We start from the raw sequence: 211,206 nt of genomic DNA on the forward strand, positions 1-211,206 counted from the left end.
ACCCACGTGGTGGTGTTCTAGGTCGTCTCTGGGCACAGGCTTCACAGAGACAGTGAGGAGCGTCAGAGGAGCTGGCGGGTGACAAGGCTGTGGGGCATCACTAGTCTAGACACAAGACACAATTGTGCTGCAAGGAAATGTGAGGAAACCGGAAGCCCCTCTTTTACGCTGAGTGTGTTGAGGGGACAGGGAGAGCAGGGGCGGGGCACCTTCAGAGAGGGGACTGCTCAGGGCACAGTGTCCAGCACAAACGAGGGGACCTTTTCCTCCAACATCTCTTAAGTGTAAGACCTTGAGCTACCGAATGACAATTCCCAAAATCGAAAGCGCAACCCCGAGACCTGACTCTATGTACGTGCAGAATGGAAAGACTGTGTGGCAGGGCCTGGGACTGGCCTGTGTGTTTTCTTCCACGTCCAGACGACTGGTGAGCAGCCCCAGCCAGCAGCGTCGCCGCAGTGCAGGAGCACAGCTGCAGGCACAGCACTTGGGAGCTGAGCAGCGTGATGCGGCGCGTGTGGAACCCACGCGTGCGAGGTAATGACGCCACCAACTGAGCACAGGCCCGGCCCGCGGACACGGTTTGTCTGGCTTGCAAAGTGTTTTGAACAACTTTTCCACTCATTGCTGATACTTCTAAATTGGGAAATTTCATATCAAAATCAGACTTCAAACTTTTCTTGAAAGTGAGAGTGTGGCAGGGCAGGGCCCATACTCCAGCATGGCAAGAGCCATCCACAGAAGCCAAGGGGCAGCGAGGCCACCCTTCCTCTGCAGTGACCACCTTCCTCCAGGCTGGCTGCTTCCCTCCTGTGGCTGAGCTGCCTGCTCTGCTAGCATTGTGTCTGCTGTGTGGTCCCAAGTGACATGGCAGCCGTCACAGTTAATGGCGGGGTTGGCATCAGCTCCAGCTTGTAGAGTTGTCTTTGGTCTCCACCACAACCCTGTTCCTGAATCAAGTTGTTGGGGGTCACTTGAGGACCCAGTCTGAAGAAGTGGCTTGGAGTTGCAGATTGGCCAAGTGACAATGCCAATTTTATAGAAATTCATAGGAAATCTAGTAAACTCCAAACAGCCAAGGGCCAAGTTTAAGTGTAAACTTCAGGGGTTTCATCTGTCTTGCTCCCCCTGTGGCTCATTGCCTTACAAAGGGTAGGAGCTCAATAAAAATTTGTCAGCTGATGTGGTCCATGTCTCAGCCTGAAGCACTGCTCAAGATGATATAAAGATAAGTTCATTCCAGAGCGAGTCCATTGCTCTTCAGTAAGATCCAGCCGGGCGAGGTAACATTTATCACCTGCTGCAGAAATTTGTATGCTCTGTTAGCAAATAGCTTTTTTTTTTTTAAGTGCCAATGCTCCAGTTTACATGTCAAATCTCTAGGATCCAGACCTCTAATGCTCAGATAGTGTAGTCACTACAGAGAACACACAGGACTCCTTCATGTTCAGTTCAGTCCAATAAATATTTACTGAGCTCCTACCATGTGCAAGCTTCTCTTCTAGTTGCTCAAGATACTGAGACAGCAGTGTCAACCGGCCCAGCCTTCAAGGAGCTCATAGGATGGTGGACAACTGTACAAACGGCCACAGAAACTGTTTCAAACCACATGTTTCCAGCACATTAACTGCTTTATTAAGTTAGCTTTTGACAATGAAAAAAAGAAAACGAAGCAGAAGAAGAAAAGAAGGAAGAAAAATTCATGGTGATTTAAAAATGTTTATTGTTTATATTCTGCAACTAAACACCTGTTTAGTAAATCTAATTTATTTGGGAGCTAGTTTGTTTCACATAAGTGGGTTTTTTTCATGTAAGACACTGAACCACATGTAAAGGAGACAGCAACTTCAGAAGGAAGGCTCCTTCCTGGGAGCACTAGGAGGGTTTTAGTGTTCTCTTTTTTTTCTTTTTTAAAAAAATCTGAAAATAATGTGATAAAATATTACCATTTGTTAAATCTGGATAGTGGGTACATAGTAGTCTATTGAGTTATGTTATGAAGATTTAAAACATTGTATTTATTATTATTATTATTATTATTATTATTATTATTATTATTATTATTATTATTATTATTATTATTATTATTATTATTATTATTATTTTGGCCAGAGGAAGCTGCCCTTTAATGGAGTGGCGCAGGACAGAAGAGCGCTCAGCCAGAAGCCAGAGGGCCTGCCAGCCAGCATGATTTGACAGATTTTTGCAGTAACTAGCAGTAACTATAGATTCAGGAGATGAGCACAGGTGAAGAAGGGCTGGGCACCAGCCACTGAGTCCCAGTGAGCTCTCTGCCACCGCCCTGTCAGCATCTGAGACAGACTGGGTGGGAGGCGGAGAGAGTCCAGAGCCAGGAGCCCGCAGAACAGCATGGAAGGTGACTCAGGTGAGGCTGTCAATGAGGGAATCCTGCATGCTGGTAGCAATGGTGCTAGGCTGGGCTGCGTTCAGCTTGAAGACGCTCTCCACCACTGACCACTCTGTGCTGGTTGTGTCCAGGCCACAGAAGGCACACCAGTCATTTACCACCATCCCGGCGGCAATCACCCCACTGCCTCGGTTCACAGTGACCGTCACGTGGGGGACTTGAAGGAGAGAAGACAGCTCATCCTGGTCTTCAATTGAAGTCTTGGGATGTCCCAGCCCTCCCTGATTGCTAAAGACACAGTAGCTTCCTACTAGCGCCTGGTCAGCCACTGGTCTGTCTGAAGACTTCCACCTTGAGCACATCAGCCAGGATTTCTTGTTTCCCTGTCCAGGTCTGGGTAGACCAAGGCCACATAGTTGTTGCAGGTGGTGACATTGCCCAGGGCTGAGAGCTGATCCCCCACCTGCTAGATCTGCACTGAGTCTGGGAGGCAGTTGCGAATGTGTTGCAGCTCCTGGTGAGTGGTGCTGGGCACCAGGAGACCATGCCTGTTCCCCACTCACATGTGCCCAATGAAGTGGCAGCCAGTGATGGATGTGTGCACCACAGGGATGGTATTAGCAAGCTCGCCCTCGAACACACTGTAAAAGTTCTCTGATCCTTCAGTGGCCACCAGGCATTAGGTGTTGGTTAAGTTTGGCAAAGCAACTGATCTCAGTTGTTCTCGAACGACGCGTGGACCGCCATGACGCCTGGGGACAGGTGAACCTCCACACGCAGCAACAATCCTTCTTGGCCCTGGGTAGAGTTCCACGTTTTATAATTTTTTAAGTTACAAAATAACATGCTTTCTAATAGCATAGACCAGACATCAGTACACCCCTTTCCTGAGAAAACTACCCTTCTGAACACCAGTCAATGCCCTAGGCTCTCCCTTGTGCCCTCCAGACTCCTGAGGGGACCTGTGTGTCCCTGGGCTGCGTGACCCCAGGCGGCTGTATTCTGAATGACTGCCTGTTGTGTGTAATGTTTCTGCCTCTTTGCTGTCAGGGTGGTTGCTTGCCCCTTGCATCCTCCCTCCTAATCTGCTGGGCCCAGAATAGAGCTAATCAAACCAGTGAGAACCCCAACTAAAATCGGAATGCATAAACTTTAAGAGAAACCTAGAAAGGTTCTAAATAGATGAATTCGTTGTGTGTGCATGTGCTTTTTCCCCCACATTATCCAGTTTTTGATGATGATCTGGACAGGTGGATCTAGGTAAGTGAATCGTTTCCATGGTTAGCAGTCCAGCAGACAGCAGTATGCTATGTTGGAAAGAAAACTAATCTGAGTTACCTGGCTTTGGTACTAACTAGCAGTGTTCATTCCTTCATTTATTTATCTAACAAATATTTATTAAACAACTATTAGGCGCTTGTTTCAGCTACTGATGGCATAGCAGGGAACAAGACAGCCCGGAGCTTCAATTCTTGTGCTGGAGACAAAAATAAGGATGCAAGCAAGTCTATAGCAGAGAGTGCTAACTGCTCTCAACACAGTAAATCAGGTGAAGTGGCAAGGAATGATCCCAGGGGTAGCATTTCACAGGGGGAGGTTGGAAGTACTCTCAGAGGAAGTGGTATTTGGGCAAAAGACTGGAACACTAGAAAAGGCCAGGGTGGCAGAGATGAGGGAAGAGCATTCCAAGAAGAGGGAACCTCAAGTCCTAGACCCCTGAGGCACAGAACAAATCATGCAACACCTGGAGCAGAGCATGGGGAGAATGGGGGGTGGGGGGAGAATGGGGGGGGCAGAATGGGAGACAGAGCGGGAGAAGCAGGAAGGAGCCGGACCACAAGGGGCCAGGGAAGGGGCTTGAATTTTACTCTAAAACCTGCTAGCCTGCCCAAGGGATGGAGCATGGAGTAGGGCCAAGGCAAAGAGAGGAATTCAGGTTGACCTCTAGGTTCGGGGCCAAGGGGAGGGCTGGAAGAGGGGCAGCTTTCAAAAAATCAAGAATACTGGAGGCACCAAGTACACAGTTGTCGCTCGAGGGAGAGGTCAGAGCTGGAGATGTTATTTAAGCCTTGGGATCAGATGAGATGACCCAGGAAGAGTATGTACACAGATAAGGGCCCAGGAATGAGCTCAGAGCTAAGCCTGCAGTGAGAGGCTGGGGGAGGAGGAACAGGAGGGGAGAGCCGGCTTCAGAGAAGGAACCAGGAGAGGGGAGAGAGAAAAAAACAGAAGCCTAAGAACAGAATGTTCCCAGGGAGTGCTACATGTGTCCAGGGCTGCTTAGAAGGGTAAGATGAGGAAGAGAAGTTTGGCCCCTTGGTTTAGCAAGACGGACGTCACTGGCTACCTTGACAGCCGCAGTTTGGGTGAAGGGGGTAAGACAGCTCAATCTCTGCGGGTCCCTTTCCTCTGTAAAATGTGGGTATCAGAACAGATGCTGTTTAAGGTCCAATCCACTACCTCAACATACAACACACTTGTAAGCTGGAAAAAAATTTTTTTTAAAACTCATAAAAGATCAGAGGTAAAAAGAATTATAATAAAAGAAGCTATGATATTTGGGAGTTTATTGGTCAAACAAGTGTGATCATTAATATTCTTCTGCATAAAAATTAAGGTTATTTATGCAAAGTTTTAAATAAGCCAAAGAAACATTTAAAATGGACTATCTAGTGGCCAGGATTCTTCTCAGTGGACCCAAATTATACGAGCTGTACCCTCAATATGGTACCAAGGGTCTCCTTCCAGACTACTGGCCGGTGAAGGCCCTTAAAAATGATCTCTAGGCACAGTGCAGAGGGGCCACCTCTCTGGCCGCCTGAGTCCTTCCTCATTCTCGTGCTCTTTCACCCGCTGTCCCGAGTTTTCATCCGAGGTTACTGAGTCCTGCAAGATAACACAAATCCTTGTTTTGCCAAGGGTGCGCTGTATATTTCCCTATTGCCTATTGACTGTTCTTTTGAACCACAGAGGTTAGAGACTGTCCTAACATTTGTGAGCTTTTATTCTTGGCTGAGATTAGCCTGGCACCAGCATGCAGACAGGTTCCGAGGTGACCCGACAGGCAGCCTACAACCAGGGGATGTGGATGTTCTGGGCAGACAGTTCTTGGCCTTTCCTGTGTCTAAAGCGACTGTGAGGGCTGCGTGAACTCACTTTCCTGTAACCTTACCTGAAGAACTTTGAGCAATTTACCAACAGCCTTTCACCTAGGCTCATGGGTAGATGTCTGATTTCCCCATTCTGGCTGAAAAATTGAAACCATGAAATGAGGAGCAAGTTACTCAAGGTCAATAGCTAGTCTAGGTGAGGGCAGGGAACGGTATCTCAGACTCCCGGCTCCAGGTTTCCTTACTTCCTTCCAGGGCACTGATTATCATATGTGAACAGAACCATGACTTACAAAATGGGGGAATAACTTCACAAAAGGGTGAAGGGAGAGGCAAGATCCTGCCACACCCTACATCAGTGGTTCTCCAGTCTTGGGGTACATCAGACTCATCCAGAGACTTGTTAAAGACGGAGATCCCAGGGTTCACCATGACTTCTAGAGGGGGCTTTGTGAGTGATACTAATGCACGCCTGATTCAGCACCACCATCCTAAGCAACTGTCGTAGAGATTCCTTAGAGTTCTGTCTTGTGTGTGTGTTGGGGAGGGGCTTAGGTTCTAACGGCAGGTGAAAATAAATTACCTTTGGAAAATCCTTTTAAAACACTCATAGGATATAGTATAAATGTTTTTGTGGGGGGATAAAAACCTGCAGAGTAGCACGCAGTATACCGTGTGATGCGTGCTTCCAGTAGTGCGAGACATGAGGAATGCATACACAAAACATGACTCTTCACTATCATAACTTATGCAAGAAAAGTATACGTAGAAGTTGAATTTACGTTGAATGCTCACATTATATGACTCAGTGATACAAAAACACCATGAAATATGTATTATTATCTGCAGTCTATGGATGGAGAGGTGGGGGCTCAGTCAGGGTGAGACTGGCCCAAAGTGACCAGCTTGTGAGTGCTGGAACCAGGATTCAGACTTGGCCCTGTGTGTTTCTGAAACCTGTGATCTTTTCATTTTTTACCACTGTCACAAGCCAGTTCATTTTTTAGCATTCCCCTGAAGGATAAAGTGCAGAAATGCTCCAGGTTTTGGACTACTGCTATTTCAAGCATCCAGTTAAGACAATATACTAAAAACTGGGCAAGATAAAACATTAGATTAGAGGCATATCCTATCAGCAGTTGAGGATCAAAAATGGCTACCAAGGCTCCAGGCAGTGATAAGACGTGGAGATAGAGTGAGCGAGGAGTGACATGCCCAATCTGAGCCATTTTCACTGTAGGTGAAATATCTTTCATAGTTTCCTTCCTACTGCAGGTCCCTTTACATCTACATTTTTTGAAAGAAAGTTTTTTTCCTTTCTTTTTTAAGAGGTAACAGACTTGCTCAAATAGAGGACTGCCAAATCTCAGGAAAGGCGTCCCTCCTCACCTGGACCTCTGAAATGCCCTGGACCTGCAGCTGGGAGGGGGTCAGAGGTCACAGGTGATGAAGAGTACCCCAGAAGCAGTCCATCCCTGTGACAGGTTAGGTTTTACTAGGAGGCCTGATTAAACACTTTGCATGCATTATCTCATTTAATATCTATGAGCCCATGTAGGGGTGTTACTAGTATCTCTGTTCTACAAATTGGGAAACTGAGTCTTCGGGAGTTTGGTGCTTTGTCTGAAGTCATTGGTTACTCTCCGTACCAGGATGGATTTGAGTGCTTACTATGTGTCAGACACTGTTCTAAGCATCTTGCATGTATTAACTCCTTTAATCCTCATAACAACCCTAGAAAACAGGTGTCATAATTATGTCACTTTACTGATGTGGAAGAGTTAAATAACTCACTCAACTCAAACAGGGAGTTAGTGGTGAGCCCAGGAAAGGAATTCAGGAAAATTTCTGGTCTCAACCTACATCACAATCACCTGGAGGGCTTGAAGTTTCCCACTGCTGGGCCCCAGCCCTAGAGGTTCTGACTCCGTAGGTTTCGGGGGAAGTACTTGTGAATTTCCATTTCTGCAAGTTCCCAGGTGATGCTGTTACTTACTGCTAGTCTGGGGAGCACACTTTGAGAACCACTGCTCTAGAGTTAACTCTCGAATCTCTGCGCAACAAATCCTACTGGCCACCGAAGTCCGTGTGTTTGTGTGTTTAATTCCTCTTGAGAACCATTTGTAAAAAATATTTAATATAATTCCTATAATCCTTATGGAGATATTTCCCCGTTAGCTTCGTCAAATCAACGAGGCCAAAAATGTGTCCTTTAACCAGAGCGTTCGGGGATGGAGCGTCTTCTAGGCTTGAGTCGTTCTCCACGGAATCTGAGCGCGGAGACCAACCGGCCACGTGCGCGGAGACACAGCGGCCAGGTCCCAGGTTCTCAGAATCCCGCATCGGTCCCGGCGAAAGGACAACGAAATGACCTGACCACCGGGCAAGCCCCACCTCAAACGGCCCAGTACCTCCCCGGGGACCGCTGGCTCCACCAGGCTTACATTTTCTTGATCTCCCTCTGTCCACAACGGAACAATCTCACACTTAACATCTATTCTCAGGAACTGAGTCAAATTCGGCAAAGTTCTCCAAGGGCAAAGGGACAGGCAGCGAAGAGGGAAAGGTCTTTACGAGGGCGAGAGGCGGCGGGGCGGCTGGGAGACGGAAGGCGTCCCCTGCCCGGGTCTCCGCGGCCCTCCGGGGCGCGGGGGCCTGGGCAGGCGGAAGCTGGGAGCACCCCCGGGCCTAGGAGGCGACGCAGCCATCTTGCGCGAGAGGCGCACCTCACAAGGCGGGCGGGGCGGTTAGGGGCGCGGCCCCGGGACCCCGCCCCGCTGGGGACTCTTGGGAGCGCGGGCGTTGGGCACACTGCACGGACTCGCCGACAGCGGGGAGCGCAGCCGTCCTCTGCAGGAGCCGCGGGTGAGCCGGCCGCGCGGCCCGGGGTCGGCGGGGGGAGGGGTCGAGGGGGTTCGCGCCGCGCGCTCCGCGGAAGGAACCGTGGCCGGAACTCGACGGCAGGTGTGCCAGGCCCGCCCGGCGGAAGGGCGGCCGGCGAGCGAGCCCCGGGCCGGTGGTTCCCAAGGGGAGCCGGGCTCGCGGTCCCGAGCACAGTTACCCCTGCGGCGCAAATACCCGGCAGGTGAAGCTGAACCTGCCCGCGTGGCGGCCCCGGCTGCTCCGCGACCTTCCTCTTTCCGCTCTGTGTCCTGCGGTCCCCCTTCCAAACAAAGTGCCAGCAGAGCCCGAGCTGCGTGGATGCGTCCCCTGCCCGCGCCCCTCCCGCATCCACTGGCCGGGGACAGTTTTTATAAAGTGTTTCTCAAAGGCTTGACGGTTGCAGTTTCAGCCCTGGGGCAAACGGTTGCTTCACAAAGTGAAACGTGCCGTCTTCTGAGCTCCCTGCGGGCTTCCTGGAAGCTCCGCGAAGGACCTCGGCGGACCCCCACCCCGGCCGCTCCCGCGCCAGATCCCTCCCTGCCGCCCAGACCCCGCGCGCCCCCTCGCCCCTTCGCCGCTCGCTACTCCACCCTTCTTCGCCGGGCTCCGCTCCCCCCGCCCCTCGGCCCCACCCCGCCCCCGAGGCCCGGCCACCCCTTCGCCGCCGGATCCCCCGACCCCTCCCCGCCCTCCGCGGCCCGCCCACCCGGCCCCCTCCCCCCGAGTACCCGCCCCTCCCCCCGGGTACCCGCCCCTCCCCACCGCCATCCCCCGCGCCCCCTCCGCGCAGGACCCGCCCGCCCGGCCCGCGGTAATTGCAGGTTGGGCGGTGACTCATCCTGGCGCCCGCCCGGCTGGTTCTTAAGCAGCAGCGCGGGGCGGGCGCCGAGTCTCGGGGCGCGGCAGCGGGAGGAGCAGGAGGGCTGCTGTGCGTTCTAAAGGGGTCTCCTCTGCCTCCATCCAGGTCGGGAGAAAGAACCGTTTCAGCGCTGCTGGAGAGTGTGTTTCCAGGGGATTGAGGAAAACCCATCAGGAACCGAAAATGCCGAAACCAGTAAGTAACCTACTTTAGTTCCTGGGCTGGGTCGGATGCTTCGGGCTTTATTCTCAAGTGGAGTTACCTGGGCGAGGTATTGGAGCAGTTCTTTGTAGAGCGGGGCTCTCTTCTAAACGGATGAGAGCGCAGGAGTAGGGAATTGTATCCCCTCTTTGTTATTTGTCGGTCCTTTGTGGAACTCTTGGAGTAGATTCTGACGCTTTTCTCTCTAGTCTTTTTGTTTGCGAGCCACCCCCCCCCGCCCCTTCCCTCCCCCCGTAGTTAGGGTCTTTCATGAAAATTAAAATCTTTTACACAGCTTCGGTCTGTTTGAAAACTGAATTCTAATGCAACTTGAAAGTTTCTTAAAAAGAAAAGTTGTCTAAATCGTATGGAGAGTCAGGTGGCTTCGGACGAAGTGCACCAACTCCGAGTCCCTTCAAGTGTGTGGAACCAGACGCACCCCACATCTTCCTTTGGCGCTTTAAAGGGCATCTGGCAGAGTAGACTGTGGCTTTCTAGGGGCAGCTTCGTTCCAGTCCCATTTTACGACAGGCCCGTGTAGCTGTGCTCTTTTAACCCCGGGAATTTGCTGGTGGCAGCAGGATTCCTCTCTCTGAAAGGTTTAGTGATGAACTTGAATTGCAGATGGAGGGAGGCAGCCCCGGACTGTGATAAGGAGGCTCCTGGGGCTCTCTAGTCCTGCCCTCCTGATAGTCATCATAAACATCAGCTGACCGAAGCACTGCTGTGCCCACACCTGTGTCCCCCTGAATCTGATGATGTTGCCATCCCGGTTGGGTTGCTGGCCAGACTGAGGCTTTATGGCTTCCATTTAAGTTGTGGGAATAAGGCAGGCTCTTAGAAGGTTGTATCTGTTCCACCTGCTCTAACACAGGTGAACTGGTGTCTAGACACTGGGGAGAAGAGTTTTGAGTTTTCATTCATGGTGGAGAAAACGTTTGGATTCATTAAAAATCGCAGTAAAAGATATGTATGGAATTTACTTATAGTTTTTCAAACAAGTTGGTTCTGTAGTCAGTGCTTAAGTGTTTTCTACTGTTAAATTTTAGGTTCTGTGAAAGGAGTTCTTTATTAATAAAGTCTTATTTTACTGTTAGGTTAAATAAATTAATGTTAATATGCTAAAAAATTCAAAAGCCAATAGAGTTTTTGCCTAAGTACATCATCAAGATGACTCATGCACAATGCAGAAAATTTTTTTCCTACACAAAATTCTTTTCATTTCAAATTTGCAAGCGGCACGTGACATTCAAGCTTTTCAATTCCTGTGAGATAAAACTGTCCTAAACATCACGCCTTATTCAGGGCACAGCCCTGTGCAGTGTTATGCAGAGCAGTGATCGGGGATTACCTTTCCTGGTGTGGTTTTTCTTTTTTCTTCTTGTTCTCACTAAAAGAAAAGATGCGGAGTTCATCTTTTAAAATATCAGTCAGAAAAAAGTCAGTAAACCTGTCTCCTGTCACTACTTTTCTCATTTCTCATAATCTGTAATTTTTTAAAATTTTTTTGGTAAAATTTTTATCACATACAATTTACCACCTTAATTGTTTTTAAGTGTACAGTCTAATGTCAAGTATATTGATACCGTAAAGCACCCATCACTGCCATCCGTCTCCAGAACTTTTTCATCTTTCCAAACTGAAACTGCACCATTATGCGCTAACTTGTCATTTCCCTCTCCCCCCAGCCCCTGGCGACCACCCCTCTACTTTATTTGTGAGTTTGACTCTTCTAGGGACCTCAGTAAGAGGAATCACCCAGTATTTGTCCTTTTGGGTCTGGCTCCTTGCACTTAGAACAGTGTCTTCAAGGTTCCTGTGTTGTACTGTGTCAGAATGTCCTCCCTTGTTAAGACTGCTTTTTACAGCAGGTATGTTTTCACTTCATTTGGCTTTAAAGGTCTTTTATGTTGGATCAGAAACTCAGAAAATGTTCTTCTGACAGAGTGAAACATGCTACAGGATAGTAGCCATCTGTAACTTGTGACATCCTTGTATGTTACGGTCCCAGTATCCAGAGTAAGGTTTTGAACGACCATGTTTTATATAGTATTTACAGTTATTTCCAACTAGTGGAAACTGTGAGGTCTCCCTCCTTTTATGTGAGCCACAGCTGTTGTCACTGGAAGTTCCTGCCTGACCCCTTTTTGGTGGGGGAGGGTCTTGGAGATTCTGCCTTGTAAAATGAATACACTTGAGCCTTTCTCCACCTGCGCTGTGTGACGGCCACCCCACAGTCACTGAGAAGAGCTTACAGGCTGATATGGTACTTCTGAGGCTTTAGTTTTTGTTCGTTTTTTGCTTCCTCCGCAGATGTTAGAACTGAAGGCTCCACCAGCAAGCTCTATAGACTTGTCCTTAGAACAAAGCGTTACTGATTCCTATTATTCAAGCCCAAACTAAGGATTTTGTTACGTGGTTTCCTGTGATAATTTTTAACAACAGGATTGAGAGCAAACAATAAAGATGGCTAGGTCCGCATAGTCAGGGTTTGGGCCTCCTGATCTCTTCAATTCTGCACACAAAGTACTTTTGACTGGTATGTCTAAACAGAGTCAGTGGGCGATTGTATTCGTAAATATTTATTTGCTGCTTTTTCTCTTAACATTGCTTCTCTGGTCACTAGTTGTTAAAAAGATTGGGTGTCCGCCCATTTGGGGAGCATCTGTTGCCCAGCTCCATGCACAAGGCACAGGGAACCGCACAGGTGGTTGCAACAGACCTTGTCCTCGGGGAGCTTACAGTCTGGGACCTGAGCCCAGGCACAGGCAAACACTGGAATAGGAGCTGGAAAACTCGCTGAGAGCCGTCGAAGAGGGAAAGAGGCTCAGGTAAAGTGGGACACAGCAGGAGGAAGACCATCTGATGCAGAAGTGGGCAGACTTCACCCAGAAGGCCTGCTTAGGGCCACGGGGCGATCCCCCCTCCCACCCCAGGCACTCCAGGGAAGGGACTGCTGCGGTTCCCTGTCTGGTTTTGCTTTTCCCATAGCTGCTTTGGGCTCAACTCCTGTTACTGGCCGACTTCCAAGGAAGAGGGTTTGAGGTCCAGAAGATACCCTACCCTCTGCTTTTTGGCGTTAGGTGGTCCTCTCCTGGGGAGAGGGGTGGAGTTTGTGCTTAGGGCCATGGCTCAGCTGAGGGTGACCTGTGGGCTCTTTTCTCCTTCCCTTCCCCCTACACCTCCTTTCTTCATTGTGACAGAGGTGGGGCGCCTGGGGCCTTAGGAAAACCCCTGCAGTCCGGCTTAGGCATGAGGAGGGTGTTATGTTCAAGGCCCAGCTCTCAAAGCTGTTTTCTGAGAAGTTCAGTCTGAACTTCCTTTTAAGTGGCGCCCGTGGACGTCTTAGCCATTCATTCCTAAAGTGTCGCTATGAAAGTTTCTGGTGTAAAAGTAGATTTTCTCCCTTCAGGAGGAAAACTCTGAAAGTGTCCAAGATTCTGCCCTGGGCCAAAATTTTAAGGTACTTTCTGAGGTGACCTTGCCTCCCTGGGGACACATAATCTTTTCCACTAAATATTTTAACAGGGTCAGAATTTACTGAATATACTGATAGACTTTCCACCTCCCAATTGAGGAGGACACGTGGGATCTGTTTTTTGCATACCTCTCCTTCACCATGGGCAGATGGTGAATTAGGCAGCAATGATCTTCCCGTGTGGGGGTGAGAAGCACTGGCTGGAATTAGTCATCTGTCATTGTCACACTGGACACAGTGAGTCTGTCTGTACGTTCATCCATTAGTTCAGCAGTTACTAGTGAGATGCTGAGGCCACAGAGATGAGCAGACGCAGAAATAGTCCCTGTCGTCATGGATTTACAGTCTGGTGAGAGAGACAGAAAATAGTCATAGAGTGACTTGAGTGTATTTGATGACATATATATGGTGGTGGTCGTAGGCCGAGTTCTCAGGGGGGTCAGGAACACACCCCTGAGTAAGTCTTGACTGCTGAGCAATGTAAGGAATGAAGGGGTGTTCTCTAGGTGAAGGAGGGAGGCAAGGAACATACTAGGCAGCAGGAACAACTTGTGCAAAGGCCCTGTGGTTAAAGGCCAGTATGGTGAGAGAGGAAAAAGGGCCAGTTACGCAGAGTCACATAGGCCAGACATGGGCATTTTGGGGCTTAACTTAGGGGGAAGCACTGAAGGGTTTTGACTGGAAGGAGGTGATCTGATCAGATTTGCCTTTTGAAAGGTCACTGCAGCTGCAGCGAGAATCATAGGAGGCAGGAGGTGGCAAGGTGGTAGACTGTTAGAGTAAGTTACTGTTGGTAAGAAGTGATGGCCATTAGGACCAAAGGGCGGGATGCAGATGGAGAGAACTGGATATATTTGGGAGCTCTTTGGGAGGTGAAGTTGGTAGGACCTGGTGATGGGTTGGCGTGGAGGGGCTGAGGGCGGTGTTGAGGCTACTTTGGGAGGTGAACTTGGTACGACCTGGTGATGGATTGGTGTGGAGGAGCTGAGGGCCATGTCGAGGCTACTTCTCGTGTCCCGCTTGCATAACTGAGTGGATGGTGGGGCCATTCACTGAGATAAGGAGCCTGGATAAAGACCTGGGTGTGGAGGGAAGGTTAAGAGTTTGGTATGTACTTGTTGTTAGTAAATTTGTGAGTGTGATTGATGAAGGAGCTCCTTGCCTTCTTTCATCATTATAACCACTGCCCCAGCCAGAGTATATACAGATACCAACCTTATTAGAATATTCTTAAACCCACATAATGTAAAAGTGATCCAGCAGCTTCCTTATGTTTCTCCTGAGTGTATGTTCACACTATACACATACATTTAGTTAAAAATTAGGACGAATTTAGTCCAGTGTTCTCAGATTTGGGTGTGCATGATTATCCAGGGGTGTAAAGATTCCTGGTTCCTCACAGTCCTGCTGAACCCCATCTCTGGGGCAAGCAGCACCTGGCGCCTGTACTTTAAATACATTCGCAGGCTGTTCTGATGCATCCCGGAGTTAGGGAACTGATGATTTCATAGCAAAAGGGCAGTGTTTATATATTCCTTTCTCTTGGACCCCAGCAGTGTGATGGGGCCCGCCTGGTGGGGTTGATACTGTGGTTGTGTGTGAGCAGCGAAGCCCAGTGCGATTCCGGAGCCTCCATTCAGGGAAGGCTCTCACGGGCCTGGGAGAGGAAACCCAGCCCCAGCGCCGCCACCCGTGCCTTCGTTGGTATTTGGACCGGGGCTGGGGTGGGAGGAGGGAGATGGCTGGCTGGGGCTCTGGCTCCAGCTAAGATACCCAGTGGACTCTCGGATATGAACGTACTCTGCAGGGAGTCCAGTCCCAGTGCTTAATTTGGCAGAACCAATGAGTTTTCAAATTTTGGCTCTTTGTTTTTGAAGGGGAAGAGGCCAGCATTTCCTATTGAATGGCAGGGAAGAAAGAGATCCCATTTCTTTTCCTCTTTTCTTTTTTCTCTTATCCTTCCACGCTGGCCTCTCTTTGTAGTTACCATCCTAATAACAATATTGTGCTTTCTAATAAACTTTTGAATAATTTCATTAGTACTTAACAAATTGGGAAAGGAAAGCAGTCTGACTGTTCTTAGTGAATTATTTTAATTCTTTAATTTTTTATTTTTTTTTTAAGCTTAGGCATAAACCTCTGTGAATCTGACGGTTTGGAGATTCTCAGGATGACTCAATATGCCTGTTTCATACAGTATTTAGACTTCTGCTCTAATCTGAAGCAGTAAAAGTCAGTCTTTTCAAAATCAGTGAGTGTGTTTTGAATTATCCCTTATGTTTCCATTTCAGTAGTAACTACACTTGGGATTTTCCAACTACTCCAGTCAGTTTTTAATTTAAACACTAAATGTGTGTCTGCCACTACCGATTGAATATGGAGTATTTATTGAAGAGACCACAAGCTTGCGCTGTTGTCCTTCTGACATATTTACCATCCATGACTTTTCATTAAAGAATACAGGTCTTATTTCTAGACTTCTGTAAATTTTTTTTTTAAGAAAACATTGTGCTATATGTGAGTTGAGGACTTTTGAATAGAATGCTTAACATATAATTGATGTACACAATTTCTCCAAATAAAATAAAAAAGAAAAGAACTCATAAAAAGAATAATTTCATGATTAACTTACTACTTACCTGTACTTTGGCCAGCCACTTAGCTTCTGCGAACCTCAGTTTTATCATCTGTAAAATGGGAGTTAAATAAGTTTTTACATGGAAAGAATGTTGCATAAAATAAACTGAGGCAAAGCTTATACTTATGAAATCCAAATGGTTTATCTTTAGATGCTGTAAGCTTTATTTCTTGTGTGCTTTTTTTTCCCTTGAAACATATTTTACAAACTTTTCAGTGCTACCTCTAGCTAAAATTAAAGATTTTAGTTCCTGAGTAACTCTAAACCAGATAAAGTTCATCGATAGGTCTTCCAAGGGAAACAGGAATGTGAAATAAACTTGAGTTATTTAGTAAAAAGGAATATTCTATCTTCTTTTCATCCTCTGTGTCTTCTAGTTGTCAGAATTCCCCTGTAGGCCACCTGGGTTCCTTCTTCATTTATTGAAGTCCTTTTATATGCCATTATGTGCTGGATGTCAGGACTGTAAAAATAAGACAAGTTTTTGCCTTGAAGAGATTCTCAGTCTAATAGGGGACTCAGATATGTAAATAAAGAATTGCAGTGTAGTATATGGTAAGTGTGGTAATAGAGATGCAGAAGATTGTGTGCCCTAGAGAGCCAGGGAAGGCCTCCCAGATGGTGGGATGCTTCAGTGGGTGTTGAGGGATGCATAGGAGCTCACCCATGCACAAAGGCAGAAGGGCATTTCAGGCAGAAGTGATGATCAGTTCTATTTTCCTTGGATTATGATTCACATTCCATTCCTCAAGTCTTTGACACCTATAGATACATGGTAATGCTGTTTTAAAGGAAATAGAAAAGTATATTAACATAATCTTTTTAATCAAATAAATTTGAGAAAACAAATCTTTAAAGAAAAATGAAAACTTTCTGACCTTGATCTAACTTTTACGAAGAAGGGAATAAATACCACTTGAGGATGAAACTACAATAACCAGCATATCAGATTTGCTTACGTTTTTGTTAAGTTTAAAGTCACTTTCCACAACCTGGTTTTCTTTTCTATTTTTGCCTGAGAGAAGTTCAAGCTTAAAACTGTATCAAAACTTGTCATATCAGATATTGTACACAATTGTTTTTACTTTAGGACAGGGTAGGGAAGGGCCACGTCTGGCTGTGGTCTGTGTATGGGCTGCCAGCTAGGATTGCTTTCTACAAGTTCAAAGGGCATTTTTCAAGACAACAAGAACAGTAATATGCAGCAGATGTCAAATATGGCCCACAAAGCCTAGAATATTTATTGTCTGGTCCTTCACCAAAAAAATTTGCCAACTCCTGCTTTAGGATGAAAATAATTGCTGTTAAGCCTTTGTTAAAACTTGCATATATTTACTGACTAACCTCATAGTATTTGGAAGCAGATCCACCCCATTGGTTCCAATTTTTAAAATTTTCTCAAAGTGCAAAGAATCTGGTTAGCCAGTGTTAGCTTGGACAGGTACCGTGAGTGTGGTCACCAAGGAGCAGGCATGGCTGGGGCTGAGGTCATGTTTTAGACGAGGCTGGGGTTCTGGCGGGTCTAGTTTCTATAGAGAAAGTGGTAGCATCTTATGTCACATTTGCTAAGCCATTGTATAATGACAGATTTCTGGCGTATGCTAAAAGAAAGCAACTTGTACCTGATGTTTGAGTTGGAAAGAGAATGTTATATAAATGAGTTGCTTTTTTATCACTGATCATTTAAAGTTAACTTTGACCTACTATTGTCTATATCTGGATGTCTGAGTGTAGGTGGTTTTATAATTCAGTCCCTACTTGAGTGAGACCACATTATCTAAGACCATAAACCATGATCTACCCCCATCCCTCCGCTGTCCACCCCTTACTGCTTTGTTTACTTCAACTTTCTCCCCACAACGTTTCTTTGCTTTCTATCTTTCCTGGCCACAAGCAAACTGAGAGGCCAAGTGGTCTGAGGGGAGGAAAAAGTGGCATTAATTGTCTCTTCTACAACAAACTTGAAATTCTTGTTTTATTGGCAAATAAATAGAGGCAAGGAGGATGTCCCAGTAGGTAAACATGCCTGCCTCTTAGCGGGTGATACTGGGCGAGCATCGCAACCTCCCTGAGCCCAACTTCCTCATCTGGAAACAGGATCCAAGAACCTGCCTGGGAGGTTCTGATGAGGCCCGTCGGGACAGCACCAGGGAGCTCCCGGCCCTGTGCCTGGCACCGTCTCTTTTCTCTGTCACCACAGAGGACAGAGCAAACACGGCCAACTCCACTTGTAACTACTGAATTGTAATCTGATTAAAAGCTTTCGTATCTCATGATGGGCATTCTTTTTTTTTTTTTTTCCTAACTTAGCCTAATAATGCAGTAGATTTAACCTCCCTTTTCTCCTGCTCCCATAGTGGAGACCACCACATCCCTCCGAAAAATTTCATTTGTTCATTCAACAGATAGAGTACATACCATGTGCTAGGTTTTCAGGTCCTGGGGATACTTGCGTGAACAGAAAGGGAGCGGCAGTACCTGCTTTCCAGAAGCCCGCACTGTGGTGGAGACGGATACCTGCTGTCAGGCAGGGCTGGGGCTGCGGGCAGTTCTCATCCCGGCTGTGCCAAGACGTAGAGCGCCTTTCTTTTCAGTGACTCTTTGGGTCAGGAGTTCAAACCACTGGGCAGAGTATGACATGGTTTTATTTTTTGTTTTTTGGTAAATCACTCTTGCATTGGACAATGAGCCAAAATGATGGTTCTCCCGGGACTTGTTTCCATGTAGGTTTGGTGACAAGTAGGTTGTCATTTGACATACCTGCTTGGATTCTTCCATCATGTCTCAGGCTTTGTGGTTCAGTGAAATGTATACTTTCTGAATAATATTTTGCCTGTTGCACCATTACTGCATCTATTGGTTTTTTGTAAAATAGGTCTTAGAAAGATATCTAACCTTGTTCCTCAGGTTTTTAAAGAGAACACTGAATCACAGATCACTTGGTAAAAGCTTAGAACATCAATTTTAAATTGGAACCACTTCTTTATGAAAATATATTAGTGTAGTATTCTTGTTACGAGGTTTCATTGCCTTTGTTAAATAATCATGGATGTTGCTGCTGGGGTGTTCAGGTGTCTGCTTACATGATACATTGCTGTTTGGGTGAGACACTTAAGTGGGACTTAGATGGGGAGATAAGGTGGGGAAAACTTCATGTTTATTAAGAAACTGAGCAAACAGAGCAGTTTGGAAATATAATGTAATAATGACAGAGCTGCAAAGGGCATTATGTGATTTGAACAAATCAACTCTAAAAAAGTTATTTTTGAGGCCATGGGGAACAACTGAATATTGGCTAAACTTTAAACGTTCAGGAATAGTTTTTAATTGTGTTGGATGTAATAGCAGTATGGTGGTTCTGTATGTACAGGTAACTTGTATGTATATAAGCTTGAAATAAATTTAAGTCCATTAGGGCTACATGCTGACCTTTCTACAAGTGAGATGATATATGATGGCCTTAAAATGTGCCAGCAAAAAAAAAAAAAAAAGCTTAAGTGGCAAAAAGTACTGAGTCAGGAATGCTAGAAGTTACTGTGTCGGAGCTGGATGGAGGGTCCACTGGGCTCACCTTGCTGTTCTCTTTGCTTCTGTGACTATTTCAAACTCTCCAAAATAAAAAGATGGTTTTCTAAAAGCACGTTATAGGGGTGAAAGGGAAAGATGCTGTCACTTTTTCGGGTCACCAAATCCGAGTCACTAGGGAGAGAAGGCGGGAAGGGACATCTCCTTCCCCTGGGATCTGGAGTCCTGGACTCGGGCTGAGAACTCGCTGCGGGAAGCCCCGCTGCCCGCTGCTGGGTCCTGGGGGGCAGTTCGCCATGGATCCTGGAGTAGAGCCGTAGTCTCTTGGGAGACCTGTGGTGTTCTGGTCAGATGAGTGACTGATTTAATCCCACCTGGGGCGTCTCACCCTCCACGCACGTCTTTTTGAAGGAGATCTCTACTCAGCATTGCCGTTGACTTGGAAACACACAGGACTGTTTGTTCCCAGCTAGGTCCACTATGACTGTATTCCCACGATTTTTTGTGTGTGGAGGGGGAGGGGGTACCCAGCTAGAAATAGGTCATTGTCTCAATAGCAGCATTCTCAGAGCTGAACATTGGAAGTGAGCACACTAAAGTGGGGGCATTACTCAGTGGAATTTTATGCAGCCGTTTTAAGAGATGAGTGTGCAGTCTGTGCTGTGCTGGGACTGCGGATGGGGTGGGAGGAGGTGAGACCTGAAGGAAATGCAGCAGACCGCGAGCTGCAGGGCTTGGGTGGGCGACGGGATGGCAGGCTGCTGCAGAGGGCGCGCCAGGTCTTCTTACTCCCCATCAAGTAATTATGTGCGTGATTGTGATACCATTCCGGGTGGAACCTACTTGACTGTGACAAAGTATAAATTAAAGAGGTTTTTGTTTTTAAACTTCCTATAATTTAGGAAACACAGGGTGGTTTGAAAGCATAAGTTTTGTTGAAATTGGCTTTTGTTGAAGACTTCTTGGTCAAGTTCAAATACACCTTGTCTAAGCTCCTTAGAGGAGAAATGTTCTTTAACACTGCAGAGTTTTCCAGCGAACGTGGCCTGTATTTGTGTGAGCGATCATATACACGGGACCTTAACTAGGGGCAGAGATTTATAAATGGCACAAGATTCAATGTGGCTTTTTTTTTATATGCCCTTCCCTAAAGCAACAGGTTAGTGAAGGAATTACTGTTATTTTGACATTTCCATTCTTTCATAGACTTTTCCCCCACCACGTTAGAAAACTCTTCACAGACTTCTAAATTTACAAAGAAAACAGTGCACTCCGGGTGGGTGATGAAGCTTAGTCTGTAGACCTCTCACTTCCTGTGCTTTATGAGCCTGGAATTAAGAACCACCGTGGCGTGTGACAGCCATCTTGGCCCTGTCCCTTTTCGTCTTTTATGGGATCCTAAGTTGGTGGATATAATTAACCTTCACTTTTCAGTGAACTCAATTGGTGCTGAAGTGTGTGTGATGCATCTAGTAAAACTGAAATGACATGTTACAGAAGCGGGACTTCACAGGCCCATTAGATAAGGAGAAAGTGAGCTTGAAAGATCATTTATTTTGCCAGAGAGGGGTCTAGATTATTTATGTTTCTGGAAAGGAACGGTTTCTTTCACAGAACGTAGCATTCTCTGATTCTGTATTTACCTTTTCTATGGAAAGTAGTGTCTAAGTGTTTTGGTTCAAATTTACACACAGGGTGTATGTCATTCCCAGTGTAGAAGCTGGTTCCTGCTTACAGGTACTCCCCAAAAACATCTTGAAAATCAACAGCCAGTAGGTATCAGGGATATAATTTTTATATGCCATTAGCGGAAAGTTTCCCCCAGTGTCACCCTGCAGCACAGACGTGGAACTTGGGTAAGAGTGATGATCCTTTCATTTGTCAGATGCCTGGAAGGCGGTTTCTTACTGACTCAGTTTCCTCCTTCGGAAAGCAGTGCCTCAGCTGGGGAACAGCGGGGAGACTCAGCACAAACTGTTCCCAGCCCAGGTTTAAAGCAGAGGAGGGAAATGACCCTCTTTTTAATGGGGCTGCTCAGACGGTTCCCTTCCAGCTCTAAGGTCATGATTTTCCCTAGTTCTAATGAGCACAGACAGGACTGGTTTGTCTGCTTTTTGTCGTGTTAAGCAGCCTTGGCTGACAGGAAGTGGGTCTGGGGGCAGGAAGTGGCTTAGTGGCTTCAGGGGCGAAAGGAGCTATTTATTTATTTAGAAAGACTTGAGATTTCATGTTCTTGAAATTACACGATGGACATTAGTGGATCTGGGCTCTTTGTTCACATATATTTATGTGTACCTTCATACAATTTTCACCCTGGAATTTGTAAATACAAACTTTTCAGTTCCAAAGTTTCAAATCATTGACTTGTATTGAAACATACAGCTTTAAAAATAACATTTAAGAGCTATACAAATATGAATTTTTTAGTAGCTGATTACCAGAAGTTAAGGAAATTACATAAACCTTTGCAAGCCTCAGTTTCTCAGCCTTTAGAAAAGGTAGTCAGACTGGGATAACTTTTTACCTCTCAGCAAGCAATACCCATCTATAGTCACCTCGAGAAACAGTTACCTTTCCTAGTTTAATTGCTCTGCTTAAAACAAATGCATTTATATAACATAAAAATAGGATATAAAATATAACATAGTTACCTGCAACATAAACGTTATTGGTAAATTCCAAGACCCAGCTTTCATGTTTGACTCTGCCCTGTTGTCCACAGCATACTAAGAATTTAGCTTTTACTCGTAGGCTTAGCCTATGGGGGTAGAGGAGAGCAGGTTGGAAAAGGAGATGAGTGTGGATTGTCGTGACTAACTCTAGGTTACCTTCCATACTCCTTAAACTGATGCCCAGCTCTCTGTAAGATGGAGAAGGTGCCTACCCCGTGGGGTTGTGACCCCCTGGGGACGGGAACTGGAAATTGTATTTACTGTTCCTTGGTTTATAATAGTCACATTGGCTCGTTTGACATTGAACTCTGTGGTTCTGCCCTTACTTTTTATTATCAGTTAGCACCTGGGCAGGCACTCATCAGTGGCTGCTTTTTTACACCTCCATGGAGAAGGATTGTTTGAATCCAGAAGGATAATGACCTAGCCTGAGGCACTTGATTGCGGTGGGTTAAGTTTCTTGATAGATAATTTGGAGTCATTCCCATGAACTGTCGGCACTGACGGATTCTCCTGCTGGGGAAATGAGCACTGTCACAAGGGATGGGGTATCCAGGACCCCGGGATGGACACCAGGAGACTAGGGAGCGGCTGACACAGGTCCCTCTCAGTGACTTTCGGAACCTCGTAGTCCCAGGAATAGCGTTACAGTCCATCCCGGATTCCTTGGGCGTGAGGAGTGACCGAGAACTACAGGCCAGCACTTTGACCTTAGGAGCTGTCACGAGTGGACCCTTGTCAGATCCAATATTTTATGATTTTGTTATTCCTATTACTAGGCAATAAAAGGCTGGTGTATTGTCCTAGTGTTGTACAGGTACATGGAAACTGAGTTAGAATATGAGTTTTGTATCTGTCTCGGTTTGTGCTGCAGACTGAATGATGCTGCACAAGATTCAAGCCAGTTTCTTCACCTTCCCTCTGTTTCTTCTTTAACCTTGAGAAAGAAGACGTTATAAAACGATGTGTTTTGGTTAATTTAAACTTAAGATACATAGGAGCTTGAGAGAAAGGAATAATAAAAAAGTTATCCACTGGTGGTCAGATTTGCCATAGGGTTATTTTATGAGTAAGGTAAGTTTATACTGTTTTTTAATACCTTCTCTAAAGGTCCGTAAACCTCAAGAAGTCTAGTGTTCAGAGCCAGAGCTTACACATGTATCCCTGAAATTTCTAACTATGAGTCCAGCTTGCCTTCGGGCACATGGTGGCATGTGACTACTGCTCTTGGCAGCATTTTCAAGAGAGACCATGGCCTCCCTCTTGACTGACAGTGGAGTTGATGCCTTTGCCAGTACAGGGTCAGGTTGATATGGACTTGACCCCATTTAGTGAAAAATTGTGTTTTAAGGACCACATTTCTGTTTTACTGGTTTTCTCTCTGAACAATAACATTTTAATATTTTGACATACTGGTTTTTATTTTGATTTCTCTATCCTTAAAAGAATGGTGTACAACATGGTGGCTTCTCAACTGGCTTTCTGGAATTAGAAGTTGAGACTTCTGCATGTGTGCTCACTAGGAACTAGATGTAAAATATGGTCATTGAATTTTCAGTGGCAACTGAAATTTGTTTATATAAACTGTTACTCAGAGCAGCATTGCACATTTAACTGAGACAGGCATTCATTTCATGTAATAGATAGAAACAAAATCCTCTTTAATGTATTAGCCATTCTGTGACAGCCTAAAAAGGGTGAGTGACATGGAGGGGGGAAGAGCTAAAACACGCAGAATCCACTCGCCTTTGGGGCTTCCCCACCCTGCCGTCTACATTGGCTAAAGTCACTAGTCTGCGTTTCTGCACTAAGCTGATTCAGGTTTGCTGAGTTAACGGTAATGTTTTACAGAGGTTAGTTATTTGTTAGCATTTGTGAATGACCACTGTGCGTCATAGCAAATGCTGTGATTTAAGTTGGAGCATTGTTCATAGACACTGATTTTTACCTAAAGATAAAGAGATCAGGATCCTAAAAGAGTACTAAAATAGGAGTCCACCTTTGGGATACAGTTTCATTAAGAAAAGCCCCTTTCTTTGTCTCTGCCAGGTGAGGTCTGTAACTGTACCCTAGGACTGAGCCAAAGTCTAGAGATATTTTCACATAATGAAGTATAAATAGTAGCAGTATTTAAATACATTCGTCTTGCCAAAAGGAGTTGTGGCTTTTTGCATGTTGGGGATACTAGTGTCTTCCTTGAGAGCAATGTCTGTCCAGGTGTGGCCTCGCCTGTGAGCTGGGCCCATCCCAGCCTCCTGAGTCAGTCTCTGGGCCTAGCGCCCAGGAAGCTGTTTCAACAAGCTCTCCAGGTACGTTTGCATGTTAAAGGTTGAGACCCACTAAAGCACTGAGAGCCCAGGAGAATGTGGCTGGCCGCATTTCCTAAGCGATTGCTCAGGGGCACCAGACGTCATGAAACATGCCTGGTGTTGCCCCGTTTCCTTGTGCAACAGGGGACGGGGCTCTGGAGGGATTTATGTTAACCCAAGAAAGTATAAAGGTAGTGTTCAGTTAAAAAACAATTTTGGGGGGAGGGGTACTGAAATTGAGTGCTAGGCTGTGGCATGCTCAGCACCCTTGGAGTTAAATGTGAGACAAACAATTCAGTTGCTGCTTAAAATTTAGGGGAAAGAACGTGATTTGCTGGGGAGAACCCTGAACAAGAGTCCAGGTTCTCCCCGCTGCCGCGCACGGTAGGGCAGTGCCTCAGGGCTGGTTCTTCATTTGTAAAGTGGAGGCGTCAGCTAGATTTCACGGCCAGGATTACTTCTGACTTCAGGAGAGAGTCAGCGTGGGAGTGGAGGAGTCAATGTTTTCTACTGTGTTCGCATCAATTTGGCAGCTGGTACCTTCTTACTGAACATAGAATCTTTTCATTTGCAACTTAACTGAAACAGTAAGCTTAAATTGAATTTTAGTTTTAAAAAATTCATCTTCTTTCATCTCTGCCCCTAAAGTTTTTTTTTCTTTTCAGTTTGAATACCAAATTGACTGTAGTCCAGCGCCAATGACTTATTTTTCAGCTGTTTCATATTTACAGTCACTAAAGCAACAGGGCAAGTATTAAGATGCTCAACCCAGATGGCCATCAACAGTGAACGGAGTAGGGAAAGGGTATAGCTCAGCGGCAAAGCACGTGCTTTGCATGCGAGAGGTCCTGGGTTCAATCCCCAGTACCTCCATTAAAATAAATAAGTAAATAAATAACCTAATTACCTCCCCCCTCAAAAAAAAAAAAACAGTGAATGGAGAGACGAAAGTGGTATCTCTGGATGGTGAAGTATTGCTTGGCAATAAAAAAGGAATGGCATGCTGATACATGCTACAACCTGGGTAAATCTTGAAAACATTATGCTAAGTGACAGAAAGACGTCTCCAAAGACCACAAGTTATATAATTCTGTTAGTGTGCAGAATAGGGAAATCTATGGAGACAGAAAGTACTTCTTGGTTGCCAGGGCTGGTGGGGAGGGAGCAATGGGCGTGACTGCTCCTGGGCGTGGAGTGTCTTTTCAGGGTGATGAAATGTTCTAAAGTTAGACAGTGGGACTGGTTGCATAACTCTGTGAAGTTGCTAAAAACCACTGAATTGCACATTTTAATGGGTGAATTTTATGCTATGTGAGTTACATTTCAGCAAAGCCATTGTAAAGAGTAATGACTCAGGGATGAAAATCAAAATACAATATTGTCTCAATAATTATTAAATTAAGTGAGCCAAAATAGCATCTGAAAAAGCTTTTGTAATTTGCTTCACTTGTGAGAATTTTTCCTCGTCCTCCTCCCCTGCTTTTCTCCCCCATTTGTGGGAGAAGGTTTCCTGTACTACTTCCTGTCAGAGCCTTTCTAGGTATTTGGAAGGTCTTATCCAAATATTTGAAAGCTGCAGAAGTTGCTGAGTGGCACCTTTGGAAGAAGGCTGGAATGTTGGAAAAAGCATTGACATTTTAAATGATTATGAAAGGTTGGGCTCTCAATATAATCTTGGTGGTGCTTAGACAGTTCTCCTCAGACTAATTTTTGAGTAAATGCGGGTGTGGTAATCTAAGGATTAATCTGTTATCATTGCATCCATGGCCTGAAATTCAAACATTTGAACCTCCTTGTCTTTGAATGGGTTTCCTGATTCCTGAGTACATGGGAACATCACTGCAGACTTTCCCCTGTAGTGTTCTGGCTACTAAAATTAAACCTGATTGGTTTGTCTAAGAAGATGTAAAATGGTTGTCTGTAAAGTTTGTGGAAGAATTGGTCTCGAGCTTTTCCCTCCTGTCTTGGTCTTCAGGATGGTGTGGATTTATTCTGTGAAAAGTATGATTGGAGAGGTAATCTTAAACCACCTTTCAAGTATTTCAGGAGGAAGTAGACATTTCTCAAAGGAAAAATTACATAACTAGATTTATTTACCAAAATGAGGGAAATAATGAAGGGGATAATTTGTCAGCAAAAATTCAGCGATCATACATGGGTTAGAAGTAAAATGTGGTTGGTATTTTATTGTCAACTCGGTATCTTTTCTTCATCTCTCAGATTCTTGGAAGGCATTTTAGATACCATTTTGATAAAATTAAACTAAGATGACTCAAAAATCATGTTTTCCAAAGTGTATTTTGAAAAATGCTGGTCCTTTGGGATAGTCCATGGAAGAAAACTTTCGTGGGCAGAACGATCTGGGAAACCTAGGCTAAGGCACCTTGCTGACATTTCACAATGTGCATCAATGTGGCAAAGCCGCTCAAAGCCTTTCAGTTAAAGAAAAAAGAAAGAGAACCTTAAGCTATGTGACCTCAAAATACTCCCTCCCCTGCCCCCCATGTGTCACCTCTGTGTCCCTCTCTCTTTAAATTCAGATCATTTTGCAGAAACTGCACAGCCACTCATTTGGATGGTATCAGAAGCCATTCAAATAATTAAGTTACAGAATGTTAGAGTTGGAAGTTCTTTTACAGATAAAATTGCTCCTAATTACTTCATTTTACAAACGAGCAGGAAAGTGGCCTCCTTCAGACTGGGGGCCCCCTGGGGCTGGTGCTGGGGCTGGGATGGCCGGGGTGCCAGGCCGAGGGGTCCTGCCCACCACCTGCTGTCAGGCCCGTGTTGGTAACTGCTCAGCTGCCGGGGGATGAGCAGAGGGGATGGTCGATTTGTTTCGTTTTAATAGGGTGAACTGTTACTGAGTTTATTTTAAAAAAAAAAAACAGATTGGGGTTTAACAACTTTAATTCTCTTTTTTTATTGGAAAAAGAGATGCAGTTGCATTGAAGCAATAAAACCTGGACTGTTGAGTTACATCCCCCCTCCTCGGAAATGTGAAAACAGGTGTGAGCTTCTCCTTTGTCCGTGAAAACAGCCTAACAGCCTCCTGGCAGGCTGGTCATAGTGTCACGTAGCTCTTTTCTCATGAGTCTTCCCATTCCGTGCGGCGCGCCCCCCTAAGGAGGAGCCATCTCGCTGTATTCCCAGAGCTCCAGCTCTGATCGCACATCCAGCATCTCACCTTGGGCCTTTGGACTCTGGGCCCAGCGTTTCAGAGCTGGAAAGGACCTTGGACCACCTAGCCAGACCCTCTCTTTGCTGATCAGGGGGAGCGAGTCCTCAGCAGGTCACAGCACCAGGGCTCGGGCCCAGGCCTCTGGGCCCCCATGCTCTTGCCCACTGTCAGGGATCCATGCATTTGGCTTTGAGATCACTTGAGTGGCTTTAAGAAATACAGGTTCTTGGGCTGAGGCCCAGGAACTTGGGTGTTTGAAAAGCTGCTCTGGGGAATTCTAATTGTTAGTCCCACTCGGGAACAGCTGAGTGTGTGACAGCTATCTGAGGTCCACCTATATTATGTCATAAGCAGCAGCCCCACCCGACTCTACCCCACCCCCTTCCCCACGCCGACACCCCTAGCATCGGTGCCCCCCAGGAGGCCCTGATTGGTGTTTGTGGAGGGAGTAAGCCCCCCAGGCATGCCCAGTGCCCACCAGCTGGGGCGGGGGAACTGCAGAAGATGAAAGCTGTTACGGTCATCTGAGTATAACGTGGCAGTTTTGAGCTGAACACACCCACGATAAGAATAGCAAATAGAATTTTTAAACAGGTAGATTATTAATCAGAGGGAGAATAGGGATTGTTACAATCAGCTGTTTATCATTTTCATTAGCTAAGGCAAAGGTAGGTTTCGGGTTGAATCCTGATATTAAATAATACATGTGTTATATGTAGTCAGGTGGGCCGGTGCAGACGCCTGCAAAACTCCAGTCATTCTATTCAGGAAGAAGAAGAAGTGCATGGCGTTTTGCTTAAATTTAAGAAGTTTTTCTGGCCAGTTTTAAGAGTTCTTTTTTAGGAATTAAAATTAAATTCATTCCTGTTTTTGTTTTTACGGAATTTGTCTCTTGCAAAAACTGATAGTCTAGTAATAGATCAGAAATTTACCTCTTATTGAACTGAAAACATCGCTAACTATCAGGCAAAAAAGAAAAATTTTTCTGCTAAATATGGTGAGTGTGAAAAATACACAAATATTCATTAGAACTTCATTTTTCTCAAGGGGTTCAGACATCTTCAATACCAGGTTTTGTGTCTAAGATAACATTATCTCACTCTACAATTCTGACCCAGTATATACAGCTGTAGAAAAACCTCGTTTTAACTATGAGAGTGCTAATGTAACTCCCACATCTGAACTGAACTTGCGAGCTCCTGTCGCAGCGGAGTGTGATTTTAGGGTTTAGCACTTCAGAACTCTTAACTACAGCTTTGCGCCGCAGCTTCAAATGGAGTAGCGTTTGGAGGGGAGACATGATTTATTAAATTATCATCCACACCAACCACATGGGTCTTTGTGTGTATGTAAGGGGTCGGGGTGGGGGGAACATGAGCAGAATTAAACTTTAATCACCACTGCCCCCTCCAAACAAAGCAGAATATTAGAAAGAGTTTTAGTATTTTGACCAGCCTGGGATAAACACTGCCCTTCTGGGGGTAGACTTTAAATGACTAACTGCATACTATAAGCACACCTACGCCGCACGTTACTGTGGGATTTTTCTGCCTTCAACGAATGTGGCCTTTGATAAAAGGGGGAAATAGCAAGACAATAAAGATTGCAAACCATGCACTTTTCTCCAGCCTTTGCATGTGGTTTGGGTTTGTATGTTTAAAACCGTGGACCCTCCGTCTTTTTGTGGCGCCATCCTCACATTTATTGTGCATAACCATATAATCCCGTTTTATTTCTGCAGCACCATTGCAAACACAAGTTCTAGCTTTCATCCAAGTGCACATCGAGTTCACTAAAAACAATTGATTACCATGGAAACGTAACAGGATAAGAAAAAGGAGAGTTGGGATTTAGATGTTTCCTTAATATGCCAACGGCTGATTTCTTTTAAAGCCCCTGGATAAGTGGACCAAAACATGAATATAAATGGTCCTGTCATCTGAGTAAATGTTTCATTTTCAACGTTGATGAAAGTATATTGTATTTCAGTACATTATTAAAGATCTGTAAAGCTTAAAAGAACCTTTATAGTCCTTCTAAACATGGAACTGTTTAACATGCTACTGATTAAGGCAGGGCCATGCTGTGGTCCTTTTCAGGGTGGGAGCCCCCCTTTCTCCCAGAGGGCATTTGGAAGTGTGTGGGTATGTGTGAGGTGTTGGTAAGGTACTTTTAGATGACTGGGGACATCTGTGTTTAGTGGGTGGGTTCAGGGATGCTAAACATTCTGCAGTACTTGAGATAGTCTTGCAGAGAGCTCCTGCTGCCCAGAGTGCCGGGGCACCCCTAGTGAGAAACACTGGGAGAGTTAACAACTCATCAGGTGTCACTCACGCCAGGTCCCGCAGGGCAGCTTGGCTGTGGATCGTTAACGTGTTCGAGTGTTTAGATTTCATGAGTTCTTCCGTCTCAACCTCAATCTCAAGGTTGGAGAGCGTGCACTGTATATGAAATACACATATATCGACTAAACTTAACTTGGAAATAAAGCAACAAAAAAGTACTAAAATAAGGATATTTAACAAATCCCCGAAGCAAAACACATATTTCATATTTGACCAGAATAATGCAATTGAGCTTCTTGATATAGAAAATAATTAAAAAGCACCCTAGATGGGCAGAAATAAATACAAAAATATATAAATGATAGAAATTTAATGCAAATATGAGACGTGAGACATAGAAACAAGGATAATTTTCCATAGAATGAGATAACTTTATATGCCTTAAAGTCTTACAGAAGTAGGAAAATATTAAGATTATGTAGAATTGTCAAAATTTCAGTTTTAAGAATAATGTATATTTGCCAAATAAATTAATATCAGGAAAAAGATTATAAAGTGTGAAAGAGTATACACGTGTATTGATTAAAATTACCTTGATTTTTTAATTTTAGGGGGTGTCTGCAAATGAAAATTTTGGTGCACCCCCAAATCAGAACTGGAACTTGCTCCTTGGGACAGGCTGGTCGGCCGCACAATGGGGGAAAAGCCTGCTGTCTCCCGCTGTGGGTCCCAGCCTTGCTGGTGCCTGCAGTGCGGGAAGGACTCAACCTGCTCTCCAGGCACGCCGGCTTTGTCTGAGGCTATATGCCAGACTGCGTGACCGCCCGGGGGTGTTGGAGCACAGGGAAAGACGTCTGCGGAGAGACCAGACCGGGTAAACTTGGCCAGGTGTCTGGTGTCAGGGCCACTGATGCGTCGTCCTGTGATGGGGGGTGCAGTTGACGCAGGCTGTGCGGGCCGTCTGCATACGCTCAAGTTTTAAGAAGTTCACTTTACACACTATTGGCTTGTTACATCCAACCTCAGCAAAATTATTTCTTTTACTGGCGATTTGCTTTTTCAGAGTGTGTACTTGCAGTCAAATATGAACCTGATTCAGAACCTTAAAATAGTTTTTTCTAAATTCCTGTTAATCAGTTTGCAAAATGGTTAATAATGGTGTGATGGTTACTTTTCAGTATTAATGATTAGCTTTGGTTTCGGGAGGTGACTTTTTTTCTTGGTCCTCAAATTTAAAGGAGGTGATCGAGATTGTAGAAATTAGAGTCTGAAATCTCTTACGCATGAACCTCTGGTCTTTTATATTAACCTTAACCAGGGTAGTGGCATTTGTTACAAATTATTTGGTGGTTCAAAATCTGAATCGGTAAGTAACAGAGAAAGAAAAACGCATCTAAGGCCAGCCCCTCCCACCCCCCCGTTAGTTTTGAGTATGATATTCATTGTGGGCTTACGAGTGTAATTTGGGGCTGTGTTTGTTACAGAATATTGGACTTTGGGGCCGCTTTTTGCACCCCTAATGTGTGCCCTTGGAGCTGTAATTGAGAGAGGAGACTTGCTTTATCTTGTGCTTCCTAACAACCATTTTATGATCTCTTTAAAATATTGCTGGCAGGAAAAGGAAGAAACTTAGGTTTTTGTATTTTAATATAATTGAAGAATCTGAAATATGCCCAGTCTTACTTCTCAGTAATCTTCAGTTCTTTAATTTGTAGACTGAGATTAGATTGGAGGGGAAACTTTATTTAAAATCTGGAAGATTACGCCTCACTTCTCCATGCAAGTTGTATCAGTCAGAGAACCTTTTAGATATACTGGATGTATATAAGTGTCTCTCAGTCATCACAGTCTTGAGTGCTAGGACAAAAGTGACTCTGAAGACTAATTTTTGTTCAGCAGAGTATCTAGACAAGGCGTGACACACATTCAGAACTCACTGCACGTTAATTCTTACATCAGGAAGCTAAGTGTTAACACAGTTAATCTGTGTCCTCATTACATTTATATCGGTGTTGGGAAGAATTTGGAATATGTGTCTATCCAGCTAGTTATAAAATTCACTTGAAAAGTGAGAAGCAAGCATTTCTTAATATTAAGCATTATAGTTGCTGTGCTGTTTTGGGGGGGATAGTGATATTAAAGTGGCTAGATGTGTGTTTTTCCTATGTTAGTAAATTCTGGGTTTTCTCAAGTGATAAATTTGAAAATTACCTTGAAATAAAAATTTTTAAACAGTCAACTGTGTGGCAACATTGGAGACGGTTTTCAGGTCCCCCCGTTACTACCGCCTCAGCTTCTTGTGACCTTACTGTCCTAGTAATGCTGACGTTTTTGCGTTTTACATTCATCTGTTGTCTGGATAGATCTCACCTGTAGCGTTTTGCTTCCTATGTTTTTTAATTTTCAAAGCAATTTTCCATGTTTCTACTATCTTCATAATTACCGTTTCAAACTACTCCAAAATATTCTGTCCTCTTTGATGTGTCTGGAGTCATTTAGCCTTTTCTCTCTTCACTATTTAGGTGGTTCTCAGGTTGCCGTAAACATTCTGCTCTGCAGACCCTTCTCTCCCCTCCTTGTACTTACTGACTTGGTATGAAGGCTCTGTGGCTGCCCACTTGGTGCCTCACTTAGCTGTTTTAAGGGTCAAAATGAGATGGTATATGGAAAAATATATTAAGTTATCAAAGTATTTTTGTAGAAAAACAGCTTAGACCTAAGCGTGAGTGTGCTTTATTAAAGCCATGAGGGTGCATATTTGAATCCAAACTGTGCACACTGCAGAACTCTTCATCTGGGGCGTGTGTGGTGTGTGTGTATGTGGGGGAGTGTGGTGTGTGTATGTGTGTGCAGTAGGGTGGGAGGTGGTATGTTTGCTGGGGTGTGTGGGGTGAGTGTGTGTGTGTGGTGGGGTGGGGGTGTGTCTGTGATGTGGGGGGTGGGGGGCGGTGTGGGGGACATGGGGTGGTGGGTGTGTGGGGGGTGTGCTGCCTGGATGGGAGTGGATGTGGAGTTGGTACATACTCTTGCCACGTTGCTCAGACCTTTGAGTTGAAATGGAAAGCCCTGGAGATTATTAAAAGAACGCTCAGTTAAGTATAGTTTGTTTTGTTCTGTTTTCCAGATCAATGTCCGAGTCACCACCATGGATGCGGAGCTGGAGTTCGCCATCCAGCCAAATACAACAGGAAAACAGCTCTTTGATCAGGTTGGTCTCTGTGAACCTGAGAGAATTCTCAATTAGAAAAAAAATTTTCCCAACATCCGAATAATTTTGTTTGCCAAGCACATTTATGGCCATGGTCTGCCACTGGCTCCTCCATGTGGAGTGGGCCTTTCCCCACCGCAGCATCACGTCGTTGGACACACTCTTGGGTGGAGCCGGGTCCACAGCCCCAGGAAGGAGTCTGGGGGCTGCTGTGGGATCTCGACCAGCCAGTGCCTCACCCAAAGCTCTGGCTGCCGGCTGTCCCGCCAGGTCACCATGGTTTCCAGGGGGACCAAGGGACTCAGCTGAGCTGGCTCCCAGGTCAGCCGATGCTTCTGTCCTGAGTGGGGTCACTGAGAGGTCCTGAGAGGCCCAGCCATTGGGGGAGTGGGGAACTCATCCTACCAGCAGACCTGCCAGTTGGAGTGTGTGCTGATCAGGAACCCGGGAGGCAGAATTTGGCAGGTATAGAAGCTTTAGGTCACACACACCCCAGTGCGTGATCGGGTCTCCCTTCAAACTGAAGGTGAGCCCAGGCAGGTGGATACCCCCCAGCTGGAGCCCCAGGCGCCAGGGCCCCAGCGCGGAAGCCTCCAAGGGTGGGTGCAGACAGGGCCTCCGCCCTCCCTGTGCTGTTATTTTGAGGCCATTCCCTGGCTGGGCCTCACCCAATGAGGATAGAGACATTTACTGCCCTGGGTGGGGCTGGACTTAGGGTGAAAATCTAAAGGTTCCTCCTGCAAGATAATCCCAAAGTAAGTGAACCGGGGCGGGGGGCAGGAGGAGGCCTGGCTGGGTCAGCTCTGCCTGCAGCCGCTCGGCCCCCACTCGGCAAAGTCTTTGTAAACGAGTGGGGGCTGTCTTCTGAGCAGATTTTTAAAATGGGAGACGGAAGCTCTGTGTCAGGGTAGTTAGGCATTTTTGGTGTCCGATGTATCATCCATTCGGCTTCCCTTACTTCTAGATTCTTCTCAGGTGTGGCTTTTCAATAGCAGGGGCTGTTGAAGAGTTTGCATTATGTACGCTGCAGGATACTGATTCCTTATGTCTTCTGAGGTCCTTGTCTCTGCTATTGGAGGGCCCTTTGTGGGGCTGGGGAGAGGAAGAGGCTCGCCCTGGTGTCTCAAGGCACCTTACCTGCCAGTTTCAGTTCCACACACTCTTCTGACCGCACGTACGTGCTGGGCGCTGAGCTGCACACCTCACGTGATGGTCTCAGCTTCCTGATCCCGGCGCCGTGTTGACAGAACTGCACGTGTTCCTCAGTGCTGAATAATTGTATCTAGTTCAGTATTTGCATTGGTTTTGAGCCAAGTATTTTTCTAATATGAGATTAGCTGTTCGCCAGTAACGTGGAGCTATGGGTTAACAGGTGTACAGAAATGGACCCTGCACTCAGTTGTGGACCCACAACTGTTTTAAAAATGCTAAATAAATACATAAATCCAGTCCACGTGCCAAGTTTTGATAAGTTCAGCCCCTGAATTATTCTGAAGCTCATTAGCCCCTCTCAGCCATCCTGGGCCAGCGCGCAGTTACTGCTGTTCCCCACCACAGAGAACAGTCCCTGCATCCGCGTGCTAAGGGGCGGTCTCATGGTAACCACCCTTCCCAGGCCGTCTTTCCCGCCTGAAACTCAGCCAGCTTCTGAGATGGGTGATGAGGTTCCACCCCCAGCCAGAGTCCAGAGAGATGAAAGTCATAGCCGACAAAAAGATTCCTTCCCTCCCTCCCTTCAGTGACAGGACCTAGGTCACCAGGTCTCTGAGAGAGATGTGTTTCCTGCTGAGAAACACTGCACGGTCTGAGAACGTGGAGGTGGGGGCAGACCGGGCACCTGGCTCGGTCTGTCTGTTATAACTGGGAGCCCGGGGCTCGGGGAGGGAGGGAACCTCGGGGCCGTACAGCGAGCTCGTGCCAGAGCAGAGGTTGGCTCCATCTGTGTTACACTTCACTCTGAAGATCCATTCATTTCTCCTTCTGAGGTAGCTGTGATGTGAAGGTCCTGTCCTCACCTGCACCGCCCCTTCACCCCTCAGCCCCTCTGGGCATGTTACTTCCTGACACCTGCTAAGGGCTGTGGGCTGCACAGGACTCTGCATCCTTTCTCTGTGCTGCCATCTGATACCCTTCTAGGTCTTGGAAGCTCATTCACAGACCAGACTGCCAGTCACTAAAACGTGGTTTTTAAATGAATTAGGTTGGAAGGTAGGTAGGTCAGTCTGTCCCCGTCTCTCCCCTCTGATTCCTTAAATCTCTTCTGCAATAAATGTCCCCCAGCCCCTGCCCAGTGCTGTCACTTTGTCTGTGGCTAGATTCTAAGCCAAGGCTCCAGTGACAGAGGCCGGCCACCCCGCGGTGCCCTGGGTTCCTGGAGGGGCCGCGTTGCTTTCCCACCCCTGAAGCCGCTGAGCTGGGGGAAGGGAGTTCTGCCCTGTGACTCTGTGCCCATTGTTTTCATCATCAAAAAGTAGCATTTTCCAGCTGTTACTGGAGATTAAGTAGACACATCCCTGCCTTTTCCTTTCCAAAAATCTGCCACTTAAAACAGGCAGAAATGAAGGACTAGTCCCCACACCTGTTCACATGTGCTCCGTGCAGCGTATCAGCTGTAGGTGAGGAGGGACGCTGAAGGGACCGTGAGGTGTGTGTTCTAGGGACGCTGGGTTTCCCTCGTGGAGAGGGCTGGTTGGTTTTTAAAACGGCCTGAAGAAAGGAAGGCTGTTGAATTCTGCTGTGTTGTTTTGGGGAATCCATAGGGATAGAAATAGGGCTTTGAAACACGCTGAGGACAGTCATCCTGGAAACGGAAGATTCATGCCCTAAAGATACATGGCAGATTGGGGCACCCAAGACAGGCCTCCACCGAGGGAGTGAGGCTCCTGCTTTAGGTCCGTGGCATGGCTCCAGGGTCCAGCCTGCCCTGTGAGAGGGGGCTGGTCACGGGGATGCAGACAGAGATGAGGAATCTGGGCTGTGGCACTGAGATCAGCAAGGCCTGACAGGGATGGAGGAGCCAAAGGGACCAGAACTCATTCAGGACTGGTTAGACCCAGCCTGAGGCTACAGTTGGGTGGATGGAGTGGAAAGGCTAGACCAGAAAGGTAGAATTGCTTACGTATGTGGGGCCTCCTAGTGTAACTTTGAAACAACACGAAGAGGAAAGCAGGGCAGTTTTCACACCCAGATGTTGAGATGGAGATTTGTGCAGAGTTAAGAAATTAGCAGGATTGGGTGCAGAACACCTGGCGTTTGAATCTGCTTTCTCCACACGAGATGCTGTAAAAACTGGACACGGGGCTTCACAAAAGACTTGTGGGTAAAGCACTGGTGAGAGTTGAAGCGTCTTCCCCGTCCTTCCATGCTGCCCAGTCTTGGTTATGGCCTCTCCTCCCCATTTTTGGGTGACCACGGCCGGCAGACGAACAGGTCAGTCCTCAGCATGCGATAAACAGACACTCCTGGGGCCCTGGAATGTCCCTGGCCCCCAGCGGAGGAGGAAGCAGCCTCAGAGCAGAGTTTGGTGTTTCAGGTTTTGTTTTAACCAAGTGCTCCGCATACCTGATTTGTCACTTGTAGTGTTCAGTCCTCTTTCCCTTGAAATACGATAGAAGCCATATATTTGAAGAATGGTAACCTTTTTTTTTGAGGCTTAACATTATATGTCATGGAATTTAAAACTGTACAGCAAAGTCCTGGGACTCATATTTGACAATATTCAACAAGTGTCCACAGCAAGTTGCTTTTCTGCTTCAAGACACAAGAATAACCAGCCAGGGGCTCTCTCTCTAAAGGACCACAGGAACTTTTTTCCTAGTACTGTAGAGAATTTTAAAATGTGAAATTTCTTGCTATGACCTAGGGTTGAATTCTACTTTCCTGTATGAGAATTTCAGATTTCTGGAGGTTGAAAGAATGCTGGTCACCCTGGCATGTGTGCAGCTGGGTGCTGCCCCCTTCCCTGGGGCTTTCCGGCCCTCTGCCTCCTGCCTTTGCAGGGGCTGCTGGGTCCCTGGTCCTAGCTGAACAGAGTCCCGGGCCAGCTGCCTGAGGAGCAGAGACGGGCAGCCAGAGGAGGCCCACGCACCCCTTTGCTTCACAGTGGTAACTTTCAGCCCCCTTTTCACGTGGGCACTCTGACAGGTGACCTTCACGGCTGTGACACACGCTGGTGCATCTGGGTCACGCCCTGTTCTCTGTGTGCTCACTGTGACCCCTTGGCTGCCTTTACTCAGGAAATAATGGAACACAGAGGAGAAGGAGTGAGATAGCATAAGATTGCAAGTTAACACTGAGTCTGCTCAAGGTTATATTAAAAATAAATGGTCTGTGGCTTTGGGGTGATAGCCTCTGTTAGTAACAGACGGTGTGGGGAGCCTGCCCAGCATGACTGAGCCGGCGCCCGGCTCTTGGCAGCTCTGCTGCACCACGTGACAGTGGCCTCGGAGCCACTGCCCATCCGGAGGGCTCCTCGTGACTGTTTGGGCCCCTCTGTCTCTTTCAACAGGTGGTTAAGACTATCGGCCTTCGGGAAGTGTGGTACTTTGGCCTCCAGTATGTGGATAATAAAGGATTTCCTACCTGGTTGAAACTTGATAAAAAGGTAAGTCAGAGTTAACTATTTACAGGCTATTAATTGGGTCTGGTCCCCTTTGTTGACATTGAAACTCTTTTGTTTTTTGTTCCTTTGTATTTGTGTAGAAGTTTTTATAGACAGAAAGATTGCAGGTTTCTAGTAAGTGGGGATAGTGGTTGGAAATTAGATCCTCGTATTTCTCTTCACTGCTCCTGAACTGGAGCGTATGATGCTTACTTGCTTAGCTTTCAGTTGACCTTAGTTGTTTTTTTTTTTCCCAATGAGATTGTTAATCTTATAAACCATGAATCATCCACTGTTTGGTGAGAACCTGTTACTGCTTTGTTTGAACCTGTGATAAATTCTTCTCCAACTCTAAAGACTGGATAATTCCATTCACAATTGTAAAGAAAAGCAATAAGCTAAATGTGTTTTTGCCAAACAATTTGAAAAATGTCCTTTTTCCCAAACCCCCCCTTTCCTCCCACGTTACTATGCACATCAGGAAAGAGGCGAGGAGAGAGAGGAGGTACAGAGAGTGAGTCCCTGGTCCAGGGCTAGACTGGCCGAGTGGATAAGATGCCTGGTTCATGGGTCACAACCTGAAATTGATAGCATCGCCCCCGGAAGACCAGGGCTGGGGCTGGTGTCCTGGCGGGTCACTGACTGGCCGTGGCCAGATTCCAGCAAAGCATGAGAGTGTGGCAGGCCTCCAACTGGCCTCTTCTGGCTTCCGTGTTAAAAAAGTGACTTTCAGAATAAAGATTATCTTCTGAAAACCGGCCTGAAAGAATCTTCTGAGTGAGTTGTTAAGAACTTGTGCCAGGAAGGCAGGTCTTTGGCAAACTTGCAGTGAGAGCTTGGCTTTTGCTGTCCAGGTGTCGGCCCAGGAGCTCAGAAAGGAGAATCCTCTCCTGTTCAAGTTCCGGGCCAAGTTCTACCCAGAAGACGTGTCTGAGGAGCTCATCCAGGACATCACGCAGAAGCTCTTCTTCCTGCAAGTGAAGGAGGGGATTCTGAGCGACGAGATCTACTGCCCGCCCGAGACGGCCGTGCTGCTGGGCTCCTACGCCGTGCAGGCCAAGTTCGGAGACTACAACAAGGAGCTGCACAAGGCCGGGTACCTCAGCAACGAGCGGCTGATCCCCCAGAGGTGCGCAAGCCGGGTCTGGGGGCTTGGGGACTTCGTGGAGGGCGCATGCTCCCTGGGGCCCAGCGCTTCCCCGGGGCCCTACTGACCACCTGACGGGTCTGCAGTAGAGAAACTCAGCAGGGAAGGGGGCCTCCCTCACCGGAGCTGAGGACACCGTGACGAATCGGACCTGTTAGCTCTCTCTGGTGTGGGGTGAATCGGCCCCAGTAGCTCTGTTTATTTACTGGTGGTCACGTAAATCACCCCCTTTAGAGGAAGAGGCCGCATAAAATAAAATACCTTCTTAAAGTTTTTCTAGCAAGACTGGGTTTTGGGTTTGTTCCAGGTTCTGAATCTTCCAGGATGTTAATGGTCATAAATAGAACTGCCACATATTCTCGGTGACTTTATTTGAAAGAAAGGCCAAGGTTTGCGTGAGGGTGGGCAGTGGCCACCGCGCACCTCTCACAGCCCTTTGTGGTGATGACGCTGTGCCCTCTTCTTTGCAATCCAGAGTCATGGACCAGCACAAGCTCACCAGGGACCAGTGGGAGGACCGCATCCAGGTGTGGCACGCCGAGCACCGCGGGATGCTCAAGTGAGTGCCGGGCTGGGCGGCTCCGCCTTGCCGACCTGTCTTCTTTGTGGGTGACTCCAGTGAGGGTCCTCCAGGTGACCCCGGGCCCAGGCCTGGCAGGGCAAGGAGGTAACAAGCTGCAAGTGAGGTTTCTTCCTAAATAAAGCCAAGTGTTCCTCCCCACGGTCAGAAGCTGTTGAGTTCATGCCTTTAGGCCCTAAAGCCTTCTCCCCTCACTTCAGAGGAGAGAAAGTCTCGTCTAGAACTCTTCATTTCAGCCGGGGCCGCAGGACCATTGGCCACAAGCCTCAGTTATTTTCTTTACCCTGTCACAGAGTTGCCGACTTCATTGACCATACAGTGGTTGTCTTCATAAGGTGTAAAATGTAAAAAGACAGATCCCAAGTGAGAAACACTTGCTATTAAAGAGGCACCAGTGAGGCGTGGAGGGGGTCCGATAGGACAGGTGGTGTTCAGTCTAAGACGTGGCTGGATGCTCTTCCTAGCATCCTCATCTGGGGACTGGCAGCAGCTCTGTGTGACGTCCCTGCCTTGAAAGTTCATTTGCAGTTTGGGCCTCAGACACTTTTAATTCCTTAGAATTTCCTGTCTGACCCAAGCATATTCTGTGGAGGGAAATAACCCAAAGCCTGAGCAGTGGCCCCTGGGGAGGCAGAGGGTGGACTCCCCGAAGCACCATGGAGGCCAGAGAGAAGGGTCATCCCCAGCGTTGAAGCTGACAGGGGAAATCCTCTGTGTCCAGAGGAACCAGCGTGAGTCAGTTCACTTCTCTACTAACGTGTGAGGTACGTCCGTGGCCCGTGTCCAGGACAGCTGGGGGCCCACTGGGCACAGGCGTGGACGGCTGGCAGAGGGACAGTGACTGAGGCACGTGCTGTCAGCCGGTCCTGCGGGGCTGTCTTAACGTTTCGGGTACCGGTGGCGGCTCACCTGTTGAGGGTGTGGCGCATGCTGATGGTTACGCCGGTGTTTACTCTCCCCAACCAGAGACAGTGCTATGTTGGAGTATCTGAAGATTGCCCAGGACCTGGAAATGTATGGAATCAACTATTTTGAGATAAAAAATAAGAAAGGAACAGACCTTTGGCTTGGAGTTGATGCCCTTGGACTAAATATTTATGAGAAAGATGATAAGTGAGTTGAACTTTCTATTATCTTTAGTTGGTGGGGTATCGGGCCTGGGAACAATGGCAATTATGCATATGGGTTACTTTTGAAGTATTTCTCTAGCAATTGGCCTAGCATGTGACTCTTCAGGGCTTTGGAACTATGCTGGAGGTTGGTTCAGAAGTGTGTGTTATTTCTCTCCTGTTATTTCTCAGCCTTTTATTAGCACATGTGGAGGGGCCCAGTACAAGGACCTCAAGGGTCCGTGACCTCACAGACTCTGGGGCTTGTGAAAAGAAAGCAGACGTGCAGGAAGGCATCCCCCTCCCCTTCCCCTGGGGCCTCCACCAGCCCCCGGTTGGTACCAGCACACCCGTGGCGACCACCCAGGCAGCCTGGCAGTGCTGGGCAGCTTGAGGTTTGTGTTAATCCGACCGGGAGTATTTATGGTGCTTCAGAGACCTTAAGATTCTGTAAACAATAGCCTTTATGTACAGATAGTTGAGCTAAATCCTCTGAACCTGTGGGAGGCATCTAATTGCCTCACACTAGTTATGCTTGTCTGGTGGGGGGTCTCCAGCAGGATAAAGCAGGCGGGGTGAGAGCAAGCAAGCCGGCCTCCCATTGGCTTCCTTTGCCCATCCCTGCAGTTACCAACACTGCACAGATGCCTTTTTTCTGTCAAGGAGCTAGATACACACGTCATTTTGATTGGCGGGGGCAGGTTTTCCCTGGTGGTTCCTGGTTCCTCGGAGTGCTTCTCTCCTGCATCTCTTACCTGTGCCTCGCCCATCTTTCTGAGACGTTAGTGCTCTCAGCTCCCCTGCACCCCAGATTCCCCCACCCCCTTGCTGGCATTCATGAGGGTCGTGACATTGCTTTAGACAGATGATCTCATACAAAGAATTCACCTATAATCCCTGCCACTTGCGTTCTTGCCAGCACCCAAAGTACAGGTACATTTCACGTGGGCAGGGCAGGGACCTGTGTCAGCTGTTCCCAGCCCCTCCAAGTGCCTGGAGTGGTTGGCGGAGAGTCTACTGGAAGGCACGGTGCAGTCAGTGCCGAGTCTGGTCGCATGTAGGACACGGTGTGCTTATCAGAGGGTGCCAGGCAGTCCGCCGAGAACCCGAAGTGAGTGACCGAGGACTCTCAGTTTGCTTCTTCCCCACGTGTGCAGGGTCCAGTGCTATAGACAAACAGGAACAGACTGGGTAAGAGGCCTTCTGGAGGCCCCCAACCTGGAGGATGGTGGCTGGTCTGCAGGGCCGCACGGGGAGCAGCACACAAAGTCAGGGAACGCGGTGGCCTCGTGGGATTATATGTGGGAACCACCTCTGTCTTTGAATTCATTTCTTGAATGAGCAGATTTTGTAACATAGCCATGGCCGGGCTGTCCAAACAGGTTTTTCAAGCTGCAGGATACAGCCAGAGGCCCAAACTTGGTGATATCAGCCTGTAACCGTCCCCAACCCACGTAAATGCACATTCCCTCCCAGGGCTCCTTTGGTCCTCCCTCGGCTCCTTCTCCGTCCCCTAGGTCAGCAGTGAACAGGCAGGCCTCTGAAAGGGGTCTCCTCCCTCGCCTGCAGGCCAGACACCTGCCCAGACATTCAGTCAATCAGTAGCTCAAATTCTTCTCCTTTCAAACAAATACTGACAACTCAGTCACCGGGATGAGCAAGAGATTGTGACTCAGGTCTGAGAAAAACTGTGGCATCCTTTAACTGTGTTAGGTGTTGAATGGTGACCCCTAGCAGTGGAGCTGACAGTGGAGAACCACACGCACGTGGAGCACTATTCAAGGGAGAAACCTGCTGTGTCGTGTGTGTACTGGGTGATAAGAGACTTCCTGCACCCTGCAGATAAACAGATACTTTTATTTTACTAAAATACTTACTCTTTTTAGTATTAAATATGGTCTGATTGGGAAAGTCTCTTGGGATCCCTTTTTCATTGTATACATGACAATTACATGGGAGCACATAGGACTGGAAGCAACTGTCTTCCTTTCTGTAAACTTTTACATCCCTTACAGAGGAGCAAACGAGAGGGAGGCATTGGGCAGACCCTTCCCTGCAGGCCGTTATTAGCTGGGGAACAGAGATTTAGCTGGGTTGTGACTCTGCTTGGCATCCTGAGACCACAAACAACAAAAATGAGAGGGGCCTGATCCTGCCCCAAGTTCTCCAGTCCCACGTAGCTCTCTTCCCTCCGAGGGCTCCCTTCTCTAGTCCTGCTGTAGGTGTGCGTTTCTGGATGTGCCACGGGCCCAGGACTCTAGCAGGGAAGATGCTGGAAAGGACCGTAGGCAAGGCGGGGCTGAAACAAGGGCCAGGTGTCTTTTCCTATAAGTTCTTCACCAAGGTTGTAGATCACATATTCTGATGTACATTTCTGTTTTATTAGCATTAGAAATGTTTCAACCATTTAAATGCATCATTTTTTCCAGTTTCTAAAATTATGCTCATGGCAGATTTCTTTTTTTGAGGGGGTAGGAGGTGGTGTTACGTTTTTGTGCCTTATCGTTGGTGGCCTGCCTGCATCACAGAGGAGAGCAAAAAGCCATTCTCTTGATTTGTTTTGAGTTTTGTTTTACCGAGTATGTCGGACTCACGCTTGTCAGGCCATCCTCTCCTTTCCGGTTTTTGGTGCCCTACCTTGAACATAGAATAGACAGGATTCTTTGAATAACTTAGTTTCTTACAGAAATGTGCTACTGCAGGGGCTCCAGTTAGAAGCCCACCCCAGATCGGCAGAGAAGAGAGTTTGGACACGTGTTAGACATGTGGTGGGAGGGCCCGAGGAGAAGGAGAAGCCACCGTGTCCTTTAAGTGTGGCCGGGGCCCCTCCTGAGGCAGAGAAGGGGCGCGGGCAGAGTTTTCTGATGGGCCTGCCCTGCGGAGATGCGGGAGGACCCCGGGGTCGGCCCCTCCTGAAAGCGGAAGGGCAAGGCCTGGTAACCGTCTTTCCTTCCTTCGTGAGAGCGTGGCCAGAGCTTTTGCGGTTGTCACTCAGGGAGGTGACTGGGCCCTTCCCCGTCTGTGAGCACATCATGCTGTCTAGCCCATCCCCCCACCCCAGACCCTTCTAAACTCTTTCAAGGAAAATTTTCAAAAAACTTCAAAATGGAAAGGATTTTCACAGTGAATCCCACGTACCTACAACCATTAGCCTGTCTCTCCTCGTCCACATGTCACTGTACTCTGTCCCACCCCCACCCCTCCCCCGCCCTTTTAGACACATTTCGAAGTAAATTGCAGGCAATTGTATACTTTCCCCAAAATGCATATTATTTACTAGAGCTCAGATATTTTGTTTTTCTTTTGATGTAAAATTTAAATACAATGAAATGCACAATTCTTGAGTATTTATTTGTTGACTTTAGACAAGTATGTCTGTAAAATCCAAATTTCTATCAAGATGTAGAACATTATTTTCACCCTCAGCTGCATGTTTTGAATTTAAATTTTTTAACCATTTTTTTCATTTTGAAATCATTTAAGACTTGAAAAAGTTTCCAAAAATAGAAAGTACAGAGAATTCCCATGTGCTTACAATCCAAGTATCAAAACAGGACGCTAACCTTGATATGATACTAATAACAATCTCTAGACTGTAGTCCCTTTTTAATCAGTTGTCCACTCAGGTCCCTTTTCTGCCCCAGAATTCACCTGGAATCCTACCTACAGCTCGTTGCCACACCTCCCCAGTCTCCCATCTCGGACAGTCCCACGGTCTGTCTGCCACGACCTTGATGCTTGTGAAGAGTTCTGGCCATTGACTCTTGAGAAAAATCCCTCAACTTGGATCTGCCTGATATTTTCCCATGATAAGATTCGAAGTTTGCACTTTTGGCAATAATCCCACAGACGTGCTGTCCTGCCCTTCCAGGTGGCACGTGATATCAGAGTATCTTATTTCTGGTGGTGTTAACTTTGATCACAGGTCCAGGTGGCACCTGCTAAGCTTCTCTGTGAAGTTACTATCTTCCCCTTCAGAACTGATGTGTGTTTAGGAGAGATACTGTGAAACCATGTAAACATCCTAATAGGTTTTTTGAAGGAAGAAACAGACAACAGTACAATACTAGTGGGGGACTTTAACACCCCACTTTCAGCAATGAATTGATCATCCAGAGAGAATCAACAAGGAAACTTTGGACTTGAACCATACCAAACCCTTTTCCTTTTCCCTTAGTAAATATAGCATGTATAGGAGACGTAAGATGTGATCTTTGCCATCAGAACGCTTACCTGCATGGTTTTCAGAGAGCTAAATAGTAATGCAATGATGTAAATAACATGAAGAGAATAATTTGTGTAGCATAAGGAACTGCAGGTGGAGAGGAGAAAGGCAGTTGGAAGAGGCAGGGTGAGCTGGCCGGATGGTGCAGGTCCAGAGAGTGGGGAGGAGGCCCTCCCGGGTTAAGTGCGACAGTGAAACCCCGTGTTGAAAGGGTGGGCTGATGCAGGCAGCAAGGGCTAAGTTAGAAGGCTCTTGGATGCTAAGTTAAGGACCGTGGATTTTATCTTGTAGAAACTGGGGGTGGGGGGAGTGTTCACATTTATGAAGTGGGGAATGAATTGACTAAAAGGGACGTTAATTAAACAGACTGGAAGTGGGGTTCTGGTAAAAAGAACTTGGTTAGGCTGCTGGCATGTGAGAGGGGGAATTAGGGTGGTGATGTCAGAATGAACTGCAAAACATGGCTGTGAGAGGTATTCCCAACAAAGGATGAAAGGATGTGCGTGGTTAGGAATCAAAGTTGACCTCAAGATCGCAAGCTGGGATGACAGGACACAGTGAGATGCCCGAAACGGAGAAAGACTGATGTAAGTGGGAGGGTATCAAGGTCTCCTAGGGCCTGGCCCTTACAGCCACCTAACCTAACCTAGCACAGGTAGCAACTATTAGCAAATGATGTGTATTATATATTATGCTTCTTGGGCCAGCTTTATACTGTTTTAAATTGAACTAAAATAATTTAAGAATAGATTCATAAACTCGTAGCCAATCCAAGTACACATCTATGCCACTTTTTTTTTTTAACCTTAGGTTGACCCCAAAGATTGGCTTCCCGTGGAGTGAAATCAGGAACATCTCTTTCAATGACAAAAAGTTTGTCATTAAGCCCATCGACAAGAAGGCGCCTGTAAGTTCATGTGGGGATTCTGTGTAGTGGTTACTGTTTTCCATTCTTGCAGCAAATGGATAACAGATTTCTGTCTGTGGGACAAGGAGCCGGTGATACTCAAGATGATTTAAATGTTGGGGGGAAGGGTTGCCAGTAGGTTACACTGAGGGTCAAGGCCCCTTGGGCCGTGCCACTGACAACTGCAGCGGGACATTGTGGTGGAGCCCAGGTGTCTGTCAGATGCTCGCCTAACTTGTCACCTAAGTTTTCAAATGGTCTTCACTTCTTATGAAGAAAAGGGCAATTCTAAGTCACTGACCTTTGCCAAATGATAAGCATTTCACAAAATGTTGCATTTCTGGGCTTGGGAAATGTTCACGTTCACGCGGAAAACCAGGCGGCATGCTGAGGGTGTGGGGGCTCCCAGCAGCATCGCTCAGGTGCCTGCTGCAGCACGCACCACCACTGCCAAGCCTCAGGGCCAGGGTTGGACTTGGCAACGGTCTTTGCGACTGACCCACACTGGGAAACATCAGACTTGGCACCCAGACAGAGCCTTGCTGGCCCCGCAGGCCACCTCACCTCCTCACACAGACTGTGCTTTGCTTCTCTAAGTGCCTTTTGCCCCCAGGTGGGTTCCATGTGGGCATCTTCAATGTGGTGCTTATGTGGGAAACGGCCCTCACAGAGGTGAGCCTGCTGGGCATCATCCTGGGAGGACTTCCTATCTGAGAATTTGAAGGATACTGATTATTCGCTAATAGCTGCAAAGACCAGTGAGTGATGGGAGTTACTGAAACTTTCCGCTGTGTTTGCTCGGAAGGTGTAAGACACACACACGTACTGTAGTGTGGCCGAATGGGTGAGGAGTTTGTTTTCTAATTGGAAATCTGTTCTTTAAAAAACTGCCACTTGAAGAAATTCTCTTGTCCTTCTTAGAGCCTATTCTGAATATTACCAAAATTATAGTTCAGAAAGGACTTTTGTATCTTGTGTAAGTCGTGTTCCTCAGTTACAGTGTTAGGCTTACAGAGGCAAACATGGCCTGCGGTCCGGGCCGTGGATGTCTGGGAGCCCTCCTGGGCTCAGGGTCCTCTTGGTGACGGTTAATGCTCAGGGGACAGCGTGTGGCATTACTGTCAAGCTGCTCCTCCCACGTGGGCATTCGTCCCTCCAGAGGGAAAACTAGAGGCCTAGACACTGTAAAAGTATTACCTTTGTTGAAAGCATTTCCTGCTGTCGGCAGACTCAACTCCTGCTTGTTTAAGGTAAACAGCAGTTAATACAGATTCTTCAAGCTCCGTAGTAACAAGTCACATTAACATGCAGCACCACGAACCGAGGGTCATAGTGTACCCATGTTACGTGGGCAGTGAGACTGGGGCAGTTAGGAGAGCAAGACAGTCCTGCAGTCTTGGGTAGGCTACAGCCCTGCGATGTTACTGATTGTTCAAAACATTTCTTTAGAAATTTGACTGACGGGGCGAGAATTCTGGGGAGACTGTTTAAGAATTAAGTTGTGTGGTTTTTTTCAAATTTGGTTAAAGTTGAGCTTTGGAAAAGCTGAAGAATATTTTATAATCATAAAATCCCAAGCAAAGGCAATTAGAATGCATCTGGTTGAATTAGCCAAGTGTACTTTGACTACATACTGGTTTTACCTGAAGCTGTCACTTAAAGGGGAAGAAAGGGAGAGAAATATTTGTGGGTGCACGCGGCGTGTCTGGCATGATTCCAGGGTGGTGTGTGCAGTGAGAACAAGCCCTTGGGGCCCCCACATCCCCAAGGGCTGCTCTGCCTGCCCCCCACCTCCCGCTTCTCAGCCGTGCTGCCCAGACTCAGGCTTTGCTCCCTGGGCAGTAGGAAATGAAATTTCCAAGTTTAAACTTGTACTTAGAAGATAGAAAAGGAAAGCCCAAAGGTCACACTGACTCACAGGCAAGGCATCTCCCTCAGCAGAGCCCATCTCTCCTCCCTCCGGCTGGCGTGGATAGGCACTTTGGGGCCACATTCTGACTCTTGTGATGGGAGCTCCGCATCTTCAGCGTTCAAAGGGTGGCCCTGAGTGGGGCTGTCTCCCCTGCAGAAAGGGCCTTTTGTTCCTACGGCCTCATGAAAAAGGCAGAGGCTCGGGCCGCAAACTATTTAAGAGCTTTGGAAGTGTTGAAGAATTGGAAACTTCCTGACTGGCTGGCCCTCTCCGTCCTATCCTGAGGGAGCCCGGGATCGGGGCACATGGAGCCCCAGGGGCTCCCGATGTTCATCTGCACGGCTGGCCGGGGGATCCCCCCTCTCTCTGCTGTATCCTTGGGAACTTGGATTCATTTTCCTCGAGCTTCCCTCATGCCTCGTTGCAGTTTTAGGATATAATTCTCTGCCAGAGTTAGAAAGGCCTGCCCGGGTCTCATCAGGGGGTGTGGACTGGAGACTTGGATTTAGAAATCTCTAAATAAATATTAGTTTTTAGTTTTTGTTTTTTGCTTAAAGTCAGAAACTGGCCTCCTTCCAAGGAAGCACAAGGAATTTATTCCTCCTCCCTCGAAGCCGTGGGCTCGTAGGATGGACGCTCTTACCATCTCCCAGAGACTGGATGCCATGGGTGGTGGTAGCTGCAGTTTTGTCCCTTGATTTTTTAAACTGACATTTTTTTCTGAAGAAGAATTAGTGTTGATTAGAGTTTCTTTGCAAATACTTAGGAACCACAGTCAAGACCTATTTGGGTAGTACGCCTGTGTGGCCAGAGCAAAGATTGTTCTCTCGTGTAAGAAGAGATAGATAGGTGGGTAATAAAAATACCTGTTTCTCCCAGCTCCGCAGACACCTCCCTGGGAAACCTGATGACTTAATAACAAGTATGTGAAACCCCAAGGGGAGCCCCACCCAGGAAGTCTGTGGGCTCCTGGGCTTGGCATTGCTCCCTCCCAGTGTTTCTGGACAGACCTACAGGCCAAGACACTAAGTAGGTCCTTCCTGTTGACCAGCTCACCTGGTGCATTCCGGAAGGTTTCCAGAGTCGCTGTGGGACGTGCAACACTGTTCCTTTGTTTCAGCCACCCCTTCCCTGTTCCAGCAGTCAGCCTTTTTAAATACCATTTAGCAAGAGTCTAACACAGGTGACAGAAGGGGCAATATGGTTTAATCACACAGCAGCCAGGAGCTAGGAAACAAGCTCATGTGTCTCCATGTCTCAGACACATGCCATCACTAGTCATAAAGCTCTTGGATGCTGCGATTGGGTCCTCCTTAAGAAGGCTCCCTACTAGCGGTTCCATAAAGCAGCCTGAAGTTTTGTGTATGAGTCAGTTTTCATTATGCCAGATGCCTAAGTCCTTATAAACATTTTCCAACTTAATCCTCACAAGCACATTAACTGTATAGCTGAAGATACGGGGCTGAGAGCAACAGAGTGCCTTGCCCAAGGTCATGGGGTCAGTTGTGGCAGTGCTGCATGAGCTGTCCCAGTCACCTGGCAGGTGTTCTCTGGGCACCAGTGAACACTGAGCATCTGTCTGGTCCTGGGAATGTAGAGATGAATGAACATGGCCCTACTCTCAAGGGAGCAGGTCCTCTAGTGGGGGAGAGAGCAGAACAAGTCAGCTGGGTCAAATGCTAGCAACACCGTGGATGACATTGCCATCAAGCATGGGGCACACAGAAGGAGTGACAACCAACCACAGAGAAGGTGTGCTGTGGGCTCTAACGTCACCTCATGGAAGTGCTGTGCCCTCGGGTTAAGAGATTGGATGGATGTGACATTCTAAGTAGGAGGCACCGTTTGAGGATGAGCTCACAGGGATGAAAGAGCACAGTTCAGGGGACCAAGGGGTTGGCTGGGCGGGAGCCAGAAGGCCTTCACATTAGTACCTGGTCCTGGAGCCAGTGGGCCAGAATCAAAGGTCTGGCAGTGACACGACTGACGTGCTGGTAGCAGGGTGAGAGGCAAAGGTTGAGGCCAAGGAGATGGGCAGCACCAGTATAAGTTGTGCTGTCCAGGCAAGGATCGGGGGCAGTGACTGTGGGGCTGGAGAGGACAGACAAGGATGTTAGCCTGAAGGTCGGACTGCACAGGCGCTCGGCGGTGTTGGGCTTGGAGGAGCTTGGTGGTCCAGCCGCAGGTCTTCAGCGCGCATGCGCCCGGGGCGGCGGGGCACAGGAACAGCCACCCACGTGCCCAGGGCACGCTGTCCCTCTGCTTGTCCCGGAGGACGTGCACCCCACGGCGCCGAGAACTTAGTTTTAGCATCTCATTTTTGTCACTTATGGTCAGTGGCTTTCCCTTGAAGCCACTTTCTGGCCCCCTACTCTCTGCTACGATTGTCCCTTTAGAAAAGGGACCTCGAACTTGGTGAAGTCGGGGGAAGCTCGGTTTGGAAGAAGTAAGCCAAAGGAAGGCGTTCCCGAGTCAGAATCCACCCCGTTCTGTTCTCAGGACTTTGTGTTCTATGCTCCCCGCCTGCGAATCAACAAGCGGATCCTGCAGCTCTGCATGGGGAACCACGAGCTGTACATGCGCCGCAGGAAGCCCGACACCATCGAGGTGCAGCAGATGAAGGCCCAGGCCCGGGAGGAGAAGCACCAGAAGCAGCTGGAGCGGTGAGCCAGGGCGGCGTTATCCTGGGCTCTGGTGGCGGGCCAGCCGGCCGGCCATCGGTGCCTGTGTTGATCCCCACGGGAGGGCTGGTGGAGCACAACCTGCAGGGCCCGGCTGGGCCCTCGGAGCTGCCTCACTGTGGGCTGGGCAGTGGCAGAGCTGGGGTCAGTGCTGTCACCAGTGTCCTCTGCTGGGTGGACGGACCAGAGCCTGGTCTCGGCGCTGGAGACAGCCAGTGACCACAACTCAGCCGCCCTTCAGGTGCTGGGCTGGTGAGGGGCTGGCTTCCAGCCTGGGCCACCTGCTGGGATGGCCAGGCTGCTGTGTTGGGGAGTCTGAGCCTCCTTGCGGCCCTTCCCTTCCCGAAACAGGCAGCAGTTGGAATCCGAGAAGAAACGGAGAGAAACGGTTGAGAGAGAAAAAGAGCAGATGATGCGTGAGAAGGAGGAACTGATGCTCAGGCTGCAAGACTACGAGGAGAAAACCCGGAAGGCGGAGAGAGGTGGGCAGGGCCTGTGGGAGACAAGGGCCGGTTTGTGGTGGGAGGGACTGACAGACAGCACACAAGAGACCGGGAAGGAAACTCCCAGGAATAGCGCTTCAGTTGAACACAATGCCCAAAGTCGAGGCTTGCGGGAGAGGAATGATAGGATGGTTATTTGGATTCGAAAATCACTCTGAACTTTAGTAACACCTGTGCTGGTTCTTTGCCAAATGCATACATTATCTTTTTAAAATTTCCCCTCAATCCTATGAGGGAAGGACCGAATTATCCCCATGTTCCTGATGAGGATGTTAAGGTTCAGTAAGGTAAAATGCTTTGCCTGAGGTCACACTGCCAGTGAGCACCTGAGCCCTGGTATTGTCCCCACCTCATAAGCTAAGACCCAGGCGCACAGTGGCGTGTGTGCAGCTGGCCCGGGCTGGGAGAGGGCAGCTTGACCAGCTCTGTGCAGCGGTTTAACCTTCCTAAGGACGTTGTTGTGTAAACACAGTGGGGACCAGCCGTCCAGTGTTCCCTTCAGTGTCACTGGGAGAAGAGGCCGCATTAACCTGTAACTGGCTCCACTTCTTTGCAGCATTGGTGTGATTCCAGTTCATGATCCCATCCGATCCCCGGGTGGGAATTCAGGGCAAGACTGCAGGGTCCCTGGCTGGACCCTTTGAGCAGCTCTGGTTCTGTGCTCTCTTTAGAGCTCTCGGACCAGATCCAGAGAGCCCTGCGGCTGGAGGAGGAGAGGAAGCGAGCGCAGGAGGAGGCGGAGCGCCTGGAGGCCGACCGCATGGCCGCGCTGCGAGCCAAGGAGGAGCTGGAGAGGCAGGCGGCAGATCAGATGAAGAGCCAGGAGCAGCTGGTAGGAGTTGCCTGGGCCTCACGATGCTGAATTATGGAGAGGCTGCCTCTGGGGATCGGAAAAGCGACACCTGCTTTATGATAATGTCTATCCTGCCTGAGGGGGGAGGGTGTAAAGTGGCTGGTGGAGAGGGGGCGGTGCGGTGGGTGGGGGCGGCCAGGGTGGGGCGTGGCGGCCCCACACACTGCTGGCCAGGGGGGACATTTACCGAAACACGTGGCCCTTGATTCACAAGTGGACTGTTGAAAGCGTTCCAGAAATAATTTCAGCTTTGACTCCTTTGCCAGGCCACGGAACTTGCGGAGTACACAGCCAAGATCGCCCTCCTGGAAGAGGCGCGGAGACGCAAGGAGAACGAGGTGGAGGAGTGGCAGCTCCGGGTGAGTGTACGGGGTGCCGGGTGAGGCAGCCTGGGCCAGGCGAGCAGGTCCTTGGGAGCGTTTTGCAACGCTGCCCGGTCGCACAGTGGATACTGCCACCCTTCTCAGACACAGATCCCCGCGGGAAGGGGCTTGTCCCGCGTACTGGCAAGCATGCTAGTGGATTAACGGGGGAACAAAGAGCCTCTTGTTGGTTTGCACCCACTGTGCTCTGGGCCCCCGAGCTGTTCTGCCCACCGGGAAGGCCCCTCTGGATCTAGCTTTAAATCGGATTATGTGGATGGTACCTAGCCTCAGCCACAGCCCCCGAAACAAGCCCTTCTGCTGCCCTGGAATGTTGGTCTCCGTAGCACGGCATGGCAGGAAGACCTGGACCCTGGGGGTCCCCAGACCTGGCGAGAGTCCAGGCTCTGCCACTGGTTCTTGTGTGACGGGGTGGGTGCCCTCACCTCTGAGTCTCGGTTTCCTTGTCACAGATTGGGATGAGTAATACACTGACTTGTAAGGACCCCGCAGAGGTTTAGTAAACTGTAGCTATAATATTGAGAACCACATTCACTCTGGAGTCGGAGAGCCCATCTCCTTCCACAAGTCTTCACTCCCACCAGGAGTGCGTGGTCCTAGGGGGGCTGTGGGTTAGGTTCAGAGTGTAGACCTCATCCAGGTTCCTCTCGCCTCCCCAACCCTCCTGCCTGCCCTTTTCCACATTTCCAATCTGCCGTGGCCCCTTCTGGGACACCTGGCCCCACCCCACCCCTGTCCTCACCCCCGCACACATACCCCAACCCAAGTTATGTGCAAAAGACTGCAGTCCTTAGGTTTTTAGAGAAAGTGCTCATCGTTACAGAGTATTAAGTGAGAAGCTGGTTACAAAGCAGGTCAAGCTAAATTCATCTCTAGGGTCAGGTTGGTGATGAGGTGGGTGGGATTGAGTGTGTGTACCCCCGAGAAGTTGCTGGAAGGATTATGGGTGCTGGGTAAGAAAGTGTGAGAGCCAGGTCCTGGCAGGCAGACAGGAGCTTGATAAAAAGTGGCCACACAGGGTAGAAACCGAACATCAGAACGTTATAGGGCCGTTTGGTGGCTCAAGGGTTTGAGTTTCTTTGATAAATTTTTTTCAAAAATATATACAATGAGCCCATACTAGGATTATAGACATGAAGTTACAGTACTTAGGAAAATGTCAAGTCCTGGCGTCACAGTTTCTTGGTGCTGTGGGCCCAGACCAGGAGGATTTTTCCCACTGTGAACAGGGGCGCCAGGGCAGCTGCAGTCCAGCCCTCGGCTCTGGGCTGCTTCAGGGCACCGGCATCCAGCCTCCAGGAGAAAGGCAGTGGGGGGAGGCAGGCTACAGAATCTTTCTCCTGGCAAGGAGAGTGGGCCTTCTTTTAAAGACCAGATGATTCTTAAGAAAGTGGTTGTGTGTTCCAAGTTCTCACCTGCCTGTTCTCACCTGCTTTCAAAGGCCAAAGAAGCACAGGATGACCTGGTGAAGACCAAGGAGGAGCTGCACCTGGTGATGTCTGCCCCACCGCCCCCACCGCCCCCTGTGTACGAGCCCGTGAGCTACCACGTCCGGGAGAGCCCACAGGAGGAGGGCACGGAGTACACCGGCTACAGCGCCGAGCTGTCCAGCGAGGGCATCCTGGACGACCGCAACGAGGAGAAGCGGATCACCGAAGCCGAGAAGAATGAGCGCGTGCAGCGGCAGCTGATGGTGAGCGCGGGCGGCGAGCAGGCGCCCCTCCTCGGGCCTGGGGGCTCCGGCCCACCCAGCACCCTTGCCCTGGGAGGGAGGGGCTGTGTGTGTGCAAGGTGTCGAGCCGACTGACGCTGCTTCGTGTTGCAGACGCTGACCAATGAGCTGTCCCAGGCCAGAGACGAGAACAAGCGGACCCACAACGACATCATCCACAACGAGAACATGAGGCAAGGCCGGGACAAGTACAAGACGCTGCGGCAGATCCGGCAGGGCAACACCAAGCAGCGCATCGACGAGTTTGAGGCCATGTGAGGGGCGCAGCCGTGCCGGCTCCGGAGGGAGGCTGCAGGCTGCCTTCAGCGCCTACTGGTAGTTCTCTGCACCCACATCCCTTGTCCTCCACGTCCTTTATAAAGAGTAGTTACTTCAGTGGGAATGTTCTGGGGCTGGGACCAATGGAAGTGTCCCTGGTTTATTTTTCCCAATTGTATCATAGTGCCAAACAGGCCTGATTTTTATTATTATTATTAAATTACTTCCTGTTTTATGCTTGGAACAGGACTGAATCAATTAAGGAAAGATGCCTGTTAAGTCTGAATAACTCCATGCTGGCATGTGTGATACAAGATTCAGCAAAATTAAAACCACATCGTGGCTTATATTCTGTGCCATACTTTTTCTATATTTGAAATTAGCTGAAATTGATTTCTTCTTGATTTCAATGAAGGATCCATCTTTGTATATTTGCTTTTTGAAGGGTGAAAATTTTGAAAGTTGAGTCTAAAATACACTTACACGCATACACACGCACGCACTATTTCCTTCCTCCAGGCCTTCAGTTGACGAAATCCTGTGATCATTCAGGATAAACAGTGCAGGAGGATATACTCCACGCTTGGATAAATTTTTCTTTTTTTCCTTTTTTTTTTTTTTTTCTTAACCATTAGAGCTGCATTGTTGGACTTAGACACCTAAATAATGATCAGCTATAGAGTATAATATTTATATGTAAGTGATAATAGGGTTTGTAACTTTAGTTTAAAAAAGGGAACGTTTCATTCTGTATATTTTGTTACCTTTTACAGAATAAAAAGAATTACATATTAAAAATCATGTAACCATGACACTTGATCTCATGTTGACGGGCAGTAGTGAAATGGATCAACTGCAGTAATCAGATCTGGAAAAAAAGGCTTTTTGTTTACTTACAGCGTTCTTTGCGCATGTAATTGATTACGCACATTGTAATTTTCTATCCGAGCTTATTGGAGAAAGACCCTCGCTGTTCTGTTCATTCAGACTCCAGCCGGGAATGGCCTTCTGACCTGGTTAGCATCTCAGTGCTTCCACAGGGGAAGCCTGCCCTGCCCTCCTTACGTCTCCCCACGTCCTTGAAAAGCCTTCAGATGCCAGCTCTCACCGCGGCCGGTTCTGTTCCTGCACCTCCTAAGCTCTGCTCAGTCCTTTTCCTTTTCGGTTAAGACGTCCTGTGTGGATGAAGCCTGCAGCACAGATTTCGGAAATAAACCATCGGCAAAGCAAGACGTAGCAGTGGGTGTCTCCGTGCGTCGCTTGGGGGGGGGGCGTCTTCACGTTCAACTGCGCAGGTGCGCCAGCATGCTTTGTGGGGCTGGCGGGCCCCGTGGGAGGACCCTAGCGCTTTCCCGCCTGAAATAGGAGTCCCCCAGCGCCCCCATGGTTAGCTGACCTCCAGAAATGGTTTTCACAACAGAATGGGAGGAATCGAATATCCACCAGGTTTTCCTTTTTTCTCTTTGAAACGCACCTAACAAGGCCGTAATTTCCACTCAAATAAGCACAGGGAGACCGAGGTAACTGTTGAACATTTATTGAGAGCTGGTCATTTTCCACGTCTCTCAAAGCACAGATAACCTACCTGAGACTTCCTAACGTAACATGGCAGTGGTTCTGTTTAACTTAAGTACACACAGAGGGATCTGGGAGAACGTCTCAGCTGCGGGACGGAGCTGCAGACAGGAGTGTTCACACTCCAGAGGGCCAACCCCGCAGCACCCGGGGCCTTGGCCTCAGTGCAGCGTGAGGGTCATGTCCGTCCACAGGTTGGGGCTGGAAAGAACTTTCTGCCATTGGAGCTTTGATGGTGAGCAAGAGTCGGCGCCGCCAGCTGGACCCTCCTCTGTGGTGGGAGCGAAGTGACAGATGAGTGACAGTGGGTCAGCATACCTCTCCCTGTCCCTTCTCTCAGATTCTTAAAAATGAGGGCCAGCAGCAAAGTACAAAGTAACTTTGAACCTCAACTTAAGACTGTATTAAAATGTGCACCGCGAGTAAGAGAGAGCCCCCCCACCCCAACAAAACCAGACCTGAGAACAGGATGTGCCCACGTGCCCCCTCCGCGGACTGAGAGGCCTCAGTTTGGAGGTGAGGAGAGGACAGCTTTGGTGGGCTGTTTTCCTCAAGAAGGGGGTCGACAGTCTTAACATGTGGACCGGCAGGAAGCCATCCCAGACCAGGGTCAGGTTTGTTCACAGAAAGGAGTTCCTTAGAGGGAGGGGTGTGCTCTGGACAATGTTCCTCTTAAAACACTGTAAGTTAGTGGTAAGTCCTGTTTCTCTTGAGTGGTCTTGGAGGCCCTAGGGATGTATGCAGGTGTTTGGTCCCAGTGTTTGGGGGGGCCCTGCTGCCCCCCACCAGAAGCCAGCAGCACTCCTGCTGAGTGACACTGAAAAGCATCGCCCTCTGGCCCTCTATTAACGAAATACTTTCTGAATTGCCACTTGTTTGGGTTAAGAAGATATTCTTTAAGAAAATAATCCTAGATACAAATGCATGCTTACTAATCTGAAGCTGAGAAATCAAATTTTGAATTCAAGAACGCTGAGAGCAGCTAAAAAAATAAAATAATAATCCTGTTATGATTGATGCCAGAAACAAAAGCAAATACTGTACCCAGCCTGTTTTGAGACCTGTAATTTTTGTTTCTTTAGCAACTCTAAATCTGATTTAAATAGTTGAAATGCTTTGCTGTATTACCGCTTAGTTGTAAAGTAAAAACCGGACTAAGTAATTTTCCATCTCTGGTGGGTTAGACAATTTCAAAGCCAGTTAAGTCACCTGCTGTCATGGCCACACTGAGGTGCTTTTAACGGTATCTCCATGAAACAGTCACTAAGGATCAACCATGCTGCTTTGCCCCAATAAGCAGACTTACTGGAACCAAGCCTGACTCCTCCCAGCAGACGGTCGTTCACCCCGAAGGTGGCCTGGTCCCAGACGGTTAACTCTAGGCTGGATTGCCTCAGCTGAGAAGGGGTTATGCCTTTAAAAACGAAGGAGTGCTTCCACTGGGGACAGGCTTGCTTCTTCAGGACAGGGGACTTCAGTCTCAGCCTTTGCTGGTCTGGCAAAGTGAGACAGCTGCACAAGGAAACAGATTCAAACCCTATAATCTCTGCCCTCCACACGGCCTCTCCCCATCAGGACTGGCTCATCGGCAGGCCCGTAAGTGCTAAGATAAGTGCCACCACAGAACAAAAATTGTCAGCCAGGAAGAATGGGAATCTTGAGATGTGGCTACATGACCCCTCTAGGATGCTCCAAATTTCTCTAAGAGCAGAATTCTGCACTGAGTATTAAGAGTGGGATTCTAGGATTCCAGGCCACGTGGCCCTCATCTTAATCTGCCTCCTTGGTATGACTACCACCAGGTTACAGCCAGGCTCATCAGACCTGCTACCCAGAGACCAGGACTCAGCTCACAGGTTATCTCATTTAACCCTGTTCTCAGGAAAATAAATTCAGAAAGCCTCAGTCACTTGCTCAAGGCCATACAGGTAAGTGGCAGGGTTCAGGACAGAATTTAGTTCTGTCTGGCTGACCAAGCCATCATTTTTCGATTATGTCACTGACGGGATTTAGCAGTTCTATATGGTAATTAAGTGTTCACTTTACTTTTGGAGATACCATTACACCTGTAGTGAATAAAAATGAAATGCAGAGTCATCCATCTTACTCTTAATCCAAGAGATGTTAAGCTAAGGAAATATTTATTAAACACATGATTTTTCCCATGCTCCATTTCAGCCAGAAGATGCTGATTTACTGATGAAAGAAGGGCTGATAAGATTGAGGGTTAGTTTAAAATGTGGTAGTCCCAACCTCAGCAGCCCCAAATCTCATGAATTCTTGGAAGCCAGTCTTTTAACTTGGGTTCTGTCTGATTTTCATAGGAAAGCTAAACTAAGACAAGTTTACAATGGCTCACACAGTCCCATACAGGGACTGTGCCATATGTGTAATGGGTGATCAATAAATCATACTTGATTAAATGTAATACCTACCCCTTCACAAATGAGTTTAAGGTCCCATCTGACCGCACAGGTAAATTCTTGGCTCCCAGCACCACCAAACAGAGCTGACCGTTACGTGATGACTGATCTCCCATCTCTGGAAGGAAAGCCAGCATTTACTGTGCACCCTAGTTCTACATCACGTTAGCACACAGTGCCATCACCCCAAAACTGACAGCTTAATCAGAGGATGTGTTACAGCCCTCAGGTCCCAAGAGGGCAGGTAAGAGGAGGAGCACGTCCACGATAAGAAGGTTCTGCTGGACGGTCAGCATGACAGCACGGAAGGGCTGCTAAAATCCTAGGGAAATGGAAGCCGCTAAGAGTAATGGGGAAGCCAAGGAGAGGAGGAGGCAGGCGTTTCAGTCAGTTACAGCTGATGAGTTTGGGAAAAGACCTCTGTTCTAGGAGACTGGTGATGATCACAGGGCCTGCTGCTGGTCTGCTGGTGGCCCTGTGAGCTTGGACAGCAGAATTCCCTCTTCTGTCAAATAGGGAATCACGAGTAACATCATGGAATTGCTCCTTCTCCCGTCTTCGCTCTCCACCCTCATCTTCTTCACATGCCCCACGTTATTTAGTCAGTTACAAGGAACCCTGTAAGTTCCTGGGGGACCTTGATCTGCAGCTGCTCACGTGGCCCAGGGGCCGGGAACTAGTCACTCGGAGCCTTGCAGGCACCCTCACCTGGAGATAACAGACTCTTGGTTCCTAAGGAGCCAAACTGCCAACACAGGTGGTCAGCCCTCAAGGGTGGGGCCACAGTGGGACTTAATCCAGGGAGACTGTGTAAGCCTGCCCTCTGCGAGGAAAACCTCAGGGCAGGTGTCCAAAGAGCCTGTAAAGTGGGCATCACAGGCTTTGCCTGATTTTGGTCAGTGGTTTCCTTTCCAGGCAGAGTTCCAGAGAACCCGCTTCCCAGGCTCGGCTTCTCAAGGTTTGAGAAGAGTTACTGGAGTGCGGGATCAGTGGGCGGCAGAGAGGAAATGCTGGGAAACACTGCCTGACCTCTCAGCCCTCCTGCTGCTCCAGGCTTTGGGACAGTGACACAGTGAAAGACAAGTGTTTGCTGGCCTGGAGGCCACCTACCTTCTTGAGCCTCCTGGAGCTTTCTGGGCCCTGCCGGGAGGACCAGTTTGGCCCGGACTGCAAGTTCCCCATTACTGGGAGGAACGCTGTCTTCGTATTTCTCTGCCTGTGGGAAGAGGCAGAGCTCAGAGGCAGGATTCCTGGCCCCCAGAATCTTCTGGGCTCCACCCATTGCCTCAGCTCTGTCCATAAATGTCCCCTTCCAGCCTCCCCCTGCTCCTCAACACCTGGGAAGCCTCTGCAGGCCTGGGAGAGCCCCAGGAGAGTGGACACTCCTGTGGCAGGACTGGTCTTTCTTCCATTTATGGTGACTCTTCACCCACACCCACACCCACACCCACACCACCCCCAGCTCTGCCACTGCGGCCGCCCACCCCGGCCAGTGCAGCCCACCAGAAGGAGCTGGGCGAGGAAGCAGAGGGCCTCAAAGGCCCTGGCACATTCCCACAGGATGGTCCTCAGAAAACCTGGACCCAATCTGAGTCTGAAAAAATAAATAAAACCAAGCGCCCCGCCGATTCCACCACCCAGGTTGTTAAAGATTCCAGCTGCCCACCCGTGCCAGGGACTGAGGCAGGCGTGGGAGAGGATGGGGCCCCAGGCTTGGTGCCCACAGCATAGGGGTGGCTCTCTAGTCTGGGAGAGTCAGCCCCGCCCAGCCCAGGCCCCCCACTGAGGACACCTCCACATGGAGGACCCAGGTGGCTTCTCTGGTCGCCCGTGATTTTGCCAGAAAGTGAAGGAGGTGCTCAGAGAGTGGTGACTCTGCAATTCAATCACCTTTCCCCCAGTGGGGTAGAGGCAGGACACTGGGGAAGGTCTAGATTCATTCAGTCCCAATGGCGGGAGGAGCAGCCTCCACCCTCAGCTTCCAGAAACCCTTGCCAACCCCATGGCTTCTGCCTATCAGGGCCAAGGTGGGGGCAGGCCTGTGAGCAGACACCCTGATCCAGCACCGGGTGTCACTATCTATTAGCTGGGATTAAGAGGGACGCCTTTCAGTCTGGTGCTTTCTGCTCCTCGCCTGCTTATCAAAAGATGACCAGCCTTGGTGGCAGCCTGTCTTGACTGGAGTAGGGGATCCTACAGGGAGAATGTGGGAAGAGCATGGGAGCCTGAGGGTAAGGGGAGACCACATCTGGCAGGGAAAATCAGGGGAGCCTTCATGGAGGAGGTGAGATTTAAGCAACATCTTGGGCAGACCTTAGATGAGAGAAAGCATTCCAAGTGGATATTCCCAAGCAGAGGTCTGAAGATGGACTAAGGTTCTGAGAAGAGAAAGTGCTGGGTGCCAGATGGTGAGTGGGGGGGCTGCCCTGACCCCACAGAGAAAAGACCACGGAACTGGGGGGACAGTACAGCTCCCAGGCTCCAGACCCTGGCCTAACCCCGTAGTGGCCAGAAACCAGAGACATTTCTAAGCAGAGGCCTTGTGACTCAGAGCCCTGGCTTTAGAGAGGAAAACAGGTAAACTGGCACATGGGCCCTGGTCCACTGGTCCAGGCCTGGTACAGACTCAGACTCGCCATCAGACGTTCACTGGTGGGACTGGCACTTCCCCTCACCATTTCTTAGGAGGTGTTGGAGCCTATGTTGTCTCCTCCTTCACTCTCATACGTACTTTCTCCCAGTCTCGGATCTTGGCATAGAAATGTGCAAAGCAGCTGCCCCAAGAAATGCTAACCTTCCTCCCCAGCCTCTTCTGTTACCTGCAGAGCCACCAGCCAGCTCCGCCTCTTCTGGCCTGTCTGATGTGGACATCCGCCCGGACAGGGCAGCCTCTGCCTTCCTGAGAGCATTTGGCCTGGTCATTCTCACCTACTACTGCCTGGGGAATGCTGCTTCCACTGCTTCCGTTAAAAACACTACTCGATAACCTGCATGTCTGAGGCGGGGTCCCAGCTGCGGGGCAGCCTGACTGGCCACAGGTGTGGACTTTGGCCCAAGAAGGTCAAGGCCTCCTCAGCTGACAACGAGCGACCCTGAATTCAGGGAGGCACGTGGACCCACCAGATCGTCCCCACAGGGTTGAACCCCGAGCCTAACACACGCTCGTGTTTGGGTCACACCGAGGGTGGGACTACTCGGGTCCCTGAACAAAACCTGAGCCGGTAAGAATCCTTTAGCCCAACCCCACCCAGAGAGCCCAACCATGAGCCTCTTCCCCCAGGAAGCTCCTACAGCGGAGTCACAGGCAGGCAGGTGCACTCCATGTCCCGGCCCCAAGGCTCCTTGGTAGGTTTTCTCTTCTTTGATCCCTTCAAGTTGTTGGGCCGGGGCAGTAGGGGCTGCTCAGTCCCAAACCAGACATCACCTTGGCCCGGAGAGGATACCAGCGGAAAGACTGGGTCGTGCTGTCTTCAAAGTCCCACGTGGCCAGAGGGATGATCACTTCTCCAAGAAAGGCCCTCCGGGTGAGCGTGCCCAGGTGCCACACGGAGACCTGCAGCCGCCGGGTCCCCAGCTGGGCGGGCTCCACCCGGTACTGCGGAGGCAGAACAGAGACCGTCAGCCGGGGCTCCCAGGGCCCACAGCTCCCACGAGATTTTTAGTCTGTTTTTCCTCAAGTCTATGGTCCATTTCCAACTCTGGGCCTCAGCCCTTACTTTGTCTTTAACTTCAGAATTAATCTAGTTATTTCCTTCATGGCTACAGGCCCCATCCACTGAGTCCAGGCTAGCAGCTCAGGGTGCTGTGTCTGCTCCCTCAGGACGAGCCGTTACGGGGAGGGAAGCCATCTCTCCAGGTCTGCCCTCCTCGAGGCAGCTCCATAACCTCCATCTCTGGGCAGCCTTCCTTGATTCTCTTAGGAAACACAGGCCTGCTTCCCCTCAGGTCCTGATTGGTGGCCCCTTCCTGACGAAAAGGAGGGCCTTTTGGTTGACTGAACCCACTTTTTAAAATAAGACCAATTTTCCATTGCCCCGTTAGGCCCACAGGGCTGTGCCAGAGACCCTGGGTTGCGAGTCACTACAGGCAACTAGCACCAGAGAACAGTCAGCCAACAGCCAGCGTCACCCAGATCTAGTGTCTCCTTTCATCCTTCCCAGGGTTCCCACGGAGTGGTCTTCCCAAGGGGTGGGAGCTTGGAAACGTGGAGGGTCAATTTCTAGATCATCCACTTTCCCATGCACTTTCCTCAAAACTGGCCAAGATAGTTCTCACTCCCGGGATCTCATTCTGGTGCCTTGCCCCGGGGGTACAACCTCCAGCGAGCTAAACAAAGGGGGAGTTTGAAATACTGGTTTCCATAAAACTCTTAATGATCACGCACCTCCTTCATCTTCCCAACTTTTCCGTCTTATATATATTTCTATGAAGGCTAAGGGTGGGCCTGTGTTGAGATGTTCTACATTTAGAATAGATTCAAGACACTGATTCTTTTCACTGTACCTGGAAAGTTTTTCAGGATAACCAAAATATTCACAATATACTGGATAAAACTGATGGATAAAAGTTGTAGGTGATTTCTTTGATACTGGGTACATTTTAAATAAGGTAGTTAAAACTTTAAAAATCAAACTGTGTAATTAAATATTTATCTAAAATATAGCCAATCCTCACATTTGTCTCAATTCATAAAATGAAATATTTGTGAAAGTGAAATATTTGTCTGCTCCTGTTTAGTACAAAATACCTTAAACCCATGATGAGTAATTTTAGATATCAGTTTAAAATGCGTGAGGGGGCACAAAGCTTTTCAAGATTCTTTTGAACAGGGACATGAGCAAAACCACGTGAAGACCAGCCTCCAGGGAATCATCACAAGACTGGCCCCAGACAGGCACACCTCAGGCCTCCTCGACACTTGCTGAGTCACAATCTGTTTTAAAAAAATCCCTTGGGGAGGCCTTACGAACATAAATTTTGTGAATGACTGTGAGTCCATTGTGGGTCAGAGCTGTATTTCTAAGTACCCTCCAAGCCTCAGTTTCCCCGTTGCTAAATGAGGATTCTAATACCTAGGGCTCAGAGGGTTCACGGAGCACTTGGCCACAGCAGGAGCACAGAAAACAATCGCTGTTTTCATGTACTGAATGGGTCTCTCTGCCAGCTGCCCAGACGGCCCCTGGCTGGGAGTTCACAAATGTCCTGACTTTCCAAGGAAGGCAAACAAAGCGTTCTCCTTCCTTGGGCTTGGGGCTTGACACATGGGATCCCTGGGCTGCCCATCTCTGTGCATCTGGACTATTCTTTCAGCTCCAGACCTCTGACTTCACCAGACATCATCTCCAGTTCTCCATCCTGAATCCCAGCGTGGGGGCAGTCCCTCCCTCATCTCTGCTCTAAACCACAAGTCACATTTCTTAGAGCCAAAGAAAGTGAAAACCCAGACAATTCCTCTAGAATTTTTTTTCATAAAATTACTATTTTTTTCATAAAATCAGAAGAAACCTGGGTTTGCCAGATACTTTGATGAAGAAGTATTTTTACAAAGATAGTAACTCAGCGGTTTCATTTATAGGGTAACTTGCTTGAGAATACCTCTCTGATAGTCATCAAAGTGCAACAGGGCAAACCAATTTTAGAAACTGAGAGGCATGGGGGAGGGAATAGCTCAAGTAGTAGAGCACATGCTTAGCAAGCACAAGGTCCTGGGTTCGATCTCCAGCACCTTCTCCAAAAATAAATAAACCTAATTACCTCCTCCCCCCAAAATAAAAAAATAATTAAAAAATAATACAACAGTAAATAAATAAAATGTTAAAAAAAGAAATTGGGAGGCAGCCAGTTTTTTTCACCATTTTCTCACAAATCATTAATCAAAAGCCATTTCTCAAGTCCAACAGACTCTGCATTTTTCCTGTACAAAGGCTGAAATTTATTTTCTACCCACTTGCCACTGATTGACAGAGCCCTGCAGAAGCGTCTGAGTATCTGCACTTACATTTGACTGACTCAAGGGTTTGGGAGAACCACCTGCTGGACTCCGGCCCCAGGGGCCCAGCCCGGGCTGGGGGAGACTCAGTATGTGAATATTTGTCCAGCAAGTACCTTCAAGGTCTCCTGGAAGGTCGGCTCCACTGTGTTCTTTTGGACTCCAGTCTTGCGTTTTCCTTGGGAGGATCTGTCAGGCAGCAGATAAGTCTTGACGTACCTAGTGGCCAAACGAGGTGAAAACTCAGCGTTTCCGGGGGCAGGGGGTGGGGTGGGGTGGGGTGGGGTGGGGTGGGGGTTGGGTTCGGGAGGAGAATCACACGTCAGCGTTTTCTTTTCCCGCTTCCCGCTGCGTTTGGGGTTGACTGCAAGGGCTTAGTGGCCCTGCCACTGACGATGAATAGGAGAGTGCTGTGTGCACAGCTCCTGGTCGATACCATCTCCGGCCATAATCCTCTGGAATGTTCCTGGGGGCTTGACGCTCCCCCAGCTGGCCTCATGCCCTGCTCCTGGAGTCTGAATTACTCAATTGCCACGGGGTGACAACCAGGTAACCGGAGGCTCCCAGGGCTCCGTGGGGTGGGGCAGGTTTCTAAACTGCCTGGATGTAGAGGCTGTGTACCATCTGGCCCTCCCTCCGCCTACCTCTGTCCCCCCAACCCACAAGAAAAACAAGTGGAAGTGGAAAGTGGACACCTCACACTGTGCTTTTTCCCTGTGGGGCCTCAAACACTGCCGTCCCGACTGCAGAGGACCTCTCCGCAGAGGAAACGTGCCAGGCGCCACCTGTGCCCAGGCCATCCCTCCACTGGGTCCCGAGCCGGCCCTCCCTTGCTCCTCTGGCTGCTTCACTGATGGCAGTGACACTGCTTGCCCAGGTCCCATCCCCACAGGCTAGAAAGAGGCTCAACCTTCCCAAAGCAACAAAGAGCCGGAGCCCTCCCTCCCCAGACTCAGGCCTCTTTTTCACACTCTTGGAAAAGTACCGTCACAGGTCACTGTCACTGATTCCTCACTATTCATTTACTCTTAAGTTGTTGATCATCATGAGCCCTCACACATGTAAAACAGGAGATGCACAGCGTATCTGCAGAGCTTAAAGCATTACAGTAAAATGCACGCCCATGTGTCCACTTGCTTTATGGTGTTAAGTCCTCTATTTCCTTTCAGATCTTCTGTCTGGGTGTCCTACCTGTTACCGAGAGTGGAGTATTACTGTCTTGTCCAACTATTATTTAGAACTGTCTACTTCTCCCTTTAATTCTGTTAGCGTTTGCGTCTTACATCTTGATGGTCTGTTATTAGGAACACAGACATTTTTAACTGTTATATCATCTTGATGAATTGAAGTTTTTATTAATATATAACACCCTTTATCTTTTTAACCTTTTTTTGGCATTCTTTTTTTTAATTGAAGTATAGTCAGTTTACAATGTTGGATCAATGTGTTCAGGATAATGTTTCAGTTGTACATATACATACATATGTTTTCATATTCATTTTCATTATAGGTTACTACAAGATATTGAACACAGTTCCCTGTGCTCTACAGTATAAACTTGTTTTGTAAACTTTTTTAAGCTCTGTTTTGCCTGATATTGGTACGGCCACCCCCTGCTCACTCTTAGTTACCGTTTGCATGGAGTACCTTCCAGTTGTGTCACTGGACCTTAAGTGAGTCTCCTGTAGATGGCATATACTTGGCTCCTACATTTTTACCCACTCTGCCGATCTCTGTCTTTTGATTGGAGTGTCTAACTCATTCCTACTTTAATTACTGATAAGAAGTACTCACTTCTGTCATTTGCTGTTTCTCTTGCCTGATAGATTTCATGTCCCTCACTTCCTGCATTACTGTATTCTTTTGTGTTTAGTTGATTTTCTGTAGTGAAATTTTTAAATTCCTTGCTCTTTTTTTTTGGTTTTGGTTTTGTTCTATAGCTATTTTTCTTGTGGTTACCAAGGAGATTACATTTAATATCCTAAAGCTATAACTTTAAGTTTTACCATCTTAACTTTAATAGGATATAAGACCTCTCTGCTCCTTCTCAGCTCTGTTCTCACCTCTTCCTATTGCTGACATCACAAAATTATGTCTGCATACACATGTGACCCAAAAACAAGATAATAATTCTTTTAAATGCATTAATCTCCTAAATTATGTCAAAAACAAACTGTGGAGTTACAAACCAAAATTACAATAATAAGAGACTAATCATCTTTTAAAATGCATTAGTGTCCTAAGTCATACGAAACAAAAAGTGGAATTACCACTATTACAATAATTCTAGCTTTTATAATTGGCTGTGCATTTGCCTTTGTTGTGGCCTTTATTTTTTCACATGTTTTTGAGTTACTGTCTAATGTCCTTTCATTTTACCTGCAGGTAAAATCTTCTGCATTTCTTGCAGGGCAGCTCTGGTGGTAACGAACTCAATCAGCCTTTGTTTAGCTGATTCTGTTGTAATTTCTCTCTCACTTTTGAAGAATGGTTTTGCTGTGTTGTTTTCTTTTCTTTTCTTTTCTTTTAGCACTTTGAATTTATTGACCCAGTCTTTTGGCCTCTAAAGTTTCTGATGAGAAATCTGCTGATAATCTTCTTAAGGATCCCTAGCACGTGACGACTTACTTCTCTCTTGCTGCTTTCAAGATTCTCTCCTTATCTTTCAAACATTTGTTCATGATGTGTCTCAGTGTGGTTCCCCATACTTGGAGTTCAAAGAGCTTCTGTGATGTTTATATTCAAGTCTTTCAACAACTTTGGAAAGTTTTCAGCCATTATTTCTTCAAGAAGTCTTTGCTCCTTGCTCTCACTTATTCTGGGATTCCCACAATGCATATGTTGGTCCACTTCATGGTATACCAAAGGTCCTTTAGGTTCTGTTTGCTTTTCTTTAATCTTTTTTCTTTCTGTCTCTCAGATTCAGTAATTCCCATCATCCTATCTTCAGGTTCACCTATTCTGTGTTTTACCTGTTCATAGCTGCCTTTGAATCCCTCTAGAATTTTTCATTTCAGTTATTGTAGTTTTCAACTCCAGAATTTCTTTTTGTTTCTTTTTAGGTTTTCTATCTCTTTATTGATATTTCTGTTTTGTTTATGTATCATTTTATTGACTTTCTCCATGTCTTTCTTTGGTTCCTTGAGCATCCTTAAGACAGTTGTTTGTTTTAAAGTCTTTGTCTAGTAAACCTGCCATCAGATCTCTTTCAGGGGCAGTTTCTGTTGGTTTATTTTTTCCCTTTGAATGAGTCCTGCTCATTTCCTGTTTCTTTATATGCCTTGTGATTTTTTGTTGTTGTTGTTGAATACTGGACATATGTGTCTAATAATGTGTTAACTCTGGAAATCAAATTCTCCCCCTTCCTCACGGTTTGCTGTTGTTACATTTATGGGGTTTTTAATAAATTTATTGTTGTGTTAGTTTCAGGTGTACAGCAAAGTGATTCAGTATATATATATATTCTTTTTCAGATTCTTTTCCATTATAGGTTATTACAAGATACTGAATATAGTTCCCTGTGCTCTATAGTAGGTACTTGTTGTTTATCTATTTTACATAGAGTAGTATGTATCTATTAATCCCAAAAGCCAAATTTATCCCTCCTTTGCCCTTCTCCCTTTGGTAACCATACATTTGTTCTCTATGTCTGTGAGTCTATTCTTGTTTTGTAAATAAGTTCATTTGTATCTTTTTTTTGATTCCACATATAACTGATATCATATGATATTGTCTTTCTCTGTCTGACTTACTTTACTTAGTATGATTATCTCTAGGTCAATCCATGTTGCTGCAAGTTGCATTACTTCATTCTTTTTTATGGCTGAGTAGTAGTCCATTGTATACATACCATGGCTTCTTTATCCAGTCATCTGTCAATGGACATTTAGGTTGTTTCCACGTCTTAGCTATTATAAATAGCACTGGTATGAACATTGAGGTGCATGTATCTTTTTGAATTAAGAGTTTTCTCCAGATATATGCCCAGGAGTGGGATTGCTGGATCATAGGGTAAGTCTATTTTTAGGTTTTAAGGAATCTTGGTACTGTTCTCCATAGTGGCTGCACCAATTTACATTCCCTCCAACAGTGTAGGAGGGTTTTCTTTTCTCCACACTCTCTCCAGAATTTATTATTTATAGACTTTTGGATGATGGCCATTCTGACTGGTGTGAGGTGATACCTCATTGTAGTTTTGATTTGAATTTCTATAATAATTAGCAATACTGAGCATCTTTTCATATTCCCGTTGGCCATCTGGATGTCTTCTTTGGAGAAATGTCTATTTAGGTCTTCTGTGCATTTTTTTAAAATTGTTTTTGTTTTATATTAAGCTGTATGAGCCGTTTGTATATTTTGGAAATTAATCCCTTGCCAGTTGCATCATTTGCAAATATTTTCTCCTGGTCTGTAGGTTGCCTTTTTGTTTTGTTTATGGTTTCCTTTGCTGTGCAAAACCTTTTAAGTTTACAAGTAACAGCTAGAAGAAGACATGTAAAATATGTATAACCAATGAAGAATTGTATTGAAAATGGGTTTAAATGGATTTTAAAAAAAAAAAACTCCCGTAAATAAAAAAAAAAAAATCTCTTGTAATTTTAAAATGATAATTCAATAGAAAAATAGACAAAAGATATGAATGGGGAGTTCACAGAAAGGGAACAAACCCTAAGTGGTTAATACATATATAAAGTTGTTTTGTTATTAATCAGGGAAATGCATGTTAAAATAATGATGAGATGCCATTCATATCTGTCAACTGGGAAAAATTAATCTCTTTTTGGATTGTGTTAGACAGGATTTTAATTTTATCTTTCCTACATGAATACTCAAAAGTTTCCAACACCACTTATTGAAGTCCATCTTTTCTGCATTGATTAATAGCCTCTTGATCATTTAAGTTCCCATACATGCTAAGGTCTGTACCTGGACTTTCAGTTCTGCTCTGTTGACCCCGTTGTCTATCCCTGCTTCCGTAATACATTGTTTGAATTACTAAGCTTTATAGTAATTCTTGCCATAAGTCTTTTTGATTTTTTTTTTTTACAACTGTCCTGATTATTCTTGAACTCTCACTTTTCCACATAAACTTTAGAATCAGTACGTTTATCATCTTATGCCAGAACTTAGACAAAGAAACTTACGGATTGCACTTTTTCTTCTTTTCCTCCCCATAGGCAAGGTTCTTACAGGCCTTGATGCATATTTCTAAAGAATGAGTTCTGAAGCAATAACGAATGGCAAATTCTATTTCTCCAGTGACATTAGCGTTGTCAAAATTGCCCATCTCTGTACAAGTGCTGTTAATGCTAATTAAACTTCCCTGAAATCAAAAAGGACAGAGAGAATGAGTTACTTCACAGTTAGTCAATTTTTTTGCAGTTTTGATTTCAAGGTATCAGATAAATCAAAATTCACACAGAGCACACTTCCTGGCTCACGTGATGTTAATAATGCACCAGCTTGTCGTTTGCAAAACAAGTTGCCACATACACTGTCCTAAGGAGATGAGAAATCCTCAGATATGGGTCTGCCTAGCAATAAATGTTACACAATCTCATTCTTGAACGCAAATCACTGGGGAAGAAGTAGGCTATTTTCCATGCAACTCTGCAAAGCTGGCTCTCCAAGGGCAGATCATATCCATGGCAGGAATAGCGCTGTGGGAAGCAGCACAGGGTGGGTGCCAAGTGACTGGGAATCACATAAAGCTGGACTCAAATTCTGGTTCTGCTCCCCATCGGCCATGTCAAAGTCTAAATGGAAAAATTAATACTATTCTCGTAGAGTTATGGTAAAGAGTAAATGGAATAAAGTATATAAAATATGCAAAGACAATAATAAACTGTGTTTAAATTTTTATGGGTTCCTAGCATGAAAAACAAAACCACCACCATAAGTTAGGGCCCCCTAAGCTGAGACGCCGTAGAGCAGTCGCACTAAATGACAGAACAAACTGCCTCATCACCATCCAAGTTGCTTAAATAGTTGCCAACTTTGCATGCAACCAATCTCACTGCTGACTCTACAGACACAGGGAACCCTGCACGATTTACACTTTCCCAGTTGGCTCCTCAAGACTGCAAAACATCCTGGAAGGAAACTCAGAAGAAAGCCTGAGTCTCTCTCACTAGAGAGAGCTCAAAACCAGACCAAACCAACAGCTCATCAGAGCGACCCGAACTTGAATGAACTCATGCCAAGAACCCAACCAACCAATGTCACCACACCCAGTCACCAACCCTGAAAAATGTTATCCGCCAACGCCCACACAGCTGTTGAGATGGGAAACAGTTTTGAAATTTTACTCACCGAGAAAGGCATGGAGTGGTGAGACAGCAGGAACAAGGGAGGTACAAGAGGGTGAGGCTGGAAGATCACAGGGAGGGAAGTTTGGCAAAAGGTGTGAGAGCTGCTTGAGAGAAGAATGAGGTGTATGAATGGAGGTGCTAGAAAGTTCTGGTAATTAACCTGGCACTCATCACTGGCCTCCACGCCAGGCTAGGGCAGACTAAGTCATACTACACCAACTCCTGCCAAGAACACGCAGAATGCTGAATTAAAGAACAAGTTGTTTCAAGGTGTCATAGAGCTACCAGGGCAGGCAGGGTGCACGGGTCCAGGATGCTAAAGGGAAGCGCTGCGAGGCAAGCCTGACATCCCATGCTGGGTGCCCTCATGGCCTCTGTCCACAGGGAGGGAAGCAGCGCAGGGCGGGGAGGCTGGGGTCCCGCTAAACGCAGCCGCAGTGAGGCCAGAAGGCGAGCACAGTGACAGACCTCTGGTCCCAGGCTGTGGGGGGACAGAGCTTGGGGAGCTCAGCTCCCAGAGCAAAGGGAAACGCGGTGAGGTGAGAGCAACACTGGATGCTGCTTCCCCGCAAAGCCTTTTCTGAGTCGGAAGCAGTTGCCGGGAGGCTGAGAAGCTTCATTCATCTTACTAGAGAGAAAAAAAATGGAGTTCAGGCCTACCTCAGAGGGGCTTGGTAAACATCCAGACTTCCAGCTGGGACCCCTCGAAGGCCTTCTCCCCTAGGAGGACCCGCCCCCGGGCAGTGGACCATCCTCACAAAGACCGAAACCCAGCTTTGAAGGAGTTCAGCACCAGGTGGGCAAAGACTACTGGCCTCCATCCTAGACTTCTGTTCTGCTGGAGCAAAAGCAAGGTCTCTCTAAAGGAAGATAAGATCCATCTCTCCCATTCAACTGGGAACTCGGGGACAGCAGTGACCTTGCAGGTTTCTGCCCTCTGTCCATTCTCCAGCACCAGCTCAGTGCCTGCCTCAGGGTAAATCCTCAATAACTGTTGATGAAGTGAATAAAGAAAGCACTTGAAGTATTTTGATTTTAAAAGTTCTCCCTGGGAGGAGGGAAATAGCTCAGTGGTAGAGTGCATGCTTAGCATGTATCAGGTCGTAGGTTCAATTTCCAGTACCTCCGTTAGAAAAAATTAGATTAAAAATTTTTAATTAAAAAGAAAACTTCTCTGTAAACAGTATGGTGTGAGGGGTTGTGCTGTCCTGTCCTGAAGGAGCAATAGAATTGAAGTGAGAAGCCTAGGGATGGGGGGAGGGTCATCCTAACCTTGGATGACTTAAGTTAAGTCCCTTAACTGAAGATTCCGGAGGGAAAATATTTGAAAATAAAACCAAATGTAGGCACATCATAATAAAAATTGCTGAAAATCCAGGACAAAGAGAGACATCTGAAAAACAGAGGAAAAAAAGATATGTTACCTTCGCGGCAGAAACAACATGGGCAGAAGAGGGTGGAATGAAGCGCTGCTGGGGAGGCTGGCATCTGCCGTGGGGCAGGGGCGAGCGGAGGTCGGGTGCAGGCTCGGGAGGTTAATTTTGGTATCAGGAGGATTTGAGGATTCCAAGCTGATTCTCTTTTGTGTGTGTTAAGTGGGAAGAGGTTTATCTGTGGAGAATGAGGAAGAAGAGCGGGGAGAAGTTCTGAAGAGGTTTAAAAAGACTGAAAGAAAGTGTGAAATGATTGTCCTAAGAGCAGGGAACTGAGTCACCAGGGCTGCTGACTCTGCTCGGGGGCATCTGGAGCTGTTGACACAAAAGACATACCTAAACCCATACCCCCATGACGGGTGTTAGGTCTGCCCTACTGTGTGCACAGCTATTCAGGTGCAGGTACAGAGAAGGTGCACGGCTGGTCCATTCAGACTGGCGCCCAAAATGAAAACCATCCAGGAGGCATGAGAAGTACTCGTCCTTCATTCTATAAGATAAGCAGAGGTCAAGACAGGTTGAGACCCACCCCCAAATTACACGGCAGATCAGAAGCCGAGCTGGAGGTGGACCTGGGTTGTTAAGGCCTTGGGCCATCAACTGCATATCTGCTTGGCCGGGCAAAGTGCAGCCACGGAACTTGAAAGGCCCGCAGAGCCCGTCCTTTAGTCCACCGCATTCCTTTGGATATAACTTATGACCCCACCACCACTGACTGCCCCCAGAGGGTTTTCTGCTTCTGTTTTCCCTGTAGACAGAGCAGAATTTTGAAGGCAGTTGTAACTTTGAGCAGCAAATAGAGTCGACCAAGAGGTCCCCGCCCAGTAGAGCAACTAAGAGCTCAGTCTGACTGGTATTAGAGCCATCGGCCCTGTCTGGTTTTGAAAGAGGAGAACTATGTAAGGCAGGCAGGGTGCGTTCAGTGACTTTCCCTGAAGGCCACAAGTTATCTACCGTAACCACAAGCAAGGCCTGATGCTCTTTTCTCTTACAAAAGCAGAAAGTGAGAAGTCCACTGAAACCACACCTACTCTTAAAAAAATTAAAAAAAAAAATCTTGATCCCCAAAAGCACACAGAGAGTATTACTGTGGGGAAGTCAGGCCTGCAATGGAGCCAGACAGACTTCCCCTCAGGGCCCTGACACTTAGTGGCTGTGTGATCTAGAGCAGCTCTCTTGCCCTCCATAGCCTCAGTTTCTGCATCTGTAAAATGGGGTCTATTGTACAGAACTGGTATAAGGCTCAACTGGTTTCTCCATGTAAAAAGAGAACCGTGCCTGTGCTTAGTAAGTTTATTAATCCTCTGAAAATGCCACACAATGTGGTTGCCCTTTGATCTTTTTCTTTTTTACAGTGAAATATATTAAGTCCATAGAATGAATAGGAATAAATAATAATTATTAAATGAAGATCCATATCCTCCCTGCTCAATGTCAGAAAACTAACAAAACCAGGACCCTGGAAGTGCCCTGTGGCCCCTCCCCGTCTGATCTCTATTCCTGTCCCCAAGTCAATGCTGTACCAGAATTTTCTGTTAATCATCTTTGGTTTTCTGTTTGGTTTTATTACATATGTATATATCCCCCAAATAATCTATCAGTTAGTTTTGACTAATTTTGGAATTTATATAATAAGAATCATATTGTGTACATATTTCTCCAGTAATTTACTTTCTCTTGATACTATATCTTTAAAATTCATCTTGTTGTTCAATAAAAATAAATAAAATAAAATAAAATTCATCTCTATGGTTAGGGATAGTTTTAATACATCCATCATCACTCCCCAACAGTGTTCCATTGGATGAACAAGCCATAACATATTTATCCTTTCTTATGTTTTTTAATTTTTAATTTTTTTACATGAAAAAGCATTTGTATACATGTTTATTAAGCTATTTCATGACATTTACACATACTAATGTTTTTGAAACCTCAAAGTTCTTTGATCATTGCAATATTGCTTTCAAATAAGCATGGCAAAACCTTAAATATTATATCATTCAGATTATTTTTTAAAGAGATGTCTCTAAGAGATCACTCTACTATAACTTTTTACTGTTTTTTGAAATAAAAATAGGTTGATATGGGTAGATAGCTAAATACAATACTCTTTTTAAAAAAATGAGTGTAACCAGAAAAGTTTAGAAATTCAAAGGAAAATAGAAGTTTCCAAAACCCCAGTGAACTCTGGGTGATGGACAGGGGTAGACATTTTGGGCCAGTCCCTATTTAGAAGTGACCCAAATGCCACAAGCCTGTTCCACATCTCAAATTTATGTTTAAGGGAAACAACTAGGGAGTTGGGTTTTTACTTCTTCAAAGATTAAAAATCCCTCAGACATGCCAAGCTCCTGCCCATCCACGTCTGAGGAGCTCCAGTGTCTAAGGAGCTGCAGATGGTTACTTCGCCAATCCCAGATTCGCTGGCAGGAGACACATCAACGGCATGAAACATCAACATGGCGGCGGGTGGGCAGAGCTCGGAGGTAGAGCACACGCTTAACAGGCATGAGGTTCTGGGTTCAACTTTCAGGACCTCCATCAAAAAAAAAAAAAAAAAAAGCAAAAACAACAACAACAAAGAAAACATTGGTATAAATGCATTCCTTTTCAGGCTTTTTTTTAAGAAGTAAAAACGAAATTGAAAATTGGACAGGAAATCTGATATGGTTTTTTTCTCCCAAGGAGATGCTAAAAAGTTAACCATGTATGTCTTCACTCTGCCAAGTTCTAACTCCTGACGATGGGAGTTTTGTTTTGTTTTTGTTGTTTTTAAACAAAGTGGGGCTTTTCTTCTCAAAAAGCATTACATGTTTATGGACAAGATACAGAAAACACAGATAAGACAAAAAAAACTTAAGAAAACAGCATAAGCTCACCATTCCAGGGTCAACCTTTCGGCAGAACCCTTTCAGTTGTTTTACAACATCCACAGTATAATCGTTTTATTTTTATAAATATGTGCTACTATAATACTATTTTATAATTATACTTTCATTTATCAATATATATTTTCCATATTAGTATTCTTTAACTACATTATTTTTATTAGTCGCAAGGGTTCCTCTGAATAAATGTACCATAATTTATTGAACCATTGCTCTATTTTAGTCATTTTGGTTATTCCCAATTTTTCAAATTTAAAAAATAATAAACAATGTTGCTCTGGACAGCCATGTATACACATTTTTGGCAATGTCATGATTTTTTAAAAAGAATATTTCCTGTAACTAAAATTGTTGAATTAAAGAGAGCCTGCATTTTAAAGCCTTTGATGTACGTTGCTAATTGCCCTCCATTTCACCCTAGCAGTTTGCAAGAATGCCTGCTGCTCCACATGCTTGCCAACACTGAGCTGCATCGTTTTTTAAATTTGCTAAAATGGTCCCCAAATAGCATTTGCTTTAATTTTGCACCGACTTAACTACTTAGGAGGTTGAGTGCGCCCCCTATTTATTGCCCATTTCTATTTCTACTTTTGTAATAAGCAGAGATGTAAGACGCCTTTTCTAGTTCCAATTTCTTGTTTCTCAGAGAATATAAATGTCTCTCAGAAGAGAAGGCAACATCTTTGGGCAAGAAGTAATACTGTTATTCGCTTTGCGGGAGTTCAGTTTTCCTCAAACACTGCTTCAGTCTAAAGGGAACGGGTTAGGATTAAACGCATAATGATTCACTCCGGCGATGATACATGTTAAGGCCACAACTCAGAGCAGGCTTTAGAAGAAAAGGAGACGAGAGCCCCGGCTGAATCTGCACAATGGTTTGGAGGAACTTTGCTAAGAAACAGGCTGAGCAGGATGAATATGCTCACTGAACCGCCTTACCCCAACATCGTTCCCCCCTGACATGTGAAGGTTTTCCAGGTGTGACTCAGCCTCAGGGAAAGCACTTAGTTTAAGAGTTCAACAAATCCCCTAGGATAGTACAGAAAGCCTGGGCTTTGCCTCACACAGCCCCCAAGGGATGAACCAGAGTTAGCAGTTATGACCTTAGCTAGCTGTGTAACCCCTTAGCAACCTGTGTAAGCCTCAGTTTTCCCATTTGTGAAATGGGATAATAGCATCCTTCAACAAGATCATGGCGAGAATGACTGAGAGGTGAAGTTCCTAGCTCTGTAATTAGCACACAGTAGGCTTTCAATAATTGACAGCTCTGATAAGAATTCACCCAACCATTTCACAAATATTTACTGAGTGCCATTTAAGTGTCAGGCACTGCTCTGGGCACCTGGGAATTACAATAGACAATAAACAACAGATAAGCCAATTATACAGCTGTAGAAGGTGATAAGAAAGCAGATAAACACAGAGCAGGTGAGGGCGGGCAGTGGGAGCAGGGCCAGGAGAGGACCTCCCTGAGAAGGTGACCTTAGAGCAAAGACTTGAAGGAAGGGAGGGAATGAGCTTGGTGCCTGGGAGAGGGAACAGCCCCAGGAACAGCCCAGGGCAGGTGTGAGTCTTGGGGGTCAAATTCCGGTGGTCAGTGAGGTGAAGCAGAGTGAACGGGGGCAGGTGTGAGAGGTCCCACCTCATGCAGGGCCCCGAGGACCACTGTTGGTGGATCCTAGTCTGCATGCCTGCCTCCAGGTCGGTTTCTGGGCACACAAGACATGATTTTGGCCCTCAGAGGAGCTTAGAGTCCGATCTAGTGGGACCTGGACAGTGCAGGGGAAACTGCCCCTTGGGCTCCATCGGAAGGAAGGTTTCCTCTCACCCTCCGGGGTCAGCCTTACAAAGGCCCCAGTGGCTGGGAGCGTCATGGAGCCTGTATGTCACCTACGGTAGAGATAAGCCTTCCCCTGGGTCTTGGAAAAGCAACCAGAGGCCACCCTTATGCTCCCCCTGTCTCGTACTCACCACAGGGTTCAAACCCAGGAGAGAATGTTCTAGAGTTGCCCTTGCTCACCTCCCGGCCGGGGAAGTGTTTCCACAGTGCTTCCTCCCCTTTCTGAACCACTCTCAAACATAAACAGCACCCGGAAGGTGCTGAGCCACCCTCCGACGCCAGCTGTCTGAGACATCCTGGCACGGCCACCCTGGACCCCCGCTCCTTGGGGCATCCAGGAAGCCGAAGCCAGGCCTCGGGTGTGGCTGGATGTGGCTGGATCTGGCCAGCTCCACATCCGCGCTGTGAGACCCGGGGCCAGGGCTGCCCTCGGCCCCGTGGGGAGGGCCCCACCAGGGGACTTGCGTGACATAAATTTGCATTTCAGTCCTTGACCAGTGTGGACACACAGATCTGTTTGAGAACTGAGTGAAAACACTTCCTTCTCCCCAGGAAGGTGCCCAGAGGCACAGACACAACCTTCTGGAGACTGTTCCAGAGGCCCTGGGAGAGAGCTGCTACTCCACTTGCTCCTTGGCACACAGTCACTGCATCCAGTGCAGGGTTGTCCGATAGAAGGATTGCCAGCCAATAGGTAATTTAAAATTCTCTAGCAGTCACTATTTTTTAAAAAAAATTGATAGGTGAAATTAATGGCATATTTTATTAATGTAATATATCCCAAATACTATCATTTCAACACATATCAATACAAAATTATTAATGAGACATTTTACCTTTACACTAAAATCTTCCAGACCCAGTAGATACCTTATACTCACAGAATATCTAAGCTCGGACTAGCCGCATTTCAAGTGCCTAACAGCCACATGTGACTAATGGCTACTACATTGGACAGCACAGCCCTAGACCATTAAAGAATCCTTGACAAATGACTTACCTGACTCGAGTCTGAAACTGCTAGGTCTCAGCCCACGTGTTTCTGAAAGTTCACTGTGCATCTGAACCTCCTGGGGCTCCTGTTAAACTGCAGATTCCGACTCCAGTAGGTAACCTTGGGGTAAGGCCCGAGGTTCTGATTTCCAAGCTCCCAGGTGATGCCAACGCTGCCGGGCCCCACACTTTGAGCAGTGAGGGCGTAGAGCAGTGGTTCTGATGGAGGCAGGTCCACCCCCGGGAGCCAGTGGTTGGAGCCAAAGGATGGGTTGGGAGCTGTAAACATTTAGTGGATTGAATCAAGGATGACCGCTATCCTTCACTGCATGGGTCTGGCCTGCTTCTGCCATGACTTTTGAATGTTCCACTGGACATTCACGTAGATGGAGGAAAAGTTTATCATTTTCTGAAGTGAACACAATTTTCCACAAAAAGCACAACTGCCCCAAGGCACGGAGAGGTTAACTCCTTGCCACGAAAGGAGCTGCAACGTGAACTGAGACATGGGTTTCTAGACATGAGTCATTAACCACTACAAGACGCCGTGAAACGTGTGCATTTGTTTGATTCCCAAAGCAAGCCAATAAAGCAATAAAGAGAACAACTTTGATGCCATCTCCTCAATGGGGACTCTGAAATTTAGAGAGTTTTTGAGATTGCTTAAGATCATTTAATAAGTGAAAAGGCTATGACTGGAACTGAAGCCATAGGGCCCCTCACCCAAGGCTCTGACATTCCTACACGTATCTGTGTTGAGGCACAGAGTAAACATTCATCTAATGTTCTGAATAATGAATGAATGAATAAAAAGACCTGCCTATGATTAGACACTAAATTTAAGACATCACAAAGCAATCTTGTTTGAGAACAAAGTTGGAAGACAAACTACTCGACCTCAAGACTTCCTACAAAGCCACAGTAATCAAGTCAGTGTAGTTTTGGCCTAAGGAGGACAAAGAGATCAGCAGAGCAGAAGAGAGAACCTGGGAAAAGGATCCACATGTATATGGTCGTTTGATTTTCAACACAGACACCAAAGTCAATGGAAAAACGAAATTCTCTTTTTGAACAAATGGTGCGGGAATAACTGTGTACTCATTATGGGGAAAAAATGAAGCTCAGCGTGTCCCTTACCCAATTCATGAAAATTAATGAGCTAGAGCATGGACCTCACATAGAAGCTAAACTTTTGTAAAACCTCTAGAAGAAAACACGGGAGACTAGCTTCACGACTTGTGGGTGGGTAAGACAGAGATATAACTGTAAAAGGACAACGTGATGCATCAGGCTTCATCAAAACTAAGAACCCTCATCCAAAGACACCATTACTTACTAATTACCCTCTGTAGGTATGAAAGTGTTCACAGTAAGATGTTAAGAAGAAAACCACCATCGAAGTATAGCCAGGTTTTCCCAGCTCTTAATCGAAGTAAAATACTCCATCTGAGCTGCATCAGGCCCCCGTCAGCCCCACAAGACAAAACTCCACTCGTACCCTTGCCTACAAATCCAACTGGACATCACACCGACCACACGGCATATGTCAAGGGTATTAGACGAGACTCACGTGTCTCAAGCCTCCTGAGAACAGCGTCTTGGGCGTTGGACTGGATGAGATACCCTCTTGCTTCAAAACAGGGCTGGTAGAGCGTTTGGGACTCTCTTGACTGAAAGGTTTCAGAATATCTGGTGTGCTGACCTTCTGGAAAAGAAAACACAGAATTAGTAGTATAGTCTGCATCCAATTTGATTCTGTTCAAATGTGATGACTTCAGCAAGCACAGTCTGCATCTATTACCTGGTGCCCCTAAATGCAAACTTCCGCTGGGATAAACGTACACGTACACACACACACCCACACCCACACCCACACCCACACCCACCCCTGAGGGCCCCAGGGCGGACACCATCAAGCCTCGGGACATTCGTGAATAGTGATGGATGGGTTAGCAAAAGCCTTAAAGAAACTGAAGTCCGCATTTGACCTTAATAATGATGCAAGCATTTAATCACATGGAATGTAATATTCAGCCTAACAGAGTTTTGTCTCTTACATGCTCATGAAAAAGGAAAAAAATCAAAATAGGTCTTTAAATTTATAAAAATATTTTAACAGATGGTGCTTCTTCTATAATGTGTACAGACTGTGTTTTCTAGTATGGTAGCCACCAGCCACACATGGCTGTTTAAATGTAAATTCCAATGAATTAAAATCAAATGAAATTAATAAATTCAGCTCCTTGGTTTCACTAGACACATTTCAAGTGCTCAGTAACCATGTGCGGCAGTGGCTAGAAAGTTCTATCGGACAGTGCTCATACAGAGCAAAGAGGGAAAATCTCTCTCCGGCTGAAAGGACAGGGTTTCCAAATCGAGCCTTTAGGTTTTGACACTGGGGTGGAAGTAGAATCTGGGATATAAACAATTACACTGTGGTCATAGTTTTTCAGAATAAAAAATAAAGATGATTATAGAACAAGGGAAAGACGTGATAACCTCCAATCATTGTTCATGCTCTCGATTCCCACAACTCAACTCAATTCCATCAGACGCTTGTTAAGTGACGCTGTATTCAAGGTGCCTCTCTAAGCCCTGGGGGTGGAAGAGGAGGAGCAGAGGAAGGAGAAGACGCGATGCCTGTTCTCCAAGGGCCCACTTGGAGCTCACTGGGGAAATAGACGCCATTAAAATGGAGGCACGAGCCAAGTCAACGGGAAAGAGACAGCTTATGCAGAAGGGGGATCTGGGATGATCTTCAGTGGGAGTAGGACCTGGGTGTTGAAGGCTGGCTGGGGAAAGACCCAAAGGTAAGGCGTCCCAAGTGGAGGGGCTACCGTGACAGTCAGGTCTGGAGCGTGTTCCTAGACCTGCTAGAGACCAAAGCACCTGCAGAGACGCAAGAGGCCAGGCAGAGACCTGGACACGAGACCAGACAGGCACAGTGATGTGTGAGGGGGTCCAGAGGACAGGTAGCTGGAGGCACTAAAGCGGGAGCACAGGGGAGCAGACAGAGCTGGCAGAGCTGCCAGGGGAAGATTGCAGGAGCGAAGGTGCTCAAGAAGGAGAGTATGAGAAAAGGCTCAGCTGAAGTGAAAGAAATGCAGATTTTTAAAGTGACCTATCAAATTAGCAAATACTAAAATAACAAGTAAACAGTTCAGTGTTGGTAGGAGTGCTGGAAACAGCTAGTCCACTCGCAGTGGTCCTGTAAACTGAGGGAGCATCAGAGGAGCGCAATTCGGCAGCATGAATTAGAAGCCCTAAAAAGGAGGTGTTAAAAGTGACTTTCTATGTTTATCCACACAGGAAGAATTAAAACACGTTAGATTTTCTTTCAAAAGCGAATTACGGCAGTAGATGCCACTTCTGTAAAATAAGCTGACGCCCGAGGCTCTGTGTTTCCTAAGTTTTCACTAGTGAGTAGTCACAGGGTTCAATACACAGAAAAGAAGTCTTTTAAAATTAAAGACTAGAATTCTGGTCAATTGTGTCAAATGCGACCAAGTGACTGAAAAGGATGACTGCAAATCAGCCACCTCACCCCTCAGTCACGTGGCCCCTGGGGGCTCCCAGGAAGGCAGGGTCACACCTGGTTAGGGGGGCTGCAGCCCACAGGGGTGCTGGGCATGAACAGGAGGGAGGGCAACGACGGGCAAGAAGACTGACAGCAAGAGTTGATGACATTTTCCCAGTTTGGGGCCATGAGGAAGAAACGGAAGAGCAGCTTCACAGGGAAGCTTTGAAAAGATGTGCTTATTTTTTAAGGTGGGGAAGATAGGGCACGTTTGTAGGTCGAGGGGCTGTGGTCAGAAAGGGGAAAAGCTGCAAATTGATGGAGCCAGGTCCCAGAGGAGAGCCAAGAGGAAGGAGACCCAACGCCTGGCAGAGGGCTCCACCGAAGGAAGAAACGTCCACTTCTGAGGCAGGAGGAAAGGGCAGCTACCCATCCAGAGACACACCTCCATCCTCCGTGCAGGGCCCGGAGGGGTCTTGGAGAATGTGGACGCTTCCATTTGGAACACTGTGTAAGGAAACTGGTAAATAGACAGGGAAAGAAAGGCTAAAACGGAGCTAAATATTTATGTGAAGCTTTGCACCTCCTAGGCGTTTAATACATAACCACTTCTTTAAGGCCAAATAGTTTTTGAACCATAGAGAAACTGATGGCAGAGAGTTCTAAAAAGGAACAAATAGAACTATCTTTACAGTAGCGACCACACGCCAGGGCAAAGTCATAGCTGGGGAAGACTGCTTCGAACAGGTCACGACTTCGGAGAGCTTAAACGAAGCTTAAGTGTAAATATTTCAAAATTATTAGAGAAGACAGTACTACTGTGAAGAACATGCCGGCATGGACTGACTAAGGAACCCAACCTGAAATCTGTGTGCTTACCTCTGCCCCAGGGAATTCTGGAGGACCTGGACGACTTTGTCAGATTGATGGTCATCCAGATCCAAATAGCAGCTTGTCGTCAATGCCACTGAGACAGGCATTTTTCTCTCCCCTTGTGATTTTTAATCTATTTTGGGCCAGATTATGAAATATTGCCCTAAATGAGGTCTACTCTGCAAAGAGTTCTTCAGTTTAATATTACGTGCTGAGAGATCAATAAACATTAGGTTTGATTTCATCAATTATGGACTCTCTGGGATCACAAAATACGTGCGTTTGGAATTTTTTGCTGATTAGAGAAGAGTAATCATTCTTGCCTTTGAGACACCAACTCAGGGTTGTCTTTCAACTTAAGCACTGACTCAGGTGTCAGAAAAATACCCGGGCTGGACTTGGCTAATTGATTAACACACACTCTGAGTCATGTTAAATCCCAGCTGAACAGTACCCCGCCTCTCCTGGGACCATCGGAAGGGTCCAGTGCCCTGAAATCTGGGGACCAAGTGTTTCAATGGTTGAAGCCCAACACTGCTGCCTCCCTCCTTCTCTCAGCCTTTGGGGTGCAGCCAGCAGGCGGGGAAAGAGGTGCAGGAACCCCAGGCCCTAGGGTGGGTTGTTCCTCTAGATTCCAGGCATCCACAGGAAAATCTCGTAACAGGATACAGAACAAAACAGTCTTTCTCTCCACCTCTGTCCGCAGGCCCTCTCCTCGGAGATCAGTCCTCCTAACAGCTCTCTATGGTTCCTTCCAGTTAACAGCTGTGAGTGTTTCATCAACCACACATTAATAAGACGTGGAATGAAAGCCCACTGGGAATGCACATGAAACCTCAATGGAGAGGTAAGAAGAATAAATTTCTTAATGAATCGTGGCCCGGATGCTCCCATGAGAATTTTTGCACAACTTCAGAACATGCAGCTCAAGCTTAATGGACAGAGAAGTGACACGGAAGCAATCCTGAGCTATTTTCTCAGTTCACGTCCTGGAGTCACCCTGTGGCTTTAAGACAGTTATCTGTTTCTGTGCCTCAGTGTAGCCACCGGCAAAGTGGGCACCGACATCCCCCACTTATAAAGGGCACCGCATAGCGTCCTTAATGTTGGCAGGATGCTCCGCAGTGTCCCAGTGGAAATGAGTGGAACTGTGTGAGCTCACCAGCCACGGCATGTGTAACTGCAGTCTGACCAACGTCCTATTTAAAGATGTACTCTTCAGACTACAGCCCAATAATTATTTGGCTTTTATAGATCATGCCATGATTACTGAGTACTTTATAAACATCTGGCTAAATCGCTCTTTAAAACAGCCACATCTTCAAATAAAGTAGGGACAGAGAATGCTTACAAAAAGTCGTAAGTATGCCCTGCCAAGAGCGTGGCAGCGAAGTGGACACACAGGGGACAGAGGGTCTATGTGTTAGGGGCTCTCTAGCCATGGTCCCCGTTCCTCCTTTCTACCCTTGAGCACCGCTGGCCCTTGCAATCGCTCGGCAGGCCCACTCCTGTGCACGTGTAGCCCAGGAGGGTGAGCACCATGGAGGCCACGTTTTCTCAGCTTCAGAATGTCAGGAGCTAAGCCTATGGATACTGGGGACGCCCCATCCCCTGGCACATGACATCAGAAGTGGGAACTATGCCGGTAGACAAACTCTGCTGGCATCTCCTAGCAGGTGTTACAGGAATGGTCTCTGGAGCAGACGCTATCTGGCCCTGCCACTCTGACCACATAACCCCCGGGGTGTCTCCTGGTCCCAGAGTCGTCAGCTTTAACGTGACAGTAATAGCACAGACCTCACAGGGGTCTTTTAAGGATTAAAAGAGGGAAAGGCCTGCAGGGGCTTTGCACTGAGAGCAGCTCCTGGGACACGGGTAGCCCGCGTTCAGCGACAGCGCCACAGTGATTCCATCCCACCCAGGCAAGGAAGGGAATCGTTCGCGTTTCAGAATCCCCTTCCTGAGCCCTTTTCCTTCAGTGGCCCTCATTTGTCCTCCTTACGTGGGGCATATAACAAAGAGGTTAAGAGATTATAATTTAGAAACATAATGAACTTGGTTTCTGCTCCTGGCTCCACCTCCTGTGAGCCTTGTGCTGTGAGACAGGGTGGAACGCTCACTAAAACTCAGGTTCTAGATCTTTATCATGGGAATAACAATACATTTCTCAGGAATTTTCTAAGAATGAAACGTGATCAAGTATATAACAGACACTGCCATCCGCCCGGAACACAGCGCTTCCTAAGCGCACCCTGACCCTCTCCTCCATCTGTGGATTCGGGAACGATGGTTTAGCATGGAGTTTATGTGGACACTGGGAAGCTGACGGGAACTAACGCTTGCTTGCACTTCAGAGCTTCAAAGACCTTCTAAGTGCGCATCACGCACCCTCGGCATGCTAGTGACGTCTGAGGACCACCACCAGCAGCGCCTGCTCACCTGCGGCTCCTTTGGGACACGTGTAGGTGCTGCCCACCCCCATCTACTGGTTCAGAATCTGCATTTCAACACAATCCCCAAATGACTCACAGACACATTAAAGCTGAGAATCTCCTCTCCAGAGTTCAGCCTCCAAATCAAGACTGCCCACCATTTCTGGCTGTGGAACCAGGGGCATGTGCTCGCACCTGTCTAAGCCTCAGTTTCCCTAAGTGTAAGCAGGGTGGCATGCAGTATCCACCGCCCGCGGGGCGGTATGAGGATAAAGTGAGAGTCCAGGTAAAGCTTTTGGTGAGAGCCTGGCACACAGTAACAAGTGCCAGCAATTTAGATTTATATTTCGATTACACAGTATCTCAACTGTGACCTAAGTTATCTCAGGGGAGCTTCACAAGAACACTGCGCAGTTCTGGGCGGGACAGGTATCATCATATTCATTCCCCGGGGAGCTCGGGGGACTCAGTCTGATGCTCGGGGAGTTCACATGACATGATGTGCGGATGGAGGTGGAATCTGACATCCTGAGAGTGTGTGGAAGCCCCAGCAGGTGAGCGAGGCTCACACTCACGGCTCCACCCACAGAACAGTCTGCTGGGGACATCCTGACAGGAGCCCACCACTGTGCAGAAGGGACACCTGTCCTGTCCAGCCAAGCAGAGCTGTCACATCGACCCTGAAAACAGCCAGGTGGGGGCACCTGCCAGAGCCAGGTCCCCTCTGCTGCATGAGGACCCAGGTTTTCTGGTCCTAAAGTCCACTCTCCCTCAGACTCCAGTGCTTCTGCGTCTTGAATGGTTAATGCTGGTGGAAAGAGTGATTCCCTCCTACAGGCCCGTACTAGGTGAGATGGCTCGTGGTTTAGGCACCTGGAGGGTCCCCCTCCCGATGTCACCTAAGCATGCAGCATTTCTGGTTTCAGTGGTTGCAGGAATCAGGACAGGTCTTAGGCAGAGGCTGTGGGACGCGGGACACAGGCAGGCCTCAGGGCACTGAGTGAGCGAATCCGAAGACACAGCTCAGGCCTGAGGGCAGCCTTTGCCTTTGGCGTGGCCTCAAGGCCAGCAAGGAGTGGCGGAGGACACGTGGAAGCCCCAGGGGCCTGGAATGAGGTGGGAGCCGCTCCCTGTTCTGAACCACTTTCCAAATCAACCTTGACTCTTAACCTTCACTGGGCCAGCGCCCCCTGCCCCAGTAGAGGGGGTTTATAATTATGTTTTTCAGACTGCTTGATGTTTAGCTATAAAATAAAAGGGAAAAGAATCTATAGAGAAAAGGGGCTAGAAGGTGATCTAGGGGTGACCGGGGGTACCCTGGTGGTGACGTTGACCGCAGTGTCCGACTGGCTCCGTCTCTCCGTCGGGCCTGCGCACGGCCCAGGACCCAGAGCTGGGTGTTGCTTGTCAGAGGTCACGTCATTCTGGGACTTGGAGAGTTCTAGAAAACAAATACAAGGGTGACAGGTGAGAGCACACAGCTCGGCCAAGACTTACAGGAGCCGTCCTCCGGGACCCCAGCCCCCCGAGCTCCGGGGCACCGCGCACTGGACGCAGGGCCCCTGCCCAGGACAGAGGGGCTGGCTCCTGAGGGAGAATCAGGTGACCACCCACCTCGGCAGCCAGAGCCACCGCCAGGGCGGGAGCGCAAGGAAGACCTTCCAACCCAAGTTACTCTGCATCCCAGCCACACATCCCGAGTGTGCGGTTGTCCACACACAAAGAAGGCAGCTGAACAAACCAGCTGGCTAGTCAGCGGCTCCTTACAAAGACTTTACAACTGAATACTACTTCTCGAGGTAAAAGCAGACTTGGGGTATCCTTACAACCGTTTTAGTAAGCCAACCCTGAAAAGATGACTTTAATCTTTTCCTTCAGTATAATATAAGGAAGGACCCCACACCCAAAGGAGAGCCACCTCAAAGATGACTGTGTTCTTTAAAAGTACCTTCCTTTTCCCATGAGATTCTTGTCTCTCTCAAACATGGACCGTGAAACTATCTTTAGAGACAGAATTCAGCTCATATACGTCATTTCAAATTTTCTAGTAGCCACATTTTAAAAAGCAAGAACAAACAGGTAAAATTATTTTAATATTATATTGCATCTAATGTAATATATCCAAAATATTGTGAAAATATATAAGCAATATTAAAATGAATGAAAAATTTCACTCTTTTTTCAATATTAAGTCTCTAGAATTCAATGCGTATTTCACTCCAGCCACATTTCAAGAGCCACATGTGGTTAGAGGCCACCATACTGGACAGTGCAGCCCCAGGGCACCCTCTGTCCTCTGATCCGTCCCTTGAGGTGTTACTGCATGAATCCTTCTGCTTTGCTGTTTATTAAGTATCTCCTGCGTGCACTTCCTGGGGTAAATGTGTAGATGGTCTCTTTTCTCTAGAGGAGACCCCATACACGCCCCCCTCAAAGCCCCAGGGTGTTCACCTTTCCCACCAGCATGTCGGAGCCTCCCCTGTTCCCAAGTCAATTGTCTGTAAACTCTGGGGCATCTTTCTTCATCCAGCAGCTAGAATGGTCCTGACACACACCAGGCCCTCAGAGCTGTCTCTGATGGAAACACAGCTGGAGGGGTAAAGGGCTCAGAGCTGTGGCTTTCCCCAGGAGCCAGAGACAGAGAGAGTGGCCCTGTCCCAGCCAGGGTCACCGGACAGGCCTTGGTCAGTGAACATGGCTGGCTTGGACGGTGGTGGGAGGACATGCGGAGAGGCATCCACTTACTTTTCACGTGGGTGGTAACAGACAGAAACAAATTCTCCACGGACTTATGAAATCCTTTAAACTGACCAAGTTCCTGTAACTAAAACAGAGACAGAAGGAGAGAGAATGAGAGTACGTCTGCCATCCCGTGTTTGCCCCTGCAGCCTCCAGGCTGTGCTCCCAGACCCCGGCAGGTGCGGGCGTGGGATCTCGGGGTGCGTGCTGGTGAGTGAGCATGCATGCGGGAGTAGAGGGCACCGTCCTCTCGGGGTGGGGGTCCTCCTCACGCAGATTTTCCCCTCTGAGATTTGACACCCACATTAAAGGAAGGAGTGCCACCACCTCATCACCCAGTTATTAGCAAGGTAACAACTACCTCTCAGAAATAATGACAGACATTTCATGGCTCAAAGCTCTACCCAAGGAAATTCCTGCTTCTTTAACCTCCTCTTATGACCCCACCCCAGGTCCATGCAGAGGGGACGCCAACATGGGCAGAAAGCACGTGACACAGGGCTGAGGGTGGCATCAGGTACAAGGTGAGCAGATGGAGCCAAGGCTTAGTCCCTTCTCTCCCAACACAGAAGAGAGAAGGAAGAGGGAGAGAAACAACAGAAATGAGATCATGCTCCTCTGCAAGTCACCTCCGTCCGTCCATCCGTCCATCCATCCATCCATCCATCTCAGTAAAATGTCTTGAGCACATCTGTGCTCAAATAACTTCAGAGAATTAAAAATCTCTCTCAAGCAGAGAGTAGAGCAGGATTTTGATGGTCACTCCAGGGTCTCAGTTTGAAATTGAATCAAGAATGTATATATTTTCTCTGTCTCACCAGCAGGCGTGGATATCCCATGTACAGATAGAGTTACTCCTTTTAATACACAAAGTAATAATGATGAAAATCATCAAGACCACCTGTTTCCAGGACACTTTACAGTTTCCAAGTACCAGCATGGCCATCATTTTGTTAATTTTTCACAACTGCCATGGGAGGCAAGCGAGGTGGGAGCCCGGGGTCACTCCCCCGTGATCACGTGGCTAACTTCCTTGGGTGGAAACAGCCCTCGTCTACTTTATGTTAGTATCACTCAAAAGATGCACACACATTTTCATGGGCACTCCCACATCTGTGAACCCCACACCTGTGAATCAACCTGTATTTCCTGCTACACCTCCAGAGACCCCTGACACTGCAGCCCATCCAGACCCCCACACTCAAGGGCACAGCTGGGGAGAGAACCAACAAAATGACAAGAACAAGAGATGGGGACGTGGGATGCAGGCAGAAGACGAGTCCACTGACGAGGAGGGGATGGAAGCACAGACACAGGGCAGGGTCCAGAGCGTCCCAACCTCCGATCAGGGCCCCCTACTCTCCTCACCTCAAGACCTGCTCCACCCTTGACCATGAGGCTCTCAGTCCCACCTCCCTTTGCTTCCCTTCCCTGTCCCCTCCCAGGGAGGCACACAGAACTGTAACATTACCCTGCCGGGGCTGCCACTGCACTGGCTTTCACTGAAAGGAGGTGGAGTAGGAGGAACCACGGATATGTTGCTGCCGAGGGAAAACACAGGGATAAGAAATGGGTCGTGAGCTGTGCAAGTGTTAGTCTTAGAAACACACAAGATTTGCATCATCCTATAATTCAAGCTCTCTGCCTTTTTTTAAAAAAAAAAAAACACCTCCTCACTTTTTAGAAGAGGGTCAAGCAGGCTGCTTGGATCTGCTCTGCAGAGGGCATGATCCCCTGGTACCTGAACGTGGGAAACGAGCGTCACGCGCGCGGTCTGAGGTGTGCGCAGGGCCCTCCGCCATGGGTTACACAGAGCTGGGGGCTGGGGACCCGCTCTGCGGCCTGGCTGTTCTGAAATCCGGACTCCACATGTGTGATCCAGAACACTCCAGACTTGAGTGTTCAAGCAGAATTCCCAAAATGCCATGGATTTCAAAACTGACCACAAGAGGAATTAGAAGTTTGTGCTAAAAGAAGTAGGGGGGAAAAACGGAGGAGTAAAAAATGAAAAAGTCCTGAGATTAGAAAATCTCATCATGAGCCAAAAAAAAGCTGCTGGTGGGGAGCACACAGTGCACTTTAATAAATTCAGCGCAGTCAGGTGTGTGAGCGCTTGCTAGCTTCAAGGGAGCCAGGTATTTAGAATTTTGTGTAAAACGTTACTATCTCTCGGGCTATTTTTCAAAACCACCAATGTTTATTCCACAGATGTTTCTAAGGTGTCAGGCACTGGGCAAGATGTTGGAGATATGAATGATTCATAAAAGCAAATACTTGGTTTAGAATTTCACTGCACATGCCATCAAAAACAACGTTCAGTTTCCTGACAACATTGCAGGAGGATTTAAGAAACAAAACACTTTGAGAGAAAATACTAGGCTAGCTCCGAGAAGGCTTTGCATAAGAATCTGGAAACATCTCTGAAACTTTTCCAAGCACTTTATCGTCTTTTTAAAAAAGTTACATTCCAAAGCGGTGATATCTGAAAGGCAAGGGATCTTTCAGTTCTTTCAGCACGTCCTTCGCACCCCAGCCCCGGAGGGCCCAGGACGGCCTGTCCTTTTAAAACACTCACCTCAATGCCTGATAAGATTGCAAGAGCTTTGCTCCAGCTGTCTCATGTTTGCCTGGAAGAGATATCAACAAAGGTCATTTGTTGGTAGGAATATAACTTAGATGATGCAAATACAGAGTGCAATCGATTAAGATTATTTTTCTAATATCCCATCTTGTGATTAAAAAGTAAGAGACCATTTTGGGGTACCAGGATTGGGTGATGCACAGCTCTGTACGTTCACCAAAATGAAACTGTGCATTTAAATAGGTGCATTTTGTGTTATATAAATTGTATTCCACTGAAGATGTTATTACACACGCACGCGCGCGCGCGCGCGCACACACACACACACACACACACACATACACACAAAGACACCATACTTGCTGGAAATGACTGCTTTTATGAAAAGCTGATGCTGGATTAGATTTTTAAATTTCGGATAATTTGAAAAATAGTTCAAATTTCTAAGCTTCCATCTGTTCTTTAGAAACATTTCACAATGGAATGACTATATTCCTTTAAACATTCCTTGTTGTAGAGATTGAATTAATCTTTTAAAAAATGTAATCTACTTACTTCTAGTTATAGAGGCAAATAATTTCCTAAATAAGACTGCAACTGATAGAGTACTCTTTATGTTGCAAGGAAAGGGGATTTTACGATGTATTAAGATCCCCAGTAGAACTCTCCAAGTGAACACAATGTTTCCTGGCCCAATGCATAGGGAGAGGTCAGCCCACCGGCCCAGCCCAGAGGCCAGATGCAGATTCTCCAGCTCAGGGAAGTTCCCAGAGGGTTCCACGACGCCCAGCACACAGCCGAGAACCACCAGACCTGCCGTCCTGGGTGGTCTGTGCAGCTCCTGTCCTCTGTGTGCGAAGGTTTCGGTCCATTCCAAAGACAGACTTAGGTATTTGCACCATCTCCCTAAGATGGGAGGAACGACGGGGATACCAAGAAAATCAGGAATTACAGGGAGGTCTTGGCACTGAGTCTCTGATATGAAGCCCCAAACCTTAAAGCCAGGGACAGCTAACCTCCAGCTGACCCAGAACTGAAGCCCCAAGCCAGTGCTCCTAAACTGGGAGCTTGGGGAGTGCATGAGCCCTGAAATCATATCTCAGATTTTGAGTCCACCTGCCTGTGCTCATTTTTCTGGGGCTCATGTGGTGTTCGCCAGCTTCTAAAGGAGTCTGTGAGCCATGCCTCTGCCCCATTAAGAAATAATTCTTTAAAAGCAAAAAAAGGCCTCAAGCAAAGGCTGAGCACTAATCGAGTAGAACCAACTGGGAGTGGGTGAAATCCCGCATCTGCAGGGGCCACAGGAAAGAAAGCAGGGAGGCCAGAAGCAAAAAGAGAGCCCCCCTAAGTGCACTGTGGTTGTGCTGAAAGTGGAGGGAAACGGGGGAAAGGGAAAAGACACTGTTCGTCTGGCCTGTCCTGGGAGAAAATGCAGACTCCAAGGGAAGGGGCGTTCCGAGCCCTCTTGCAGGATGGGCTGTTTCACAGCTCAGATGGCTGCCGGCCCCTTCCTCTGGACCATTGCAACAGCTTCCTGGGAGCCCAGCCACCAGAGCTATGGGCCCTTCCTTCAGTTCCATGCTATCACTCTACCGCCTGATCCCTCCAGTGGCTCCCTATTGCTTTTGCCTGAAGTCCAAGCCCCACCGGCGTCCCTGGGCCACCACCCCTGGACCCACCTCTCCCACCAACCCTTGAAGAGCTCCTTATGTAAGTCCTACATACCCTGGGCTTTCTCCACTTCACTTGCCCCACCTCACCTCCCATGTTAATTGCCCGGGCATTTCTACCTCTGGCCCATACCTCCCTCCTAAACCTCAGCTTAGTCCCCCGCCTCCCGCTGTCACATTTCTAAATACCTATCCTGAGCCCTGGGAGGCCCTGCCGCATGCGGCCCTCTGCTGCCCCCTGCTGGCTTCCCTGGGCCCTGCAGCTCTACCAGGTGGACACACCCTTTCTGTAAAGGCCATCTAGTAAATATTCTGGGCTCCCCACCTTCTCTGTCCCACGCACTCAACTTTGCACTTGTGACAGAGGCCACAGACAACAGTAAAGAGGGGGTGTCTCTGTGTTCTGATAAAGTTGGACGTTGAAATTTGAATGTTTAAATTTGTTAAAATTTGTTATGAATACTATTTAAAATATGTTATGAATACTATTCTTCCGACTTTTTTGCCCTTTAAAAAATGTGAAACCCAGTCTCAGCTTACAGGAAGTACAAAAAGGGGCAGAGAGACCTAGGAGCCTGGCCCGTGGAAGCCAGTTTGCCCCATGTCCTGGCTACTCCAGGTGTGGGCGGTGGTTCTCGGCAGTGGCACCAGCTGGGAGCTTGTGAGCAATGCAGAGTCCCAGGCCCGAGCCCAGCCCTGCAGTCAGGCTCTGCTCACTGGGGAGCACTGCCCTGTGGCTCAGTCCCTGTTTATTCCACTTTCCCTCTTTTTCTTTTCTATTCCCCAGCCATTTCTTACCAGAGGCTTCCTTAAAAAGCACTAAGTATTTACTTTTTGTTAACTTTTTTTTTTAACTTATGTAACTACTCCGAGGAAATGCTCGTGGAAAGACATCCCCCGAGGTCTCCTGACAAGTGGTCGCTTGTCCTGTTCCGACTACCTCTTTAGGCTCCACCAAGAACAGCTGTGGGTCAGGGCCCTGGGGTCCTAGGCTTCTGGGGCACATTCAGAAACGCACAGTGACACTTACTAGCAGCCAACTGTATGCCAGGGGCTGTGCAGGTCCCCTGACATGCATTTGCTCTCTGAGTCATCATCAGGTGTCATCCCAATTTTATAAGTAAAGCCGAGGCTCGCGGACATTGTGCAATGGGCCCCACGCTACGTGACAAAGCTGGCGTTCATGCCACGACTGGCCTACGAAGCCAGACGTAAATAAGTGAGGGTGGGCAGGCCGGTCGTGGTACGAGGGGGTTACCAGTCACTCTACTCTTGCTCATCTATGAAGTTTTCATAATAAAAAGCAAGGAGAAACCACCATACATTAAGCAATGACTGATTCCCTGAAAATTCTTCTTTCTTAATTTTATAAATTGTTCATATTTATTAGGTGTATCTTATCCTGCTCAAGTCAAGCAATAAGCCCTGTGCAATAGGAATAAAAGCAAAAATAAACAAATGGGACCTAATCAAATTTAGAAGCTTTTGCACAGCAAAGGAAACCATACATAAAATGGAAAGGCATCTTATGGACTGGGAGGAAATATTTGCAAATGATGCAACCAACAAAGGCTTAATTTCCAAAGTACACAAACAGCTCATACAACTCAGTAGAAAAACAAACAAACAAAAACAACCCAATCAAAATTCAGGCAGAAAACCTAAACAGACATTTCTCCAAAGACATATAGATAGCCAATAGGCACATGAAGAGATACTTAGCGTCACTAATTATTAGAAAAATGCAAACCAAAATGACAATGAGGTATCATCTCACACCAGTCAGAATGGCCATCATCAAAAAGTCTACAAATAATAAATGGTGGAGAGGGTGTGGAGAAAAGGGAACCCTCCCTACACTGTTGGTGGGAATGTAAATTAATGCAGCCACTTGATTCCTTAAAATCTAAAAATAGAGTTACCATATGATCCAGCAATCCCACTCCTGGGCATATATCTGGAGAAAATGTGAATTCGAAAAGATACATGGACCCCAATGTTCACAGCAGCACTATTTACAATAGCCAAGACATGGAAACAACCTAAATGCCCATCAACAGATGACTGGGTAAAGAAGTTGTGCTTTATATGTACAATACCACTCAGTCATAAAAAAGAATGAAATAATGCCATTTCTAGCAACATGGATGGACCTAGAGATGATCATACTAAGTGAAGTAAGTCAGACAGAGGAAGACAAACATCATATGATATCACTTATATGTGGGATCAAAAAAATGATACAAATGAACTTATTTACAAAACAGAAAGAGACTCACAGACATAGAAAATAAACTATGGTTACTAAAGGGGATGGGAGGAGGGATAAATTAGGAGTTTGGGATTAGCAGATACAAACTATTACACACAGAATAGATAAACAAGGTCATACTGTATAACCCAGGGAACGATACTCAGTGTCCTGTAATAAACAATAACGGAAAAGAATGTACGAATAACTAAGTGACTTTGCTGTACACAGAAACTAACACAACATGGAAGGAAGGAGGGAAGGCAGGAGGGAGGGAGGGAGGAACGGAGGAAGGAAAAAAAGAGAAAGAAACAAGGCCTGTGCACTTGTGTTTGGGGCATCCAGCCTAGGTGTGAGGACCTGGAGGACAAGGCCTGGCCTGGCTCAGCTCCCCCACCTCCACCCACCCTCCAGAGCACACATGACGTCCTGTCCTCTGGTTGCAACTCACAGCCTATGTTGCTACCAAAGAAACTTCTTCAACCAGCATACAAAGCTGCTCTGGGTTGAGTTGTGTCCCCTGAGAAGTGATCTGCTGAAGTCCTACCCCCCAGCAACTGCCAATGTGACTTCATCTGTAGAGAGAGCCTTTGCAGATCAATCAAGTTCAGGCGAGGTCATTCAGGTGGATCCTGATCCATTGTGACTGGTGTCCTCATCAAAAGGGCAAACTGGGACACAAGACGCAGACACGCACAGAGGGAAGATGCTGTGAAGACAGCCATGTGCCAACAGAGGCAGAGACTGGAGTGATGTCTCTACAAGCCGGGGAGCACCATGGACAGCCAGGAGCCCACAGGAGCCAGAAGATGCAGGGAAACCTTCTCCCGGAGAGCGGGCAGAGAAAGTGTGGTCCCGCTGATGGCGTGACTCTGGACTCCCAGCCTCCAGAACTGTGACACTACACATTTCTGCTATTTGAAGCCACACAGGTTGCAGCACGTTGTGACAGCAGCTGGAGAAATCTACTCCAGAGACCCTTTGTGATTTGGCCCCTACCTACCTCTCCAGGATCACCTTCTGCCACCCTACCCCATTTGCAGGTCCTGGGGAAGGTGAGCTTCCCGGATGCCCCCACCCGCTAGACTGCCCTCCCTCCACGCCATCGTCTTACATGTCTTCATGCTCCTTTTAGGAGTTTATTCTCCAGGATTCTGGGCCTGTTCTCACCAGGCTGGTCTCTTCACGGCTGCCGTGCACACTTGCTTTAAAATTCCTGACGGTGCTGCCATCACGAGCATATCCATCTTTCCCCCAACTAGGTAGCGAACCTTTTGAAGACACCAGCCTCATCTTATGCATTGTAGTGTCCCCAGCACCCAACAGAGGGCCTGCCATGCAGACGTGGTTATAAATATGACAACAGACACCAACACTGCTTTAACAATAAGCATTACTTCATTTCAGCCCAATACCAAATATGTATGAAAACAAGGTCATTTTTTTTCACAACTGGGCCTCCATGTAAGTTTCATCCATTCGTTCATGTTGATTATAATATAATACACACAAACACTTCACAAAGAATGAGGGGGACCTCTGCTCATAAGCAGGAGTTTTGGGTGCTACAAGGACCCACACGAAATCCAGGACAGAGCTGAGGTTTCTAGACCAAAAACCAACCTTCACCTGGCACGAGCATGTCTGTACATCTATGCATCTATTTCTCCATCTGAAAACACATGGATAAGGCAACCTATTTCAAGTGCTCATAAAAAATCCTGTAGAACAGAGGCCATCTTAAGCCAGGCTCCCCTGTGTCGCTGGCCAAGCACACCAGCTGCCTACCAGCCAGCGCCCTGGACCGCGGGTCCTGCAGCAGGTGCCACGCCCAGCCACCCAAACACCTCTCTCTGGGGTGCCATGGTTCACGGGAGAGAGGGCACAGGGCAGACTCCCAGCAATGTCACAGTACAACTCAGTCAACCAGCAGAATCAAGCTGATATAAGCGGCTGAGGGGCCTCCCGCCCTGAGCTGCAGGATCTCTGTGGGTTAGTCATCTTCTAAGACATGATCTTGAACTTGCCCTCTGACACTGTAGGGCCCCACAGAAACCTTTCATTCAGGAAAGTCAGGGACACCCAGACAGCTGTGTGGGACTGCTGCAAAGCTAACAGGGTGGTCAAGTGGAAGGGTGGCCTGGTCCACAGCCGCCTCTCTGCTTGTGCCCATGGAATGGGAGGAGCATCCTGTGGAGGAAACCATACTCTCGAGTTCCAGGTGTGACCTGAAGCAAAGCACAGGTAGGGCTGCCCACACAGAGCCTCCCTGGGACTATGCAAACGTGCCCCTTCCTCAGGATGCTTTTGTCCACTCCTAGGAGTTGATCATAATATATGGATTTTGTTAGAACAATGTATTTTGTTGCATCTTCCAGAAAAATCATCACAATTAACACACAAATCTAGGATGTCTATGATGTAAACAGTATTCTCTCACATGTGGCTCCCTTGCACAGTGCCCAACCTGCACAACTGTGTTGACAGTCCTGAAGGTCGACCCACGCTGGAGCTTGAGTATCCTCCAAATGCTAGAAAAAGATGAATAAACAACCAGAGAGAGGTGGGGGGGGCGGTGTAGGACAATTATAATGTGTTTTAGGACTTTTCTCTTTCACAGGAAAGAAAAGGTTCCTAGGACAATAAAGTTTTAAACCAATCTTTGGCTCACTTATGCCAAGTGGAAAAATTCTCCTAAAGTGTGACCTAAAGATCTCTCAGAATGTAAAGAATCATGATATCCTGTCATAAATGGTTTCAGAGGCTTTTTAAGTATATTGTAGTCCCTAGAGAAGTTTGAGCTTAGACAGCACTGGGGCTAAGACACTATCACAGATGAAAGAAGACAAAGTACATGACTGTGAATCTGCAACCCATGCCTTCCAGAAGAACTGAATTTAATATGGGAGATTTACAGTCCTGTTGGCAGATGGTATATCTCATCTGGTGTCCTTCCGCCACTAGACATTACTCTTCTGCTTAGCTGCAAGAAAGAAAAACAATTTTTCCCTTTAATTAAGCTCCCTACACTCTACCAGCAGAAATTCTGGATGGCTTCTATGTCAATAACAGTCCTCAAGGGCGGGGCAGTGACTCTCCAACAAAGATACACTTAAGGTTGGCGGTAACTGGCCCGGGTTTGGTGAGTACCTGGCGACAGTTGGGTATAAACTGCTTTTCCACAGCCTTCGATTTTCTCTAAAAATTGAATGTGGGTTTTAAGAGTGCTCTGTCCTAAAGGTTCTCAGTGTCGATCCCTTATGAGATATATGATTTCTCTACCCCATGGGTTTCCTCTTTACTCTGCTGATAGTACCCTCTAATGCACAAAAGTTTTTCATTTTGATGAAGTCCAGTTTATCTATTTTTTCTTTTTTTGCTTGTGCTTTTGGTGTCATATCTAAGTCTGGCTGTCCTCCCAGACTTCAGACAACACTACAGAGCTACAGTAATCAAAATGTGTGGTACCGGCACAAAAACAGACATATGGATCAATGGAGCAGAACAGAGAGCCTGGAAATAAGCCTACACACCTACGGTCAATTAACCTTCAACAAAGGAGGCAAGAATATACAATAGAGAAAAGACAGTCTCTTCAGCAAGTAGTGTTGGGAAATCTGGACAGCCACATGTAAATCAGTGAAGTTAGAACACTCCCTCACACTACACACAAAAATAAACTCAGAATGGCTTAAAGAATTAAATGTAAGACACGATACCATAAAACTCCTAGAAGAGAACATAGGCAAAATATTCTTGGACATAAATTCATAGCAATGTTTTCTTAGGTCAGTTTCCCAAAGAAAAAGAAATAAAAGCAAAAATAGACAAATGGGACCTAATCTATAAGTTCTGTGCAGCAAAGGAAACCATAAGCAAAACGAAAAGACAATCTGCAGACCAAGTGAAAATATTCACGAATAAACGAAGCGACTGATAAGGGCTTAATTTCCAAAAATATACAAACAGCTTATACAACTCAACATAAGGGGAAAAACCAAATAACTCAGTCAAAATGGGCAGAAGCCCTAGACAGACATTTCTCCAAAGAAGACAGATGACCAACAGGCATATGAAAAGAGGCTCAACGTCGCTAATTACTAGAGAAATGCAAATCAAAACTACAGTGAGGTATCACCTCACACTGGTCAGAATGGCCATTATCAAAAAGTCTACAAGTAAAGTATGGTCACCATGGTGACCCTAGGTAACAATACTGTATTGTACATTTGAACATTGCTTTGAGTAGAGCATTAACGTTCTCATCATAACAACAACAAAATGGTACTTACGTGAGGTGAAGGTGTTAACCAACCTTATTGTGATAAACATTTTGCAATGTATGTGTGTATCAAATAACACAAAAAAAAGAATCCATTCATAGAACTGAATAAATGTCAGGTTTGTAGAGACCCAGTAAGTGCTGATTGAATGACCAACAAAAACCACAAAGAGCTACCACCTCTCGCCCATGATGATGCCTCTCATAAAACAAGAACAACAAAGCAAAGCAAAACAAAAGCAGAAGACAAGTGCTAGCGTGGCCGTGGAGCCACTAGAACCCTTGTGCACTGCTGGTGGGAATGTAAAATGGGGCAGCCACTACGGAAAACAGTATGGCAGTTCCTCAAAAAGTTAAACATAGAATAGAATTTCCATCTGATCAAGCAATTCTAATTCTGGGTATGAACACAAAAGAAGTGAAAGCAGGAACTTCAACAGGTATTTTGTACGTCAATGCTCAGAGCAGCATTATTCACAACAGCCAAAAGGCAGAAGAAAGCCAAGAGCCCACTGATGGATGGATGAATAAACAACATGTGGGACATACATACAATGGAGTATCATTCAGTCTTAAAAAGGAATAAAATTCAGACGCGTGGCTACCACATGGATAAACCCTGAGGACATGGTAAGTGAAATAAAGACACAAAGGGACAGATACATTTTGATTCTACTTAGGAGATACCTAGAGCGATCAAAATCAGAGAGACAGAGAGTAGAAAGGTGGTTGTCAGAGGCTGCAAATGGGGGGCGGAGGGGAAAGAGGAACTGTTGTACGGAGGAGGTACAGAGCTTCAGTTTTGCAAGCTGAGAAAGGATGGTGGTGATGGTTAAAGAACAACAAAAATTTACTTAATTCCTGAACTGTACGCATCAAAATGGCTAAAATAGTAAATGCTATATTATGTGTATTTTACAAAAATGAAAAGAAGAATGTGGAATTCTTCAATTTAAAATGATTTGTTTAAGTATATAAGTGGTTTTCTAAAAAACGGATTCATATAAACAGATAGCTGAACATCCAAGTATCACAATATTCCCTGGAAACTACCCTAATCAGTAGTTTGGTCTAAACACACAAACCATGAATTCTTTTTTTTTTTAAGTATGCATTATTTTATTTTATTTTATTTTATTTGTTTACTGAAGGATAGTTTACAGTGTTGTGTCAATTGCTGGTGTACAGCATAACAGTTCAGTCATACATATACATACGTATATTCTTTTTCATTAAAGGTTACAAGGTATTGAATAGCCTTTTCTGTGCTGTGCAATAGAAACTTGTTGCTTATCTATTTTGTACATAGTAGGTAGTATCTGCAAATCTCGAACTCCCAATTTATCCCTTCCCACCCCCTTTCCGTATGGTAACCATGTTTGTTTTCTTTGTCAGTGAGTCTGTTTCTGTTTTATAAATAAGTCCATTTGTCTTCTAGATCCACATATAAGTGATATACGTAAACCAGGAATTCTTAATTCAGAAGTCCTATTCAGTTCAATTATTTCACCTTGATTTTCCATTCTGTTCATTTAAGTAGGAGAAATGATGATGGATAGTGCCGTGGCCATGATAATTTAAGGCCAAAGATGTGGGTTGCCTAAGACGGCCTCATCACCGCGGGGTGGCGGACAGAGCCCAGAGGACAGCGGGAGAGGCAGAGACACAGAAGTGGTCCTGGGAGGAACGCAGGGGCTCAGAAAGCCGGGGGTGGGGCGGACTCTAGTCTCCTGGCAAATATTTGAGATACAAAATATATAAATCTGGGGTGAATTGATAGATTCAAAGAAACTTGGGCAATCTAAACAGCTCAGTTTTTGCGTTGCCGCTGTGGACAAAGCCAAAGGCATCATGAAATCAAAGCTGACTGAACTCGGGAACCTGCCTCCGCAAGACTGTTACCCTGAAACGCTGGTGAAAACAAAAGGCTGGAGGTGAAGGACTTTCTTCACTGCATTCATCATAGTCTGACTTGATGGTCTGTTCTAACCGGTTTAAAAGCACCATCTACAAATCTGTCAGGGCTGTGACAAGCAACCCAGTCAGCTGGGAAAAATCACTGCTTCTGAACATCACTTCAGCACACACCCTTTCACAGGCGTCTCTTTTGTCTTTCCCTCCTAAGCAGAGTAGTAAGAAGAAAATATTCAACAAAGTAAGATGCCACTTTTTTTTAAATAAGACAAAAGCATACACAGTATTTGATACCTGGAAATAAACATAATTTCATAAAGACACTCTCTCATGAAAATAAGCCCTAGGCATTTGTAACGTACAGATCAGCCTTGCAGGACTGTCTGAACTGCAGGCGGAGGGCGTGGGGGGACTTCACTGAGCCCACAAGGAGAGAGGCGATAAAGGTAGAGTCACTCAGTACTTACTGGTACCCACTTCTCTTAATTCACGAGCCTGAGTGTTTCAGGCCCACGTAGCCAGTCGGATACCGTCCTGATGGCCCTATGATCAGATGGACCACATCCAAGAATAAAACTCTGAAAAGTCACACAAAGAACTAATCATGCTCACTACTGGGAGGGGGAAAGAGAAGTTATTTCCCTTCATAATTATTAGACATAGTGAAGGGAAATATGTATATTTCCTGGTTAGGTATACAGTGGATCACTGAGACCATCTTTCTGCTTTTAAGCTCAAATATCAAGTCATAAAATGTCATGGCTGTAAAAATTAAGGGGAAAAAAAATGAAGTAAACCATATGCATGTACAGCAAGGAGCCAGAAGAGGGCACTCTCTTTATGTGCTTAGCAGACGCCAAAAGATTAAGATAGGTTTCAGTTAGGTTTCAGTTTGCTTTCTAGTTATTAGTGATCTAGAAAAGCTCCACCCCAATTGTTCATTAAATTCGCTCCTTTGCCTGTGCCTCTCAAACTTAAAGTGAATAAAAAGAATCATCTGGGGACTTGTTAAATATAGTCAGCCCCCATGTCCATCAGTTCTACAACTGTGTTCAACCAACCTTGATGGAAAACTTTCACACATGCACACACGCAAAATCCAGAAAGTTCCAAAAAAGAAAAACTTGAATTTTCTGTATACTGGCAACTATTTACTTAGTATTTACATTGTCTTAGGTATTATAAGGAACCTAAAGTACAAGGGAGGATGGGTGTAGGTTAGGTAAATAATATACCATTTCACATAAGAGACTTGAGCATCCTTGGATTTTGGTATTGTAGGGGTCCTGGAATCAATCCCCGATGGATATCGAGGGACGTCTGTATACATGCCCCAGCCCCACCTGGTCCCACTGAATCAGGAACTTTGACTTTAATCTGAAATAGCTCTCAGCTGATCCTGGAGCAGGGGCCTCAGAAGCCACAACAAGACCCTCTGTACAGAGACTGCCAAATGCCTGAGGGTGAAGGGGCGGAGGCTATGGTACCAGAACGGTCAGGGAGCAGCATAAAGACGCCCTGGATGCCCTAGAAAATCTGTGCATTTTGGTCATTCTGAGGCATAACAGATGAACTGCAACAATGGTATATAAGGAATTATTTTAAGACAAGACAACTAAATATTAAATTATAACATCTTACAGGAAAAGAAAAAAAAGCCAGTCTGTAATCCAGAAAAAGAAATTTTTTAGGAAAGCAAAATGTTTAAATACTTTTCATGTCATCTCCCTGCAAAATAGAGAACTGGGGCTCATGGGTTTTTATGTTTTAAATCTTTTTAATAGTTAGAAAATTAGCACAACAAAATGCCACAATTAATATCTATTGTTCTTCATTGGATTCTTACTTACACCTTATTTATTTTCAAGGAAATCTGGGGAGCATTTATCTTAAACGGTACACATCCAACAGGACCATTAAAAGAGATAAGTAAAAGCATATAAGCGATTGGGTGACAGAGGGCATAGTGATTCCTGGAATTACTTCACTTGGACACTATGTTTAGCTGTAGGTTTCTGGATGCCAAAAAGGAAAAGAATGCTAAGTTTTCATTCTTAGGTGCCTACTTGGTGCCACCATGTACAGTGGGCACTTCTACGCATGACATCACCTTTTACCTTCAAACAGCTCTAGCCTTACTTCATTCATTCACTATTCATTCGCTCATAGCTCCCACCCTCAAAGAATTCAAAATCTGGGTGTGGTATCCACATGGTCAACTCCCTGGGGCTCAGGGCTGGGTACAGGTGAGCAGTGCCCCAAAGCTGTGCAAATCACTGGCCCTGGGTTATAAACCAATGGAAAAGGGAGTAACTGCAGAACAAATTGAGAAAACTGATGATTAGGAGAAGAAAACAAAATTAGATCAGGCCTCCTGATGCATTGAAAAGGGTTAAGTATAAATAAATCATAAAAATTAGAAGAAAGTAATGTGGATATACAACTGATGGCAGGATAAGGAAGGTGTCTCTAAGCATAAAAGCAAAGAAATTATATAGGAAAGGGTAGATTTACCCACCAAGAAAAAAAATTCTGTATGTTAATAAACATAAAGATACATAAGTAACCAATATGACCAAGAAGAGCAAATAGCCTTAACACATGAAGGACATCTGCAGAAGGTCAAAAAGGTGGAAAATATTCAATCTCATTAGTCATTAGAATTCAAACGAAAACAGTAAGTGACCATTCTGGACCACCAACGGGGTTTTAGCAAACTGACAAAGTTGTTGCTTGTCTTAAAGGATAATTTTTACTGGTGAGAAAGGTACAACCTTTCTGGAGGCAACGTTTTTAACCTTTCCTCTTGACCTGTTTCTAGAAATATTCAGAGATGTGCCAAAGATTTATCTACAAGTGTGCTCATTGCACTTTTATTTATCATTTTAATAACATTATAAACTCCCTAAAATGTAACAGCAAAACTGGAAATTCTCTAACTTTACAACAAGTTGGCTTTTTTCTTCACCTCTCCAAACCTTAAAAGCCAACTTTGCTAAAATTGGGCAATAAGGAAACGAGGCACTGCCGCATTTGAGGAAGTCTTGCAGAGAAGGAAGGATTTTTTAAAATTTTGTTTGTTTGTTTTACACCTCAGGAAAACAACAGACATTGAAAAGAATGATTTATGCTGAGGGCTGAATTTCATTCCTCTCATTTTTCTTACTGATGCCTTCACTCTTGTGGAAAGTCACTGGACAGGAAGGAAAACACAGTGAGTTGGTCTCAGTTCTTTCCTCCTCCCTTTATCGCAAGTAAACCTGCAGGATAACCTACTTCTACTCACCCAGAAGAGTGCGGGAAAGACGAGGTGGTACCACTCCTGGGCATGCATGCACATGCACACACGTGTTCTAGCCTGCAAATTAATTTCTCTAATGGAAATAATGATACTAAAACCTCCAACGATGTATTTTAAAAATTCCAGGAGACGTCTTTGCTGAGTTGGTATTGAGAAGTAACAGAAATTTCACTCCTGAGAGTCTTATTGTTGAACTAGGACTAGAAGTGAAAAAAAAACCGCAAATCTATCCACCACCTGAAGACCCCAGCCTCCAGGCAAAAAAGCATTTTAAAGAAACAAAACAATAAAACATTTAGGAAGACTCCATGCTGCCATTGCTCACCTGCACCACATGGATGCGGACGGTAGTCCCAAGAGGGCAAAAACCGGTACTTGGAGAATGAAAAAAATCTTAGATATTGCACAATTCAGTAATGAAAAACCCAAACAACCCAATCAAAAAATAGGGAGAAGACCTAAACAAACATTTCTCCAATGAAGACATACAAATGGCCAAGAGGCACATGAAAAAAATGCTCAATATCACTAATTATCAGAGAAATGCAAATCAAAACTACAATGAGGTATCACCTCACACCAGTCAGAATGGCCATCATTCAAAAACCCACAAACTATAAATGCTGGAGAGGCTGTGGAGAAAAGGGAACCCTCCTACACTGTTGGTGGGAATGTAGTTTGGTGCTGCCACTATGGAAAACAGTTTGGACATTCTTTAAACTAAAAATAGACTTACCCTATGATCCAGCAATCCCACTCCTGGGAATATCTCTAGAGGAAACTAATTCAAAAAGATACATGCACCTCAATGTTCATATTAGCACTATTTATACTAGCCAAGACCCAGGCAAGACTTGAAAGCAACCTAAATGTCCATTGACAGATGACTGGATAAGAAGTTGTGGTATACACACACACACACACACACACACACACACACACACACACACACACACACAGGAATACTACTCAGCCATGAAAAAGAATAAAATAATGCCATTTGCAGCTACATGGATGGACCTAGAGATTGTCATACTATGTGAAGTAAGCCAGAAAGAAAAATACCATATGGTATCTCTTATATGTGCTATCTTTTAAAAAATGACACAAATGAAATTATTTACAAAACAGAAACAGACTCACAGACATTGAAAACAAATGTATGGTTATGGGGGGGAGGGGGTAGGGAGGGATAAACTGGGAGTTTGGGATTTACAGATAAACCCATATATAAAGTAGATAAACAACAAGGTCCTACTGCATAGTACAGGGAACTATACTCAATGTATTATAATAGACTATTACATGAAAAAGAATATCAAAAAAGATATATGTTTATAACTGAATCACTTAGCTATACACCAGAAATTAATACAACATTGTAAACCAATTACATTTCAATAAAAGAAATCTTAGATGTTGCAATGGTCTGTGGTATGCTCCAAAAGGCCTCAAAACATAAACAGGTATATAAGACATCTGGGATGTGAAACTTTCACGGACAGGTAATATTTCGGCAAAAAGTGTTAACAAGACTGGAGACCAGAGAGAGGGAACTAATGAAAAAAAGGATTAAGAAGCACAGATCTGGATAAAATCATACACACTTGCTGGTTTGTTTTTTTTTTTTTTTTTTTTGCTTGAGCACTCCCATCAGTCTTCAGCATCCCTCCAGATTCCTAATAAATTCAGCAGAAACATCACTCTCCTTGAGTAAGAAAGAGTCAGGGCTATAGTCCAGGGGAGAATTCACCACCGACTAAGCACAGACCTCGATTAACAGTGTTTTTATAAAAGCTGGACATCGACATTCAAATGAATGGCTTCCTTTCTGTGCCAACACACATTTATGGTTGAGGCAAAATAGCTTATTTCTTCATCTTAAACTGTCACTATTTTTAAAGGTGTTTCCAGCCACCCCATTCCATCTGAGTCAGTCTAGGCTCTCCTGTGTGCAGTCCCCACTGTCACACAACACAGAGGAGGTGGCTACCCATGTCACCACCATGAACAGATGGGACTACAGAGCATGCAGGCTCCACTTGATTGTGATAACACGGGTGTGCACCTTTGGGGGATAAGTCATTCTCTTATCTGTCCAGTTCACATCCTCCGACACGGCACTTCTGTATCCTCTCCATGGCCTTGGGGCCCAGCGACTAATCACACCGTTATATCAACTTTGCAAATACTTCATAAGACATTGGTGGTACACAGACCAAATACATGCTTCCACCCACATAATCATATGTGCTTCACTTCATAATCATCAATATCTGCTAAACCCTAACACAGTTCACTCACTGTGGTCTTCGGTTATTCATTTTGATCATGAACAAGGTTTTGTGCTGAAAGGAGCTAACAAGATTTTAAAAGCGCAGTTTCTGCTTGTGAAGAAAAAGAGAAAGGCATAAGTAATGATATAATATGAGGAACTTTCAACAACTGTGGAAGAGATGTACAAAGCGGTGTTTCAGAGGAAGGAGTCGTCACTTCCAGAGGCAGGAAGTCAGGGAAACTTCACGGAGAACAGAAGCATTTCAGCAGGTAGAAATGGGGGTACAGAGGGAGCCCCCAAAGCAAAGATGGTGACTGCATGAGCTGAGGAGCAGAGATAGGACAGTTTAAACAAAAGGAACAGGAGGACTGACCAGAGGAGGACTGACCAGAGGCAGAGGCCCATATACCTCGCCTTGTTAAGTTTTTCACATTCAAAAATCTCAACACCAAGTATTTTTAAACTGGGGCTATATCATTTTACTTTAGTAAACTTTTAAGAGCATTTACCTTCAGTTGGAAATTTCTTGGCTCGTTCCTCAAAGAACCATTCTCCAGTTTTTATTTTCACATTTCTGGAAAACAAGCAGAAAGGAGGCCTGAGAGAGAGAGATGGGCGGGGCTGTATTTGGCGCATAAGAGGTGGGGAGATAATACCACGAAATATTAGTCTGGCAAAGGGCCTCAGAGTTCCAATCCCTATCCTGACAGATTCCCATAGAGGCTGAGCGATCTGCCTGGTAAGTAGCGAACCTGGGAGGTTCTGCTTGGGCACACCTTACCCCAGAGGTAATATGTATATAACATACATATTAACCTGTGTGTGTGCCCGACATAATAAACATATGAGGAGAAACAAAACTGCCATCAAAATGATCAACTTACGTTTATGGTGGGGAGCAACGGCATGAAGGATAATCAACAAAAACTCACTGCTGTCTGCTTGGTTAAGAGGGAGAGCATCCTCGGGCTGGGTCAAGGTCAGGTGGAGTTAACCGCAACACTTACCAAGAGCCAACAGAGCAGATTCACCTAAGAAGGTTCCTGGGAGGACCTGAGCTCTGGAGTATGGGATCAAAGTGCTTCACTGGAGATTCAGGGGCCACTTGAGAAACAGGGGACCTCACGTGGGGCAGCCGGTCTGACAGTGGCTCCCTGGGCATCGCTCCATCCCTGCATCCCCTCCCGTTGAAGTAAGAGGCAGAGCCCTGCTGAGCCCTTTGTGAGCTCACTGCTTGAAACTGAACTTCCCAAACATGTTTTACTCTTGAGAGTTTCCAAATTTCTGAAGAAATCCCCCCTCAACCTCAAAGAACTTCAGAAAGGCAGAACTGTCAACAGTCTTTCGGGACATAAATAGTTAAACACAGAGATACTATAAATTATTAACACCCTTAAAATAATGTGCCATAAAACTTGTCCATTCCTAGGTTATGCAAGTTTAAGAAAAATTAAAACTTCAACTTATGGCAAATTCTCTTCTATAAAGTACTTACTAAAATACACTCTCCATTAGGTTCTTTTAGGCCATATATGAACTCAAATGGAATTTTTAAATGCTTACAAAGTGGTAAGTTTACAAATATATGCCAATCTACATTTTTTTTAAAAGAAGTATCCTATCTCTCTGTGGGGCTTTAGTAGTTGTCAAAAGACATCAACCAACATCCTCCCCTTTATCTGCTTAGAAACTTTTACATTCTCTGATTAGTATGTGAGTGATTATTCTCGGTGCCTAGTGACTAGAACAAGGAAAACATATGCAGAGCATTTATTAATTCTGATAAATGAATTCTGATAATCAGTCACTATCATTCAGAGTCAAAAATACATAAAATGTGCAACTGTGATATGTCTCCAGAGAGACAGGGAAAATTTTCCATCCATAAAATCAGAAACTTGGATATCTAATCCACTGAATTGACACAAAACCCTTGAAGGAGAATTCAGCATCTCAACGGACATTTTCCCCTCTGGTACTTGAAGACAAGCAGAGGATCAAAAACCAAGAAAGTTTGGCGAGATTAACAGGGTGGTGAATTCATGCTCCTCTGAAGCACCACTCCTGCCAACTGCTCTGTTTCTGAGGATGCTCCATCCATCCTTATAAGCAGGACAAAGTCTAAGAATTACATCAGGAGAGCAGGAGAGCAAGATCAAATGTGGAAACAAGGAGGCCTCCATCTGATAATAAACTTCACTTTCTGATTTTTTTCCCTGGGGGTGGTGACCCTTTCAACGAATCGACTCTCTCACACGCTCCAGCCCGTTACCCTGTGACCACAGCTTCCATATATGAGACAGGTGCTAGGAGGGGGCAAGGTCTCAGATTGGAAAAGGGATCCGAGCTAAGAATTCAGCAGCCAAGCAAACCATGACTCTCTCTATGGTCAGCTGAGCTAGGCAGACACAGGCCACCACGGAGGAGTAAACACACCTGTTTTTGAAATACACAGTCACGGAAGAGTGGAACCGCTAAGGGGCGGGGAGAGAGGAAGGTGAAAACACCTGAATAAATCAACATTTTACTGCAAAGTCCTCTAGCCCAGGTTTCAGAGCCTATCCAAGAAGCAGGCAAATTAAAATATTGGTCTCCTAGTGCTGATCATCTGACGTAACCATCTAATCATCTAATTGAATCCCAACTGATTACCTGTGAAATTCAAGCAGGAGCTGACTCAGCAGCGACAGATTTGGACACAAACCCACAAGTCTCTTGGGCTTATCTGTGACGAAAGGATGGAAGGATGAAAGCACCCCGGTCCTCAACTACACAATGACAAGCACTTTTTGCATTTGAGGCTCTTTCCTTTGAGAACTAGATTTGCTCCCCATAAATCCTTCCTGCAGAATCAGCTGCTTCATAAGCATTCACAAGGGCTCCCTGTCCACACAGATCCCAAGTCTTATAAGGAGGATCATTTATGGCTAACTGTCTAAGCCAGAGGTGAGCCGATCTTGCAGTGGTGCCCCTTGCAGTGTCTCTGTCCTCATTATGGCCAACACAGGGTAGCCTGACTCCCAGGGACCAAAGGAAGCATTATTTCTTTCCTGACGACTCAATCAGAATTTGGCTACAAAAACTTCTTGGAAATTTTTCTGAGCTCAGCAACAGATTAATGTCTTAAAATTTCTCAAGTAGAATCAGGACTGGCTTCTTTAAAACGTTTTTTATCAATTGATAAATACATCCAGAAAGCAAAATCCAAGAGTGGTGGAGAGAGCAGAAGATACAGTCAGAGACTTGAGTTCTGTGTCTGACTTTCCACTGACTCTGCTTGAGTCATCACTATCAATGCCAAGCTCTCAGTGCATCAATGGCTCTTACTTCTGGAGATTCCAGCATCCATGTTCATAGCCCTGAACTTTGCTAATGCTGTCATTCCATTAGCAAAAGAGAAATAACTGTTGAAAAGCACTTTGCAAATTCTAGCATACAAATGTTCAGTAGTAATACGATGAGTGGAGGACCCTAACAGAAAGATAGTTTGACCTCATTACTATCAGCAAGCAGTGAGCCAAGTAAGCCTGCTGGAATGCATTGTTACTCTGCATCCAAAGTACTGGCTTCTGCAGGTGGGTACGCTATCATACCCATGCTTTATGCTCCAAGAAAAGTCAGCATGATTCTCTAGAGTTACTTAATGTATTTCCACCACTCAATGAACAAGAGGTAGAAAAGTTGGTCTGCACACCAGGATTCTTTGAAAGCCTAAAGACACACATCTCCCACGTAGATTTGCTCTCCAACCAGTGCCCTGATGGCAGAGAAGTCTCAAGAAAACCTTGGTGGCTTACCAACAAGCTGCAGAAGCTCCAAATGAAGAAGCCAAATATTATACAACTGAGATCAACCCAACTTCTAACTAGCTTGTCCAACCGCTTGGTAATTCTCAGCTAAAACAGTCCTGTGCACCCAAACAACTGAAACAAATTTGTTTTACTTCAAATAATTTTGCATCTAAGACGGTTTTTAGTTACAGACAAAACAGTTGAGGTTTCTTTCCACCCCAACCAGTTCTGTTGATCTGATTTCAATGTTCTTACAGGAAAAAAGACTGATCATTGTGATTAAATCCGAGGCAACGAGCAGAGGAGTCTGAATCAAGATGAAGATAAAGAAATGATTTTTATCAAGCTGCTACCACCATTTCTTGCAAAACATGAATAACTCCTTTACTTGACCACAGAGGGGAGGCGGGTCCCCCTCCCACCCGCACCATATTCAGTGCTGCATCTACAGCCCCGAGCACAACTGAGGCACAGGGTGGGGCTGGCGAATACCTGTGGGTTGGTGAGTGAATATTCCCACCGCTGCAGGGAGCACCGTGAGGACAGAAGGGATAAGGCAGGACCGACATCGGTGGAGCCAAGGTGGCAATGAGGTCTGATGGCGTCTTTCCCTCTAAGCGGGTGGGAGCGGGGGTCCATGCACCCTGAAAACAGTACTCTCAGTGAAATAAGCCAGTCACAAAAAGATGGAACTGTGTGATTCCACTTATATGAGGGACATAAAGTAGTCATATTCATAGAGACAGAAAGTAGAATGGGTACTGCCAGGGGCCTGGAGGGAGGAACAGGGAGCTGTCTAACAGGTACAGAGCCTCAGTTCTGCAGGATGAAGAAGTTCTGGGGGGGAGGGTACAGCTCAAGTGGTAGGGCGGATGCTTTACACGCACGAGGCCCCAGGTTCAATCCCCAGTACCTCCTCCAAATAGAAATAAATGAATAAACCCAATTACCCCCTCATAAAAGAACAAGCACAACAATATGAATGTATTACCAAGCCAGGTTCGTTTGCCCCAAGCACAGCAAGCTGAAACGCTGAGACGCCCAGGTTTGCAGCAACGACAGGGAGTGGGTCTCAGACCCACTTCCCAAAGCAAGGGGCTCAGGGTATTGATGGGATGAAGAATAAAGAAGAAGGGCGGTCTGAGCGAGGGGAGCTTGGGGAAAAGTGACTGGAAAAAGGTGCCGGCATCCTCGTTCTGCGCAGGCGTCACTGGGCTACAGGCCTCTGCACGCTGGAAAACAGGTGCTCGGCCTGACCCGAGGGTGGAGTTTTCTGCCCTCTGATGTCGAACAGTCACGGAGCAGACACACATGCATGCCCAGCTGAAGGGGCAGTGGTCGCATCCAGTCTTAACCAGCTCAGCTAAAACTAGATGCAGCTGACTCCAAGTTCCTGGAAAACAACTCGGGCAAGCATCTTACTGTTTAAGCCACTTGCTGTTTGAAGGACATGCGAGTCTTTTGTAAAGGACCTTGATTAGCAGGTGAAATGGATTTGACCAATGATTACCCACAGTCTTAAATGTATTTAATGCTGCTCAACTGTACACTTAACAATGGCTAAGATGGCAAATTTCTTGTTATGCCTACTTAGCCACAATTAAAAATGATTTTTTAAAAAAATAAAACAAGCAAATCCAAGAGACAGGCAGCTCAAAGGAACTTTCCTTATTACATACAAATCAATGTGGAGAAACTCAGACCCAGGAGTGTATTAGAAACTGTTTTTAATTACAAGGATACGAAAAAAACAATGAATCTAGTACATAAAATCCAGATGATCGGGGTGGGGGTATAGCTCAGTGGTAGAGAGCATGCTCGGCATGCACGAGGTCCTGGGTTCAGTACCTCCATTAAATAAACAAACAAACAAACAAACCTAATTAATTCCCTCCCCCCACAAAACCCCACAAAATCCACATGATCAATAAAGAAATAAAAATAAAACTAGCCTCAGATGTCTCTGTCACATTAAATTGTAAAAGACAACAATATGCATTAACTGAACTTTGAGATGAAAAGTTGGGGCCCCGAGATTTTAAAACCCAGCAGAGTCATTACTCAGGAGGGAAGGCACCTGAGGGAGGTGCCTCAAATAGGCAACGGCTTAGAACACATGCTACCCATGTGCTCTTCCGGGAAAAAATTCTTTGGCGAGGCACTTTAGTTGACAGAAAATGAATCAGAATAAAGAACCTGCAATTTGGGAAATCATGGTCTCAGAGGTATCTGCACTCGTGAGACAGTACGGGAGCTGAATCATCTAACGACAGTAAATCCACCCGTGACTTCTGTCTGGCACTGGAGTACACTCTTGATCTGGTCTGTGGACATGGGTCTGTTGTTGCAGAAATTCTATGAACAAACGACTGGAAAGAACCTACAAGTCTGTCTGGTACCCCGACACCCCCAGTGCCCTCAACTCTCGCCTCTATTTCAGCCCAGAGCATTTACGAAGGTGGGACTTCACCACCACGCCCAGTGCCAGCCTGGGGAATCGGCCTCCTGGCAATGACCTTCCTGCAGGGCAAAGCGTTTCCACTGAACTGAGTAAGGGGACAACTTCAAGTATGAACAAAAGACTTCGGGATGCGGAAAGCTTACTCATCTCAAAAAGGTTTTAAAAGCAAGACCCGCAGTGACGAATCAAGTGCTGACCACAGAAGAAATTTCAGCTTCAACAAAAGGAATGATACTCAAACTACTGTGAAAACATTTCTGTTAGCAAGCACAAGATACACCTTTCAAAAATAAACTTTTTCAAAAAGCATCCTTGAAATTTCTTTTTTACTCTGTGTTTGGTAATGTAAGGCTTCAAAGACAATTAGACTTTCACCTGCCTAGTCCACCTCCCTTGTCCCCTCCTGAGTCCACCCTGCAGAGCACGGAGGGACTTCTCTGTGGCTTTCTTGTGGTGAAGTGTGTATGCTCTCCCCACCCCCGCCCCATTTCCCACAGCCTCCAATCCAATCTCTTCTGAGTGACTTTTAAGACCTTGTCCCCTGGGGCGAGTCTCCCAGCAGGCAGGAGAGGGCGGAGAAGGGAGATCTGGTTCTAGTCTCACTGACTACGTGGTCTTGGACTATCTAGCCTGTGTCTCTAAGCCTCAATTTCTTCCCCTGGAAAACTGGGGTAATAGTAATAGCTGTCATGTACGATTGTTTTCAGATTTAAATAAAACACTTATGTAAAGAAATGCTTAGCACAGCCTCCCACGTGGTGAGTGGTCCACATCTTCCCCATGGTGCTCCCTCTTCCTGACGATGCCCGTCTCCTCTCTAACCCCGGCCCACTTCCAGCAACGTTCCCACCGTGGGTGATCTGGGAAGTCACCTCAAGTCAGCCCTCCCTCACCTCTCCCTCCCCTGGGCTCCCGTGACCCTTAGCAGAAACCTAGGGGGCCTCCTGGACCCCAACACAAGCTCAAGGCCAGCGCTGGTCACAGGCCTTTCACACTGACTGCAGCAATCTCTACATCGGTTTTGATTAAAAAAAAAAAAAAAAAAAAAGCTACCCTAGAGCTTCCTCTTTCTTGATTTTAAAACCTATTTTCTCCTCCTGTTCCCATAACAAATCTGTTTCTTAAGGAACAAGCCTCCAGCTGAGAAAGAAGAGGGAGGAAAATGGGTCAAAACCCCATCCAGGTTGCTGCTCATTTGTGACAGTCAAACACCCTAAAGTTTCTTTCTTTTTTTTAATTGAAGTACAGTCAGTTACAATGTGTCAATTTCTGGCATACAGCACAATGTCCCAGGCATGCATATATATATAAAATATATATATGTATATATACATACATATATTCAAACACCCTAAAGTTTACTAAGCCTTTTCTTTGGTTTGGCAGCCCAGAGCGGACACTGGACAGAGAGCAGGGAGCTTCAAAGAAAGGAAACAGAGAAAAAAGACAGGGGGTATGTGCTGTTATAAATTATATATGAGCTCTCTCCCACATGGTTTCCTGTGCCAGTTCACTCAGAGCAACGCAATTATCTTAGGTATTTTGAAAAGCATCCTTATTTCAACATAAGGAAGCTGGGGTTTTAGAAATCACACTGTGTGCTGACAGGGGTGAAGTTACAACGCTCCAGGCACCGTGCCCTCCGGCGTGGAGGTATCAACAGGACTGGGTTCCTGGGAGGTGGCCTCAGCCCTGTCCTCCTGTTTTGATCTTTAGCTTATAGTTAACTAGAAGAATATAGAAGTTATAGTTAGAAGAAGAAAAAAGGCTGAAGAGTTTAATACCTTATCACGCACTGTTTATCATTAGACAGCAAATACATTTGGTTGACTGAAATAGGGGATGAAGATCTCAGGGCCTTCCCTACTCTCTCCAGAGCCCAGAACTGCCTGAGCACAACAGTATTGCCTTTGTCTTTTCCTCTCAAGCAAAGTAAAGCCTGACTGGCGTTGGCTCTGGCAAACCGGGGAAACATGAGATGCCCAGAGGTAACCTTGATACACGTGGGTGGGGCTTGGCCTGTTTCATGATGGGAGGCCTCCCCATCAGGAGCAAGGAAATCTGCTTGACTGACTCACCTTTGAATGAGTGACTGATTGAGATCCATGAAGCCCTGCAAAGGGCTGGGAAATTTAAGGAGATTAACATCAGGGTGCTGATAAACACAGTTCTCCTGATTTAGGGGGAGAGAAAACCCAGCAGCTAGGCACACACTGTGTCAGCACCCCTCACAGTCTCTGTCCCCTGGGGCACTCTGCATCTGCAGCAACATGTAGAAGCTGTTTTCAGATGGCAGGGTCTCTGATTACTCTCCTGGACTTGCAGCAGGCAAACGTCTCTCCCTTCCCACAAGTAACGTGATGTCCTTGTACACACGCTTCCCCAACAAACAGAAACACCGCCCGTGTTTTCAGGCAGTCAGTGACCAGCCCAAACACTGTGAGATCAAGCCAAATATGTTCTTTATCAATTTCAAAATTTCAAAATTGGTTAAAAAAACCAATGCCATGTTCAAAAAATTTTTCAAACCTCACAACACCAAAAGATTAGAATAAATGTAGACTGAGTCGATCACTAATAGAAAGCACACCCATTTCCTTGGGAGAAAATATTTGCAAATGATGCAACTGACAAGGGACTAATTTTCAAAATATACAAATAGCTCATACAGCTTAGTATCAAAAAAACAAACAACCCAATCCAAAAATGGGCAAAAGAACTAAATAGACATCTCTCCAGATGGCCAACAGGCACATGAAAAGATGTTCAACATCGCTAATTATTAGAGAAATGCAAATCAAACTACAATGAGGCTTCACCTCACACCAGTCAGAATGGCCATCATCAAAAAGCCTACAAATAATAAATGCTGGAGAAGGTATGGAGAAAAAGGAACCCTTCTACACTGTTAGTGGGAATGTAAATTGGTGCAGCCACTATGGAGGACAGTACAGAGGTTCTTTAAAAAACTAAAAATAGACTTACCATATGATCCAGCAATGCCACTCCTGGGCATTTAGCCAGAGAAAACTATAATTCAAAAAGATACATGCACCCCAATGTTTATAGCAGCACTGTTTACAATAGCCAAGACATGGAAACAACTTAAAGGTCCATCAACAGATGACTGGATAAAGAAGATGTGGCACATATACACAATGGAATACTACTCAGCCATAAAAAGAATGAAACAATGTTATTTGCAGCAACATGGATGGACCTGGAGATCGTCATTCTAAGTAAGCCAGAAAGAGAAAGAAAAATACCATATGATATCACTTTAACGTGGAATCTAAAAAAAGACACAAATGAACTTATTTACAAAACAGAAATAGACTCACAGACATAAAGAACAAACTTATGGTTACCAGAGGGTAAAGAGGGTGGGAAGGGATAAATTGGGAGTTCGATATTTGCAGATACTAACTAGTACATATAAAATAGATAAACAAGTTTCTACTGTATAGCACAAGGAACCATATTCAATATCTTGTAGTAACCCCTAATGAAAAAGAATATGAAAATGAATATATGTATGACTGAAGCATTATGCTGTACACCAGCAACTGACACAACATTGTAAACTGACTATACTTCAATAAAAAAGAGTGCAAATTAAAAAAAAAAGCACATCCATTTCTTTATTAGAGCATCCAATACAGGTCAGCTTGCCTTCTTCAAAACAGCCTTATTTTATGAAGCTTTATAAAAAACTGCCCAGGACCACTCTGATACTCCCTATGTTACAATTCATTCCACTTTTCCTGAAAGAGATAAATTAAGCTCTAAGAAAATAAGACACCTAGTTAAGAAATTGAAATGAATTTTAACTCCTAGGTTAGCTGATCCTTAGCCATTACAAACTTTTGTAAATTAAAAAAAAACATTTTTTCATATAACCAAATGTATTTTGAATTACAATAACTTCCACATCTAGAAAGGCAGCTCCATATTTAGCTCTGGGTAAAACTGTAGCGAGAGAGTTTGACGGGGACAGCTGTCGTTCTCAACGGTTTGTCCCCACATCTCCACGCCCCCCATCCTCACCTGTCCTCAAAGCACACGGTGCACTTCCAGGCGCGGGTCCTCCTCAGGAACACTCGGCACTCGGAGCACACGCGGTGGCTGCAGCCCTGGCACACAGCCCCCCGGTTCAGCAGGAGCCCCAGGCCCCGCTGGCAGCGGGCACAGGACTCCTCTTTGTACTCCTGGCTGGCGCCCTTCGAGCCTTTCCACCTGAGATGCTGCAGGTGCGTCTTCAGTTTCCTGTGGCCCCGGAAGTTAAATAATAAGGTACGACTGAGAGGGAGGACAGACGCCAGACAAACTCCCACGTGGCAAGGGCCCCAACAGCACCATGTGTGGCAAAAGAGAAAGACTTTGGCATCCAACATCCCCAGGTTCCAACACGGCCGTGTGGACCAGGATCTCACACGACCTCTCGGAGCCGAGGCTCAGAGGTCCTCTCGACTGTGAAAGCCTTACCTCCCAGTGTTGCTGTAAGGATTAACTGGCAAAGCATAAGCACTACGCCTGGCACAGGAGTTAGCTGCTGTTCATCCCTTCATGCCCAAAGGGCATTATAATGGTAAGCAAGAACAGGAAAAGAGGACAAACACAGATAATGGCATCAATTCTAATATGCAAGGCAGGGAAAGATCTGTAAATACACAGTACACACGCCTGCTGTTGTTGTAAGTTACCCCCTAAAGTTATTTAAGTGATGCTATGCTTGCTACTGTTTTTTAAGGGTAGTCAGTTACTTTCAGTCCCCATTTCCCCAGGACAACAGCCCTAGTGCAGAGGGACACACATTGGACCCCAAAAGGTATCATTAACAAAATACTCTCTCATGAAATGTCTCTGTTACTCACTTTTAGAAGAGAGAAGTTAATCCCAAGAAACACACTGACATCCAACTTTCAGGATTTGCCCTAGAATCAGTACCCTTTGGAGCAAAACCTTTTACCACAGTATCCATGTTTCTTTGTTAATAATGAAAATGGTGTTTTTAAGTCACTGAAAGATTGTTACTCATCAAAGAAAATTCCATTTTGTTCAGTGTATTTTATTTTTTTTAGTGGATTAAAATTCTAAGTACACTTAGAGAGCTTTGGGATAACTGGGGAGGATAGATTGTACCTTCTGGTTAACCAGAAATTTTCTCTCAGTCCTCAAACATTTAGTTGTCCAAAGTTTCCTTTTACATGTTTACTTTTCCTGGCAGACTCTGAGAGAGTTCTGCCGTTAAAAAAAAAAAGCAAACCAAAAAGCCTACTCTGTTTACTTATTTTCTAGCCCACCCATCCTCCACAAACACGATAAACAAAACCATCACCATATTAAAGACAAATCTTGACAGCTAACAACAGACACCGTTTTGATGGTCCAGCCCTGCTTTACTAAGGGTTAACCAATGTCAAACAGCGGGTGCAGCTTAGAGGCAGAGAGGAAAGAAGCTCTCTGTTGACACATCGGTCAGGGAGCAGGCTGGGCAGGTTCAGACTTTATCCCCTCCTTCCCTCAAAGCCGGCTGGGAACCAAAAGTGAGCGAAGAAAAAGACAGGAAGGGACTCCAGCAGATTTGCTGTTTTTAAGGTGCTTTCTTTGCGCCTTCAGTTACCACCAAAAATAATTTAGGAAAATCCTCAGCCAGAGGGCTTTCCCTGGAAGGGGGTATGAGAAGTCTGAAAGTGTCCCTTGAATTATTCCTGCAAAGTAGGCAATTGGACAGGCACACAGGCAGGCAGCAACCTTATCACCAAAAGGCATTGTTTTTAAGGAAAAACAAAGGCAGGATTTCCCTCACCATCCCCGATGCTAAGTTACACAGCAGAGCTCATCTCCCCCCCACAGCCCTCCCTTCCCACACCTGTCAGCCGAGAGGCTGAGTGGGAGGCCGGCAGTGCTGTCAGCAAGGAGCAATGTGCCGATCAGAAGCAGCTTCCGAGCAGGAACAGCCAAAGTCCCCAAGAATTCCACCCATTTGAATGGCAGCCTACCGTATCCTTTCCTCCTCGATGTTTTGAACCACCCGGTCCCGGTACAGGACCTGGAGAATCACCTCGCGCTCTGACTCCTGGAGGGAATTCAGGGTGACTTCGTGGGCCATCTCCTGTCTCTCCTCAGACCCACGCTGACGGTCACTCCATGGTCTTGTGCTCCTGCCCCGCGGGTGAGCGCCGAGAGTCCAGCAGCAGCTCCGCGTGAAGCACTCCCTCTCTTATTTCACTGGCAACTATGTTGCTTGTGGTTTTGTTTTTTGTTTTTTTTTTTTCTTTTAGACTGTCACCTTCCTGGGGAGAAGAAAGTCCCCAAGAAGCTGTCCCTCGGCTGAAACTGTCGCTCTCAGAGCCTCCCGCCACCTGAGGAGCCCTTTCACTGGGTCCTGCCGCACCCTCTGACATCCGTCTAAGTCAAAAGCATATCTTTTTTCCTGAGGTTTTCCCAGAGATTGTTACAAATTATGCAGGGCTCCAAGCAGATAATTTCTGCAAAGCAAAAATAATCCCCAATCTGAGGCGATTTTACAAACAGCAGTCAGAAGAGTATCGACGACTTCCAGAAGCTAAACTTCTCCTTTAGATGTTTTCAGGTCAGCAGTGATGATCATGAAAAGCCCAGCCAGGTCAATACCTGTGGAAAAGACAACAAGCATGGCAGCATTCCCCTGGCTTGTGCATCTCCGCAGTGTTTGTTCAGAAAAGACAAAATGTTCTACACGGACAGGTCTTTGCATTTTCTGCCATGATGATAACATCGGATTTTAAATTTTATTAAATTGGCTTTCTCATGTTTCTAAAAGCATCAAGCTCCCACACTTGAATTTTTCTAATACAAATTCTGTACCTTGAGTGACCAGATGCATAAAGGTCCAGGTTTAGTGTACATCATCTTCATTGAAAATACATTAGAAGAATCATGTTCTCAACTGCTGTTATTTTTACTATTAACTTCAAAACTCAAAAAAAATTTTTAATCAATTAGGGATGTATAAAAGGATGTCACCACAACTTCAATCTACCAACTATTTATGGTGTTTAATGGTTTTCAGCAAGCGCCTCCTGCATGGGGATCTTGCTTCTGTTTAAGGCTCATTGGCCGGTTCTGCATACTTGCCTCCTACTTTCTTTTCCATTGGTGACATTGGACACACATCACCTCCAATCTGCTCTTCCCCGCAACCAAGAAGACAGCACTGAATTAATAAAACACTGGATAGATGCATATCAATGAAAAGCAGAAAATGTAGATCTAATCGATATACTTTCCTATAGAGACATTTTGTCATCAAATCTACATGACTCCTTTAGTAATAATACCTCATTTCAATGCTTCAGAAGCTAAACTCCCTTTGTTCAGCATCAACAGAAACCCACATTATATTAATTTATGATCCATAGTAAATCAGCGAATGAGAGGTTAATAGAGCCCTAAGGGATCATTTTCTTTAAGCAGAGATTCTTAACCTTTTTCCCTTAATCTTTGGTCATCTGCTAAGCCTGTATATTTAAACGCGTAAAATAAAATACATTAGCTACAAAGAAAACTGATTATACTGAAATTTTAAAAAATTATAATATGGTAATATACGCGTTCATGGACGCGTAAGATCCAGCAGGAATCTAACAACTACCGTAACTTCAGAGTAGCGATGATTGTAAACAATAGTTTGAGGTACCTGCAACATACAATGTGACATGAAAACATCTGCAATTTTGGTTGGTATCAGCCACAAGTCCTGATAGTTCTACTGTGGTTTGATGCTTATATTCCAAGTGGAAGGAAATGCTTCCACCAGAAATTGACACATTGTAACTGACTATACTTCAATAAAATAAATAAGCAAATAAATAAATAAAAAGAAAAAAAAAGACTGGAAGGAAATGCTAAATTTTAGTTACAGGTTAATGAAAATAAAGATGTAAATTGTTCTCATGTCCAAGTTCATGGGCCTAAAGGCTAAGGACCCCTGGTGTAAGGGATTGAACTTCGTCAGTTTCTCTGTTGTAGGATAAAGTGGAAATACACGGCTCACTCAAATTGCCAAGGTTGCCCAAGAGGAGGGAAGCCAGGGCTGGTCTCTGATCTTCAGGAAAGCAATCCCAAGCAATCCCAAAAGGCTTCCTGTGTAGACGGTGGGAAAATGACAGTGACAAGGACTTGGGGCTCCAGCCAGTCAGGGACAAAGGCTCATCCCTCCTCGGGCCCCGGATTCCAGAGGAACAGACAGAACATGCAGATTGTAGTTCCCCGAGGCTCTGAGCCTCTGGGAAAGAGGAAAGTGAAATGAAACGGGGTGCACCCAAGTGCTAAGTGGTAACGTGCAAACTGCCACCACGTCAACAACTGCATGAGTCTATTTCTTCTAAACATGCCCCTTGGTTCTTCTTGGTTTTTTCTTATTTCTAATCTAGTAACTATACTTGCTGGGCCAAGAACTATCCTGTTTCTATCTTAAGTATTTGGGGAGGGGGTAATTAGGTTTATTTATTTATTTTTTAATGGAGGTACTGGGGATTAACCCCAGGACCTCGTGCATGCTAAGCATGCACTCTACCACTGAGCTATACCCTCTCCCTGTATCTTAAGTATTTTAAATGAAAAGTTTTGCACTTGGCTCAGAACATGCGATCTGTGCACTGAGCCTTCTCTCCACATGGCCTTTGGGCTCTGCTGTCCGGCCCTGGTCTTCCGCTCCACAGTGAGGCAGGACCAGTGCAGCACTGGGCTGGAAATGACGCCTCACTGGGCGACCCCTGGGGTACTCAGTGTTCACTCCTTCAGGTGTCTAGGCCTTACCTATTCCAGAAATACAAGATTCAGTTATTTAAAAACACTGCTATCCTCTACCAAACCCATGCCTGTGGCCTCAGCAAGCCCTTTGCAGGGATGAGTGGGAGCTCTTCCTCCCCCTAGTGGCCATCCACTGCTAGTCCTAGAAAAGTGAAAATCAGTTCCTTTCTGGGATTCATGCATCATCCATTTATACAGTAAATATTGACTAAGCACCCAAATGTGCCAGGCACTGTTCAGGTGCTTAGGGTACCTGACTTAGTGACTGGTAGTTTACACCCTATCCTACTTGTAACAGAAATATGACGTAGTTCACAATAAAAACAGACAGAGGACAATTAAAGTCAGAGAAACGGCAGCAGCCAGAGTGAAAGGGGCAGACAATTTCTACAAGGAACCTTCAGTGAAACAGTCACTATACTTGGGCATCAGATGTATCTCTGACCTTCCTAGTAACCAAGGCAAAACGAAACAGATCGAAACAAAACCAAAAATCACGGTGGAGTGTCTAGTCCCAGTGAACTGAAAACAAGGACATTCTCAGGGTGTAAAGGTAGTCGATCACCTGAGCAGTGGTTTGGCAGAACATGCAAAACTGTGCTTCATGTAGCATCATTATATTGACTCCCTTTAACTAAGGATGCAGCACCAGACTGTAACTCATCGAAAGCATTTCAGAGACCAAAACATGGTGCTTTCTGGTATTCCAAGGTGATACAGGGATAAAGCTCAGAAAACTAGAGGTCCATCCCTCTGTGCTTTTATTCTTGACCGAGAGATTTTCACTCTGGCTTCTATAAACCTTCAGTTACTCGAGCATTTCGTTGATCACTACTAAGAGTAAATCCTTCGATTGTTGGATTGAAATGTACCTTTTTCTGTAACTTGGAGGATCTGTGTTCAGATGCTCTCTAAACAAGGGTGACTTTTCGAATTGATGCAATCAGCACTGCAGCGAGCAGCACCCAGGGTGGTTCGTGGTGAGATTTAACAAACACCTGGGGGGATGTTTTCTCTTTGGTTTCCTGTGTCCTGGTAACCCATCTGGCTTGGTGGCTTAGACATTCCACACGTTTGAGCCACATATGCTTCATCATATTGGGACTGGTTCAGTATTTTCAAGGTGGGGGGTCAGCACCATACTTCCCTCTAGAAATTTGTGGGGTGTTTTCAGTTGTCACAGTGACAAAGAATTATCTTGCATTCCCCTACAAATGTTATGTTACCCTATGTTACCAGATAATTCAACAAGGGGAAAATTATAATTATCTGATAATAGAATTTAACTCATATAAGCATAAAGTATGTTTTTCAGGGTTTTAATATACTCTGACTTTTCTAGAATGCAACTATTGTATAATTTGAAGGAAGTTTTTGTTTAGAACTTTAACAAAAGCTGTTTATCATTTCAGAAATTTGCATGACTGAGGGCACCATTTCTTATAGTATTTGAATCACTAAGGCCATATACTGAAAAAGTCTGCATTTGTCCACGTCCAGTAATTTCTCAGGTCACTTACAAATCAAACGACGTGTATTATTCTCTTGCTCATTTTTCAACATGCTATTGGGTTTTAAGAGAATGGAGTGGGGAAAATAGAGGATTGGCTGTTGTTTTTGTTGTTTTAAGTTGTATGGAGATTTGGGTTTAACTGTGGGTTTGTTTGCTTATGCAGTTCCAGGTCTGATTTCCAGGTCATAATTGAGAGCTCAGAGTTTCTCTTTCAATAACAATTATTTAATTTATTTCAACTGGATCTTGAACAGAATCTGGAGCTTTTTCTTCACTTTATCTCTGTTAGGCTGGCATTTGAATTCTTGTAAGTTTTATATCAACAGCCAATTTGGAGATTCTGCGCTGAAATCCATCTTTCAAATCACTCAAAAATGATTCAGTAAAATTATTCTTAGCCTATAATCTATTTATCCAAGACAAGGTGCCCCCAGACCATGGCAATGACTTACTATTTTTTAATTTAATTAATTAATTTAGTAAACTTCTTCCTAGTCAATAGAGGCTTCTAGGGCACCAGGTGAAGTTAATTAGCAAGCAGCACAGACCCACGGTAAATACCAAGAAAGTCAGACAGAATGCCATTCAGCTGGTGGACTAGCAAACCAAGGTACACCTTTACAGATTCCATTTCTGGTCACCCACACTCACAAGAAATTAGAAGCCACATTGGATTATTTTTCAAATTCTTCAAAACATAGATAGAACAAATATACTTCTCTCTTGGAGGCTTTAGATTTCTGTAATGTTTTTGAGTCAAAAATGGAGGTTGTAAGAGAATTACATGACACCTATTAAAGTCAGTTTGCGTGTGCCTTGCACTACGCTATGTACTACTGTCTGGGATGACAGAGTGAGTGTGATCATGGCATCCGTCACACTCACAAAGTGGGTAGCAGGGGCAACTGATGGGGTCCAGTGCTGGCTGTACCCATTAGCTTGCATGCAGATGGCTGCGGGCAACCGACGGAACAGTGGGGATAGCACTGAAAGGGTGGTGAGTGAGAGAGAGACTCGTGACAAAAGACAGGAAAGTCTTCATGGCAGAGATGACACCGGCTGAGACTGGAAGAAGAGTTGTTGGTCTGAGGAATGGGAGTGAGAGGACATCTTGGGTGAAGGACAGTACATTTAACCCCACTGAGCGGGGAATATGTCATTCCTCCCCTAGTAAAGAAGCCCAGGTTCGCCACTGCCTGCAAACAAATTCTAAAGTACAGACTGGTCCCTGATCTGACTGTCCATCCTTAATTCCCACAAAACGCTCCAATGCACTTGTATTGAACACATTCTAGACTATTCCCTGAGCACATCACACACTTTTCTTTTTCCATGCATTCACCCCTGCTCTCCCTCCCCCCGACCCCAATCGAATTAACTTGAAGGCAGTGAGGGGAACAGTCCAGAAAGCAGGGTTTGGAGCCTGACTGGGTGATTAGCTCTGCTCTGCCCCTGACTAACTACAGAGACGCTGGGCAAGTCACAGAAGCCCCCAGGATTTAATTTCCTTCTTTATAAAGTAGACAGGAATATAGCACCCACTTCTTAGAGCCTTCGTGAGGATTGAATGTGTTGATACATATGAAGTTCTCAGATCACAGTGGCGAGCATATGATACTCCAGGGATAAATGTTACCTGTAATTGATGGTAGTAGTCATAGTATCATTATTATTGTTGTTAATCTTTCAAGGTCCAGATTAACTGCTACCTGATTCAGGACCTTTCTCCTTACTTACGATCAAAGTGAATTGCTCCTTCATTATAACCCCTTTGTCCTTTGTACATTTCTCTATCATGACTCCGACTTCTTTCCAGCTGGTATTCAAGTGTCCTTTCTAGTGGTGACATTGGATCTTAGTGTTTCCTTATCACCCAGCAAACAGATCCTTCATGTCTGGCTGGAATTGAGAAACCTGAATATTGCGACATGCGGGTTTACTTGCCAAAGCAGGAAGTATGAATTCAAGCAGAGTCAGAAGTGAGGTTAGTCAGGTGAGCAAGCCCTCGCTCCAGAAAGCTCCAGCCTTCAGAAATCTGGAAAGCATAGAGAAATCTAAGTCGTTTCAGAATTCGAGGAGCACACTCAAAAGTATTTTGTCTTAATGATCTCATGCAGAAATTCACAATTTCAAAGCTTGAATAATGAAATCTAGATTCATTTTTCTGTGATGACACTTAGTCACTCTCTTATACAACCAACAAATTCTTAAATTATCTTTAGTTTGTCCCAAGCACTGGACTCAGGCTCTGTCCTCACCCACATGGAACTACCCTACCTCTCTTCGATTGCATTTTTGTGATTTTGTACCAGTGACTGCCTTTGTTTTACCACATCCCACCTACCCCGTCTAATTTCATTTAACAATTAAAAAAATAAATAAAACCTACACCATAGCATCACTCAGAAGGAAGAAGTCTCCCACTTAGAGAAGCATTCCACAGCAAAGTGTTCCATCTCAGTATTGGTCTGGGTGTTGGACAATATGGGATCAAACCCCAACTGCAGAATCATCTGGGTCCAGCCCTAGAGCAACAGCTGGATCAAAGCCAGTAGGACTCAGAACTAGTCCCCTCTGCTCTCTGCCTTCCCCTTCAGGCAGGCCCCAAAGCAGGACTCCAAGCCATCTCTCTGGGACCAGCAGGGACGCAGGCAGCAGGGGTGGGGGTCCCGTCCTAAACCCAGCACAGAGCTTCAATCCATGTATTTCCATTTTGTCTGCATCCAGCCATGCTGTATGCCAGTGGAACTCTGCATCCAGACAAACACAGTTTGGTTGTGGTGGTTAGAGCATTGACTCACGGTACCAATTTCATTGGCCTTCTGTGTGCCAAGTATGTGCCAGGTATTGAGGACATAAAATAAATGGGAGCCAATCTCTGCATTCAAAAAGTTCACATTCTAGCCAGAAAATGGACATGCGAACAAATAAATTACAACACGGTAGGATGAGTTTAAAAACACAAGCACCTACAGAGGAGAATGATTCACTCCATACGGAGAAAGCAGGGGGCAGGGGAAAAATATGTGGGACCACTCTGCCAGGGGAATGAAAATATTCAATCTTGTGCTGGAATTTCGAAACAACACTTGCTTGCTCTCCTAGCCTAACTGCAAAGATTGACTGTGGCTTTCTAGATCTGACCAGGAAGAAAAAAATCCAAGAAACATGAAATGGAGGGCGAGAAAAGGACAGGAAAGGAGACGCTCTTTATCTGCAGGCGGAGTCCTCTCATCCTTTCATCTAATTATCTCTCATCTCAGCAGCTGGTCATCAGATCAAAGGACTAACTGCTTCACCACCTGTCTGTGATGAGAGGCAATGCAGCAGATCGCAGGATGTGCGTGTGTGTGGACAGGACTGTCGCCGCCGCCCAGACTTTCGAGGCAGATGACGGAGCGTGCTGGAGGCTGAAAGCCACAGCCTAGCAACGCTCACAGCCCAGGTCGCTTCAGAGCATCCCCCGCTGCTGTGCTGTTTTACCACAGCCATTTCCTTGAGAAACTGCAGGTTTTTTCAGGGTGCAGCCAAAATGCTTTCTGCCTAGAACACAGGGGAAAAGCTGAGTGACTACACGGACCTTGAAGCTCTACTTGAAAAGGTCACCTCTTTTTTTGCTCCGTTACCTTCCATATGGACGCCTGGAACAGCCACGAGGACCACCAGCCCATCCACCTAAGGAAGGAGGCAAACCAAGGATGGCTCTTGTCTCTGTGGTCCCAGCTCAAGGCAGGCGCATACCCACAGGTTTGGCTGATTCCTTCTCGCTAAGGTGAGATAACTTGCCTGTGTGTCCATCAGGAAATGTGACACGGAAGTAGACATGAACTTTTACAACTTATTTGTCTGGTCATTGAACCAGAGGTGAATTTCCTGGGATGCCAGTGTACTCCGGCTTTGGGACCCCTCACATGCTTGACCCATACCTGGTTTTTGATTACTTTCTTAAAGAAGTCTCCAGATGTCGTACAAGCTTCAGGTCCCTCAAAATTCTGTCCTTAATATGTGACGTTGCGTGTATGTGGGCTTAAGTCTAGAAAACTTGACACTTAACCCAAGATAGAAGGTCAAAAGAGTGCTTCTTCCAGAAAGATCCCTGAAATTGTAGATTCCAATTATTCTTTCTCATTCAGGTAGATATCTCGCCACCAAAAAAAACCCCAAAATGCCTTTTTACAATCAAAGTTAAAGTAAAATAGAAATCCATGATTTTTCAGGTTTAAACTTGACCTTTTCTCATGGAAGGGTAAAGAAATGAGAATTAATATATTGTTTTATATATATGGTACTACACATAATTGTTGCTATACTTTTTGTTGTACCAACTGTTACTGTTTATTTAGCACTTACTCTGGGCCAGTTTGACATGGACTCTGCACATATTACCTCAGTCCTCATTACAGCATGGTGAAGTAAGGACACCCATTTTACAGATGAGGAGAGTGAGGCTTGGAACAATTAAGTAATTTACCTAAAGTCACACTCTAAACTGGGCCTGATTAACTCCAAAGCCTTAAGCTTCGTTTAGGCAGAAAAGTTAAGAAGTTAGAATCTTCCACTATCCTGGCTAAATAATCTTTCTCTAAATTGACACAACATCATAAACTGATGATACTTCAATAAAAATACATATTAAAAAAGTCTTTCTCTATACCAATTCTAACTTCTTAGTAGATCCTTAATCTCTAATTTGCATTTTCTTCTCATAACCTCTTCTCTTGTCATGAAATTTTGTTAGGGAGTTAAGGAGGCTAAATTGAAAGAAATTTAAATTAGACCCTAGCTAACTTAATTTAAAAATTTTTTAAATCGCATTTATGTTCTACCTCCAAACTCGAGACTATGGCTGATCAAAAAAATCTGAATCTGTAAAGCAGATTCAGAGCAAAACAGAAATAAACTGTGCGTATAAGAATTTACAAACCAAAAAAGAAATCAAACAACACTCACCACCGCCTTAGAAAAAATTCACACCATATCACTTTTGGATAGTGTTTTTTTGGCTTGGTTTGGTTTTTTAACTAACTCTAAAGTACTTCCTTCATTCCATGTAAATCATTCTTACCCTACACTTAAAATGTATGCTATTCAATAAAATTACAAGCCATCCTTTGTCTAATGTATCATTGCTCTTATTTCCCACCTTTTCAAAGTTATTAGTTTAAGAGAAGTTATAGTAACTGTAATCTCTACCCACCCCACCCTCAAGACAACCTGCCAGAACGGCTAGACGTGGATGCTCAGCCTACCTGTGCCTCAGCTTCAAGAGAGGAGAGCTCGTTCTGGAGAAGGAAGTCAACTTTTCTTCATGTTAGAACAACTGACGTCTTTCTCTTTCCTTCCTGTCGGGTGGGTGGGCCCTGTGTGCCTCTGTGACTAGTACCCCACATCATCAAGGACCGGGGCGAGGTGGGGGGGCAAGCCACCCGAAACCACACCCAGGAGCTCTGGTCTGCCAACAGTTTGCGTTTTTAGAGGTCTTCTCTTTAGAAAGACCAAACCGACGCTACTGCACTGTTTCACCCTGACAAGGAAACCCCAAGAGACCAGAGGCTTCAGATATTCAAATGTTCCCACATTTGCAAGGGCTTTCTCACTGACCTCAAGTGTAAATGACTAACTGAGTCTCAAAGAACAGCTGCTAACTCAAGAATCGATTTATAGGAAGACTGACCTGGACTCTTTTGGGGTACATTTCACTGAAGTACAGCCTACATATGGAGTATGACACAAACCACAAGCACAGATTGATAAATTTCCCCAAAGTGAGCACCTCCCTACCCGGAAACAAAACTTAGGCAGCAAACCAGGGGCCCCTCGCACGCCTTCCAGTCAATGCCTTCACCCCAAAGAGAACGATTATCCTGGCCTCTAATGTCGGTCATTAGGTCTCCTGATTTTGCACATTTTGTAAATGGAATCATACAATGTTAACTCTTTTGTGCCTGGCTTCTTTTGTTCAGCATGTTTATGAGATTTATGCCCACTACTGCATGGAGTTACAGTTTGTTCATTCTCATTGCTGTCTTATTTCATTGTATGAATAAATAAAAATGTGTTTGTTTATCATACTGATAACGAGCCTTTGTGTTATTTATGATGGTTGGCTACTATGAATAGTGTTGCTACAAACTTCCTCATATAGTCTCTTTTGTGAATATCTGCACAGGTTTCTGCTGGTTCCGTGCCTGGGAGTGGAACTGCTGGTCACAGGTTAGGTGTATCTTCAACACTAGCAGATGCTGCCAAACCGTTTCCCAAAGCTGTTGAACGATTTACATCCCACCAACAAGTTCTGGGGGCTCCTTGTCCTCCCCAACCCTTGATTTTATCTGCCTTTCTTACTTTATCCATTCCGGTGGGTACGTGGTGGTATCATATTATGGTTTTAATTTTCATTTCCCTGATGTATAGAGTAGCTGAGCAATTCGGCATCATTTTATATGTTTATTGGTCATTTGGATATCTACTTTGATGTAGGACTTGTTGACATCTTTTGTCTGTTTTGCTATTGGGTTATCTTTCTGTTATTGATCTGTAGAGGTTTTTTATATATTCAGGATAAGAGTCCTTTGTCAGCTATTTAATGGGCTCTTTTTTGGGGGGGAGAGGAGGTAATTAGGTTTATTTATTTGTTTACTTTTAGAGAAGGTACTGGGGATTGAACCCAGGACCTCCTGCATGCTAAGCATGCACTCTACCACTTGAGCTATACGCCCCCCCCAAAGGGCTCTTTTGAGGCCCTCAGACTCACTCGTGATGGTGAACTAGTATGAACTCTAATTGAGAGACTATGATTCAGGCAAGTCAGCTGTTGACCAAGATTAAGGTGCCCTGTGTGGCCTTGGGAGTCACTAGATCTCTCAGAATATTCCTGGGCCTCAGTTTCCTTGGCTGTAAATGACATTCACTTTGATCATCCCTTTGGCTCTTTGGTTCTGAAATCTCATTCCTCCGTGACCTGAGGATGATGACTCAGGGGATGGGGAACTCTACCAGGTGCGGAGCAGGCGTGGGCGGGAGGGTTAAAATGACAAGTGGGAAGAGTGAATTAAGAGGGCAGGCTTTGGGGTGAGACAGACCTGAGTCGCCCTGAGCAAAGCACTTGGCCTCTCCGAGGGTTCCCTCTTACGTTACAGTTCACTCAACTCACTCACAAACATTGATTGTGCACCTTTTTCGTCAGGCCAGGGTGATCGTGGTAGAGGACCCTCGGCCTAAGAAGATCCTTAATAAATGGTAACTGCTGTCAATTTAGCAGTAGCCTTACTGTTTTGTAGCATAAGATACTCAGTGACTCCACTTAGGGATATTTGGAGGAAAATGTTTTCAGATGAGGGTGTGCCAGAAGGATCATTTCCAAAGCAGGTACGACTTTGCTACGGCTACTACAACAAATACGAAATGTCATAGACTGTGTGGCTTAAACAACAGAAGTGTGTGCTCTCGCAATTCCAGAGCCGAGAAGTTCAAGAGCAAGGTGTTTCTAGGACTGGTTTTCTCTGGAGGCTTGCCCCTTGGCCCGTAGGCAGCTGTCTTACCTCTGTGTCTTCCCATGATTTCTCTGCGCCTGTCTGTGCCCTAATCTCTTCTTCTTATAAGAACATCAGCTGTATTGGATCAGGATCACCTTAATGACCTCATTTTAACCTAACCACCTATTTAAAGACCCTGTCTCCAAACACACCCTATTTCCAAATAGAGAATGTCACATTCTGAAGTCCAAGGGGGTTAGGGTTTCAACATATAAATATGGAGAGAGACACAATTCAGCCCATAACAGTAGGGCATGCTAGCATTAGAACTTCTATCTACATTTATTTTTTAAAAAGCTAAAACCTAAACTTTATTACTATTTAATAATGGGTTCATAGTTTAATACGTCATAGTTGAAACAAACATACCTTTGGGACACCTGCACAAAAATGGTTCCTGCCAGAAGGGCGTAATTAAAGAAGTTTGGAGACCAGTGACCTAAGGCCCCAGGCTACAGTGGCGACAGCAGGGAAGAGTTGGCAAAGATGCCTGGGTGTTGAAATTGAGCAGGCATAAATTAGATCACAGCTGAAATTGAAGTGAGGTGACCCAGGGCTGGCCTGGGGGTTAGAGCAGAGTAGCAGTGGAAGAGGAAAGTGGCCAAGTTGCTGAGGGGGCAGGAGTCGGGCAAAGAGAGAGTGAACAAGATAAATTACCAGGGGAAACCTTCAGAAAGCTGTGTGTGGCAGGTTGTGGCATTCTTCTCCAGGAAATGTCCCTGCCCTGTAAACTGGGGCTGGCCAAGACTTGCTCTGGACAATGAAATGTGAGCACATTTTTTTGTTTGTTTTTTTCATCACATGGATGTAGATATCACTTTATTGGAACATCACAGACAACATAAATTTAAAATTGCCACACCCTTCCAAAAACCATCACTGCCTATATCAGAGCTTTCCTTGACAAAGTTATTGAGCTATTATAGATCAAAAGTATAGCTTTGGTTTTTTTGCTTTGTTTTATTCAGAAGCATGTGCAAATGACTAAAGCTGGGCCCCTAGAATCGAGAACGTTGGTGCAGTTGGTAAGCTGCAGCTACTAATTTCGGTAAATTAAAAGCACACAACTAAAACCAAATAAAAACCCAACAACAAATACTGTCAAACTTACAAAATGTTAACAGTACTGCTAGAAAAAAGCACTTGTTGTCAGTGTGTTACTCTTTACAAGTTTTCTTTCTGTTTCTATATCTGTGTTACTGGTAGCAGCACCTTCCTAACCAGGACCCGGGCCACCATCCCCCAGCCCTTCCCTCTCCCTCAAAGTCTTCAGAGTCAAGATGCTCCACCAACCTGGTCCCTGTGTGGAGAAGACATGGGGCAGAGCCATAGCGGACCCTCAATGGTCATGTAGCAACACATACACCTTTGTTGTCATCAACCACCAAGAGTCTAGCGTCATTTGTTTCAGCAACTAACCTAGCCTATGCTGACTGATGTAGGGTGTGCGTCTTTTTCATAGACACAGAACTGATAAACCATTTAATCACTACCACAGCATGAAAACCAACCAATCAGAAGAAATGCCCCTGCTGTGCCCTGAGTTATCCTTTAGTTGTTGGATCTTGGGGATGAGGCTCCAGGGAAGGGGTGGGGGAACCAGGATTGGGAAGAAGAGGGACCTAAAGGGCTCAGAGTAATAGCCATTTCCAGTTGGTACAGACGTATTTCAGCCCCACTGTGCCTGTGCGTCCCAGCTGACAGCAGACTTAAATATAGGCATTTCTTAGCTAATCTCCTGAGCATGTAATTTCTTACCACTTTAGATATGTGTCAGCCACAGTTTATTTTCTTTTCCATTACGAGATTAAATTTCTCGGACTTGAGTGTTTTGCAACTGCCATCTTCATCACCGTATCATCATTATTATTGTCAGCTTAGCATGTCTCCATGGTACAACTCAGCAACACACTCCTAAGCACAGGGAAAGGAAGGAAAACTCGAGCATCCACGGGGCTGGATTTAGGGGGTAAAGAGCTACAGAGCACGGCCAGCACTGGCAGACCCCACTGGGGCTGGGGATATCATTTGTGGAGGCGACAAGGCTACAATTATGAGGCCCACATTTGCTAAATAAAGGCATTGACAACACCAATCCCATTTCTAAAGAGTGTATTTAAGAGACTCAACTCGAAGAAAGTAAGCACCCAACACCTGCCAAGCTACAGGTAAGACCCAAATTGAAAAACAAACCCAAGATCCACTCCACTGACTCGCTACACAGAAACGAAACATTATTCCAAAATCTGGTTGAATCCTGGAGAGTCATGAGCAGTTCTGAGTCGGTGTGCGTATACCCCAGGACTGCTGAGGGGCAGTCATTCTTGGCAGAGCGGAGATGCTGGAATGGCAGTTAGTGAACTGCCAAACGTCCTAGTGATTTAAGTTCCTTAGCCCTCCAGGGCATACATCAATTCGGCAGAATACAAGACCACAGCACTGCATTTTAACAAGCACTGCAGCATCACTGAGCCTAGAGAATTCAAATCCTCCCACTGACTGAAATTTGCTTTTCAAATTTTTTCATAGAGACCATATCTTAGTCAACTTTGTAGCCTCTGCTCCAGCTCAGAGGCTGCTGCAAAGTGAGTGCTCACCATATGCACACTGAGTAAGGAACAAATTGTTCTGAAGATAAACAGACCAATTCATCCACTTCTGGGGCAGAGTCAAAATGACATGTATCATGATCATTTGATAGTTAAAATTGGAGAGTGATACCCAATGTAGACAAAGTTACGTAAAAATTTTTTTAAATTTACATTTACATGTTTTCTGTTGATTTACACACATGCTGGTGATTTTCAGTCACAATATAATTTAAGGTCTAAGCATTACTAACGCACTATCCCAGCAGCCATTCAGGACACTCATTTGAATTACGATATTCCTTAAAGGCTGAAGCAATTTAGAAAAGATGTCCCAAACCTCACAGTCTTCAATTCCAGGTGTCCACTCGGAACCTGTTCACTCTTGCTTTGCACGTAATTCTAAGATGCCTAGCTAGTGGGCCTCCAGGGCCACCACAGGGGAGCAGAAGAAAATGAGAAGAGAATGAGAAGGCCCCTGCTTGGCTTGGAGTGTGGTGTCACTGAGGGCCTGGAACCGGGCAGGCAGGGTCAAGTGACCGAGAACACCTAAAATGGGATTTTCAGGTGAAATTGGGAATGTCAGGAAGATGAAACAGAAATGCCAGACATAGAATCACATGTAGACTGAAGCTCAAGGCTGAAACACTAGGAAGGGAACAAAACTCAAAAGGTAAAGGGGGGATACTGGTCAGAAGTAGAGCATGTGCTTAGCATGCACCAGATCCTGGGTTCAATCCCCAGTATCTCCATTAAGGAAGAAATTTAAAAAATAAATACACCCAAACTCAAAAGGTAAAGAGAGTTTAGAATCTGAGGAGCAGAAACCAGGTGTGGGAGAGCAGCCTGTCCCCACTCAGCAGGTCCCCCTGCTCAGGTCAGGTGTCCAGGGCAGGGCAGCCCTGTGTCTTTCACCCTGTGTTCCTCTGCCCCTCTTCCTTCCCACAAGGGGGCAGGCGATTGCATCTCCCTCTACTCCCAGTTCTCTGCAACAGAGTATGAGGCAGAAATAATATGTGGGGAAATCATTCAATCATTCAGTAATTTTTAACTGTGCACTTACTAGGTGCCATGTACAACTGAAGAGGCAGGAGATAAACTAGTGAATAAAACGGATTCTTCCAGCATGGAACTTAGTTTCTATACGGTAGAAGCAAGGGCTGCGGATAGACTGAATGCGGTCTCTGCAGTTTATTTCTACCGTATCTGGGGATCCTATGGTCAGCCCATCTTGGGAGGATGGGAAGTGGATTTTACCTGCTAGGTTTTGGAGAGGTAATAAGTAACAAAGCTTACTTCGTGGGCGTGGTAAAACCAGAAAAAGTAGCTCACAAAGTCAAAGGTCTTAGACTCAGATCACATACAGGCAGCACACTTAACTCTGCCCTTCTTGGAGAGCGCTGTACCAGAGACCAGTGCAATTACTAATTTTATAAAAACCCTTGTGGACAAGTTAAGTCTATGGCATTCTGGTTAAGGTAGCCAGGAAGTGTGCAGCATTTTACAAAATTTTCCATCCAAAATGAGTTTTTTAATGGTGCTTGAAGGAAAAATAAAATTTCATTTATATGGAAAACTTACCTCCATAAGAAACGTTTCGTTCAGAGCTAAAGTTTCCTAATCCTGGATCCCCAAAGAACTGCAAATATCTCAGACTGCCCATCAGGTTCAGAAATCTCTTTACAATTTGTTACTAGGTGTCCAAACCCGCTTGAATGTTCAAATTAATCCGCACAGTACAAACTGGAGGGAGGGGCCATAGACGACCCTTTCTCTCCCGGACTCGCTTTGTCCATTTGTTTTGTTTTAGTTGCTGCTGTCTCGTGAGCTGCCGGGACACCCAGGCGGGTTCCCGCCGGAACTTTCCGCCCGGGAGACCGAAAAGGGAGGAGTTAATCCCGCGGTCCCGCCGGGACCCGCCCGGGCAGCACCGCCTTCAAGGGAAGGGCGGTGCCCTAGAGGGGGTGGGCGGGGCCCTGGGGGGCGGGGCCCGCCTCGCGCACGAGAGGCGGGGTCTGAGTGCGCCTGCGCAGTGGGCTCTACTCAGGGAGGCGGCGGCGACGCGCAGGAGGAAAGATGGAAGACTACCAGGCTACCGAGGAGGTAACTGCCGGGTCGGCGACGGGAAGGGTGGAGGCCAGGAGTTCCGGGTGCGGTGGGCGGCGGCAGCCAGGGGCGTGTGCAGGCACCCGAGCCGCGTCCGGCCGAGGGCGGCGGCCGTCCCCGGCGCAGGCTGACGGCACCCGCTCCCTGCCAGGCGCTTCGCGGTGACCCCCAGCCCGGCCGGCTCAGGGCGTCGTCGCCCTGCCCGGGGCGGGGCTCGGGGGCGGGGCGTGCAGGGGTCTCCCTGCGCGGCAGTGCCCGCCCCTGGTTCCTCCAGGAGGCGGCTCCGCAGCCCTGGGACGCGATATTCCGGGGTCCCGGGCGGGAGCACCCCCAGCCGCGCCCTCTCGCGCCCCCGGGGCCCCCGGCCAGCGGCGCCCCCGACCCCGGCGGAGCGCCGTCACTCGCTCCCTTTATTCCGCGGTGCAGACCCCGCCTTGGGTTGGGGAGACTCAAGGCCGCTCGTGCGTCTGCTGGTAGATACCTTCACGCGACTCTCGAGTGACATGCATGCGGGACCCACACGTACAGTTACATCTCAAGTCCCTTCAGTCACGGGTTTGATGCTCAGGCTGTGGGCAAAGTGCAGAAGTGTACGGTAGGAGAACCTGCCTTTGTCTTGGATCCCACACCTGTTCTCCAGCACTGTGTTCACTCCCACCAAGGCCCCGTCACTTACATTTCAGTTGAGTTTGAGATGTCAGTAAGATAGCTCCTATTTGTGGAGGAAAAAAATAATCTCTTATTGCCTCAAGCGGAATACATTCATGGTAACAGTGCTGCTAAATGGCTTTCCTTCAAGCTTACGAGCATTCAGGGAATATAGTTGATGGGTCCTGCAGGATAGTTGCCCATTTTCTTCTTGCTAAATAAATACTTGTTGTTGAAATACAAATTCAGTCCTAGGTATTATGCAGCCTGTAAGAAATAAAAGCCGTAGATCATTTGATAAGGTTTGATATTTTACTATTTTTGAAATTTAGTTTAAGCAGGAATGTTTTGCGGGGGGGAAATATATATATATATAATATACATATATACACATATATGTATAGCTTAAGAATTGATCTTAGAGTTTCATTTTTAATCTAATTTCCTAACTAGCACAGACTTTCTTTGGCAGTGGCATCAGTGTTTGAATACTGGTAGCAACCAAGTGAATAATTAGGAGAAACCATGGTTCCGGAGCAACTAGCTAAGGAAAAGCTTTTCCCTGTAAACGAATATAATATTGGAAAATGGCTTGTATTTTAGGAATATTGAATAAAACTTTAAGAAAGGAAATGGCAATGTAGAGGAAGCCCTTAACACCGGCATTTTAATACTCTGCATTCTAATTCTGGCTCTGACCAATGAGGTGGCTAAGTGACTTCATTATTCCAGATCTCAGTTGAGTATCTGAGAAATGAAGGGGCTGAACAGAGTGATCGGTGTTTTACACAAGATAAAGCCCTGGGAGGCTGAGACCATGATTACCTTTCTAGTAGTCCTGCCTTAGGTATTTGCTAGTTCACGCCACTCCTCCTAACAGCCTCTGCGTCCTCTGACTTCAGGTAGATGCCTGGATCTTTGTAACTGTACTCTCGGCTCATTGCTCATCTTTCCTGTAGAAGCTGAAACTGTCCAGTGGATTCTGTACCGCTGCCGTACTTTCCACTTTTGTCTATAGGAATGCCCCTCACCCCTTTTCCATGTTTTAACCACATGGAAAGTTATAGGGGCTTTCCTGTATAGTTTAGGATCACTGAAGCCTCTTGGGAGGATCCTTTAAACTTCAAGAAATAATGCAATTTCTTTAAGATAATGCTAATTTTCATTAACTTGGTATGCTGGCTTTGTCTCCCAAGTATGACTTCTGAGTATAGCAAGCGAGGGGGCTTCAGGCAGTCAGCTCTTGCTCCTCCTGGAAAGAAAGGGGCATGGCTAGAACCAGGCCACAGTGTTCAGCAGCCCAGCAGGAAGGAAAACCCCCACCAGAAGTGGGGCTCTCTGCCTGTATTCTACCTGGATGCACATTGACTGAGGGCCTGGGGCTGCCCCTTGAAAGGCATTTCCAGAGCTCAGGAAAGGAAGTTCCCACGACTCCAGGTACCTTGTACCCACTCAGATGTACCATATGTAAAAAGAAAGGAAAAAAAAACTGTTTATAAACTCTTGGCACCAGATTTCTGCTGGCAGTCCAACTCATCTTGACGCGCTGGTGCGAAACTGCTGTGCTGGCCTTTGGTTGTGTGGCCCTCAAGTAGGACAGCACTGAGAAGGAAAATATTAACAGCAAATAGTAAAATCATTGTGAATTTTACCACTAATAGTGGTTAAAAACAAACAAACAAAAAACCCAAACATCTTAAGTTTCAAGCTTCCTGATCAGTTTACATCAGGGAAAGAAAGTAATTTATGCAAAAGTCAAGTAACTCATTAAACTTCTGTATCAGTGATCCTAGCAGCCAGTTGAAATGGACAGAGGGATTGAATTTTAGTTTAAAGTGAAGTCAGTCTTTGGGGTCATGGAATGATTAAAACAAAACAAAAACCATTTAAATTATATATATGTATTCTAAGTCTCCTGACTGCCTCTCACTAGCTCTGTGGTCCTCAGAGCTGCTTTAATGTTTTTGAGTCTCTTTGTAATGTTTTCCTCAGTAAAATGAACAGCCTGGTTAGATTATTTCAAAGGTCTTAATTTCTAAATTATGTTCATTACCTAAATTTGCATTGATCAATGCAGTGGAAAAGGATCTTTTAGATCAATCAAGCTGAACTACTTTTCTTCCTTACAGACCACTTTTGTTGTTGATGAAGTGAGCAACATTGTAAAAGAGGTAAGAGAAGAAACGCTTCCTAAAAAAGGAGTGTTTGATTAATGGCTTGTATGAGTGAAAATAATGTGTTTTAAATACTGTCTTGGAATTGTTTCAACTGAGCCTGTGTTTTGTCATTTCAAATAACAGTTTTTATTTCAGTGAATATCTAGATAAGAATTACTCCCATATTATGTAAATTATATATTTTAAATGAGACAGGAAATTTTGCTAGCATTATTGCTGAATGTTACTAAGGCTTGATTCTATAACCTCTTAGCATAAAAGGTGCATGGTATACAAATAAATGTTCTTAGTGCTTAATGAAAAGTGACTATTAAAAAACTGAACAACTTCCATTTACTCAAGACCCATGATCAGTTGGGGCTTATTTTTCTTACATTCCTAAACCACCCACTTTATCGAACATGGTGCCTCCCTTAGATGATGAGAAGGAGTCAAAAAAGGCTGTTGTTCACTCATTCAAAAATATGTATCAAGAGGACATGCAGGAGGCTGTCGTGCAGGGAGTTTACAGAATAGGGGAGGGGAGGGCCAACGTTTATCAAATAATTACACTCAAAAATGTAAACCTGCATTCCCTGATGGTAACTGGCACAGTATATGGTGCTTTGAGGGGTTAACCCAGCTAGTTAGTTCAGAGCTGAAATCTGGAGAAAATAGAAGTAGTGTTAACTCAGTGAAAAGAGGGGGACAGACATTCTGGGCAGTGGACAAATGCAAAGGCCCTGTGGTCCGGAGTGTGCCTGGTGTGTGTGAGGGACTGGAACGAGGTAGATGTGGCTGGACTAGTGCAGAGCGCTGGGGGAGCCTGGGGCAGGAACGTGGCCAGAAACATTTTCCTAGTCAGTCCCCCCCATCCCTACATTGACCACAGATAGTGAAGTCTGAGCACAGTGAAGCCAATGGCTAAAAGATAGCCCTTAGATGATCTAAGGTTAACAGTACCATTTGAGGTTATGTATGTGATTTGGAATTGACTTTAATGCAGATTATTATTAATACAAACTATTGACTAATGCCAGAGTAATAAAGAACCACAACCTACTTTTGTGAATATCATCAAAAAGCAGAGTGGTTTTGTTCTACCATATGTATTCAACATCAGGCATGATTTTCTAGTTGCTTTGTAGGGTCTGTAACATTTCCTTTTCATTGTTTTTCAAAAAACAGTGTTTCTGGTGGGAAGGGATAAATTGGGAATTTGAAATTTCCACCTCTGGGAGAGTGATGGAAGTGTTAGCTATCTTGATTGTGGTGGTGGTTTCATTGGTGTATACATCTATCAAAATCCATCAGATTGTACATCTGAAATATGTGTAGTTTACTGTACAGGAATCATACCACAAAAAAAAGGTGTTAAAAATAATAAATAAATTATGATAATAAATATTCAAAACAAAACAAACAAAAACTGGTGTTTCATGCAAACACAGCAGGAGGATGGGTGAATTGCACCAGGCCTGGGAGAAGTAGAGTTGGTTGGTTGCGACATCTCCTCGGGCCTCACTTGTTTTGAATTATCTTTGACTTGGTTCCCAGGCAGCAAGTACAGTCGCGAGCAGACCTTCCAAGTCTCCATGGAAGCATGGAGTAATACTGCAGTGTTACTTTCACATGATCACCAGCCTCAACAGCTTTTTTTTTTTTTTTTGGCTCCTGGCAATAGATTAATTCTGTACTATTTTAAGTGTTGGGTAATAGTAAATTCGGATGGGTCCAAAATTAGAGGAGGGTTTTCTTCCCTCCCTGAAAAACAATCATTCCGAAGTGTGTGTGGAGAGAGTTGCCAGTTAGAGGTTTAGCCTGAGTGCATACCCTGGTCCCTTGGAACCTGGAGCTCCTGTGCCCCAGCCCCACGGTAAGCTCCGAGCTGGGGAGGGGGCGAGACAGGCAAAGAAGGGGAAGAAGGAGCTGTGATAATGGGGGATGGAGAGCCAGAGACCACTCAGAGTCCCAGGATGACTAGGAATTTTTACAGGTAAAAATCAGGGCGTGACTGTAGGTAGCTTTTTGTTCCTCAAAACCCAGATCACTGGGCTCAGGCCCCAAGCTGTAGACCCCAATCTATCACCATAGTGTACAACTCAGATCCTGGGACTTTTTTTCTACATGTCTGAGGACAGAACATGGCCCTCACTGAATGTTGTTATTTTAGGTCATAATTATCATTAAAAACTATTTTCCAGCTTCAGCACAAGTTAGAAAAGGGGTAGAGAAGAAAGCTGCTTAGAAGCAGGCACACTGGCATCAACATAAAAGGCCCAGAAAATCATAAAATGGGAATATTGTCACTACCAACTGAACTAGGAGTACGGCAAGGAACCACGTGTATTCCTCAATAACTCTTGAAGCGTACAGTGGTACAGTGTGAACCCTCCCCAGAATGCAGCACAGAAAGGAAGACAAGGAACTTCATAACAAAGAAGAAGATCATCACCAACTTAAAATAAGTTTTGGAATGTGTAGAGAAGTTCTTTAGTTTTCTGAAAAATGTACTTTTGTGATAACATATTCCCAGAAAATGCTAGATAAAGGAAGTATTTGTAAATACAAGATTATTCGGATAGATTTGTACATGGTTAGTTGTACAACCAATAAAGATTCCTCTTTCTACTGTACTTTTAAGAAAAGACTGGGCAAAGGAAAATATTTTCTAGCCTCAGTAGGAAGAAAATGCATTGCTTATCTCCAGATACTAATCACAACAGTGAAAATTAAATAGTCAAAATGTTTAAAAAATGACAGATGCTATATAATTATGTGTTTCAAAAATGAATATAAAACTTAAATAAAATACAGCACTGTTGAAAAAGGTGTATTTGTGAAGGAGTCCTCACAGCTACAAAGCACCTTACACTGTATGCAAATTGTGCTGGAGCAGTTCTGGGGGCGGTGCCAAGTGTACCGCCCGCAGTCCTCACTGCAAGGTCAGAGTTTGGGTGTGTCCTCCTAACGGGGATGTCCGTGCTTTGTCTTCTAGGCCATAGAAAGTGCCATCGGTGGCAATGCCTATCAACACAGCAAAGTGAACCAATGGACCACAAATGTAGTAGAACAAACTTTAAGCCAACTCACCAAGCTGGGGAAACCATTCAAATACATCGGTAATGAAATGTTGCTTCTCATTTGTATTGGTGGTGGTGCTTAAATACTGGTCAGAGGAGTGTGTGGTGTCAGGAGACAGCAGTGTGGCAGCACAGGGCCTGACCTCAAAGGAAGCTCCTGGTAGGAGCAGGTCACTTGTCTTGTGCACACGACCACCGCCCGTGTGGCTGCTGGAACCACCGCAGGGCACGTTGCTGGATTCCGCGGCATTTCAGATCAGGTGCTTTTAGAACAAGTGTGGTGACATGTCAATGTCGTAGGACCAGGCATTCTACCCCTAGCATTTTTAGCATGAATGTCAGCCACGTGATCTACACGTACACCCTGAAAGTGGACAAAAAGAAATTTGTGTTGCCAAGTAGATTTCTCTAATAAAAGTTTGTTTTAATTGAAGTGACCTGTGTTATCATGCAGAAGAACGGAGCGGGGTTACACACGGCAAGTTCCTGCTTCTGGGACAGCTCTACTGACGGTACGGTTTTCATTCCTATTGTGGCGGCTTGTCGTGGGCATTTCCCTGGAGGCTCTGCAGTGCCTGGACCTTGCTGAGGTCTAGATTATTCAAAGCAGTGTTTTATGAAGTGTGTGCTTGGATGTTTCATGTCTTTGAATGTATGTTAATTAGAGTCACCTTTTAAAACATTTTACTGAAGAGACTGGCCAGTCTTTGCCACAGAGAGGTAGGTGCTTGAATGCTTAGCCTGTGAGAGATCTGAAGTCCCCGCTCTTCCCAGTTCTCAGCCCGCCCGCCTCTTCCCCGCAGGGAGCTGCACCGTGCGATGGGAGAACAAGACCATGTACTGCATCGTCAGCGCCTTCGGACTGTCTATCTGACCGCCTCGCCCAGCCCGTGACCGCTCTCCTTTTGTCTCAGCCTTTCTCCTCCACCTTCTAACCACCAGCCATCTATTCACTGAACCCCTTTCTCATTCTCTTTAAGTGTGTTTTTGGGCACTCTCAAAATGTAGAGAAAAAACCAAATAACTGCACTGTTCTGTGAGCAGCACAGCTACGTCAGAGGACTGGCTCACTGGAGGCAGGCCGGAGCCTTGACTGCCGCTCGTCTTAACTCTGATTATCTCTCTCCAAAGGTGCTAAAAGCCGACATCTGCTAGTGTGGACTTTCTCTACTTTCTGAAATGATTCAAATACACTAATTTTCCATACTTTGTACTTTTGTTAGAATAATAAATTATTCCAATTTAAAGTTTGTGTTTTCTTCATAGTCTGAATAGTGTCACAAATGAACTCTCCATATTTAGTTACTGGCTTTAGAATCTATAAAACTAAAAAACAGGAAAAGAAAAGTTACAATTCAGCTTTGGTCCGTTCCAATACAGTGATTTGCTAATTCACCCATGGGACCAGATCCTGACTGCTTGGCTGTGTTCTGGTCGGATTTCTGCCCCTGGACATAGTACCTTTCACTCTCAAGTGCCTCTCTTCCAGAGCTTAAGGGCTGGGAAGTGGACAAGCTGGCTGTGTTCCGTTAGCTGGAGCACGCTAACCCACACACTCAACCCAGACCTGCAACACTATAACCTCTATTCCCACGTTCTCTAATTTTCAGTTAAAAAAAAATTTTTGGTACTTTAGGGCTTACAAAGTGCTTTCACAATCATTCATTTTGTGTCCACAACAATTAGGCCATTATTTATGCATCAGAAAAGGTGTCTAGAGGTTACTTGACTGATTTAAAGTAACATACAAGTATATCACTTACATGTGGAATCGAAGAAAATGACACCAGTGAACTTACTTACAAAACAGAAACAGACCCATAGACATTGAAAACAAATTTACAGTTACCAAAGTGGGAGAGATAAATTGGGAGTTCGGGATTAGCAGATACAAACTACTATATATAAAATAAACAAGGTCCTACCTGTGTAACACAGGGAACTATATTCGTTTGTAATAACCAACAATGAAGAAGAATATATACATATGTATAACTGAATCACTATGCTGTACAGCAGAAACTACATTGTAAATCAACTACATACTTCAATTAAAGAAGGCACATCCCAGTGAGTGGGGAGGTGGGTCTGTGACCTCATCTTCTATGCTCGTCCATGGGTCATGTTAACACAGCAGTAACTCACTTTTGCATCCACGTGCAAAAGTGAAAAAAGCCCTGCTCTTGCTGCCTGGATGGTCGAATTAACTCCATGTACAGAGAGCAGACAAAAATAAGATACATAAAGATCAAATATTAAACATTTTATTAACACCTACCAGAAAATTAGTCTCCTAATGAAGCCATTCCCAAAGTGTAAATTTGCCATAAATAAACATTTATTTACTTTGATTATAATGATCATTCTGTGATCAAGTGTTACTGTGCTCACTGACACAGTTCCAAGATTTCATACATAGCATATCTTTCCTTTTGAGCTTAAAGTTCAGAGTTACTTTACAAATATTTACAGTTTTTTTTGTAAAAAGGCAGTTTTCAGTAGCAGAAAATCCTCTTTCATAGTATGGTTGTGTTACCAGTTTATCTGAAACATGTCAAATCAAGATAAACAGGGTAATAAGATGTGACAGACTCCAGCAACTTCCCCTTGGCCTGCAGAAAAGAGTTGTACCTTTGTTTTTCAAAAGTCTAGCCTCTAAGGCAACTGGTTTCTAAAACCCTCAAAATAAATAAACATACTTTAGTGTTTTAAGTTGTCTTCACTGAACGTCCCTCTTAATCATCCCTTCTATGAGCGTCTGTGTTTTCCCCTGTGAGAAGGATTCCAGGAAAGAAGTGACCACATTTTAACCTGTTGAACATAACTGCACCTTCAGTAAACAGTCCATGGACTACCTGAGGCTGGTGACATTCATCCTGTAACCTGCTCGTGTAGCAGGTTGGGTTTACATAATATATTGAAACTTTTATTGCAATCTGTAATTATGTACAGGAGCAGTCTTACAAACCTTGAATATGTTTTTTTATACCCCCTTCTTTAGCCTTTCAAATGGGGTTTAAAAGAGAAAACTGCCATCATTTCACTGCTTTAAAGATTTAATAATAAATCAAGAGGACCTTTATCCACATGGATAATGAAGCTCTCCCTAGGGAAACTGAAATGCCTCTGGTCATCTTCCAGGTTCCCCTAGACTGGACCAGCATAAAAATTATCCCAAAGATGATGTTATTCAAGCCATTACCATGGAAGAACTAAAGTCAGCCCTTTGAATTTATAACTTAACTTTGCAAAACTTTGATACCCTCCAAGACAAAAAAAAAAATTCTTGCTACTATCTGAAGTTTCTGGCAGACTTTAGTGTTCTAACCTAATATCTATGGCACATGTAATACATGCTAAATGCTATATACTTTAAGCAAATTTTTACATGGAAGGTGTAATCTGTTGATACATATGATACACCAGAGAAGAGAAACTGAAAATGCATGACTTAATAAAAAAACATTCCCCCCTTACTTTCTTTTGTGAATTTTTCATTGTTTCCAACTTAGTTACAAAAAGTAAATAAATACACCTGTATTTTTCATTTCACTGACTTGATACCATTAAGAATTAATGTGTGAAGATATCAGTCATCAGTTAATAATTACACTACAGGACAAGGACAAGCTTTAAAAATGCCTAGTGAGTACAGCTAAATGCCTCAGATATTTACATTTACTGGTAACAGCATTCCAAATTATGGACAATTATTTTATAATGATTAAAACTTGTAAACTATATTATACTAGAATACATTAATCAGCACAAGTAAGTCTTCATCAATTTACATAGTTATTTATAGTTAATATAAGCTGTAAAATTTGGTAATGGAAAATTTTTTCAATACCTCTGGATGCACAGAATCAAAAAACGTAATCACATCATTGCAAATGTAAAAACCATGTAAACTTGAATTACCCTTGCAATAATACAGTTGTTTTAATTCAAACATTCTTATTTACAAGGTTTTAAAAACAAATATAAATGGAATTCATATTAAAGGTACATTAGCATTAAAATTTTAATTAAAAAGAAAGATACGAAGTCATAATGAGTAGTCTCTCATGAACCTCCAGGAGTTCCCAGCACTACCAACAGTGGAACAGAACCTTTAGGTATGAGTGGTGACTTGAGAGTTAATGCATAGATGGAGAAAATGCAGGTGCTGTTTGCAGAGGGGAATAATCACATCCCATACCTTTGTTTCTGCCAAGATGGCATTGATCAGGATGTCTGCAACCATCACATGTAAACAATTCAAGAGGGGTACTATTGTGCCTGTCCAAGGAAAAGCAAAGGAGGTATCTATACCAGACTCCTATACTTAGTCAATGAAAAGAAAGGAAGTGGAAATCTCCAGGGCTTTCTACAATGCTGCAGATTCAGCGGCTCCAGGAGACTTCCACAGAGCAATTCATCTGGTCACTCGACCACCACGGGCGGGAATGATTCCCAGCAAGTTACCTTCTGCCAGAGATGTTCCTCCGTAAGCCATCTACAACGTGTTACTTTCTTTCATCTAGTTTCCAAATGTGAAACTGAAAAACTTGGCAATAATGAAAAAATTGTTACATCAATCACTTGTTTAGCTTTTATTTAAAAAAAAAAAAATAGAGCTCTACGGGGTATCACCTTTAACAGAGCTGCAGAAACTACTGCTTACTGGGATAGTAACGGGTACCCTCCTCCCCAGCCACAGGGACATCATTCATGTTCATGTATGTAATGCTCACACACAGTAAACCCATGCACATATGTGCACACACATAGGCCTTGGAAAACTGTGTGGGAGCAACACTCCCCACTGGAGCTGACAACTTGTCAATCACCCTCACCCTTTCCTTATGAGCCTTACCAAACCCTCCTCAGAACTCCAGACACTGGCTCTGCTCTGATGGCGGGGAAAGGCTACAACCTGCCCACCCATCTCCCTTTTCCTAAAGTGCCATTACCCCTGCACGCATTTCACAGCAGTTACCCATCACTTGAGATGCGGGGTCATCCAGACCACAGGCCACTCAGTGGGGAAGGACTGCCTTTGTGAGGCAGCCACAGAAATGGGCTTCCCTTTGAGTGTAAGGGTCAAAAACTGATTCCATGGGGCAGAGAAGAAAAGGAGGAGGAAGAGAAATGCCACCATGCTGAGGCCCTTATTCATAAGGGCTTTCCAGGAACTTGGAATTAGTAAATTTTTTAAAGTACGTAATTTCTCTATTGAAAACAGGAGTAATTTCTCCCTCGCCACTGAGGATATGCTCTCTCTCATCTTAAATCTTTGAAAAACGATTTGGCTGTTTAAACTTGTCAGTGCCTCTCTTCCCAAATAAATGCAGTCAGTCTAACAATAAATTTGGCCTAATATTTAAATTTGTCCTCAGTTTCAGTTTTCCTTCAAACAAACGTAAACAAATAAGGACCACGAAATCTCTGCTTATAAGACAAGTCTGCAGACAGGCAGGTAGAGGGGAGGCCAGGAAGCGGTCGGTCACAGCAGGGCGGCCGGGGGCTCAGTCACTCTCAGACCCCTCCTTGTACTGGGCCCGGATGGCCTGGCCGTTCTGCAGGGGCATTTCTTCGTAGTCACTCCTGTTACAAAAGAAAACTTTGATACCATTCGGCTTTCGACAGCACTTGATTTAGGCTTCTCTTCACACTGACATGAGCTCGTTTCCCAGCTTCACGATCTCCATTTCTATCACCAACTGATACCACCCACTCCTTCAACCCACTGATCTCCGGGGCCTGTCATCCAGAAGGAACTGTTCTTCCCATGGTCACCACTCACTGCCGGTGTCCAGCAAGAAGGGACACCACCCCATCTAAGCCAGAGTCATGAGCAAACAGAAAACCAGGGGCTCACGTGATGCTCCCAGGTGAAAGAAACGCGACAATACCTTGAAAATCATTTCAGAATGATTAACAGCCTTTTCCATAAACATGCAGAATCAGGCTGAGCACCCCCCAGAGGGCAGCCTTCAAGGAGACAGTGACCTACCCATAGATGACATCATCATCTGAGTCATTCAGCATGGAGAACGCAGGATTGTCTTTCAGCTGGGACTCTGAAAACCAACGCAAGCATTTTTATGTCACTACCCGGGAGAGGCAGGAGGCTGTCCCAGAAAAACGACAAGAGTTGGAAAGAGCTGGATTCAAATCCTAGCTTCTACCATTTATGATCCGTGTGACCAGAACGAGTCACTCTGTCCCTGAGCGTGTTCTCCTGTCCACAAGCCGGGGCCATGATGAGGAGTGGGAGCAGCTACCTCCTCCCAGGTCCACCCCAGGGGCAGGGCTGACAAACAGGTCAGACACCTGGATCTGCCCACCTGCTCCCTCCCACCCTTGGGCCTGAGGAAGCTTCTTGGCCTCTGGTCCATCATTTGTGAATGGGAGTAATGACCTTCACTAGGAGGGGCTGTGAGGCTCGAGAGGACCCTCCATGCAGGTGCTCTGGGAACTCCCTGAACGGAAAGCCAGGTGGCCCTGACATGCGACGCACCACCCAGGTTCCAGGAGTTCTCACCCCGCTGCACGGGGGCTGCTCTGCTTTGTTTGGGGTTTGCTCGGGGCGGGGTGGGGGGTCCATTTGGTTTTCTTTTGAACGGTCCCAGCACTAGTATTCAACAGACTTTATTCGTGGGGCTGACAGATGTAATGCTTGGGTCAGGACCCCGGCACAAGACATCCTTCCATCCTGGGCTGTTATGACAACACACGCTGTGTTCTAACTGCAGCTCAGAGCTCGCTGTTTAAACCTACCTTGTCTCTCTCTGCTAAAGAGCAGGACTGCGGATTACAGCGCCAGCACTAATGGGAACCCGGGAAGTGGGTCCTGAACCTCAGCCGGCCCCGGGGCAGCTTACCATAAAGGGCGTTCTTCGAGGGTGAGTACACAAAGGCCAAAGTGTAGAGGTAAAAGTTCAACAAGCCATAGAAAGATAAGAATTCAGCTGGTGACACAGTCAAGGGAATAAGCTGTCCCAGAACATGGTCTGTGTGGACACGCCAGCCGGCCGCTGCTCCTAACATCAGTGACTGTGAACCGCCCACCAGGACCCAGGGTCCACACCCGGACGTCAGGATGCCACAGGGCAAGCCCCCTGCCAGAGGTTACAGTGACCGTTCATGGGCACCTGTAAATCACAGGTGAACTGTGCTCTCTCCTATCCATGGAGACCTCTGGGGTGGCAGAACCTGATGTGATCAAGTTATACGCAAAGGGCAGGAAGGCCACATGGATACGGGTGAATAAAGAATGAAACAGAGAACTGGAAACAGACTCTTAATCATTCTTCACATTTTCTGGGTTACAAACCCCTTCAAGAAACTGATAAAAGTTTAGTGTGAAATGCAGTCACAAATATGTGAAAAATTGTGCATTAATTCTATGGATGTAAGTAAGGTAAGGCGCCCCATGGAAAGAACCCAAGATGTGAAGGATTAGCCCCAAAGCATCCCCTGATGGAAGCCATCACTGGAAGGGAGGTAGGGGCCATGCACTCAACCTGATCAAGCATCTGAAAGGGTTTCCTGCCCAGGCACCAGGCCTCGAGGAACCGAAGGAGGTCCCGCTGTTTGCCTCCCCTCTCTGGAGACACAGGTAAACCACCGCTGGACACACCTGGGGGACAGTAAGAGATGCCATCTGGGGGAGACAGGACCCTGGAAGCAGGCCTCAGCCTCTCCTCATGCTCTGCAGAGAGGGGTGGGCAGCCCTGGCCGGACATGAGGCTTGGAATGTCCTTTCCAGTCCCCGGGCCACTGAGCGAGAGCACAGTGCGGAGAGCAGCTGTGGGCGCTGCAGGCTTGGCCCCACCTGGTGAGACCTCGGGCACTGCCGTGCCCTGCGGGGTCTCAGAGGGCCAGACAGCAAGCCCACCTCCTGCTCAGCACCGACAGCTGTGGAGCCCCCAGGGCACGCCGTACAGGTGACCTGCCGCTTCCTGATGTTCTCAGGCCTGGAACGCTGCCCCCTCCACTAGGGTGTGTGCCTGACGTCTTTCCACAAAAGGATATAATTCTGGTAGTGAGTGGACAGTTCGGCTACAAAATTGTCTTGTAATACTTGTGCTCCGAACCTTAAATAGAGGATGACGATGCTGGAAAAAAGAGGGGCCAACATGTCAAAATATACCAAGAAACAGCACCAGCTTCACAGAACTTGTTACATTCACTTAGTCCAGTCACAATTATTTCTGCATGGAGACTCGTGCGCCTGCAAACACACATACACACACACGTGCACACACAGCCTCTGCCGCTGGTTCCTGGTCTCAGATCCAGGCGGCCCAGCTGCTGGGATGTGGACCTTGTCACAGCCTGGCATCGGGGCCCTGCGGCCCCCCGGGCACAGGCCCCTCCTTGTCTCTTACTCCCTCAGTCGTGTTGTCAGGACCACCTCCTCCAACACATCACCAGCTCCCCGGGGAGGGTCTGCTCCTCCTGGCCCTACTTCCCCTCCTCGCACAGGGGCCCACACACCTCTGCTCTGACACCCGCCCACTGATGCGCGTGACGACAGACGGCTCTGGTAACAGGAAGCCCCCTCCCTTCCCTGTGATCCACTCCCCAGTCACAGCCAGACTGAGTGTTTAATCAAATGTAAATCAGATCCCTTCACCTCCCAGCTGAAAACCCTGCAAGGATTCCCATCGCTGAGAAAAGAACCCAGGCTTTTCACGGTGGCCTACGAGGCCCAACCTGACCTCCCAGCCAGCGGCCACCCTCCCTCACGTCCCTATCTCCTGTGATGCTGCTGTCCCCGAGCCCCAGCTTCAGGCCCTCCTTCAGGCCCCAGGCCAAAGGTCACTTCCTCAGAGAGGCGCCCCCACCCACCCTACTGAAACAGCCACTTCCCTCCTGCTGTCCTCACATCCGACTGATTTCACCATGGCACTCATGTTATTTATTTACTTCTTTATCTTCCTCCACTGGAATATCAGTGCCGCCACAAGGAGAAGCCTGTCTGCCGGCTGACCAGCGCAGCCACTCCGTAAGTATTTACTGCATGAATGAATGAGTCCCCTTGAAACGTCTATGAAGAAAGATCACAAAAGCCTAACCGCTTCCAGACAGACTGTACAGAGGTCATCACAAGGAGCCGGCAGCTCCCCCCGTGGACCGGGGTGCGTGAGGGTGTGTGTGTGGGGCGAAGGTGAAGGTGTGTAAGAGAGAGGGTGTGTGGGAGTGTGTGAGGGGGCGTGTGAGAGAGAGGAGGGCTGTGAGGAGATGGGAGGAGTGCTGCATGTGTAAAAGCAGGTGAGGGCACACTTAGTGCTGAAGAGAGACTAAGTTACAACACATGCACCTCTATTTTCAGGTGAATTTAGACGCTGAATAAAACTCAAGCTCATCTGCAGTCCGGGGGGGTTCGCGTGCTTTGCTGAGCGAGGCACACGACTCCTGGAGGGCGAGGAACGAACCCAGGTGCCTGCGAGGGTCCTCCAGTCAACAAGGCTGGGACCGCAGAGCACTGGGTGCACCCACCAAGGAAAAGGGCTGACAGCCATTTATCTGCCACCCGAACAATGAAGAAAGAAATGCAGGTAACTACATGCTTTTCCTCCTCTGAGTTCTGATTTTAGCAGAAAGAGACAAACCATAAACAACCAAAAAATTACCTGGAATTCATCCAAAGACACAACCAGCGCTGGAAGCATGTCTTTATTAACACTCCTCCCTCCCCCGGGCACTCCCTCAGCCACCATACATGTCGGGGCCCCGCCCTGGGGAGGAGGTCTCCCCCTAATGGATACACTGGCTAGAAGCACCAAATTAACCCCATAAAAGGGAACAAAATATATTCATGACAGTAAAATTAAAATTCACATTTTGCTTCTTTCAAGAGATAAAGTCTTCTTACCTAATGACAAGCACTACAAAAGTCAGTGCGGTCAAGAATTTTAACCTGAGATCTGAAAAAGAAATAAACATTCCCATTAAGCCGCCAGACTGGAAGTAAATCCCACCGTCATCCCAGAGACCTTGGAAATAAAGCAAACATTGAACAAAGCCCTTCTTCCCTCTGGACTTTAAAGCTGTTAGTACCTGGAGCCCAGGAGAAATGCCGGCTCACCTCCCAGAGTCTGGGGTCCCCCAGAGAGCCCATGGCCATTATTATTTGGTTGTGACAGACTGGGGGACAGGATCCTATGAGGTCAAGTGACTTGTAAGGTGCGATTCCAGAAGGACCCAGGCAGCTCCAGCGGCCACATTGGCACCCAGGGTCCCAGCTGGCTTCCACCCTGCAGGCCTCCCTCCAGCACTGGCCAAGGCCCTGTCCGAATGGCCCAGAGTCACCCTTGCAGCCCTGCTGCGGCTCCCCAGGGCCCAGAGACGCTGGTCCCCAGCCTGTGGGAACGGGCCCAGGCCCTGGGTCTCCCCTCGGGGTCAGGCCACCAGCTTGGTGGCTCCAACCACCACCCCCCACAAGCCTGCAGCAGGTGCGGGGGCTGTGAAGTGGCACTTACCTACGTACGGCATGTGCCGCAGCTCGGAGCAGGCCCGCACTATCAGGAACAAAAGGTACAAGATGTACACGGCGGCCACCACCATGAAGAAAACCTTCATTCCCTGCAGCGACACCAGACAGCACGTGAATAACCACCGGGTCTGAGCGCCGCCTCTTCCTCCAACACCACTGCAGGCAGGAAAGCCAACCCTTTCCAAAAGGGAGCTGGAGCCCTGGAGGTCACAGCCTCAAATGGCTCAAATGGCACCAGATCGTGCTCTGACCTTCCTGATGGGGCTTAGCCTCTCTGTGGGCACAGGTGGCCGGCTCCCCCTGCAGGACACCCAGCCCTGCTAATCAGACGAGCAGATGCCTCCCAGGGCACCCAGGAAGCTCTGAGCACAGGGCCTGGAACATAGCACATGCTCAATTAATGGCAATGGCTCCTCCCTGTCTCTCCCGGGGGTGAGGGCTTGGCTCCCCTCATGAGGACAGTGGAATGTGTCCAGGCCTGGATCTCAACTTTGCTGGACCTTGGTTTTCTTTTCTGTGAAATGAAGGAATTAAACTAGATCATCGAGAAGACAGTGGGTCTAAAGTCACACGGTTCTGTAATTTTGTTACAGAAAACACAGAAGACTTTCCTCTGCCGTCAGCAGTGAGAGGGAAGGAGGCTGACGAAGGCCAGGCCCCACCGGGTGCCCTGCCAGTGAGAGACATGCTGCTCTCGCAGAACCTTCGCTGGAGTTCGAGGCTGTCTCTGTGCACGGACATCCCACCCCATCCCGTCTTCCCATCCCTGCCCTTGCTTCTTCTCAGAGCCAGAACCCCTCCATGGTCAGGAAGCCAGGAACCTGCCTCTACCTCGTCGGAACCTGTGACTGAAGTCTGGGTTCAGTCTCCTCATCTGTGATGTAAAGGGGCTGCACTTGATCAGTCGTGGGGTTCTTTAGCTATTTTCGGCTTTCTAGAAGTCAACGTTTTCATAGGTTTCTTTTAGTCACAGACTCAGCCACTCCATCTGTCCTTCCCAGGGAGGCTGCAAGGATTCCTGAGCCCCTGTGGCTGGTGTCCCCAACCACCAGGTTGAGAAGGGGACAGACGACCACAGCCGTGGTGACCCTGCCCTGCTCCTTGTCCAGCTAAATTCTTCACCCTCCTTCTCTAACTCGACCCTCACAGCAACTCTTTAGGGAAGAGTCCATTATTACCCTACCTCACAGACGAAAAAGACAGGAAAGAGGGATGGCTGCCACCCAGGACCATGGGCTTTACCCTCAGGCCAGAGAGCCTCATCACAGCACAGGTCCTGGAGTGTGACCTCAGGCAAGACTGTCACCACCTGTGTCCTCCCATGAAAAATGAGTGGTCTGTGCTGGACAGAAGCTCTGATAACAGTAGATTAGCAGGAATCTGTGTTATTTTATCTAAATCTGGGAGTTACACTCAACCAACACCATCCTATGTGATCTGTCACTGGGGTCTGCAGAATCTTCCTTGAGAATGTGTGCCTTCCTCTCCCTTCCTTCTGTGTCCCTGTCCCCAAGAAGAACAGCCTCCCCTGAGGCCTCATCCCTCACATGATGTGGCCCAGAGCCTTCACAGGACGTCCATATTTCCCTCCCAGCACAGCCCCCCACAGGGTACACCCTGACTCAGGTCTCCCTGCTCAGAGTCGTCCCCACGCTTCTCGGAACAGCATCTCTTCCCTGGCCCAGGATGCCTGCCCCTCCTCTCCAGCTCAAGGTGCAGCCCCTCCCACAAACTTATGAAAGCATTATGAGGCTAATTCAAAGACAAAAACAGAGGACAAAACACAAAGAAAGACGCCCCTCCCCGCCACCCCCCAGGAACTTGGGCACGAGGTCCACAAAGACACACCTGGCAGGGCCCTGCACCCTGGAATATCGGTCTCTATTTTCTATGTCTTTTCTCCCTGACAAGGTCACATATTCTGAGGGCGAAGGTCACGATAGCATGTTCATAAGGCAAACATTCAGTGACCTGCCAACTCCTCACGTTGATAAATAATGGAATGGAGAGGCCACAGGCCCTGGGCTAGCGCACTCCAGTTAAGAACCAGGCGCCTACACCGCTTCCTATGACACACAGCTTTTCAACAAACCATCACTCACTAAACTCCCCTCTTTTTCAGAGGCCATTCCCACAAAGAACTACAGATTTGCTCACTCTCTGCAAAGCCATACAGAAAAACGCTGGATGTCACCCAAGGTCAGGATTCACCTTTGTGCCTCTGGGACTGCCCTGCGCTGGGAGCATGACTCCTAGACTCCTGGCAGGGCCCCCCTGCCCCTTGGCACTGGGCACCTCCACGCCTGGGCCCGGCAGCGTGCTGCGCCCAGGGGGGGCTGCCTGTGAGGCATAGAGGGATGGGACACACTCTGGACGGTCGAGAGGAGGCCTCACTCATGGCTGATTGCCATTCGTGGGCCTCCACGTAAAATAAAGATGCTGGATGCCTCATTTAAAAAGGACCAAAAATTTCAGGACGGTGACAGCAGAGCTTCACCTCGAGCGCAGGGCCCTGTGGCCGCAGGCCTTGCAGGCCCACGAAGCCGGCCCCGGCCCCAGGACACCTTCCCACTACTTCACAGAATTACATGAACAAAACGTGTTCCTAATTGTTCTGCAAGGTTCCTAGAATTTGACACAACGTCTGCGCCCTGGCACTGCATCCATAAACCAAGGGCGGGGAGCAACAACATAGTATCTAAAATTTTATTTTTCACACTATTCAAATACATTTTTCCAAATTTTCCACCCATGAACTTTCTACAGTCCTTCCCAAACAACCAGTTAGCAAGCTTGTGTCAACAGTACAATTTAAGTTACTGAATTCAGTAATTTTTTTAAAACAGCATTTTAAAAAAAATCCTCAGGCTTCACCAACAATCCTTACCTGAAAATTTCCTGTGTCAACTCGATACTGGTACATTGGATCATGTAATTCATTAACTCTAAAAATAAGATGTTATAAAAAAACATAGGTTAATAACTAGTTTACTTTTTATTTTACACTTTCTCTCACTTGGCTTTAAAAAAAAACTTATTAACATAAACTACTTGCTGACCAAGAGTAAAAGATTTTTAAAAAGTGATCCTAAATTTATGAGACACCCTAATTTCATATTGAAAGAGCACACAACGAAGCTTAACTGCCCACAGGCATCAGTATTGTGAAGCTGCAGTATTTTTCGTTATGAAAACCCCTATACTATTATTTCTCTGGCAGTTTTAAGAGATGTCTTCCAAGCACTTTTCAATGGCGTACATGGGCACTAAGAAATAGATGAGCACACAAAGAAACAAATAAAAGTAAGTACAAACTTCACGAAGCTCATTTCAAAATGACACTGGGTTGCAGAGATGACAGGTGGGTGGGGAGAGGCACGTGGAAAAGCTAGTGAAAGGAAGAGGAAGTTTACAGATGCAGCCAAAGGAGAAACCACGCCTGGGGACAGTGGTGAGCCAGGAGCAGACCTGAGTGTCATTCCTGCACGTGAAGTCTCTGCCTCTTGGGAGGAGAAATCTGAAACGACCTGGTCTTCTTCATTGTCCACCCTAGACTAGAAGAATCGTGTACATCTCTGCATGCCATTCAAGCGAAAATGAATCCTCAGCTCAAGTCACACTACCAAGTCTTGAAACACTAAGTGACAGATTCCTTTCCGATTGAGTTCACAAAACAGTCAACTTTGGGTCTATCTGCCCTTGTTAAACGCTAAGACTGAAGTTCCACACACAGTAAAATTACTCACGTCTGCCATATTCCAAGAGTAACAGAGGCCAACCACAATAGTCCAACAATGAAGAATTTAGGCAAATAGAAAGTCAAGCACTTCCTTTCTCCCTAAAAAAGCAAAAAAAAAAAAAAAAAAGAGTAAGAAATAGAGAAGTTAGTAATTCTAGCAAACCATTCCCCCCAGTAGACCACACTGGATCACAGGTACTGAAATCACTTCTACACGGCACGCGTTCTGCTGACTACGAGGCTGAAGACAGTCCTCAAAGGCAAGTTCATCTTAAGGATTACCACCAGAGTCCGGAACGGAAGGACTGAGTCCCTGACTCCCCCAGCAGTGCTGAGGGCTGTCGGCTCACCTGGACCCGGATGCCGTGGTACACACACAGCCAGAAGAGCAGCAGCGCACACAGGAACACCGACTGGAAGAGGTCGTCCAGCATCCCCGGGAACCAGCTGTTCACCAGGAAGGAGAGGGGGAAGAAGGGGTCTGCAAGGCGAAAGGCAGACAGGCCTGTTGAAGGCAGGCTCGCCAGCACCCAGCGAGGCGCCCGTCCCGTGTGAGAGCGGAACTCAGATCGCCTTCTCCCCGGTCAGAGCCAAAGGGAAGGGAGTGAATGAAGGCTGTTTTATTTTTTAAAACCTAAAAGCCAATGAACAGGTGGCTCCAGTGATCCCAACGGAGCGCCATCTGCTCCCTTCAGCCGCGTCCCCAGTGGCCATGTCTGCCGTCTCCTGGTACCGCATCACTCACGCCACATGGGAGCGCTGCCACCTACTCCTCCAGGGGTCCCTGGGAGCTTCTGGAGACGCCAGGACCAGGCCACCTCTAGGATGCTTTCCAGCTTTAAATGTTAAAGGGGAAGGCTCCAAAGTGAAAATGGCACCTACCGTTGTAAAGCAGCAGCAGAGGCAGCAGGATGGACATCCACTTCTGCTCGATCCCCCAGTCTCTCATGGAGAACTTCCGCAGGGAGTGGGCGAACAGGCACTGCGAACCAGACCAGGCCCATCACTGTCCGCCACACCCCTCATGCGCCACGTTCCCTCTCCCTGAACCCACCATCTAGGTGCCAGCCAAGACCTGCTGAGTTAACTCCTGGCTGAACTATCCCGACACCATCAGTGACAACTGGGAGACGGTGCTGAACTGCTGCCGAGGAGCCACGGAGGAGACGGTCACAGCTGTCCTCCCCAGGGCTGGAGGGGACAAGGGGTGTAACGGCCACCACCCCACCTCCTCCTGGCCAGGTCCCCATGGGGCCACAGGTTAGGACGTCTGCGGGCACAGGCCCCACGCTCCTCGAGGGGCAACTTTCACAGATGGAGGCACCAGGGCTCCCCGAGGAGAAGCCAAGGGAACGAGGCTTACAACCATGGTCAGACAATGTGTTTATTTTCAAATGCCTTCCTGAAGCTGAACTGGCCTCTAGGAGAAATTTCTTTAGACTCTTTAAAACATACAATTTGTGATTTTTAGGAGTTGTTTTGTTTTGCTTTCTTGTTTTTTCTGCAATCTAACATAAGCCAATAATTTTCTAGGCAGTTTGGACGTCCTGGGCTGATGGGCCATTTCCTCTAGTCTGTCAGGATCAGGCCCACTTCTCTTGAGCTTTTTTTGTTTTTTGGAGGGGGTTGGAATTACATTTATTCATTCATTCAATCATTCATTTATTTATTTATTTTAATGGAGGCACTGGAGATTGAACCCAGGACCTGATGCATGGTAGGGCCCACTTCCCTTATTTGAGAACATGGTGCCCTGGGGGCCAGGTCTTGGGGCCCCAGAGTGTGACAGCAGACTCCCAGGCCACAGAAATCCCTCAAGAAACAGCAAGGATTTCTGACAGACCAAATATGAATGGCAGTTTTCCACATTCCCTTAGTAAGTTCTTGAGGGGAAGCCCCGGGCAGGCCCAGCTCTCTGCGTATTCTGTGGCCACGTCCTGCCCTCCGTCCACACTCAGGCCCCAGATCACTGCCATCAGGCACTTTCCTCATGTGTCCCCTGTGAGCCTGGCTCCTTCTGTATACAATTAGTCGGCGGAGCAACAAGTTCCTTGGGTGGCAACTGGAGTGGCCACCCCTACAGAGAGTGGACATATCTCCTAAATGTCACACCCTCTGTGTTGGCATGGGGCAAGCAGCCGATGAGGGCAGGATACCACCCTTCAGGTACACCTCCTCCAATTTATAAGTTCCCACCTTCTCCGGCTCGGCTTCTGTGGAAACCACTTGTACTCCATGGGTAACCATCCCCCAGAGTCACAGTGCACTTGTGGACAGAGACCTCGGATCCCAAATGAGCCAACAGCCTGCATGTCCACTCCCCCTCATTTGTGGCCTCACTCCAGAAAAAGCCCAAAGACTGAAAGGTCTGATCCCATTTTCCAAGGTAAAAACCCAAGAATGTGCTGTACTCTGCACTCAAAGAAGGTCATTCAAACAAGGCAGAATTCCTTCCGCATAGGTTGACATTTGTCATTACACATCGACGAGAATTTACTTACAAGTCAGTGATCTGTAATTACTATGTACTACGCAGAAGTCCTTACTAAAGCTACCACAGCATTCTTCCTGCACCCAGCACCCTAGCAGAAATACAGGATATTTAATAACATGGAGTCGGCTCATTGGGTGGAGTGTCTCCAAGTTCAGATAAATCTCCTGTGTAGTTCACACTTCAATAATCATAATTCATAAACTAACTTTGCCCTTCTTAGGTTTCCGACATATTCTGGCAGGTGAAAGGTACTTACAGTGACAATGAAGGTAAGCACCACAAAGACGAATCGGAACCAAATTTCCAACTTGGAAAATGCAGGGTCATAAGTCTTCCACTAAAATGGAAAGCAGGAGAACAAATTGGAAAAATGCATCTGAAAGGAAGTACGCCAGATCAGTAACGGTTACCTCTAAGCACAGGACAACATGTAATTTAAAATGTTCTCTTTCCCTATACTTTTCTTACATATTCTAAAATTTTAACACTTAGTACATTTTAGTTTTATATTTAGGAACACACACATCGTACCAAAATTGAAAATAGTTTTAAATAATGGCATACTAATGACGAATCTGGCAGATAAATTATTCTAAAATAATAATAAGAGCATTTCGCTTTTAAATCTCATATCAAAGATCAACACTGTCAATCCCTTAATTAGAAAGCCATACTTTCCATTAAAAGAAACAGATTTTTAAAAGATGCAAAAACGTGCACAGGTGTGATGTTGTTAAAAAAGACTAAGTGAAACATAAAAACATAAATCTGACATCAAAAAACCACAGTGGAGTGACAGTTGTCAGTTCTCGTGTGGAGCGTGACTCACATCAAGTACACACCTAACAGAGCGGAGATGCCCCACGTGCTGACCACAGGCGGAGGGCAGCCCTTCCAGCTTCGGTCTCGAGCCAGATTCATCCACTCTGCACCAGGCCAGTAAGCCCCATCATTTCCATGGACTGAATATGCATTGAATTAAAATCATCTGAGCAATTTAAAAATTGTGCAAAGCAGAGAGAGCTACAGACACTAGATTTTACTTGCCTGAAACATTAAATGTACACACACACACACACAGAGGACACAAGGCAATGACAGGCCACAATCTCTGGCTGATGGGGGAGAGGTGTACCCTCTGGTCACCCCAAGCCCTGGGGAACCCCAAGCAGAACCCAGTGGTCTCCCCAAGTCGTGAACACACCGCTGTGAGTGCAGGGCCACAGTCCACCAGCTACGACCCACAGGACAAGCACTAAGGGCAGCACAGAGCGAGCTCCGGACACCTGCCAAACACCGCCCTCTCCCCATCCTCACCTGAATGCTGAGCAGTGCAGGAGCATTTGCAAACCACCCTCAAAGGGTCACCAGCACTCACAGAGGGCCAGTAACAGCGGTGAGAAGAAACACACAAATGGGTACTGTGCAGCATACTCCAAATGCTTTTACCTCAGTGGTGGGGAAAAATCAGCCTTAGACTCAATGCTGCTTTGGTCTCATCTAGTAAACTTCAAAATCAGGCCTGAAAAGATCAAACCACTTCCAAGTAACGTAACAACATCCCAGAACAAAGCTCATGTTTATCAGAATACAAAACTCTAACAGTCAATATTATGTCTGGCACTGAATCAGAAATGCCAGGCATGTAAAAAAGCAACAAAATATAAACCCTAATGAGGAAAAAACTAATCAATCGAAACTGACCCAGAAATCACAGACGACAGAATTAGTGGATGAGGACACCAAGGGGGCAGAGGAGAGACTGAACAGGTGAGACAGAGACCTCGAGGGAGACATTACAGAGGGTAACAAACATGAAGGTGAGCAGAAGAAATGATCTAAAATGAAACAAAAATGAACAGAGCATCAGTAAGCTGTGATACAACTTCAGGTGGCCTAACAGGTGTACAAGTGGAGTCCTCGAATTTCTATTGGCAGGGAGAGGGCAGGAGGATAGAAAAAAATCTTTGCAGAAACAATGGCCAAAATTTTCCCAAATTTGATGAAAACTATAAACTCACAAACCAAAGAAGCTCAGTGGACCCTAAGTACAATAAATATGAAGAAAAGTCACCAGGGAACACCATAATCAAACTGTTTTCATAAGTAAAAGAAAAATCTTAAAAGTGGGAGTAAGGGAGCGGGCAGGAGGGGAGGGGTATTATTAAAGGATAAAAATAAGGATGATAGATTTCTGGTCAAAAAATGCAAGCCAGGAAGACCACTATTTTCACAGTACTGTTAACAATGCAATACCGCTACACACCTATTAGAACGGCCAGAATTACAAAGGCCAAGCTACCGAGGGACAAGGATGTGAAGCAACCGGGGCTCTAGCACTGCTGACAGGAACGTGGAACAAGACAGCCACCCTGGGACCCAGTGTGTCAGCTTCTTAAACAGTTACACGACCCCTACCGTGTGACCAGCCAGGGTATTCGTAGGTATTTACCCAAGAGAAGTGAAAGCTCATGTCCACACAGACTTGTACTCAGAAGTTCACAGCAGCTTTATTTATAGCAGCCCCAAACTGGAAGCCACCCAGATGTCCACGAGCAGATGAGGGGATAAACTGTGCTATGTCCACGCACTGGAGCATGACCCAGCACCACCAAGAAAGGAACTACTGATACATCGTCAATCAATCTCAAAATAACTATGCTGAGCGAAAGAACGCAGACGTGCTGTATGACTCCTTTATACAAATGAATCCGCAGTGCAAGCAGATTGGTGCTGGCCTGGGGATGAGACCCCAACAGGAGGAAGGGGTCCTGGGGATGAGAACCTAACAGGAGGAAGGGCTGCAAGGAAACTTTTAGGGGTGGGAGGCTGTACTCTGGATCATGGTGGTGGCTTCCCAGGTATTCACACATGTCAAAATATATCAGATTTTATGTTTTAAACATGTGCACTTCACTCTATGTCAATTACACCCAAATCAACCTATCAAACAGAAACCAACTATTAACAGTTGATGCTCACGGGAAAGCAGGGACCACAGGGATGAAGAGCACACACATCGTGAAGTCAGAGGTTCAGGTTCAAATCCCTGCTCTTCCATCTTCTGGTTGGGCAACTGACAATCTCATCAAACCTCAGATTTCTCCTCCATAAAGTAGGGATACTGTTAGCTACTTTGTAGAATTCTCATAACAATGAAATAAGATGATGCATGGAAGAAGTTTGTAGCACAGCGCCTGGCAAACATGAAAGTCCAGTAAACAATAATGCTGTTCTTCTAAATCCGAAGCCATACAGCTATTGTGACTACTGCCATATTGTTTACATTTTACAACAGTATTATTTACAAAATGATCACAGTAGTGATTATGAGCGATGATGTGAACATAATATTTAAAGAAGTCTAATACCTTAGTTTAAAAAAACAAATTCTAAGGCATAATCAAGAAGAGAAAAAAGAATAGTTACTACAAGAAAAAGACTCACAAAATATGTTTAAAGTAACAGTGAAGAAAGTATGTATTTCTACCCTCAAGGGACTGTAAGTCTTAGGAAAGAAAATAACCACGGACCCCCAGGAGGAGGGGATACTGTCTCAGGAGTACAAAACAATCAACTCGCTCACTTACAAAATCAGCACTAGAAAATAATGCTCTATTCAATAAATGAATAGCTTAACCTAAAATCCATATTTTAGCTCTAAAATGTGAGTTAATAGGAGGGGAGGAGAAAGATGAGCAGTTGAGACCCAGAAGAAAAACAAAGCTTGCTCTTGGCTCCCAGTGCTGGGCCTTGAGCTGGGGCCTGGCGCTCAGCGGGCACCCGGGACCCTGTCTTACTTTGCTCCTGTGGTACCTTCCACCGCCTTTCCTGACACGGGAAACTTCCCACCACGAGCACTTGGGAGGCCGTCTTTGTCTGCAGCAGCTGAGCAGAATCACCTCTGTGTCCTCTGAGGCCAGACCAGCCTCACGGCTCCACCTGGCATTCACCTGTGCCAAGGGTTTGAAAGTCTATCTTTTCCTTGAGTGAGCCCAAGAAGAAGGTGTGAAGCTTGGAGAACAGGGCCTGGGCCCCCCTGCTACAGACAGCGGCCCTCCAGCCGCCATGGGTCCGGTGATGCCTGGGCTGGGGCGGGGGGTAACAGTCCCAGGGACTGTCAGGCAGTGGCGTAACCAGAGTGGCCGCTGTACGGACCCAACACAGACTACGGGGGCTTGTCTGCACACTTATTCTTAGGTGCCAAAGTGTGCATCTGAAACTAAAAAGTAAGTAAGTAAAAGAGAACAGTATAATCCCAGGAAACCCTTGGGTTTTAGACATTTTCTTTGAAGTCTTAAGAGCTATCAATCCCTTCATGGCTTTTGCATCACGACCCCGCAGTGTTCACAAAGCCGCCTCTGTCCCTCCAGAGATGGGCTCACCTGTCATTCGTGAATTGACCTTGGGAACGAGGGCCCCTTTCATGCCCTGGGTCATTTCCCCCTCGTTACAAGCTACAGGTTTGGGGTCCAGCTCCTCCACACATCCATTCAACATTCGCTGAGCACCTACTTTGACCATGTGCAAGCAAATACAATGTTAGACCCTGTGTGGACGTGACACAATTGAACTTAGGGGAGGAAAAAAAACAGTAGAAACAACTCCAGGAGCTGACTAACTTGGGGGCAGAGAACAAGTACTCTGTGCCATCCTCAGCAAGTCCCCTGAATGGGAAAGCCGCAGAACACAGGGGAGGGAGGACCGGGTGCGGGCTGCTCAGCCCCGCACCGTGCACAGAACCTGCACAGCATGAAGCGACCCCAGAATGAGGTCCCCAGCCAGACTCACAGCCTGGTTTCCAAGGCTTGAAACACGATGTGAAAGATGCCACACAGAAATGTTAGGGGAGGAAGAGCCTAGCACACGGCCCTGTAATCTGTCCTGTGACGACGACGTATCAGGTTTGAGCCAAGAAGCCACTGGTCCTTCTCAAAGCACTGCCTGCCACCAGGCCTCTCACTCCCAGTGGAGCAGAGTGGAGGAGCCATCCGACAGAAGACCAGAGTACTCGGGAACGTGGGTTGTGGTTTTGATCTCATCCCCCAGTGAAAAGTCACAGCTTAGGAATAAAAAGGAAGAAATGAAAAATGGACAATGTCTACAGGATGTTATTCAAGAATTGACCTGAACAGATCAATCACTTATCAGAGGGGACAATGCCCAGATCAGCTGTGACAACACAGGGGGCTGATGTGACATGTGCAGAGAAGGTGCTCGCAACGCTCAGAAGAAAATGATGGAAAAGTGAGTGCAAGCAGTCGGCGGGGGTCTGAAGTCTCCACTCCATCACATGTGCGGAGCCTGGCCAAGGGAACAAACGTCTTTGAAAACACAGGAGACAAGCAGTACCTGGTAAGTCCCTGCAGGACCTGGAAGGTGGTCTTGACTTGACTGGCAATGGGAGGTGGGCAAGACACAGCCAAAAGGAGCAGACTGACAGAAGAGACAGAAGGACTGCCACTGTCCTTCAGAAAGATAAACATGTACACAGAAGTCCATGAACTGGAAGTCCACAGAACACGGGGCTGAGAGAAAAAGGAGAGAGGAAGCACGCTTCTCACGGTCAAAACCTGAGCTCAAAAATACCATCACATCCCCCCAGAAGCCCCTCCCTGTACGCCCCCTCTAAGTCACTACCCACCCAAGAGTAATACTGATCCGGAAGTAACAGCATGGATTCATTCATTTTGCCTGGTTTTGTGATTTATACACATGGAATCACACACTATGTTCTATCTTGTATTTGGCATATTTTATTCAACAATTACATTCACAAAAGTCATCCTCAATGTTGCATGTTGCTGTCCTCACTCACTCTCACTGCTGTATAATATTCCATTACAGGAAGATGCCACAATTTATGTACTCATTCTACTGTCGATGGGTAGTTTACAGTTGGGAGCTATTTAGAATTGTGTTGCTATGATGTGAAAATTTAAATGTTTGGTCTATATTTTGCATTTCCATTGCACCAACTTACACTTTCACTAGCAGGGTACAGAGCTCTGGCTGCTCCACATCCTTACCAACTTTGGCATTTTTTTTTTGCATTTTTTATTTTAACCATTCTGGTGGGTGTATGATAGTATCACTAAAATACTCTTAAGATATATTTTACTAATTATATTTTGTTTACTTCCAAAAAGGAATGAAGGTAGCTTATAATAAAAAGCCAGATTTGACAGAAACAATCTTAAAGGATTCTAAAAAGGTAAAACAATAAAGAAAGAGGGTAATTATACCAGCAACCTACATACCAGGATGTTAGTAATTACTACAATTCAGCATAAAACTTATTTCGAAAATGTCTAGCAGCTAATACCAAAAGAGAAATGTGATGACTGCACAGCTAATAAATGGAGCCATAACAAATGGTCAGAGGAATCCTGTTTGCGGGTTTAGATCAGAGTTAGCAGCGTAAGGGATACTGTCTTCAGCAGCAATTTTATAAAAAACATTGAAACACTTTACAGAAGGTTCTCTAATATCTAAATTCCTTTCTAGACATAATGTTACCTTGTGAATCTCTGAGGCAGCTCTTGGATAACCGAACTTTTTGGAGTGAGCGGCTAGACTGTATGTTAGACTTCCCCTTTCAAATATCAATTTTCTTAGGAGCTTTTTGAAAAACAAATAATTTTCTCTCCTGATGATAAATGTAATTAATAAAAGCTCCTTATGAAAAAGAGGAGAAAAAAAGAAATTAAACATTAATGCCACCACCCAGAGATAGCCTTCAGTTTTCTATCATATAAAATTTTAATTAACACTTTTAATTCATACATTTTCTTTCCTTTTTTAAAAAATCAGTATGTGTTTTGTTCTATCCATCCTGCTTTGTGACCAGTTTATTATTTTACCAGCCACAGAAGACCTAATTTATTTATTTAAACAGAGCTTTACTGCTGAAATACGGATTGCTCCCAACTTCCTGCTATGAGGAACACTTTTGAAAATAAATCTACCTTTCTAATTATTTCTTTAGAATAAACTCCCAGAAGCTGAATGACGGGGTCAAAAAGAATTTACCCACAGAGGCTTTGGTATATTGCTGAATTGGTCTCAGAAGTTCAATTTATATCCCCATTCACCTGTGTGAGAGAACTTACATTTCCTCAACCCTAGATGTTATTTTTCTTGTCAGTATTTTGACTGTTTGATAGGCGGAAAAAAAAAAAAAAAAGACATTCCGTCTTGTACTCTCTACATCTTTGGTTCTTAGCAAAGAAAAACATCATTTCATAGGTCTGTTGGCCATCTGAATTCCTTATTTTGTGAAGTGCTACGGTGTTTATTCTTCAATTCAACCAATAACTATTTATTACAAACATAACTGCTGCCAGGCACTCTGCTGGGTACTGGGGATACAGGAATATACCAAAAAAAAAAAAAAGAAAAAAGAAAAATCTCGCAAATCCCAAGGGTCCTGAGTCTGAGCTTTCTGGATGCTGCAGAGGGCTACCAAAGTGAAGCTCTGGGGGCTGGCATAACTCAGGCGAGCTGTTCTGACGGCAGCCTCCCTACTGTGCCCAGACTAAGACCGCTTCACCTGCCTTCCGTTAGCAACAGCAAAATGGCACGAGACAAGTTGATCTGAAATGCATATAAAACTACTTAGGAATAAGTTTAAGAAGAAATGTAAACAGATATAGAAGATGGAAGGAGAGAACCCAATCAAAAACAAACAAACCCAGGAAACAAACCTTGAGGGGGAACTGCTGAGAACTCTGATAGAGGGCTTTCAGGAGATGGTGTTCTGACTGGGAGGACAGGAAGGAGAGGTCCTGCATTCTCCATCAGAAGGATGAGCAAAGAGCAAAGTCTACAGCCAGGGCGGTTGGCACAGGGTGAGACCAAAGTGCGCCTGCGCTCAGGACACATGTCTGAGGCCCTGCCGGGGTTCCACTGCTGCGTCAAGACCCTGAGGACACAGGCAGAACGCCGATCAGATTTTCTGAGGACAAAGTTCGAGGAAACCATTCGTACAACAAAGAACAGAATCCAGAGCCAAACTCAAAGATCCGGAGAGGCTAGGGCAGGAAGCCAAAAGCAAAGAGGAAGTTCAAGAGCGGCCAGGCACAGAGGCAGGGAGCGAAGGGGCCCAAACCGCACAGTGACAGAGGACAAGTCCGGGGGGGTCCGAGGGCGCTGCAGCTTCCACGGGAGCCGGCTGTCAGGGCTCCAGCGACACCTGGGGGGGCCGCCTGCTCCCTCCACGGTGGGCCCCCACCTTGGCCTGGCTGCCGGAGGGGTTGGGGAGGAAACCTGGAGGCCCCCAGGGCGTCGTGAAGGACAGAAGGGGATGAGATGGTCATCTTCCGACATTGCACAGGTGTCAGGCAGACAAAGGAAAAGCTCGTGTGAGGTAGTCTAGAGACAGAGGATGGAAAAAAGCAGTGTGACCCTAACAACAGCTGCCGTTTGCTGAGCACCTACAGCAAGCAGGTGCTGGGCACCAACCCTGCCGGGTCTCCCAGAAATGGGGAAAACCACGGAGGGCACAGGAGGGAACCAGACACCATGACCTCGTGGGACAGGGGACACACATGTCCAAATAAAAACCTGTTCAAGCAGCATTATTCATCAGAGTCAAAAAAACGAAAACAACCCAAATGCCTATCAACTGATGCTTGGATACACAAAGGCCGCAAACACACAATGAGATACTATTTGGCGAAAAGAGGAATGAAGTACTGATACCTGCAAAGCACGGTGAACTTTGAGAGCACTGCTTAGTGAAAGACGTCATTCACATGCCAAGTGATTCCTTTCCTACGAAATGCCCAACACAGGCAAACCCACAGACATAGAGGGCAGATTAGTGACTGCCTGGGGGGCCAGGGGAGGGAGGAGCGGGACATGGCTGCATAACAGGCTTCCCTCGTGTGTGAATGACATCTCAACAAAGTGTAGTTTAATAAATGCACAGGCACCAGCATTTAATAGCCCCAGCTACATGAGGGAGTGGCTTTTCAATAAGGAAATGGAGGTGCAATAATGTCAAACAGTTAATCGTGGTGCCAGGATCTGAACCAGCTCTTCTGTCAGATCCAAAACCCACATTCCTAGTCACCAGGCTTATCAGTCTGACTCCCAGCAAGTGGCAGGAACAAGGAGGCTGATTTCAGCTGGACGCGAGACAGGGAAGTCTGACCACCAGAGCTGTGTGACCACGGGCAGGCCCCTCACCAGAGGTCTGGCAGGGTCTGAAGACCGCCCATTGCAGAAGGCACCGGAGAAGGGAGTCCTGGCTTTCAAGGAGCACATGCCGGGCTACCTTCTAGCTGGAAGAAGGCTGCTCTTCTCTCTTCTAAATCTCAGAGAACACCACGGTTTTCCAACTCCATGCTGTTTCTGTAAGCTCTTTCTGGTTCCATATACGTAAGAAACTATGGTTTTTCCATAGTTTTAGACCGTACATGTCGTCCACTGGCCAAAGTAACGTGATTTCGACGCTGTGACTATTTCAGCCATTCCAGCATCGAATGGAAGTAAACAAATGAGCCATGGAAACACTGTGGTATACTTACGGTGAAGTTCATTTCCTTGATGGGTGGACTCAGGTGCTCGAATCCCACAATCACCGTATACTGAGTGTAATTCAAGTAGCCAAGGTGAACCACAATGATTTCTGCACATTTCTGCAAATACACAAGGAGGATCTGTGTCTTTAAAGCAAGCAAGACTCTCCCACCAACTGACCCATGAAGTAACATGTTCCAACAACAGATGATCAGGACCGATCATCTCCAGGGAACCAGCCAGAAGCCCAGAAAAATTCAGATGCCAGCCAAAAACAGTTCTTAGAAAGAACCAAATGAGTATTTTTAGAAACAAATAATACATGATTTACAGTCATTAAAACCTTTCTACTTCGGAAGATTCAAAATAGTACATCACCTGCATAAAAAGGTAAGTTAATGAAACACAAACCTGATGTTTCCACAAACACACTTGTGCGAGGTGGGCGGGGCACCCTGGCTGAGACACAACAAACCCCAGCCCTGGCCACACTGTGCTTCCTGGCCCACTCCTGCACTTGCTGTAACGACATGGAGTGGATTATGGATTTTCCGTCTCTCCACTATCCTATTGCCCACGGGGAGCCCCCTGCAGCCTGTTAGGAGGTCAGGATCACATCCAGGGCACAGGCTGTGTGGACAGGAGCTGGCGAGGCTCTGTAGGCGTGTGGTGTGTGCATTCACTGGTCGGCCCAGCCTCTCTTCTGTCCTTTAGAATGAAGACTCGGGTCTTTTCTATTCAGAGAGGAGAGAGGCACCAAGCCTCAGTGCAGACGTGGACCGTACTCAGTAGCCAGGCCAGCACACCCCTCAGAGCCTCCTCGGGATCTGACAGAATGTGCCCACCCTGCACCACAGGAGTCCGGCCACTGCCCACAACCACCCGGCCGCTCCGTGGCACTTGCTGGAGCCGTGGCTCTAAATTGTGCAGAGTCACCCTACCGATGATCAAAGGCTTCCCGAGCCAGGAATGTCTGAGGTCAGGGCAGGAAAACAGAGCTCGGTGTCACATGAGAAGGCTTAAAAAGACAGGAGGGTGGCCGGCGGGGAGAGGGCACTGATCTAGGGGACAGGAGAGAGTGGGAGAGGTGAGTGGGAGGCCCTCGGCGATAGGCATGGAGAGGCTGGGGGCTCTGGCGACCACAGGCCCTGCTCTCCCGGCTGACGCACGAGCCAACTGCTGTTTTCATCACATCTGAGCTGTGGTTTCTCTCCCACCCACTCAGCCTTCCCCGGCTGTGCCACCAGCCCTCAGGGCACATGAGTGTGGGGCCCGGGTCTCAGCAAAACCGAATCCACCTTTCACCTCTGCAGCTGGTCACAGGACGATGTGCAGAGGGGCAGCCGAGGACCCAGTGTGACCAGGAAGGATTTAGGTTTACATTAGTAAATAGATTTGTGCTGCTCAGATAAGTACTTCTTACAAGATAAGAATCTGGATTTTCAGGGGATGTTTTAATTAACAAAAGAGTTACACCTCAGAATATATGTATCTTCAAGTTTGAAAAAATTACAGTGAAAGCACCTGAGAGTTTGGGGATCCCAAGTTCAAGCCGTGGTTTGGGCACTGATTACAATGCACCTTAGAGAATCACTTCACGAGAGCACCTTAGCTTCCTCACCTGAAGGTCAGACCTCCTTGCTACCTACAGTAAACAAAGTTTCTTCTTTACATCAAAAAAACAAAAAGGAAAGGCAATATGAAAGGGAGGCCAATATCCCTGCAACAAAAATTCCATCTTTTTTTAAAGTCAGGGCAATGTTCCTTGAATGGTCAAGGAGAGACTGGAGCAGAGAGGGACAAACAGAACAGAGAAGTCCCCAAGGGTGGCACAGAGTAAACTGAAGTAGGGCCACCAACAGGGGCGCGGAGAAGCCATGAAGGGTCACCGTCAAGGTGCACAGTATGGCAGGCGCTTCCGAGAAGGAAGGACAAGTGGCCTCTCGGGCAGCCTGGCCCTATTCAAGCACAGGTTGTACGTGGGGCAACCGCCTCATCTCAGCTGGCTTGAGACTTCCCCTGGTTTAAAACAAAATCTTCCACCTTGGAAAATCCCTCCGCCTGGGCAAACCAGGCAGATCAGTCACACTGGTCTCAGGATAAAGTCACTAAGCACCTGTTCATCACCTGCTCGGTCTGAGAACCAGCAATGTCAGGTGCTGAAATACCAGCTGAGGCTGGACTCCAGGCCCAGTCGGCCCGGGGATGGAGAAGGATGCAGCATGCACAGTGGTCCTTTCAGACCCCACGCCTGTCATCCCTCCCATTTATTCAGCAGAACTGACAGCGCACCTACTGTACCCCCGGGCACTGGGGGTCCACGGACCCTCCCACTGGCTCGAACAGTGCAAGTCTCACAGGCTTGATCCAACCTGATCCTCACCACTCTCTGCAGACACCCTGAGAAGGTGTAACCTCCACTTTAAGGACAAGGAAAACACACTTGAGAAACTGGCCCAGCCCTGCTCACCTGGGTGATAAACGGGGGAGGCAGAATGAGAGTCCCGTCACTTCTGGGGCTTCCCAGAGCCACCTGCAAGGCCCATCCCACAGGCCCCGGAGGGCAGGTGGGCAGAGGCACAGCTCAGGGTGGGAAGGAGACGCTGCGATGACTGTGCTGGGAGGGGGCACTGCCGGCACACCCTTCCTATAGCCCAACCCCCTTGGGCTATGGTTCTGACCCATTTCAGGATCTTCTAGCAGACGTCAATCAAGTGGGACCAGAGCCAGCCTCTGGACAGGAATCCTTTCCTATCTGCTGTCCTTCTCACCAGGAAAAACTGCCTAGTATCTCACCGGGATTAACTAGGCAGTGTGTGTGTGGGTATTAAGGGCAGAAGCTCCAGAATAAAAGATCACAGCCCTCCTGCTTATGATCTGTCACTTTGGACAAGTGTTTTGAGCTGTCTAGTCTCTTATTGTATAAAATGAGGCTCGGATGACAGTTCCTGGTTGTGGGCTTGCTCCGGGGACTGAACAAGACCATATATGGAGAGTACCTGGCAGGGAGCCACGTTCCTAGTCCCTTAACCAATGCCTTCTCTCTGGATGCACCCGGTGCTGTCTAGACTACCCAAGACCCATTTAGTCTCGACGGAGCCTCTTTGCTAGAGCAGGGACCTGGCTCTGATCATCGGTGCTGGCAGAATATGGCGCTAACAAAATCTGGAGTGAGTGAGGGCTCCTCTCCCACTGTGTGCCATCCGGTTTCCTACCCCAGGGCCACACAATGTACCCTGGAGTAGACTCAAAAAAGCAGGCACTCTTCCTAAGAGGCCTGGGTCCCAGGGCCCCCCAGACAGATCGGGGCGTTCATCCCACAGCTGCAAACGACCCAAGGCCTCAGCAGTCAGGAAAGACCATGGGACAGCAGTAGGCAGACCTTCACGTGAGACAGGCAGCCCATCAACAGTCATCTGTGGACACCCATGCAGAAGGTTACACAGACAGTGCCAACTGGCACCAGGGTGCAGGTGTATGTGCGTGTGTGCATGAGTGTGCATGTGTGTACTGCGTGTGCACATGCATAAGAATTTATGTTATCGGTGTGTACAGTTAGATGGGCTTCCCATGCCATTGCTGGTGTGACTCAATTTTTTTGCCTCAGAAAGCAGCTCGGCAACAGTGCAGCAAGGTGAGTAATCACAGACCAGGCGGAGGCGCTCACCTCTGCACACGTGAGGGTCCTTGTCCGATTGTGAACTTTGTTATGAATGGTGGTTCCATCCTGAGCTACACCATCGACCTTAACAGTCATGAGGAAGTTCGTCTGAAGAGATGTTTCTACAAAAGAAAGAAATCCAGTGTCAGAGACCACGAGAGGCTGTCACATCTGCAAAAGCGCCTGCCTGGCCGTGTGTTATCCAGGAGGGCCCCGCGACCCAGCAGCCTCTGCACATCTGCGAGCCTCACGCTTGGTGGCAAAGTCAAGCCCTTCCATGCACTTCCGCTTCTGACCCTCCATAAAAGTTCATTTCACAAAAGGGCAACTATTTCATGGCTAAGGAAGTTTTATTTTTTGATTTCCCACACAAATTTTTATTAATTTTGTACCAAAATAAAAATAGGTTTATTTTTTGTGATTATATAATTTATTATTTTTCTGATTATATGCTCATTGCTAAAAAATAAAAGTCAGAGAACAAAAAAATACAAAGATGGTAGTAAACATTTATAATCCACCACCTGGAAAAACTGTAATTTCATGTTCGGGCCCCTCCTTCCAGACCATTTATAGACATACAAGTATATAGTGATATCAGTTTATTTGTGCTCTTTAAAATGTTGGGAAAAGGGTGTTTTTTTTTTTGTAATGTGCAATTTTTTCCCTTTAATTTACTGCAGTCATTGCGTTATCTTTCCAAATTCTTTCAACCAAAGTGTCTCGTCTGAATCACAGAACACAGAACATGACGTGGGGCATCTTCTCAGAGAAGATGTTGGACCAGCGCTGCTCGAGACAGACAGAATAGGTCATTACCAACGGTGGGTGCTCTGGGCAGGGTTTCTCAGCCTCAGCACCACTGGTATTTTGAGGCCAGACGATTCATGACTGTGCGGAATGCTGCATTTTAGGATGTTTTGCAGCATCTTTGATCTCCACCCACGGGATATTACTAGCATCCCCTCCTCCCCAGTTGCGACAGCCAAAATGTCACAACGTCACTAGACACTGCCAAGTGTCCCTGGGGGACAGAACCACTGCCTTAGGGCACCGGGACTTAATTCTCTCCCAGAACCCCACTGAAAAAGGCTGCGACTGCAGCCCCTACACCACGCAGCCGCTAAGCTAAGCTGACCGGCACCCTGAAGGATGGCCAGTATCCCCGAGGGCCGACTGGAGGTCCCTGAGCAATGACGGGGTGCCCTGAGCACAGCATCATAACCTACCCTGGCGGGCACTGAAGCAGCTTCCAACTTGTTACTAAAAAGAATAATGACCATCCCTATAATCTATCTCTGCGCACTTGCTGAAAGATTTTAAAGCTCTTTCGACCTTTAAAATGCGGTGCTCTGTACAAAGAAAACTCATTCTAAAATGTCAGGCTTCATACCTTTTGACTGATCCAACTCGACAACACATGTCAGCCACAGCTGCTGGTTGTATGTAGACAGTGGATTTGAAAGTATTTGAATTGGTTTTAGCTGAGACAGAAAGAAAAAAAAGAAGTTACATAATCCACGTGACCATTTTAACTGAGTCCACCAAATGCCTCCGCTTCACAGACAAAGTTTACATTTACAAAAAAGGTCTGAGTGTCAGCTCTGAGACAGAACCATGCAGTTTTCCTTTAGATGATATAAGTGAAACTCCACCTTCCAGAAAAAGAAAGGACTAACTTTCCTCTGCAATTCACTTCTGTCTCTCATGAAAATCTCTAAGCAGGTAGTTTCCACCACCTACAGCCTTGGGACAATACATTTACTTAAATACCAAGAAAAGGGGAAAAAATTAAACAGTATATGATGATACATATAATAAGATAATGAAGAACACAAAAATATTTTCATATGCACAAGAATCATTTTTTCACTAACAATACGCCAGGCATGTCACTGTTTGACATCTGGTATTTTCAGCTTTAACACCCCTAAAGAGAAAAATTAGAGGAGACCATGTTGCCAGGGATGCTTCTGTGGTGTCTGCTGAAAAACACAACACTGGTCCAAAACAACACTGGACACAGAAGGGGTCTGAGCCCATCCCTAGCTCCAAAGACCAGCACTATCTGAATGCAGAGTCTTTGAACATAAATGGGTGGGGTTTGTGTTTCAATGCTTCTGGGAGGCCTCAGTGAAATGCCCTGTGACCGAAGACTTGCCCAAAAGCCACTGAGGTGCTGAAACCCTACTGGAGGATGACCCATCACCTTTCAGAAGTGAGGATGATCTTTTGAAAACAAGTTAGTTCCATGGGACAGGTGTTATTTTTGGTGTCAAACAAGGACTTACAGCCAGAGACAGAAATTTTAAAAGACCAAACTATGGTCAGGAAACCCAATGGTAGCACCTCTTCAAATAGATCCTTAGCCTGAGAGTTAAAGAAAATAAAGAAATGCAAAAAAAAAAAAAAAAAAGTGATGAAAGGCTAAGCGAGGGCCCTCTCAAACTAGCAGTAGCAAAAAAACAGAGTTAAGTTTTCCTTGTTCTCCTTTTTGCCTTTTTGAGAATTGTAGGAGGAAACCAAGCAGGGGGCCAGGAGAATGAAGAAGACAAGGGAGCATTTAGGGTCAAGTAATTAAATTTAAGCCACACACGTTATGATACAGTGAGAATGTGGGACAATCGTGTTCAGTCTACAACAAAGATACTATGTTTGATGCAAAGAAAAAGAAAAGGTTCAGCTGTTTGGGCTCTCACAAGTCAGCATTTATTAAATACCAAAATTCTCCAACTGAAGGTTCTTCGTTTTTCTCTAAAGATGGTAAAGAATCAAGGCACATATAAAAAAAAAAAAGGAAAGAAACAGGATTTTCCATTTAAACTGAGTGCATGTAAGAAATACCAAACAATCACTAGAAAGAACTGTTACTGTTAGAAACCTGGCAGGGAGACCACGTCTTAACTTGGGCCAATATAAGAAGAAAGGGTCAGATACTTAAGTGAGCATTGTCAGAACTTAAAATCTACTAAGACTTGCACACGTGAGGAAGCAGGACTAGTTAACCAGGCACTGGAAGGGAACTGTGGTTCCTTAAGAGGTAACACCACCACCCTTTCTCAGTACTGAGGTAACCATTACAGCAGAAAAGGTAATTTTAGCAAACAAGGACTCAGTGGCCAGCGGTTAACAGTGGAGTAAGAAATGTACGTTGCCTGAGAAGCGAGCTGCAGGGCAAGGGGGTGTCTACCTTAATGACCCTCAAAGCAGGACCATTTCTCAGTGACCCAGAACTTTACAGGACTCACCGGCTACCACTTAGACCCAGACTGACTTACCTTTTTGCTATTATTTAGTGAAAAATTAGCTGCAGAAGTCTGGATCACTCTGGGCCCTAAAGTGTAACAGAGAAAGAAAAAAGCAAGTTATAAGTACATTGATAATTAATGTATTGATTTTTTTTTCCAAATGCCAAGGAAGACTCATACATTAGATGGATGTGGTCTTATTTTCCTGGTCTGTCTCTGGAGGTTATATACATAAATATGTAAAATATATAAACATACAAACACAGATACACAGTATCTACTCTGCTGCACCTCACATGACCCAACACAATGCACTGTTTCCATGGGATTCTGCACGTGCAGACCCTCTCCTCTGCTCTCCGGGACGGCTCTCGCTGTAGTGCATGGATCCAAAAAACATTCAAGACACAGACACTGTCTATACATTTTGTAAAGTATGAAGATTTCTGCTAAAAAAACACGATCTATTCATCCAATTAATCCAGTCTTCCAAAAATATTAAGTTGAGGATATTGAAAAAAAAAAAAGCATTACATACACAATATACACTCAAGGCTTTTCTGGAAATATTCACAGAACCTTAGCAATGTTTCAGCGCTTTGGTCTTATAAGAAGTAGTCAAAGGAAACACTGTGAACCTGCTTTTAATTTAATTTAGAACTGGGTTTGTTCTAAAGCAAAGTCCCCTCAGCTCATAGCGCCAGTTTTCGGGGCTGCCTCAGTGGCCACGCCCAGGCTGCTGCCCACGACCCTCCCCCTGGAGGAGCTACACAAGCGCACACGCCAACGGGGCAGGAGCACGTCTCTGGAGCGCGTTACGCACGCTGAGCGGACACATCTCCGCGTAGGAAGGAGGCTTGTACCCACAGATTCTCAATCTGAGTGCACGCCCGGCCCAGGAGGTAAGGCAGTCTGGTTTCCCAGAAAGAACTAAGAACTGGGAGTCAGGAAAGCCCAGATTCTAGCCTCAGCCAGTACAGCTTCTCAGATCTCCACCTCCTCATTTGCAAAGTGAGGGTGACTATCCCAGTGGTCCCTAAGGCACTCCTAACTCTGAAATCCTAATAACTTTACCATATAAAGTAACTGGGAGCAGAGGACTTGTGATGGTGACTTTGTGTCAAGTTGACTGGGCCACAGGGTACCCAGATATTTGGCTAAACATTATTCTGGGGTGTCTGTAAGTGTGGTTCTGGGTGAGATCACTTTTTGAATCAGTAGACTAACGTAAAGCAGACTGCCTTCCCCAGTGTGGGTGGGCCGCATCCAAACTGTTGAAGGTCTGAATAGAGCAAAAGCTGAGGGAGGGACAATCTGCTCTCCTTGCCTGGGCTCTCCACCTTCGGGCCGGCCCCTCAGTCTCCACCTGACCTTCTGGCCTTCAGACACAGACCAGAACTTACACCACAGGCCCTCCCATGTCTCCAGCTCGCCTGCCGCAGACTGCGGACCTTCTCAGCCTCCACAGTCATGAGAGCCAATTCCTCGTAATGAATTGCTCTCTCTCTCCCCTCCCCCCACCATGTGTCTCTGTCTCTGTCTCTCCCTGTATATGTGTGTATCTCCTATCAGTTCAGTTTCTCTGGAGAACCCTGGCTAGCACAGGTTTTGGTGCTGAGAGTGGTTCTAGAGGCGCAGCATGCTAAGGATGAGTTTTCTATATTGGTTCTGGGCTCGCTGGAACCTGCTCTCTAATCTGATTAAAGATGCTAATGACCGTATGTCCAAAAGCAAAGAGAACACGGAAAGTCCGTGAAAATACACACCATACCTTCCCTGGATACTCCTCCTCAACCACCGAGGAGAAGCGAGGAGCTAAGCGGCCCTGTGTACAGTCCTTTAGAACATTCTTGGAAAACTATAAACGTACCGAGGCTGGCTGGCTGCTCCTACTGCAGCTGGACAAAGTGGTGAAAGAAAAGGACGAGCTCAGGGGTTTGAATTCCCAGCTCCAGGGCTGCAGAGAAGATCTGAAAGCTTCTAAGTGTGCCCTGAAGGAGGCCCTTACTTCCTCCAGCCACAGGGCTGAGACTGCTGAAAATCAAACTGAATCTCCTCCTGTAACTGGCTGAATTACAACACGAGTTGAACTCCCAGCCTGGCAGGGCGTCTCACTGCTGAAGTGAGTGAGCTGACGGGGAAAGAGCGGGATCCTGTTGCTGGGACGTGCAGGAAGATCCCCATGAAGCTGCGGACACAGAGCCGCTAAACTCTCAGGAGGCATCTCTCCCAGGGGAAGAGTCCTCCCCATTCCTGGGGGAAGTGGCCTTTCCACCCTCTTCTGAGGGATTAACCCTGCACTGCCCATGGAAGGGAGCTACCACACAGGACAATGCTGATTCTCCTCAGGACCCACCCCAGCACCCCTCTGGCCTCTAGACCTAAACCCAGCTCAAGTCCCAGCAGACCCCAGAGGTGACACACAGATTGTGACCCAAAAGGAGGTGTTTTCCCGAGTTTTCTGACTTATGCAGACTGAAACCCAGGGAACATGTGTGGGATAATGGTGGAAGGAACATAAAGCTGAATGAGGCCAAATACATGGCTGTGGGCTCACAAGGCAGAGATTCTGCCTTGACAGTTGTAGCTCAGGGAGTCGGAAAGGATCGTAATAGTTTGGCTGGTTGATTAGCTAAAACATGGACTAAAAGGTGGTTCCATGAGTGAATCCTGCCCCTGCTTAGGTTTAACGCAGAGGAGGCTTGGGGAGACGTATGCTAGGGTGGATGTGTCATTTAAGACCTACTAGGAGATTCCAGAAGACAAACTTTTCACCACCATGAGAAATAAATCTGTGAGGGGAGTCCCTGGCATCCTTAAAGAGCTCTGTGGCTGCCTTCTCTGCAGCCCAGGCCTTACAGTGGGAACTACGGCCACTGAATTCGGAAAACAAAATGCAACAGGAGTAACTGGATCTAACAGGTGGCAGGGGCCAGGTGGTGGCGTGCAACTGCCAAAGGCAAGGTGGGTGTGGTCACCGGAACGCACAGTAGTTAAAGCAGCAAGCAGAACAGTCTGATCCGCACAGACCTACGGCCTCAGCTAACCGATCACGCTGTTCCTAGAAGTGAAACACACAGGCTGCCTACTAAATTCTTACTTGATCTGCATAAGCAGAAAAGTTCTAGGTCAAGTGAACAAAAGTCTAACCTACATCATAAAAACAGAGAGTCACAACCCATCAACAGTTTCCAGATTTAAGCCAGTTTACAGACATAAAGGCCCTTGAATGAAAGGAAGGTTGGGTCCCCTTAAGAAAGCACCCCAGTACACTGCTGAAAATTTATACTGTTAATCATCCTCCCAAAGGAATCTATGGCCTTCTACCAGGGCAACTGCACCGGGGGAATAAAATCAGACATTTTGGGAACTGCTGGACACTGGCTCTGAACTGACGCTAATTTCCAGGGACTCAAAACATCACTGCTGGGGGAAGGGTACAGCTCAGTGGTAAAGCACATGCTGAGCATGCACGAGGTCCTGGGTTCATACTTCCATTTAAAAAAAAAAATCACTGTAGTCTACCAGAGGAGAGACCTATAGAAGTCAGGTGATAATGGGGTTTTAGCGCAGGGATGTGTCACAATGCGCCCAGTGGGTCCGCAAACCCATTCTAATTCTAATGCTAATTCCCCAGTTCCAGAATGCACAATTTGAACAGATATATTCAGCAGCTGTCAGAATCCCTGCATTAGTTCCCTGACTTGTGAAGTGAGGGCCATTACGGTAGGAAAGGCCAAGTGGAAGCCATTTGAACTGTCTCTACCTACGAAAACAGTCAACCAAACAGCATCATGCTCCTGGAGGGATTGTGGACATGAGTGTGACCATCAAGGACCTGAAAGACGCCCACCACATCCCCACTCAACTCACTTATTTGGCCTGTGCAGAGGACAGGTGGATCTTGGAGAATGACGGTAGATAATTGTAAGCTTAACCAGGTGGTGACTCCAACTGCAGCTGCTGTACCAGATGGGTTTCGTTGCTTGGGCAAATTCACACATCCTCCGGTAACTGATGCGCAGCTACTGACCTGGCAAATGACTTTTTCTCCATCCCTAACAACAAGGCTCACCAGAAGCTCTTTGCTTTCAGCTGGCAAGGCCAGTAATTCACCTTCACTACCCTACCTCAGGGGTGTATCAACTCTCCAGCCCCACACCACAATTTAGTTCACAGAGCTCTTGGTCATCTTTCCCTTCCACAAGCTATCACACTGGGCCGTTACCCTGATGAGATGAGGCTGACTGGACCTAGTGAGAAAAGTAGCAACTACTCTAAACTTATTGGCATAATATTTGGTGTCAGGAGGGTAGAAAATAAATTCAATTAAAATTCAGGTACCTTCCACCTTGGCAAAATTTCTAGGGGTCCCGTGGTGGGCACCTTCTCAGGTGACAGGTAAGTTGCTGCATCTGGCCCACCCTACAACCAAAAGGGAGGTATGACACCTAGGGGGCCTCTATGGGCTTTGGAGGCAATATATTCCTAATTCGGGTGTGACACAGTGGACTATTTACCTAGTGATCCAAAAAGCTGCTGGTTGTGAGTGGGGCCCAGAACAAGAGAAGGCGGCCCACAGGTCAGGCTGCCGCGGGAGCTGCTCCGCCGCTCGGCTCACGTGGTCCAGCAGATCCAGTGGTGCCTGAAGCATCAGTGGCAGAAAGGGGTGCTGCCTGGAGCCTTTGGCAGGCCCCACAGGTGGATCTCAGGGCAGGCCCTTAGGGTTTGGAGCAAAGCCTGCCACCCTCCACAACTACTCTCCTTTCGAGAAACACCTCTTGGCCTGCTACCAGGCCTTGGGAGAGACTGAAAGCGTGCCCATGACCAACAAGTCACCATGTGACCTGAGCTGCCCAACTGCCAGCAGCAGAGACGCTGCACCATACCCTAGGGCCATCAGCCAGCTACCTGGTGGCAGGGTTGATGACACGGGACCACTTCCATTGTGGAAGGGGCAGCGTTTCGTCCTGACTGCAATAGACACTTTCTCTGGGTATGGATTTGCCTTCCCTGCACCCAGTGCTCTTGTCAAAACTACCATTCATGGATTTACCAAACACCTTATCCATAGTCAAGCTATTCCACACAGCATTGTTCCTGATCAAGGAACTCACTTCACAGCAAAAGAGCTGTGGCAATGGGCCCACAGTCATGAAATTCACTGCTCTTACGACGTTCCCCACCATCCTGAGCAGCTGGTTTGATGGAATGGTGGAATGGCCTTTAGAAGACTCAGTGACAGTGCCAGCTAAGTGGCAATACCTTGCAGGCTGGGGCAGGGCTCCCTGGACGCTGCATATGCTCCGAGTCAGCATCCAATATGTGGTGCTGATTCTCCCAGAGCCTGATCCCCAGATCCAAGAGTCAAGGGGCGGAAATGGGCGTGGTGCCCCTCACTATTACCCGCAGTGACTAGCAAAATACCGACTCCTGTCCCTGTGATCTTGTGCTCTGCTGGCCTAGAGGTCTTAGTTCCACAGGGAGGAAGGCTTCCACCCCAAGACACGGCAATGATCTCACGGAACTGGAAGTTAACACCGCCACCCCGCCACTTTGGGCTCCTTGTGCGTCAGAATCAACAGGCAAAGAAGGGGGTTCCTGTGCTGGCTGGGGTGGCTGACCCTGACCACCACGGGGAACTGGACTCTACTCCACGCTGGGGTAGGGAGAAGTACACCTGAGGAGGTCCCTTAGGGCATCTCTCAGTATTACCAGGACCTGGGATTAAGGTCAGTGGAAAATGACAACCCAGGTCAGGGCAGGAACACTAACAGCCCAGGCTCCTCAGGGGTGCAGGTTCGGGTCATCCCACCAGGTGAAGAACCATGACCGCCTGAGGTGCCTGCTGAAGGCGCAGGGAGTACGGAACAGGCGGTGGAATGAGTCAGTTATGAACACCTGTTGTGACCACGCAACTAGTTACAGAAAAGAGGACTTTAACGCTCATGAGTATCTCCTCCTCATTTCGTCTTGAACAGGCCTCTGTGTGTGCATAAAGATATACACTAAGCTAACATCTTTGTTGTCTTCCCTCTCTCATTCCCCTAACAAGTAACATAAGATGTATTACTGACTTTATATCATAGTGTGTAAGTTACAGGATACAGAGGAGAAGAATTAACATCACTCAAGGACCTTACCTCCTCTTCTGGGGAAGGGTAGTGAATTTTTGGTTACATGCAGGATAGCTGTACCACATCAGAAGGACTAATGACCTTGTTATGGTCTTTATTTGGAGATTATGTGTGGTTTAAGGAGATGCGTACAGATGCCAAGTTGACAGGTGATGGACTTGTTATAGTTAATTTTATGTGTCAACTGGGCCATGGGATGCCCAGATAATTTGGTTAAACATTATTCTAATTGTGTCCTGAGGGTGTCTCTGGATGAGATTTATGTTTGAACGGTAGCTGAGTAAAGCCGACTGCTCTCCCAGTGTGGGTGGGCAATCCACTGAACAGAGCGAAAAAGGCTGAGTAAGTGAGAATTTGCTCTCCTTCCCTGACTGGCTTCCAGCTGGGACATTCCTCTGCTCCTGCATTCGGACTTGGACTCAGATTGAACTTACACCCCAGCAATCCTGGGTCTCCAGCTTGCTGACTGCAGATCTGGGGACTTCTCAGCCTCCATAATCATGTGAGCCAATTCCTCATGACGAATCTGTATCTCTGTACCTACACGTGCCCTGTGGGTTCTGTTCCATGTATAGATATTATTCTATTTCTCTGGAGAACCTGCTAACACTAGTGCCCTAGGGAAGAAGGAAAGGGGGTTGGAAATCTTGACATATTTTTCCTCATCTCAGCCTTAGTACATCACTTTTCATTTCTGCAAGAGTGGAGAGGGTTGAATGTAATCATGGATGTTTGTGACAGACAGTGACTTAAGGAAACAAGAGTTGGCTGAAGTCCCGTGAGACTGGAGACCACGAGAATACTCATGCCTTCCCTACGGATCTTAAAGGACAGTGTGCTGCCTGTAACTGTGACCCCTTGGGGGCTGGCTACAGTTGCTATTGTCACCATCATCATCTTCATCAGCAGGCAAATAGCACCTAAACCTCCACCCTCTCCCCCGGCCCCTCAGCCCAGGCACCACCCAAGTTTCAGTTTAGGCTGAGAAACCAGCCTTCTTAGGCACAAGTGCCCCCTGGGACAGGCTAAGCCCAACTGTCATCACACTTTACTGTTAAGTGCCTTAATTAAATAAACACCTGCCAGAAACCAGCCTCACTGAAAAGACACTTAGGAGAAAGGAAAGAAGAAACAGCCTAAGGAAACTCCGGGTCTCCTAGCCCTTGGGTGGGACTGAAGAAACTCAGGTTTCTGGGAAGCGGACTTGGGTTCTCCGTTTCCCATCTGGGTGAAAGGGGGCTGTTCTGGACGGTTTCAAAGGCATTCTGGACTCTCACATCCTCACGGTGTGGCTCTTTCCCTCAAACAGCATCTGCAGACTCCTTCCTGCCGAGAGCCCAGAGTGTTACCACAGCAGAGGCCACCCCAGCCTTGGGCTCACCGCTGTCTTGCGCCCTCCCGGAACCTGCTGCCCTGGAACCGTTCGCGTGGCCTGTCTCCCCGATCTGCCAGCATGTTCTGGATTCCCCAGCGTTCAGGCAGGTCCTGGAGCACAATGGACTCTCCCAACAGAAGGTATTCGGTCCAGGCCACCCGGCGTTGCCAAGCTGAGCGCAGGCCCCGGCCGCTGTGCACGGCAGGACCAGGGCCACCCCTCCAGGCGTCCCCCTCCGCCATGGGTCCCTTGGCGGGTGAGAGTGAGTGGGTACAGCTGCGAGGGCGGACTGGCGCTGCCCCACGTAACTGTAAATGACAAGGTGCAAAAACTGCTCCTCACCTCTGATCCCGACGAAGACGGTCAGGCCGAAGCAGACAAAGAAGACGACAAACACGAGCACGAAGTGGCGCTTGGAGAGCGTGTACAGCCGCATGGGCGCCAGCCTGTGGGGAGAAACCGGGTGAGCGGTGGGCGGGCAGGGCCAAGGCCTCCCCATCAGCCATGCACAGGCTGCAGCAGGCCTCCCTGCCCCTGTGAGCCCTCACCTCAGGGGAGGACCTAGTCTCAAACCAGGTGACTCGCCTGACAAAACCGTCTAAATAACCTCAATGACCACTGCTGGGGTGGGTGCCACCCCGGTATGTCCTGGGCCCAGCACTCTGTGGACATGGCTCCCCAGCTCTGCACGGGGCCAGGAAGAACCCACTCCTCGCGGCAGGAGAATGCGCTGTGGCACACATCACCAGTCCACAGCAGTGGGGGCCCAAGCCTGCCACACCCCACCTTCAGTGGCCAGAGTAGAGCCCAAGTGCGTGGAGGACCCTAAGTGATCACACGAAGACACACAGACGCAGGCTGGCAGCCACAGTCCGGTCCAGAATGGGGGGTTCCAGGCGCCACCAGCTCCACATTTTCTGTCTGAACTTCTGGCTGTCCAGCTTGGAGTTTCCTGCCCAGGGCTCCTCGCAGCTTAAGGCCCCTCACTTGCGTCACCCATCCTGGTGAAGCTCAGCCAGGCCTTGCCTGTGGGGTCTGGTTTTGATGCAACTAAGCAGCTTTCTGTGACGGACACTGGCATGGAAATGAATTCAGGAGATCCATCCTAATGCCCACCCCATCAGATCCCTCCTGTTCATCCCTACTTTATCCTTTGGTCAGAATAATACGGTGGTGGGGTAGGTATCACTTCTCTTTCAGAACTCCCTACCCCAGGGGCCGGCAAACCACAGAGAAACCTGTGAAGTACCAGATGCTGAGTGCTCGAGGTGGGGCAGGTCTCAAGCCCTCACTGCTGCCCCGACCAGCAGCCCCAGACAGGCTGTAAGGCAGCTGCCTGACCAAGCTCCAATTCAGCTGCTACAAGGGAGACCAGCCCCCACACTACGACCTGGCCAGGAGACCCACAAACCCAGAGATGAGAGCCAGTGGGGTTTTCTGTTTTGCTTTGTTTTTTTAAATTGCCCAGCATTTCCTGGTCTGGGGAGCTTAGAGGGCAGGAAGGAATTTCTCATGCCTCCCAGGCAGGAGACAGCACCCCCAGGAAGGGAGAGAAACAGGTTTGGGACCGGAAAGGGAAGGAGAGGCTGTTTGCTCTTGCAGTATGAAGCTCACATGGCCCTGCACGCACGCACACCCTCTCTCTTCCTGGGCTGGAGAGCCCTGCTCCCAGGCAGGAAACCAGCTGGGTGGCATCTCAGGGCAAAGGTGGCCCTAGTCACTCTGACGTGGCTTTGCTTACACGAAGTCAGCACTCTCCAGCAGGAACTGCCCAGCCTGCGCCAGTGAACTGTCAGATCCCCATGTTTCACAGAACGATGAGACTAGTGAAGAAATAAAGGCATGAGTGCCTCCATCTTTCCCTCGGGGACCCAGGTCTGAAGGCCGAACCACCAAAGACACTACTGTGCATGGGCAGTGAGAGCTCATGAATTAAGTGGCCTGATCCCAACTCAGATTTTGGACCCAAAAGATCATAAGAGGCCTGAGAGTCTTAAAACATGAGAACTGGTCATCACCTCCAGGAGGAAGCCCCGCCCCTTGGACGTGCACCTGGGGAAACCGAGATCCAGAGACCTCAGGACTCTTGGCCAAGATGCCACAGCTCTGCCCTTGGCAGTAACCACCACTGCCAGGAGGCGGCTCTGGTAGCAGGACGGAGCAGGGGCCCCTCTGTGAAGGCCTCTGGGGAAGCCGGGTGGGCTGGCAGGAGAAGGTCTCCGGTGTCACTTCCCTGTCACCCCCGGGTGAGAGGCCTCGGCACACCCTGCAGAGGGAAGGCATGCTCCTAGCTACGCTGGGCATCCTCACTGTGAACAGCAATGCAAAGCTGAATGGACTAGACGCCGGGGACACGAACAGGGTCGGGAGTTCGCAGCACTGCCCCGATGCCGACCTCGCTCCGACAAGTGTGCAGGGGTCCAGGACGCTGTCGCGAGGGAAGCCTGGCAAAGCTTGTGCAGAAACACTGCACTGTCTTGGCCACTCTTCTGTAAATCTAAAGTCGCTTAAAAAAATTACCAAGTCCCTCACAGCACTCCAACTCTGCTGGTCTCGGGCCACTCGGGGCTCTGAGGAGCACCCAGGGCTCCCCAGCAGCGGGAAAGGACAGAACAGGTGACTTGGAAGCAAAGGAAAACAGAATAGGAATAGTTATACTTAAAATATGATGTTTAAAACATCTTGTAAATAAAACACATTATCAATGTTTCGTTATAAAAGCACTTGTTTAGCAGGTGAGAAGGAATGCTGAGAAACGAGGGTGAAGAAAGGGGATGACAGCACAAGATCAAATTCCAGCAACACACAAGCCACCCAGGGTGCTTCTCCAACCTTCTCCTTGGGGACGGAATAAAGACCTAGCGTTTCCCCTTCCTTAAAACTCCCATTTTATTAGAAATGTTCTTGGTTCAGCCATCAGGCCTCACCCAACCAGATGGAAAAAAGACACAGAGAAGGCGAGCTAAGCCCCTGCTTGAGAAAACAGCATCACAACCACCCCCGCTGACCGAGGCTTGCTGGGGACAGGGCAGCAGGTCTCGCTTCCCTCTGTCCTTCTCGGCCTGACGAGCAGGACACCCGTCCAGGCATCCTCACTCTGGGAAGACACTGGTGTCATGTGTGCATGGGGGACAGTGCCCAGACCACAGCATCTGGCTGACAACGCCTCCCTCTCCATGGTCCTGCTCGCAACGTGTCACTAAAAGCCAGGAAAAGCAGTTTACCAGAGCAAACTCAGCTCGGGCGGCCCCTACCCCCGCCCACGGGTTTCATTTCACCCCCAACGCAACAGCGGCCTTCTGGCAGGCCTCCAGACACCCAGTAGTTCCTCTGCCTACTTCCCATTCCACCTCCCTGCTGAAATGCCAGCCTGGCCCTAACAACCCAGCTACCCTAAACGATCCCCCTGCTGGGCAAGTCTCACTGAGCAGACAGCCCTTATGTCCTGCGATCAGGTCACCCACAGAAGTATCTCTGCCAATGCTCAGAGGCAGGACTGTGGTGCAGAAAACAGATGCAGCCGACCACCGAGGGGCCTTGGACCCTCGGACCCGCCTCCTCTACTGTCGCCCATCCTCTTCTGAGCACTCTCCAGCCCAGACTAGGGACCCCACGCTCTGGACCCTCCAACACTCACAGACCTGCTTCCTCTCTAACAGTCCTTCCCGCCTCCAGGACCATCCCCAACCTCCCGCCTGCCCCAGACCCCACTCAAAAATCGTGGCTCCCAAGACATTTTCACTTAGAAGTCCCACATCACTTTATGGTCAATAGGTTTAAGACAGAATCCATTAAAAAACGAAACAACAAAAATGAAAATCCCGCTTCCACTGCCCGTCTCCTGCCTCTCCCCTTTGTCCACCCCCACATCCAGAAGCCTCAGAGTCACCCTGATGTCCTGCTCTCATTCGTCCCACACAGCTTCCTACCTTCCCCCCCATTCCCAGCACGCCGGTCTTGCAGTCCAGCCTCAACACCTCCCACACAACTACTGCAGCAGCCTTCCAGAGGCAGCCTCCTCTGCGGGTTTTATGGCACTGTTCACACACTCCCCTACACAGAAAGCCTAGGTGGCTCCCACAGCCAACTCGACTGAGTTTAAACTCCTCCTCTGGCTCTCAAGGCCCTCCCAAATCTTCCCCTACAATTCCTAACACCCTGCACGTATCCTACATGAATCACAACCTCCCTTAGTCATCACAACAGCCTTCTGAAGTAGGGAATATTAACATTCCCATTTCACAGATGAAAAAGCTCAGGCTTAGAAAGGCCTGATTACAAAGCTACTAATGCTGGCAGAGGCAGCATTCAAACACAAGCATCAGACTCCAGGGCTTAGGGCTTAAGTTCTATAAAGCTTCCCAACATGGTCCAGCCAGGCTCCAGACTAGCCCACTCATATACTGCTTTCCTGGTCTGAAATGCTCTCTCTTCTCCCCACCAAATCATCTAAATCTGGCCCAGTATTTATGGCTCACCTGAATGTCCCACCTTCCCCATGAGGTTTTCCCTCACTTCCCCACCTCTCGTGGCTGCCCACCTTTTAAAACATTACAACACGTGCGGCCCGCACTACATAGCTGAGTGCCTGAAGACAAAGTATCAATCTATCTTCATGGACTCCAGACACATAGCATGCACTCAGAAAACATCTGTTCCACTCAACTTTCATCGTTTCCTCAAAAGTGAGTAGTTCCCTCAAATTGGTGGGGAGACACTAGGGACAGGGAAAAGGCTCCCCATCTCCCCACACACCCTGGCCACGTCGGCACAGCAGCCGATGAACCCTAGGGCAGGAAGACTTCCTACACAACCCTGCCAGCCCATGACCAGTGTCTCTTCGTCTTTTCTTGAGGGGACCCATACATCAGCCTTCCTCTCCAGGTCCACGTATCTTCTCACACTCAGGCATCTAAAACACACACTCAAAAATTCTGGTCTCTTTGGAGCCCCAGGCCCTTGGAAGACCTCTCAAATGCAATGGAACAGACTGTCACCTTAGCATCAGCCTGGACTCTTTAGGTCCCTTCTAAATTAATCTCAGTTTCATGTGTGATTTAAAATAGCATAGACATATTTCCTAGAGAAACTAAAAACACCTTTCTTGGAAAGCCAACCCTCAAAATCGCAGCCTTAATCCCAATCGCTGGAAGCCCTGCCTTCCCTTCATTATGCATATTCATAAGCAGCTCCCAGGGACCGCTTCCAAGGAAGGTGAAGTCTGTGAAGACAGCAATTCTCATGAGAAAATGGCTGGAAAACTATTCTGTAGGGGTCTCTCCAGGCGAATAGCATTCTCACCTTACAGGGGCTCATCCACATGATGCTGCTCTTGGCCTCCTCCCTTCTCTCTTCTCTGCTCTCATTCCCTGGGTAATCTCATCCTGGTTGAGGCTTTAGAGACAAAGCACATGAGATTCCACGTTCATATCTCAGCCCAGCTGGACTCTGACTTACAGGAAACGCCTACTCGACATCTCCGCTGGGGTATCTGGTAGGCATCTCAAAGTGCGATGCATCTAAAACCCAGACTCCTGATCTCCCACTGAGCCCGTCCTGCAGTCTTCCCACCTCAGGAAACAGCAGCTCCAACCGTAGTGCTCAGGCCAAAAACTATGGAGTCTTTCCCTTACTCCCCATATCTGATGATCAACAAAACCTTCCAAATATATCGAGACTTCAGCCCTTCTCACTTCACTGGTTGAGCCTCAGCCACCTTTCACTGGATTGCACACCCCCATCTTCCTGCTTACACCCTCGGTCCCCACACTCTGCTCCCCTCCCAGTCACTCCCATGAAAGCCACGGGTGTTCGTTCTCAAGTCTCTGGTGACTCCCCTGTCACTCAGAGTAACAGCCAAGCACTTCACAACCAACTGTCGTCGGCACGCCTGTTCCACATTTATGGGCATGTATCTGTTGGGACACAACTCTCCCCCAGCCCTCCCCCCACCCCCGCTTCTAAAGGAGGAAGAGCAGCCGCAGGAGATGAAGGGACTGTCTCTGGGTTAGGGCTGCAGCACCACTGTTCTCTGCCCCTCCCACCCTGGTCCCCTGCCAGCGAGACCAGGCCCGGAAACAGAGGCCGAAAATGTCAGATCCTCATCTTCCCAGCCCTTCTCCCTGCTGCGGTGCAGAATCTGAGAGACATCAGCCGAGTGCTGCTAGAAAAGGTTTCCTTGCCTAACGAAGAGGTGGATGAGAGGAAAGACCTGTCTCCGATGGACATAACAGTGTACGTAAGCGTGGCCCAAGCGGCTGCAGTGACAACACTCGTACGTGGGTGGACACTGCCTACAGGTCCAGGATGGAGAGCAGAAAGACGGAGGGTCACCTGGGCCACGGAGCCGCCCAGTCAACCTTGGACATGCCTGCCTCAGCTTTTGGCCCCCACCGCCCCCTTGTCTAGGCCACTTTCCATGAGATAGCCTATTAGAACTAAAAGCTTCTCATTGATACACACACCTAAATAAACCAAAATATTTAAAAACAAAATTCAAGGTACTAAGTCATGAAGACAGGGAAAACTTCTGGTTCAAGGCATCTAGAACTGTCCTTTCACAATGTGAGACAGTCACCAGCCATCCATGCCACTCAGGCGCTGGCCTTTCTACTGCCATCCTACTTCTGCCACTCCATCTGTCCCCTCCCCGCTCCCTACAGCCCCCAAGCGCCCACCCTTCCTGGCCCAGCTGAGGTCCTGGCTCTGGTGAGGCCGCCCCCAACCACTCCAAGGAAGCAACTGTCTCCTCTCTGCAGGACGGGAGGCACACACCCGTTCCCGGATGTCACCATGGGTGACAATTGTTCATACACCTCCACGCCTCCCCCTACCTGGAGCTCCCCTAGGGCCTCCTGGTGCCCAGTGCTGTGCCTGACAAATGGCAGGTATGCAATGACTATTGGTTCTTCCCTGGCTTCACCCTGGTTTCCCCAATGTTCTAACATTTTCCCTGCTATGATCAACTATCAAAATTTCACTTTTTCCTCCAATGTTATCTTTTAATGTTTTCTGTGGCTCTAGCCTTTGCCGTCTGTGAACTGCCCAAAACAGCCCCTAGCAAGGGTCTTCCCCCAGCACCGCACTCCCCTGGGCTGCGTACCCTGGGTCAGATGCTCCTGCCTCCACTCAGCCAGCCGGAAAGCCCGTGTCCCCATTAGGGCCACCGGGAGCTCCCAACTGCCTCTAGCCAACACTCCTTCTCCCACTCAGCACTTCTCCCTCCCACACGAGCCTCATAAGAGTTCATAAAACAGCACTAGAAAGAACCGTGGGGGAGGCGAGCACTCAATGAGCCTCTTTATGGGCCTGGAGCGGAAAGACCTGGAAATGGATAGAACCTGGGTGAGCAGAGAACCAGAGAAAACTCCTGGAGGGGCCATCCCTAAGTGATGGGGAGAGACAGATGGCGGAAACCAGCACCAACAACCTTTGCCTTTGACCAAGCCCCTCCGGCCACGAGCACACGCAGCCAGGAGGGAAAAACAACAGAAAAGCTGCAGGGCTCTCAGAATCAAATTTCTTTCCTATTTGAAAGCCAAAGCAAGCACTGATATATATTCAGTTTGAAGACTGCTTCCCCAGAAAATGCCATAATGGATCTTGTCCAGTTTTGATGCATCTTTGTGACACCAAAGAATTACCTATTTTATCTCAGCTCAGAAAGTCACGGTACAGCAGGCAGATAAGACTGAAACTAGTTCAGGATTACACATTTTGCTATTTGTTCACCTCAAACCCAGATTTCCCACTTTAGAATTAAAACATGAGAATCTGGGCAGTGGAAAGCAGTTCAGATCTCTCAGTCTATTCTCATATTTTAGATTTTCTTTTTCTCATAATCTGTATAAAAATCAACTCATCTCCCGTGGCCTAAAGTGCTGGCCTGGTGCCTGTCGGGCTGGATTCAAATCTGACTCCCCCACTTCCTAGACAGACGCCTGTGGGCAAACAGCTAACTTCTCAGGGCCTCGGAGTCCTGGTGCCAACCAGAGATGGGCAGAATAATCCCCAGGGCCGGTGGGAGCACAAACGAAAACTGAAGTGCTGAGAACAGTGTAGTAAGTGCACAGGAAGAACGCAATCGAGCTAGTCCTTCATAGTAGTGGTTGTGCTTGCCCCCTCCCCCTACTTTTTCTTTTTTTGAAAAAAATCTCAGTTTTCATCCAACCTCTAACCCTGAAGATCCACTGTGTAAAATCTCCCCTCCTCTGGTTTAGAATCCAACCAACTGAAGGGAAGGACAGAAGTCCACATTCCCTAAGCATCTACTTAGTACCTGGCCAGGCGCTTTTCTGTGAGACAAGTATTATCAGCCCATTTTTCATATGGGAAAATAGAGGCTGGGGGAAGTATACACCCACTGAGTTCTCAGTCAGCAGGAGATGGGGGTGGGATTGAAACCCACAAGGTCGGGGGCAGAAAGGAGGCCCACCACGCCCTCACTCTGGCCCCCTCACCAAACTTTCCTTTTAAAATAACCTACCATTTAATAGGTTTTGAGAAGGAGAAACTCTAAAGAACAGAATAAGAATTCTGAAATTTCCATTAACCAACCTGAATACATCACAAAAATGTATCTTCAGTTCTTCAAAAAAGCCATGATGCAAACATTCAAGGCTCAAACCTCAACATGTATTTTAATGAACGCCATCCTAAGCTCCAGAGGAACCACGAATTCATGTGTATCCTTGCCAGGCCGCGAGCCCAATGACTCACAGCCAGGAGCACGCTAGTCAGGTCATTGAAAACCTGTCCCATGGCAAACAGAACAGCAAAGGAGGCCCCACTCTGGGCGGCGCCCAGCCCAGCTCAGGGCAGTGCAGTCCGGTGGTCAAGAAGGCAGGCTCTGGGGGGCCAACTGCCTGGGCTGGAAGGCCCCTCCACCAGGGTGACCTTGGGGGAACCACTTCACCTCCTAGGGCCTCTCGCTCTTGAACTATAAATTTCAGGAAACTGAGGGAGCCCAGGGCCAAGGGATGCTGTGACAGTGAAGTGAGTTATGACATGGAAGCCGTGCTAATGCTCGGCCATGGCCAGCTGTTACTGAGAGGCAGGAGAGGATGTCTACCTCAAGACTGTGGGCTCTGGAGCCGACTCCCGGGCTTCCATCCTCCTTTCTATCTGTGTGACATGCCAGCTGTGACCTGGAGAAATTCACTTGACTTCTCTGCACCTCAGCTTCCTCATATGTAAAACTAAGAGAAACTTTTTCACGGGAAGGGCGGCTATGAGGTTGCATGAAATGATGTGCGCAAAGTGCTCAGAGCAGTACCTGCCACGCGGTAAACGCTCTGTTATCTTTCATTAACTCTAGAGATCACTCTGGTTCAGGAAAAAAAAAATTATTCTAAGAGATGCAATCCTAAATAACTCTGTGGTTGCAAGAACAGGATACTGACCTAGGTCTGCTGTCCCCTCAAGCACCGGGACACTCAGAAGGCCTGGGACACAGAAACCACAGCAGGGCCCCACTGTGCTAATTTGTGCCACTCCTCTGCTGCTGCAGAAAAGGAGGCTAAATAATATATTTTTATACTTCAGCGCACCCAGGATGAGAGAGACATGTAAAGTACACTCTGTAAAAACTGGTTCTAAGTACCAGGCGAGCTGCACGCAAAAGGCAACCTGATAGACGTTTGCAGAGAAATTCTGCCGTGAGAGCTAAGCAACAAGTGGCCCTGAGAAACCTCAACTACGAGGAGCCCGGCAGCACAAACAGGCGTTCCTGTTAGTCATGGCAGCAACCGTCTGAGACACACCCTACTCCGTCCTCCCCCTGAACTCCCGGCATCTCTCACTTCCCCAGCATTTTCAGAAAAGGAAAGGAGTCTGCAGGAAACTAAAGCATAAAGTTTTTAGAACTGGGAACTCTTTATTCTCGCTGTTTTTTTAGAAGTCATTTTTTTTTAATTAAAAAAAATTCTGAGTGAGGGAGGTCATTTAGGTTTACTTATTTATTTTAATGGAGGTACTGAGGATTGAACCCAGGACCTCATGCATGCTAAGCACACACTCCACCACTGAGCGATTCCCTCCCCCTATTCTGACTGGCTTTGATGGCAATCTCTCCTGCTCTTTTAAAAAGTACAGGCTGGGCAGGGAGGTCCGTGGGACAGACCGCATTAGTCCCGCTCCCCCTCAGCGTGCTCCTCCAGGCCCACTTTCTCCTGGCTTCTCTGCCCGCTTCCTTGTCACAACGGGGCTCCCTGTCACGTAGGCCAAGAGCACTTTGACCCTACCGGGGGCCTAAGTCCCATGCACGCTCCAGGTTTTTAGCCTTAGTCAGGGTTTTTTGTTTTGTTTTTCTGGTAGGATTTGTATTTGCTGCCAAAGACTTTCTGATTTCCAGGTCTGTGCCGTTTTGAGTGCCGGACGATGGTGGCTGGCTGACCTCTAGATAAGCTCATCTCACCACCTCCGCCCCTGCTCAACAGGAGGGCATCCCCACAGCCGACCCTCCACAGCTGGAGCGACTGGAATACTCCACCAAGGCCCTTCACTCAAGCAGTGGTTCTGCAGCTACTTGTTTAGTTCTTGCCTGGTCTGCTTCTGCCATGTAACAGACAGCACAGGATTCCTGCAGGAGACGTGGACTAACGCCCACACCACTTCAAACTCTCTGCTCTCAGTCCTAGGACCAGGAGTAACATCACCAAACACGACAGGGCTGCCGTGCCGTGCGGGCCTAAAGGAGATTCGGTATGTGAGGACTTCCTAAAACATGCAACTTATCCCTCTGCTACAGGGTCACCGCTTAGCACAACTCCAGATGGCGCCCTTCATGTGGTATTCGAAGCAGTGCTATTCACACGTACCACAAGTGAACGGTGTCCCCCGGAGTTGTGCAGAGGCAGTACTGCTAGCCTACCTCCGTCTGGAACTTCACTAAAAAGACCATTAAAGCATCCACCTGGGTCTGACATTTTATCCAAGTCTGGTTTCCTATGTTGTGCAAAAGTGATCAGCTGAAGTCAGAAATGTCTTTAGAAGCAGGAGGAAAAAACTTCCTTTCCATCACAATTGTCTGCATTCAGGCAACATCCCCGGATCTTGTGTCTCTATGTCTACAGTCAGAGAAATCAGCAGAAATCCAAGGCAAACCCTTTCAGCCTCTAAAACCCCAAATACACAGAGAAACTCACAGTCCTGTCTTAAGGCTGCGTTCAATTGTGGGAATCTGCCCTCCAAATCTCCAATCACAGGCGCTGCTCCACCTGGCAGAGAGACTTCAGACATCCCTTCCCTCAACTCTTTTGTAACTCAGGTGCTAAACTTCTCTTTAATTCTCTCTCCTTTTCTGGACGTCCCCTGGGGGGGGACACCCAGGTGACTGTTGTGTCAAAAGCAAGCTTTAGGGACGGCGTCTATGAGGCCCTGGACAGGTTTTTCCTCAATAAAACCCCTGAACTTCACAAAGGTAATAGGCCCAAAGTCAGCAGACAGTAAAACTCATAAACCTTGGTGTCCACGAGCTCTAACCAGGCTGTGTGTGGCAGGCTCCCAAGGTGCCAACATCATCAAAAACTCTTCGGAGAGCGCCTCTCTCTACCTGGCGCTGGGCTAGGTCACAAAAAGCAGTGAGGCGCCTAGGGCGCTTTTAATAAAGAGGTGATGAACAGGGCCACTGCCAGGGGCAGGGGTCACCGTCTTTCCACCCAGGAGGCTGTGCGGGGCGGGGAGGATGGACTTCAGGAGAGACGGACCATTCCTCAGCCAGCTCCATGGAGCTGCCCTGGGGAAGGACGAGGGTCACTCGGCTCCCCGGAGCGAGCAGGGCCAGAGTTGGCCTCGCAGGGCCTTCCTGGGATGAGCTCGGGCCGAGGCCCATCCTGGAACCCGGACGCCGTCTCCACTGCTAACTCCTGCGGGGCTGGCAGGCCCGTCGGGGGTCCCTGCGCCGAGCCACCCCCACGAAGCCCGGCGGCGCTCCCTCCCGGGTCCCCCGAGTTCCACGTGGGCGGAGGGCCCCGCGGCAGGACTCCCGGGAGCGGGACGCCGGAGCCCCAACTCTGGGCCGGGGCGCCCGGGGGACCCCAGCCCGCCCCGCCCGCCTCGCCCGCCTCGCCCGCCTCGCCCGCCTCTCCAGGCCGGCACTCACGGTTCCATGGCGGCGCCCCGCCTCGGCCCGGCCCGCGCCCGAGCCCGCCCGGCGCCGCACAGCAGCCGCAGCCGAGCCGGAGCGACAGCGGCCCAGGAGCGGCCGGCTCCCTGAAACTCGTCAGAGCGCGACGCGCGGCCGCGGTCACGTGCACGGAAGCGGCCCGCGCGGCGGGGGAGGGGTCCAAGCGGGGGGAGGGGGCGCGCCGGGCAGGCCGGGCTTCGTGGCCTTGGGGAAGGCACCCACCTCCCCTGCGCCCCGAGAGCACGGAGGCCGGCCCTGGGGAGGGGCTGTGGTGTCAGAAAAGGGTTCACGATAGAACGAAGGGCCTGACTCACTCCCCGTCCCTAGCCCAGGGGATAGTGCGTTAATTCATTCAGCCTCCCGCTCCCAGAGCGTCTTAATCAGGGCATTGGAACAGCCTTGGGAGTCCATGAGTGCCCTGCCGTTGTCTGAAAGGCCTACAGTTGTCTGCATTTTGTAGGGGAGAGGATCTACCACTTTCCATATTCCCAAAGACATGAAAAGCCAGGACACAAACCTCGGACACCCCCAAGTGCTGACGGCAGGAGCGCTTTCCCAGCTCTTTCTGGTAGCTTCACCTGCAAACCTTTTCTAAACTACAGCTACCATAGCGTGCAGATTTTCTGTCCCCATCCAAGCTCTGTCCCTCAGGAAGGATGTGGTGCGCATCCCACATCCCCCAACCCACAGGGCTGACAACTGATGGGGCAGGTCATGGTTCTTCGAAGGTTCTGCAGCAGGAGCAAGTATCTGTAACCAATTACCGAGCAGTTGTGTCTATGCTGGGTGAAGACACCAGCTGACCTAAAGCACTTTCTAGATTTAGCATCTTGGCTCACAGTTCTAAATTTCTATAATCAAGAACAGATGTGAAGCCACAGTTTGGATATTTCGATTCTCTTTGGAGCATTGGTTGAAGTGTCCCCTGTCCCCTGCAGGTCCTGAAATGTTACTGTGGGTTTATTTGAAGTCCATCTGAATGAGGGGAATAAAAGTCCAGCTGCCTTCCTTGTGTATTCACATTCACTCACTAAGCTGTTAACAAGCTTGGAACTAGCAGGAAGATACCAACATGAACAACAAACAGCAAATTTACAGGCAGAGTAAGGTACCAGAGCGCGGTGTGACAAGCACAGATTGCTATAGGGGCCTGGAGGAAGGGCACCCACCTCACCTGGGGTGGGGAAGGTGGAAGGCAGGAGAGAATGCATGATATCTGGGCTGATCTGGGGTGAGGTGGAGGTTAGGGCACCCACCTCACCTGGGGTGGGGAGGGGGGAAGGCGGGAGAGGATGTGTAATGTCTCGGCTGATCTCGGGGTGAAGTGGAGGTTAGGAAGTTGGAGAGGGCAGGGGAAACCAGGCAAAGCAACAGCCTGAATACCAAGTAATTGTAACAAGAAATTCCATTCACATTCTGAATCCAAAATAGCAATTCCTAAAGGAATAACAAAAGATTATTTCTTGAATTCTTTTCCTAGAACCTTAGAGGCAAAGGGCTCTTCATGACAAGTCCAGGGAACATAAAAGCCAGCACCTGGGGGACGGGCGGGCACTGTGGACCAGGGAGTGCAACATCTGAAGGGGCAACTGTCACTCAGCGCTTTGAACAAGTCTGAACTCAGATATGACTTTTCATGTGACATCCTTCCGATTCTAAGACATGGAAGACGAATTAAAAAAAGATTTGAAACTCTGAGGACTAAACAAAACATACTTGCTGGCTGCATTTGCCCACAGGCAGTCAGTTTTTACTGCCCATCTGAAGCAGGCTTATCTGGTATAGAAATGCCTGCTCCAAGGACTGTGCCAGACGCCTGGCCCCTCCCGAGACATCCCCACAGACCCCTTGCTGTTTTCATATGACTCCAGGTTTTAAAAGAGTTGACATCTTTGAGGCCCAATCAGCCTCCTGGTAACTTCTCCAGGAAGTTGGGCCTCCCTTGAGCCACTGCCTCACATCACTTAAATCACTCTTGTCCCGATTGATTTGTTTTTTCAACATGAACTGAGCTCTCAGCATGTGCCAGGCACTCTTCTCAGTGCTGGAAACACCAGGTGAATTCATGGACAAGTCCCCATCCTCCTGGGACTAACTTTCTAATGAAGGACACAGCCAGCAAACAAATATTAACCAAATAATTACACAGTTACAACTGTGTGACGGGGCTGTGACAGTGTGTGTGACCAAGGGAGGGGGACCCATGTATTCTGGGGTTCCAAGGACACTGGTCTGATCCATCACCATCTCCCATGTGAGGCTCTTCCACGTCCACCTCCAGGCTCCCCTCCCCTAAGCATGCTTCTGTTTGGCAAGCTTCCTCATCGTGCTCAGAACGGAACATGCTCCAGGTGAGGTCCGCATCGGCCTGAGAGTGAGTTCGTCTGTTGGCACCTTCAGCCCATTCAGCCCATTTTTTTATTCTCACATCGTGCCCTCGGCTCTCCGCTCAGGGTCGTGCTCTCCAGTGAGGAAAACCAGCAGTTGCTGAGCACCCTGCAAAGCCCAAGGCCTGAGCCGATGAATTCTCTTAACGACTTGAATCATCTGTGGTCACTGTCCTCAATTATAGTAGGAAACTGAGGACTAAAGAGGTTAAGTGATTTTCTCAGGAACTACTGGGAAGAACCCAGGATGACCTGACCCTAACCTAGGACCTCCAGTGTTGGTGTCACCATGCTGGTGTTGATGAATATGACAGGGATATGGTGACGAGCTGAGGTTGGATGCAGGTGGGCCACCAGCTCGAGTCTCTCTAACCACAGAGAACTGCAGATGCAAATGGGCCACCAGCTGTAGTCTAACCACAAAGACACTCAGCCCACATTTATCAACTTTGTTCTTATTTAAAAACCTTCTAAAATCCAGTTCTACTGCATCCACAGTATTCCCCAGCAATCCCATTTAACTGGGAAGTCTGACCCATGGGTAAGTGAGAAGGTATGTATTTGAAACCCTGCCTTGTTTCAAAAAGGATAAGATGTCAGGAATAGAATTGGTCTGACACCACTTATTCTTAGAAAAACCCTACTCATGTCTAATGTTCATTTCATTTTCAAAAGGCCGACAAACCATCCTCTTAAATAATTTCCTTCTAGAATAAGACCAAAGTCAAGCCCACCTGCAGCTTGCTGACTCCTAGTCACAGCTCTTTTTCAAAGTTGACGGCAACAGCTGTAAATGCTGATATGCCATGAAACCAGCTGTCTGTTCCAAGAGACTCAAACTCACTTCCCAATTTAGCAACTGACGTTCATCCAGCATTCTGTAGGTATACTCTTGTGACTTTCTCTCCTATCTTATTAATAAGACTAATTTGAGTACTCGTGCTCCGGTTGGGCAGAGTTAAACAACAGAAACAGCTTGTTCCACAGCTTATCCTAATTCTCCCTAACCTATTGTCTTAGGCAGTTCCAGCTGCCGTAACAAAAAGCACAGAGTGAGTGGCTTATACAGTAGAAGTCTATTTCCTCACAGCTCTAGAGGCTAGAAGTCCGAGATTAAAGCTCTGGCCAATTTAGTTTCTGGTGAGGGCTCTCTTCCTGGCTTGCAGACAGCCACCCTCCTGCTGTGTCCTCAGGGGTAGAGATCACAGGCTCTCTCCTGTATCTTCTCCCAAAGACATAATCCTTTCAGATCAGGGCCCACCCTTATGACCTCATTTAACCTTAATTACTTCCTTACTTCAAGTACAGCCATGCTGGGGGTTAAGACGTCAACATATGAATTTGGGGGGAATACACAAATCCGCTCCATAACTGTCCTCAGTGGAAGGTTTCTTAAAAAGGAAAACTGAAGTAGCAAGTGCAGAGAATATGGAAGAATTCAGTGCCAGCTCTAATTGCCTATTCTTTTTTCCAAGGCAGGCAGATCTTAGTCTTGACTTTGCTTTAAGCATGATCACAGTTGATGACAGTTGCTGTTCATGACATCTCTTGGCCTGTGGTTTTGACAGCCCTGGACAGCCATGTGCTGTTGCCTCATCTTCTCTCAACAAGCAGAGGTACTTCCACCAGCGGTTCAGTCCTGTCACCATGCTGCCTTCCAGGGCCCCCTCCCGTCATTTGCAGGAGGGCTCATGCCTTCCCAGCCCACGTAATGCATCACATGTGGGAGCTTACTTACCTTTGTCGTCTTAACTCCTAAGAACTGATCATTAGAAGCAAGAGTCTGACTCTTTTTGGTTCAGATGCTTTATCTTGCTTATCAAGTTCAAGGACACCTGGAGCACATTCTTCTGCTTGGCAGGTATTGATAACATAAGGCTGTTGTTGTTGCTTTCTTATCGTTGTACGGTTCCTGTTTTTATTGCTGCATAGTAAACTGCCCCAACATGGGGTAACTGTATCAGTTATGTATTGCCACATCCCAAGTCACCCCAGAACTTTGTGGCTTGAGACGGTACTTATTATCTCTCAGTTTCTGTGGGTCGGGAATCTGGGTGCAGCTTACCTGGGTCCTTTGGCCTGGGCTCTCTCACAGTCAAGGTGTCAGCCGGTGCTGAAGTTTTCTCGAGGCTCGACTGGGGAAGGATCTGCGCCCAGGCTCACATTGTGGTTGTTGGCAGGATCTAGACATTGCTCTCTGTTCCTTGTTACGTGGGCCTCCCCAGCGGGCAACTTACAACACGTAGCTTTGCTTCATCGAGTGAGCACGTGAGAACCCAAGAGGGTGAGAGAAAGATGGAAGGCACAGTCTTTTGTAACCTAATCTCATGAGCAAGATCCCATCCCTTTGAGTCTATTCTTTTCTTTAGAAGCAAATCATAGGTCCATCCCACACTCAAGGAGTGAGGATCACACTAGGGTGTGAATACCAGGAGGTGGGAGGTCACTGGGAGCCATTGTAGAAGCTGCCTCCTACAGTGGCTTGAAACAGCAGTCGATTCTCTCATGGTTCTGCGTGTTGCCTGAGCCCAGTTGGGCAGTTCTTGCTGCAGGGGGGGGGTCCTCCCTTACAAATGCAGTCAGATGACATCTGGGGCTGCAGTCATATGAAGGCTTGACTGTGTTGGACATCCAGAATGGCATCTGCACTTGCATGTCTGGGGCCTGAGCTGGGATGGCTGGGAAGCTGGGGGCTGGCTTCTCCACATGGCTAGCCTGGGCTTCCTCACAGTCTCAGGGGAGTCGGACTTCACACGTGACGGCTGGTTTCTCCTGGGACAGATGCTCTGAGATACCTAAGCAGAAGCTGCAGGGCTGCCACCACCTAGCCTCGGGCATCATTCAGCATTACTACCCCACGTCCTGTTGGTAAAAAGAAAGCCAGCGCCAGCCCACTTCCAAGAGCAAGAAACAACAGAACAGTGTGAATCCTGGGAGGAGTGGCTCTTTGAGGTACCATCTTTGGAGACTGGCTACCATCGTCTTGAAGTCCATAAATGAAAATGTTTGCTTCCTCTCTTTTCTTCGTCTCCAAAGGTAAGAAAACTATGCACAGAGTTTTCAGAGTCACATTAGAGTTTACTGCTGGGTTAAGGAGTTGACATACATTATCTCATTCTGCCCTCTAAGCAACGAGTAAAACAAAAGCCCTCTTATGCCTCGGTACCTCTTGGTCCTTGCAATAACGGAGGCGAGCGAGCCTGCCGGTGCCCAGCCCTGCTCTCACACCACACAGCCATCACGCACAGGCCCCACGTGTTCCCACTTACCAGGAATTAGCATCCAGTATACCTTACCCTTCACATCCTCTGCCTTTGATAGATTGAGAGTTGTTAAGAATCAGCCCCAATTGATTAGACAGAAATTTATTCTCACTGTTCCAGCAAAGCCTGCCCACCACCATCTCCTAGGACTTCACCTTGCTGGCCTTTGTTTGTCCTCAGCTTTCCAGGACCTGGCACCCAGCCTGGGACAGAAAGACAACTGCACACATGTACTGAACAAATGACTCAGTGGGATTTGTTAGCTGATGGGTAATACACCAGGGTGTTTTCTAATAGTTGAGAGACTTGGGGGAAGGAAAGGGAAGGGGGCTACAGGGGCAGTGAGTGTATCCCTTGGGGGGTGGGATGCCTTCTGGCTTAAGCAAATTGCTGGCCTAAGTTCTCCTGAGACTTTCCTGGCAGCCCAGGACAGTGGGTCACCCAGCTTCTGGCCTGTACATGTTCTGAGTTACTGGGCAAAACTGTTTTAATGTTTAAAGAATATCTTAGCTTGGTTCCCTCGAAAACAGAACCTGAGGCACAAGTTTCCATGCTAACATGGTGGGGAGCCGGTACAACCTCTGGGAGACAAGAAGAGAGAATTAAGTGCGGCAGGGACTCAGGAGGATAAATTCAAGGGAGCACAAGCTGTCTTGCAGGTTAGCTCCGGGGAGATGGGCGGTCTGACCATGTCTGGGAAGAACCCGTTGGCTCTGTCCTGCCATCTGTCTCCCACAGGCCAGAGTCTGACCTACACATCCAGGTTATGTTCTGGGCCCTGCAAGCAGCCACCGGGAGCCAGAGCGTGGGGGCACCTGTCCAGTCAGCGGAGCCTCCCTTGCCAGTCCCGGGGCTCCTTAGTCTAGGGGGCAGAGGGAGCGGGGTAGGGAACTCTGTGAACCTTCACAGGACAGCTCAGGTGGGGAAGCAAGTCCAGGGGCCACAGTTGGGGTGGGATGGTGGCTTTGGGGCAGGGCTCACCGATCTGGGGGACCTGTCAACCACATTCAGTACAAAGAGATGGACAAGGTTTCAAATCATTGCTGCAAAGACTAGGGAAATGAGCAGCCTGGGAAACCTAGCAGGATCTGGGGGCTTTGTTGAGGCCCCAGCTAAGGCCCGTGATCTCATACTAACAGTGACTTCCTTTAATGCCTGCCTGATGTGGTTTCCTCCTGCAAATGAGCAATGTGAGCACAGACTATTTTGGTATTGATCAGACTAGGGGCTCCCAGGCAGCTGAGACAAAGGGACAGAGGAACAAATTAATTTAAGACAATGGGTCTCAAAATTTGCTGAAGTCAAAATCACTTGGGGGGGAGCTTTATAAAGTTGCAGTGCCAAGGCTGAACCCCAAACCAATTAAATCAGAATCTGAAGTAGGGCGCTGTAGGCATCAGTCATTTTTAAGGCTCTCTAAAGGATTCCAAAGTGCAGCAAAGTTGATAACCAGTGGTTTGGGGCACTGGGAAGAGAGATTAAGAAAATGGAATCTATGCAGAATCAGTTCCAGCTCCTTCCTGAGATCCAGTTTCATTTTTGCTCTTTGTTTCCATGAATTACCTCTGTATCTTTGTAATAAATTCCCTCTTTTTGGCTGAAATTAATACTTGCAACCAACAATATTAAATGCTTTAATGCCGTATCTCAATAGAGTAACCATTAATGTCTCTGAGTGTCCTTGACATTGCTCTCAACAAAGAGAACTACAGTAAAGTTATTATTCTTACTGCGGCCGGAAGGAATGGTGTTTGATTTTGCCTGTAGCCCTGCAGGAAGGAGCTGAGGCCTGCCCACTGTTGGGAGGATGCCCAGTCCTGGGCGCCTGAATCATTCACTGCTGGGCAGTAGGCATGCCTGCCCTCTCCAAGTTGACTGTTAAGTAATCTTTGTTGGCCTGAATCCAAAGTTGAGGGCTCTCTTCACTCAAGGCATCGAGTTACACTAGATCCACCATCATGCTGGATGGATCAACCAGGGGAAACCAATCTGCACATAGAAACATAGCCCTGTCTTCCAGTCCTCACAGGCTTGGTGGTTAGACATCAGCGTGACTTTGTTGGTGTGCTGCACCGCCAGCAGATACAGCTACAGGGCACTCTCCCAGCCACGTGGGTGTCTGAAGGACTGAAAGGGCACAGCTGGCCCGGGTTGAGCAATGTTGTTCCCAGGTTGCCTCATTGCCTCGGGGACAGAGCGGGCAGGCCAGGCTCCACCTGCCCACACTCCCCACATCCGTGTGCAGCACGTGCTGGGGGTGCATGGCTCACCTCTCACTTTCAGAGCTCGGCTTCCAGAGGGAACCACCCTCCACCCAAGCCGCGCCCCACACAACAGACCAAGCTGCTCAAATAAGGTCCACAATTTGCCATTAATTGCAAGTTAGGGTAAATGCCGCGTGGGTCAGTCTCGGACCCACGATGGGGCTGTCCTTGTCCAGCTGCAGGTCAGGGGTCACTGGGCTACAGAAATCCTCTGCTTTGGCTTTGAATATACAGGGCAAGGGGGTTTATCCTGATTTCCTAGGTGTGACCTAAACTACACAACTCAAGTAAATACGGAGCAGGGCAGGAAGAGGCAGGGAGGCTGGTATAGAAAAGACAGGAAGCAGTGCCCTGCAGTCTGGGCTGAGCAACCCCGGAGTGGGGGCAGGAGGACCTGCAGAGAGAGGCCCTGAGAGGGGCCGCCAGGCACCCACCCATCCTGGGAGGAGCTGGGAGGGGCCTGAAGCAGCAGCTTCTGAAAATCCCACCTCCTGATGCATTTCCTTTGAGAGAACTGCCGGAGCATTCTCGGGCTATTTTCATTAGATTCCATTTAGGGTAGTTATTTTTTCTTAAGTTACGGAGCAGATAAGATAGTATCAAGGAATTTTGTTTCAGGATCAGAAAGGAAGTGCTCCAAAAGAGTTGTTGTTAAAGAAAGGGCCTCGAGGGGTTTTGCCCTGTGGGGATTCTCCTTCGAGAACCACGGCCCAAAGGCTCGGATGCCATGCTGTCTCTATTGAATGGGGAGGCTGGGCGAGGGCTGAGGCAAAAAGAAGGCCAAGAGGATGAGAGAGCCTAACGAGGAGGGAAAACCATTCCAGAGTGGAGAGGTACAAGGGGGTGTGTGCCCCTGTCACCTCTGCCCACCACCCCGCAGTGACCCCAGCTCACACAGGCGACTCCCAGAGGACAGCGCATCTACGGAGCCTCCAGCCCTGCCTCCTTCAGCTCCACCTGGAGTCACTCCCTGTGGACTGGTCACTTCCAGGCCGTTTCTCACCTCTAGGGTGACCAGTTGGCTCAATTTTGCTGGGACTAAGGCATCACCCAGGACACTGGACTTTCGGTGCTAAAGCCAAGACGATTTGGTCATCCTACCTTTAACCCAACAGCCCCTGAGCGAGCTGGCTTCCTCCTCTGCTGGAAGGCCGGGCCAGAGCCTGTGTCCTCTGCCAGCGTCCCACATCCTCCTTTGCCCTGTGCACATACCACACACCATAAACACACACCACACACACACACCTTTCCCAACCTGAACAGGATAAACCCCAGGCAGCTCAGGTAACACAGAACAGATCATGGATAGCTTTGCTGGGGAGACGGTCACTGGCCACCTGCGTCAGACCCACAGCTGTCTTGGCTTTAGAGCCAGGAGGGGCCTGAGATCATTCCGCAAGATGCACAGACCTAACTTCCAAGACGGTAGCAATGGCTCCGGTTCAGGACTCAGTCCTCCTGACTCTTTTCATCAAACATTCTGCTGCTAGTTTAGAAAGTATTCTCAGAGAGGAACCTAAATCCATAGCCCTCTGGCAATCGTGCTCCCCCAAAGATGTTGAAGTCCTAACCCCCAGTGCCCGTGAACATAGTCTTTTGGAAATAGCGTTTTTGCAGATGATCAAGTTAAGATGAGGTCAAGAGTGGGCCCTGATCCAATCCGACTGGTGTCCTTATAACAAAGGGAAACATGGATGCAGAGACAGACATGCATAGAAGGCAGACAGCCACCTATGAGCCAAGGGACATGTGAGGCCACCAGAAGCTGGGACAGAGGCCTGGACAGGTCCTCCTTCACAGCCTGCAGAGGAAACAACCCCCCAATATCATGATCTCAGAATTATGGCCTCCAGAACTGTGAGACAATAAAATGTCTGTAGTTTAAGGCCCCCAGCTTGTGGCGCTTTGTCATGATGGCCCTGGACACTAACCCAGAGCCCCAGCTTTCATATTTCGGGGACGAGGCTTCAGGTTTGGGGTGTCCTGCCCCAGCTCGGAGGCCTGTTCTCACCGGGCGAGGGGTGCTTTTCTGCTGCAAAGCTGGGTCATCGCTGCAGCCCTGTTACTCTGGGGCCCAGAGAACAGATGGGGTGCTTACACCTGCTCTGCTCTTTGGGAAATGAGTGGCTTTATCTTTTCTTCTTGGTTCAGAATGAGATGTAGCAGTGAAGAAAAAAGAACCAAACAACTCTGCTGCATGGGCCACAGCTCTGTTTACATTAAGACCTACATAAAAACCATTAGGCCTGGGGGAGCCACCAGGAAGAGCCCTGACAAGCATATAGCACCTCCACAAGCATGGGCAGCCCATTCAAGGCATTTTGGACGTCCCTCAGGCACAGAGTTGTGCCACCTGGAAACACCAAATGATGAATGAACAAAGCGTGGTGAGACGGGACTGGTGGGTGTTGTGCGTCCAACAAGGCTACCGTTCCCCCGGGGCCTAATCACACCTTCATCGTACCTCAGTGACGGGAACAGAGCAGACAGCTTTTCAGCAGAGAAGTCCCAGCTAAGAAAGTGAGAAGCAGGGGGCAGGACGTGTAGACATGCACAGCACGGGGATGAGCCCTCACACCGCCAGCAAGCTGCCCCTCTCTTAGGCCTCCTGGGGTTGCACTCAAGCACCTGAGGGAAACCTGTGCTCTGTGGAAAGGAATCATTCTTCCAATATTAAAGCAAGGGGGGCTTAACCCTGCAGCTAAGGAGGTACCCTTACATGTTTGGAAATCCATAACGAAGGTGCAGAGCGTGACGGGGAGAGGAACAAAGTGGCCGTGATGTGATGGTGGGAGACGTCGCCCATGGCTGGCCAGGGAGAGACTGGGCTTGGCGGGGTGGCGTCAGCCCCTTGCTGGGACACAGCCCCTGGGCCTTCGTGCATCAGGTGTCAACCAGGATCCTGGTGATGCTTAAAAGCAGAGCTTCCAGTGCTGTATTTACCAGACTGACTGTCCATCCCACTTCTTAGTTTTAATTTCTTAAGTGGCATTTCCCTGTGTCCTGAGTTGGAGCATCTCTTCATATGCCTTTTGCATTTCCTAATCCTGATGCTTTGCCCACTTGGGGATATTTTGCCAAGGGAAGTGGTGGCGGTGGTGGTATAGGATTTCTTCATATATTCTACATAGTGTTTCTTTATAAAGAATCGATCTTGAAAACACCTTGTATTTTCCAGTTCACTGTTTTAAAACTTTGTCTCATAGGGTCCTAAGCGGAACAAAAATTCCCAATTGTGGTATGATCAGACCCACCACTCCCTTTGCCATGTGAATTGTGACTTCATAGTTTTAAGAAGTATCTTCCTCCCTGGAGGTGTCAAAGACAGTCTCCCACCTTTTCCTCCATTTACTTCAGAGCGCTACTTTTCCCATTCAGGGCTTTCTCCTTGACTCCGCCTTTGCACAGGTGTGAGGTAGGGATTGAGTTTCATTTTTCTCCATGTTTTGGGCAAGATTCCCCAGCACCATCCAAAACAATCCTCCCTTTCATCATTGATACGTGATGCTACCTTAATTGAATATTACACTCATGTATACATGGGTCAATGTCTAGACTCTACTTTTGTTTGCCTATGTGTTTATTTTTGACCAAAACCATATGTGTTTATTGTCACGGCCTTAGAGTACATGAAAAGCCCTTCTCTTTACTCTTATTCTTGTTCTTTATTGTTTAAATAACAGCTCTGTAATTCATACATCATAAAATTCACTATTTTAAGATGTACAATTCAGTGTTTGTTATTACATTCACAAAGCTGTGTTACTATTTAATTTTACAACATTTTCATCACACCCCAAAAGAAACTACCCATTAGCAGTATCTCTTTGTATCCCCTCTTCCTAGACCCTGGCAGTCACTCATCTATTTTCTGTCTCCATGGATTTGTGTCTTCTGGATATTTCATATAAGTGGAATCATACAATATGCGGATTTGGGAGAGTGGCTTCTTTCATTAAACATAGTTTTCTAACCTCATCCATGTTGTAGCATGTATCAGTGCTTTGCTTTTTATGGCTGTAAATACTCCATTGTATGGATATACCACATTTGTTCAACCATCCATCAGTTGATAGACATTTGGGTTGTTCCTACTCTTTGATTATTATCAATGCTATTACAAACCTTCATGTACAAATTTTTGTGTAGACAAGTTTCCATTTATTTGGGGTATATACTTAGGAGTGGAATTGCTGGGTCATATAGCAACTCGATGTTTAATCTTTGAGGGACTGCCAGACTGTTGTACAAAACAGATGCACCATCTTACATTCCTGCCAACAGGAGATGAAGATTCCAATTTCTCGACGTCCTCAACGATGTTTTTTATTATCTGTCACTTTTATTTGGGTGGGTGTGAAGCGGTATGTCATTATGGTTTTCATTTGCATTATTCTAATAGTTATTTAGTGGATTCCTTAGGATTTTCTATACACAAAATCATGTCATCTGCAAATTTACTTCTTCCTTTTCAATCTTAATTTTCTTGCCTAACTTCCTTGGCTAGCACCTCCAGTACAATGTTAAATAGACGTGGCAAGAGTGGACGTCCTGATGTTAGGGAGAAAGTATTCAGTCTTCCCCCACTAAGTATGTTAGCTGTGGGTTTTTCACAGATGCCCCTTATCAGGTTGAAGATGTTCCCTTCTGTTACAAATTTGATGCTTTTATCATGAATGGGTATTGAATTTTGTCAGATGCTTTTTCTGCGTCTATTGAGATGCTCATATGATTTTCACCCTTTATTCTATCAATATAATGTATTATATATGAACTGATTTTTTAATGTTAAAACAATCTTGAATTCCTGGGTTAAATCCCACTTGGTAGTGGTGAATAGTCTTTTTTTTCCCCCAATAATCCTATTGCTGGATCCAGTTTGCTAGTTTTTTGGTTTGGGAGATTTTTTTCTCCTTCTCCTTCCCCTTCTCTCTCTTTTTTTTTTTTTTTTTTTTTTTTTTGGAATGTTGTGTCTCTATCCACTAGAGATATTGATCTGTAGTTTTCCTATGATGTCTTTGATTTGGTGTCAGGGTAATATTGTCTCATAGAATGAGTTGGGAAGTACTTTCTCCACTTCTAATTTTTGGAAGAGTTCATGAAGAACAGATACTAATCATTTAAAAATTTGGTAGTGAAGCCATCTGGCTCTGAGCTTTTGTTTGTAGGTAGCTTTTTGATTACTAGTTCAATTTCTTTTCTTATTACGAGTCTTTTTCAGATTTTCCACTTCTTCTTGAGTAAGTTTCAGTAGTTTGTGTCTTTCTAGGAATTTGTCCATATAATCAGATGTCTAATTTGTTGACACATAGTTGTTCATAGCATTCCCTTGCAATCCTTTTTCATTTCTGTAAGGGCAATACTAATGTCTCCTCTTTTATTCCTGAATTTTGTAATTTGAATCTTTTTTTATAAGTCAAGCTAAAGGTTTATAAAACTAGTTGATCTTTCCATAGAACCAATGTTTAGTTTTACTTATTTTTCCCATTGTTTTTATATTTTTATTTCATTAATTTTCACCATGATCTCTATTATTTCTTTTCTTCTGCTTGCTTTGGGTTTAGCTGGCTCTTTTTTTCCTTAGTGCTTTAAGGTGGAAGGTTAAGTATTGATGAGATCATCTTGTTTAAGGCAGGCATTTACAATTATTAATTTCCCTCTAAGCACTATTTTAGCTGTACCCCATATGTTTTGGTATATTTTACCTTTTTTTCACTTATTGAGAACACCCCCAAATGTCCCTGAAGCTGAGCTGGCATCAAGATACTGTTCCAAAGCCAAAACAAAAAGCAGGAATTCTTAGAAGGCATGGTATGACCAGAAGTAGGTCCTGCCCCCCTTATGAAATAAGTGAAGAAACAAACAACACAGGAGCCAACATGCCGAGACCACCTTTAACCTTTAACACATTTATATAACAACATGGGCAGGGGGCAGGGGTAGAAGCCAGACCAACAGATGTGGAAGAAGATAGCCTGGTTGCTCCCAAAGGAGGATGGGCTGAGGGAAGTCTGTTTAAGCAGATTGGAAGGAGTCAAGAGTGGAGGGGAAGATGACCTGAGAACAAGAGGGGATCATTGATGGAGGAAGATCCCAGAGCAGGGAGAGGAGAGCCATCAGGAGTCATGGGGGAGGGGTGCTGCCTGGGGAAGTTGCATGGAGCCGTAGGGGTGAGCCTGGGGGTAGCTGACCTGCCCCAGCGTCCACCTCTGGCCTCTCATATCTGTGCTTGCTTGGGTCCTTGACCCATGGCCCACCTGGTGCCTGCATCTTGTCCCAGATGGAACACAACACCACCGCCTCCCTCACTGAGCCAGATTTGTGCCAAATTCCAAGTTCTCAAGCATGTGAGTGTAATGAAATTATTTTTTTACCTTTGAAATAATAGAGACAGAGAAGCTAGTTCTAAAACTCACAACCTCATCAGGGATATTTATAACTTCCTCCCACCAAAAAAGAAAAGACAGAGACATCAGTGCTCAGAAGTCACAGAGTTGTCTCCAGGAACTTGAAAACAAGGAGAAAGTCAGCCTGCTGAAACATTAACATTAAAATCAGGACAGATGGGACAGGATAAAGATATGCAGATTTGCCTTAAATAGAAGAAATGGTTTAAACCTGACAGCAACCTGACCAGAGGTATTAATCCCAAGAGGAAGGATGGTCAGCCTGGGCGCCTGGTAAATGGAGAATCAGCCAAGGTGACTGTTGACGGCAGCCTCTCAGCTTTGTTTTTTGTTTGTTTGTTTGTTTTCTGCTGGGCACTTTACATATTTATGTATTTAAGCCACTCAGCTTTGTGTAGGGGAGAGGGAACCTTGACCTAAGACTTCAAACTTTGAAGAGATGCCGGCACCAGGCTCTCTCAGCCTGACGCTCATCAACAGTCCCCTCACACCCATGGGTTCTGCATCCTGGCTGAGAAGCAGCCTAGACCAGTTAAATCAGAATCCTTGAGGGTGGAGCCTGGGCATCTCAATTTTCAAAATCTCCCCAAGGTGATTCTGATGTGCAGCCAGCATTGAGAGTCTCTGATCTAACTAATTCACCTGGCTCTGATACCAGGCCCACCATTGCCTGTGTTCTCATGGGTCTGCATCAGCTAACTAAATAAACTGGCATCTGGATTCTGTACAGCAGTCCAGAACTTGGTTAATGTGAAGGCCTCACTGAAAACTAGTTCTTCTCTCAATGAGTTGGTTAAAAGAAGCCAGCAAGAATGAGGGCCAGCTGCAGAGCCCTGACGAATTAACCAAGGTGACAAATTCACCAAGGTGATGAAATGTTGCTTCTAGAAGACTCTTGGGTGAGGACACCCCTGCGATCACTTCACTGGCCAAGAAAATTCAAGCCCAACTTGATTGCTCCTATATTTCACAAAGATAAATTAATAACCTGAGAAAAAAAAAATGGATCAGAAAAATGGCCAGCCACATATTTTCCAAGAGCTGAGCTCTAAATGAACGTATCTCTTGTCTTTCATGTTTCTTTAGCTCTTTTTCATGTATGCCATGGACATAGTTGACTGCCTATCCAACATCCATTCCTTATATCTTCTTCCTAACAGAACCCCAGTTTGGTTCAGCTAATTACCCCTCCTCCCTTGAAGACCTGTGTCTTCGGCAAACTGGCTCCACCCTCAGCTCCTGAGGCACTCTGATTTGCCTGAGTCTAATTCCATCCTTTTGCCAGCTTGTGCTCTAGAAAGGACAAGTGGCCTCCATCTAGTCAGAGGCACAGTAGCTGGTGTTCCTTAAAGCTGTCTAATAAGGCATACCACACAGACAGAAAAGTACATGTGTCATGTGTACAGCTTGAGTTGACCTGTGTAACAAGCACCCAGAAAGCTGAGCTGGCATCAAGACACTGTCCCAAAACCAAAACAAAAAGCAGGAGTTCTTAGAAGTCATGGTATGACCAGAGCAGGTCCTGCCCCCCTTATGAAATAAGTGAAGAAACAAACAACATGGGAGCCAACATGCCGGCTTTCCAGTCATTGCCCCTTTCTAGTCATTGTCCCCTCAAGGGGAATCACTACCCTGACTTCCAACAGCGTAGTCATTCTGCCTGTTTCAAATTTCTTTATGTAAGTGGAATCAAACTGTGTGTATTCTTTGTACTCAGCCTCTTTTGCTTGCACATTGTGTGTGTGAGACTCATCCTTATTGATGTGTGTAGTTGTAAGCCGTTCACTTTTATTATTGTATCATATTCCATTACGGAAGAAGCCAAATTTATCCATTCTACTGTTGATGAATATTTGGCTGCCTTCCAGTTAGGACTATTACAAGTTGGGCTGCTATGAACATTTTAGTGCATGTCTGTTGACAAGACATGTGTACAGACATACCTAAGAGGAGTGGCTGGGCCAAAGGGGATGTGTATGTTCAATGTTAGTAGTTACCGCAAATATTTTCCATGGTGATTGTACTAATTTACTCTCCATCTGCAGTGTGGGGAAGTTTCATGTCCTTGTTAACATGTCTGTCTTCTTCATTGACACCATTTGGTGGGGTTATAGAGGAGATTCAAGGAGTTTTGCTGTGGACTTCAAGTCGTTCCTTCTCTTTTAGAGAGCTTTAGAAAGCCACCCAGTTCTCCCCATGAATATGAATGAGAAGCAATAGCCCAAATGGTTATTAGTGGCCAATTGCAGCCAATTGCTATCCAGTGAAAAAGAAAGGACTTAGTGATGTCATTAAGCTGCTGGATCAGCAACTCAGTCTGTTACCTTATTGCTTAGGCCGGTTGCTTTGGTACTTCTGTTATCGGTTTTGGAAAGCCATCTTTAGTGTTATCTTCATAAAGCACCTGAGCCTCACAACACCCTTGTCTCATTTTTCTGATGTGAAAACTGATCACCAGTGAAATTCGATGATTTCCCCAAGGCCAGGGAGTTAGTGAAGTGAAGAGTTGGGATTTCAGACGCCCAACCTCCAGTTTTTCCACTTGCACGCGTGGCACCCCCTTTCCTCGCAGGCAGTACAACTGTCATCTCTCATTTCATGAAAATGACTGTGAGTCCTTTGATTACACAGCTGCCATTTTTCAGTGATGCCAAATTATGTAGCTAATATGCAAATAGCCATGCCACCTAGCCATCTTTTGAAAATAGAGCATTAGCAGCTGTCTCCTTTCTATACCATGTTATGAGGAAACTGTCAACTACATGAGGCAAATCCCTGGTCCTCCAGGGAAAAATGAGCTGGTGATTTTTAGTCATAAATCACTAATGAGGAAATGAAGATGGTGAGAAAAGCAGGAGCAAAAATTATAGTAGCAAGTTCATCTTCCAGCTAGACAGATGCAGGAACTGTAACCATCAGCTTCCCAACTTAGAAACCCAGGAGAATTTCACCTAGATTTGTAAAGGTACAACCCATTGATATAAAAATTCAATGGAGCAGCGGAAGATAGTTCAATGACCTAAAACATTTCCTCACTATAAAAGAATCTTTGTGATTCAGCCTAAGTGCTCTGCTGACTCACAAGATGATAAAACATTCTGCAGTCAACTTGTTCTCAGGCCAATGGGGCAGGAGGGGTCCCCTTCCACCTATAGTGAATTCATAGTCTTTAAGATCCAACTCAACTAATGAAGTTGCTCCTGGAGCAAAGATTCAAATACTTGTATAGGGCAGGCAACCAAACTGCTCATGTCACCACCCCACTTACACCCTCTGATAGGCTTCACATTGGAACTCTAATGAAATCCATATCCCTTAGTCCTGCCTTCAAGGCTCTATAGGACTGGTCTTGCCTATTTCTCTGACCGTTATGCTCCAGACACACTGGTCTTCTGTCTGTCCCTTGTACATGCTGTGTTACTATGGCCTCAGGCTTTGCACTTTTTCTTCCTCTGCTGGAACTTTCCTCCCCAGATCATTATATAGTAGGCAATTCATTCTTCACCTCTCAAATATCACCTTTTCTAAGAGCCTTCCTTGACCACCTTCTCTGAAGTAGCAACCCATCCCTCTAGCATGTCACTTGGTTTATTATCTTCCTAGCATGCATCACAATATGTAATCACTTGCTTATAAGCCCCATGACATCAGGGACCCTGTATCCTCAACACCTAGAATGAAGTAGGTGCTCGGTAACTATTGGTTGAATAAATAGGTGAATGAATAAGGATGACCTAATTATGGATTAAACAATGATGAGTTTTTGTTTTCTTCTCTGCTACCTGATTTAAGACCACTTTGCTATTCAATAGCTCCTTTGCCAAAGAAGTGTTCCCAAGAGAACAAAATATAGAGGAAAAAAAAGCAGGGAAAAATTAGTGAGAACATACATCAAAAATAAGATTTGAAACTATCTGTGTTTGTTTGTACCATACTGTCAAGTCTCCTAGGGGGCTGAATTCCATAGTTTGTGAGGTTCATCTAAAAGCTACACCATGTGGTCTTGAGATTATACTCTTTAAATGGAATTTTCACTCAGTAATATTTCACTCAGTAATAATAGTGACCAATATATTGGTCAGCAATTATTGGTCAGCAAGATACTGATGAATATATTGGTCAGCAATATATTGGTGACTAGCCCCAAGGAAGCCATTAAACTTTTGAAAAAAGTCTGATGACAAGTGTGACACATGTTCTTCTGAGTACGTACACACATACTACTATTAGCCCAGGGTGGACTGCACAGAAATGACCACCACCACTTCAAAGATACCTGTGTAATATGCTTGCCATCCTTGAGCACAGAGTGAGTGAATCATCACTAGGACCTTTGCTTTAAACAGACATTTTGGTTCAAGCTTCCCATTTTACAGATGAGGGAGCTTGAAGTGCAGAGTTAGCAATTAACTTTCTCAGGGTCACAAAGATAGTTAGTAACAAAACCAATCTAGGCTCCAGGCTCAGGACTCCTGAAGGGTCCTTTCATCACCCTGCAATAGGCCAGGTAGGTGCA

The 211,206-nt window shown here is 46.8% G+C and overlaps 4 protein-coding genes and 1 pseudogene across 13 annotated transcripts; 2 read left to right on the forward strand and 3 right to left on the reverse strand.

Moving 5' to 3' along the window:
* Positions 1–1,454: 1,454 nt before the first annotated feature.
* On the reverse strand, positions 1,455–3,285 carry LOC105077359 (eukaryotic translation initiation factor 6 pseudogene; annotated as a pseudogene).
* Positions 3,286–8,144: 4,859 nt separating this feature from the next.
* EZR (ezrin) lies at positions 8,145–54,837 on the forward strand. Its single transcript, XM_074368071.1, has 14 exons — positions 8,145–8,343; positions 9,326–9,415; positions 32,634–32,717; positions 37,225–37,320; positions 38,172–38,446; positions 38,940–39,023; positions 40,011–40,157; positions 45,189–45,285; positions 49,697–49,860; positions 50,230–50,360; positions 51,053–51,213; positions 51,501–51,593; positions 53,059–53,310; positions 53,443–54,837. Exons 2-14 carry the CDS (start codon positions 9,404–9,406, stop codon positions 53,605–53,607), a joined length of 1,761 nt encoding a protein of 586 aa, XP_074224172.1. The 5' UTR covers positions 8,145–8,343; positions 9,326–9,403; the 3' UTR covers positions 53,608–54,837.
* Positions 54,838–55,128: 291 nt separating this feature from the next.
* Positions 55,129–133,462, reverse strand: SYTL3 (synaptotagmin like 3). Of its 9 annotated transcripts, none has more exons than XM_074368065.1 (17): positions 133,166–133,462; positions 123,406–123,496; positions 117,155–117,788; positions 115,200–115,418; positions 105,410–105,474; positions 89,199–89,250; positions 88,095–88,164; positions 86,630–86,708; positions 85,201–85,325; positions 78,633–78,767; positions 68,739–68,917; positions 63,711–63,813; positions 61,030–61,200; positions 58,716–58,821; positions 57,618–57,723; positions 56,489–56,694; positions 55,129–55,453 (listed from the first exon to the last, which is right to left on the reverse strand). In XM_074368065.1, the coding sequence occupies exons 3-17, from the start codon at positions 117,262–117,264 to the stop codon at positions 55,344–55,346; spliced, it is 1,836 nt and encodes a 611-aa protein (XP_074224166.1). In that variant the 5' UTR covers positions 117,265–117,788; positions 123,406–123,496; positions 133,166–133,462; the 3' UTR covers positions 55,129–55,343. The 9 variants fall into 9 exon arrangements, with proteins under 9 accessions (XP_074224166.1, XP_074224165.1, XP_074224169.1 ...); XM_074368064.1 differs by lacking the exon at positions 133,166–133,462 and adding an exon at positions 126,711–126,728; XM_074368068.1 differs by lacking the exon at positions 123,406–123,496 and having other exon boundaries at positions 78,633–78,764.
* Positions 133,463–133,572: 110 nt separating this feature from the next.
* On the forward strand, positions 133,573–140,824 carry DYNLT1 (dynein light chain Tctex-type 1). Of its 2 annotated transcripts, XM_074368073.1 has the most exons (5): positions 133,573–133,687; positions 136,468–136,509; positions 139,493–139,616; positions 140,012–140,089; positions 140,381–140,824. In XM_074368073.1, the coding sequence occupies exons 1-5, from the start codon at positions 133,661–133,663 to the stop codon at positions 140,449–140,451; spliced, it is 342 nt and encodes a 113-aa protein (XP_074224174.1). In that variant the 5' UTR covers positions 133,573–133,660; the 3' UTR covers positions 140,452–140,824. The 2 variants fall into 2 exon arrangements, with proteins under 2 accessions (XP_074224174.1, XP_074224175.1); XM_074368074.1 differs by lacking the exon at positions 140,381–140,824 and having other exon boundaries at positions 140,032–140,087.
* Positions 140,825–141,825: 1,001 nt separating this feature from the next.
* Positions 141,826–192,504, reverse strand: TMEM181 (transmembrane protein 181). The gene is made up of 17 exons (XM_074368072.1): positions 192,346–192,504; positions 180,588–180,691; positions 172,764–172,819; positions 170,879–170,969; positions 169,492–169,607; positions 165,833–165,943; positions 156,556–156,636; positions 154,688–154,787; positions 154,156–154,286; positions 153,813–153,904; positions 152,954–153,011; positions 150,053–150,155; positions 149,446–149,497; positions 147,600–147,682; positions 146,447–146,536; positions 145,576–145,642; positions 141,826–145,166 (listed from the first exon to the last, which is right to left on the reverse strand). Exons 1-17 carry the CDS (start codon positions 192,351–192,353, stop codon positions 145,088–145,090), a joined length of 1,422 nt encoding a protein of 473 aa, XP_074224173.1. The 5' UTR covers positions 192,354–192,504; the 3' UTR covers positions 141,826–145,087.
* Positions 192,505–211,206: the final 18,702 nt, after the last annotated feature.

This window comes from Camelus bactrianus, chromosome 8 (genome assembly GCF_048773025.1).
Source record: "Camelus bactrianus isolate YW-2024 breed Bactrian camel chromosome 8, ASM4877302v1, whole genome shotgun sequence".
Classification (NCBI taxonomy): domain Eukaryota; kingdom Metazoa; phylum Chordata; class Mammalia; order Artiodactyla; family Camelidae; genus Camelus; species Camelus bactrianus.

Excerpts from the sequence above, each read along its gene's own strand:
- EZR (XM_074368071.1), top strand. Across the intron at positions 38,447-38,939 it reads GAGCGGCTGATCCCCCAGAG|AGTCATGGACCAGCACAAGC; the intron begins GTGCGCAAGCCG and ends TTTGCAATCCAG. Across the intron at positions 39,024-40,010 it reads GAGCACCGCGGGATGCTCAA|AGACAGTGCTATGTTGGAGT; the intron begins GTGAGTGCCGGG and ends CTCCCCAACCAG.
- SYTL3 (XM_074368063.1), bottom strand. The coding sequence starts at position 117,264 with ATGGCCCACGAAGTCACCCTGAATTCCCTCCAGGAGTCAGAGCGCGAG. Across the intron at positions 115,419-117,154 it reads ATCGAGGAGGAAAGGATACG|GAAACTGAAGACGCACCTGC; the intron begins GTAGGCTGCCAT and ends CCGGGGCCACAG. Across the intron at positions 78,768-85,200 it reads CGGTCAACGTCACCACCAGG|AAGGTCAGCACACCAGATAT; the intron begins GTACCCCCGGTC and ends TTTCTTTTCCAG.
- DYNLT1 (XM_074368073.1), top strand. The coding sequence starts at position 133,661 with ATGGAAGACTACCAGGCTACCGAGGAG. Across the intron at positions 136,510-139,492 it reads TGAGCAACATTGTAAAAGAG|GCCATAGAAAGTGCCATCGG; the intron begins GTAAGAGAAGAA and ends TTTGTCTTCTAG. Across the intron at positions 140,090-140,380 it reads CTGGGACAGCTCTACTGACG|GGAGCTGCACCGTGCGATGG; the intron begins GTACGGTTTTCA and ends TCTTCCCCGCAG.
- TMEM181 (XM_074368072.1), bottom strand. Across the intron at positions 169,608-170,878 it reads CGAGTTGGATCAGTCAAAAG|AAACATCTCTTCAGACGAAC; the intron begins GTATGAAGCCTG and ends TTTCTTTTGTAG. Across the intron at positions 150,156-152,953 it reads TTGACACAGGAAATTTTCAG|GGAATGAAGGTTTTCTTCAT; the intron begins GTAAGGATTGTT and ends GTGTCGCTGCAG.